The 274,376-nt window shown below is 46.2% G+C and overlaps 1 protein-coding gene and 1 pseudogene across 3 annotated transcripts; both read left to right on the top strand.

The window, feature by feature from the left end:
• Positions 1-34,841: 34,841 nt before the first annotated feature.
• On the top strand, positions 34,842-47,139 carry LOC147700524 (uncharacterized; annotated as a pseudogene). The gene is made up of 2 exons (XR_015297388.1): positions 34,842-34,902; positions 44,643-47,139. The product of XR_015297388.1 is annotated as an uncharacterized LOC147700524 (transcript).
• Positions 47,140-80,658: 33,519 nt separating this feature from the next.
• LOC147700523 (uncharacterized) lies at positions 80,659-218,148 on the top strand. 2 transcript variants are annotated; one of them, XR_015297386.1, is made up of 4 exons: positions 80,662-80,776; positions 167,394-167,493; positions 213,197-213,378; positions 218,076-218,148. XR_015297386.1 is itself a non-coding variant. In XM_086929674.1 (3 exons), the coding sequence occupies exon 3, from the start codon at positions 214,204-214,206 to the stop codon at positions 215,863-215,865; it is 1,662 nt and encodes a 553-aa protein (XP_086785800.1). In that variant the 5' UTR covers positions 80,659-80,776; positions 167,394-167,493; positions 213,197-214,203; the 3' UTR covers positions 215,866-216,308. The 2 variants fall into 2 exon arrangements, 1 of the variants encoding a protein (XP_086785800.1); XM_086929674.1 differs by lacking the exon at positions 218,076-218,148 and having other exon boundaries at positions 80,659-80,776; positions 213,197-216,308.
• The last annotated feature ends 56,228 nt before the right edge of the window (positions 218,149-274,376 follow it).

The following is a 274,376-nucleotide window of genomic DNA, read 5'->3' as shown; positions in this document are numbered from 1 at the left end:
CTATTCCCATAAATCTTAATGTACCACAGCAGATAATCTATTCCCATAAATCTTAATGTACCATGGCAGTGAATCTATTCCCATATGTCTTAAAGTACTGCAACAGATAATCTATACCCATACATTTTAAAGTACCACAGCAGATAATCTATTCCCATAAATCTTAATGTATCACAGCAGATAATCTATTCCCATATGTCTTAAAGTACCGCAACAGATAATCGATTCCCATAAATCTTAATGTACCACAGCAGGGAATCTATTCCCATAAGTCTTAATGTACCACAGCAGATAATCTTTTCCCATAAGTCTTAAAGTACCACGGCAGATAATCTATTCCCATACCTTATCATGTAGCACAACAGTGAAGCTATTGCCATACTTATTGTTACTGAGTACAGAGTAGTGACTCCATTTCCATACTTGTTGTTTATTGCAACACAAATTAATTCCTACTTATATAAGTGCTTAGTCCCTTAGTGTTATTAATGTTTTTTTTCAATTTATCACATACCACATCAGAAAATAGATAAGAATAATTATTTTAATTTTTTCAAATAGGAAACCATAAAAAAGATAAATAAATCAATCAATACAATACAATCACACTTCCTCCTAGCCCATTCTAAATTCAACAGAATGGTTGCTGAATATTTTCGAGCAATCCAACATCGAGGTAGTCCAATACACACAAAAGAGGATGGCTCAACCCTCCACTCAGTCCGTGCGAGTGTGTATCCAATTTCTTTTTAAGGCGCTAATATTCTGTCGGATTCCTCTGGTTTGTATGGTCGACGCATTTTTGCCCACAAATTCAGACTTCCTCAGGACATGGGCAAAAGGAAAAGGCCATCCTAGTTAAGTCATGCCTCGGAGGTCAACCTAAGGGTGATTTGACTGCTAAGATCCATGAGAAACAGCCTTTACCACGCACCGTGGATTATGCAAGGCTAAACCACGCAGGCAGCACCAGATACATCTAAACCACGAATATGAATTTTCCAGGCACATGCGTGGTTTAGACATTGGTGGTTGGTATTGGTCTAGACTCTGTGCGGAGGGTCGGAGGTGTTTCAGACTGGGCGTGGGTCGGAGGTGGTTTCCTGCCGAGATTAGGAATGGCTTGGTGAGTAAGATTTTTCTAATTTTTATTATTTTATATGGGGTTTTAGGGCTCAGGACCGGAAGTCTGGATACTTTTCATGGCTAGGGGGATGGTTTTAGAGCTCAGGGTGGGGGAGCAGGAGTGTTTTTTATGTCTGGGACCAAGGCTTTAGGGCATAGGACAGCAAGGCAGGTCGATTTAAAGTCCAGGGTGATGGTTTTAGGATGTTGTGTAGTTCCTAGGATCCCCCAGGAACTGCGCGGTTTGGATGACCTAAACTGAGGGCTTGGTGTGCAGACAGACTCAGGACAGCCACACAGGATGAGTCAGCCATTGTACCAGCTAGCTCTACAGTTCCACTATCACCCCCCTGTATTCTACAGGGGTGTAGGTAGTATCTGGTACCCACTAAACATGACAACCCTGATTCCTCAGGTATCGTGGAAACAATATGGTATCTTTCGCTCAGTTACTCATGCTTACTTTTTCTCAGAATACACATAGAATGACGATTGGAATGGTTTCAATAATTATTTACTGGTCAAGCATCAGTCTAGTGTGAAACATAATAGATGCGACAATCAGAAGACAGGAGCCGACAAATGCGATCGCTAGCACCAATATTCTAAAAAGTAGATACATTTTTACCACAGTGCTAATAAGATATATAAAAGCATATTATATAAAACAATAGCATTGGCGTACTTCAATGATTCGTAGCCTACCTAAATGTTCTAGCCTAGATATGTAGGTGAAGCCGGTGTATGTAAATATCATGATAGATCCTAATGGAGCCAAGAATCCCCCGGGGAAGTGCTAACCCCTGACCTGATGGTTCTGAATGAAGGACCCCGTCTCTGAGTTGAGGATGACACCCCGCAAGGGATGTCAGGTCTCTGCCTGTCGGAGGATCAGCCTGCAAAGTCTCGGGCCAGCCTGGAAGGAATTCTCCTCTCTTTCTGTAAGGGGGAGTGAGGGTCTTTTATACTAAAGTGGTCACTCCAGGTTTTCTTCTAGAATTGATATGTTTTGAAAACATTCACTAATCCTTTGCTAAACAAAAACTCTCCTGCATAGCGGGCTGTTGGCCATGGATGAAAAAAGAGAGGTGACCCTTATACAGAATAAATCTGCTGTGCCTGAGGACATGTTTATGTATGTCAGGTACACATATTAAAATAGGGTACAGAGAGTATGTTTTTGAAAAGACAGATGTAAGCTACTGGGTAAAAGGTCACCTGTGTAGAACCGTTATGACGTGTGGATGGGACAAAACGTATGTTATTTGGTATGCACATGAAGGGACTATCCTAAAGGACAGTACTGAGACCGCCTTGGTCACCGTAATGGATAATTTACGGATGCATGCAGACAAGGGAGATTTTTCTGTTCTAGTATTACTAGACATGTCGGCCGCATTTGACACGGTGAGCCATACAGTACTGATGGAAAGACTAAAAAACATGGGGATAAGAGGACGAGCCCTGCAGGGGCTACAATCGTATCTTTCAGGGAGGCAACAGACTGCGACTATGCCACCGTTTCAATCCAGTCAGTCCCCTGTACTTCACGGGGTTCCGCAGGAATCTGCGATAAGCCCCATCCTCTTTAATATCTACCTGCGTCCTCTGCTCACTCTAATCAAGTCCTATGGAATCGACCTGGTTAACTACGCGGACGACACCCAATTGGTGTTCTCCCTGGAAGGGAAACAGGCGGTGTCCACCGACAAGTTTCAGGAGTGTATGCTCCAGAGACCAGACAGTAGGCTTGCTCAGGCAAAATTCTCTGCAATTTAATGGTGGAAAAACAGAGGTGATATTTTGCCCGCCCACCGTTTTGCACCAACATCCTATGCTGGAGTTTAAGCTCACCCTAGAGGGTGACCCCCTGGTTCCTGTCAAAACGGTGCGCAACTTGGGAGTACTAGTGGATGGTAGTCTCCAAATGGAATCCCATGCCAATAAAACTGTTAACGTTTGCTTCTCTTTGTTGCGGATATTACGACAGATCCTTCCGCTTCTGCCGAAAGATACTCGCTCGCTTGTAGTATGGAGCGTAATCCTTTGCAGACTGGACTACTGCAATGCTCTGTATCTGGGAGCACTGCAGTACATCTTACAGAGACTGCAGAGAGTCCAGTCAATGGCAGCAAAGCTGGCGTTGAATAGGCAACGTAGGACCTCCACGACTGGAGCCTTGAGAGACCTACACTGGTTGCCTGTTAAAGAGAGAATCTGTTTTAAATCTCTGTATTGTGTATAGAGCGGCGCATGACTCGGGCCCACCTGACTACAGGAAAGATTCACCTGGACTAATCCGAAAAGGCCACTCCGCTCCTCTAATGCAAACTTGATAAGGACTACTAGATTTAAGAAAACCAGGATGGGGGCAGAGCCTTTGGCGTGGCAGCCGCACGTCTTTGGAATTACCTGTCCCAGACCATCAGACAGGCCAACTCGTTGACCTGCTTTAGAAAGACTCTGAAAACATGTTTATTCCGAAGGGCGGAAAACTAGATCCTCTACGGCCAGCTCAGGTTTGCCCACGTGCTGACTATTTCTGAAGTCTAAGTGCCAGGATACCCGTAGGGTGACATTTTTTGCGCTTTACAAATATACCATACGATACGATACGATACATGGCAAGGTCTCAGGGCCGGGGGACTGGGGTGTTTTTTAAATCTTGGGTCAAGGTTTTAGGGCTTAGGACTGAGGGGTCCGAGTGGATTTTGAAGGCTGGGTGGATGGTTTAAAGGGTCAGGCTGGGGTGTTTTTTAAATCTGGGGTCAAGGATTTAGGGATCATGGCAGGAGTTTTTGAGTCGATTTTCAAGGCTTGGAGTGTGTTTTAGGGCACAGGGGCTGGGTTGTTTTTAGGTCTGGTTTGGGCTGGGGTCCGCATTTAGGAGTGGGCAGGGGGCTGGGCTGTTTATAGGTCCGGGGTCGGGGTAGAAGTCGGGGTGGGAGGCTGGGATTTAGGACTCAGGGCAGGTGCTAGGGCAGAACGTTAACAACACATATGCCTTAACCAATTATGCCATTGTAGGAGAGTAGGGTCTGCTTCCTATGGTCACCCCCACTTTGTGCTGTGATATACTGGTTTTTCGACATTAGTGTGGCTGTGGGCCTGCTAATCAGACCCACAGCCCAGCTGTTCTCTCTCTAAATTGATACCATGTACTTTAGGTACATACCTGATTGGGTATTGGGTCACCTCTGTGAGCCCCTGTATAGTGTCCCATAGGTACCCAAGGTATAGGTGCATCCAAGGCCTACCAGGGGCTGCAGCATGTATTATGCTGGCCATCCAAACTGACACCACAGGCTGATCACTCAGCTTGGGGAAGGTGGTGTAATCACCCCTTACTTAGATATAGTATTCCTATATATAATCTTATATATAGACACATATGCACCTATAAGTCACTCCTATGGCAGGCCTCGACAATCCTGGCGGCAGAGTGCTTGGTTCTATGTGAGAGGGTGCTCTGGCATGAGCTGAGCCCCTCTGCAGCTTTCGGAACCATGTCATTATAGCTGTTCTATGATATAGCCATACCATATACTCTTAAGTGCATTATAATCCTTGCGGTTAATGCTAACTTTGGTTTGGCTTTATCAAAACATGTCTGTAAGGTGTCAAACGCTTTGGAATACTACACCCCCTTCCCCCCGCCCCCGCCAGTCCTGGTGGCGGGGGTAGCATTCCACCCTTCTAGAGGGAGAAGACATGTTGGTTACTGCTTTACCTGGTTAAAGTTAAACAAAGCCTCAGCATCACAAAATGGATGCTGCTGCCACAGACATGAGTCTGCAGCTGGGGGAAACTCAAGCAGGGGAGACCTGGACAATAGGTTTCCTGTCGAGGGAGGTGCAGGGTGGGTTGAATGGAAAGATGCTTTTCCAGACACTGCCTGGGGCACACAAGGTGCTCCATGCATAGCCCGGTTCTAACAAGCTCTGGCGCGAAACTGGACAAAGAGAAAGGGGTATAACCACCCCCTTCCCAGGTTCCACCCATAGGAGGGACCTAGCAGGTAATCCAGCCCCTTAGTTTGGTATAAAGTTAGGAGCTGTGTCTAGAGACATTAGATTATCCTGGAAAGAAACTACGATACAGAACTCTTGGACTTCGACATTCTATGCTGACTAGAAGACTGAAGAATATCTCCCTTGTGGCCAAGGAGTGACCACCCTGTTCAAACAGGCACCACCAGTAACTTGCCGGTTTGCTTTGTCGACGCTCCAGCGGTAACCCGACGACTCAGCGACTCAGAAACTGCACTTGCAGACTTCTCCGACTTCGATCCACATCCACAGCAAAGCTGAGACCCGTGGCGGACACAAGAGACGTGGGACCGGTTATCCTGGACTACCTGCACTTTGCTAATTGTGCAACGACCAAGGCACCCTCGCAGCTGTGCATTGGGGTAAGAAAAGCCTCAGACCCGAGCATCATTTGCACCAGAACTCAGCCCTCCTCACTCCACGAGTGCCGCGTGGGTCCCGCTCCTGCATTTCCGCTCGACACGTCTTCTCGGTTGCTAGCCCGTTGGCTATTGAGCCCCCTGAAGACGATCCTTTGATTTTCCAATGCTTGCCTAGTTGCTCTGGGCTTGCTCCAGCTTCCTTCCAAAAGAGAAGCGCCTCAGACCTTGCTGGTCTGACCTGAAGCCAATCTTCACTTCCTGCGTGGGTTGTGGTTGCCAAGGCTTATTGGGTCCAATCCGGACACCGACACCGCAGTCAACTAGATCCTTTGTGGAACAGCTCGAATCCAGCTCCTGGTCGTCGTCGACGCCTCCCGTTCCTCGTGGCTGCAGAGACAAGCTTCACCTCTTCACCTGTTTGCATCACGACATCACCTGGTTCCATCCTGGCTCCATCCTGGTCACTGGCAAGTGACCCAGACTCCGTCCCCTGTGCTTTCAGGTTCTTCACAGCTTCGATCCACTCTTGGATCCACCCGGACACTCTTCCTTCGGCCGCCTGCAGCACTTCTTTTGCAGGTCTCCATTGAAAGCATCAACGAAACCCGACACGAAAAGACAACTATGCACCCGGCTTCCCTGGGTGAGATAACTCGAGTACTCTGGTGCTCCTGTGGGTCTTGACTATCCAAGTGTCCTAACTTAAAGAGGTTTTATCGTAGTCCACTCGGAAGTGCCCTTAATCTTTAACTTTGTGATTCCTTTGTTCTCCATTGAAGTTAATGAGAACCCGTGCCTGTGTTTAGACACTGCAGGCGCCGCCCGTGGGACTCCTACTTCCTACCTTTTGGTACTGTAGTGTAGCCCCAGCGATTCTCTAGGCCCTAGGCCTATTCACTGTTCGTGTAGTGGTTCTTATACCACTTACTTAGTATATGGTTCGTGAGGCCCCTTGGGCAGAATTGTATTTGTGCAACTTAAAGTATGCTAATGGGGTAACCTGTAATGTACTTCGATCTCTGACCTCATAAAGAGTTCAGAGGGGTTGCGTTAGTAATAAATACATATGTATTTGATATATACCTTATGTGGTGTCCTTTCATTTGGTATTTAAGGGATTATATATGGTAAAACAACTGGCTTCACATGCTCTCTGAGATTGTAGCCTAAGACTGCTGGTCCATGCTACCACTAGGATAGCTTGTCTATAAGGTTGACTTTACAACCACCACCATAAGGGTCGTTTAGACTGGTGCAAGGTGCCCACTAGAATAGTGGACATCATATACCAGGCTAACTTCTCACAGTCTCACAGCCATTACACCTAAATTTGTTGTAAAGACATGCGCGGTAAAGGCATGCATGGTTAAGACGTGGTCGTTGTTAATACTGCGCTGTTCAGGCTTGCGTGGTTGGGGATAACGTGGTTTCGACATACAACCATGAACTGTACTCTGTGTTCACCCGTGTACTCACTGTTTTGCTACAACACTGACAGCATCATTGTTCATTAAACTAGTTCATCTACACTTCCTGCCTCCACCTAAGTGGTACTGCCACCATTCTTGCATGTCATGCCCCATAGTGCTCTATACAGTCCATTGAGAGCATGCACTTCCTCCCCAGGCCTCTTAAGTTCATCCTGTACAATACCATTAACCCCTAAATAGCTCATCATTATATTCCCCGAGTGGGGGGAGCAACTTTAGATCTCCGGCACCCCTTCCTACACTCTGAGATGATCGGGCTTCTGCTCCTGACTCAGACTCCACTTACAGCATGCAGATCCTGAGCGTTTGTCTATTTTGTACCCACCAGCTACAATAGCCAACAAGCTATTTGCGAGAGCTAAAGCTATTGGCATTGTAAATAAATGCCTTTTATTTATCTGTTTCGCTAGTTAACACATAAAAGGCATTATCATTTACAATGCCAATTGCTGAAACTCTTGTAAATGGAAGACATATTCAAAGAAGCGCACGCCATTGTCCCGGGCTGCTCAGAAACTGAAAGCGCGCTGAATGTTGCTGAAAGCATGTCGTGCCTGTGTAGGGGAAACTCATTAAAAAAAATAGTTCTTACAGACTAAATAAGATGTACCATGTAACAACCGAAGTAAAAGGGCCAGTCCTCATGGGAGGTTACAAATGAAGATAAGGCAGTGCTGAGGAGGGACTAACAAGCCTATGAACCAATCAGAAGCCAGCATTTACGAAGGACAATGACAGAAGCAAATGGCCAATATGGACGGAGAGTGGGGAGTGCGTCTATTCCATGCTCCAATACAGCATGCTGCAGAGCAGCGCATGTGCTGCCCAGGCTCGACCTAAAAAGTGCAAAAACTGCTAAATATGCCTACGTGAGATCATGCAACTTCTAACACCAGGGCAACGACTAAAGCCACCAAGACCGAACCTCATGTTCTTTACATTTTACTTGGGAGAATGGCAAGACACATTCCAATTTGAACTTGGCATATTCAAGGTTCCTGAAATTCAAAGTGTCTGCCACTTGGTTCTGTCATCTTGCACCCAGTTCTCAAAAAAACAACTAAGTTCACCCAAGTCACTCCCAGGAACCTGTTGGTCTTTGAAGATATATTTCACAACCTTAAAACACATAACTGTGCAACTGTTGAAACCCTGATACCCACCTCTTCATTTCTATAAAGCCCTACACTACATAAATCATTCACTAGACTACTGACCCTCCCCACTAATTGTTGTTATCCAGCACCTCTATATTGGCCTTCCTTCCTACAACATCTCTTCCATCCTCCCCACACCTCCCCCCTCACTTTGGCTCGCCTCACTAGCCTCTGCTCAACTCCCTCAAGCATGGATGCTGCGCATCTGCTCCCCACTTCCCCACCCTATCTACACTCCAGGTAGTGTTCCCTACCTAACCTTTGTGTCATAGTCAGTCATGACCCACCTCACACTGTGAGAACCCAGTTTAGCCCTGGTCTCGTTTCCAGGACATCCAGGAGTAGCAGAAAAGGTCCAGGATTTTCCTTGCATTCTGGGAGTTGTAGTCTTCATTTCATAATCAGATAACCCCCACAAAACAAAGACAAACCCTGGGGCGGGGAAGCTAGTCATGCATGGACTAGAGGGCTGTGCAGATTTACATCTGAGGTGCAAGCACCTACACCATGCATTGTTGTGCCCATTTCAGTGAGCACCTCTGATGTTGGCAGGAAGACTGTGTGTCCGTACCCTGCATAACCTTGGAACCGTTTTCAAAGCAATGTTGAGGTCAGTGTGAGGTCTTTGGCTGTACCCTGCATCTTTCTTCAAGTGGTGTTGATACATGTGTTAGGTCTAAGTGTTGAACTTCCCACATTTCAGCTGTGAACCTTTCCCTTTTGGGAATTGCTGCACAAGGGCTATGTTCCATATAGTGCTGCAAATGCCAGCCTCAGTTTGTGTGACCACTACTGTTCATGGGAGCTCAGGCACTAGAGGTCTCATATGCAACCTACATCTAACAACAGTTGAGGTGACTGGAGAACACTTAAACAGGCTGAAGAGCACACACTTAAAGCCCACACCTGCACTTGGCTCTAGAGTGGGATTGCTCCAGAGACACACACTTAAAGCAGACACCTGCACTTGGCTCTAGAGTGGGATTGCTCTAGAGACACACACTTAAAGCCGACACCTGCACTTGGCTCTAGAGTGGGATTGCTCTAGAGACACACACTTAAAGCCGACACCTGCACTTGGCTCTAGAGTGGGATTTCTCTAGAGACACACACTTAAAGCCGACACCTGCACTTGGCTCTAGAGTGGGATTACTCTGTAGACACACACTTAAAGCCGACACCTGCACTTAGCTCTAAAGTGGGATTGCTCTAGAGACACACACTTAAAGCAGACACCTGCACTTAGCTCTAGAGTGGGATTGCTCTAGAGACACACACTTAAAGCCGACACCTGCACTTAGCTCTAAAGTGGGATTGCTCTAGAGACACACACTTAAAGCAGACACCTGCACTTAGCTCTAGAGTGGGATTGCTCTAGAGACACACACTTAAAGCCGACACCTGCACTTGGCTCTAGCGTGGGATTGCTCTAGAGACACACACTTAAAGCCGACACCTGCACTTAGCTCTAAAGTGGGATTGCTCTAGAGACACACACTTAAAGCAGACACCTGCACTTAGCTCTAGAGTGGGATTGCTCTAGAGACACACACTTAAAGCCGACACCTGCACTTGGCTCTAGCGTGGGATTGCTCTAGAGACACACACTTAAAGCCGACACCTGCACTTGGCTCTAGCGTGGGATTGCTCTAGAGACACGCACTTAAAGCCGACACCTGCACTTGGCTCTAGCGTGGGATTGCTCTAGAGACACACACTTAAAGCCGACACCTGCATTTGGCTCTAGCGTGGGATTGCTCTAGAGACACACACTTAAAGCCGACACCTGCACTTGGCTCCATGGTGGTATTATCACTGTTAACAAATGTGTTGATACCTAGTATTAGATACAACACACAGAGAAGTTACATGGTAATGAAGATACCAATTTATATAGTATAAGATTTGCCACCTCACTAGGGTATTTCAGGGCCACCTCCCAGTCTGTGTATTTCATGTCACCCACTTCAGGGGTTTCTAAGGTAACCCGTAAAGCCGACACCTGCACTTAGCTCTAAAGTGGGATTGCTCTAGAGACACACACTTAAAGCAGACACCTGCACTTAGCTCTAGAGTGGGATTGCTCTAGAGACACACACTTAAAGCCGACACCTGCACTTAGCTCTAAAGTGGGATTGCTCTAGAGACACACACTTAAAGCAGACACCTGCACTTAGCTCTAAAGTGGGATTGCTCTAGAGACACACACTTAAAGCCGACACCTGCACTTAGCTCTAGAGTGGGATTGCTCTAGAGACACACACTTAAAGCCGACACCTGCACTTGGCTCTAGCGTGGGATTACTCTAGAGACACACACTTAAAGCCGACACCTGCACTTGGCTCTAGCGTGGGATTGCTCTAGAGACACGCACTTAAAGCCGACACCTGCACTTGGCTCTAGCATGGGATTGCTCTAGAGACACACACTTAAAGCCGACACCTGCACTTGGCTCTAGCGTGGGATTGCTCTAGAGACACACACTTAAAGCAGACACCTGCACTTGGCTCTAGAGTGGGATTGCTCTAGAGACACACACTTAAAGCCGACACCTGCACTTGGCTCTAGCGTGGGATTGCTCTAGAGACACACACTTAAAGCAGACACCTGCACTTGGCTCTAGAGTGGGATTGCTCTAGAGACACACACTTAAAGCAGACACCTGCACTTGGCTCTAGCGTGGGATTACTCTATAGACACACACTTAAAGCCGACACCTGCACTTAGCTCTAAAGTGGGATTGCTCTAGAGACACACACTTAAAGCAGACACCTGCACTTAGCTCTAGAGTGGGATTGCTCTAGAGACACACACTTAAAGCCGACACCTGCACTTAGCTCTAAAGTGGGATTGCTCTAGAGACACACACTTAAAGCAGACACCTGCACTTAGCTCTAGAGTGGGATTGCTCTAGAGACACACACTTAAAGCCGACACCTGCACTTGGCTCTAGCGTGGGATTGCTCTAGAGACACACACTTAAAGCCGACACCTGCACTTAGCTCTAAAGTGGGATTGCTCTAGAGACACACACTTAAAGCAGACACCTGCACTTAGCTCTAGAGTGGGATTGCTCTAGAGACACACACTTAAAGCCGACACCTGCACTTGGCTCTAGCGTGGGATTGCTCTAGAGACACACACTTAAAGCCGACACCTGCACTTGGCTCTAGCGTGGGATTGCTCTAGAGACACGCACTTAAAGCCGACACCTGCACTTGGCTCTAGCGTGGGATTGCTCTAGAGACACACACTTAAAGCCGACACCTGCACTTGGCTCTAGCGTGGGATTGCTCTAGAGACACACACTTAAAGCCGACACCTGCACTTGGCTCTAGCGTGGGATTGCTCTAGAGACACACACTTAAAGCAGACACCTGCACTTGGCTCTAGAGTGGGATTGCTCTAGAGACACACACTTAAAGCCGACACCTGCACTTGGCTCTAGCGTGGGATTGCTCTAGAGACACACACTTAAAGCAGACACCTGCACTTGGCTCTAGAGTGGGATTGCTCTAGAGACACACACTTAAAGCAGACACCTGCACTTGGCTCTAGCGTGGGATTGCTCTAGAGACACACACTTAGAGCAGACACCTGCACTTGGCTCTAGAGTGGGATTGCTCTAGAGACACACACTTAAAGCAGACACCTGCACTTGGCTCTAGAGTGGGATTGCTCTAGAGACACACACTTAAAGCCGACACCTGCATTTGGCTCTAGAGTGGGATTGCTCTAGAGACACACACTTAAAGCAGACACCTGCACTTGGCTCCATGGTGGTATTATCACTGTTAACAAATGTGTTGATACCTAGTATTAGATACAACACACAGAGAAGTTACATGGTAATGAAGATACCAATTTATATAGTATAAGATTTGCCACCTCACTAGGGTATTTCAGGGCCACCTCCCAGTCTGTGTATTTCATGTCACCCACTTCAGGGGTTTCTAAGGTAACCCGTATTGTCTGAGATATTGTTGAGGATCGCTCTGTAGGTGGTCGAGACTGATTCACCACAGTGTGGTGAAGCACGATAGGGCCCACGTAGAGCCTCTATGTTAGACTGCACATTTGAAAACTTTCTAAAGGCAACTTTTTACATGGTTTTACACTGTTTTGATAATGTACTGAGAAGACACTGTACATGCAACCTATTCCTTGCAAGCGAGCTATGCAGTCTGTACTCTCCGTCCAAGGCTAGGGACATAGAATACGATTCCCTTGTATCTTGATTGTCCATTGGTGGCAGCTCCGAAATTGCAGACATATCTTTGCATAAGCTCTGCACCTCTGACACAATGTGAGCTGAACAATGCTTTTGTTATAAGAAATTGTCTCTGCTACATTTGGCAGAGGAGCACTCCTGCTTGGATTATCAAGGGACGCTGTGCCCTCTGATTGAGATGCAGCCTTGCTGATTGTCACCTCCATCCTGCAAGGGACGATAGACTGCACTTCACCAGACTGGCAACCTGGCTCTCCAGTACTTCATACCCAGGTATGGGGAAGTAGGCCATGCCAATTGATATGGCAGAGGATACTCCCACTATGCTGTCGATATTGTAGGTCGTAACAGATGGGAGAGTACCAATAGAAGTGTACCAACACAGTAACATTATCATGGTTGAACTGTTCATCTTTATCACGATTCTTATAATGCGAGTTACCATGCTTTGTTTAATCTGCCTAGTAATCGCAGATCATACTTTTTATACATGAATACGATTCTAGCAATAAATGTTTGAAAATCTACTTTTGTCTCATTCTTGTGTCTTACTTTGGGTATGTAAGGTCACTATGAAAGGGTAGATCTGTTTCCACGATTTCCTTGGGAATCTGTGTAGTCATGTTCGAGGTTGCAGATACCATCTGCTACTCTGGTAAGTTTAGGGGTTCAGCTGGGGCACTGTGAGCTAGCTAGGAATTGTCAACATTTCTGATGGTATAGACAGACTGAGTCCCTCTATCCTGACGTTTATGTTGACCTGATACATAGTCCTACTTAATTGGTAGGAACCATACACCATGGTGCCACCAACATTCTAAGTCAGGTATTTATTCAGTGGGTCTCATGAGCAATGTTCCCTCTAATTTTTTTCCTCTGTGTGCGGCACCGGAGGGTCTCTGTGCGCTGCAACCATGGCTATGTGCGCCAGGAACCAAACCGCGTGTGTCTGCGGCACCAAATGGCACTCAAAACGTTTACTTTAAAAAGTGAAAAGATGATGCATTTTCACACATACAGAGCCACAATAAGGGTCTTAAGGGCAGTTTGCAAATGTATTGTATTGCCTGTATTCTCATTGTTGTGTCTCTGACTGCTGTTGTCTGTCTTCCCCGCTGCCTGTACAAGGTCCATGCCCCGTTTTCTTCCCTCTGTTCCCCTCGCTATCCCCGTGCTCTCTCTGCACGGTCTTTCCTTCTGTATATGTATATGTATATGTATAGGCATTTATATAGCGCACTACTTACCCGTAGGGTCCCAAGGCGCTTCGACCGCTGCGAAACCCTTCCTGGCTTCCCTGAGAGATGGTCCCTTAATGGGTATCTCCAGGGTGAGACCAGGCATCCCCGGCGGTCTGGTGGGGCCGTTAGTGAAGATGAGGCAAGCTAATGCCCAGAGTTGCCGAGTGTGATCGCTGATCAGAGTGGACACCGAGGCGAGAGAATTATCGAGTCCGCTGACCCTGGTCCAGAAACCTGTCGCGCTGGGAATCGAACCCTGGTCCCGGGCCGTCCTCTGCTCTCGGGTCTGCCGCCTCTAACCAGTGAGCCACACTACTCTGTACTCCTCGCTGCCCGTGTCTCTGCCCAGTTTTCCCTTCTGTTTCCCTCGCTGCACCCGGGCCTCTCTGCCCGTTCTGCCTTCTGTTCTTCGCTGCCCCTATATTTCTGTATTCTGCCTCTATGCCATTAGTTTTTTGTGCCCGTCTGCCCTTTGTGCCACTCGTTTTTGTGTGCCTTTCTGCCTTCTGTTCCACTCGTTTTTGTGCCCTTCTGCCCTCTGTTCCACTCGTTTTTTGTGCTTTTATGCTTTCTGTCCCACTCGTTTTTTGTGCCTTTCTGCCCTCTGTCCCAGTCTTTCTGCCCTCTGTCCCAATCATTTTTGTGCCTTTATGTCCTCTGTTCCACTCGTTTTTGTGCCCTTCTGCCCTCTGTGCCACTCGTTTTTTGTGCCTTTGAAGCCCTCTGTTCCACTTTGTTTTCCCCTCGTTTTTGTGCCCTTCTGCCCTCTGTTCCACTAGTTTTTGTGCCCTTCTGCCCTCTGTTTCACTCGTTTTGGTGCCCTTCTGCCCTCTGTGCCTCTCGTTTTTTGTGCCTTTGAAGCCCTCTGTTCCACTTTGTTTTCCCCTCGTTTTTTGTGCCCTTCTGCTGTCTGTGCCATTCATTTTTTGTGCTTTTATGCTCTCTGTCCCACTCGTTTTTTGTGCCTTTCTGCCCTCTGTCCCAGTGTTTCTGCCCTCTGTCCCAATCGTTTTTTATGCCTTTATGTCCTCTGTCCCACTCGTTTTTTTGTGCCTTTCTGTCCTCTGTCTGTGTCCCACTCGTTTTTTTGTGCCTTTCTGTCCTCTGTCTGTGTCCCACTCGTTTTTTTGTGCCTTTCTGTCCTCTTTCTGTGTCCCACTCATTTTTTGAGCCTTTATGCCCTCTTGCCTTCTGTTCTGCTCGTTCCCCAGCGGCTGTGGCCTTTTTTTTAAATATTGCTGTTAATCGGAGCCCCTTCACGGGCTCCGATTAACAGCAATACTTAAACAAAATGCCAGAGTCTGCCCCGCGCTTTACTAACAAAAGCGTAGACACTTTCCAAACACAGCGCGAGCACACGCTGTGTTTGGAAAGTGTCTACGCTTTTGTTAGTGGAGAAGTGTGGCTCACTGGTTAGAAGCGGCAGACCCTGAAGCAGAGGTTGGCCCGGGACCAGGTTTCAATTCCCGACGCGGCAGGGTCTTGGGTCAATGTCCGCAGACTCGATAATTCTGGCCTAGGTGCCTACGCTAACCATGGGTCCCACTCTGCAACTCTGGGCAATAGCTTGCTTAATCTCCACAACGGCCCCAGCAGCGCCGGTGATGCCTGGCTTCACCTTGGGGGTGCCCTCTCACAGGGAAAAGCCAGGACGGGTTCCCCAGCGGTATACAGCGCCAGGACGCCACGTAACGAGGTAACAGTGGGCTTTACAAGTATACATACATTACATTACATACATTACATACATTAGTAAAGCGCGGGGCAGACTCTGGCATTTTGTTTAAGTATTGCTGTTAATCGGAGCCCGTGAAGGAGCTCCGATTAACAGCAATATTTAAACAAAAGGCCACAGTCTGCCCCGCTCCCACACAGCCGCAAGCGCCATAATCCCCACCAGCCCCCCGCCTCCTTACCTGCACTCCTCATGCCAGCTCCACCGCCACCACTGGAAAAGTGCTCATGTTCGCGCCGCTCGCGTTGTAAAAGCGGCGAGCGGCGCGACTCTCTAGCGACGTCCTGTGTGCGCGCTCCATGCTAGGTGGTGCGCGCTGACTTGGGGGGAGGTGCGCGCGCGCGCAGCCTAGAGGGAACAGTGCTCATGAGTAGTTCTTGCATGTTGCCAAGGTCCCCCTTTTCACCTTTATATGGCTAGGCCCTTGGTGTTAGGGATTAATGCTCCTCAGCTTAATAGGAAGCACCTATTTGAGTCTGCAGGTTGATCAATCTTGAACCTTTAAAAAGATAACCCTAACATAGTAGTTCCTCTCTGATTCCAACTCTTTAAAATAGCAAACGTAATTAACATTCCAGTTAATTGTAGGCATCCTGTCTACATCACATTTAATGGGAAAGGGAGTCCTCTGACAGGTGGCGATGTTACCTTCGTGGTAGAGGCCCACAAAGCATATGTGAAATTTGTTATTACTGGGTCAATTTTCCTGCAGTAGATGCCACAACACAGCGTTTCGTACATACACTGAGGCCGAGATACCTAATCAGTACAGGCCATAAAATCAATTAGAAATTGCATCACAATTGATACCAAGATGCCCTCCCACATCCACTTCAAAATGAAAGACTAGGTCCCCTCAGCAATAAAGGGGCAACCTGGTCAATTCTACGCGGCTACCCACCGTACCCAAGCATAGCCCCTTTAAATGTTGGTGAACTCGGTACCCTATAAACAGATCTGTCCCTAGACTATATAGACGTTTAACTTCGTTTGTTAAGCGTACTATACCAACTGACCCAGCAAGGACTGTTCAAGCTGCGCAGCCACAGTTAGCTGTGCCTGCAATTAGTCCTGCCACTAATCAGTAAAGGAAATTTCATTCTGGATAGCACAAAAACAAAACCAGCTTGAAGCAGTGTTTCCCCATACAGGATGCCAACTTTGCCAGTTTCCTCAATAATTTTAAGTAATATTAAGTGGGAATCAGCAGCGCTGGCTGTATGCCAGCACCTTTCACAGATTCCCGCTGTGAACCAAGAGTGCAAACTACCAAAAATGATTGCGGACACCTAAATGAAATGCCAGCATTTGTAAAGCGCACTGCTACCTCCGAAGAGGTGTCCCGGCACTGGGGGCTGTCGGGAAGATTAAGCGAGCTATTGCCCAGAGTCACATGGTGCTGGGCTAACCTACCACCAGTGCCGGGGATCGAGCCGTGAACCCCGTGGTCCGGAGACAGGCACCCTGGCCACTGCGCTACACCTCTTCCACCTATACATGTCTGGTTCAAAATAATTTGGGAGTCAGGCCTAAGAAGCCACTTCTTAAAGGCGAGTCTGAAACAGATAACACCAAGCAAACATCTAAATCTTCTGAAAAACCCTGGGACAAATGGAAAAATAAAGACAAAACAAAAGCACAGTGTAAACCTCCGCAACCGGAGCCCATTGAAAAGTGTTATAATTTATTTAACCATGTTAAGTAAATTAGGACGAACAGAATGCAGGCATGAAGAGTATGTGAAACTGAAAACGCACTGACAACGCTCATCTGACATCATTATAAAAAAGGCAGAGAAACTTCCACTTCAAAAAGCCTAGTTTAATAAGAAGAAAGTGACAGGTATTTCGACTAATTATGCCACAAATATTAAGAATTCTCCTTCAGCTTATTTCTGGTCAATTTTCTGCCAAAAAATAAGCAGAGATCTAACCGCTTTCCGCGCCCTTGGGAGCCAGAGACCGTTGGTGGACTCCCTCAAGGGTATAAGAACAGTCCAGAATTGTTCGCTGTCTGAGTAACTTCAAGCTTACAAGAAACTGTCTGAGACGCATTGTCCTATGTCGATTACATATTTCCAACGGACAATGACTTGAATACCCACGTAGTCAAAGTAGATCAAATAGTCTTGGGATTTGCTGAACATGGATACAAATTCAACTTTCAACGATCAAAAATGCTTTTCTCAGTGCCCCATTTTTGGGATAAAAACTTCTAATGAAGGCAAAAGTCTTGTACCACATTTCTTGGAGAAGGGTGATCTCTTACAACTGCCAAACTTCAATAAAAAGCTGCAATCACTTAGGTTTACCGAACTTTGGTAGAACATTCATACCAGATTATGCATGAGTTAAAACATTGTACGAATTTATATGCCCTGATTTCTCCAGTACACAATGGACATCAGCACACACCCAAATACTTAAGACACTGCAAACTCACATGCCTGCATCCAGACGCTTGCATACTCAATTCAACAAAGCTAACTTAAGGACCCGCATAATTGCAGGGTCCACTGGCTATACATATATCACCTTCAGTGAGGGTGATACTGTGTGGATTGCTTATAAATTACATTTGTATTCCAATGCTAAATGTGCTTTCCATTCCCTGAGAAATACTGACTGCAGTTCAGACAGCTGTTATGAAGGAAAGACCATTGGCTTCGGGAAAACAGATCATTGTAGTAATCCCAATTCCAGCTTTAGAAGCTGTCACCAAGGCCAGTGTTCCTAACCCGAAAGCCTTACATCCGAGATGGATACAGTGGACCACTTTCTTAACAGCTACTGATGTGGATTATGTCTTTGACCCCACTTTGCAGACTCAAGGATTCCTTCAGTACGAATAGGAATACCCTGTGTGCAGTGACATTTTGTCTCTTGATTGGTATGATTATACTGAAGTTCAAAAAACATTATTCGGTCAAAATTGACATAGACCATAAAAATGCAATACATGCACTGATATAGACCATAAAAATGCAATACATATACTGTTAATTGATGATAGAAACATTAAAAAAAAGTTTTGTATTAGTTATCATTTTACAAAAAGATGCTCTGATTTCAAGAAGATAGGTCCAGTCAGACCAGTAAGAGGCAAGAGAGCACTCGGTCACTCCATATAGATTTTATCCCCGGGATCTGTTGTCAGAGTAGACCTCCTGGGTTGACCATGGCCCCTGTTCTTCTACATGCACAGAATGTTTGATCAGTTGAGGCTTGTCGGTACGGGATCTCAACTTAGATTAGAAAGTGCTATGTGATGATTTCTGGTCTCAGTGACGGTGGAAAATCGTATGTCCAATCATTGCACCGAGGAAAAGTGGCTAACCTATATTATCATGTAGCTGGTTGATTATATAATATATACTGATGGTTCAGCTGAGCCTGCGGTTTGGGACAAAACAATGATATCCTGCTGCATGTGCTACAGTACTGCGTGTCATAAAAGATGTTGTTTTTCATGCACAAAAAACATTTACATAGTCCCAAGGGGATTGTACCCTGCTCAACTGGCTGAATTGAATACTTTAGTTCTCGCACTGGAGAATACAGATACTAAATCCCCCACACGTACAGTGTGTGATTTGAATTATTTTGTCCAGTCGTATGATTAAAATTTTTACTGTTGGGCCCTGAATGAATTTAGAGTCTAAAGGAAATGGTATCAAACATAAATTGGTTTCGGGAAAAGTGGTGCATCTTAAAGCTCGCTTGCCACAAGCTCATGTAATTCATACATTGAGTCACCAACATGTTGGAATACACATTGCGTGGAATTCACTGGCTTATGAAGCCGCAAAAGCAGTGGTCCAGACTACTGTATGGGCAGTGATTACTTGTTCTCACACCAGGGTGGATGATGACATCGTGGCTGCTGTCACTGCTTAAAGCAGTGCAACCCCATTACCTAAAGAATATCCAGCAAAATATTCCTATCCGTTGATTGCTCAAAAAATACCTTTTGCTTGCATACCAGTGATACCCAACCCGAACCGCAGGCTACAATGAATTATTGCTGCACATGATGGATTGGCATCGGCACATGCTAGTGTGGTGGCTTCAGGTTCCTTACCACAGAAATGCTATTGGTGGCATGGTCTAGAAGCAGATGAAACAATATGTCCACAGTTGTTTTATGTTTTTTTATGTCCTCATTTGCCTCAGAAACACCATTCCATAGCCCGAACCTGGACTTTCCTGCCTTCTTGCTGGAAAAGAGGGAAAGAGGATTCAATTGTTACCGCCCTTGAGTTGTGAAGGCTCTTTCTTCTGACCACAATTCCTCCAAGCAGACTCTGCCTGATAGGATTTGTGCCAGACGAGGCGGAAATTGGCTTGATCATCGGACCTCTCATCTATCCTCCCTCTTCCTTCATCTGACCATTTTATGAATGGTAGCCAAAAATCAGACCTTTTCTTTTCCATGTCCAATATATCCATTCTAGCAATATTCTTTACTGAAGAGACCCAGTCCTCATATCGGGGTAGGGGGAGTGGGGTTGAGACCACCCACTTTCCGCATATTTCCCTGTGTGCAAGCAGTACTGCATAAAATATCAGCTTCGAATGCCCCCATCCTATTTGAACTGTATATCCATACATCCAAAGAAGACCACAGGTACACTTACCTGAATTTGTATCTTCAGGATATGGGATAAAGTTTTACTCACATCCTCCCACAACGGTTTGAATATCAGAACCCTGCATGAACTTGCCCTCTTTCAATTGCCCACATTTCGGGCAAGCTACATCTCCTCCATTCCCAAATTTGGATAATCTTAATGGGGTCCAATATGCCCTATGGATTGTAAACAGATGAGTCCTTCTTAAAAAGGCAGGTTTTACTATTTTATAAAACATAGAAATAGATACTTACCATAAGTTCTCCGGTAACCCACAGCTCCAGCGGCAGCGTGAACTCCCCATCATTCAAGTCAGCCAACATCCTATTCCAGACAGATATTTCTTTCTTCGTGAATGTTCCAGACATCAGCCTCTCTTCGATTTCATTTAGCCCCCCTATTGTCGTACTGAGGGAATTATTCCAACTCTGGATTTGAAGAAATTTAAATCTCTACACCCTATTGTCCATCCTTTCTCTACACAACTCATATGTTATCAAGTGTCCTTCATGCATGTAATGTTCCCATCTCAACTTGCCAGCCTCCCTTAATAGCTTTGCCAGTTTGTCATTTGTTCAGTCCAGGAGTCCCAAATTGGAGCAAGATTCCCAAAATAAGGTAACTTCTTCATTCTGTACCACTTCTCTGTTGCCATGCCCTCTAAAGTTTTCAGTCTGATCTTTTTGAAGTATTTGGAATCAGCATATTTATGCATAAAACTGCACTCCCCTCCTTTCACATCCTTTAACATCTGCCCAGTTCGGAGCACAAAGGTCTATTGAGCAGCATTTTACCTTTTTCAACAAGATTGCCCAGGTTTAAAATCGTAAGTGTTGTAACGTTAGACCCCCTTCTCTATTTTCCTTCTCAACTTCTTCCACGCTATACGAGGACCTTTAGAAAACCAGATAAAGCTACTAATGCGGCCTTAAAGCTTTCCAAACCATTCCTTCTTGAAAGGTAGTGGGATAGAATCGAAAAGAAAGGTGAACTTTGGGATGATAGTCATTTTTACCAAGTTGAATCGGCCAAATATGGTGAGTAGAAGATGTGAGCAGCTCACCTTCAAGTTGTAGTACATAATAGGGCAGGGGGCTTAAAACGACCTCTAAGTCGCTAGCATCTAATAGGGCATGGCAGTTTAGAGGCCAGCAGCCCTTTTCTGTACTTGCATGTGTGCACAGCTGAGCCTGAGGTCAGCTTAAAAATAGTCCTGTGTGTGCAGAAAGAGGCAGGAAAAGTGCAGAAAGAGGCAACAGAGGTGCAGAAAGAGGCAAGAGAGGTACAGAAAGAAGCTAATGAAGCGCAGAAAGAGGCAACAGAGGTGCAGAAAGAAGCAATAGAGGTACAGAAAGTAGCAAAAGAAGTGTTGATAGCGGCACGAGAATTGCTGAAAGAAGCAACAGAGGTGTAGAAAGAAGCAATAGAAGTGCAGAAAGAGGCAAGTGAGGTGCAGAAAGAAGCAAAAACAGTGCAGAAACAACCAACAGAGTTGCATAAAGAAGCAAGAGGGGTGCAGAAAGAGGTAGAAAAGGTGCACAAAGAGGCAAGAGAGGTACCGAAAGAGGCAGGATGGGTGCAGAAAGAAGGAAGAGAAGTGCAGAAAGAGGCAAGAGAATTGCTGAAAGAAGCAACAGAGGTGTAGAAAGAAGCAATAGAAGTACAGAAATAGGCAAGTGAGGTACATAAAGAAGCAAGATCAGTGCAGAAAGAACAAACAGAGGTGCAAAATGAGGCAAGAGGTGTGCAGAAAGAGGTAGGAGAGGTGCACAAAGAGGCAAGAGAGGTACATAAAGAGGCAGGAGGGGTGCAGAAAGAAGGAGGAGAAGTACAGAAAGAGGCAAGAGAATTGCTGAACAAAGCAGCAGAGGTGTAAAAAGACGTAAGAGGGGTACAGAAAAAGGTAAGAGAGGTGCAGAAAGAAGCAAGAGCAGTGCAGAAAGAACCAACAGAGGTGCAAAAAGAGGCAAGGGGGTGCAGAAACAGGCAAGAAAAGTGCAGAAAGAGACAAGTGAGATGCAGAAACGAGCAAGAAATGTACAGTAAGAGTGAAGACGAGGGCAGAAAGAGACAACAGGGATGCAGAAAGAAGCAACAGAGGTGTAGAAAGAAGCAAGAAAAGTGCAGAAAGATGCAGATGGAGAAACAGGCAAGAAATGTACAGAGAGGGAAGACAAGTGCAGAAAGAGACAACAGGGGTGCAAAAAGAAGCAAGACAGGTGCAGAAAGAAGCATGGAAAGTACAGAATGAAGCAACAGGTGTGCAGAAAGAGGCAACAGAGGTGCAGAAGGAGGCAAGAGAACTATCCACATAATTTCACTGCACAACTTACCACATAATTCCACTACACACAACGTACATCTACTCCACTCCAAAAAACATTATTAAAAACCTTTTATATTTACAACGCCAATAGCTCTAACTCTCACAAATGCGAAACCTATTACATTGCAAAAACTTCTTTAACTAGTAGTCACGTTTGCAAGGTGGTGGAGAAAAGGTGCTGGGTCTCCGACCAGCACTCAGGAATTCTGCTGCGGAGGACTTACCAGGAGGGCTTCTTGGCCCCCAAAGTTGCTAAGGAGTTCTGCTGCGTAGGACTTACCAGGGGGGCTTCTTGACCCCCAAAGTTCCTCAGGAGTAAATTGGACTTCATCCCCTATCCCGTAGTCTGCCAAGAGTAAGCATGGGCGTAAAATCCGTTCCGTTCGCGGAATTTGCGGATTTTCTGCGAAATCGCGTGCGGGACGGATTTTCAAAAACTGAAGTACATGAAGCACTTACAGGGTTACAGCAGGTGCCCAAGTTGAAGCTAATTTCTTTGTAACCATTTACAAAATGGTTACAAAGAAATTAACTTCAACTTGGGCACCTGCTCTAACCCTATAAGTGCTTCCTGAGCGGCGCCTCCAGACTTGTTGCCTACTTGCAACTATCCTCTGACCCTGCTCTGACCCTCAAAGCAGGGTCAGAGAATAGTTTCAAGTATGGCACAATGCTCCAGGCTGTCACAAAAATTAAACCACAACAAGAAGCACTTACAGATAAGGAAGCAGGTGCCGGACATGAAGCTCAAATTCAGTAGCACATTAACCAGCCCCAGGTTGAGGCTGGGCAGCTGTGCTTTCTCCCCATAATCCACAGTGGTGAACCAGAGTGTGCTGTGATGAACCAGAAGGTGCAGTTGTGAACCAGAGGGTGGCAGTGGTGAACCAGAGGGTGGCAGTGGTGAACCAGAGGGTGGCAGTGGTGAACCAGAGGGTGCTGTGATGAACCAGAGGGTGGCAGTGGTGAACCAGAGAGTTGCAGTGGTGAACCAGAGGGTGGCAGTGATGAACCAGAGGGTGGCAGTGGTGAACCAGAGGGTGGCAGTGATGATCCAGAGGGTGACAGTGGTGAACCAGAGGGTGGCAGTGGCGAACCAGAGGGTGGCAGTGGTGAACCAGAGGGTGGCAGTGGTGAACCAGAGGGTGGCAGTGATGAACCAGAGGGTGGCGCTGCTAAACTGCCCGGGAGCCCTGTGGGTGTGAGCCCCCGCGCTGCTGAGCTGCCTAGGGGTTGTGAGCCCACGCGCTACAGAACTGCTCCGGAGCCCTCTCAGTGTGAAAATCATTCATGCTCAATTGCCTGGGAGCCCTCTGGGTGTGAGCACACATTGTGCTAAGTGCCCCCCTGCCCCAAGTACATATATACCCGTACCGCACAGCACCATTATGCTCTTGCACCATGAAATCTGGTGCCTGGATGCTCCTGATCCGTGTAGGTGGTACCACCGTCTGGTGCAGTCAAAATGTAAAGTCATAACTTGCTACACAGCACCAATAAACACGTGTCCCCCCTGGCACCGGTAGGCGCATGTACCAGGCGTGGAGCACCCGCATGCCACTGCACCCTACTGCCCAGTGCCAGCATATGTCTGTACGGGGCAGTTTAGTATGAGATGGGACATTGTCCAGCAGCAGCAGCTGCATGCGCCTGAACCCACTGAGCAGGATCAGAATGGCTTTGTACCAACACGCGCAGCAGAGCTATCTTGGACATCTGAAGGATTCTGGGGTCCTGTGCCAAACGTATTTTTGCATCCATGAGTTTCCTGAGCACCATCCCTGTGTAGCTCCTGTGACCAGGAGGCTGCTTTCTCCTCATCTGCTGCTCTACTCGGTCTCTGACCCTTTATAAACAAGATGCATGTGAACTCGCATAGAAGCCCCGCCCGTTTGGCCCCGTCCACCACACACTAGCGGTATGAAACGTCTTCCCGCCCGTCCCCACTATAATGGCCAGCTCACTCAAGGGACCTCGGCGCCTTTTGGCGTGCTGGCAAAGTTACAGGCACACATGGTCACATATTTGTGCAAGTGGCACAAAAATCTGCGAGTTCGCTGGAAAATTCGCGAACTCGCAGATTTTTTTGCTATTTTGCACAAATTTGCGGACCGCGAATTCGCACATTTTGCCCATACTTATCCAAGAGGCACGTTTTCAGAGTGGTGGAGAAAGGGGGGCATGGCCTCCCAAGACGTGTTAGCAATCCCACTGTGTGGGACTTACTGGAGGTCACACGAGGGGAAGTTGGCCCCCAAGGCCATGCCCCCTTTCCCCACTACTCTGCAGACGTGCTTCCTGGCACGCTCTTGGATAGGGATTAAAGACCCCTTCGCTGCTGGGGGTCCTTAGGGGCCAACTAGCCTACCTGATACCTTTAGTATGTCCCAGATAGTGGGTTTGCTGAAAGGTCTCCACCACTCTGCCAACGTGCCTCCGGGCAATGCTGGGTTGGGGGATTAAGTCCCATTGAATCCTGAGGGTCCCTAGGGGCCAACTAGCCCAGCAGGTACCTCCAGTAAGTCCCACACACCTGGTTTGCTGAGAGTCGTCCGAGGTCACGCCCCCTTTTTACAGCAATCTGCAAACATGCCTCCTGGCGCACTGCTGTTTGGGGATAAAGTCCTCTTTAGTCCTGTGGTCCTCAGGACACAAAAGGACCTCATCGCCCCTGACAGCGCGAATTCGGGCATTTTATTTTTTTAAATGCTTTTTTTTGGTTTTGGAGACCTTGTAGGTCTAAAGGTTAAGGGTTTTTCTACCCTACCCCCTTTTCTTTTTTTTTTCTTTTTTTTTGTGTTTTCTTGTGACTCAGTCATAAGATGGCTGCCAACACTTCCTGGCTTGGAGTGAAGGCAGACAATCAGAAGTCAATTTGTGCTCTGGAGGAGTCTCAACTCCTCCTCAGTGCTCAAAGATTGATATTTTTTTTTATTTCTCAGGAACTACTGAACGGATTTACGCCATTAAAAAAAAGGTCGCTTTCTGAACCAAGAGCTATCTTTTTGCCAAATTTGGTGTAATTCCGTTCAGCAGTTCAAGCTGTAGCCTGTTCCAAAATTCCTAAGGACATTAAAATAGGGAAAATGAGTTATGGAACTCCCTTGTTTCTCGGCCTCCACTTGACGAATCACCCCGAAACTTTCAGGATAGGAGTTGACCTGAGTGAACCATTAGTTTGGAAGCTTTCGCAAGATTCGTCAAACGGTCCCGAAGATATTGGCAAAAGAAAAAACCCCTTAAAGAGAAACAAGATCCTAACAATAACTACATACAGGTGACTGCCAGTAGGTAAGATATATATGCGCTGCACTCCTTTGTAATGTAAAGTCTTGCATCGTATTTAGATATTCAGCAAGGAATGCAGTGATTGCCTTTGCACAGATACTACAAGGGCTCCACAACAAATACCAGGTCTAATGACAATCACAGTCTGGTGCCGTACTGTTAGGAGACACTGTCCCTGCCTCAAAGCAGCCAGGAGAATCATCTGCAGGCCCCCAGTGCACAGCGCTCTGTGGAAGGCCCTAAAATTTAAGGCTCAAAGTCATGCACACCCTGGAGGCCCCTCGCTAGCCCTACACGGCATTCATTATCCATCCGCAGAGTCTCCTACACTGGCACACTGCTGTCTCCCCTGGATCACCTGAATCACGGAACCGTCCCATTGGCATACCGCCGATATACGGCACTGGCACTATTAATGGCTAAAAGACGAATAGCTTGCAGATGGAGTAGAGGGAGAGCCCCTAAGTTTAAAGAATGGCTGAATGATATGATATTCTGCCAGGAACAATCTGCACTGTATGCTGAACTCTTACCTATTACATCTAGACCCAGAGATATATGGTCACCATTGCTATCTTACCTGCAGGAAGAGGCTCAAGGAGAGGAACAGTAGTGCTGCAAATGAGTATATTGTGACCTGTGCGCACTTATTTCTCGCCACTCACGGGCTAAGGATCTATGGCATTGAGCCACTGACGGTTTATGCGGGGCAGTTTGGCTGGGAAACCTCGGATATCTTATAACATGCACTTTCTTAACATTGGCCTTGTAGGAGGTGTGTTTTTTGTCTCTTGCATGTTGGGTTGAATATTGAGGTTGGGACGCACTGTGGACCAGTAATCGAAAAAGGGATACATTGATGTATGAAGTTCTATGACATTTATTGCCTGTACTTACTGCCATGATCTATTATCCGATACAGACGATGGTTACATGTGTTTATCATTACGACGTAGCCGGCCCGAGGTGGTTGTAGCCGGCTTGCTGTGTTAATATATTGTTTGCCGTATATACTACTTGATCATTATGACTGATGAATACTAGTGCTGCCGGCCACAAATTGGTTGTAGGCACAACTCTGTGTAATTGTGTAACCTACCAATAAAGGTTTTTGAAAAAAAAAAAAATCACAGAACCGGTAGTCAGTCACTGACCTCTCCTGCTCCAGGCCATAGAAAGCCCCAAAGCACAGCGTCTCAATGCCACACGCCACCGGGATCAGGACACAAGCGCAGGGTTGATACCAATCATGGACCAATCCCTGCACTGTCGACCCTGGCGAGGATCAATCTGGCATCACTGACCATGTGGGGGTGCCTCTGCTGTCCGAGGTGGCCCGATCCCTTTGGCATGTACCCCTCTTGTAACTTCACAGGGATCTCCTGCCCAGGAAGCTTGTCACGCTATGCAAGGAGGGGCAGAGGTGGGAAGGCCCAGTTCCAGCCTCCAACAGAAAATGCTGCAGCAATGTCACAGGGCCGCATGAGAGTGCCCCGCTGTCACTCTCCGACAGGCGCAAATATTTTTAAAGGGTACCCATCCAGGTCCCCTGACCTTGGTACCCTAACCTAGAGCCAGTGTGGGGGAAAGCTGGCAGCAGGAACCTCAGATTATTGCTGAATTCATGAAGAGCAGCGTGTAGCTCTGTTAAGGAGCCTCTGTCATCAAGTCAGACTTACAAAAAAGAAGAGTTCTCCCAGTATATTTTTAGGTTCAGAGGGGGGAGAAGAAAATAAGCCAAGCACAGAAAGTACCTCTGATTAGACCTATATTACTTTGTCACAGGAATTTATCGAAAAAGTTTTGTAAAGATGGATGCTATAGAGAAAGAAAAAGGCTTTTAGTAACTTTAAAGACATTATTTTATTATTTTTCTTTTTATCTTTTTTGTTTTTTCAATTTGACTGTTTATACATAAATACAATTTATTTTGTCACATGAAAACATAATCATAAATAACAAGCTTTCAAAAGAATTTTTGTAGATTTCATAAAGTGCAGTTGAAGCGAAACACCCCTAGCAATTTATCATATCCTATTACCATTCATTCTCTCATACATACCTTACATACCTCTGCATTCACTACTTTTTGTAAAAACAAATATAGACAGATGAACAAAACTTTACATAAGAATAACCCAAACGTGTCTTAGGTGGACCACTGTAGATGTTAGGGACAGGGGTCCTACCACTTAATCATAAGCCGATCTATACATTGTTTTCCAATCAGTAAAACATTGTCCAGGTCCTTAGTATATACGGCCTACGTACGTTTCGGTGATGATAGATAGTTAAATCACCTTCTTCAGGGCCAAAGCAAAGGACTAACAATTATGGTAACACATATATACAAAAGTTAAAAAAGACGGGGAGTTTCTTCAATTTCTGAAAGGTAAGAAAAACATCTGTAAACATTTTTCCTGTATATATTAGTATCAGACAACAATTTATGCTAAACAATTTTATAATATAGCATCCTACTAATAAGATCGTCTATTAGATCAATCTATGTACAAACATCATGAACTTGACCTGCTATAGTATGAGATCTCATAAAGACTTTCTAAAGACAAAGTCTGCAAAGTAAAGGAATAAGAGATGACAAAAAGCTAGTAAGGTTGAGCAAAAGAACACCCAGTGAAGTCTGAGTAGTGGTAGACTAGGTATGATTATAATGCATAATGAAACCAGGGATGAAGTTTAGTTATCAAAGTGGTGAAAATAGCATAGGGAGTGCTAGGGTTGTAATATGAATATGAAATGTTACCTATTTATATGCGACTAGATCCTAGTTCTTCCACGAAGAGGACTTTAAAAGGAAACTTGATGCCACAGGTGAAGTAACATCTGAAAGTGGTATCAGACTTATTAGAGTTATGTTATTAGTTTAGCCAAACAAATAGAGATGTTGCCAAAAGTTCAGGAAAAATTACCTGAGTGTAAAAATAAGCTGTTGTAATCTTTAATTCCAGGGGTTGGGTAGGAACCAGGTAGAGCGTGTTGTTTAACGAATGAACTTTATATGGTGGCTTCTTCTCATATTTCTACATGAAAGAATTGTAATATCTGATATTACAGACCACATTAGCATATGGTGGGCATTTTAAATAAATATTAGTTGAATTCTAAATTTACCTGGTCATAGTTATATTCTTGTTCGAGGACCAGTTATTTGATTGAGTATCTTCTCACCATCTGAAAAGTGTAATCGAATAACACCATTTTTTATTTTACATTTGGAGGCATTGCCGGGGGTCAACTTATCATTGCAGAAAATGTAATCTGATATGATATCTATTTTTTCGGTTTGCAAAAACAGGATGGCACATTTATATAAAGAACCCATGTATCGTGTACTAATGGGGTTATCTATGCTAGTACTCTTATTACATAGCCTGGGTTCGAATATTTTCGGAATTGGCTATCCTGTCTTGTTCAAGAAAAAGCGCATCGTGTGTGCGCTCTAAATACGGTGTATTAATTATATGGGACATGCGATGCCTGAGAATACCGTGCAGACGTTTGAAACAATATGTGGATGGCAACTGAATAACACTTATAATACAACGTTAAAAAACGGCATGTATCCATATCTTTAGTATTAAATCTGTTTATTCAGAGCAAAATGTTCACCGACCTGTGCTCAAAGGCGCACCGGCCACTCCGTTACAATGCTTAGATGAAAACATAATGGGCACAGCGAACAGTCAGAATTATTAAACACAGCAAGCCGCCTACAACCCAGAAGGGCCGGCCGCGTCAAAAGATAGTGCAACGTGTCAGAAGCTGCAAGTAGCTAAGCCTCCAATTCAAGCCCCCAGCAACCCCCCCAAACAGCCCCCCCAACCCATCCACACTACCCCCCCCGTCCCATCCCCCACCCCCTTCTTGTCCGTCTTGTGATCCTCCCAAAACCCCAACCAGCCCAGCCATCCGCAAGGGACAGTTCCTAAATTTGTCCATTCTGAGCTCTACGCTTGCAAGTCTTCGTCCCACGCTCTGGTAGCGGGGTGTCCGCGAGGTGCAACAGTCTCAGGTATCGGGGACAACTCAGCTCCCTGAATTCCCCGGTGAGCAACGACAAGAATGGCCTCCAGTTATCTGCAAACTCCTCGCCCCGTCCGGCCGCCGTCAGGGACAGTTTCTCCATCCCCAAAACTGTCCAAAGTCTGTGTAGCCAGCCCAGATGAATAGGGGGCTGGGGGTCTTTCCATCGTGCTACAATGTTCTGTACCGCGGCACCCAGCGCTATGGCAATCAACCTCCCCTGCATGGATTTCAAGGGGTACATCAGTGCGTTCAGCAGACCAAGGAGGATATAGGCCGGGAACCTAGGGAGCTGGGTGTCTAAGTGTGCATCCACAAGGTCTAGAATGGTGTCCCAGTAATGCCGCAGCTTCGCGCAGTCCCAAAGTAGGTGTACGAGTGTACCCCGTTCTCCACATCCCCTCCAACACCGATCGCTGGTCTTGGGATCCCAGCGATGGAGACGCGCCGGTGTATGGTACCAGTACATGGCCACTTTAGTCAGGGTTTCGGTGAGGCCAGTGTGATAGGCCGAGTGTCTGGCCCTGTGGTAAATCCCTTCCCACTCTTTCCGCTTAAGCTGCCTCCCCGGGTCCTCCTCCCACCTGGCTTTCCCCGGATGGTAGGTGTATATGTGAGGGAGGAGCAAGTGTTGGTACAGGTCGGAAAGCAGTTTTTTCTCTGACTTGCGCGTGAGGAGCCATTTCTCATAGGAAGTAAGGAAACGCTGCGCCCCTGGCCGAACTGAAGGCTGAAGCACCCAGTGCCGTACCTGTAAATACAGGAGCCTGTCCGCCTCCTGGATCCCGTAGTCCTCCTTCACTTTCTGAAAAGAGAGGACGCCTTCCAAATTGAACATATGTCCTACCTCTCTACAGGGAGTGGACCTCCATGCTTTATAACGCTGTAGGTCAAGGCCCGGGGTGAAGTCGGGATTCCCGAAAATGGGCGTCAGCTGAGATGGGAACGAAGTGAGTTCACTCCGGACTGCCACTTGATCCCAAACCTTCATCACCGTGCTTGTGATGTAGGAAGCGTAGAGGTTGGGGGGCCTATGGCATCGCGGCAGTAAGGGTACACCCTGGAGCGGTCGACCGGCGACCGCCTGGTCCTGGAAGAGCCAGTGTTTGCTAGACTCCAGCTGGTACCATTCGACCAGGGTGCGCATCTGTGCCGCCTGAAAGTACAGTGTGAGATCTGGCATTCCCACGCCACTGTGTGCAGGGGGAGAGTCGCTATCCGCTGCTTGAAGCGGGGGCGCCGTCCATTCCAGATAAAGCATGTTAGATCCGCTTGCGTCTTCTGGAGCCCGCCCGTCGGGGGGCGCAGGGGCAGGGTCTGGAAGATGTATAAAATTTGTCGCAGAAGGGTCATCTTGACCGCTGCGATACGTCCAAGCCAGGAGAGTGTAAGGCGGTTCCACCTCCTCAACGTCTCAGTTATTTGTGCGCTCAACTTGGTGTAATTGGCTTCCGTTGTTCCCCGCACCGTCGGCGCCAGTAGAACCCCTAAATAGGGGACTGTGGAAGCGGACCACTGCAGAGCGAACTCAGCCTTGGCGTCTGCGAATACGTCGGGGGGCAGGGACACGTTCAGGGCCACTGACTTCCCAACATTGATTTTAAAGCCTGAAGCCTGCGCGAAGGAGTGTAATTCCACAAAAAGTGCTCGCAAAGACTGCATAGGGTCCATCAGGGAGAGCAGGACATCATCAGCATACAGGCTGATCTTGTGTGTGTCGCCTCCAAAGGGGATTCCCTTAATGCGCTGGTGATGTCTAACTCTCTGCGCCAGCGGCTCCATATAGAGCGCAAACAGGCGAGGGGAGAGTGGGCATTCCTGCCTGGTCCCCCTGGCTATCGGGAAGCGCAGGAGGTGTGGCCATTGACCCGTACCGTCGCGGTGGGCTGACGATAGCAATTAAATATCCGATTCTGGGTAATCTCTCCGAGGCCGAATCTCTGGAGCGTCTGGTCAAGGTAAGGCCAGTGCACCCTGTCGAATGCTTTTTCAGCATCAATCGCCAGGAGCATGCATCCCGGTCTCGTGCGTGAGCGCGCCTCAAGAAGATGGGGGACGCGTCTGGTGTTGTCACTCGTCTGCCGCTGAGGGATAAAGCCCGCCTGGTCGGGTTCGACAAGTTGTTGCATGTACGGCGCCAGACGGCTCGTGAGAATACCTGTGTAGAGCTTAAGGTCTACATTCAGTAGCGAAATCGGTCTATAGGATCCGCACTGAGTGGGGTCCTTACCGGCCTTGTGAATCACCGATATCGCTGCCTCTAGCAGATCTGGGTGGATAGCCCCGGCTTGATCGAAGGTGTTGAAGAGGTCCCTCAACAGGGGGGCCACCTGTTGGCAGAAGGTCTTATAAAAGGCCGCTGTGAAACCATCGGGCCCGGGGATTTCCCCAATTTGAGACGGGAAATCGCGGAGATGACCTCTTCCAGACCTATGGGTCTGTCGAGGAACTGGGACTGTGCTTCAGTCAATGACGGGAGAATTGCCCCGTCTAAGTACTCACCGCTGCCTTTCACACTTAGCCCATCCGCTTCATACAGATCAGTGTAGAAGGACCCGAACGATGCTGCAATGGCAGCGTCCTCGGCCAGCATGTCGCCCTGGGCATTCCGGATGGAGTGGACATGCCTCTGTTGCCGCTGTTCTCTCAGCTTACATGCCAACAGTCTCCCGCATCGGTCCCCCCCCCCCGGTGTAGTAGGCATGCTTCAGGCGGATAGCCGCGAATTCCGCGACGTCCTGGTTGAGTGCGGCGAGCATCTTCCATTCTATGCACAGCTGGCACCACGCCCTAGCCGCTCCGGTGCACTGGTGTAGTTGCTCAAGTTCCCGTACGCGCTGTGTGAGTTCAGCCCTTTTCTGCACGCGCTCCCTATTGTTGGCCACCGCCAGGGAAATAAACTCGCCCCTGAGGACTGCTTTTAGTGTAGCCCACTGTGTCGCTTTGGTGGTACTACCATTGGCATTATGTGCTGGGGATTGACTGATTGCTGCTTTGATCTTCTCCACAGTGGAAGGGCACCGCAGCAAACCGTCGTGGAGGTGCCAGTGTCGCTGCGGGTTGGGCCTATCGGGCACGAAGAAGGATGCTGAGATCGGTGAGTGGTCTGAGAGTGAGGCTGGGTGTATCTCTACCCCGCGCACGCGAGACGACAGTTGAGCAGAGCATAGCAGGTAGTCCAGCCGTGCGTAAGACTTATGGGCTGCCGAGTAGTGTGTATATGCCGTGTTATGTGGGTGCAAGTGTCTCCACAGATTCGTAAGACCCAGATCTGCAAGCTGCGCGTTGCCCTCTGCTGATAACGCCCCCACCTGTCCCACCCTCTGGTTGGAGCGATCGGTGATATTGTGGAATACCAGATTCAGGTCTCCCCCCAGTAACAGGTGTTGGTGTGTGTTGGCTGTGGCGGTTTCAAGTGCAGAGTGCAGAAATCTTTCTTGCCCTTCATTAAGGGCGTATATGGACCCTATGAGTAGTGTCTGACCTGCCACCTGAAAGCTAAGGAGTAGCAGTCTGCCTTTGACCTCCGCTTCCCTCTGCAGCACTCGCCCCTTGAAGGACCGTGCCACCAGTATGGCCACCCCAGCTACTTTCTTGGACGCGGAAGAGAAATGTTGCACCGGGAAGGCGCGAGACCTAAGCCTGTGGTGGTCCTTAGATAGCAAGTGCGTCTCCTGAAGGAGGCAGACGTCCGCCTGTGAGCGCTCTAACAGGGAAAGGATTGCCCTGCGCTTATTGGGGCTATTAAGTCCCCTGACATTCAGGGAGAGGATAGTCAGTGGAGGCATACTACCAGATGTGGAGTGCGTGCGAGTTCTCGTGCAGAGCGTAGCTGAGGCTTGAGAGATAAAGGTGCTAGGAAGCCTTCAGATTCGGCAGACAAGAAGGTTCCCCCCCCATCCTCCCCCCTCCCGTCCCTCCAAAAGTCAGACCCGCCCTAACCCCAACCGTCATGACCCACTCAACCCAACCCGCCTGGAACCACCCGCTCTTTCCCCCCACTTCCCCCAACTGAAACCAAACTTGAAACCAATGAAAATCAACCATTGTCCCGGTCCCGGTGATTATACCAGTCCGTAGAATGTCTCTGCAGGGAACGTGGCAGTGGCGGCGCCACCCCGGCCCCCGACCCCCCCTCCCGTCAAGGCAATGTGTGATGTGCAACCCCTAGCTTACTGCTCAAGGAGGAATGGCAGTGTCCCTCTCCACCTCCTCGACCGCTGCTGCTTGTTCCTGGGCAATGGTCGCGGGGTCTGCCAGTCATCCCGATTGCGATGCGTCGCTCCGTTTTGGGAGCCATGGGGCGATCCCTCCTCCGTGTCCGAGGGGTCTGGCAGGTCGATGCCCAAGAGGGCGCAGGTGTCTCTGAGGGAGCGAAGTTGGTGCAGCTTTCCCTGCCATTTGAAGATGATCCGAAACGGGTGTCCCCAGGAGTACGGTATCTCCTTCTCGCGCAGAAAGGCCGTCACAACTTTAAATTTCAAAGAGAACGGAGCTCCTCTAAGTTTTAGCCTGCTAGCGTAATACTAAGTGCTTTTTTCCGTGTTAGCAGCACACGTTAATGGCAACACAGGCACCATCGTTGTCCTTGTAATGCTGAACTAGGCAGTGCACTTTTATTACCTCCTCAGGATAGGTTTTAACACCTTAACACAGTGCATAAATGCGTAACTTTTTCATAATATGTACTGATGTCGACAGGTACCCCCTGGTGCATTTATCGGCAACGTGCCTACGCGCAGTTACTAACATTAATTTAAAGATATGGATACATGCCGTTTTTTAACGTTGTATTATAAGTGTTATTCAGTTGCCATCCACATATTGTTTCGAACGTCTGCACGGTATTCCCAGGCATCGCATGTCCCATATAATTAATACACCGTATTTAGAGCGCACACACGATGCGCTTTTTCTTGAACAAGACAAGATAGCCAATTCTGACAATATTCGAACCCAGGTTATGTAATAAGAGTACTAGCATAGATAACCCCATTAGTACACGATATATGGGTTCTTTATATAAATGTGTCATCCTGTTTTTGCAAACCGAAAAAATAGAAATCATATCAGATTACATTTTGTGCAATGATAAGTTGACCCCACGGCAATGCCTCCAAATGTAAAATAAAAAATTGTGTTATTCGATTACACTTTTCAGATGGTGAGAAGATACTCAATCAAATAACTGGTCCTCGAACAAGAATATAACTATGACCAGGTAAATTTAGAATTCAACTAATATTTATTTAAAATGCCCACCATATGCTAATGTGGTCTGTAATATCAGATATTACAATTCTTTCATGTAGAAATATGAGAAGAAGCCACCATATAAAGATCATTAATTAAACAACACGTTCTACCTGGTTCTTACCCAACCCCTGGAATTAAAGATTACAACAGCTTATTTTTACACTCAGGTAATTTTTCCTGAACTTTTGGCAACATCTCTATTTGTTTGGCTAAACTAATAACATAACTCTAATAAGTCTGATACCACTTTCAGATGTTACTTCACCTGTGGCATCAAGTTTCCTTTTAAAGTCCACTTTGTGGAAGAACTAGGATCTAGTCGCATGTAAATAGGTAACATTTCATATTCATATTACAACCCTAGCACACCCTATGACCACTGTGCCTGTAACAAGGCCGGGTCACCCCTCCTGCTCCTGACGCCGATTTCCTGCCTGTAGCTGACCCCGAGCGACCCAGCCGCCGCTGAGCCACCCGCCTGCCTGCACAGATTTCCCGCCGCTGCCTCCCTGCGGCCCCGCCCACCACCAGCCCATTCGCCGCCCCGCTCCCGCCACCCAGCTGACCCGCCCTCCCGGCTCCTTACTTAAGGGGACCGCAGTTGCCAGTGCTGGAGTGACCACTGTGCCTGTAACAAGGCCGGGTCACCCCTCCTGCTCCTGACGCCGATTTCCTGCCTGTAGCTGACCCCGAGCGACTCAGCCGCCGCTGAGCCGCCCGCCTGCCTGCACAGATTTCCCGCCGCTGCCTCCCTGCGGCCCCGCCCAGCACCAGCCCATTCGCCGCCCCGCTCCCGCCACCCAGCTGACCCGCCCTCCCGGCTCCTTACTTAAGGGGACTGCAGTTGCCAGTGCTGGAGTGACCACTGTGCCTGTAACAAGGCCGGGTCACCCCTCCTGCTCCTAACGCCGATTTCCTGCCTGTAGCTGACCCCGAGCGACCCAGCCGCCGCTGAGCCGCCCGCCTGCCTGCACAGATTTCCCGCCGCTGCCTCCCTGCGGCCCCGCCCACCACCAGCCCATTCGCCGCCCCGCTCCCGCCACCCTGCTGACCGGCCCTCCTGGCTCCTTACTTATGACGCCCCCAGAGCGACCGCGCAGCGGACGCGCGCAGCGGGAGCACCGATTGAGCTCCGAAGGTGTGCCAAAGGTAAGCCCGTCTGCGTCCGTCCGCGCCCAGCGCCAGACCCCCTGGCCCCCAAAGACACCAGCCTACCCGCCGGACCTACGACGCCACCAAACTCCACGCCCTCAACGCCAGCCGGATCCCTGGATGCTACCGAGCCACACCGAACGCACCCACGGACCCTTCAGCTGCCACTCCTGCAAGTTCACCTGCATCCGGACCTGCACGGCACCAGCACCCACCAAACCGAGCACCAGCAGCAACCACCTGGAGTGCATCCTGCTCAACACTCGCTCCGTCCACAGACACTCCGTCCAACTCTGGAACCTGATCGACACTACATCTCCACACGTCGCCTTCCTCACGGAAACCTGGATGAACGCCTCCTCAGCGACCGACATCGCCATCGCCATCCCGGACGGATACAAGATCACCCGGAGGGACCGAGTCAACCAGACCGGAGGAGGCATCGCCATCGTCCACAAGAACACCATCCGCATCACGACCAACACTGACGACACCCTCACAACTACCGAACACCTGCACTTCCAGATCCACACCGACCCCAAGACCACCCTCAGAGGCACCCTCATCTACAGACCCCTGGGACCACTCACACAATTCAGCGAAGACATCGCTGACTTCATCAGCCCGCACGCCCTCCCCTCCGCTGACTATTTCCTCCTCGGGGACCTCAACTTTCACCTGGAGAACAACAACGACCGCAACACCACCACCCTGCTGGACAACCTCGACAACCTCGGTCTCAAGCAGCTGGTGATCTCCCCCACCCACTACGCCAGACACACACTCAACCCCATCTTGTCATCCAGCAAGCACATCGCCTTCAGCCACGCCACCGGACTCCACTGGACGGACCACAGCTGCGTCCACTTCAGCTTCAGAAAGAACACGATCCACCACCACCAGAGCAGGTCGCACGCAGAAACTGGAACAAGATCACAGCCGACCAGCTCACCGCAGCCCTGAGCCAAGATCCCCCCGCCAGCTCTGCGAACCCCAGCCAGGCCGCCAACAACCTCACGAAGTGGATCAGCAACTGCGCAGACGACCTCGCCCCACTGAGGACCCCGCCCAGCAGACCCGGCAGTAAGAAAGCACCCTGGTTCATCGAAGAACTCAAGAGCTCCAAGAAGAACTGCCGTGCCCTCGAGCGAGCCTGGCGCAGAGACCCTACATCAGACAACATGACCACCCTCAAACTCGCAACCCGAAAACACCACCAACTGATCCATACCACCAAGAGAACCGCATTCAAGGAACGACTGGACAACAACGCACACAACAGCAAGGAACTCTTCAACATCGTCAAAGAGCTCTCCAATCCCAACGCCGGAAACAACGACATCACCCCATCACAAGACCTCTGCAACTCCCTCGCCTCCTACTTCCACAACAAGATCGCAGACATACATAACAGCTTCAGCACACAACCGACGCACCAACGACCCCCACCACCACCCTCCGCGCCTGGACCCCGATCACCACCGAAGACACCATCCGCACGATGAACTCCATCCACTCCGGATCCCCAACTGACCCCTGCCCTCACCACGTCTTCAACAAAGCCGACGCTGTCATCGCACCCCACCTGCGGGACATCATCAACACCTCCTTCGACACCGCTACCTTCCCAGAGAGCTGGAAGCACGCTAAACTCAGCGCTCTACTGAAGAAACCATCAGCAGACCCCACCGAACTCAAAAACTACCGCCCCATCTCTCTCCTCCCGCTTCCGGTCAAAGTCATTGAGAAGACCGTCAACAAGCAGCTGGCCGCCTTCCTCGAGACAAACGGATCCCTCGACCTCTCGCAGTCCGGCTTCCGGGCCAACCACAGCACCGAGACCGCCCTCATCGCAGCCACCGATGACATCCGAGCCCTGCTCAACAACGGGGAAACTGCGGCCCTCATCCTCCTGGACCTCTCCGCGGCATTCAACACTGTCTGCCACCGCACCCTAGTGCAGCGCCTCAGCAACGTCGGAATCCAAGAGAAGGCACTAGAATGGATCATCTCCTTCCTCGCCGGAAGGACACAGAGAGTCCGCCTCCCCCCGTTCAGATCAGAAGCCACCGAAGTCATCTGCGGCGTCCCTCAAGGCTCCTCGCTCAGCCCCACCCTCTTCAACGTCTACATGCGCCCCCTCGCGGCCGTCGCACGCCAACACAACCTCAACATCATCTCTTACGCCGACAACACCGAGCTGATCCTCTCCCTCACCAACGACCCCGCCACCGTCAAAGCCAACCTACACGAAGGGATGACAGACGTAGCCGAGTGGATGATGAACGGCCGCCTGAAACTGAACTCAGACAAGACGGAAGTCCTCATCCTGGGCTCCTCACCCTCCGCCTGGGATGACTCCTGGTGGCCCACCGCCCTGGGCAGCGCACCCAAACCCGCAGACCACGCACGCAACCTGGGCTTCATCCTGGACTCCTCCCTCTCCATGACCAGACAAGTCAACGCCGTCTCCTCGTCAGGCTTCAACATCCTGCGCATGCTTCGTAAGATCTTCCGGTGGATCCCCACCGAGACCAGGAAGACGGTCACCCAGGCCCTCGTCACCAGCCGCCTAGACTACGGCAACTCCCTCTACGCCGGAACCACCGCCAAACTCCAGAGGAGACTCCAGAGGAGACTCCAGCGGATCCAGAACGCCTCAGCAAGGCTCATCCTAGACATCCCCCGACACAGCCACATTTCCGGACACCTGAGAGACCTGCACTGGCTCCTGGTCAACAAGAGAATCACCTTCCGTCTCCTCACCCACGCACACAAAACCCTACACAACCAAGGCCCAAGATACCTCAACAGCCGCCTCAACTTTACACCCCCACACGCCAGCTTCGATCGACCAACCACACCCTCGCCGCCGTCCCCCGCATCCGAAGAGCCACCACTGGAGGAAGGTCCTTCTCCTACCTGGCCGCCAAGACCTGGGACTCCCTCCCGACCCACCTCCGCCTGACCCAAGACCACCTCGCCTTCAGGAAGCAGCTCAAGACCTGGCTGTTCGAGCAGTAGCGGACCCCCCCCACCCCGCCCCAAGCGCCTTGAGACCCTCCAGGTGAGTAGTGCGCTATATAAATGCTTTGATTGATTGATTGATTGATTATGCTATTTTCACCACTTTGATATCTAAACTTCATCCCTGGTTTCATTATGCATTATAATCATACCTAGTCTACCACTACTCAGACTTCACTGGGTGTTCTTTTGCTCAACCTTACTAGCTTTTTGGCTTTTTGTCATCTCTTATTCCTTTACTTTGCAGACTTTGTCTTTAGAAAGTCTTTATGAGATCTCATACCATAGCAGGTCAAATTCATGATGTTTGTACATAGATTGATCTAATAGACGATCTTATTAGTAGGATGCTATATTATAAAACTGTTTAGCATAAATTGTTGTCTGATACTAATATATATAGCAAAAATGTTTACAGATGTTTTTCTTACCTTTCAGAAATTGAAGAAACGAAACTCCTCGTCTTTTTTAACTTTTGTATATATGTGTTACCATAATTGTTAGTCCTTTGCTTTGGCCCTGAAGAAGGTGATTTAACTATCTATCATCACCGAAACGTACGTAGGCCGTATATACTAAGGACCTGGACAATGTTTTGCTGATTGGAAAACAATGTATAGATCGGCTTATGATTAAGTGGTAGGACCCCTGTCCCTTACATCTACAGTGGTCCACCTTAGACACTTTTGGGTTATTCTTATGTAAAGTTTTGTTCATCTGTCTATATTTGTTTTTAGAAAAAGTAGTGAATGCAGAGGTATGTAAGGTATGTATGAGAGAATGAATGGTAATAGGATATGATAAATTGCTAGGGGTGTTTCGCTTCAACTGCACTTTATGAAATCTACAAAAATTCTTTTGAAAGCTTGTTATTTATGATTATGTTTTCATGTGACAAAATAAATTGTATTTATGTATAAACAGTCAAATTGAAAAAACAAAAAAGATAAAAAGAAAAATAATAAAATAATGTCTTTAAAGTTACTAAAAGCCTTTTTCTTTCTCTATAGCATCCATCTTTACAAAACTTTTTCGATAAATTCCTGTGACAAAGTAATATAGGTCTAATCAGAGGTACTTTCTGTGCTTGGATCAAGTCAGCCTTAGCCATACTCCCAGTACATTTCAGGTTGTAGTTGGAGGGAACTGTCTGCACTCTCTGGCTTCAAGTGTATTTAGAGGAATACCAGTTGTGTTATTCCTAGTTTTTGCTATTTTGGCCCCATTTTTGTTGCTCTACAATGGATGTTCCACCTCGATGCCAAATGGTGATGAATCTGCCACATGTCTTGCTGTGTTGTGAATGCATAATACAGTAATTTGGAATGTTTTTACTCCAGGAACTGAACGCGACCTGGTCTTTGTCATCCAGACCCGTGTAGTTAGAATGTGGACTCCCTGTGTACTGCTGTCTGTTGAGCCTGTTCGCATGTACGCTGAACTTATGTCTGGCTACTCAATTGGTTCAATCTATGGGTATGGATCTGCATTAGTCCATTGAGGACCCACCTTCAGTGCTGTCCTATGAGGCTGCCATTGCTGCTCGATGCGTACTTTGAGCCTTTGCTTCTGGCCGATATGGATGCTTCAGCTCCTGGATTATTGGGATCTGGCTCTAATGTTGCAGTTTCACTACCAGGTGCCATGCCTTCAGCATCTGCTGAGTTGGCTGGAATTTGCTTCTCAGGCCACTGTGGATCGGTCATCTGCAGATGCAATCAATCAATCATATCATTTGTAAAGCGCACTACTCACCCATGAGGGTCTCAAGGCGCTGGGGTGGGGAATGCTGCTACTGCTCGAAAAGCCAGGTCTTGAGGAGTTTTCTGAAGGTCAACAGGTCTTGGGTCTCCCGTAGGTGGATGGGGAGGGTGTTGGCGGATAGGTGGGAGAACAATCTGCTGCCGGAGGTCGCTCTTCAGAAGCGGGGGAATGTGGCGAGGGCGAGGTCGGCGGAGCGGAGTTGGCGGGTGGGGGCGTAGAAGCTGAGTCGTCTTTTGAGGTACGTTGGTCTGGTGTCATGGAGTGCCTTGTGTGCGTGGGTGAGGAGCTTGAAGGTTATCTTCTTGTTGACCAGGAGCCAGTGCAGGTCACTCAGGTGGGTTGTGATGTGGCTGCAGCGAGGGATGTCGAGGATCAGGCGTGCGGAGGCACTCTGGATGCGTTGGTGCCGTTTCTGGAGTTTGGCTGAGGCTCCTGCGTAGAAAGTTTCCATAGTCCAACCTGCTGCTGACGAGGACCTGTGTGACCGTTCTTTCAGTGGGGATCTACTTGTAGATCCTGCGAAGCATGTTGAAGCAGGAGGAGGAGACGCAGGTTCTTTATTTACTCTAGACATGGAAACTCCTCAGGAGCCTACAAGATTTTGATTTCGCCCCTTGTGTTTACGCAATTGACTTATTTTTTTAGATTTTATTGGCTTATTAATTGGCATGTTTTTAATATGGCTTTCAGCTGCTTCTATTATTGAAGTGCATTTGCTTTTTTACATATATATTTATAGCTTTTACGGTTGCACTCAGTTTGAGCTAATTCTTTCACCGCCAAAGGGAGGGTGTGGTGAAGCACAACAGGGTCCACGTAGAGCCTCCATTTTAGATTGCATGTTTTAACTTGGCATCTCTTTCTGATAGTGACTTTAACTTGGTTTTAGACTCATGTGATGTACTGAGAAGGCAATGTACATGAAGCCTATTCGTTGTACGTTTTTATGGCATGTATTCTGTAAACTCAGGCCAAGGCTAGGAGCACAGAACGCGATTCCCTTGTATCATGATTGTCTTTTGGCAACAGCTCCGAAATTGCAGACATATCATCGCATCATATCATCGCATCAGCTCTGCACCTCTGACACAATGTAAGCTGACCAGTGCTTTCACAATGAATATTGCCTCTGTACTACATTTGGCAGAGAAGCACGTCTGCTGGTGTTATCCTGGAACCTACACTGTGACTGAGATGCAGCCCTGCTGACTGAGACCTGCATCCTGCGAGGGACGATACCCTGAACGACACCAGACTGGCTCTTTGGTACATCTTACCCAGGTATGGGGGTTAGGCCATCGTAATTGATCTGGCAGAGGGTACTCCCACTATGCAGTCAATAGTGTAGGTAGGAATACATTTTTGTTTCATGTGCCTAATTTTCACAGCTCATGCTTTTTATACAAGAATTTGATTTAGCTCTAAATGTTTGAAAATACATTTTCGTCTCTTTCTTGTACCTTACCATGGGCATGCAAAGTAACAACATAACGGTAGATCTGTTTCCATGATTTCCTTGTGGGATTCTCCCCCCAATCACATTCCCAAGGGTGGAGATTCCTATCAGAGTCCAGTGGTCAAAACTATGGGTGTTCCTATCTCCCAGAGCATACCACCCACCACAAAGGTGTGGCCTTGGTCACCCACCCCCTCCACCCCAGATATGCCTTAGTCCTGCCCCAGGCTAACAGCGCCGCTCAGGACGGGCCCCGTATCTCAGATCTGGACTCGCCGATTTAAGAGAGGTGTCTCCAAGAGTGGCTCTTCATAAAGCGCTTCTCAGGATGCACCATGGAGTCATCTCTTGGGCCATGGGCCCAATAATTTATTGCTTGGAACTGGGAGGCTCAATAGTATGCCCGAAAGTGGGGGAGAGTGACATAAAGTCCTGAAAGCATTCCTGGGAGGCTCACCATCCCACAGGTATTGCTTTATCTCCCTGTCCAACCTAGCAAAGAAGGATTCAGGGATCAGGAAGGGTGTTTATTTTGCATTGCATATAATATCTTGGGGAAGGTGATCATCATGAGGATGGCCGCCCTGCCTAGAATGCCAACTTTCTCCATCTGGCCATGTCCACCTGTAAGGCCCACGTTTGTGGTTCAAGGTTTTGCTCCCAGAAGACCTCTGGGTCCTGCGTTACAGAGATGCCCAGATATGTTAAGATGTCCGGGAAGACCTTTATTGATTCAGTGACTCATTTACCTGGTTCCATTGCCCCACTCTATAAAGTTTCAATTCGCCTCTGTTCACCCTGTATCCAGAGTATCCCCAAAGGCCTCCACCTTCTCAAGTAGGGGTCCCAAGTATGCGGCAGGATCAGTGATGTATAATAGGACATCATACATAAATAGAGATTGTTTCTCCATTTGCCACTGTGGCTCCTCCACTTCCTCCCCTGATGCCCTGATCAAGCTAGGGATTCCATACAAAGGGCAAACAGTAAGGAGAAAAGTGGACACCCCTGCCTCGTGCCCTGGCCTAAGGAGAATACGCCTGAGCTTGCCTCATTCCCATAGACTGCTGCTGTGGGGTCAGTGTACAGCAAAGTTGCCCGACTGCAGTATTGTGGACCAAAACTAAATCTTCTCAGTCGCAAAAAGGTCTGGCAAATAAATTGATACAAATTTCTTCTCCACGTCTGTAATGAGAAGTACCAGTGGAAAGGGGGCATCTTGCACCTCAGTTAGCCAGTAGTGTAGATGCCGGAGATTTTGTTGCATCGATCAGCCAGGCATAAAGCCTGTCTGATCCCTGTGTATCAGTGAGGTAATCTCTCCCGCTAGCCTGTGATCTGGGATTGTTGGCAATAATTTAGTCCGGACATTCAAGATGGAGTTTGGAGGATACAACCCAAAGTCATCACTCATCCTTGGGCTTGCACTCTTTATATGCTACTGCAATCACTGCATGTCGAAGGTCACAGGCTTTCTCATAAATCACTAGGAGGATAAATTATGGAGAAATGCAGTTAGGGTAAATTCCCGTCATTGATGGAATGCTGAGAGTCAAGGTTGATAATGTGGTGGTGCAGCGGTGTGAAAGAGAGAGAAACCAGGTGGTAGTCAAAGGGACTCTTCTTGTTTCTATGAGTTTCTGGGAGAAATGTTTACAGCAACATTTTGCTGATGATGTGCTTTTCATTCTTTTTGCTATGCTTGTTTTCTTTATAGATTTTATTTTTAGTATTTTGCTGAAAATATCAACCTAATTTTTGCTTTCATTATTTTTCTCTTGTTCCTCTTAAGTAGCAATGTCATGTAGTAGACCATCGCTTTCATGATCTTTCCTTCTTTGATTTTATTTTCTACGGAGAAATGTCACACAGTGTTCCATTATCCTGTTTTTCCTATCATGTAATGCCATCACTGTGCATGTTTACCTCCTGTATGATGCTTTAATGGGCTTAGCAGGTGCTAATCTGTGACTCCCCAATATTCCAGACAGTTGAAGGTTTTCCTACTTCTGTGTACACTGTGGTGGCTTGCTTTCTGTATCTTAGCAATAAAACCTACTCTCCTGACATCTACTTCACGTGAGAGGGAATATTACAGGTTCTCTAACAGTCCTTAAATCTCACAGGCACAAGGGTAGTAGACAGACTCAGGGCAGCTGTCGTTAATTAACGAAAAGCTTTTACTAGGTCATCAAGCCTTTTGATGCAACAAGACCAAATCAATTTGACATTAATTTCACAACTCTGTGCTTAAATATTTTGAAGGTGATTCTAAGAACTAAACCTGTTCTTGTTTCTTTCTACAGCACATCAATCAGCAAATGGCATAGTGAGCGATAAAAAGCCAGACACATGCTTCAATCCTGCAAAGATTTTAACTCACAAACTCGCAAAAAATAAAAAATACCAGCGAAGCCACACCAGGAATGTAACCTTCACCTGCAGTGAGTGTGGAAAACAAAGTATCAGTATGGCCCTTCTGGTGGAGCATCAAAGAGTCCACACAGGGACAAGACCTTATCCCTGCTCTGTGTGCGCTAAGAGCTTCAATAAAAAGCCAAGTCTTCTGTGGCACAAAATAACACACACACTATTGGGGCCATACCAGTGTCGTCCACGTGAAAAGAGCTCTGCTCGAAATACCACTTTTCAGACCTCTGAAGATGTACATGCAGGAGTGAGACTCAGTCACTGCAATGAGCGTGAAAGTAGTAGTGCACAAAATGAAAATCTTCTTCACCAAAGAATGCCCACAGGAGATAAGTTCTTTCATTGCGCTGAGTGTGAGAAAAACTTTGTTTCCAAGAGAACTCTCCGAATTCACAGAAGAATACACACAGGAGCAAGACTTTATCAATGCACTGATTGTAAAAAGAGCTTTAATCAAAAGGGGAGTCTTCTAAATCACCAGAGAATACACAGCGGAGTGAGGCCCTTTCAATGCACTGAATGTGAGAAGAGCTTCACGCAAAAGGTGCATCTACTATCTCACCAGAGAATACACACAGGAGTGAGTCCATTTCAATGCACTGAATGTGAGAAGAGCTTTACTCAAAAGGGGAGTCTTCTAAATCACCTAAGAATACACACTGGAGTGAGGCCTTTTCAATGCCCTGATTGTGAGAAGAGCTTTACTCAAAAGGGGAATCTTCTAACTCACCAGAGAAGACACCGAGGAGGGGGGCCTCATCGCTGCACTGAGTGTGAGAAGAGCTTTAGTGACAAGCGAACACTGCAAATGCACCAGAGAATACACTCAGGAGTAAGGCCTTTTCAGTGCACTGTGTGAGGAGCGCTTTACTCAAAATGGGCATCTTGTAAATCAACAGGGAATACACATATGATCAAGACCTTTTCAATGCACTAATTGTGAGAAGAGCTTTACTTAAAGGGGCATCTTGTAAATCACCAGAGTATACACTATGGAGCGCGGTCCCATCACTGCAGTGAGTCTGAGAAGAGGTTTGCTGAAAAGCAAACTCTATACCATTGCCAGGGAATACTAACAGGAATGAAAACCTTTCACTCCAGTGAGTCTTATAAATTGTCAGGGAAAATTCACAGTAGATAGACCTCATGCCAGTTAGTTTTAATATCACCTACCTCACATTTTGAGTTTTTTTCCTGCACTGCGCCTGCTACCCAACCAGTCTTACGCTCCTCATCTTTAGGATTTAGTACATCCTCCGCAGAATAAAAACCTAAAAACATCCCAAGCTCCTCCCTCACAGTTTGGAGGTTGTAGCCATTGGTGGATCTAGGAGTCTCCGCCAAGAGGAGAATCCCAGATGATGAAGCATGCCACCTTGGTGGGTGATGGGATTTTGTCCTAATTAAAAGACTCTCCCATTAGCTACTAGTTATGTTTGTTGTTGTCCCTCTTGATGCTGTCTCAGCATTTTAGACCCGAGGATTCTCTGTGTTTTGTATTAATGTTTGGGGAACTAGTCCTCGCTGGTCTGTCCTTTTCCCTTGGATCCCCCTCCCCCTTTTCTTAGTTCTCGCATCTTCTAAATCACCAGAGAACGTACGGAGGAGAGGCCTCCTCACTGCACAGATTTTTGGAAAACATTCACCCAAAAGTCAAATCTTCTGTATCACTAAAGAACACAGAGCAGACTAGGCATTTCAAAGCATTCGGCCTGAAAGAAAGGGTTTTTCAGTCATCCAGATTGAGGCAATAATTAGAGTTCGAACGATTAATGATTCATCAAGAAGCCACGTCAAGTAGCGGATCATTGGCCTACTGCAGAATTTCTTCTATAATAAATACCTTGGGATTTAGTTTTAGCTCACTTTGTGCCATAGGGTTAGTTTGAGATAGCACACCTATTTTAATCCATTTGTGAACTTCTTAATGTAATAAGGTAATGCATGCAGTATATTTGCTCAAAGCAACTATTTTGGTCTTGGCTAGAGGAAACACTGTAGAACATTGGTTCCCAAACGTTTTAGTACCGCAACCAACTTTTTACAACAGCTAACGTTTGTGACCCAGCTTTATTTAATGGAAATGCTTTGTGTGTTTCTTTACTGCACGTAAAGAACCGCGTCGTAGCACATGTCAATTACAGACTGCACATTTTCCATTGAACTGGCCACTAAATCTGCACAGACATACAGTTTTATTGACAAAACTACATAGTGCACAAATGATACCAAATGTTTATTTTAATATTTGTGTTCTTATGTGTGCTTTACTGGTTTATTATAGACTGAATAAAGATCTTATGTATTGATTAATTGAGTGAAAATTGGGTTTCAGTGAATATTTATCATTTGTGCATCACCAAGTAAAAATGTGTTGATTTGTTTTTATCCTGTTAAAATCACTGTTTTCAGCACACTTGAGATGAAAATTACAACAAATTGGGCCTAAGTTTTGTTTTTCTAACTGCTAAATGCATACAGTTCATTTAGAGGTGTTTACATTGTGTTGTATCTCACAAACAAACACCACCTAACAACCTTTTCTTTCACACGCCCTGTGCTCCAGGAAGATTGTCACATAATTCACTTTACAATCTCTCGATTTGCAGTCAGAGAAAGAGAAGTAAATATAAATCTCCATGTTAAATAAATAAAGCAGCCTAACATGTCATATGTGACCAGATAAACACAGAATTTAAAGGCATGTTTAGTTATTGAGGGAAAATGGACCACTTTTAACTACGTAGCCTGGGATTTTTATGGTGCTAATTGTCCTTCATAAAAAAAACCCTCATACACGCACGTAGATGGTACGGCGGCATATCTTGATTCTCAGCCGTTTACGTTGCGTTAGTGCATCATCATAGGGTCTTTTGTTTCGTTGTATGCCAACCTCCCCCCGGAGGTAACCACTGGATGCGTAGTAGTGTGCAGAGCAAATTGTTAAGTGCTCAAAAAATAGTAAATTAAAATTCTTTGGGTCATCTTCAGAAAATGAGTATTCATTAGAGAAAGATGTTCCAAGAAATATAAAAATAGGTGTGCAGTTTTAGATCAAGTTAATGGACCTCAACTTCTTTCTTCCCCCCCCCCATTTTTTGATTGAAAATATGTTTAGTTGTTGCTCAGACTTTTCTGACTCGCCAAAAATCAGGGTTGCAACCCTCAGGATGGGGCATGAGACTCTAGAAAGCAGTACTTTTATTTTAATGGGTAGTATATTTAATCCTAATGCTCAATTTGGACCCTTGATAGTTTGTGCAAATGTGTGCTAAGTCCACTGCCTGTGATGTGCAGAAGACAAACGTGTTCTGGGCCCTGTTCCTGCAGCTCCATATCGCACTTCTCTCTACCTGACAACTGTTAGTTATAATCTGTGACCCAGACCCCTCTCCTGGCCATGTAAGAACTGATCCTGCCTCAGGAGAAATGCATTGAATAGTAAACCCTGAATGCCCCCTGTTTCTCTCTGCTGTTGGCTGCTTGTGCTAAGTATTAATGCCCCTGGTTGTGATGCTGAATTTTGTAAAGCAGGTTATTTCTGGAGAGGTTTTGTTCTCCCACTGGGGTGCCTACTCGCTTTTGTTACGATCATGCGGGCTATGCTACCCTGCAGTTACTGGCCCTGCTGTCTTTACTCCCCGCCATCACTTATGCAAGGGTTAGCTTGAAAGCGGTCTTTAAGGCATCACTTCCCACTAATAAATGCTTCTCTTGGTAGGAGATGGGCCCAGGAGCACTGAGTAGAGTGGGCTGTGTTTTTGTGGTGTTTCCCTGGGTGATCGGTGCTTCCGCAGCCCGTCCATGCCTTCCTGGACCTCTGATGTTCTTGTATAGACAGATCCCTGCTCCTCCCACCCCCTTACAGGGGTAAAGAAAGAGAATCAATTGGTGTGTCTGGGGCCTGATGTCTCTCAAACCACCTCCTGCAGGGAATCCTTTCACATTTCAGACTCTGCTCTTCTTTTTCATGCAGAAGATGTTTTCCCTGGTTTGCTTTTTGGTTTGGTGCTCAAGAGCTCATGGGTGGAGAGTGAGTGAAGGGTGAACACCCACAGCCCTGTGTTGATAACTCTTCTGGGTCTTGGAAGGTGAAGGAGTGTGGAGGGGAAGAGCTAGACAGAGGTGCACGACCCTCCTTGTATTTGGGTTTTATAGGGAAAATGCAGAATGCGCTTAAACTTAGACTTGGCCATCTTCATCATATCTTTTCACCCTTCAAAGCTGTTCTAGCAAGACACTGGGGACTTTCAGACCGATCACTGGAAAACATTGGAAAGCACCTTTTCTTTTTGGTGAATTGAGATGCAGGAGAGGGGAACATCCGTATTACCCACAGGCCTCTGTGTCCTCCCTCCTACTTGTCTCTGTCTAATGTGTTGCCTTCCCCCACATCCTAATAGCAAGCTATATTTGCAATCTGGTGTATGTATAGCACACTCAGCTTGAGATTCTCCTACTGGTATCACAAATCCTACCTGCGGCACTCCTCAGCTCCTCTGAATCAAAAATGTAATAATTAACCTTAATGTTAGACACACACACTCACAGAGCACACTAGGCCCATTAGCCCACCAAAATAACTTTTGGCATTTAAATCTGTGACCTGAAAATTGTAACATAAAGATCACTTCTCCAGAGCTCCATGAGCTTCTCTCATTGGGACTGAAACCTTGACTCCTCAGGGGGCCTTTTTCTGAGACACCCACAGGCGACGCCCCTACTCTTGCCGTGTCTGGCGGTTAGCGCTTCAGCTTGGCGATGGTCAAGAGATCTGACTCACTGCCCTCTGTATCACCAAGAGATGCGTCTGCATGCGCCCCCCCCCCCCCCCCCAAAGATAGGTAATTCAGCCATATCTGCATGATGGACAGCTGTCATAGAGTCCTCAACGTCCGCTTCCCTACTCCCACCAGAAGTGGTAGCATTTGCCAATGATAACACCAACATGGCTACTGAGTCAACCTTTCCACCCTGGCGCCTCCTCTCCTGACTTGATCTCTTCGTTACTGAGTGCCACCTACTTACAGCTCAGCACGTCAGTTTCATAATTCCAATTTCCACTAAATACTGGGTACATTATGTAAATGTTGTGCTGTGAGCAGCTCAGAACACAGTGATAACTTCTAATTTAGGCCCACTAGGCGCTTCCACGCGTTGTTACGAATTAGGAATTAAACGCCCTGGCTTATCTCTTCAGTGATAAAAGTGAGCAATTTCTACTTCTACCTCCTATCGCCTCTGGCTTCCTAATAGAATACATATTATATTTGTATTATGTAAATGTATATAATACATAAGGAGCTGATGAATGCAGTGACTATGACGCAGAGACTGGATAACGTCCAGTCAGCCCGGCTTAGCAATTGGGAATATTCTGTTAGGGAAATAGTTTCCACCCACTTGCCCTTAACCCTTTCGATGCTAAGCCTCCTCCTGCCCCCCTCCTCCCCATGTGCTACTCCTATTTTTGGCTATTTGGGGCAGTTCGCGCTTAGGCCCTGTAACTTTTTGTCCACATAGGGTATTCATGCCAAATTTGCGTCCTTTTCTTCCAGCATCCTGAGGATTGTAAAGGTACCCAGAGTTTGTGGATCCCCTGGAGGGAACTCAAAAATTAGCCAGAAAGCAGCTAAAGTTTGGGATTTTGGGGAAAAATGGGAAAAAAGTGCTGCAGATGAAAGCATCTGTTTTTAGGTTGAGCTTGGGTAGCACGTGTGCTGCTCTGCGATGCACGCTGTATCTGGCACAGTTACTATAGGCATCTCCCGTCTTTTCTTTGGCTCTTGTTCCTGGCCTTCATAAATGCCTGCTTTTGTTTGGTCCCTATGCTTAATTAGTCCCGCCTTTTGGTCTTGTGTCCCCTTCCAGGAGACTTCCCCGGTTACACGTGAGCGTTCTCGATTCTTTATTTTAGGGTCTTCTGGGCGCACTCTTTAATCTATTGTTTGGCTCAGATCGTGTATGAGCACGGCGCCGTCATGTTTCCAATGACAATTACATTATCTTAAAATGTGGTCTTTTATTGCGTAGGCACGTTCACCCCATCCTGCATCATACTAACTTTTAGTCGCTCCAACAGGTTTCCTTTGTGCACTGCTGAGTGCAGGAGGCATTTAAGCCCCTCCTACTACCCTTAACGTCTGGTCTGTAGTCGCAGATTTCACAGAAACTGTATGGTTTTCATTTGGAAGGCCTATAACTGCTCCCGCCCAGTGTAAATAATTGAACACACGTGTAGTCCCTCCAACAGGCTTCCATGGAATTATTTATTTATAAGTTTTGTGTAACGCAAGCTAGACCCGAGGGTATCAGAGCGCTTCACAGCAGGTACAATTATGTAAATCCTTAATCCTTAATCCCGCACCAGGATACTCCCAAGTAACAGTGCGTGTGACTAAACAATTTATACATACATACATACATACATACATACATTCAATTATGCGTCTTACCAGCGTGGGCAGAATTCACAGCTGGTAAACTTAAGAACATTGCATATAAATTTACCATACAGTTCTTGTGGGAGGAGTTTGTTTGCTGATAGCGAGAAGGGTGTGTATCAAGTAGGACAAGGTGTGGAAGTAGATCCTGGTGAATATAATTCTCAGACAACTGATTTTCATCCACAACAAGGTTGTGGTGCGGTATCCAACTCATTCCGGAGTGTCATGTGTTCATCATGTGTGCAGAGTGAAGGAAGCATCCAAGCTCCTCCCACTCGTTCACATTGGCTGCCTATCCACAGACTCCCCGGCACTGTAGTCCTAAACATGCTGTAGAACTACATTTCCCTTCAAGCTCTGTCCAGCGGATGCATCCATTTTCCACTTTCTCTTATATTATGCCAATCACAGCTCGCAGCCCACATCATAAAACGCCGGAGCTGAAAGAGTGATCGGTGTTGAAAGGGGCTTCAAAGCCAAAATAGCCAATCAATCATTCAATCAAAGCATTTGTATAGCGCGCTACTCACCCGGAGGGTCCCATGGCGCTTGGGGAAGGGGGGTCCGCTACTGCTCGAACAGCCAGGTCTTCAGTTGCTTCCTGAAGGAGAGGTGGTCAAGGGTCAGGCGGAGGTGGATGGGGAGGGAGTTCCACATCTTGGCAGCCAGGTAGAAGAAGGATCTTCCTCACGTGGTGGCTCTTCGGATGCAGGGGATGGCGGCGAGGGCGTGGCTGGTCGATCGAAGCTGACGGGTGGGAGTGTAGAAGGTCAGACAGTCGTTGAGGTATCTTGGGCCTTGGTTGTAGAGAGCTTTGCGTGCGTGGGTGAGGAGTCGGAACGTGATTCTCTTGCTGACGGGAAGCCAGTGCAGGTTTCTTAGGTGTGCGGAGATGTGGCTGTGTCGGGGGATGTCCAGGATGAGGCGTGCAGTAATAGATGCTATTTCAAATGTGCTATTTAAACCCCTACATATGAGTTTTTAACAGGTGCTATAAATATGTAAATGTCCAGTATTTGTAAAGCGCAAACAATTACCCAAAGGTGTCAAGGTGATGGGGTCGTTGGGAAGATTAAGCAAGCTATTGGCCAGAGTCACAAGGTGTTGGGCAGACCCCTGCCGCCGGAGCCGGGGATCGTACCGTGATCCCCAGCGACCAGTGTCAGTCGCCCTGGCCGCTGCGCCACACCTCTGCCTATCTCTCCTGGCACTCCCAATCGAGGCCAAAGTATTCTCAAAATACCATGTTATAAGGCGGCTCACTCCGATTTCTGCAGTATCTGCACTAACACAGGATTAATCTCCATGGCAGATTACCAGACCAGAACAGCAGCTCGTTACTGCGCGAGGAATCCTCTGTCGCTAGATTAATGCTTATTTTTTCAAGCAAGTACTGTGACAGCTTGTGTGTTGAATTGCTTGCTGCTTGTAAATGTTCACCTCTAAGATAAACTCTCTGAGGGCTTGAGGGGATTTCCTTGCCACTAAAGCAATGTTTACTTTACAAATACTTTGACAAGCAGAGAAAAATATATTGGTCAAAGGGAGCACGCGCATGAAGCTACAAGCAGAGGCACAGAACAAAATTGTAAATCCTTAATGCCAGAAATATGCACAACTAAATGAACAGTTATTTAAAGCATTTCAAGTCCAATTAAAGCACGTATCATCCACCTACGAGAGGCAAAGATGAGGTGAAATTCTTCCTGTTCGATACTTGTTGTTGCAGTGTTCTGGTTACCTTTCTCCATTTGTGCCTCTGCAAAGCTTGTGCCCCCAATTGCTATTCTGCTAGAAGTATGGGAACCTACAAATATTGCAGACGCTTGTCACGTACATTTAAAGTGTTATGCGCTCGTCTGCAACTCCTGAACCAATTTCACGTAATATCAGAGCTCCATTTAGGGACAGGTTTAGTTGCACAGAATTAGTTTTGCCAATCATATTTAAATGGGTTGTGCAAAGATGCGTCTCTTTCCAGCAGGAACATTAATCGCCAAAGTTACCTTTACATTTTTATTGTTCTCTGAAAACCTCTGGACACACAAGGACGTGTTCTTTGCAGCAGGCATCAGAATCCTCTGCGCTACTACAGGAGTGGAAACAGCCACTGGATAAAACTTCGATCTCTCTCCAGCAGGAACATTAATCACCAAAGGTACCTTTACATTTCTATTGTTGCCTGAAAACCTCTGGACACACAAGGAACAAGGACATGTTCTTTGCAGCAGGCATCTTAATCCTCTGCACAACTTTACCATGAGTGGAAACAGCCACTAGATAAAACTCCAATCTCTCTCCAACAGGAACATTATTCACCAAAGTTCCCTTTGTATTTTTATTGTTGCCAGAAAACGACTGCAGGGTGACTTCTCCCCAACTAATTTAACCAGTTTAAAACCTGGATCGCCAACATTCCTATTGTATTACAAGGTTCCTTCCCTCCCCTTCGCCTACAGATCATTAAAGACACACACCATAAATGTCCTTAGTAATGCTCAGGTCTATGGCAAGGTGACTTCTCTCCAGTCCATCTAACATATCCAAAGTCTTAACATGCTGCAATCTGCAAAAGAGTTTAAGCTTCCTCCCCACTAGTTAGTGGCAAACACAATAAGTGAAGTTACAAGGTTACAGTGCTGCTGCAAAGTGACTCTCCCCAGCCCATGTTTAATTTGATTGTATGGGGCTTTAAATTTCTCTCTTCTTTACAAACAATACACCTGGCCAGTTTCAAGCGCTCCTGTTGTTTTTTAATCTGAGGACCTTTTAATTATAATGCAAACAACTTCTTTTTAAACTAACATCTGTACAGTTGGTAGCCAATTTGAATGTATTGTTATTAACGGAGGCATTACTTTGATGTCCCGGTCGCATCGCTGGCATTGTCCGCCGAGGTATGTTTAGTTATGTCTCTTTGGACGCTGCCCTGTGTTTATCAGTGTTCAGCACCACGTGAGCCTCAGTGCAACACCACCAACTAAACATCCCTCAGCACCACCTCAGCCTCACTCGGCACCACATAACAATCATTCAGCATCACCTGAGCTGCACCTCTGCACCAGCACACCATCACCTCAACTTCAATGAACTTCACCACAATATGCCCTCGGAATCAGGCATCTGTTGATTCGCCCCTAATATCCGTCTGCTGCTTATGTTGTAATTCAGATAGTATTTCCCAACATCCACCCTCCCGTTGTTTATGCCGCCGGTAACAAAAATAAATAAATATAACAAACAAGTATTAGAACATGCAAGAAAATGTTGCTAGCTTTTTTTGGGGTAAGAAAACTTTGGGGTATTCCTGCAAGCCACATCTCCCCGGACTCCCTTGGTTGTCTAGTTTCCAGAGCTGTCTGGATTTGGTAGGTTTCCCTAGATGGCTGCTGTGCCCAGGACCAAAAACGCAGGTGATTCCCTCGCAAAACCAGACAGTTTAGCGATCGATAATTTTGAAGTCTGCACAGTACGTTTTGGGCCCTTTCCTGTCATGGGCACAAGGCCTACCCACACAAGTGAGGTACAATTATTATCAGGAGACCTGGGGGAACGTTGGGTGGTAGGAAATTTGTGCCAGTCCAGTGACCCCTTAACAGTCCAGAGACAAAGGGCAGACATATTCATAAAGCGAGCATATCTAACGGCCAAAACTCCATCCACAGGCCTCAATACTATTGAAATTCAGAACTGAAACATTTTCAAGGGTAATTATTCATAACAAATCCTTGTTGTTACTCATTTATCCTAAACAGCTGACAGCCATTGACAAAGCCAATCGTACTGCCAGGTTTTAGGTGTAGGTCAGTTGTGTTATATATATGGATGCAATTACATCTCAGAGAGAAACCAACATACCAGTCGGGTAGCACACTATGGGAATCACAGAAATGTTTTTTACATGTTCCCTTTTGGACAGTCCCATGTTTTTCATCCAACTTGAAGGCCTGTCTTCACATATTTCTATATGGCTGATTGTTGCCAGCAGCTTTGGGTCCTTTCCGAAGCCTGGTTAGAGCATTTTCTTCAAAGTTGATGCCGCATGCAGTGCAAAACACTAGGCAAGCATTCACTTTAAAAGGCTGAAGCTGTCGCGTTGTACAATTTGCATATTACAGAAACTGTTGAACATATTTATGCAGCCCTGCCAAGTACCACGCATCAGGCGTTAGACTAATGCATTTTAGTGTGGTGGTCCACATCACCGCACTGAAATGCATTGTCACGCATATATACCGCCACAGCTCAGCTGTCAAGTAGCCAAGAGTGCTAGCTGATTAGTGGTAAACATGATTGGTGAAAACTGGAGAGTGGCAGGCGACACGCAATGCATGGCTTGGGGTCTGGCTGAGCTTAAGTGCAATGATGTAACACTTCCATCATGTGTGGCACGGCATACTGGTCGGGAGTGTGAATTCGTCTGAGACTCACAGTTTATAGGCAGATGGGAGGTGCGGTAGTTGAAATATGATAGTTTCTTTTTGCTGCTTCATGCAGTCATGAGCTCAGCTCGCCTCGGTAATGATGAATTCCGCTGCAACAACGACGCAGCTGGTCCCAGGCACGGCGGTGGGCCATCGAGGGTGGCGGCTGACGAAACACTGCTGTGGCGGCAGAGTTGTGGTTAAGTGTTCACAGCTCAGCTGCCCAGAGAGCTGCAGCTAGTCAGGCGACTCATGACACTGGCCAGCCCGTCAAGTGTACGGAATGGCAGCTGCTCTCACTGGCTGCCCTCGCTGCAAAATTAAGTAAGTGTGCCTAAGCACTTCACTGTCCGTGAGGTGTAGTTAACAAGTGAAAGCTTCAGCTGAATTCAGATAGGTTGCCTACTGTTTGCACACGTGCCCTCACTTACCAAGCTATTTCAGCACTCAGCAGAGGCATGAGATCCGGTGGTTTGACATGCCTGTTTTAATTAACAGCTCATTTTCTAAAGCTAACAGTGGTACCGAGAAATGACGTGCAGCCCTCCAATAAAATATACTTACTTCATCGGATGTCTGTTGTGGGAGAAACGGTACAGGAAAGACCGCTATATGTTCATTGGCAGGTATGAGTGTTTCACCCAGGCTTGGAATTTTCTTTGCATTTTGATGTTTGTTGTCATTATTTGTACCAAAATGAAACAAGTACTGGCGTTGCCAATAGGTCTCGCAGTAGGAAAGTTTGAGCTATTGGTCTTGTAAATGACAATTTTTTTTATTTATGTGTTGGTTTTGAAAATGGCTAAATTAATCGCTTTGTCATTTACAATGCCAATAGTTATAACTTTCGCAAATGTGACACCTATAGTATTTGTAATGCAACATGAAAAAGGCCTGACCTATATTTTGTATTCAGAGTAGTACAGGAGCGGATTTCAATGAATTACAACATGGGAAAGCTGTTCCAGTAGATTCTACTAACTTCGCCCTCTGATTAACTTGTGTGCAAATGTACAATATGTAGATATATGAAACGCCTAGGAGTAAATGGAATTTACAGAATTATTCCAAGATGGCTCCTGGGAACCTGCCTATGACTGCCACAGCTTCCCATGCAAACTTCTGAGATGAGGAAATTACTGCAGATGAAGGAGGCATCCTATGGAACTCTGTTTCCGAATTTATTTAATAAATTTGTCAAAATCATCAACACGTTAAGTTATTCAAACTGTACGCAAAAGTGTACGATTTGTAGATTCAGCTTTTTTTGTGAATCAGGCAGATACTGTACAGAAATAATATATTTCGTATGAGAACATCCTATTAGCCCCACTCTGAATGTGAGAACTGTCCATCGAAAGTGTGTATTTATGCATAAATTGCTGCCATCAAGTGTCATTGAGCTGCAATATTACAGAGTGTTGTGTATGCAGTGAACGGATTTACATCTAGTCTGTCCTGCTTTAGCGCACGTGAAAGGTGGTGTAAAGAAGAGATAGTAACCTTGGACGCACAAGCCGCAGCCACGGTACTACAAAGTAATCGCAAGTATTAAATGGTAATTACAAAGTAATTATACGGTACTCAAAGCGAGATGGTATCATGGCCGTTTTCTGGAAGGCGTTGCTAATGCAGCGTTTATACAGTCGGATTGTACTGATGCATTCATTGGACTTGGGTGGTAAAGTGGCGGGGTCTTCTCTTTTTATCACCGGCTTGCTAGTAGTACTGGTGCTTGAATCTGAACATTATTATGCGCCCTCTTCTCTGAAAATAACTATTTTTTGTTATCAACATGTAGGTTGTGGCACAAACCTTTCTTCCAACAGTAACTTTGGCTTACCCGTGAAAATCACTGAATAAGTAAGTAGTTAGGAGTAAGTGACGCCTATCCACAGAAACATCTTTGGGGTGGAGGCCCTTTATTTTGAAGAAATACCTTTCCAACAGCATCTGCGTATGCATTTCGCTCTGTTTCAGACACTGAGTATTTGAATGGTCTTTTGGTCTGCAGCGTCCCTGGGCGTGTATACGTTGGAAGAGGGGTGATCTTCTCCTTCACTCTTACTGCTTCATTTGGCTGATATGAGCGTGTGAAGAAGTGGCGTGTCTCCGTCACGGTTGAGGTGGAGCGCGCGAGGGCAGTGACGCGTGAACCGCGCGCCGCCAGGATGTGGACGCATTGTTTGTTGGCACCATGGATCAAATACCTCGTACATTGACTATTTAAGTGCTCTCAGAGGATGGGTCCATTCATATAGGACCAAAAGGGTGTGGAGGTGATATAAAGGTAAAATCATCTTTTCACCTGATTCCGTCAGTAGGTGGCAGTCTAATACAACAATCAAGCATTTGATGCACACAGCAAATGGGGGAGAGATAAAAGAGCGGCCGAGAAACTGAAAGTACGGCCGGCCAGCCAGCCATGATTAATTAGGAGAGGAGAAGCCGCAGAGCGCACGCTGGGCGAAGCCCTTTGATGTGCTGTGCGGCCGTTAAAAAATGCAATTAGGAGGGAGGGAGGCTGATGCGCGTGCTTGTTTGGTCACGTGATTCACGTGAACTTAAAGAAAACCGCACCAAAAAACCCTTGGTTTGACGAGGATTTTAGGGCACTTGAATTCTCGCTCCGCTCAATGCGCTTGCGCGCATTGATAGGTCGCGAGACCTAAAAAGGAAAAAAAAGCAGATCAAGGCGAAACACAGTGAATAAGTATAAAACACTTTACCACCCACATATTACAAGGGCACTAGGTTACTGCTCTTCCTTTTCTGGTGCTTTACAGATGTTTTAATATCTTCTTAGAGTTTCTTGTTGCTCAAATGGGTGTAATTTCTGATATTTATATGTTTCCCTGTTTTCATTGCTTTATTTTGCTTACGAGAATGTGTCGGTCATAGTCATTGAAATGTCACTCATAATTACCCTGAAATTATGAAACTATCACACAGAGCAATCTGAAACCTTGGCAGCAATGTTAATGCAGTAAAATTTAGGACAGTTTTTAATGTGTTTAATATTTCAAGGCTACACGTTCCCACTGCTTTATAAGCCTTGCTTTCCCACTAAATTAATTTGCTTTAAAATGCACCGTTTGACAATCTTTTTTAATTTTTTTTCTCTGGAGGAGGACCCAGCCTGGACCTCACGTTTGTCCATTAAGCTTGTTTACGTCTCTCACTACGTAAGTGTCATACCAAACTTTTATGCATCACCACTTTCAAATGTAACCAGCCGCCACTGCTAAGAGATTTACTAAAAGCTCCACAATACACTCTGAGCTTCTCATGGAATTCCTATTTCCAGCCAAATCATCAGTACATTGATTCTAACTTCGAGTCACCAATAAAACAAAACATTTTAAGTGTGTCTACTGTATAGTCACATCAGGTCAACAGAACCCCCGCCCCGCAACATACCCAACATCCCGCAAATAACACACAAGACACCAGTGTTAGATTGGGAAAAGTTGCTGCAGGTTCATTACATACAACGCTATGTAATCATGATGGGTTATCTTACGGGCGATCCAAGGGCAGGCCGCATTCTCGCCACCTGCCCGCCTGATGAGCCAAGCAGCACAGTGGCTAACCACCCATCTGCTGCGCCATTATGGTAATAAATCCACTCACCCCCCCTTGCGGGGCGTATCTAGGCAAACCCCCATTTGCACAGGCACACAACTGCCCGAAGGACTACTGGGGCGCCGACACGGGTTCCCGGACCTCCCATGAGGTTCCAGGTTTAGGCTCTGGCACCCCTATGTGCCCGCTGAAGTACAGTGCTGCACCTCTCTGCTTCTGGATCGCCCTGTAACTCGGCCACAGCCCAGCCGGCGGCCCCCGTTGCCGTCCGGGCCCCCCACCACTTCGCTACTTAGGGAACCTGCAACCCTTGCTCTGACCGTTCTCGTCAGTCCAATAGGAACAAGTCCAAACGGACAGGTGAGAGGTGGACCCCTTCCACCTCAAAGTGACCTTTGATTCTGTCCTGAATCAACACATGCCTGACGAACCAAAGCCCCTCTGTCACTAATCTGCAGATTACCCCCGGGTCCATATTCCTCTGCAGCCTTAGTGTAGACCGTCCCAGGTTCGTGGGGTCATACCCCCAGGTGAAGGACCAAATGCTGAGGAGGGGCTCCCATTGCTGAAAGCACTTCCTGTAATCTGTACAATAGGAGATCCAGCGCACGCCACTGAGACCCAACCACACACCTACACACAAAGCGTCAGCAGACTACACCCCGGTACGTTCCAACTTCTACCGTAACGCGGTCCCCCGAATAATCAGTTAAAACTGCTTTTGGTTAATCGCTTGTGTTTCTATACTCATGAAGATTACAGGGGATCATTCTAGTGAAAATTACATATATTTTATAATATATAACTTGTGAGGAGTCCCTACATTTGCATCACAAGAATGCAAAGGAAAACACTGGCTTCACATGCCCTCGTGAGTGTAGCCTCGAGGCTGCTTAGTCTATGCTACCTCTAGGATAGCTTGACTATAAGGGTGACATACAACCACCACCATAAGGGATTGCTTTGACTGCTACACAGTGCCACCAGAGTTGGAGACAACAACATCAGGCCAGCTTCTCACATAGGGAGGGGCTTCCACAACAATCTATAGGTTACTCAAGTTTATACACGAGGCTGTTCCGGCGCAAGCCAGGCGAGCCCAACCACACATAAACGTGTCTGTGAAGCCGTGTGTCCAATTCCTGATAGAAGCCCACTGTGCAAAGCCACAACCCATCTCAGTGCAAACGAGCAAAAGGGGTGTTGGGTTACCAGATTGAACAGTGTGAACCCCCGCAAACTAAGCGGGGAAATTGTGAGGGCCCCTCACCATTGAGCGCCACAGGAGTAAGCACAGACAGCAAATCCGTAAATTGTATAATTTAAGGTGCCCAGGTGAATTTTCGCACCGCAATAAAGAGTTTCACAATAGCTGAATGGGCAATTCCAACAGCTTATTTACACAAACTACTCGCTGCACGTGACACTGTACTGCCTCCGACTAGCCCTATCAGGAGGATGTAAAGCATTGCCTGCTGGAACACGTGCTTGGGGAATTAGACGCTTGTATACATCACTACCCTTAGTGCATGTCAGAAGGAGGATGCCCCAAGATACTGTAGTGCGAGAGCACGACTCCCGCTGCCGCTGAGCGGCTCCCCAGTACATCCGGCCCAGAGCAAAGGAACATACAGCTGCTGTGTGCCCTTTTCCCGGGTAAAGGAAGAGGGAAAGCCTAGGTCTACGGACCCTGTCGCCAATGACTCTAACACTGTGGACCCCACTTTCTGTGCCACAATACACTAGATAGATGCAACTACCTCCCCCCGCCTGCTGCCCTGATATCAAATGACCAAATCGCTACCTCGGGATAGCCCCATATGACTGACACCGCACGCCATTCTGTGCATTGTGTGAACCTGGCCATCATTGAGTATGAGCAGCGCCCCGTGAAGTAAACTAGGCTTCGTGGCCGCTGATGCACCAAAAAGGTGAGGAAGTAGAAACAATACTAGCAGAGTCCTGTACTGGCAGGGGAGGTAGCGTCGTATCGTGACTTGCAGCTGCGTCCATTATTCGGAAGTTTAAGCCAGAAAATGACCATTGCACTTTGGTGTGTGTGATTTAGTATCACATCCTAACTCAACCCCTTACCACTCTACCCAGGAACCTTCACCATCCCAGGCCTCCAAACTGAACTTCCAGTTCCCCTCCTTAAAGGGCACTTCCAATTACAATTAAAGCCCTTTCCATTATTTGCAGAAGACCTTATCTTATACAAGTTCTGTTCTCCCTGACCCCGGAAGTGTCTTCCCATGGAGTACATGTGGTTAGAGAGACCGCCATTTGATGCAGTATCCTCCTCTTACATCCTGTTTGCTTCTGGTACTTGGCAAGAGCCACTTTCGGGTCAAGTCTGCACTTATATACGGCATAAGGAGCACTGGCTGCCGACAAGGCACAGGAGGGTGACCTTCGACTAACTGTGAACTGACTCACATGACGCCCAGTCATCCCACTGGAGCTAGCGTCATGTGGGAATGGGGATTCCCACATGACGTGGTGTGGAGTGCAAAAAAACGATGGATTTAGGCCCAGATCTTTGTACTGGGGTTAATGTAAGACATTGTTCTGCATTCTGTCCATCAAATGTGTTTTTTGCAATTTTCACCCCGAGTGGGCTGGGTATGCTCAGACGTGAGTCCCAGGCTCTCCACATAAATGAATTCAAGCTAGCCAGGCTGAAGAAGGCTGATAGCCAGAAACCGGTCCTTGGATGCTTGATTCCGGTCTAGGAAAGACATGGCTTGGTAGTTCGGGCTGGACTGTTCCCATGAGGCACAGGGTCAAGGCTGATTTGCATATAGCCATTGTCTGACCTAGGGTGGTGTGGAGTGCAAAAAAACGATGGATTTAGGCCCAGATCTTTGCACTGGGGTGCTTGTAAGACATTGTTCTGTATTCTGTCCATCAACTGTGTTTTTTGCAATTTTCACCCCGAGTGGGTTGGGTATGCTCAGACGTGAGTACCAGGCTCTCCACATCACTGGAGTCAAGCTATCCAGGCTGAAGAAGGCTGATAGCCAGAAACCAGTCCTTGGATGCTTGATTCTGGTCTAGGAAAGACATGGCTTGGTAGTTCGGGCTGGACTGTTCCCATGAGGCACAGGGTCAAGGCTGATTTGCATATAGCCATTGTCTGACCTAGGGTGGTGTGGAGTGCAAAAAAACGATGGATTTAGGCCCAGATCTTTGTACTGGGGTGCTTGTAAGACATTGTTCTGCATTCTGTCCATCAACTGTGTTTTTTGCAATTTTACCCCGAGTGGGCTGGGTGTGCTCAGACATGAGTCCCAGGCTCTCCACATCACTGGAGTCAAGCTATCCAGGCTGAAGAAGGCTGATAGCCAGAAACCGGTCCTTGGATGCTTGATTCCGGTCTAGGAAAGACATGGCTTGGTAGTCCGGGCTGGACTGTTCCCATGAGGCACGGGGTCAAGGCTGATTTGCATATTGCCATTGTCTGACCTAGGGTGGTGTGGAGTGCAAAAAAAGATGGATTTAGGCCCAGATCTTTGTACTGGGGTGAATGTAAGACATTGTTCTCCATTCTTTCCATCAACTGTGTTTTTTGCAATTTTCACCCCGAGTGGGCTGGGTATGCTCAGACGGGAGTCCCAGGCTCTCCACATCACTGGAGTCAAGCTATCCAGGCTGAAGAAGGCTGATAGCCAGAAACCGGTCCTTGGATGCTTGATTCCGGTCTAGGAAAGACATGGCTTGGTAGTTCGGGCTGGACTGTTTCCATGAGGCACAGGGTCAAGGCTGATTTGCATATAGCCATTGTCTGACCTAGGCTGGTGTGGAGTGCAAATAAACGATGGATTTAGGCTCAGATCTTTGTATTGGTATGAATGTAAGACATTGTTCTGCATTCTGTCCATCAACTGTGTTTTTTGCAATTTTCACCCCGTGTGGGCTGGGTATGCTCAGACGTGAGTCCCAGGCTCTCCACATCACTGGAGTCAAGCTATCCAGGCTGAAGAAGGCTGATAGCCAGAAACCGGTCCTTGGATGCTTGATTCCGGTCTAGGAAAGACATGGCTTGGTAGTTCGGGCTGGACTGTTCCCATGAGGCACAGGGTCATGGCTGACTTGCATATAGCCATTGTCTGACCTAGGGTGGTGTGAAGTGCAAAAAAACGATGGATTTAGGCCCAGATCTTTGTACTGGGGTGAATGTAAGACATTGTTCTGCATTCTGTCCATCAACTGTGTTTTTTGCAATTTTCACCCCGAGTGGGCTGGGTAGGCTCAGACGTGAGTCCCAGGCTCTCCACATCACTGGAGTCAAGCTATCCAGGCTGAAGAAGGCTGATAGCCAGAAACCGGTCCTTGGATGCTTGATTCCGGTCTAGGAAAGACATGGCTTGGTAGTTCGGGCTGGACTGTTCCCATGAGGCACAGGGTCAAGGCTGATTTGCATATAGCCATTGTCTGACCTAGGGTGGTGTGGAGTGCAAAAAAACAATGGATTTAGGCCCAGATCTTTCTACTGGGGTGAATGTAAGACATTGTTCTGCATTCTGTCCATCAACTGTGTTTTTTGCAATTTACACCCCGAGTGGGCTGGGTATGCTCAGACGTGAGTCCCAGGCTCTCCACATCACTGGAGTCCAGCTATCCAGGCTGAAGAAGGCTGATAGCCAGAAACCGGTCCTTGGATGCTTGATTCCGGTCTAGGAAAGACATGGCTTGGTAGTTCGGGCTGGACTGTTCCCATGAGGCACAGGGTCATGGCTGACTTGCATATAGCCATTGTCTGGCCCAGGGTGGTGTGAAGTGCAAAAAAACGATGGATTTAGGCCCAGATCTTTGTACTGGGGTGAATGTAAGACATTGTTCTGCATTCTGTCCATCAACTGTGTTTTTTGCAATTTTCACCCCGAGTGGGCTGGGTAGGCTCAGACGTGAGTCCCAGGCTCTCCACATCACTGGAGTCAAGCGATCCAGGCTGAAGAAGGCTGATAGTAGAAACCGGTCCTTGGATGCTTGATTCCGGTCTAGGAAAGACATGGCTTAGTAGTTCGGGCTGGACTGTTCCCATGAGGCACAGGGTCATGGCTGACTTGCATATAGCCATTGTCTGACCTAGGGTGGTGTGAAGTGCAAAAAAACAATGGATTTAGGCCCAGATCTTTGTACTGGGGTGAATGTAAGACATTGTTCTGCATTCTGTCCATCAACTGTGTTTTTTGCAATTTTCACCCCGAGTGGGCTGGGTAGGCTCAGACGTGAGTCCCAGGCTCTCCACATCACTGGAGTCAAGCTATCCAGGCTGAAGAAGGCTGATAGCCAGAAACCGGTCCTTGGATGCTTGATTCCGGTCTAGGAAAGACATGGCTTGGTAGTTCGGGCTGGACTGTTCCCATGAGGCACAGGGTCAAGGCTGATTTGCATATAGCCATTGTCTGACCTAGGGTGGTGTGGAGTGCAAAAAAACAATGGATTTAGGCCCAGATCTTTGTACTGGGGTGAATGTAAGACATTGTTCTGCATTCTGTCCATCAACTGTGTTTTTTGCAATTTTCACCCCTAGTGGGCTGGGTAGGCTCAAACATGAGTCCCAGGCTCTCCACATCACTGGAGTCAAGCTATCCAGGCTGAAGAAGGCTGATAGCTAGAAACCGGTCCTTGGATGCTTGATTCCGGTCTAGGAAAGACATGGCTTGGTAGTTCGGGCTGGACTGTTCCCATGAGGCACAGGGTCAAGGCTGATTTGCATATAGCCATTGTCTGACCTAGGGTGGTGTGGAGTGCAAAAAAACAATGGATTTAGGCCCAGATCTTTGTACTGGGGTGAATGTAAGACATTGTTCTGCATTCTGTCCATCAACTGTGTTTTTTGCAATTTTCACCCCGAGTGGGCTGGGTATGCTCAGACGTGAGTCCCAGGCTCTCCACATCACTGGAGTCAAGCTATCCAGGCTGAAGAAGGCTGATAGCCAGAAACCGGTCCTTGGATGCTTGATTCTGGTCTAGGAAAGACATGGCTTGGTAGTTCGGGCTGGACTGTTCCCATGAGGCACAGGGTCACGGCTGACTTGCATATAGCCATTGTCTGACCCAGGGTGGTGTGAAGTGCAAAAAAACGATGGATTTAGGCCCAGATCTTTGTACTGGGGTGAATGTAAGACATTGTTCTGCATTCTGTCCATCAACTGTGTTTTTTGCAATTTTCACCCCGAGTGGGCTGGGTAGGCTCAGACGTGAGTCCCAGGCTCTCCACATCACTGGAGTCAAGCTATCCAGGCTGAAGAAGGCTGATAGCTAGAAACCGGTCCTTGGATGCTTGATTCCGGTCTAGGAAAGACATGGCTTGGTAGTTCGGGCTGGACTGTTCCCATGAGGCACAGGGTCATGGCTGACTTGCATATAGCCATTGTCTGACCCAGGGTGGTGTGAAGTGCAAAAAAACGATGGATTTAGGCCCAGATCTTTGTACTGGGGTGAATGTAAGACATTGTTCTGCATTCTGTCCATCAACTGTGTTTTTTGCAATTTTCACCCCGAGTGGGCTGGGTAGGCTCAGACGTGAGTCCCAGGCTCTCCACATCACTGGAGTCAAGCTATCCAGGCTGAAGAAGGCTGATAGCTAGAAACTGGTCCTTGGATGCTTGATTCCGGTCTAGGAAAGACATGGCTTGGTAGTTCGGGCTGGACTGTTCCCATGAGGCACATGGTCATGGCTGACTTGCATATAGCCATTGTCTGACCTAGGGTGGTGTGAAGTGCAAAAAAACGATGGATTTAGGCCCAGATCTTTGTACTGGGGTGAATGTAAGACATTGTTCTGCATTCTGTCCATCAACTGTGTTTTTTGCAATTTTCACCCCGAGTGGCCTGGGTAGGCTCAGACGTGAGTCCCAGGCTCTCCACATCACTGGAGTCAAGCTATCCAGGCTGAAGAAGGCTGATAGCCAGAAACCGGTCCTTGGATGCTTGATTCCGGTCTAGGAAAGACATGGCTTGGTAGTTCGGGCTGGACTGTTCCCATGAGGCACAGGGTCAAGGCTGATTTGCATATAGCCATTGTCTGACCTAGGGTGGTGTGGAGTGCAAAAAAACAATGGATTTAGGCCCAGATCTTTGTACTGGGGTGAATGTAAGACATTGTTCTGCATTCTGTCCATCAACTGTGTTTTTTGCAATTTTCACCCCGAGTGGGCTGGGTATGCTCAGACGTGAGTCCCAGGCTCTCCACATCACTGGAGTCAAGCTATCCAGGCTGAAGAAGGCTGATAGCCAGAAACCGGTCCTTGGATGCTTGATTCCGGTCTAGGAAAGACATGGCTTGGTAGTTCGGGCTGGACTGTTCCCATGAGGCACAGGGTCATGGCTGACTTGCATATAGCCATTGTCTGACCCAGGGTGGTGTGAAGTGCAAAAAAACGATGGATTTAGGCCCAGATCTTTGTACTGGGGTGAATGTAAGACATTGTTCTGCATTCTGTCCATCAACTGTGTTTTTTGCAATTTTCACCCCGAGTGGGCTGGGTAGGCTCAGACGTGAGTCCCAGGCTCTCCACATCACTGGAGTCAAGCTATCCAGGCTGAAGAAGGCTGATAGCTAGAAACCGGTCCTTGGATGCTTGATTCCGGTCTAGGAAAGACATGGCTTGGTAGTTCGGGCTGGACTGTTCCCATGAGGCACAGGGTCATGGCTGACTTGCATATAGCCATTGTCTGACCCAGGGTGGTGTGAAGTGCAAAAAAACGATGGATTTAGGCCCAGATCTTTGTACTGGGGTGAATGTAAGACATTGTTCTGCATTCTGTCCATCAACTGTGTTTTTTGCAATTTTCACCCCGAGTGGGCTGGGTAGGCTCAGACGTGAGTCCCAGGCTCTCCACATCACTGGAGTCAAGCTATCCAGGCTGAAGAAGGCTGATAGCTAGAAACTGGTCCTTGGATGCTTGATTCCGGTCTAGGAAAGACATGGCTTGGTAGTTCGGGCTGGACTGTTCCCATGAGGCACAGGGTCATGGCTGACTTGCATATAGCCATTGTCTGACCTAGGGTGGTGTGAAGTGCAAAAAAACGATGGATTTAGGCCCAGATCTTTGTACTGGGGTGAATGTAAGACATTGTTCTGCATTCTGTCCATCAACTGTGTTTTTTGCAATTTTCACCCCGAGTGGCCTGGGTAGGCTCAGACGTGAGTCCCAGGCTCTCCACATCACTGGAGTCAAGCTATCCAGGCTGAAGAAGGCTGATAGCCAGAAACCGGTCCTTGGATGCTTGATTCCGGTCTAGGAAAGACATGGCTTGGTAGTTCGGGCTGGACTGTTCCCATGAGGCACAGGGTCAAGGCTGATTTGCATATAGCCATTGTCTGACCTAGGGTGTTGTGGAGTGCAAAGAAATGATGGATTTAGGCCCAGATCTTTGTTTGGGGTGAATGTAAGACATTGTTCTGCATTCTGTCCATCAACTGTGTTTTTTGCAATTTTCACCCCGAGTGGGCTGTGTATGCTCAGACGTGAGTCCCAGGCTCTCCATATCACTGGAGTCAAGCTATCCAGGCTGAAGAAGGCTGATAGCCAGAAACCGGTCCTTGGATGCTTGATTCCGGTCTAGGAAAGACATGGCTTGGTAGTTCGGGCTGGACTGTTCCCATGAGGCACAGGGTCAAAGCTGATTTGCATATGGCCATTGCCTGACCTAGGGTGGTGTGGAGTGCAAAAAAACGATGGATTTAGGCCCAGATCTTTGTACTGGGGTGAATGTAAGACATTGTTCTGCATTCTGTCCATCAACTGTGTTTTTTGCAATTTTCACCCGAGTGGGCTGTGTATGCTCAGACGTGAGTCCCAGGCTCTCCATATCACTGGAGTCAAGCTATCCAGGCTGAAGAAGGCTGATAGCCAGAAACCGGTCCTTGGATGCTTGATTCCGGTCTAGGAAAGACATGGCTTGGTAGTTCGGGCTGGACTGTTCCCATGAGGCACAGGGTCAAGGCTGATTTACATATAGCCATTGTCTGACCTAGGGTGGTGTGGAGTGCAAAAAAACGATGGATTTAGGCCCAGATCTTTGTACTGGGGTGAATGTAAGACATTGTTCTGCATTCTGTCCATCAACTGTGTTTTTTGCGATTCTTTCCATTCAACAGGGTCGCACAAGACGGCAGGCCTGGGGCTGAGTTTTGCGACAGGTTCTCGCCCTATACATATCACAGCTCCGCTGAACTAAAGCCGAGATAACAACTTCGCTCAATGGCTTGCCCAAATGAAAACCTAGGATGAAACACCAACTACCACAGCCCCTACATACGACAAATCAACAGGTAGGTGAAGCAGAAGCAATTTTAACCCGATCCTATGGAACAATTGGATAGAATCTGACTCGCAGGTGAAGGTTGTGTGTTGGGTAGGTGAACGATACCCTAATCGGCATCCCTTCGACATGTATGTGCTCAATACCTTGCCTGTATCTTGGCCCCTTGGTAAATGGATCCATGACCATGCTAATACCATTTCCTTTCGTTAAAAGGTAGGCAGACACCGAGCACGGACAGCCAGTGTCTGAACCTATTGTGCTCTCACCCTACTCAGTGAAGGTGGAACTGTCGCGATTGCAAGCGGCGCCAATACCTTCGCGCACCACTAACCTGAGCAATCCGGTCAGCAGGGACGATGGGACGAATGTCCTTTCGACTTGCCTAAACACCACACCCAGGGGCGTCTTAGAGATCGCCGTCTGAATGGGTATCGCAGAAAGCCAGAGGGATAATGTGCAGGAAAGAACGGAGTGCAGGATGAGGCCCTCTGAGTCTGGGTCCGGGGAATCCTCCTTGGAAGGATGTGCAAAGTTACTGTCACTCGCACTGTAAATGGAACCGATCTGTTCCTCTTATTCCGAAAGACTGAAGTGAAAAGTTGAAAGTCACTTTCCCGCTCAGTGCTGTACTCCTTAGAAAGAGTATCGGTATCTAGTGCTTTTAGTGTTGTTCTCCGTTCAATTGTATCCTCAATAATGCTTGAGTATACAGCAAATGTAATAGAACCCTGTGATTGAGTTAGTACTGGCTTTGTACGAACTAAAACAAAAATAACGGGAACTTCCGTAAAACAATAGCAATTTCTCCGGTCTGAACGGAAAGAACGATCCCGTTCTTCCGTGATGATACTTGCGGTTCTCTGGAAGTTGCTCCACTCCTCTGACCGCTCTGGTTCCTACTCGGAACTTGGCTTGATGCTTTTCTGACCGCGCAGGCACTTGATCGGCGTAGGTAATCGTCTCTGACCGCGCAGGCACTTGATCGGCGTAGGTAATCTTCTCTGGGATAAATCCGGCGGGGAACACCATCCGCCCTTCATGAATCCACGAGAACAATTGTCAAGCACCGATCCTCAACTAAGGCGGAGCTATATAGAAAAGACCCTCCTTCCTGTTTTCCCGGTCCGCTTGGCATTCTGGGACTTGTAGTGCAGAAGGAGTGAACGCGCACTTTGTCCTTTCTTAAGTCCTCTCGTTGTGGCTGCGAGAGCGATCATGACAGAACCCCCTCTCGAGGACTGCCGACTCGGCGGTCGACCCGGCTTACCAGGGAATCGCTCATGGAACTCCGCAATCAGATCAGGGCAATGCAAATGGTCCCCTGGTTCCCAGGTTCTGTCTTCGGGCCCATATCCCTGCCAGTCGACCAAATACTGAACCTTGCCACGAATCAACCGGGAGTCCAGTATCCGTTGCACTTCGTATTCCTCCTGACCTTCCACTTCCACTGCAGGGGGACGCTCCGGCAAGCGCATACTCAATGAACAAGGCCGGAGGAGAGACACATGGAACACCGGATGAATGGACCACGACACCGGCAGGGACAATTTCATGGTGACAGGGTTCACTACCTCACTGATACCGTAGGGTCCAATAAATTTAGGCTTAAACTTAATGACACCCTTCAAGTGGATATTGCGTGTGGATAGCCACACCTTGTCCCCCACCTTATACTCGGGCTCCTCCGACCTCCTCCGGTCTGCAAACAGTTTGTGTGCCGCCTGTGCCGACTGTAAACAATGTCGCGCATCGATCAGAATGGCTCTCAAATGCGCATGATGTTCATGTATGGAAGGAACCAAGGATTCCGCTGGCCAGTCGAAGGGAAGCATATTCGGATGGAAACCGTAAAGGCAGAAAAAGGGGGAACACCCCAAGGTGGAGTGAACAGCATTGTTATAAGCAAATTCCGCCAGCCACAGAAGGGTGGTCCATTCCATGGCATTCTGCATGGTGAAGCATCGAAGGTATTGCTCCAGTGTTTGGTTAAGCCTCTCGGTCTTACCGTCGGTCTGAGGATGATAGCTAGTTGATAACTTGGCATCAATTTGTAAGATGGCACAGAGCGCTTTCCAAAAATGAGATGTAAATTGCGTGCCTCGATCGGTTATAAGCACACTGGGCACTCCATGCGCCCGTACAACGTGTTGCAGGAACACTTTAGCCAATTCTATCGATGTAGGCAGCCCCGGTAAAGCAATGAAGTGGCCCATTTTTGTCAGATGGTGTACTACCACCAGAACCACAGTTTGATTGCCGCAGGGAGGCATCTCCACTATGAAATCCATGGATATGGTGTGCCAAGGTTTAGGAGGAATGGGCAATGGGCGTAGGAGACCCGAGGGTTTTGTATGTACAGATTTGCCCTGGGCACAAACAGCACATGTCTTTACGTATTCTTTAACGTCCTTGCGAACTTCCTTCCACCAAAAGGAACGCTCCACATTAGCAGTGGTCTTATAGATGCCCATGTGTCCACTTAATACTGAGTCATGCGCCCATTTGAGCACCTGTTGTTGTAACTGTATCTGGGGGACGTACAACGCTTGGTAATGGTAGGCCAGTTCGTTTTCCATACGTCGATTTCTTGGCTCTTCCTGTATCCAAGTATCGATGTCCAGATCAGCTATCGCCACTTTCAAATCATCCAGAAAGTCTTCGGAGGATACCAGGGCAAGCGATACCTCAGAACAGTCTGTACCCTGAAGGATATATGGAGGCTCTGCTGGTTCCACCGTCTCATCTGTACCTAGTCGGGACAAGGCGTCTGCCTTTCCATTACGGGATCCAGGTCGATACTTGATTACAAAATCAAAATCGGAAAAAAACAAAGTCCATCGAAGCTGCCTTGGGGTCAGAGCCTTAGCTGTTTTGAGAAACAAAAGGTTGCGGTGATCCGTGATAATCTCCACGGTGTGCAGTGCTCCTAGAAGATAGTGTCGCCATTCTTCACAGGCTCGTTTAATAGCGAGGAGTTCTTTATCGGTGATAGAGTAATTTATCTCACATGGTGTAAGTTTCTTGGAGTAGTATGCCACTGGGTGCAACTGCCCCGTTTTCGGATGTCTTTGGGACAAGATTCCTCCAAGAGCGTATTGGGATGCATCGGTCTCGAGGACATAAGGCAATTGAGGATCTGGATGCCTCAGTATAGGAGCCTGGGTGAACCTGTTCTTGAGAACTTGAAAGGCCTGTGCCGCTTCAGGTCCCCATACAAAGGGAGCGTTCTTTCTCAGGAGGGATGTGATGGGATGTATGGCCTTTGAAAAGTCCTGAATAAAGCGTCTGTAATAGTTGGCAAAGCCAAGAAAACTCTGCACCGCCTTAACATTCTGTGGGGTTTTCCAGTTCAGGATCACCTCGACTTTTCGTGTGTCCATTCGGAACCCTTGAGCGTCGATGATGTACCCCAAGAAGGTGACTTCCTGGACATGGAAGAGACATTTCTCCAATTTGGCGTATAATGAGTTTTGCAGAAGCTTCTGCAACACAGTTTTCACATGGACAACATGTTCTGTCATTGTTGTTGAGTATATCAGAATATCGTCGATGTAGACCACACAGTATGTTTCCAAGCATCCCCTGAGCACCTCATCCATGAAGAATTGGAAGGCAGCAGGGGCGTTGCAGAGTCCAAAGGGCATCACCCTATATTCAAATAATCCGAATTTGGTTCTGAACGCGGTCTTCCACTCGTCTCCCTTTTGCACTCGAACAAGGTGGTATGCCCCCGAAGATCAAGCTTCGTGAAATATTTCGCCCCCTTCAATTGGTCCATCAAGACCGGAATGAGGGGAAGGGGATAGCTGTTTTTTATCGTCACCTTGTTGATTGCACGGTAGTCTATGCAGGGACGTAACTCGTCACAGTCCTTTTTTGCAATGAAAAACATCGGTGAAGACGCCGGGGAGGTAGAGTGTCTAATGAATCCGGAAGCGAGATTGTCGTCAATATAAGTTTTCAAATATTGGGTCTCCTTCTCCGTCAATGCATAAACCCTGCTACAAGGGATATCTGCCCCCGGTATGAGGTCCACTCGACAGTCATAAACCCTATGGGGGGGTAACTGCGCTGCCTCTTGTTTGTCAAACAACGCCTGATACTCCAGATATTCAACGGGAAGCACCGTGGCACAACAGAACAGTTCCAAGCCACAGGCGCTCGCCAAACAGGCCGCCGGCGAGGGCACCAGAACAGGAGGACGCATCTCATGATTCATGCAATGTTCCTTACAATAAGGAGAGGTCATACTGACTGTTCGAGATGACCAACTCACGAAGGGATCATGCAACGTAAGCCACAGCATACCCAAGATGAGCCGGAACTGCGGGGCATCAATCAGATCAAATTGGATGTGTTCTTGGTGGTTCTCACCGAATTCCATCAAAAGTGACAAGGTGTTATAAACCACTGGACCAGACGACAGGATAGTTCCGTCCACTGCCTTCACTGTCTCGGGACGCAGCTTCTTTTCGCAAGGGATGCCCATCCTTAACGCATAGTCCTGGTCAATATAGTTTCCAGTGGCCCCAGAGTCGAGAAGGGCATCTATCTGTAATTTGTTGTGCGAGGCAATCCAGAGAGATACACGTACATTCATGTGGGCCACTGCTGGATGAAGGGTGTTGGCCAGTACGGGGGAGATCATAGGCTGCTGGTATCTTAAGTCAGAGACCTCCGTCTGACTTAAGATCTGAAGTTTTCCGCCGGTTCGCTGTCTTTCTGAGTAGCTTGGACCCGGGGAAGGGTAGAGCGTCCGGGAACGTAATTACGGGCTCTACATTCCTTAATGAAATGTCCTCCTTTACCACAATAAAGGCATAGTTTCAGACGTCGCCTTTTGTCTTTTTCTTCGGAAGTAAGAGGCCCCCTGACCCCTCCGATCTGCATGGGTTCCGGCTCCTCGACCCCTTTCATCTTTTCCTCTCCTCCAAATTTGGGACGGGAAGGGGGATAGTAGAAACGATTGTCCCCTCTGGGCCTTTCTCCTTTACGTTCCAGTAATCGATGGTCCAACTGTACGGTGAGATCTATAAATTCTGATACCGTGGTGGGAAGTTGTACCACCTGGGCCAACACATCTTTTAATTCTCCTCTCAACCCCTGATAAAAGAGGGAAATCCGTTTCTCCACCGGCCAATCCGTTTCCACGAGCAGGCGATTAAAGGTAGTGATGTAAGATAATAAATCTTGCGACCCCTGTCTCAGCGTCATAATTTCTCGGTCAAGGGTGAGCATATGGGATTTCCTGTCGAATAGCTTGCGTAATTCGAGGCAGAAATCCGTAAAATTATGTAAAACCGGGTCGTTACGTTCCAATAAGGGAATGGTCCAGCTTGACGCATTCCCTCCCATGTAGGACATCATGAATGCCGTTTTAACCGCTTCCTCCTGGAAGACCACAGGTTTACAAAGGAAATGAAGACGGCACTGATTCAGGAACGTCTCGAATTTGCGGGGATCCCCATAAAACCTCTCCGGAGGGGCCAAAGGAATCCCTTGGTTCTGAATCACCTGTACCGTCGGTACCGCATCCGGGACTGTTGCGGGAGTCGATAATGGCAAGAAGTAACCCCCGGTTCGGGAAGACGAAGGGGGAGGCAAAGTGGCTGGTTTAAGAATAGGACGTGCCGCTGGTTCCTTCAGCGATAAGTCTGACATCTCTTTACGCATTAGCGTGACTTCTTGGTATAATGCCTGATTCTCGGCACGAGAGGTAAGGACCTCCTGACGAAGCTCCGAGAAGCTTTCCATCAGGGAAGCAAAGGTAGCATCGGCGTCCATCGTCCGGGCTGAAGAGTATTCGTGGGCTTGACAATCTGTCGCGATTGCAAGCGGCGCCAATACCTTCGCGCACCACTAACCTGAGCAATCCGGTCAGCAGGGACGATGGGACGAATGTCCTTTCGACTTGCCTAAACACCACACCCAGGGGCGTCTTAGAGATCGCCGTCTGAATGGGTATCGCAGAAAGCCGGAGGGATAATGTGCAGGAAAGAACGGAGTGCAGGATGAGGCCCTCTGAGTCTGGGTCCGGGGAATCCTCCTTGGAAGGATGTGCAAAGTTACTGTCACTCGCACTGTAAATGGAACCGATCTGTTCCTCTTATTCCGAAAGACTGAAGTGAAAAGTTGAAAGTCACTTTCCCGCTCAGTGCTGTACTCCTTAGAAAGAGTATCGGTATCTAGTGCTTTTAGTGTTGTTCTCCGTTCAATTGTATCCTCAATAATGCTTGAGTATACAGCAAATGTAATAGAACCCTGTGATTGAGTTAGTACTGGCTTTGTACGAACTAAAACAAAAATAACGGGAACTTCCGTAAAACAATAGCAATTTCTCCGGTCTGAACGGAAAGAACGATCCCGTTCTTCTGTGATGATACTTGCGGTTCTCTGGAAGTTGCTCCACTCCTCTGACCGCTCTGGTTCCTACTCGGAACTTGGCTTGATGCTTTTCTGACCGCGCAGGCACTTGATCGGCGTAGGTAATCGTCTCTGACCGCGCAGGCACTTGATCGGCGTAGGTAATCTTCTCTGGGATAAATCCGGCGGGGAACACCATCCGCCCTTCATGAATCCACGAGAACAATTGTCAAGCACCGATCCTCAACTAAGGCGGAGCTATATAGAAAAGACCCTCCTTCCTGTTTTCCCGGTCCGCTTGGCATTCTGGGACTTGTAGTGCAGAAGGAGTGAAGGCGCACTTTGTCCTTTCTTAAGTCCTCTCGTTGTGGCTGCGAGAGCGATCATGACAGGAACCTATGTGCTTGCAAAACAGAAGTAACGCGTAATCTACCAGCGCTCTTCTACATACCTGGTTCCGGAAAGGCATTTCCAGGAACAGGTCTTTACCCAGAAAATTGCAATTAAGTATGTAACCTCTTCGGAGGTGCCTGCCAGGTAGCATGTGGATGCGTGGCCCAGAATAAGCGCTGTATTATGTAACGTGCCACTATTAACCCGAGCAAAGAAGGACCAACCCTGTGTTATGACTGAACCAAATCAAACAGTGGTGCGCTCTGTTCGAAGGGGCAAGTGCACAGTTTATACATTACCCATTCCGGCACATGCGCGTTACGCGCTCTGTCCAGAATCATCTAATTGGGCGCGAACCATGGGCCCGAAACCTGGTTCTAGCATACACGTCGGGAGCGCGGGCTCGGCTCAGAAGTAAAGCGCTTAAATGAGCAGTAATTCTTTACCTATTCAGGCACATGCAAGGTAAGTGAGTTAGCCAAAGTGCACTATTAAAGCAGCGCAAACTCAGCACAAACTAACTGCTTTGACCGAAATCCCTGTATGTGACGCGCTTTGTCCAGGATCACCTAATTGGACGCGACCCTAAGGCTCGAAACCTGGTTCTAGCACCCGCGTCTGGAGTGCGAGCTCGGCCCAGAAGAAGGAGCGCTTATGTGCAGTAATTCATTATCAATCCACGGCACATGCAAGGTAGGTGGGTTGACCAGAGTCACTGCAAGTGCGCGATCCTGCGACAAGAAACCACTATTAAAGCAGCACAAACTCAGCCCAAACTACTGATTTGACCGAAATCACTGCATGTGACGCGATCCTGCGACCAGAAACCATAATTAAGCAGCGCGAACTCAGTACAAACTAATTGATTTGACCAAAATCACTGCATGTCACGTGATTCTGCAACATGAAACCACTATTTCAGCGCACCCTTAGTTATCCAGCACGCACTCAACACTAACGAAGTTATTTAGGCCAAAATCCCTGCCTGTGAACGCGGCCCAGAGGCAAGAAACCACTAGTCATCCAGCGCGAACTCAACCCGAAAGACTGGGGCAAGTCATGAGTAGGAGTATCGCTACCCATGATCACCTTGCGACCTAGAAGGAAGGCTGAGATATAAAATAAACAGCTTCTAACTGTGATGAGTCCCTAAAATTACAAACAGAGGTTGCCGCATCCAGTCCCAGAATGATTCATGTAGCACCCGCTATGTTCCATGGGCCAGGGGAAATAAGTGATTAGCCCAGGGCACAAATATTTCGCGACATTATCGAGACTCGAACCCAGGTCCCCAGGTCCGAGGTCGAGCGCCCTAGCCAGTATTATACCTCTACTTGTACTTTGTCCGCTTGGAACCCGTACCCATCTAAATTTTTCCCACTGTAACGTACCGTTTGCTACCTCTTGTCTCTCGGTTGCTCACAAGTGTCACTTTTACCTCGTGTCATTAATGTTTGCTTTGTAATTTGTTTGCCTGAATTTTTTCCCCTCCACGTGTTCCACGTGTGTCATCACTGTTACTGTTGTGAAGCACTCTGACACCTCCGAGTAAGTCCGCGAAATACAAATTGCATGGATAAATAGATAAACTGAACTCCCAAAATAGGACAGCCAATATTTCATGGTGGGCGGTGGCCTCTCGTTGGGCTATCTGCTATCTGTGGCCTCAAACCCAACCCGAAAGGGGGGGGTGTACGGGCAAGGTCCCTGCTTCACGCACACCCAACTAAAACACCTACAAATAGACTCAACAAACTGATGCCAGGCTACGCATGTGCAAGCAGGCCTGTGCATCGCATGGAAGGAGGGGCAGGCGCACAAAGACACACTATCACCCACGTTGTGCCACAGTGCACAGCTGCCAGGAGAAACGGAAGGCTACAAATGGAAAGTACTCCTGTCCCTGCGAACATGTAAAGGCGCAGTTGTACCTCTCCTTACGGACTCCTGTCCATGCGGACATGTAACTGCGCAGTTGTGCCCCGCATTACGGTAACAGAGGCAACCTTGAATTTATCGGCAGAGGTATGACCCATTCAACACTAACTTCGCACTCGTAAAACCGGTCACGTAATTCATTATACTAATCTCAACTATCTATTCATCCTTACAAATCTGAGCCGTACGCAATACATCACTTATCAATACACCTCTCCATACGCATAAACGCATATCATTGTAAACGTGTAGCTACAAATATTGCTCCTGTCTCGATGCCTTGCGCATTGTCTACAGCAGACTCGGTGAGATAGCAAAAGGATCAATCTTCGACACAGAACGTACCTCAACACAGCTCTGCACGAGGACCTGAGCGTGAATGCGTAGCTGCCAAATCAATACTGCGCAACAGGCTTCGAAATACTATGGCCTAATGATACTATTCCCCATTTGCAAATATGGACACCAGGAACGAAATGCGCACGTCATAGGCTTACACATTGTGCTGAAATATGCAATGCCACGTGTTAAAATTGAATACGACACTCGCTTTATGGCAAAATGAGCATTTGCTCAATGCTAATCTTCATCCCATGCACAGTTATTTACATTCAAAGCCTGTTGGCAAGAGGCGCATGTGATGAGTCCACGCACCGTGCTCGATATGGGGACACAGCATAAATAACATAACACTTGTGGCAATGTGGAAATGGGCCAATGCATCCAACGTACAATTATAATTGTGAGGACCCCTTACGCGGCACTGACTGAAAGCTCCCGGTGGTCACTGCTCAAGGTTCGTAGAAAGGCCTCTACAGGTTCTCTGCACGCCACTCACCCAGTTGTCCCCCACAAACATTTAACTTCCAACTCCGGACAAGTGACAAATTACAAGCGGTCGCTTGTTGCACCAACCACTTTAAAAATGGGGCATTGTTAACGTGTTCTCACTCTAAAATCATACTCCTAAGCATTGGACATGTGGAAATGCAAGCCTCAGAGGTCTGTTTTCCGAGCTGTGTGTTAAGCGGGCAAAATTCAAAAGCAAATAAGCAATGCCCAAGGCCCACGTTGCTTTGCTTAAACCCCACTTAACAACTCATGGCGGTGCTCACGTGACCCGACCTGAGCAACATATCCTCAAAGCATCACATCCTGGGCGGATGTACGTAGAGAAGCCTGATATGCCAAGTCTCCCTCATCTACCGTCCTCATCCGACAAGAGAACTTCACCTACAAGCACCAGCCTCAAAACACCCCCCTCAGGAGACTCCATTGGAACAAGTGATCCGCTGCGAACCATACGATGCATTACACAATAATGCCTCGTAAACGTTCATCTGTAATTACTATCTGGCCAGGCACTAGGTTGCAAGGACACACCGCGTCATACATAATGCACCCCGTTTTCTATATTCTCTAATTTCCACCCGACTACATGTCCCAGGCTTACTTAAGCAAAGGTTGCAGCTCAAAAACTAGCCCTACTTGTCCCTAGCACCATGGGAACAATCGATCAGCTCCAAATCACGGGATGGATCGCTGGCGCCGAAACACACCTCTATTTTTTAAAGTAGCGAACACCGGAAGTGCGTGCTATGCCACCACTGTCGGATAGGCCAATTCAACCAATTAATATGCCCGCCTGGCTGCAACCAACCAGCTCTCTACGACGACACTAAGAATGAACTTCTACGGCCATTTAAAATTGCAAGAGCGCGGCTATTCCCGACGCAAGTACATCTCTGGAGAACTTGAGGCATTCATTGTCCCGCATGATGCCGACCGTCCCTGACACAACTGGGAGGGCCCGTGCACCGACAGGGCAGTGGGGAACCTTCCACACCGCTCTGTTCCCTCTGCAAAAACACTCTATTGCTCCACAGCACGGGAGATCAGGCAGGGCTCACCCGACTGCCCCCATCGCCAAGGCAGAGAAACTCGGCCCACGTGCAACCACCAAGGCCTTGCAAAACCGGGCCGCTCCCCCCATGTAACCCAAGCTATGGGGGACGACGGGAGGAGGCTGGGGACGCTCCGTCACTCACCACATAAATGAGACAGACCAGGGACACGACGTCTTAAAACCGCTGCAGCTCCTCGGTACGACCACCTAGGCCTGTAAAAGACGAGGACGAAAGAGTGTCCCTTAAGTCGAAGAGCGACGTCCGGAGCGGCAAAGAGGCTACTAAAATGGCGAGGGGAAGTTATATGCCCCTCGCCTTGCCTGCCGCCCCGGACGTGCGTCACTGGCCCGCCCACCCTCCGACCGGGCACCCTCTGCCCGGGAAGGAGTGATGACCAAAGTAGGGGGCGGGGGATGTCCTATGAGACTACGGGCCCGTCCTCCTGATGGCCACCGGGTGGCCTTGGGCAACCACATTCATCTGAAAGAGTTTGGAGGCCTCTGGAATTCTACCTCAAGCACCCCAAATTGAAGACATTGTAATTAAAGCAAGGAATCTTTGAATCACAATGTTCTGTCTGTCCTGGGTGGAGTGATATTCACAGCAAGTACTTACTCCCTTCTTTCAGGAAGTTATCTGTGCGCACCATAAAGGAGGCAATTCAAACGTGTTTAAACATAACGTGTATTTGTAAAGCGCACGTTCACCCAGAGGTCTCCTGGAGCTGAATAACAGTTGTTCATTTTTACCCAACTCAATGGTACTCATTTTTATCAACCTCAGGTGGATGAAAGCCTGAGTGGACCCGCAAGGATTTGAACTGCAATGGACGCATTAGTCCACTGATCCACTAGAAACAATCAAATGATTTTATAGGGATACTAACCCAATTTATGGACATAACAAATGAAAGGCTCAAATTTAAAGATAATAACTAATGGGTCTGTAAAGAAATAAGAAAGCATTTTCTGAACTTTTATGAATGCTCTTTAGTACCTGAAGAAAGATATTTCTATCTTATGAATCGTCATCGTTAGCTCTAGAACGTTTTTTGTTTGAGCAGGTTAGAGGTGTGGTCTTTAGTAATGCACATTATGTATTTCATTGGTCCAGTTTATGTGCTGCTGCTTTGTACAGAATTACATATTCCATACATGACAACGGACCCGATTCCGGCGGGAGAGATCCGATTTTCCATGCAAAAACATTGCTTTCTTTCAGCGTCTCCCGCCTGAAATTGCATTTTCTGTAATAGACGTTAATGGAGAAATGATATTGTCCCACTTCCCTGCCCTCGAATGCTGGCTTGTCTGATCTTGTACACACACTGACAGCCTGCTCTCGTGAGGGGTGTCTCGTCTTCCGCGCATGCGCAGTAGCAGGATGACGGCCGCGCTGTACAAGGCGTGTGTTTCTCTGGACGAGCGGCGAAGTGTGACAGCGGCTGCGCACTGCCGCATAGTTTCTGCGCGCATGACCTTGTAAGCAGTGTCTGCTTCGTGGGCACGAGCAGCTGTGCTCTGCGCGCATGCTCTTATAAGCTGTGCCGTTTTGTGGGCATGCGCAGTGAGAGCCAGGCGGGCGATGGTGATGTCACTTTTTGTCTTGTTTTCAGCACCGGCGGCTGTGAAAAATAAATATAAATGAATCACTGAAGCCAAACATGTCCAGGTGAGGCGGTGGGCCGTGAGCTGAGGTGCAGGGATAACAACGGAGGGGACTGGTCAGAGTTGCGAGGGAGGGAGGGAGGCTCCAGGATGGAGGAGGCCGGAGGCCTCGAGGGAGAGGAGCTGTAAACAAACCTGTAATGTCCACAGGAGCGCGGACCGGGGCATGAGCCATTCATGAGCGTCACGGATGCAAATTAATGCACAGGGCTAAAAGGGGGGTTGGAAAAACAGGGGGGGGGGGGGGTCTCGAGGGGGCGTGGCTTAAAACAACAAGTTTAAAAAATCTGCACTTAGCATAGTGGACTGCCCGACTGGTATTTTGCGGTTTCGGTCTTTGCTTCCAGATGTCTAATACCAGTAACATTATACCGACAACAAGCCATGCGAAGAAAGATCATATATTCAGGACAGTAAACAGCGTTTACCACGCATGTGCGTAACACCGCATGCCATAACAACGCCGGCTTTACAACGACTGAGTTGTCATTTCACATACTGTTACAACGCAAGTCCAGACAACGACTTGCGTTGGGGTGGCAGGAGGTGTTGGATTTAAAATCCAACACCTTCCCTAGTGTCCGCACAAACTGGAGTTGGAATAGTAAATTATACTATTACTAACATCCAGCGCCCCCTAACGCAAGTCGTTGTTATGACTTGCGTTGTAACAGTATGCAAATTTACAACGCAGTCGTCGTAACAACCGCGTTGTTATGGCATGCGTGGTAGACACATGCAAAAAAGATGACATATTCAGCCAGGACTATTGACTTTGTCAATGGTTGTTAGTTGTTAGCTGCATAATATAAATAAGCAACAACTGTGGCTTTGTTGTAAAAAACATCGAAGATTCTTCAGTTCTGAAATAAGACTAAAAGAACTAAAACGAGACTCTGAAGTTACATCAAAGGCTTTGAGCAGTGGTATTACTCAGTGCTTGAAATAGAAAAATAGAAGTGCAGGTAGTCTCCAATTAAAAGGATTAAGTCTCTCTTGATAAGTGTCGGTACTCTCTTTCTCAAAACCGCAACCGCAACCGCAGGCAGTCAGCCAAACCTCTGTTAGCCTCCCTCCACTGGCTCCCCATCACTCATCGGATCATCTTCAAGACAGGCTGCATAATTTTCAAGGCTCTTCACGGAAAAAGCCCTAGATTCATCAACCAACTTATTATCAAACATATCCCGACCCGTGAGCTTCGGTCCGCCCACCTATCCCTTCTCAAGGCGCCGACCTTTAAAAAGAAAAGACTCCGCGGATCCAGCTTCGCACACCTCGCCCCAAAGACTTGGAACTCTCTGCCCTTGTCCATCAGGAGCTGCTCCAAGCTGATTGAGTTCAGACGTGCATTAAAGACCTGGCTATTTCAACAAGCGTACTGCTAGAACTCTACATCCTCCGAACCCTCTTCTCTGTTTCTCTAGCGCCATGAAACCCCTGGGTGTCCGCGCGCTTAACAAATTCCGCATAGAAATAGAAATAGAAATAGAAAATGAAAAAGTGCAGGTACTCCGTACCGGGCAGTAACCGGCCATTTAAAGCATTGGTACTGCTGAAGAGTTAAGATTTTTCTTCACCCTGAGGGCAAAAATGGAGAGCCCGGTAGAGACCAGTTTCAGCACCTGCTTTTAAGACCCGGCCCACTTAAAGCCCTGGTGATACATGTTTATAAGCAAAATGAAGGTTGCCAGGGAAGCCGATTTTAGGACGCACGAACCAGGACAGGTCCCACACAAAAGCAGGAGTAAAGCCTTTCGTGCTACTTTTACGTCTGGCTTGTCCTGGTTTTTGCGTAGCCTTGTAAATGTATGTATATGTGTGTGTGTGTATATATATATATATATATATATACATATTCCAAGAGAACTCCCAACAGCTACCTCCAATCCCACGAGATCGGCGAAGCAGGAGACGGACCACAATTGAGGGTAACAATTATTTTCTGCAGAGAAGGGTCAGATGATAAAACCAGCAATGACGCGTTTCGGGCCCAACGGCCCTTGTTCACATGCAGAGAGTAGCAGAATGTAATTATTTTTATAATGCCATACACCCCGACTACAACCCGCCTCCAGCTTAGTCATGTGACATACTAGACATGGTAAAAAGACTGTTGTCGAGGCTGAATACAAATACATGTCCATTTTGTTTTATAAATACTATAAAAACACTGGAAACATGTTAAAATCTAAATTGCATAAATGCAATGACAAACCGATCAATACTTTGAATTCTCAAGGCATAAAAAAAGGTATATAAATATACCCCAATTTTTCAAATTTACAATAACTCACTGGATAAATCCATTATGCCGAGCAAGCCTCAACTTGTACAACAGAAATGATTATAACCTACCACGTCAATTGTTTCCCTTAGAAACAATCCAAATTATTCGCTGGGACTTATGTAGACTATAAAGTGCAAAAAAAGTGCTAATAAATATATACAAAAAAGTAGCTAAACACCTCTGCATAATGTGCAAAGAAGCTTTCAATACAGTGCAAACATCTATAAAAGTGCTGAAATATATAATAAATAATTCCCTGAATATAAAAAATGCATCAGAATATTACCTCTCTAAAAAATTGGACTTAGCCTTATTCTTCTTTTAAAAGGTAAATCTAAAACATTTTAAAAACAGTAATTCATTATTATTATATACAATGTGCAAAAAGTCACGTGAATACTTTTTTTACAGGAGGGAAAAAAGTTATAATCAAACTGGAGATCTAGAGAAGTTGATAGTTAAACCACTTAAATAATAAGAGGAATTTCATAATAACATAGATAACAGAGAACCCCACTATCTATTAGGATCAAAAACAATCAATGAATGAATCCTAAACCCCATGGGAACAGACAATCCAAATGAGCAACAGGGAACCTGACTCCTCATCTGGTGGGGTGTATGTGCCACCGGCAAATATATTTCATGTTATTTGGAGACTCTGTCCAAGCTCAACTCAGATGTTCGTCACAAAACTCATAGTCATCATAGGCTAGCTATCATATACAAGACAGACTAAAAAAGATATTAATCAAAGATTTTCACAAAAAGTTATGGATGTCCTCAGTAGTGTTGAGGCCATTGGGCCACTTACTGTCGAACTCCAAAATGAAACGCGTCTCCAACTGCCTCAGTAGCAACTCCCTATTCCCTCCTCTCCGAGGTTTGGGGACTGATCCCACTACATAGTAGGACAGGCAACTTAGTACAGTATACATATATATATATATTCCACAGGTAATCTTCTTCTGTTGAAGTAGATTGAGGCGACACAGCGGGGCTTGGGAATCCACCATTTATTTCAATTGGGCATGACGTGTTTCGGAATATATCCTTCCTCAAATGCCCTTTAGTATTCAAAGTGCTTCGCGTGCTTGCAGTTCCCACGTAAGTCTTTTATCATCTCTTCATTAAAGTATGAACTGCCATTTGGCAGCGTGTTCTCTGCTGCCTCCGTAGTGCAAGGCGGTCGGGGAGTCTACACCAGAAACCATCGACTCCCAGGACGCTTATGGGAGGGCCATCCTCGTGTGTTGGCGAAAACACGCGAAATATTCCACAGGTAATCTTCTTCTGTTGAAGTAGATTGAGGCGACACAGCGGGGCTTGTGAATCCACCATTTATTTCAATTGGGCATGACGCGTTTCGGAATGTATCCTTTCTCAAATGCCCTTAAGTATTCAAAGTGCCTCTCGTGCTTGCAGTTCCCACGTAAGTCTTTTATCATCGCCAATTAACTAAAGTAGTTTTGGGCGCCTGGAAAACGTTGTACGGAATCGATTCTGTCTCCTCATTAGGACTGCATTTCCCAGCATACAGTGTCCCCATCTTTGCTGGTTGGCGACTCAGTTTCACCGGCACATTCCTCACTTCCCCCATTTAAATTCGACTTGCAGCGCAACCAGGTAGGAGCTGTAGCACTTGTTCTGGGCTGTATGGTGTTCATATCCCTCACTCCCTGCCCCACAGTTCCATTAACAGCAGAGTCGGGGATACCGATGAAGTAGCGGCATCTCTTCATTAAAGTATTAACTGCCATTTGGCAGCGTGTTCTCTGCTGCCTCCGTAGTGCGAGGCGGTCAGGGAGTCTACACCAGAAACCATCGACTCCCAGGACGCTTATGGGAGGGCCATCCTCGCGTGTCGGTGAAAACACGCTAAATATTCCACAGGTAATCTTCTTCTGTTGGAGTAGATTGAGGCGACACAGCGGGGCTTGTGAATCCACCATTTATTTCATTTGGGCATGACGCGTTTCGAATGTATCCTTTCTCAAATGCCCTTTAGTATTCAAAGTGCCTCTCGTGCTTGCAGTTCCCACGTAAGTCTTTTATCATCTCCAATTAATAAATATATATATATATATATATATATATATATATATATATATGAGAGCACAGGATTCCCTCTCTCCAGCTTTGCGTACGCGGCCACAGCCTCCACGCCAACCACAGGAAGGAAAAGGCGAACCACGAATCTAGCAGGCAAATACTGTTTATTTTATTGCAATTCACAAGCCATATGTCAGCGACGCGTTTCGAGCACGGATGCCCTTGCTCACGCTGCGATGCAAAAATAAAACAATCACAAGCCATTTTTAAATGCATATCACCTGTGTGGGTTACCACCCCCTGGTGGTAACCTCCCATATCACGTGATAAATATAAGTGAAGAAAGACTATCGCTGCATTAAAATTCTTCTTAAACACACTTAAAACAAGGGGGCAAATATCAGGTTAAATCCTGAATTATTTAACAGCGTTTAGGAATTGCACTAGACGACTGGTTGAATCCACAGTTGTACAAAATTGCTCATAATTGTTTTTGCATACATAACACATATTATGTACCAAAAATGTTACTGATGTATGAATTGGGATCTCATAAGTGCAAGAACGTCAGAACCATAGTATAAGTGTGCAAAATATAGCAATATTATCATAGCAGCAAATAGACCATAATAAAGTGCATATGTGACAAAAAAGTGCTTAAATAGTGATTGCGACGAAAAGATGATTGACATCTATGGAAATACATGTCAAGCCACGAAAACCCACCAAACAACGGAAGCCTAAATAGCAAATACAACTGAATTCAGAGCCCTGAATTAAAATAGGTTATAAATACAAAAAGGCAATCGATGTTATAAAAGGTAAAAGTAGTATCAAAAGTGTAGAAAAAAGTGTTAAAATTGTATCAAAAAGCGGGTATCAAAATTCGTAAACATAACAATATTTGCAATCAATATAGACAGATCAGGTAGTTATGAATACGGAATTAGATTGTGCAAATGTGCAAAAAGATGTTATATAAAGTGCTATACACATTGCAAGAATCAACACACCTATAATTGAATACAGAATTAGAATACTCGAATGTTGCATATGGCAGGGAAACAAATTCAAATTACTAAGTACATAAATAGGGAACCTAACTTATGTAGAATTTGTGGTCTGACAGACAGAAGTATTCATGGCTGGGTAAGGGATGGGCACACCTATTTAGACATCACAAATAGGGAACCTAACTTGAGATGTCTGAGAACTTACGAGGAAGTGCTAGTAAGCTGGAAGAGAAATGAATAAGGTGGAATATCATTCTAGAAAATGGTGCATTTCTTCAATGTTGTTGAGCCCGTTGGGCCAACGGCTATCCAATTCTAGTATAAATTTCGATTCCAACTTCCTAAGCAATAGTTCTCTATTGCCACCTTTCCTGGACATGGGTACAGAGCCGATTACAAAATAAGAAAGGCAAGACAGGTCTCTTTTGTGAGTGTGGTTGAAATGCCTTGCGACCGGGTAGGCCGGGTCATTGTGGAGTATGGCTCGTAGGTGTTGTAGTATGCGCATGTGTACCTGGAGTTTGGTACTCCCCACGTACCGAAGTCCGCAGGTGCATACCAAAACGTACACGGCATAGTCTGTTTTACAGGAGTAGTTACCCAGTATAGGTTTGTCTTCAGAACTGAATGGGGTAGTGTAGTGGGTAGTGGACATGCCAAATTTGCATGCCCGACAGCTGGAGCATTTATAAAATCCTCTAGACGGTCGTAGCCATGCTGCTTTGGTTTTTAATTCAGGAGCAGCAGTATCTAAGTAGCTACCCATAGTCTTAGCTCTCCTAAAAGTAACTAAAGGAGTGGGAGGTAACACAGGATTAAGAATATGGTCACTTAAAACAATTGGCCAATTCTTGTTCAGGATGGCCCTGATTTTCTTTTCTTCTCTGCTAAAAGTAGTGACCATACGAGGGCCTGTATCTGAGGGCCTGCTGATGGTGGTGTTCTCAATATCAGTGTTATTCTCAGGGAACAGGCTTTCTCTAGTACGGGATAGAGATTTTTTGTAGGCTTTCTCTAGCAGTGCCTCCGAATAACCCCTAGCTTTAAGACGGGATTTGAGGTCCTTTAAGCATGATTCAAAATCAGAGTTGGAGCTGCATATTCTTTTGAGCCTTAACATTTCTCCGTAAGGAATGCCTGTGATGGTGTGTCTAGGGTGCATACTGGTACAATGTAATGTGGCATTACCCGCTGTCTTTTTTCTGTGTAAGGTGGTGTTTACCTTATTATTTTCTATATACACTTCCACATCTAAAAATTGAATTCTTTCTTTTTCCACATGGGCGGTAAAATTGAGATTGAGATTGTTATCGTTAATGTTATCTATAAATTCAATAGCTTCCGCCTTAGTGCCTTGCCATGCAATGAAAATGTCGTCAATATAACGTAAAAACCTGATGATATGGGTGTCCATCCAGGCTTTGTGGCGTATCATGAGGACCTGCTCCTCCCACCAGCCTACGTGTAAACACGCATAGCTGGGAGAGAAGCAGGCCCCCATCGCCACACCCCGAAGTTGCCTGTATATATCTTTGCCAAAGGAAAAGAAATTGTGGTGAAGACACCAGTCCATTAAATTAATGATGACCTTATTATGTTCATATAACTCAATGGGGCGCTTGGATAAAAAGTGTTGTACAGCTGAAAGTCCTTGCTTGTGATTTATGCTGGTATACAGCGCTTCCACATCGAGAGAAATAAGCCACATGTCTGTGTTCCATGTGATATTCTCAATTTTCTTAATAAAGTCACTGGTGTCTTTCACAAAACTGGGTAGTTCCTTGACAAAGTCTTGGAGAAAACAGTCAATGTATTCTCCCACCTTTTCTCCTACACTTCCAATGGCGGACACAATGGGTCTCCCGGGCACAGGTGTAACAGCCTTATGGATTTTGGGTATAAGGTACAAGGAGGGCAATATAGGGTGATCAATGCACATAAATTTGTACTCTTCAGAAGAGATGAGGCCCTCTCGCTTCCACTGGCCTAGCATTTTGTGCAATTTCGTTTTGGCATTCTCGTAGTCCTTTTGTGAACTTTTCTCGTAGCAGCTGGAATCGTCAAGCTGTCGTTTAGCTTCCGAGATATAGTCTGCTTTGGGCCAGATCACCAGGTTGCCTCCCTTGTCTGATTTTTTGACGACAATTTCATGATTCTTGCTTAACTTTTTCATTAGTGCGTCAAATGCTTTTCTTCTGTGTATTTCTTTTTTGCGAAACTTGTTATTAGATCTTATATACAGCTTTTTTATGTCATTAACAACGCAGTCATGGAATGTGTCCACAGCGTCTCTTGGCATCATAGGTATAAATTTGGACTTGCTATGAAATGGACTCAGGCCCGCCCCTATTTGTTCCATGGAAATTCTGCGTCGGCGGTTTTGCGTAGCTGTATCGGAATCGGTTTCCACTGAATCCAGGTTGGTAGTTAATTCATATGCGTCCAAAAAAGTATGAGTGTCTGCTGCGCTTAGTGGAGTAGTGCCATCTGGGTTGTTTGCAGGATTGGCGATGTCAGTAGTTTTAGTGTGTTTAAGGGCAAAATGTTTTTTTAATTTCAATTTGCGTATAAAACAAAATAAATCCACTCTGGTCATCGCATAATTGAAACTTTGTATAGGCGAGAAATTGAGGCCCAGGGAGAGTAGTTGTTCTTCTGCTTTGTTCAAAATGATGTTGGATAGGTTTACGATAGTGTTATCCACTACCGCCGTTTCCCCCAGGTTTTCTTTTTCTTTTTCTGTGGCTGCCCTCCGGCGTTGCTTCCACTTGCGTTTTCTTGCCTTCCGGCGTTGGTTTCGTCTTTGTCTGCTTGCTGCTTGGGCTGCCATGAACGCAGAGTCTGGAGTCTCTCTTCCACCACAAAGTCCAATTCTTGCTGTAAGTTCAATCTCGCAAGTCCTTGTAAGTTTAAATCAGTCGTGGAGGAGCCCCTGGATGATGTATCACTACTATAGTCGCTTTGTAGTGATGTGGAATCATTGCTCTCATCATTAGATACTGAGGTTGCTACTTTTCCAGAACTGGTTTGCTCAGTGGAGACAGATAAGCCTTTATTGCCGGAACTTTCCCCAGATTTCTTTTTGGAATAGGCTTGTCGCTTGGCATTATTATACTTCCTGGAGAATGTAAAAATGCGACCTTGGCTGTAATCATCTGCGTCCCGTGCAAATTTGGAGGCCTTTCGCTCCTTTATTTTTTCTTCGTGTTTCCGAAGGCGCTCAGTCATTTTATCAGTCAATTTCTGGACTTCTTGTTGATCTGGGTGGGCGTTTATTTCCAATTCAAGTGCTTTTATTTGTTCTAAGAGTTTCAGGCGGTCGCTTGCGGCGTACTTAATTAAAATACAAACCAAGTTCATCGATGCCGCCAGATTGCTCTCCCCCCACTCCAGTAGCATAGCTGGGTCTGGTTTGTCGAAACTGGGCGCTAATAAAATACGCAGCCCACGAGGGACTCGGCCAACCTCTTCATATTTACTCAGGGATTTGTGCTCCCACCACTTGGTACATTCTGACTTGCGGAGTTTTTCAAGTTCTTTAAATAGCTGTTGCAAGTTCCTTTGTTGTGTGGTATTTATATCATTACGTGACGGTGATCTATCTAAACGGTTAACAGTCCCGCTGAACATGGTGGATGCGGCTTCTTCCCGCAGTTTGTCAATTTCGTCATTATTCATGATGGCTGTGTGAGTTAAACCTTTTCGGCAGATCACTAATGGCGTGTGGTGTCTGCCCTGATGCAAAGTCGCTGCTGATTAACTGCGCCGCCGTGATACGTTGTGCATTTTTACTCACCGCTCGTGTGTGGTAGAAGCTGCTTCCCGTCTCGCGTCCTCCGACCCGAATCCGTGAAGTTTTTTTCGCCGTCCACACTCACGATTGTAGTAGCTGCAAACACGGGGACATCCACTGTATTTCCCAAAGGAGATCCGAGCCAGGTGATTTGTAAAGCGGATGTCAGCTTCAGGCGCAGGGGTTCGTCACGGAAGCAAATCCTCTTCCGGAAACAAATGAGAGCACAGGATTCCCTCTCTCCAGCTTTGCGTACGCGGCCACAGCCACCACGCCAACCACAGGAAGGAAAAGGCGAACCACCATTCTAGCAGGCAAATACTGTTTATTTTATTGCAATTCACAAGCCATATGTCAGCGACGCGTTTCGAGCACGGATGCCCTTGCTCACGCTGCGATGCAAAAATAAAACAATCACAAGCCATTTTTAAATGCATATCACCTGTGTGGGTTACCACCCCCTGGTGGTAACCTCCCATATCACGTGATAAATATAAGTGAAGAAAGACTATCGCTGCATTAAAATTCTTCTTAAACACACTTAAAACAAGGGGGCAAATATCAGGTTAAATCCTGAATTATTTAACAGCGTTTAGGAATTGCACTAGATGACTGGTTGAATCCACAGTTGTACAAAATTGCTCATAATTGTTTTTGCATACATAACACATATTATGTACCAAAAATGTTACTGATGTATAAATTGGGATCTCATAAGTGCAAGAACGTCAGAACCATAGTATAAGTGTGCAAAATATAGCAATATTATCATAGCAGCAAATAGACCATAATAAAGTGCATATGTGACAAAAAAGTGCTTAAATAGTGATTGCGACGAAAAGATGATTGACATCTATGGAAATACATGTCAAGCCACGAAAAACCACCAAACAACGGAAGCCTAAATAGCAAATACAACTGAATTCAGAGCCCTGAATTAAAATAGGTTATCAATACAAAAAGGCAATCGATGTTATAAAAGGTAAAAGTAGTATCAAAAGTGTAGAAAAAAGTGTTAAAATTGTATCAAAAAGCGGGTATCAAAATTCGTAAACATAACAATATTTGCAATCAATATAGACAGATCAGGTAGTTATGAATACGGAATTAGATTGTGCAAAAAGATGTTATATAAAGTGCTATACACATTGCAAGAATCAACACACCTATAATTGAATACAGAATTAGAATATTCGAATGTTGCATATGGCAGGGAAACAAATTCAAATTACTAAGTACATAAATAGGGAACCTAACTTATGTAGAATTTGTGGTCTGACAGACAGAAGTATTCATGGCAGGGTAAGGGATGGGCACACCTATTTAGACATCACAAATAGGGAACCTAACTTGAGATGTCTGAGAACTTACGAGGAAGTGCTAGTAAGCTGGAAGAGAAATGAATAAGGTGGAATATCATTCTAGAAAATGGTGCATTTCTTCAATGTTGTTGAGCCCGTTGGGCCAACGGCTATCCAATTCTAGTATAAATTTCGATTCCAACTTCCTAAGCAATAGTTCTCTATTGCCACCTTTCCTGGACAAGGGTACAGAGCCGATTACAAAATAAGAAAGGCAAGACAGGTCTCTTTTATGAGTGTGGTTGAAATGCCTTGCGACCGGGTAGGCCGGGTCATTGTGGAGTATGGCTCGTAGGTGTTGTAGTATGCGCATGTGTACCTGGAGTTTGGTACTCCCCACGTACCGAAGTCCGCAGGTGCATACCAAAACGTACACGGCATAGTCCGTTTTACAGGAGTAGTTACCCAGTATAGGTTTGTCTTCAGAACTGAATGGGGTAGTGTAGTGGGTAGTGGACATGCCAAATTTGCATGCCCGACAGCTGGAGCATTTATAAAATCCTCTAGACGGTCGTAGCCATGCTGCTTTGGTTTTTAATTCAGGAGCAGCAGTATCTAAGTAGCTACCCATAGTCTTAGCTCTCCTAAAAGTAACTAAAGGAGTGGGAGGTAACACAGGATTAAGAATATGGTCACTTAAAACTATTGGCCAATTCTTGTTCAGGATGGCCCTGATTTTCTTTTCTTCTCTGCTAAAAGTAGTGACCATACGAGGGCCTGTATCTGAGGGCCTGCTGATGGTGGTGTTCTCAATATCAGTGTTATTCTCAGGGAACAGGCTTTCTCTAGTACGGGATAGAGATTTTTTGTAGGCTTTCTCTAGCAGTGCCTCCGAATAACCCCTAGCTTTAAGACGGGATTTGAGGTCCTTTAAGCATGATTCAAAATCAGAGTTGGAGCTGCATATTCTTTTGAGCCTTAACATTTCTCCGTAAGGAATGCCTGTGATGGTGTGTCTAGGGTGCGTACTGGTACAATGTAATGTGGCATTACCCGCTGTCTTTTTTCTGTGTAAGGTGGTGTTTACCTTATTATTTTCTATATACACTTCCACATCTAAAAATTGAATTCTTTCTTTTTCCACATGGGCGGTAAAATTGAGATTGAGATTGTTATCGTTAATGTTATCTATAAATTCAATAGCTTCCGCCTTAGTGCCTTGCCATGCAATGAAAATGTCGTCAATATAACGTAAAAACCTGATGATATGGGTGTCCATCCAGGCTTTGTGGCGTATCATGAGGACCTGCTCCTCCCACCAGCCTACGTGTAAACACGCATAGCTGGGAGAGAAGCAGGCCCCCATCGCCACACCCCGAAGTTGCCTGTATATATCTTTGCCAAAGGAAAAGAAATTGTGGTGAAGACACCAGTCCATTAAATTAATGATGACCTTATTATGTTCATATAACTCAATGGGGCGCTTGGATAAAAAGTGTTGTACAGCTGAAAGTCCTTGCTTGTGATTTATGCTGGTATACAGCGCTTCCACATCGAGAGAAATAAGCCACATGTCTGTGTTCCATGTGATATTCTCAATTTTCTTAATAAAGTCACTGGTGTCTTTCACAAAACTGGGTAGTTCCTTGACAAAGTCTTGGAGAAAACAGTCAATGTATTCTCCCACCTTTTCTCCTACACTTCCAATGGCGGACACAATGGGTCTCCCGGGCACAGGTGTAACAGCCTTATGGATTTTGGGTATAAGGTACAAGGAGGGCAATATAGGGTGATCAATGCACATAAATTTGTACTCTTCAGAAGAGATGAGGCCCTCTCGCTTCCACTGGCCTAGCATTTTGTGCAGTTTCGTTTTGGCATTCTCGTAGTCCTTTTGTGAACTTTTCTCGTAGCAGCTGGAATCGTCAAGCTGTCGTTTAGCTTCCGAGATATAGTCTGCTTTGGGCCAGATCACCAGGTTGCCTCCCTTGTCTGATTTTTTGACGACAATTTCATGATTCTTGCTTAACTTTTTCATTAGTGCGTCAAATGCTTTTCTTCTGTGTATTTCTTTTTTGCGAAACTTGTTATTAGATCTTATATACAGCTTTTTTATGTCATTAACAACGCAGTCATGGAATGTGTCCACAGCGTCTCTCGGCATCATAGGTATAAATTTGGACTTGCTATGAAATGGACTCAGGCCCGCCCCTATTTGTTCCATGGAAATTCTGCGTAGGCGGTTTTGCGTAGCTGTATCGGAATCGGTTTCCACTGAATCCAGGTTGGTAGTTAATTCATATGCGTCCAAAAAAGTATGAGTGTCTGCTGCGCTTAGTGGAGTAGTGCCATCTGGGTTGTTTGCAGGATTGGCGATGTCAGTAGTTTTAGTGTGTTTAAGGGCAAAATGTTTTTTTAATTTCAATTTGCGTATAAAACAAAATAAATCCACTCTGGTCATCGCATAATTGAAACTTTGTATAGGCGAGAAATTGAGGCCCAGGGAGAGTAGTTGTTCTTCTGCTTTGTTCAAAACAATGTTGGATAGGTTTACGATAGTGTTATCCACTACCGCCGTTTCCCCCAGGTTTTCTTTTTCTTTTTCTGTGGCTGCCCTCCGGCGTTGCTTCCACTTGCGTTTTCTTGCCTTCCGGCGTTGGTTTCGTCTTTGTCTGCTTGCTGCTTGGGCTGCCATGAACGCAGAGTCTGGAGTCTCTCTTCCACCACAAAGTCCAATTCTTGCTGTAAGTTCAATCTCGCAAGTCCTTGTAAGTTTAAATCAGTCGTGGAGGAGCCCCTGGATGGTGTATCACTACTATAGTCGCTTTGTAGTGATGTGGAATCATTGCTCTCATCATTAGATACTGAGGTTGCTACTTTTCCAGAACTGGTTTGCTCAGTGGAGACAGATAAGCCTTTATTGCCGGAACTTTCCCCAGATTTCTTTTTGGAATAGGCTTGTCGCTTGGCATTATTATACTTCCTGGAGAATGTAAAAATGCGACCTTGGCTGTAATCATCTGCGTCCCGTGCAAATTTGGAGGCCTTTCGCTCCTTTATTTTTTCTTCGTGTTTCCGAAGGCGCTCAGTCATTTTATCAGTCGATTTCTGGACTTCTTGTTGATCTGGGTGGGCGTTTATTTCCAATTCAAGTGCTTTTATTTGTTCTAAGAGTTTCAGGCGGTCGCTTGCGGCGTACTTGATTAAAATACAAACCAAGTTCATCGATGCCGCCAGATTGCTCTCCCCCCACTCCAGTAGCATAGCCGGGTCTGGTTTGTCGAAACTGGGCGCTAATAAAATGAATCTAATCCAGCGAAAATCTTGCCACAACGCAGCACAGGCGCTGCCAGCACTCTGACCTGCTCCACCGTTTTCTGCACTTCCGTAGCCCGCCCGCCCCCAGCCGCCCGACCCCTTCAGCCACCTTGGAGGTCCGGCCGCTGCGTGGAGTGTGGGTGTGGCACAAGGACTACAGATCCCAGCAGCGCTAGCGGCGCACACCGAGACCTTTGCGCGCCAGGAGGCGCTTAAAACCAGCGTCACCCCGACCGAGGGGGTGAATCTAATCCAGCGAAAATCTTGCCACAACGCAGCACAGGCGCTGCCAGCACTCTGACCTGCTCCACCGTTTTCTGCACTTCCGTAGCCCGCCCGCCCCCAGCCGCCCGACCCCTTCAGCCACCTTGGAGGTCCGGCCGCTGCGTGGAGTGTGGGCGTGGCACAAGGACTACAGGTCCCAGCAGCGCTAGCGGCGCACACCGAGACCTTTGCGCGCCAGGAGGCGCTTAAAACCAGCGTCACCCCGACCGAGGGGGTGAATCTAATCCAGCGAAAATCTTGCCACAACGCAGCACAGGCGCTGCCAGCACTCTGACCTGCTCCACCGTTTTCTGCACTTCCGTAGCCCGCCCGCCCCCAGCCGCCCGACCCCTTCAGCCACCTTGGAGGTCCGGCCGCTGCGTGGAGTGTGGGCGTGGCACAAGGACTACAGATCCCAGCAGCGCTAGCGGCGCACACCGAGACCTTTGCGCGCCAGGAGGCGCTTAAAACCAGCGTCACCCCGACCGAGGGGGTGAATCTAATCCAGCGAAAATCTTGCCACAACGCAGCACAGGCGCTGCCAGCACTCTGACCTGCTCCACCGTTTTCTGCACTTCCGTAGCCCGCCCGCCCCCAGCCGCCCGACCCCTTCAGCCACCTTGGAGGTCCGGCCGCTGCGTGGAGTGTGGGTGTGGCACAAGGACTACAGATCCCAGCAGCGCTAGCGGCGCACACCGAGACCTTTGCGCGCCAGGAGGCGCTTAAAACCAGCGTCACCCCGACCGAGGGGGTGAATCTAATCCAGCGAAAATCTTGCCACAACGCAGCACAGGCGCTGCCAGCACTCTGACCTGCTCCACCGTTTTCTGCACTTCCGTAGCCCGCCCGCCCCCAGCCGCCCGACCCCTTCAGCCACCTTGGAGGTCCGGCCGCTGCGTGGAGTGTGGGCGTGGCACAAGGACTACAGATCCCAGCAGCGCTAGCGGCGCACACCGAGACCTTTGCGCGCCAGGAGGCGCTTAAAACCAGCGTCACCCCGACCGAGGGGGTGAATCTAATCCAGCGAAAATCTTGCCACAACGCAGCACAGGCGCTGCCAGCACTCTGACCTGCTCCACCGTTTTCTGCACTTCCGTAGCCCGCCCGCCCCCAGCCGCCCGACCCCTTCAGCCACCTTGGAGGTCCGGCCGCTGCGTGGAGTGTGGGCGTGGCACAAGGACTACAGATCCCAGCAGCGCTAGCGGCGCACACCGAGACCTTTGCGCGCCAGGAGGCGCTTAAAACCAGCGTCACCCCGACCGAGGGGGTGAATCTAATCCAGCGAAAATCTTGCCACAACGCAGCACAGGCGCTGCCAGCACTCTGACCTGCTCCACCGTTTTCTGCACTTCCGTAGCCCGCCCGCCCCCAGCCGCCCGACCCCTTCAGCCACCTTGGAGGTCCGGCCGCTGCGTGGAGTGTGGGCGTGGCACAAGGACTACAGATCCCAGCAGCGCTAGCGGCGCACACCGAGACCTTTGCGCGCCAGGAGGCGCTTAAAACCAGCGTCACCCCCGCCTCGCGGGACGCGAGCGGGACGCCGGGCGAAGCCCGGGCCAAGGGCGGGCCCGTTTCAGCCCGTTACAGACTGTGCAGGACTGGACTGGGCCACGGTATTTTCATTTCCATTTACAGTTATATATCATTTACTCTAGTGTTACATCGCTGAATATTCTCACTGTATTAGCCTGAAGCTTTGTAGCACTCGAACCCTTTTAACAATGAACAAACGGACTAGAAGTAAAAAGACCTCTAGCCTAACTGACATCACCGGTCCACTAGACCTATTCATAACTAAGACGCATGAGGTCATTGATAACAGTATACAGATATTACAACGTAGGGTATCCCATGAATTGGAGGTTGCAAGAAGGTCGTCCATGGGGCCTCTGGCATCTGCACAAACTCCTCTAAAGGGTCCAACTGCTCCCCTGCTCAAGCAGGTAGATAATACGAATGTAGTAATTCATACTGTCCCAAATAGCGTTGATTTATCCGCTACCCAACTCTCCCTGGGGTCCAATTCCTGTGAGGATTTGGAAACTACACCAGACCTACAATTTTCCCAAAACGGACAGGATAGCGTAGATATTGTAGATATCGACCCCACGGGCAATCGGGAGGGTGCCATAGCAAAGAGGTCAAACACGGACAAGGCCCCACATGAGATAGCATCAGCTGTGCAAAACACAAAGACCTCTCTTAAACCCACCACTGATATCATTTTGCCAGGGCAACTAACTTCCATTAACAACGGCGCTGATTGCACAGCGATACCCCATGACCCCTGCCCAAGAGAGCTGTTAGGGACACAAACATCGGGTGTCGACATCCAGAAACCATGCTCTGCATGCATAACACTACACGACTTTATCACAAATAGCATGGGGCGATTGCTAAAACATCACTTGCAACCCCTAGAGAAGAGCATCATGACTATAGAGAAACAACTCGCCAAATTAAATGCCCCAGCATTTAAGCAAAACACACTGGGTACACTTGCTAAGGGCCCTGGGATTGTAAATAACACAAACACCCAGATCCAACGTCCAACTCCACCAGCCATTCAGCCCAAGCCTCATCCGCCCAAAAAAGCTGTTAACCCAGAAACCCAAATTGACAGGCAAAACACACAAACTACCTCAAACCCCGTGACAACAGAAGGGTCGGGAAAACGGAAAGGCCCCATCGAGAACTCGCAAAAAACTCCAGCTCCTGCGGAGTCCATCAGTCAAATAGCAAAACAAAAGGATACCCTACCATCATCCCAAAAAACCCAACCATCTCAATCACAAGCTAATGAGAGGAAGGCCCCAAGGTATAGACGTCCGATACATCTCCCGCCTGAGGCGACCCCGTACACCGTCATACTTACAGGGGTTACAGAGCTGGCTGATGGTACGGATGAACCCCCCTGGTCCCTGCGAAACAAGGTACTACAGTGGTTAAGCCAAAACAGACCTCTTCACCCATACAATCATGGCAGAATTGTATCCATGAGGAGAGTGTTCTGGATTGGTGAAACCAAAAAAACTCTAAAGGGCGATTGTATCGTACTAAACTGTGAGGACCCCGATACAGCCGATTATATCTCCTCATGGCCAGCTCTAGAAAAAAGGGGGGGCGTTGATGTACAACGTCTTTCTTTTTTTTACCCCCCTTTAAACATCCCTGATTATGGTGATCCAAACAGTTGGGAGGAAGCACAGGATTGGACTTGGACACAGGTGGGGCATTATAATGGAAATAGAAACAGGAACAGGAATAGTAAAAACCACTGGAATGGAGGGTGGGACAATCATCCCTGGCCAATGAGAAGAGAGAACGCATACCCTGATTACTGGAGGGGGGTCCCCACGAGGAATAGGTATGATTGCTTGGACATGGTCGATTGACCAATAATGATAACACACCCCAAAATTATAAGTCTAGGCACTCCTGTAGAAACCTCTAACAGTGAAGACCAGCTTGTCACTGTTAATAGACCATCAGTAGGGCACACGCCTGATCCTCCTCTATGGAATACACCTCACACCCCCACAACCCCACAGATCTGTATCCAAACACACAGGGAGCAAGGATTAAACTTAGAGGGAATAGAGAGCCCAACTCCTCAGGCAGTGGCTACAGAACCCAGCCGACATAAATTAAATTTGAAAATTACCTCCTGGAACATTGCAGGGCTGAGTAATAAAGTAAGAGCCTACCCGTTCCTATCATTCATGGCAAATCAGGATATAGTATGCCTACAGGAATGCTGGGATCAGGAGGAAACCCATATTGAGGGCTTCAGCACTCACTACATCCCGGCGATACAGGGTAACCGAGGCAGAGGGTCGGGGGGCCTATGCATCTTTACTTCCAATCTGAGTAATACAAAACTATCCACATATGTGCCGAGTGGATCCAATGTAGAGGTGGCCAGATCCTTGCAAGGACTCACAGTCAAAGCAAAGGGGTGGTCCTTCTTCTTGGTGAATGTATACATAAACGTGCCCAAAGTAGAGCCCAAAGCCTTAATAGCAGAGCTTAACGCAATGCTCTTGAGGGGTGATAAAAATGCAGATTGCATCCTGGTAGTAGGAGACTATAACTGCCACCTGTGCCCCTATAGTGCCACAAAAAATTGCGGCATCTATAATTTAAGAGGGGACCCCACCACACATTTTGAACATTCCACTATTGGGAATATGCTTAACCAACTAATGCATGACTGGGACATGGGGTTCGCTAACGAACTTTGCGAGCCTTATGTAGCCTTCCAGACAACATTCTTTGGGCGGGGGTCAGGTACTACAATTGACTACATCCTAGTGACCAACAAGAACCAGGGTTGCCTGAGGGCCTTCAATACGGAAGACCTAGTATTAAGCGACCACTACCCGATCAGCACCACAATTTTTATTGAGAAAGATGAGCGCCCCGAGCAAAGCATACCGAGTATCCTACATGGCCGCTCGGTGTCATTGGCAAGAAAGAACGGGTATGCTATAAAGTGGGGAAAAATCGATGCCACAACCTTTCTAAAAGACCTAGTGCAGAAAGAAATGAACCAATTCATGGTCTGCCTAGAATCTAATACCACTCCTCAGCAAATTATAGTGGCATATGGAAGCATAATTGCCACTATAAATGATAAATTAACAAAAAAGCTCAAGAGAGGTATAGCAAAGAGAGAACATGGCTGGTTTAATCCCGCCTGTTCTAAAGCCCACAAAGACCTATTACAGGCTCTAAAGACACTTCCCAAGGATAATAGTGCGATTAAGCAAGCAAGACGTGTCTATAAGCAGACGCTATGTCAACGACAGGATGAACTCAAAAACCAGGCTTGGGAAGCTCTAGTAAAGGCAAGCTCCACAAGAGACGATGTCTCTTTCTGGAAGGAAATTAACGCTCCTTTCTTTTCCTCGGACAACAAGGCAGACTCAATGGAGATAGCCATAATGGAAGACGTCTGGGTTGACTATTTTGCCTCTTTATACAAAAAAGAGGCAATAAATATGACCCCAGAACATAACATCTATAACAGGAATCCGGCGATTCCAGATAGCTTCCCTTTAAATATAGTTTTTACCCCTGCGGAGGTTGAATTAGCAATCTCACAGAGCGCAAACTTAAAAGCTCCCGGCCCAGATGGAGTACCCATTGACTTATTTAAAGTCAATGCAGAACTGTGGGCTCCATTATTAGCAAATGCACTAAATGCGTATAGCACAATAGGATTTCCTGACTCATGGCGTGAAGCCATAATTATTCCAATATTCAAAAAGGGGAACAGACAGGACCCAAAATGCTACCGCCCCATTTCCCTGCTGGATACATTAATGAAAGTGGCTGGTAGAATACTGCTAACTAAACTACAATCTTGGTCCAAAGACAAAGGGATCCTTTCTAAACTACAGTACGGCTTCAAAACTGGAGTTGGCACTGTAGAGCAGGGTTTAAATTTGAATTTAATAATAAACAAGTACATTAGCAAGAAACAAGGGAACCTCTTCCTTACTTTTGTCGACTTATCCTCGGCTTTTGACTGCCTCGATCATGCGGTGCTGTGGAAAACTCTGGCAAAGCTGGGAATAGATAACAATATTCTACATTTTATACAGGAATTATACAGAGATGCGGGTGCAGCGGTTAGATATGGCAAAAATGGCGAGCGAACAAAAAAATTCCCTATAGCGAAGGGTGTCCGTCAGGGCTGCATCCTTGCGCCATTTCTTTTTAATTTATACATCAACGAGATAGCAGACGTTTTAAATGATCTTAGAGTTGACTACCCTAAAATAAATGGCACCCCAGTATCTTTATTATTGTATGCTGACGATGCTGTGATTATGGCCCGTACACAGCTAGGCCTTCAGAAAGCCATAACAGGTTTCTCATCTTTTATGTCCTCAAGAGGCTTAAAAATAAATGAGGGGAAAACATTTACAATGTCATGCTCTCTGCGGAAAAACACACCAGACTGCAAAACCTTTGTAAACACCAGCAAGATAGCGATGACCAAAACCTTTTCCTATTTAGGAATTACATTTAATAATAAGGGAACATGGTCACCAGCAATAACCTCGAGGAATTTAGCCTTTGCCCGTACAATAGGCGCTCTTAAACATTTTGCTAAGAGACTGGGCAAGAAACCTGTGAATATATTATTGAAGATATATGCTGCTAAATGCGTGTCTACCGCCGTATACGGGGCGGGTATATGGGGCATAGCAGATAGCACACAGATCCAAACAGTGGAAAATGCTTTCTTTAGATATTTACTCTCAGTCCCTCGCTCCACGTCTACTACTGTGTGCCACAACGAACTGGACAGAGTACATATCACAGATTTGATAAAAATAGCACCTGTAATGCTGTGGTTTAAGATTTGGACATGCGAGGATACAGGGTTCAACAGGGAAGTAATTAATGACTGTCTAAACTACTCTGCGTCTACCAAACAACCATGGCTAGCTTATGTGAAAAAGTTCTGTCTTTCTATTGGTAAACCAGACCTTTATTCAAACCCCACAACATGCTCACTAATATCAAAAAAATCCTTAAAAACGGCATGTTTAGATTTACTGGCGGAACGAAGATGGTATCTAGACGGGCACAAATCCACCATAGTAGCTCATCGTAATATCTTACATGGCCCGGGTATCCATGCTTATTTAGCACCAACCTATTCGTGCTACCATAGAATGCTCCTGACCCGAATGAGGACGGAGTCGTTCCATAGGCTTGTATCTTTCCCCATCACAAACATCTGGTCTGTAAACATGGAAAATTGCCCGTGTGATGACTCATCCAGACAGTCAAACTTACATTGTATACTCTTTTGTAAGTACTATGAGTGGGGGAGAAAAAGATACCTGTTACCATTGCTAAAGTTATGGGGTGTAAGAACTTGTAAAACTGCACTGTTTAGATTATACATGCTGCAAGATGAAGTTACCATAGTGACAGTGATAAAATTCCTGGCATTTATTGTAAAATGCAGGGGGTCTATGGGAAACGCATAGGACTCCTGGATAAACATAAAACTGAAAATTCGTATCATAATGTTCCTTATAAACACCGAATAATACGTATACAGCAGTAGACTGTATGAATTCCAAGAGTCTTGTAAATGAATTTTAGAATTTTTATACATTCACATTTCAATGAATTTGTTCTATTTTATCCTTTTTATTCTGATGATATTTTATATTGTAAGAAATTTTGCATATGAGAAAAGTTGTTTAGTCTGTTTTTTGTCTCGTATTTGTATGTCATGCTTTTATGGTTTTTTGTCAAAATACCGAATAAAGCTATTTTGAATTGTAATTGTAAAATACGCAGCCCACGAGGGACTCGGCCAACCTCTTCATATTTACTCAGGGATTTGTGCTCCCACCACTTGGTACATTCTGACTTGCGGAGTTTTTCAAGTTCTTTAAATAGCTGTTGCAAGTTCCTTTGTTGTGTGGTATTTATATCATTACGTGACGGTGATCTATCTAAACGGTTAACAGTCCCGCTGAACATGGTGGATGCGGCTTCTTCCCGCAGTTTGTCAATTTCGTCATTATTCATGATGGCTGTGTGAGTTAAACCTTTTCGGCAGATCACTAATGGCGTGTGGTGTCTGCCCTGATGCAAAGTCGCTGCTGATTAACTGCGCCGCCGTGATACGTTGTGCATTTTTACTCACCGCTCGTGTGTGGTAGAAGCTGCTTCCCGTCTCGCGTCCTCCGACCCGAATCCGTGAAGTTTTTTTCGCCGTCCACACTCACGATTGTAGTAGCTGCAAACACGGGGACATCCACTGTATTTCCCAAAGGAGATCCGAGCCAGGTGATTTGTAAAGCGGATGTCAGCTTCAGGCGCAGGGGTTCGTCACGGAAGCAAATCCTCTTCCGGAAACAAATGAGAGCACAGGATTCCCTCTCTCCAGCTTTGCGTACGCGGCCACAGCCTCCACGCCAACCACAGGAAGGAAAAGGCGAACCACCATTCTAGCAGGCAAATACTGTTTATTTTATTGCAATTCACAAGCCATATGTCAGCGACGCGTTTCGAGCACGGATGCCCTTGCTCACGCTGCGATGCAAAAATAAAACAATCACAAGCCATTTTTAAATGCATATCACCTGTGTGGGTTACCACCCCCTGGTGGTAACCTCCCATATCACGTGATAAATATAAGTGAAGAAAGACTATCGCTGCATTAAAATTCTTCTTAAACACACTTAAAACAAGGGGGCAAATATCAGGTTAAATCCTGAATTATTTAACAGCGTTTAGGAATTGCACTATATATATATATATATCCAAACACCCCGTCCAAACTCCGATGAAAAGAAAGGGTACGGACTCCTCTTTTCGTGCCAAACTTCTGTTTAATTAGTTTAACCGCCCCAGCATGTTTTCCCATATATATTTCATGAGAACGTAACGTGCCAACTTAAAGACCTACAGAAACGGATCTATAAAAGTAAATATAGATATGACAATCAGACATTTCAATATGAGCAATTGGTGGCTAAGCTCAGTGAAGATAAAAACATAGTCATTCGGGCGAGCAACAAAGGAGGAAATGTTGTGCTTTTAACTCAAACTGATTATGACAAGGAAGCCTATAAATAGCTCAATGACAGGCAGCATTATGAAAGAGTGAATATGTCTCAATTGAAAACTATGCAACTTGAATTTCATCAGAAGCTCGCTAAGTGGAGGTGCAATAAACTGCTGTCAGAAGCAGAATATAAGTATTTAAAAACGGACAATCCGACAACGCCCCTGATTTATTTCATACCAAAAGTACACAAAGACCTGACAAATCCCCCTGGCAGACCTATTATCTCGGCTAGAGGAGGGTTACTTGAAAAAAATATTAGTGTACATCGATTTATTTTTTACAGGGATATGTCAGATCATTAGACTCCTACATCCAGGACACTGGTGACTTTTTATTCAAGTTGCAAAAAATTCAGTGGGAAGACAATTACTGGATAATAGCATTAGATGTTACAGCGCTATATACAAGTATGAGACACTCTGATGGTATTGCTGCTGTTAATGTCTATTTATCACTTAGAAGTACACTCTTTCGAGATCACAATAGAATGTTGGAACAAATGCTCAAGTTTTGTCTGGAAAACAATGTTTTCATGTACAATAACCTCCTTTACAGGCAGTTGCAAGGAGTGGCAATGGGGGCCAGTTTTTCCCCAAGCTACGCCTGTCTGTACTTGGGCGCTTGGGAGGAACTGGTCCTCAGAGCCAACTATGGGGAAATTGTTGAGGCAAAGGTGGTCGCTTGGTATCGATTTATCGATGATCTGTTTGTGGTGTGGAGAGGCAATCAAGAGGAAGCAGTAGATTTTGTATCTAAGATTAATGATAAGCAGTATAATCTTAAATTCACTGCAATCCTTTGTCAAACCAATGTGTCCTTTCTGGATACTGAAATGTATATCTGCAACAACAAACTGGAGACTAGATTGTTCAGAAAGGTCACCACTGGCAATACCATCCTCCACGCATGTAGTGCACACCCGTCTCATTTGATCATGAGTATACCTTACGGCAAAATGCTTCACCTGAGAAGGGTGTGCAGTATCGACAGTGATTTGCATTTAGCCCAGGAAGCCAGTAAGATCAGGTTCCTAGAACGGGGCTACACTAGTCATGTAAATGTATTTGAGCTTATATAGCGCACAGCTACCCACAGTGGGTTTCCCGGCGCTTGCTTAGGGAACCCGTCCTGGTATTCCCCTGTGAGATAACCCCGGCAGGGTATCCACAAGGTGAAAGCCAGGCATCCCGCCGCGAGGGGCCGTTGTGGAGATTAAGCAAGCTATTGCCCAGAGTCGCAGAGTGTGAACCCGTGAGTCGAGAAGGCACCGGAGTGAGAATTATCGAGTCCGTGGAATTTTTAGCCCAAGACCCGCCGAGGCGGGGAATTGAACCCTGGTCCAGGGCCGATCTCAGCTTCCCGGTCTGCCACCTCTAACCCCTAAGCCACACTTCTCATGACATCAAGACAGCAATAACTAAATCAATGTTATTCAGTTGATAAGAATTACTCCACAAATACGACACCAGGGTACTGTCAATCACTCCTGCCCCACCTGATAATATTGGGATTGGCAGTCAGCCTGCAACACAATCTGATCCATTTAGGATCATAATAGGATACAACAGACAACACAAATAGCTACGTCAGATTATCAATAACAATTGGCCAACAATCTTGAATGGCTCTGTCATCGGTAGCACACTCCCTAAAAAAGCCTCTATCACTTTTAGCCGGCTCCCTCGATGAGAGATAGGTTGGTTAACACCAGCCCGGAAGTGATTGAAAAAAACACCTGGCTGTAAACCAATAGTGGCTTTTTTAAATGTAAGACCTGTAAATCTTGCACTCATGGAGTTAACAGGATGACATATACAGATGGATTTAGCAAAAAGGAACATCGGATCAGCAAGGTACTTACTTGTAAGACCGAGCATGCCATCTACATCCTAGAGTGCCCGTGTGCTCTTAGATATGTAGGAAGCACCAAACATGCAGTCCATAAGCGCATCTTACAGCATCTGAGAGCCATTGTCAACCAGGACAATACTTGCCCGGTGGCCAGGCACTTTAGAGAGTGTCATCAAAGTGAAAGCAAAGGTCTAAAATGTTATTTTTAGATGCAGTCAGATGAAGCAGACGGGGAGGCAACAGAGAATCCAAACTTCGTAAGTTGGAAACTAAGTATATATTGCAGCTCAACACCAAACAGCCAGGGGGCTTAATTTAACCACATGCGTGCGGGGGTTATTTTTGCGCTACGCAGCTTTTTTCCAAAAGCCGCGTTACATGACAAGCTCAGCTCGTCATCAGCACACGACCACCGTGGCTGATGACGACCTGAGCTCGTCATCAGCATCGAAGGGGTTAACAGAAGACTTACATGCTAGTCTATGTTAGCAATTCTATGGAATTGCTTTTTTTCAGTCCATCCTGTAATTTTCTATTTCAGTAGGTAACATCCTCGAGTGGTCTTAACTTTTTGATATTTATTTATTGTTTTAATATAGGAATGTATAATAATTTATATCCCCTACTGTAATTAGCTCCCAGGCATAGGAGTGTCTAGTGTGCAATGGAATACTAGGATTGCACCTCCAGTTGGCAGCAGAGAGTATATAATGACTTTATCTGGAGCTGGGAATGTTAGTTTCCGTATTGCTGTACTCCATCTTGTATTCTTATGGTTCCTTGTTTTAATATATGCTAGTCTCGAGTACAATCAGTAATATCCTTATCAGTATTTTATTTTATTATGATGACAAAAAATGTTGGGGGATCAGCAATTACTGTTGTCAATTTAGGTCTATCATGAGTTAACAACAGCCCTGACATGTTGGACTAGTATGACTGGGCTCAGTCTACCTATGAGTATGATACTATAGATTTTTAATTCACACGTTGCACTTTGCATTTGCACTTTAACAGGTTTTTGCACTTATTGATTAGGGACATTGTCCATGAAATTAGAAAGACAGAAAACACTATGTATTCTGGGGATTTATCCCATGATGATTTTTGTGCCGAGTGAATCTAGAAGATGCGATCATTAAATATGTTGGCATTTTCAATCTGCATATATCTGCTACTTAGCACGATTTATGTTCTCGCTAGTGATTGAGGACTGATAGTCTAGCTTAGCGATTACAGCCTAATACTATCACTGGTCTATACGAATTGGTAGTTTCACCTGAAATGCCTGTCTGTAATGTTTTGTATATTCATACTAGGCACTGCAGGATACATGAGTATTTTTTAAAATACTTGAGTGTTTTTAATGTATTGAGGCGCTATTTAGGCTGCTACAGCGATATTTTGCACATTTTTTGCACATATTTGCATCTTTGCACAATACAATGGCTATTTTGCACTGTAAATTAATTGTTTTAGTGTATTATTTTCCGTAGGGTAAATTGGTTATAGCCATTAAGGTTTTAGCATTGTTATTTAATTGTTAAAACGTATGTAATCTGTCTTTTATTTCTATGCCATGTGAAAAATGTTACCCTATGCAGAGGCACTTTGAAATTGGGTGGTGAAATTACTCACGTTGTCATGTGATCAGGGCTCTTCGGAGCCGAAACATTATGGCGATAGAGAAAGCACAAATAAAATAATCAGCATCAGAAACTTGTGGTCCGTGTCTGTACCTGCTTGCTAAAGGCGAGGATCAAGCTGCTTAGAACAAACGACTGAGCTTTGCATATATATATATATTTACAAACAGTACTCCCTCCTCAGTGAACTGCGATGAAGGAGAAATCCGAAACGCGTTTGTGCCATTAAAACTTACATTTGCAGCACTTTGGAGAGTCTGGTATCCTTACTTCCGAGGAGGGAGTACTGTTTGCAATTGTTTGTGTTATCCGGTAACCCATACCAGACCGTCCTTTCAACAGCTTCGCAAAACCGCAACTGGTTTTATATATATATACTGACTGCATCGCCGTACCTGTGCTTACTTAGGTGGCAGGAACACCGGCTCGCTGTGAGGACTGTAGGTGGGTGTAAGGTCAGTTAACCGAGCCTCCAAAGCACCACAAGTACCACACACCCTTGGGAGCTGCAGGCACCGCCCACTTGGGTTAGGACTACCTATTGTGCCACTGCAGCAAACAAAGAACTCGAGCGAATGAGTTTGAAAACCGTCCCTTGATAAGTGGGAGGAGCTTCTCCAGACTCTAGTGAGACGCAATGTGACTTGAGGTGAACAGTGATTTTTAAACGAGCAAAGGCATCTGACGAAGGCACTGAGTGCCGAAATGCATTATGCTGCTTTGTTTTTCTGGAAATAAAGGAGGCTCTGTCTACTCACCTGTGTGGGCTCTCGTCTTCCCTGTTGGAGGAGGTCGTTGGTGTTGATGTGTTGTGCGCAGCCACGCGCACTAGGAGCCCCCACCCTGAAGTGTTCGGCAGATTGTGGCAAATCTGTGGAGTATCTCAAGGCGCTTGGGAAAACGCCGAACCACCACAACTCACAGCGTTTCAGCCAGGCCAGCAATTGGGGGATGACTGCATCGCCGTACCTGTGCTTACTTAGGCGGCAGGAACACCGGCTCGCTGTGAGGACTGTAGGTGGGTGTAAGGTCAGTTAACCGAGCCTCCAAAGCACCACAAGTACCACACACCCTTGGGAGCTGCAGGCACCGACCACTTGGGTTAGGACTACCTATTGTGCCACTGCAGCAAACAAAGAACTCGAGCCAATGAGTTTGAAAATCGTCCCTTGATAAGTGGGAGGAGTGTCTCCAGACTCTAGTGAGACGCGATGTGACTTGAGGTGAACAGTGATTTTTAAACGAGCGAAGGCATCTGACGAAGGCACTGAGTGCCGAAATGCATTATGCTGCTTTGTTTTTCTGGAAATAAAGGAGGCTCTGTCTACTCACCTGTGTGGGCTCTCGTCTTCCCTGTTGGAGGAGACTTTGGTGTTGATATATATATATATATTCACTGAAAAAACCATAGGTTTCACACCAGTTATAGTTAGGTGGAAATTTTACTCGCATAAAACCATTGAAATTCCCACGTTATAGTTAGTTGGACTCACTATAACTTGCGCGTGCAATGCACTGCTGATGACGTCACATATTACAACACTCATGACATGGTCACTCATGACATCACTGATATATATATATATATATATATATATATAGATCTTATTTTTTTTTTGCAAAGCTACTCTACTTTATATAACATTAGCCGTGGCAGGACCTCATTCCTGAGCACCCTGCCCTCCTCCCCACTCTGTGGACTGTAGCAGTTCGAGGGGATCTGAGGAGGCGCCTTTTGAAGCACATCAGGGAATACAATTTTACACACAAACAGCTTCCACCCCCGCCATACCATCTCCAGTATCCACTACTGGGAATTTCTCAGAATTCACAGAACATGCAGTACACTCTCACTTAGAGATCTATGCCAACAGGAAGCGATAACCAGACTCATGGCAAGAGGTTATAATTTCGATAAACTTAATGAGGCCATGAAAAAAGCAAACACACAAAATCGCTCAGCGCTTCTGGACCCCAACAGAAAGGCAGTAAATACCATTGACGCAGGTCCAGTTAAAGATGAGATCAGACTCATTACTGGGTTTAGCCGGCAGGCTAAACAAATATCTAAAATTGTAAGACCGGAATGGCCTATCATTATGACTGACCAGGTGCTAAAAGAGATCATGCCTGAAGTTCCAACTATAACGTTCAGGTGTGCTTTCTCCATGCGAAATGAACTTGTCTTGAGCAGTCCAGGAACCAAAAAAGCCAATAATTGGTTGTCCCCTCGTCATGGTTTTTTCAAGTGCAGTTCCTGCAGGGCCTGCACATTTGGGGTAAATACATCTACCTATAGCACCCCATTTGATGATACACCTATAGCCCTCAAAGGCCATTACACTTGCCACACGGAATATGCGGTATATGTATTGAAATGTAGCTTAGTTTGGTGTACGTGGGCAGCACCAAACATCCAGTCCACTTGCGCATTCTTCAGCACCTCAGGGCTATAGTACACTCAGATCAATCTTACCCTGTGAGAACATGAATCGATAAACAAACACTTTATTTTTAAATCACGACTGCACTTTTTTTACTCGCATATCAGTCAGCCTGGTATGGAGTTCTTCAGTTGTTAGCTTCCTAGTACACCTAGCTCCACCATGTACATTTACATTTATGGACCTATGACACGCCCACCATCATGAGAATTGTATATTACCAACAGTCTCAATCGAGAGTGACCATTATGTTTAAGTTATGGGCATTACTTATTATATATCTCTTTATACATTTGGAAGACCCAATTTTAGGAGTAAGGAAAATTTTATGTTTTAATCATGGTATGAACATCTTTTAACATTAATAAGAATGTTCACTAAGTCTGGGTCTATATTTGCACTTTGCACTTTATTGTTAAAATTGCATGGAATAGTTTGCACAAGTCTAATGTTTTAATTAACGTGATTGACAAATGCACTTTGCACTTTAATGCAATGACCTGTTTCATTATAATATCCGAGCGATATGAAACATGCAATCAATCAATCACGTCATTTGTATAGCGCACTACTCACCCGGGAGGGTCTCAAGGCGCTGGGGGAGGGGAAAGTTACTGCTCGAACAGCCAGGTCTTGAGCTGCTTCCTGAAGGCGAGATGGTCTTGGGTTCGCCAAAGGTGGGTGGGGAGGGAGTTCCACGTCTTGGCTGACAGGTAGGAGAAGGATCTTCCTCCGGCGGTGGCTCTGCGGATGCGTGGTACGGTGGCGAGTGCGTGGCCGGTCGATCGTAGAAGGTCATGCGGTCGTTGAGGTACTTGGGGCCCAGGTCGTGGAGAGCCTTGTGTAATGTAAATGTAAATGTAAATGTATTTGAGCTTATATAGCGCACAGCTACCCACAAAGCGTTTCCCGGCGCTTGCTTAGGGAACCCGTCCTGGTATTCCCCTGTGAGATAACCCCGGCAGGGTATCCACAAGGTGAAAGCCAGGCATCCCGCCGCGAGGGGCCGTTGTGGAGATTAAGCAAGCTATTGCCCAGAGTTGCAGAGTGTGAACCCGTGAGTCGAGAAGGCACCGGAGCGAGAATTATCGAGTCCGTGGAATTTTTGAGCCCAAGACCCGCCGAGGCGGGGAATTGAACCCTGGTCCAGGGCTGTTCTCAGCTTCCGGGTCTGCCGCCTCTAACCCCTGAGCCACACTTCTCCACTTCTCTTGTGTGCGTGGGTGAGGAGTCTGAACGTGATTCTCTTGCTGACGGGGAGCCAGTGCAGGTCTCTCAGGAGTCCGGTGATGTGGCTGTGTCGGGGAATGTCAAGGATGTCAAGGATGAGTCGGGCGGAGGCGTTCTGGAGTCTTTTTTGGAGTTTCGCTGGAGTATCCTGACTGTATAGTTTTAACGTATTTGAACGTCAAAATAGGAGATATGCCAAGACGATATGTACTAATAATTTGCATTTATGCTAACTGAATTCTCAATTTTTAATAATGTTATCAAGTTTGACAAATGAAATAAGTGTCTTTGGCTTATAACTACGCCATAATTTATAAACATAGAAGGAATTGTATGTTTATTACCCTGTTTTAAGATGGCCGACATATTTTTACCGAAACTCTCAGCCTATTTACAGCGTAGTCCTATTTCGATGACTAAAATTGTGACTGTGATGGTTTGGCGCACTTTTTCAAACTGTGTGTTTAAATATGGTGGAGCGCAGTGGTTAATTGTCAGTGAGCAAGGGCACAGCCAGTGCCCGAAACGCGTCTGATGAGGCTTGCACCCTTTGCACGAGAATGAAATAAATCACCATAAATCACCATTTATAACTTAAGTCTGTCTCCGGCGTTGAACTTTGGTGTCCGTGTATTTGTCTGCGCCGTAGCGCATGGGAGGCGAATTGGATCTAATATATATATATATATATATATTACCTACTGGCGGTCGCCAGTAGGTAGTTATAGTTTGGATTTTTTTCAATGTTAAATCTCAAAATTCTATTTGGAATAACTTTGGCGCCGGTTGACGAATCTGCCTGAAAATGTCCTCAAAATGGCCTCGTCGAGCTCCGGTCCTTCCCTGAAAGTTTGGGGGGGATGCGTCAAGCGGGGGCCGAGATAAAAGGGGGGGTCCCAAAATGCATTTTCCCCATGTTAATTTCCATAGGGAGGTCAACCTCACTTTTAGCCCGAACGGCTGAATGGATTTACACCAAACTTGGCAAAATTGTAGGGACTGGTAGCTATGTCTCAAGATATGTGCTCCAGTGGATTTTGAGTAATTTAGGTTCAAAAAAATATATATATCTGTAAGCACGCCCCTGTACGCGCACCGAGGAGCGCACCGGCCGCGCTACGCGACTTCCGCGCGGAAAGTTGATTGGCTCTCGGGTGTCTGTAAACATTCCAAACAGTCCGGAGCGGCCGCCATCTTGTGTCTCGGTAGGATCGAGATATGAGAGGTGGCCAAAACAAAGGGGGAAATGACCATAAGGGGTCAGAGTAGACCCTCCCTGACCCCCTAGGTTTGATGTGGGGGTTTTAAAAGGGCCCCGCGGGGCCCAAAGAAAAGTAATTTTTTTTTCAATTTTTTTGCAGGGGGAGCGCCCGGTACGCGCACCGGGAAGCGGACCGGGGAGCGCACCAGGGAGCGTACTATGGGGAAAAAAGAATGACACTTTTAAAAATTGTATGTTTATTAATTGTTGTTTTTTTAATTTATTTAAGTACCAACATGTTTGTACCAATGCAGAGTCTATAATTTAATATACACCGTCATACACCGTCTCCTTTGTAGATATCTTGCATGTTGTTACAGAAGTTATTGTGGTATATGGAATTCATAGCGTAGTCTGTCAGGAAAGCAGAAACAACATGGAGGCAGGAGATGATAAAGAGATGTTAAATACACATTGGAGATAATATAGTGGGAGAAAGGTATGTAACACAAAAAAAGTTACACAGTATACTATAAGTCTCACTTTATATTTTAAACATTTTTGATCTACTTGATGAACTACATATAAAAATGAATAATGGCTCGAACAATTTTTGATTATTAAATATAAATGTATTCTTCTGATTCTTTTTCATAATTTAATAAAACTTATAATAATATATTGTCTGGAATGTCCTCATTTTTATTCTGTGATTCCATTGATTCCACACACTGAACTAATTTGTGGTCCAGAGACTCATCCATAAAATCAAAGTCATCATTTTCAGCAATTCTTTCTTCTGTGTTGTTGTCCAAAACAATTTCAAAAGAAATATCCTGTTCTCCTTCCATTTTGTTACTGTAAATTGCATTAAAAAAAATATATCAGTAGAGTTAGGGCACTGTTGTGTTTAAGTTCAGACAGGCAGTTTGGATTTTTTAATAGTGAAGTTATCTTTGGGTAGTGTATGGTATTAGGCTGGAATTTGAAATATATAAAAGTGTGTGTGATAAAGCCTAAGTAAATTTATAATAATACAAGAGAAGGTTGTAAATTCTAACACTTCATCTGTGTTTTGGTCATGTAATTTACCTAAGGACATTTAGACAGGCCTACAGCCTAAATGTCTCAATGGAATTCCACCAAATTTGGGTAAATGGTAGGGACTGCTATGTAGTAGGGCCTATTCTATATTTGATGAAAGTGTCTCCAGTTGTTTTTCGTAAATTACTTTCCCATCTTTTTTTATGGAGCGCTTACCGGTGCGCGCCCCGGTACGCGCACCGGCAGCGTTACGGGAGTCCTCCATTTTGTGTTTCGGTACAATCGAGACACAAGATGGAGGACAAATAACGTTGGGAATGGGTAGAAGAGGGCACTGTAGTCACTTCCTGACCCTCTAGGTTTTCTGAGGGGGGCTTAGGACGCTCATATAGGCAAAAATTAAAAATAAATGTGAACATTTTTGTGGGGGGAGCGCTCGGTACGCGCACCGGTAAGCGTACCGGGGAGCGTACTTTGGTGAAAAATAGTGAAAAAAGTTAGAAAAAGATAAACGTTTTGAATGATCAGAGGTATGGTAGCTCTGTAAAGAGCTTTTGGGTTCTGTGGCTGATTTAGGTACCTACAAGTAGGTTCCAATGCACAGTCTTAAATCCAGGAGGAATATTCTATTCCCCTCATCTGAGAAGTGCACACCATCTCCTCTGTAGATGTCTTGCATGTTGTAACGCAAGTTATTATTGTATATTGAACCCATTCCACAGTCTCTCATGTAAGCAGAAACAGATTTATTCCCATGTTTCCGTGCTTTCTCAAATTGTGGACAAAATTGGTTGGACCAGTTCCATTTCTGTCTTTGGCATATATTGGAATATTATCACAACAGAATACACCTGGGGGTCACAGAAAAGGGTGGATCACAAAACCAATGCAACACAAAAGACACCAGTGAGTAAGCTCCGATAGTGAAATGCAGGCCAGACTAAGGCTCAAGAGCAAATGGAGAAATAGTTCCCATCAGAAGCCACACTGTACCGCCCTTTTTCTCATCATCTGGGTTCTCCTTACCCAGGAGACTGAACGGCCGGTCAGATGTTACCGTAACCGATATGTGTGAGATAAGGGTGGTGTATAAAGTACAAAGAATTAAAGTGGCTACTGTAAAGGCAGTGTTGTGGTGGTAAGCTGGTCAAACTCCCAGAGGACGGGGTAATAGAAGAAACTGGAGAAATGGCAATCACTCCCAGAACTTTAACAATTTCCAACCGTGGTGGCCGGCTAATCCATGGATGTTTGGACCTCAATGTCCCCCCCAAATGGGTGCTTTTGGCCCCCCTCCAATGCAACAGGGTCCAGGGTCGTTTCCTTTTTTAGGATTTGGCCAGAGACGAGGCAGGGGCAGGAGGAGACAAGGGAACACGACACCACAGGTGCACTGGAACACAGAAACTCCTCAACAATCGAGAATGGATCTCCGCAGCGGAAAGAAAGTCCCACAGGACACTGCAGGGACCAGCAATCAACAAGCCTTGTGATGAACCTCAGTTCACACACACTCTCTTCTACCGAAGAGCGGCTCCTGAACAAAGGCTTAGGGTTTGTGGCTACCCAGAAAGGGGATCCTTTTGTAGCCCAGATCGAACTGGCTAAGTTTTTCCGAAAAATAAGACTGCACTACTTCTTTTCTAAATCAGAACAAATAAGCACTGTCCCTGAAAACAACAATACGGGATTGAGAAAACCCTCCAATTTTAACCCACCTGCTGCGGTTCTACCTCCGAAGGTCTTGACCTTTGAAGAGGCAGTGGAAAATGACGTCAAACGCATCTATGAGACAGAGACTAGACCATTCATGAACCTTTCAAAAGATGAACAGCTTGCTCTACGTTCACTAACATCTAACGACAAGATCATTATTAAGCCAGCTGATAAAGGTGGAGCAACAGTCATCTTAGATACTGAGACATACCGGAATGAGTGCATCCGGCAACTTAGTGACCAGAAGTCATATCTCCCATTGAGAGAGGACCCCACAGAAAGATTGCAGACTAAAATCAGCAACCTGGTAGAAGAAGCAACCGGTGAAGGTTGGATAACGCCTCAAGAAGGACAGTATCTAATCACAAAACACCCTATAGTTCCGTACTTTTACTGTCTTCCAAAAGTGCACAAACCTCAGAGACCGCCACCTGGCAGGCCCTATTTCTGGTATTGGCTCCGTTTTAGAACCATTATCAACTTTTGTTGATCATTTTTTGAACCCTATGGTCAAGGCCATGCCTACCTTTCTGCAGGACACAAAAGATGTCCTTAGACTACTACCAACAATACCATATGACGTCAGTACTGATATCCTGGTATCATTTGATGTAGAGTCTCTATATACGTCTATTCCACAAACTGAGACCCTAGAAGTAGTAGGTGCCCTATTGGAACAGAGTGATCATCAATCTATCACGCCCACGAGTTTCATTATGCAACTTGCCGAGATTGCGATGAAAGAGAACTATTTTCGCTTTGAGGAGACCATCTACCTACAGACGTCCGGGACCAGCATGGGCAGTGTTTTCGCGCCGAGCCTGGCGAACCTCTATGTTCACCATTTTGAACAGCAGGAGGTTCTGACGTCCACCAATCCATATCTTTCGTCATTACATATATGGAAACGATATATTGATGACATCCTGGTGGTGTGGCGAGGCACGGAAGAAGACCTACTACTATTCCATGGCTGGTTGAATAGTAAGAATGCCTACTTGAAGTTCACCATTGAACACAGTAGAACATCATTAGCCTTTCTGGACCTGAGGCTGCATGCAACCATCAATGGCATTGAATCAGAACTCTATCGGAAGCCCATGGCTAGAAATGCACTACTAAGGTATGACAGTTGTCATCCGCGAGCCCTGAGGGACAATCTGCCCTTTGGCCAATTTCTAAGGGTACAAAGGAACTGCTCCAGCAAAGAAGCCTTTGAAATTCACTCTAAGAACCTGGAAACCCAACTGAGTGAAAAGAATTACCCGAGAAAGATCATTCGGAAATCAAAAAAGAGGGCGTCCAACAATAATAGGGAGTCCCTATTGGAAATACAGCCACCAAAGGATAAGACAAACCGCATTGCCTTTGTGAATACATTTAACACACGCTCAAACCAGGTACAGAAAATCATAAAGAAGCATTGGTCTATCCTGAAAACTGGAAATGATGACATTGCTCCACCCATTTTTGCCTTCAAAAGAGGACAAAATCTAAAAGATCAATTGGTCCACACGCGCCCACGCAACAAAGAACCCAGGCAAGTTGGCACGTTGTGGGACTTACCTCCAGTTTCTGGACACCATCCTTGCGGGGCGTGCAGTGTCTGTCCCCAAACCAGAAAATCCACTGAGGTCGATATTGGGACTAATCGCCCTTGGACACAGAAGAGATTCACCAACTGCAACAGCAGTAACCTAATATACTTGATAACCTGCCCATGCCCCTTGCGATACGTCGGTATGACGACCCGCAAAATCAGGACAAGGTTACAGGAACACAAAAGCACGGTGCGGTGTAAAAAACAAGCCACCCGTCTCACCGCACATTTTTTGGAAAAGGGACATGGCCCGGAAGATTTCTGTTGGACTGTTCTTGAACAACCACAAATACCCCTATCCTGCACTGACATCAGCCGGTTCCTGTTCAAAATAGAACAGAAGTGGGTATACCGTCTTAACAGTGATAAAGAGGGACTCAATGAACCCATTCCCTGGATGTCCCTATGAACTTGCAATACAATACACGAAGTTCAAATCAATTAACTACACGGGTTTTCGCTAGTTCTCTTGCTCTGCCTCTAAGCGCCCTCTGGCTATAGATTACTCTTTTGAATTCCCTAGACATACACTTGTGCATATATTTGTCTCTTTGATAGTCTATATTACATACTAATTCCGGTTGGGACTACAATTCCCAGCATGCCCGCGATCACGTGACCGAATCATGTGACTGCCATTACACCATGCACAACGAGGAAGTGCATATTAGTCCTGTCTAGAGAGACGTCGGTGCCCCCCCAAGCAGTACAGCTGACTGCCAGGAGACATCGACGGACAGGTAAGCGAGCGCTAGTCCATTCTGAGCGCGAAGCCTGACTGAAACAGCGCTGCTAGATAACGATCGCGCTACCATGAAGATCAGCGCTCAAACGCGCTGGTATAGCTATCGCGCTCCAGCACTCCCTGCCTGCTCTCAAAAACGCCGAGCGCGTTGTCTACAAATAATTAGTCAGACGGGTACTCTCACCCGGATATTACAATAAACACATCAACATCTGTAATAATGATAGATATCGATCGCGCCAGAAATAGCGCAGGATCAGTGCACTACATTTTGGCTGCCTGAAGTCCCCAACGCTAAGCATTTATACTGAAAGCATGTGGCCTAAAGGCGGTCAGGCTGACACTTTTGGGGTATTCTTTATTGACAAGCGAACATACACGCTGACAAGCGTAGTCTATAAAACGATTAATTTCTCTATGACCATGCTATCCTTGACTTGGTCTGCCATTTTTGGATCGATGGAGTTGAGTATTAGTGGGACGCTCCACATTTTTAATGTGGATTGTGAAGGACACACCGAGCTTTTCGCCACCTTGTGAACTCATTTTAGACTTTTGATATATTGCTCTAAAGATGTAACTTGTGAATTCTTTGTAGAGCGGTGCTCCTCATACCTGCGCTGTGGCCAGGTGGGGTGAAGCCTCTCAACCATCAAATTTGGGTGAGTCTGCTAATTGGCAATGTTTGTCTTTATACATGTGAATGTCCTTTCGTCACAGTATATTAATCATGGGAATATGACACATTCATGTTCTTTTTTGTATTTTGTTTGTCTTTTTGTGTGGATCTAATATCGTGCGATGCAACAGTATTCGGTTGAGTATGTACCTGAAGATCAGGTGATATTGTTCTTAATTCCTTAATCTAAGTAGCAGTTTTTTTATATTTTTGGTCCTTAAGAATGCATTTGAAACTATGTTCAACACAATGCAGAAACATGTCGACCACCATGTAGTACGGTGATTATTTGAAACCCGCACTTACACTTGCTTTTTAAACTTTAGGGTTTGGGAGACACTAATAAATGTTGTTCGTCCACCCGATCACCTAATTTTATATTTTTCCCTCACTTAACACTCTTACCACCACAACACTGCCTTTACAGTAGCCACTTTAATTCTTTGTACTTTATACACCACCCTTATCTCACACATATCGGTTACGGTAACATCTGACCGGCCGTTCAGTCTCCTGGGTAAGGAGAACCCAGATGATGAGAAAAAGGGCGGTACAGTGTGGCTTCTGATGGGAACTATTTCTCCATTTGCTCTTGAGCCTTAGTCTGGCCTGCATTTCACTATCGGAGCTTACTCACTGGTGTCTTTTGTGTTGCATTGGTTTTGTGATCCACCCTTTTCTGTGACCCCCAGGTGTATTCTGTTGTGATAATACTGTATTTTGGGGCATGCACCTGGTCGGTCGGTAAACTCGCCCTTAGACCCTACTCTCATTGTTTGTTGTGTATATATTGGAATATACCAAGGCAGTTTGTGGAGAAAGTGTCATCAATTGATCAAAGGTGTCCTTTAAAAGCATTTCCAGACCAACCCCAGTCATAGTCCCCAAATCATTTCCACCACAGTGCACTATTAAGAGGTCAGGGTTTGGCAGATGCAAAAAGGTTTTCACCAATTCTATCAATTGATGACATCTCAATCCTCTCTGGCCAAGCCACTTAATTTCCACATTTGATAAATCAAGGTTGTGATAATTTATGCTTGCTTCATACCTTTGAGCCCAGTGGATGTAGCTATGTCCAATAATCCATACAGAATACATGATGTGAGAAGGTTCTGGTGCAGTCAGATGAAGTGTGGGAATGAAATGGCAGTTGGAACAGTAGGAGTTTACAAAAAATAATTGTGGAATGTCCCTGCTGTTGAATCACAAGCAATGATTGGTGTATTCAGTTAGTTGAAAACAGAAAGTTAGGGTGCATGGTTGTGTTGTGTGTAAGAAGCAATTTGAATGGTTAAGAAAAAGTCACTAAAAGCAATAATGCCCTGGATAAGCTGGTGTATTGAGAGGTCAAACATCCTTGCTGACTTAATTTGCAACATTGTAGAATACACTTTTGAACCTGAGAGTTCAGTTAGGACGGAGTTGCTATGGTAACAGATAGAAAGGTCTGAGAGGGGGAAGGGTGTTGGTTTGAAAATAGTGAGGGAAGACTTTTGATTGTTTGAAATAAGGCATATGTGTGTAAAGTTAGAGATTTTCTATGCCAGTCTTGGTTTCAGTGTATTGAGTGCACACCTTTTGCTCTGCTAAAGAAAAATTGGTGTGTGTGTCTTACACTGTTTTCAATCTCCCAAAGCATTTGTAAAGGTAAGTAATGATTTATTTAATTTAGATAGAGACTTGTTTGCTCTATGGAGAATATTTGGAAGCAGATAGTTAAGTTTCAGTAGTGAAATTGTATGCTTGTACATAGGTCCTGTGTTGTGTTTCTAAAATGTTATTCAAAAAACGATTTTGGGTGCAAATGAATGGTATTTTCATTTGGCCCTTATTTATGATTGCCTTGTGCAGCTGGTGCATCACTTTAAACATGGGAAATAAGTGACACACTTGTGGCGCAAGGCCTTCATAAATAAGGCCCTGAGTTTGTTTGCTGTTGGTTTGTGTCTTGCTTTTTAGGTCGAAGGCCTAAAGGCTGCGCTTGCGCAGTCTTTGGCCGGAGATTTAATGACTCTTAGTAGTTCTGTAGGTCCCTCCTCCCTGCCCTGTCTCTCCTCCATTGGCTGGCTCCCTAAACAGAGGCCAGTCATTGGAGGAGAGAGCCATCCCTCCAAAGAAGCCCCGTCTTTTTCGGATTTGGGGGCGTGATTTTTTGCATTCTTTAGCCCTGTGACGTCGTCCGTCACTCAGGACAGCAAAACCACGCCCACAAATCCACAAAATCCGGAAGCTTGTGTCCGCCATTTTCTATCCTTCGCAGTGAAGGTAAGCCCGTGTTTGTTTCCCTCCGTGCCTTCTTCCCCCTGTCTGTTTCCCGCCCCTGTCTGTTTCCCGCCCCCCTCCCGCTCTCAGTGTATTTTCGCTGTCCGTGCCTGTTTGTGTCTTCTTCCCCCTGTCTGTTTCCCGCTCTCCGTGTATTTGAGCGCCTCGGCTGCTCCTCCTTATTTGTAAGATTTCATCTTCATACCCACATGCATTACCCCCTACTTTTCGCTTCTTTAATGGCTTTTAGTGACCTCAATATCCTCAGTAGCTCCTCCAGCGCTGATAAATAATTGTTTTACATTCTTACAAGAGCCTTTTCATCCGGACTCCCTGGGAGCTCGGGTCACGCTTCATACGACAATCCTATCCCTCTGGGAATTGACCCCCTTCATATGATCACTTTCGAAGCGACGGGGGACCCCACCCGCTAAAACGAGAACGATGTTTACGCGCTAATCAAAAGGCGTTTAGAATCTCGGTTCCCGCGAACAGTGTTCCCTGGGTTATGGGTTATGTTTACCTTAAAGTGCTAACTCTTTTTTTAGCCACTGATGCTCTACATCAACTGACCGTTAGCCCATGTATGCAGGTTGACTCTACTACTCCTCCCTATTTAATCGGCTGCCAACAGCTCATATAGGTGTGTAGCTTTAAAATAATAGAAATTGCACAGCTCGCAAAATATCTAAAAGGTCTGTACGTGCGTGTGACACAGACAAATGATCAGACATAATCGAGAGATTCGGGTGTTGACTGTACGATGAGAATATATCTAATTTTTAAGCTACTGTGTAGACTTAAACGTTTGGTTCAACACGTGAACAGAAATTACGTAGTTTATTTTTGTCTCTGAACCGTTCTGAAATTCTTTTTGTGCGCACATTGAAACGTGTGTGGGGGTGTGTGTAAATCTACACCATTCATGCAGGTGTGTTCGTCAAATTATATTTAACTCCAAGTGGGTGCACTAAACATCCAACCTGGAAATGCAATCGCCCTTTGGCATAAGTCATATGCTGTGCTTCTATAAGAAAATTAACGCTAACAAACGTGTACCAAGCCACTGTTTACTCTTGGGTATTTTGTGCCCTCTCTATATGGTAGTATTCTTATATCCTGAGTCAGTTGCCAGCGCTAATAATCCTGGCATTTGTGGGCTGTGCTCTAGGAATGGTTGCACAGCAGACGCCACCCTCCCAATAGTACACTTCCGTGCTATGTCTCTTTATGAAGGAAGGCACTTCACATGCTGACAGGTCCTGCATCAGGCCCACAGTGTTGGTAGTGCAAGTCTGAGCACACTGCTTTCAGCGTAACAAGGAAGAGATGTTAGAATTGGCATAAGAGAAGCTAGTGAAAACTATTTTCTTTTTAGAAGGTGACTGGCAGAAAAAAAATATGGCTATACCACGCCCATAAATAACACCGATAAGAGGCCGCTGTTCTATGTGTGTTTTTTTCTGTTCATGTTTTGCCTTTTGTGGCATTGTTTGAATTGTTGGCTTGATAGCACTTACCACTTAATATTTTATGCCATTTTAAAAGGGTTTTGGTTTTTTGATTTCCAAGAATTGCTCGCCAGCCTGCATCCAGGAGGGTTGTGCATAATTTATATTGTCTGTGTTCCTGTTATATCTGAGGTAGTGGTGGATGTTACAGCTAGAATAAGGCATCTCCATGGCAATAAAGCCCTCGAAGGGAGGAGGAGAGAGGGCTCTCAAATTCACTACAACACTCTCTCACTACCTCACAACTTCACTCTCTCTCTAACTCACTGCTTCACTCTCTATCTCACTACCTCACACTCTCTCTATATACTACCTCACTCTATTTCTATCTCACTATCTCTCTCTCATTATATCACGACACACTCTCTCTAAAGTTCACTACATCACTCTCTCACTACCCCACAACTTCACTCTCTCTCTAACTCACTACTTCACTCTCTCTATCTCACTACCGCACTCTCTCTCTCTCTCTCAAATACAATAACTCACTTTCACTCTCTCATACACTACCTCACTCTCTCTCTAGCTCACTACTTCACAACATCGCTCTGTTTCAATCTCAATACAGCACAACAACTCTCACCCTCACTACCTCATTCTTTCACTACCTTACTCTCTCTATCTCTCACTACCTCACTCTATATCTACTTCACTCTCCCACAAAACAAAAATAACTACATCACTACTCAAATTATATCTATTAAACTATCTCACTCTCTCTCTCTCACTAACTCTCTACATAACATCACTCTATTTCGATATCACTCTCACTACCTAACTATAACACAAGTCACTCACTCAAAAAATAACTACAACACTCTCTCGCTGACTCACTCTCTATCTCACAAGTTCACTCTCTCTCTCCAACTCACTACGTCACTCTCTATCTCACTAACTCTCTCTCTTTCTATCTCACTAAGTCACTTTCACTCTCTCTTACACTACCTCAATCCTTCTCTATCTCACTACGTCACAACATCACTCAATGTTTCTATCTCCCTACCACCAAAAATCACTCTCCATCACTAACTCACTCTTTCACTACCTCACTCTCTCTGTCTCACTACCTCACTCTATCTACCTCACTCTCTCTCACTACCTCACTCTCTCTCTTTCTATCTCACTAAGTCACTTTCACTCTCTTTCACTACCTCACTCTCTCTCTATCTCACTACCTCACAAACTCACTCACTGTTTCTATCTCACTACCTCAGAACATCCCTCTACCTCACTCTTTCACTACCTCACTTTCTCTGTCTCTCACTTCCTCACTCTCTATCTACCTATCTCTCACTACATAACTCACTACCTCACTATTCCACTCTATCTCACTATCTCACAACTTCTCTCTATCAAAACATCACTACCTCACTCTCTCACTACCTCACTCTCTAGCTCACAACCTCACAACGTCACTCTCTTTCTCTAACTCACTACCTCAATCACTCTCTATCTCACTACCTCACTCTTTCTATCTCACTAACTCACTTTCACTCTCTTTCACTACCTCTTTCTCTATCTCACTACATCACAACATCACTCTATGCTTATATCTCACTACCTCACAACATCCCTCTCCCTCACTACCTCACTCTTTACTACCTCACTCTCTATCTACCTCACTCTCTCTCACTACCTCACTCTCTCTCTATTTCAATACCTCACTCGCTCTCTCTATCTCACTACCTCACTCTCTCTCTGCTAATGCAATAGGTGTCACATATGCAAAATACAAAGCTAATGCCAATACAAATGACAATGCCATTTATTTAGGGATACAAAAAAGATAAAACAAGCACTGGCGTTGCCAATAGGTCTCGCAGTAGGAAAGTTGGAGCTATTACAATTGCAAATATCAATGCCTTTTATTTTTGTTTTCATTTTAAAAACATAAAGGGCTTTGTCATTTACAAAACCAATAGCTCCAACTTTCCTACTGCGAGACCGATTGTGCACTGCACAGTGTGGGTGGCTTTGCGTGGGTGAGTTGCCTTGCGTGTGTGAGTGGCGTTGCGTGTGTGAGTGTTGTTGCGTGGGTGAGTGGTGTTGCGTGGGTGAGTGGCGTTGCGTGGGTGAGTGGCGTTGCGTGTGTGAGTGGTGTTGCGTGTGTGAGTGGCGTTGCGTGTGTGAGTGGCGTTGCATGTGTGAGTGGTGTTGCGTGTGTGAGTGGCGTTGCGTGTGTGAGTGGCGTTGCGTGTGTGAGTGGCGTTGCGTGTGTGAGTGGCGTTGCGTGTGTGAGTGGCGTTGCGTGTGTGAGTGGCGTTGCATGTGTGAGTGGCGTTGCGTGTGATTGGGGTTGCGTGTGTGAGTGGCGTTGCGTGTGATTGGGGTTGCGTGTGTGAGTGGCGTTGCGTGTGTGAGTGGCGTTGCGTGTGATTGGGGTTGCGTGTGTGAGTGGCGTTGCGTGTGTGAGTGGCGTTGCGTGTGTGAGTGGCGTTGCATGTGTGAGTGTTGTTGCGTGGGTGAGTGGCGTTGCGTGTGTGAGTGGCATTGCGTGTGTGAGTGGCGTTGCGTGTGTGAGTGGTGTTGCGTGTGTGAGTGGCGTTGCGTGTGTGAGTGGCGTTGCGTGGGTGAGTGGCGTTGTGTGGGTGAGTGGCGTTGCGTGGGTGAGTGGCAAGTTGGAAGTTCGGTGGTATTATATTTACATAAGGCAGAGTGAAGTTCCCTCCTAATTCTGGCATATAAACATATATTCCCAGCATAGGTTTTATTTCAAATGCAGTGCTACGATGAATGAGCGCCAGGTTTGCTGGTGTTTCGAAAACACTGGCTGATTGAGTCTTTGTGTCAAAAACAACTGTGTAAGATGCTAATAATTTAATGCACTTGTGGTGGGTGCTGCACAGATGATGAGACCACAACAAATACACGTCTGCGAAGAATAAAGCTCTAGAAAGACCCTGAAAAGAGAGGCGGCCCTGAGTCAGCTTCTTCAGCACAGCAAAGGACAGTTGACTTCCCCACACTGGCAGATCTTCAGGCACCGCCGACTAAGGGGTCATTCAGCTGCTGCTGCAGGATTATACGAAAGACATCCCTGCCTGCTTCAGAATACTACCAGGGAACCCTTGTACTCGGATCTCTCTTTGGAGAAATCAAAGGCACAAACTGATCACGGTGAAACATCCTTGGCGAGCACGAGAACAAGCTGAAATGGAGTCAGAGACCTTGGGGAAAACAAGCTCTTGGCATTGCTAAGATTAGAGGGGGGAGGAGAAATGCGGCTCGGGAGCAAATGGTAACGAGCGCGTGAATGGGAAGAGCCGTGGGAGGTGGGAGGGGAAGTCGGAAAGTGCGAAGTGCAGGCGGGGGGCGGGGAGTGGAGCCTTTGAAGTGTGTGTGGCTTTCATGTGGAGTTCTGGGTGGGGTGCAGCCTGCGTGAGGAGGTGGTTGGTGTGGTTGATGCATAGATACCGGCCTCTATCTGGTTGGTAGGTGTGCAGGCAGGTGCAGGTGTCATGAAATCGTATGTGGCCGTGTCCCTGCCTACCTACTCTGGAAATCGGAATGGCCCGAGGGTGGGGAGTGTGGGCCTGGAGGGGTTTGCCGGTGATGGGCAGATGAGTCACTGCTGTGGATGAGCTGTGCCAGCGTCCCGGAGATAAGCATTAACCCTTCACTGCACAGGGCTGCACGAGGAGGATACTGCCAGTGGCGGGAGGCTGCGAGAGTGGATAGCAGTGGACAATCGAGGTCTGCTGCGGGGACACTCAGTGGTGGGCGAGGGGAAGTTGAAAGTTCTGCGCAGCACGCGTGCCTCCGCCTCGAAGCGCTTCCTGCCTTCGGGCAGGCTGTGTTTTGTCCCCGTCGCGCGCTCTGGCCCTGGTCTCGGGAAGGCCCGGTATGAATGGGTAGGAGGAGGGCACTGTCACAGGCTTGTGAATGGACCTATCGATTATCAGTGACGCTGCGTGTGCTGACGTCTGGCACTGCTTCATTCACCCTGTAGAGCAGTCTTGCGGCTCGACGTGGTGCATCTGTGGTAAATAAAGTATTACCCTGTCATAATTTCTATAATTAACCAAAAGGGTCATGCATAAAATGAGAGGCAGAGTCCGTGGTGTCCGATTCAAAAGGGCTTTATTTCAATAACTCGAGTTAGGGGAGAATCGGTTCCATCACCACGAGGCTTCAGGAAGGGTCTTCTAAACTTTATTCACAGAGTACAATATTTATACATTCAATTTCGCACATAGAGGAGGAGCGCTCCAAGCTGAGCAAGAGAAAAAGAGATAAGAGCATGTGGGTGTGCATATGGGCGTACATGTAGGCGTTCACTTGAGGAGTCATAGGTGAGTCATAGGTGGGTGGATGCATGGAAGGGGGTTGCATGGCCAGCTTAAACTTTGCCCTACTTGTGTGCGCAATTTGATCATGACGTGCAATTGACGTGTAACTGGGGGGAAGCTGACTTTCGGTCTGGTAGGGAGGCCTTCAGTGTCAGGGCGACCAGCACGTCTGGTATTATCTGATATCTTCTGTCCGGGGATGTATTATCTGAAGCAAAGGTCGCTCTTCACTAAGAGCCGATGTGGGCATCTATTTCTTCGTTCATTGCGTGGGGGCCTTGGGCTTTCTATGGATGCGAGCACTGCAAATCACTTAAACGGAGACAGAAAGGCTAGGCCCTATCTCTGCAGACGGGTTCTGTTTACCTCCTTTACCAGGCAAGAATGTGATTCTGTAGAGCAAGCAGATAACTGTTATGCACAATACTGTCTTGACACCCCGGGCTGGGCCCCTCTCGGCTTAGCCAAAAGTATGCAAGGTCAGGGACACGTAGCTGCAGCCCTCAGAGTGTCTGGAGGCATGAAAAACCTGAATTCGGGAACTGGCTGACCTGAGCCACAGAAATGGAGAAATGGGTTTTTCGTGATACATTAAAAATGCACAATGTAAACACATGGGCCACCTGGGCCTCGGTGCAGAATTAACGTTTCTTTTATGGGAGACTTGGTGACTGGCATCCTAATGTGGGACGCAAATGCGGAGGCATTATTATTGCAGGCCATAGAGGGAAAATGCATGGGTGACATGCACGTACACTAAACGTTGGGGTACGCGCAGGGGACATACTGGCCATGTAAAATTTCTTTTTCCTCACATCCCGCGCACTCACGTCTGAGGAGCGCCAAGAACAGTCAATCAATGCGAGCTACGGAAACCCTGGAAGCAGCAATGATCTAGTTATTGAGTCTGCACTGCACACACGCAGCTGTGCGCGCAGGAACAATGCCACAGTCCTGCCCCCGCCCAAGTCTCTGATGGTAATAAAGAGTTGAAATGAATCCATATTTCTTTAGTTTTCCATGCCCGTCTTGCATGGTAGGGTGGTGATAGCTACACAGTCCTGCCCCCGCCCAAGTATCTGTTGGTAATAAAGAGTAGAAATGAATCCCTATTTCTTTAGTTTTCCATGCCCGTCTTGCATGGTAGGGTGGTGATAGCTACCCATTCCCCCTGACGGTTGTAAGTCTGAGAACTGTGCTGGCAGAGGCTGACGGGTGACATATTCTGAACCCCAGGAAGCCGCTCTCAGGCGAAGGCTGTGTTTGCAGGGAGAGAGAGGGGATGTGCTGGTGTGGGAGGGGGGAGGTACTGGTGTGGGAGGAGTGCTGCTAACGTAAGGCTGTGTTTGCGGGGAGAGAGAGGGGAGGTGCTGGTGTGGGAGGGGGGAGGGGGGAGGTGCTGGTGTGGGAGGAGTGCTGCTAGGGCAAGGCTGTGTTTGCGGGGAGAGAGAGGGGAGGTGCTGGTGTGGGAGGGGGGAGGTGCTAGTGTGGGAGGAGTGCTGCTAGGGCAAGGCTGTGTTTGCGGGGAGAGAGAGGGGAGGTGCTGGTGTGGGAGGGGGGAGTTGCTGGTGTGGGAGGAGTGCTGCTAGGGGAGGAGAAGCCCTGGCCGTGAATGCGCGTGCATGTTTGCTCACGTGATTCACGTGAACTGCAAGAAAACCCGGGGCTGAAAGCCCTTGGTTTGAAGAGGATTTTGCCGACTTGAATTCTCCCCATTTCCCATTCCTGCGGAATGGTAAAGGCGAGACCTAAAAATAATGAGCAATTCCAATAGCTCTACCTATAATATTGCCGAGACCATTGCATTGTAAATGCTTGTTGATAATACTTGCTATGAACATTTGCAAAATAGAGGATTTGTATTTTGTGAAACAGTGAGGTTTCAAAAGTGATATTGAGTGGTTGTACATAGGTTCTGCGCAGTTTTTCTAAAATGTTATTCAAAAAACGATTTTGGGTGCAATTCAATGGTATTTTCATTTGGCCCTTATTTATGATTGCCTTGTGGCACCGGTGCGTCTCTTTAAACATGGGAAATAAGTGACGCTCTTGTGGCGCAAGGCCTTCATAAATAAGGCACTGAGTTTGTTGGCTGTTGATTTGTTTTTTGCTTTTTGATAATACTTATTATGAACATTTGCAAGATAGTGGATTTGTATTTTGGGAAACAGTGAGGTTTCAAAAGTAATATTGAGTGGTTGTACATAGGTTCTGCACAGTGTTTCTAAAATGTTATTCAAAAAACGATTTTGGGTGCAAATCAATGGTATTTTCATTTGGCCCTTATTTATGATTGCCTTGTGCAGCCGGTGCATCACTTTAAACATGGGAAATAAGTGACACTCTTGTGGCGCAAGGCCTTCATAAATAAGGCCCTGATTTTTTTTGTTGTTGGTTTGTGATTTTGCTTTTTGATAATGCTTGATATGAACATTTGCAAGATAGAGGATTTATATTTTGGGAAACAGTGAGGTTTCAAAAGTGAAATTGAGTGGTTGTAAATAGGTTCTGCGCAGTGTTTCTTAAATGTTATTCAAAAAACGATTTTGGGTGCAAATCAATGGTATTTTCATTTGGCCCTTGATGTCATGAGTGATGTCACTGACCATGTCATGATGTAATATGTGATGTCATCAGCAGTGCATTACACGCGCAAGTTATAGTGAGTCCAACTAACTATAACGTGGGAATTTCAATGTTTTTATGTCAGTAAAATTTCCAGCTAACTATAACTGGTTTGAAACCTATGGTTTTTTCAGTGAATTTATTAGGTTTTTTTAAATGCAAATTCCTAACTATAACTGGTGTGAAACCTATGGTTTTTTCAGTGAATATATATATATATATATATATATGTATATTCACTGAAAAAACCATAGGTTATAGACCATATATAGTTAGGAATTCGCATTTACAAAACCTTATTTTACTCGCACAAAACCATTGAAATTCCATATATAGTTAGTTGCACTAACTATATATCGCGCACCCGCAATCCACTGCTGATGATGTCACATATTACATCATTCATGACATGGTCAGTGACATCACTGATGACATCACTGATGACATCTCAAATGACATCACTGATGACATCTCAAATTACATCACTGATGACATCACTGATGACATCTCATTTGACATTACTGATCACATCACTGATGATATCATTCATGTGATAATACGATGAACCTCTTCAGACTCTAATATAACCTTAGATACAATCAGTGTAAACAGACACTCACAGACTGTCACTCATCCATGGAGTTACTCACACACCTAGTCAGTCATGCAAAGAATCAATCACACCTCCATTTCCTCAACTATACAGTTATACAAACTTTACTTATTCAAACATATACTAACACATATTTACTCTCTTATACAATCCCTGATACAAGTTCACAATGATCCATACAGCCACTCACACATTCACTGGCTCTTATGCACAGTTATTTATATATGTCAACTCTCACATGTACTGTGTTTTACATATGTACTTACTTTGACATGTAGCACTGAGATATCCATTCACTCACCAATACACTCATGCACACAGTCAACCGCCCATACAGCTGTTTCCACATGCACTTTTGAAACCATACATCTAGTGAATCAACTGCTCACACATCTATGCACAGAGTCATACACATCCCAGCCACCCACACACACACTCAGTCTCCCATACAAATACTTGGGCAACCAATCAATAACCCATATAGTTACTCATATAGCTACTTATCAACACATGCAACAGTTTACAGAACAACAGACATAATGATGCACAAATTAAGACAGTTTAGTCACTAACCCATGCACTCAGTGAGACACATTTAATCACTCACTCATACAGTCAATCATGCACCTACTAAATCCTTCATCCAGACACTTATACATCCACTCATTCTTCAATATGAAAGACATATTTTAACTTTACAGAAACATACAGTCACTGGATGTTGTCATCAGTGATGTCATCAGTGATGTCATTTGAGATGTCATCAGTGATGTCATCAGTGATGTCACTGACCATGTCATGAATGATGTAATATGTGACATCATCAGCAGTGGATTGCGGGTGCGCGATATATAGTTAGTGCAACTAACTATATATGGAATTTCAATGGTTTTGTGCGAGTAAAATAAGGTTTTGTAAATGCGAATTCCTAACTATATATGGTCTATAACCTATGGTTTTTTCAGTGAATTTTCAAGGTTTTGTAAATGCTAATTCCTAACTATATATGGTCTATAACCTATGGTTTTTTCAGTGAATTTTCAAGGTTTTGTAAATGCTAATTCCTAACTATATATGGTCTATAGCCTATGGTTTTTTCAGTGAATATATATATATACATACATATATAAATATATATCATCTGTATATCTATATAAATACAAACATAAATGCATGCATACATATACTTGTATGCATACAGATGCATGTTATTTACATGAAAGTTGAAAAAACACTAATAAAATCAAAGCTAAAAAGCCACCTCATTACAAACAGAATGGCTTTAACTTAAACGAGGGCGAGATCTATTGCATTTTCAATGCTTGTTTACTTTGGTTCCATCAAGAAGGCATTCAGATGTGTCACACATTTGCCATAAATTCTGAACTCTAGTTGCACATTAGATCACTGTAGTAAAGCTACTGCTCACCAGGGACGTCTGCTGCTGGTATTCAAAGTGCATGTTTCAGTCTGCATGTCAGAATTTTTTTAATGAAATAGAAGAGGATTTGAGAAGTCACTCAAAATGATCCCTAATTTTTCTTTCTGAAGCACTAATCATACTTTCTATGGCAAAATTAACCCCCTCATGTTGTTCCTTTTTAAATTGAGTGTTTTCAGACTTACCACTTCATTCCAATCAAGATGGCTTCTGGTGTGCCATACTTTTGTCATAAGTAAGACTGTTAGCGCTCTAGTTGTTCTTTAGAACACTCTGGGACATTCTGTCATTGGGCTATACTTGGGGTACATCTGGGTGATATTTGGGCTACATTTAGGCTCTTTTGTCTCTGGTGGCCATCTTGGGAGACTGTATGTCAGAATGTTTTAATGAAATTGAAGAGGGTTTGAGAAGTCACTCAAAATGTGCCCTACTTTTTCTTTCTGCAGCACTAATCATAATTCATTTGGCAAAATATACCCCCTCATTTTGTTCCTTTTTAAATTAAATGTTTTAAGAGTTACCACTTTATTCCAATCAAGATGGCTTCAGGTGTGCCATACCTTTGTAATAAGTAGGACTGTTAGCGCTCTAGTTGTTCTTTAGAACACTCTGGGACATTCTGTCATTGGGCTATACTTGGGCTACATCTGGGTGATATTTGGGCTACATTTGGGCTCTTTTGTCTCTGGTGGCCATTTTGGGAGACTGCATGTCAGAATTTTTTAATGAAATAGAAGAGGATTTGAAAAGTCACTCAAAATGTGCCCTAATTTTTCTTTCTGCAGCACTAATAATACCTTATATTGCATAATATACCCCCTCATGTTGTTCCTTTTTTAATTAAATGTTTTAAGAGTTACCACTTTATTCCCATCACGATGGCTCCAGGTGTGCTATACCTTTGTAATAAGTAGGACTGTTAGCGCTCTAGTTGTTCTTTAGAACACTCTGGGACATTCTGTCATTGGGCTATACTTGGGCTACACCTGGGTGATATTTGGGCTACATTTGGGCTCTTTTGTCTCTGGTGGCCATTTTGGGAGACTGCATGTCAGAATGTTTTAATGAAATGGAAAAGGATTTGAGAAGTCACTCAAAATGTGCCCTAATTTTTCATTCAGCAGTACTAATAATACTTTCTATGGCAAAATATACCCCCTCATGTTGTTTCTGTTTAAATTAAATGTTTTAAGAGTTACCACTTTATTCCAATCAAGATACCTTCAGGTGTGCCATACCTTTGTAATAAGTAGGACTGTTAGCGCTCTAATTGTTCTTTAGAACACTCTGGGACATTCTGTCATTGGGCTATACTTGGGCTACATCTGGGTGATATTTGGGCTACATTTGGGCTCTTTTGTCTCTGGTGGCCATTTTGGGAGACTGCATGTCAGAATGTTTTAATGAAATAGAAAAGGATTTGAGAAGTCACTCAAAATGTGCCCTAATTTTTCTTTCTGCAGCACTAATCATACTTTCTATGGCAAAATATACCCCCTCATGTTGTTTCTTTTTAAATTAAATGTTTTAAGAGTTACCACTTTATTCCAATCAAGATGGCTTCAGGTGTGCCATACCTTTGTAATAAGTAGGACTGTTAGCGCTCTAGTTGTTCTTTAGAACACTCTAGGAGGCTGCAGTAGAACACAAAGGAATCAACTGGCAGTCTCTGTCCTTGTTGGATGTACATGTTTTACTGAGAATGTCAGACTTCATTTTCACATGACTGAGAAAGATAATGTGAATTTACAGAAAATATGCTTTCAGTTTAGCTTATAGATCCCCTTCCAAACCACTGTGGGAAAATCATGAGATATTAGTTTTCTTTCAAACAATATTCATGATATCACAGCAGAAGGTTTTTTCACATGGTAAAATCACCTTAGAACCCACCACAATTCCTAAAACGAGTATGGTACCATCAACAAATGATTTATCATGTAACTAAAGTCCTAAAACCCTCTATTAACTACAATGCTTTTTAATGAGGTGCTATCATGTATATTAGTCCCAAGATGGCTGCCAACACTTCTTGGATGAAGTGCTGACAGCCAATCAGATCAGATGTGTGGTTAGGCTCCGCCCAGATATATATCTTTTTTTGAACCTAAATTACTCAAAATCCACTGGAGCACATATATTGAGACCTAGCAAAGGATCATCGGGCTAACAGTCCCTACAATTTTGCCAAGTTTCGTGCAAATCCATTCAGCCGTTCGAGCTAAAAGTGAGGCCAACCGCCCTATGGAAATTAACATGGGAAAAACACGTTTTGGGACCCCCCTTTTTTCTCAGCCCCCCCTTGATGAAACCCCCCCAAATTGTCAGGGGCTGCTCAAACAAAATGTTCCATTTTCCTGAAAATTTCAGCCAATTCCGTTCACAAACGCCAAAGTTATTAGACATAGAATTTTCAAAAATCCCATAGAGAAAAAATCCTAACTATATGTACCTACTGGCGACTGCCAGTAGGTAATATATATATATATATATATATATATATATATATATATATATATATATATATATATATATATATATATAATCATTTTTTTTTTTGCAAAGCTACTCTACTTTATATAACATTAGCCGTGGCAGGACCTCATTCCTGAGCACCCTGCCCTCCTCCCCACTCTGTGGGCTATAGCAGTTCGAGGGGAGCTGAGGAGGCGCCTTTTGAACTTTGGTTCAGCTCTGGGGACTTTTTCGCCACAACCTGCATGCATATCACCGTGTTTTTTCCATGTGAAACACCCCCCCACACCACCGACCCAGATGCATGATCATGTTGCATTCTGGGGGTTGCAGTGTGATATGATATCGCTACGAGCTACAGGTGAGCCTTGATTGCTTGGGGAGGAGCGTGTGAATCTCTATGACATTAAAAGAGAAGCAGGACTATTCTTTGCTGATGAAGGTCTTCAATCAGTGCTGGGCGCTGAGGAAGGCATATTTAAAAGCCGAAATCCATTCGCCGCCACTGACTTTTGTTTCGAGGCAATAAAGGCATCTCTGAAGATTTCCCCTCTGGCCTCTGCTTTCTTTACGGAGGGAGTTCCTGTCATATTTTCTGCGCTAGCCAAAGGCACAGCACAGAAGGCCCTGCTACATAGGTGACCCGGATTTCACTGGCATGCTTCACGGCTGTTTCGCAATCTGAGGAATCAGAAGGTCCGGTGTCCGCCACAACGCCTGGGTTGATTACAGTGGTCAAGAGGTATTTTACCTCCGGTAGGGCATTATGTCATCACATGATTGCCCCCGCTTACTCACCTGGGCTGAAGGGCTGTAGCAGTTCGAGGGGAGCTGAGGAGGCGCCTTTTGAAGTTTGGTACAACTCTAGGGACTTTTTTCGCCACAACCTGCATGCATATCACCCTGTTTTTCCATGTGAAACACCTCCCCACACCACCGACCCAGATGCATGATCATGTTGCATTCCGGGGGTTGCAGTGTGATATGATATCCCTACGAGCTACAGGTAAGCCTTGATTGCTTGGGGAGGAGCGTGTGAATCTCTATGACATTAAAAGAGAAGCAGGACTATTCTTTGGTGATGAAGGTCTTCAATCGGTGCAGGGCGCTTAAGGAAGGCATATTTAAAAGCCGAAATGCGTTCACCGCCACTGACTTTTGTTTCGAGGCAATAAAGGCATCTCTGTGTCGTGTTGAGTTTTAACAAGCCTACATACTCTGCAAAAACTCACGATACCTTAGAACAGAAGTTGGCACGGAAACTGGAATACAAAAGACAAGTTTATTAAGACCCCATGGAGTGGTGGTACATTCCAACAGCACCTTTCGGCAATGCAAGAAGTATCACACCGAACAGAGAGCACATGGCTCTTTTATACCCATACAAGGGTTTGAAAAGTAGGCGGTACACACATAAGATAATTTCATGTACATATAAGGACATTTTTAGAACACAGCCAACATGTAGGAGGAGTTTAACACTTTTGGTCAGTTGGGGGAACAGTCCTTACAGTGATCGATTAGAAACAGATGTGGTCCAATTGCGCATGCGTGAAGCTTGACCATGGGCTAAAGATAGCCTGTTGCTGGGCAGACCATGTGGTCAACTAACGGAGAGGAAGGACAAAGAGCATGATGACCACGAGGCAACGTGGACACTCAAAATGGAGGCCGGGAATACAAAATGGTCTCCGAAACATGGTCAATAAAACAACGAAAACACTCGTAGCTTTAGCGAATGCTAACCTAATCATTGCCAAATTACGACAGACAACCCTTTTAGCATTTAGCTGAAGCTATCCTTATATCTGAAGTAATCTGGGTACTCATCATCGATATTAATAAGCATTATATTTGCTATTTCTTTACTTATCATTTGTTGATCTTTCATCTCACTAATGTTTCTTTTGGACGGGATACAGGCAGTAATATGTTATGTTATGTTATGTTATATAGATTTGTATAGCGCGCGGCTGCCCCAGCCAAGGGGCGTCCCGGCGCTGCGAGAAGACCAAATGCAGAGAGTTAGAGGCACAGAGAAAAAAAGAAGCAATTACTGAAAGAGGTGAGTTTTGATGGCCTTTCTGAAAGCCAAAAGGTCCTGCATGCCACGGATTGTTTCCGGTAGACTGTTCCAAAGCTTGGCAGCTAAGAAGCTGAAGGATCGGCCACCTATTCTGGCCAGTTTGGTACGAGGGATGATCACGAGATGTTGTCCCTCTGAACGAAGCGACCTCCTAGGAATATACTCCGACAGGAGGGGGCACAGCATTGGGGGAGAGGCGGTTTTAAGGATTTTAAAGGTTAAACAGAGTGCCTTAAACTGGATCCTTTTGGCCACCGGTCTGAGGTTGCGTAAAATGCCGAAGCAGGTGGCAGCCACCTTTTTAGTATGGTGGGTAAACTTCAGTGCCGAGTCCACCCAGACTCCCAGATTTTTTACGCATTCCTTTGGCTTAGGAGGTTGGCCCAAGACGTCAGGCCACCAGCTATCTCCCCAGGACGCGGTGTTTTTGCCCAGGAGCAGTATCTCTGTTTTCCCCGCGTTAAGCTGGAGGAAATTCGCCGTCATCCAGTTGGTGATGTCGGTGAGTGTCCGTTTGAAGTGATGAGCTTCCAGACCACTGTTGTCATTAAGAGCCACCACCAGCTGGGTGTCGTCAGCGTAGGACACCAATTCCAGTCTGCTCCTTCTAACCACCTCTGCAAGAGGGCGGACATAGACATTGAACAGGGTGGGGCTCAGGAATGAGCCCTGCGGCACACCCTGTCCGATGTTATGCTCCTTAGAGATGTAAGGGGGGTGGAGACTTTGAAGGACCTGTTGGAAAGAAAGTCTCTAAACCATCCTAGGGCTGTCCCCGTGACTTCAATTTCCTCGAGTCTCATTAGAAGGACCTCGTGCGACACCGTGTCGAAGGCAGCACTGAGGTCCAACAGGACCAGTGCTGCCGTTCCGCCGGTGTCAAGAATGGTACGGAGGTCCTCTGTTACACTGAGCAAGGCTGTCTCGGTGCTGTTACCAGCTCTAAACCCGTGTTGAGAGTTATCCAGGATGTTATTGGTTAGGAGGAAGTTGGTCAGAATGGTGTTAACGTGTGCCTCGACTATTTTGGCTGGGCAGGGAAGCAGGGAGATAGGCCTAAAATTTTCAGGAAGCGTGGGGTCTAATGTGGGTTTTTTTAGAATGGGAGATACCCATGCCTGCTTCCATTTAGAGGGAATTTTGACGGTAGAAAGAGACAGGTTAATAATGTCTCGTATAGGTTCTGTGACAGGTTCGTGGGCTTCACAGAAGGTCTCAGGTTTTAAGGGATCCGCCGGGGAACCAGATTTGATTTTCTTACAAATTTTTTGAAAACTCTCTCGCTCAAGTATAGGAACGGAGGAGAGAGAAGGTCTGGTGGGGTCCAGAGAAACAGAAAGCTGCGGACAGTTTGGGAAGGTGTCATAGATTTTCCTAATTTTATTGGTAAAAAAGTTAGCCATATTGTTGCAAAGGTCAGGGGAGGTAGTGGCAGTGATAGCAGTTTTTTTCGCAGTAAGGTCTTTCAAGATTTTAAAAACAGATTTAGAGGTGTTGGGACTGCTGTTGATTTCGTCGGCATAGTATGCCGTTCTGGTTCTGCAAACCTTTCGGTGATAAGTTTTCTGGAGTAGAACATATTTCTGTTTAAGATTGGCATCATAATTTTTTCTCCAACCTCTCTCCGCCTTTTTGCATTCCTTTTTCAGAATGGCTAGTTCTGAATTATACCAGGAACTAGCCGCACGGGCGCGAGCCTTGATCCATCTAGCAGGGATCAGGGTGTCTAGTGCCTGGGTAATCCAGAGGCAAAACTGGTCGTACCCTACGTCAAGGTCGTCACTTGAGGGAGGGGGGTTTAACACCAAGAGGTTATGCAGGTCCTCTAGGCGAAGTTTTCTCCATGGACGTTTTTGAACTTGCGGGGTGGGCACCAAAACCGGGACAGAGTTGCAAGGAATTGACATTATTACCAGATGATGGTCTGTCCAGGTCATAGGAATAGGTGAGCATGCGGATCCACTCGTAATATTAAAGAAGATGGGATCAAGGAGGTGTCCCGCTCTACGGGTGGGACCACTTACGAGTTGATTAAGCTGAAAGGCAGCGAGATCCGCGAGAAAGGTGGCAATTTTGGGCTCGGTGTCTCTGTCAAGATGTAAATTGAGGTCACCCATGATCGTGAGATTAGCGGTTTTAGTGATGTTAGTGCCCAGATACTGTAGGAGTGAGTTGATGAAGGGGGCATCGGCGCCAGGGGGTCTATAGATCAAGAGGCCAGTCATGCAGAACTGTGAGTTGGCTTTGATAGAAAAGCGAGCGCTTTCGCTGCCCTTAATGTCCGCTTTAGTTAGTTGGCAGGCCAGGTGAGATTTGACTATGAGCGCTAGACCGCCCCCTCTTGAATTCCTATTCACAGTATATGTAGTATATCCCATGGGAGTAGCTAAATTAATAACCGAGTCCATGTCGTCGTAAAAGCCATGTCTCGGTCATGAACAGGGCATCAAGGGAGTAATCTGCTAAAAGGTCATGGATTTCTAAATGATGTTTTTGCATAGATCTAACATTGAGGTGTCCTAACCTGAGGACCTGGGGCAGATTAGGTTTAGATTTGGTAGTAGTGCAGAGTTTGGAGGGGTGTAGCAGGGGATTTAAAATATGGGCTGGGTTCCGCCTGGTACATGAGCTGGTGTGGTGCTGAAGACTCAGCAACTCTATCTTGGAGTAGCACATCTTGCCGCAAAAGTTGCAGATAGCGGGTGCAAGATGTCTGGCGCCTGGCGCTGCCTTAGCGCGGACGGGCGCAAACGGGCAGCTCTTTGGCGGGTCTTCGGCGGGGCTGCGCGCGATCGCTGCGCGCTCGTGGTACTGCGAGGGCTAAATAGCCCAGAGGAAGTAATGCACTATAGCGCTAACCGCTCTTCGTGCAGGCCGACCGGAAGTGCCTGCTGGCCCCCACGAGGTGTAGCAGGGAGGCGGCTCCGGCAGTCAAGGCAAGTCAGTGATGGCGTGTGGTGCAGTGGAGTTTTGTTAATTTTAACAGAAAGCACACGAATACATATAGAACATAATGGGGGACCACATTGTATACATAAACAGAGTGTGAAGAATATTCCGATTATTACACATAAGATGGCCAATAGTTTCCAACCCCAAGTAGTGAGCAGAGTCCAAATCCAACCTGAAAATGTCCATGTACCGTTCGGGGTGAATTTCAGCGGCACTTTTATATAATTTAGAAATTGCACCATATACAGAAGGTGAATTATCGGGCACAAAAACACAACAACTACTTCCAATAATGCAACATGCACCTCCACGATCAGCTAATATAACGTCCAAAACCATACGGTTTTGGAGGACTACAATTCTAGTAATTTGGGGTTCTTCTTTGAGATTACCTAATGCCATAGCAGTTTGATTGGCAACGGCATCTACAATACGTGTTTGTCTTACTTTTCTACTATTTAGGGCAGCACCTACAAAAGCAAAGAGGCCTAAATTGAAATCAACATACTGCTGTAACGAAGTGTCGGTCTGGTCTATAGTATCAATATCTATAGTTCTCTTTATGGTACATTTCTGGTGTTATGAATACAGGGGGCAATATAAAAGATACATAACAAGTTCCTGACCATCCTATTGGAAGTCGATGATAACCCTTGTTTCCACATATAAAATAGGAATTTCGTGAGGTTACAAATGCAACATTACTTGGTCCATCAAATGGTAATATTGTTGTACATTCACTTTCTCCAACTGGAATTGTTCCTTTATTTTTAACACACAAATCGGCTTTTGCTTTAATAACAGAAATTACAAATAAATTTGACATATTCGCAATTCTTGTATTAGTAAAAATGTGTGGTGAAGATGCATTGTCCGGTCGATATTCCTCCCACTCTAATTTAGTCCCTTCTGCTTGTGGGTAACCATCTTCATCTTGATGCCAAACTTGATTAAGGCGAAAAAGAAGTCCACCTTTTGACGGCCATCTCAAAGTGAACAAAAGCACATACCAAGCATTGCAAGAGCCATTATGAGAGAAAGGAAGAGCAATAATAGGAGTTCCTCCTTTCTTTTGATGACCTGTTACATTTCGCACACCCGACAGTTTGTCAAGTTCGTAGTATTGTCCGTGTGGTTTAAAATCTGGCTGAAAGTGTTATTCAAGTAAGTCTGTCTATGCTTTTGCTCATGATATGGCAAAGTAAAATGGAAATGCTCAAATGGAACTGGAGTGGTAGCAAACAAATATTTTCTTGCTGGGACCATTCTTTCTGCGACCCAAGCGGTTATCGCTATAACCACCATAGCGACAGCAAAACCTATGATGCAAATAATTTTCTTGTTCTTCAGCATTTTCAATAACAACGTGAAATTTTTTCCTTCAAAACTAAAAATAAAAATGAGCGCTGAGCCCTAATGGGCAGCCGTAGATTTCTTCTCCGAGGGTCAAGACGGGTGTCACTATACTGAGCGGAACTGATCTCCCCCCTTGCCATCTCGGTATTCCGTTTCACTAACCCCGGGCTGTAGCTCAACCAGTCTCGTTCAAAACAGATGCTTTACATGGTCGTAGATAATATCTCGATGTACCGGAAACAGTGTGGTCCGGGAAGACTTCCTCAGATTCGTTGGGCGTGATGGCTGGACTCTTTTCTGCATTCAAGATGTCTCGATAATCAGACAGCACAGCAGGTTTCACCAAGTCCAGAGAGACGCGTCTGCAATGGGTGGAATGGATCCACCTTTTCCGGTTCGTCACTCGCACTGCTGTTCTTGTGGATAGAAGGAGTTGTTCTGGGGAACGCCACCTCGGCTCTAGACTGTTAGACCTCTCAAAGGATCGGACCATCACGTGGTCACCAGGCTGGAGATCATGTACCTCACCCGTTGATCTGTCTGGAAGAGCTTCTCGAACCTGTTGATGAATAGAAAGCAAATCATTTGTCAATCGTGCAAGATAGTCATTCATCAATATGCAAGGTACATCATGTATTGGGCGTGGCTTAGGAACGCCCCAAATATTCATGGGCCTTCCAAATACCACCTCATAACGTGTTAGGCCAGATCGGGAGTGTGGTACTGATCTTATAGATAACAACGCCAGGGGCAAAGCGTCTGGCCATTTCAAGGATGTGGAAGCCACAATCTTTGCTAGTTTTAATTTCAGAGTAGCATTGTATCGCTCTACCAAACCTGCTGACTGCGGATGGAACACAGCATGGAATTTTTGCTTTATTCTTAATCCTTTCAGGACATATTCCACAATCTTCCCTACAAAATGAGGCCCGTTGTCGATCCACAAAAATTTACAAACACCAAATCTAGGGAAGTACTCCTTTAATAACACCTTCGCTGTCGTCAACGCCGTATTGTCCTTCGTAGGGTAGGCTTCTATCCACTTGCTGAAAGCACATACCACCACTAGGACATACTTCAAGTTATTACAGCGCTCGAGTTGGATGTAATCCATCTGTAGTACTTCAAATGGTGCAGTCGGTGGAGCAAACCCTCCTCTAGGAGTGGGTGTCCCTTTGGCAGGATTATGCTGTAAGCATATCAAGCAGGTTTGTACTACTCTCTTGGCCGTACAGACAATCTCAGGATGCTCCCAAACTCGGGCAAGCAATTTGGTAATTGCGAGAGCTCCAACATGTGCCAGTCCATGTGTCATCTGAACCATTGCTTGCAGATAGGTGGCAGGCAATTTCCATCTCTCCATGTTTTTACTATGCCAACAGCCCTCATCATCCAACACTCACTTTGCTTCGGAAGCACATTTCTGTATATCTAGTATTTCTTCTCTAACATCATGCCATTGCTCAGCCTGCGATTTCACCACATACATGGGAGAAGCATTTTTCAACATCGCAGTTTCACGAGCTATTTGGTCTGCAAAAGCATTTCCTTGTCCTACTTTATCTGTCACCTTTTTGTGTGCGCTACATTTGACTATCGCTATCTTCTTTGGACACATTAACGCATTTCAAAAGAGTATGCACCAATTCACCATGCATAATTTGTATCCCATGTGATGTCAAAAATCCTCGCTCCTTCCAGAGTAGGCCAAAATCATGCACTACACCAAAAGCATAGCAACTATCAGTGTAAATATTCACACACAATCCAGCACTATGCTCACATGCTCGTGTCAGCGCAATTAGTTCAGCAGCTTGGGCTAACCTTTGTGGTATGCGAGCTGTTTATACCACTGTCTCAAGTGTCGTGATTGCATAGGCTGCGGAAGTCGTACCATCTGGCAGCTTTAAACATGATCCATCAACCCACAGTTCTCAATCTACATCTGGAAGGGGCGTATCTTGCAAGTCAATGCGACCCTTTGTTTGTTCCTTGTTGGAAATGGAGGCCTCTGGTTGGCGCAGGTAAGTACCAGCATCACGCAGGGATCCTTACCTCCAGTCAGGGTTGGGAGATTATCCCTCAAGAATAACCCCTGCTCACCCTCTAGGGTGTGTGGCGCGAGCAGACAGGGCTAAACTTCGGGGCGTTACAGTTAAGCATTTATGATTACACACAGTAAATCCAATGATCCCCAACAAATGGACACCAGGCGTTGTATTTATATCAAAAATACGTAACTTTATGTCAAAATATATCTGAGGCAGTGACTTAAAACAAGAGCAATATAACGTTCTTTTTTTTTTTTTAAGAGTAAGGCCGAAAGATCTAAAACTAATGGGAAGTGTTCTTTGTAAGGTTACTTTCAATTACCAGAGTTCCTTTAGGAATACTTGTTTTGCAGGTTCCCACACTTCCTTCTGCTCAAAAATAACTTAAATGCAGTGTTTCAGTCACTTTGGTGCAGGTTGGAGCAAGCTGTACGCCTCTTAGCGCTCCTGTGCGCTTCGTACGGTGCGAGAAACAAAGGCCCTACCGATGCTCGCGCATCTCGCGCGAGCAGGCGGGCACGGCGTACAGCTTCTTAATGCAATATGAAGCGTACAGTTCACTAAAGGCAGTACGGTTGTCAATGAGGAGATTTCCCGCGTGCGGCTCTCAAGGGGGGTACGAGGAGTACTCCTCAATGCGCACAGTTCTCGACTGGGAATACAGGCGCACAGTACGGGCGCCCCGATCAGTAGGTAATGAGAGTGTACAGTACGAGGCTTACTGTTTCCAAAGCAGAGTGCGCACCGCACTTTCTTTTAAAATTACCGTGTACAGTTAAATGTGAGGTGATGAAAGCGTACAGTTCTTTTCTCTTGGATCGCATCGGACAGTACAAGTTGCAATGACAAGCGCACAGTTCAAAACGGGGAAATAAAACGTTGCGGGCCCCGAGCCCGTTGTGTGCAGTCTCGTACTTGTAAGGTGCGCGACGTCCGTTCTTCACTTAGTCTACCAGGCAGGCAGACGGGTCATAGGAGGTCGGTGCGCTTGGTGCACCAGCATAGCTTCGGGTCCTTCACTCAGAAGGCGGGTTCTCACTGGCAGGCGCGGCCCACGACCTTCAGTATGGACGGTACTGGCGGTCACTTGACGGGGCAGCGCAAGCAGTACTATGCCTTGGGAGGCCAAGCGGGGCGGCCAGGTACGCTTCAGTCGTACGGGCGGCCGTCCAGGCGTAGATGGGACTCCGGAGGGGAATTCCGGCGGGAGGGGCAAGAGAGCACTTCAGCACGCTCCAGTGGCAGGTGGGGGCAGAGGAGCAGGCGGCCGGAACCGAGGGGCAGAGAGCGGCTCTAACAGAGCGAGGCTCTCAACGGGTAAAGAGCAGGCGAGCTCCCGAGTGCCACGGACCTAGGAGGGGGTGAGGGGGGTGCAGTCCCAGCTCCGGCGGGAGGAACACACAGCTTCAGTTGAACAGACGGGCGAAGATACAGGGAACCCACTGGTCCTGGGGTTCCGTTCAGGGGGGCAAGCTCAGTCAAGCCCTTGGAGACAGTTCTCGGCACAATAAAACAAAGTCCTGGTCAGGGCTCCTCCTCTCCTTTCTCAGCAAGGCAAACAGCAGATCAGTTCTTCAGCTTCCTCTTTGGGGCCTTCTGGTTGGGCAGAGGTTTGTTGTGGGAAAACAGAGTCTAGTTTCTTGGGAGCAGGGCTCCTTTTTTATACAGCATTTCTTATGTCTTGGCAGGCCAGGGGGGCCTGTGCATAGCTTCTTTCAGTCTCTGAGCATTTTGTTTTGTCAACTCGGGTTTCTGCTTTGAGTGTGTGGGGCAGGGCAGCAGACGCTCCACAGGAGGTGGAGCCAGCATGCATTGTGACGACAAGTACAATCAGGAGCACCTTGTTGACAGTCTTCCCTCTTCCTGGACCAGGTGTCGGGCAGAGTCATCAGTCGCTCCCCAGGGGGCAGAGCCAGCATTGCGGTGGCAGAGCACAGCCCTATTCAGAGTCAAGGGGCACTCTCACCACCTACTCTGGTGTAATCCCCCTATTCACCACCTGTCATCCCCAGCCCTGTCACTCACACAACCCAGACAGCAGATACACATCCAGGCAGAGGCGGGCTGAAATTGTTAGGCAAGCAAATGCTAACTTTCTAAAAGTAGCATTTGCAAACACAGGATATTAAAATAAACTTTACTAAAAGAAGTATTTTATTAATCTGAGTTCAGGCATACTAAACTTGACTTTCTACCATGGTCCCTGAGCCTGCTGGGATTATAGGGTGTAATAATTCCAGCAGCCCATCTTGGCCTATGAGAACAGGTATCCTTACAATAGTGAAAAACGAAAATGGCTGTAATTTCACTATGAGGACATGCCACACACATCAGGGCTTGTGCTTACAATGCACCCTGCCCTAGGGCCTACCATAGGGGTGACTCACATGAAGTAAAGGGAAGGTTTAGTGGCTGGCAAGTGTGTGTACTTGCCCAGCCAGCATGACAGTTCCAGACTGCACGCAGGTTCTGCAATGGCAGACCCTAGACACATTTTAAAAGGCTGCTTCTGTGGGTGGCACAAGCAGTGCTGCAGGCCCACTAGCAGTATTTGTATTTACAAGCCCTGGCACTCCTGGTGCACTTTACTGGGGACTGACAGTAATCCAAATAAGCCAATCATGTAATCCAATCACATATACACTTTACAGTAGGGAGAGCATATGCACTTTAGCACTGGTCAGCAGTGGTAAAGTGCCCAGAGTCCTTAAACAAACAAAAACAGGTCAGAGACGATATTGGAGGAAGGCAAAAAGTTTAGGGATGACCCTGCCAAGAGGGCCAAGTCCAACATTCCTCAGTAAGGAAAACACAACCATGTGATTCTTCCGATTGGGACTCAGGTGCAGGATATGGCAACAACGTAGCAGGATTTAAAGCTGTGTACCTTTTCAGTGTAATATGAGGCACCAACAATGTTAACTCGTATCCTGTCAAACAAGCGCTAGTTAAATGCTGTGTTTTCGTTTGATTCAATAAAGCATCTACTGCATGGGGTACTAATACCAACAATTTGTGTGACAAAACTATTCCTTCACTCTGTCGTATAGACACAGCTGTTGCTGCAACTGCTCGAAAACACCCAGGCAACCCTCGTGCTACTGGATCAAGTACTGCTGAAAAATACACACAAGGTCGCTGTTTATCTCCGAGTGTCTGCACTAAAACGGACAAAGCGCACCTATCTTTCTCATGTACATAGAGTGTAAAAATCTTCGTGTAATCTGGTGTACCTAACACTGGTGCAGAACACAGAGCCTGTCTTAACTGATGAAAAGCATTCTGACACTCATCTGTCCATGAAAGGGGAATCGGAGTATCCTTTGACAACAGTGCTAACAAAGGTTTTACAATATGTGAGAATCCTAATATCCATTGCCTACAAAAGGAAGTCAAACCAATGAAAGCACAAACATCTTGCTGAGTGGAAGGAACTGGTGAATCTAAACTTACTTGAATTCGATCTGGTGTCAGTGCACGTCCCTCCTTAGACAGAAGATGACCGAGGTAGGTCACCTTCGGTGTACAATATTGTAATTTCTTTCGTGACACTTTGTGGTGATTCTCAGCAAGAAAAGAAAGCAAGGATAGAGTACTCTCCTTACATTGTTCAGGGGTATCAGCTGCCAACAATATGTCATCGACATATTGAATGAGAGTCACTCCAGATGGTAACTCAAAAGAATCGAGCTGTCTTTTCAAGGCCTGACTGTAAATACTTGGACTTTCCGTATAGCCTTGAGGAACTCTACAAAATCTATACGATTGATTATTCAAAGTGAAGCCGAAAAGATATCGGCTATTGGGATGAATGGGGATCGAAAAGAAAGCATTCTTCAGGTCTATAACCGAAAACATAGTAGCCGTAGGAGGGACCAAAGTAAGTAGGGTAGTAATATCAGACACCACAGGATATTGGGGCACCACAATCTTATTCACCTCCCTCAGATCAATAATGAAGCGATAAATCCTAGTATCAGTGTCTTTCTTCAAAATAGGAAGAATAGGACTATTACAAACATTATAAGGAACCTCTTCCACAACCCCAACATCAATCAAATCCCTTATAATATGTGTCAAAGCTTCTTCACCTCCTCTAGAAATCTCATATTGTGGCACCCGGGGCAGCAGAGCACCCTCCTTGACACTAATATGAACGGGCGGGATAATCATCTGTCCTACATCTGTATCTGAAGTGGCCCACAAAACACTCGGGAGGGAAGCTAACGCAGCGTCTTCCTTGAGAAGACACGATCTTTCTACCTCAGGATAATTCTCATTCAAAATAACGCGCACCCCTTCGGGGGAGCAGCGTATCGTTGCTCTAAAATGTTTAAGCATATCAAGGCCCACAATATTATCCGGTGTATTCGGGGACAGCAAGAATGGACAGGGGGCAGTGAATTTATCAATATGGAATGGAAGAGGCTTTGACAATGGGCTAAGGGAAGGTGTTCCATCGAACCCTATCGATGTAATCGTTGTGCCAGACAGGGGAGCCCTAGGAACCAATTGTTTGGACAGGGCGCTACGAGTAGCTCCTGTATCGACCAGAAACTGATCAGTAGAATCCAAAACATGTGCTAAAATATTAAGCATGGGCAAATTTTGCGAATTCGCGATCCGCAGATTTGCGAATTTGTGATCCGCAAAATTAGCGAATTCGTGCGAATTTGTCGAATTTTTTTGTGTGTTCGCGGGGCGCTTTGCGTGTTCGCGGGTGTTCGCGGGGCGCTTTGCGTGTTCGCGGTTTTTTTTTTGCCTGGTTAATCACTGCCACCCTCTTGTTTTTTATGCCCTTCTGCCCTCTGTAGCACTCGTTTCTGTGCCCTTCTGCCCTCTGGCCCACTCATTTTTTCTCCCCTTCTGCTCTCTGTCCCACTTTTGTGCCCTTCTGCCCTCAGCCCCACTTAGAATGGCGCCGGCAAGCTGCCAGCACCATTCTAAAATAGCTACAAAGAGCTTCAACAGGAAGCACTAATAGATAAAGTAAAGCAGGTGCTCGAGTTGAAGGTCAAATTAAGTTACACAATCATTATTCACCCCAAGTTTAGAGTGATTAATGATTGTGTAACTGAATTTGAGCTTCAACTCGAGCACCTGCTTTACTTCATCTATTAGAGCTTCCTGTTGAAGCTGACTTTTGTAACTATTTTGAATGGCTCTGGCAGCTTGCCGGCGCCCTTCTAAAAGAGTTACAAAAGTCAGCTTGAACTTTTGACCCAATCCGTTCCGCTCGCGGATTTTGCGGGAAATTCGCGAATCTCGCGGATTGCGAATTTACCGAAAATCTGCAAAATCCACGAGCGGAATGGATTTTCCGCCCATGCTTATAAAATATATGGACCCCTTTGATCTACTGGGATTTCAGCCGATTCCATACCCCATCCTAGGCAATCCTATGCATCAGTAGCATCTTGAAACTCAGAAGACTCATCCTCAGCTATCTGATACTGATTTTGTCTATCAAAGGTATTATACCCATTCTGTCCACGGCCCCTAGATTCGAACCTAGCGCAATCATTCGCCCCTCCCCTTGGGCCTGAGTATCCATTTCTAGATGTATTTTGACCTCGACCACGCTGATTTTGCTGCTCTCGCAGCACTGGACAATCTGAAATCCAATGCCCAAATTGCTTACAATATGCACACTGATCTGCGGAGAGATCAGGACGGGCCATAAAACCCGCGTCTCCCCCTACCATTCCCTCTCGTATGTGGGGTATAAACCTGGGCTAGCATCACTTTCGTATTTAATTCTTTCGTCTTTTTCTCATCACTTTCTTTTGCCTCTATTTCCTGCCTCTCGTAATATTGAGCCATTGTTAAAAGAGAAGCAGGAGTTGAAGTGGTCCACGAACTTTCACTAGCTTTTAATCGCTTAGTAATCTCCGGTAAAAGGTTTGCTACATACTTGTCGCAAACAAATGCCTACCTGTGTCATCTGTTAATGATTGACCGCTATAGTCATGGAATGCTTCCTCGAAGCGCGTAAAGAAATCTGATACTGACTCATCTGACTTTTGTTTACAGGATGCTAACATAGTCCAATCAATATTTTTAGGCGGGATCAGCAACTTTAATTCATTCAAAATAGCTACAGGGAGATCTAAAATTAATTTACACGGTTTACATGCGGGTTCTCTATCTAGATCTGTTTGCTCTAAATCTCTCCATTCTGCCCCTAAATTTTGTCGATCATTAATTTTACGAATCGCCCTCCACATATCAGGAGACAATATTTATCCAAAGAAAAGATCGATATCAGTTAACGTCATAACACAAGAACTGAGAGCCCCCTCTACCTCCTCATACAAAGCCGCTGGATTTTTACGTGGATCAGGCAAGGCATTCTTAAGGGCCATAACATCTGCTCTGTTCTAAGGGGTATAAACCCAATTATATACAAAATAACCCTTTGCATCCATAGACGTCTTATCATCATCTGTGCCTTGACCTTTAGGAGTGACATACAAAGGTGCGGCTTCCCGCATGGGTTTAGCATGAATCACGTGACCCTTATCTGATCCGAAGATAGCGGCTTCCTTTTCCGTAACTGACGACCCAGACGCAGTCGAACCCGCTGCCTTTTTCTCATCTCGTAGTCATGTCGCGTCGTCCCGTACTTTAATCAGACGCCGGAGAAAGTCATCAGCGTCTGTGAGAACAAAAAGAGCATGACGTAAATTCTGACAATCAGCCTCTACATCTTTAGGTTCTAACTCAGATGAATATTTCCTAAAGCACTCAATAATTTCCCCTGCCAAAACCTCCAAGAAATACAACCGCTCTTTATCTGTCCACCCACTCGTAGCAGTTATAACATCATGGGCAGAAGCGGTATTAAGGTTAATTTTACGAGCCGCAGCTCGTAACTCAGCAGAACGAGTGGCAGTAAGCATAGAACGAGTTTCCCGTCCTTTGCCCTGGTCATCAGGAGAATCCTCGCCCGCGTCCGGAGCCGAAGGTAGTACATACAGTGGTGGAGAACGATCTAGTAAGGAAAAATCATCAGGTATATTATTAAGGACAGGATAGAGAGGACGTCGAATAGGGAACTCACCATTAATCTGTAAATTACGCTCCCTTATCTCCCTCTTTTTTTGCTACTGCATTTCCTTATCCTGTAGCTGTAAAGCTTTAACATGGGCAGCCTTTCGTTGCTCCTTGTCCGCCAAGGCTTGTTCACGCTTCATTCGCTCACGCACCGCTTTTTCCCACATCCGCACACAATCAAACATATTCTGTCTAGACCTACGCTAAAACAAACACTGCTCCACATACTGATCCTTTCGTAAATCAAACGACCCATGTAGTGGCCAACGTAACTCAGAGTCGGCCTTGGTATATTTATGCCACAATGTACTGTACATAATGGGGGAAGGCCAAACTTAACGTACATTTCTCTATTAGGCGTCCCCTCTGGGGGAGCCGGCTGCGATTCATTTAATCGTAAACTGGTACCATTACTAAAGCAACACATCCTTCGAAGCGTGCTAAAAACAGGCATGTCAAAAATATCGCAAAATGTGCAATATTATACGTAAAATGGTACGATGTGCCGTTCAAACAAATACAAGATCAGAGAAATATCTCCACATTACCTGCCTATGTAAGGTGCACTCCACATAGGTCCAAATGTTAGCTAACTCAAACAAATCCAAATAGCCACAGTAAGTGTCAGTAGACTACCTTACCAATCCAAAGCTTACCGATAATGTCAACCGTCCAGATTCCAAATGCCAAGTTCCCAAATCGACCAACCGATCACTTCATGGCAACCCAACGATCAAGATCTCAGTCAAGGACCGGGGCCACCTGGAAGGTCAGATCGGAAGGAAAGGGGAAATGCCGTAGATGCCGAGACTCATGTCTTACTTCGGCAGTGATGACGTCCAAAGCTAGTTTCCAATCTTTCGTCTCGACCAGTCCTTCGGGCATCCGAGTCGCCGATGAGTTCCTATTCGGGCGCCAAATTGTCGTGTTGAGTTTTAACAAGCCTACATACTCTGCAAAAACTCACGATACCTTAGAACAGAACTTGGCACGGAAACTGGAATACAAAAGCCAAGTTTATTAAGACCCCATGGAGTGGTGGTACATTCCAACAGCACCCTTCGGCAATGCAAGAAGTATCACACAGAACAGAGAGCACATGGCTCTTTTATACTCATACAAGGGTTTGAAAAGTAGGCGGTACACACATAAGACAATTTCATGTACATATAAGGACATTTTTAGAACACAGCCAACATGTTATGTTATGTTATGGTATTTATTGTGCGCGCAGCTGCTCCAGCAAAGGAGCGTCCTGGCGCCCTAACAAGGTAGAACATAGCACAACTCACGTTCATGTACGAGGAGTTTAACACTTTTGGTCAGTTGGGGGAACATCCCTTACAGAGATCGATATGAAACAGATGTGTTCCAATTGCGCATGCGTGAAGCTTGACCATGGGCTAAAGATAGCCTGTTGCTGGGCAGACCATGTGGTCAACTAACGGAGAGGAAGGACAAAGAGAATGATGACCACGAGGCAACGTGGACACTCAAATTGGAGGCCGGGAATACAAAATGGCCTCCAAAACATGGTCAATATAACAACGAAAACACTCGTAGCTTCAGCGAATGCTAACCTAATCGTTGCCAAATTAGGACATCTGAAGATTTCCCCTCTGGCCTCTGCTTTCTTTACGGAGGGAGTTCCTGTCATATTTTCTGCGCCAGCCAGAAGCACAGCACAGATGGCCCTGCTACATAAGTGACCCAGATTTCACTGGCATGCTTCACGGGTGTTTCGCAATCTGAGGAATCAGAAGGTCCGGTGTCTGCCACAACGCCTGGGTTGATTACAGTGGTCAAGAGGTATTTTACCTCCGGTAGGGCATAATGTCGTCACATGATTGCCCCCGCTTACTCACCTGGGCTGAAGGGCTGTAGCAGTTCGAAGGGAGCTGAGGAGGCGCCTTTTGTACTTTGGTACAACTCAGGGGACTTTTTTGCCACAACCTGCATGCATATCACTGTGTTTTTCCATGTGAAACACCTCCCCACACCACCGACCCAGATGCAAAATCATGTTGCATTCTGGGGGTTGCAGTGTGATATGATATCGCTACGAGCTACAGGTGAGCCTTGATTGCTTGGGGAGTAGGGTGTGAATCTCTATGACATTAAAAGAGAAGCAGGACTATTCTTTGCTGATGAAGGTCTTCAATCGGTGCAGGGCGCTGAGGAAGGCATATTTTTAAAAGCCAAAATGCATTCGCCGCCACTGACTTTTGTTTCGCGGCAATAAAGGCATCTCTGAAGATTTCCCCTCTGGCCTCTGCTTTCTTTACGAAGGGAGTTCCTGTCATATTTTCTGCGCCAGCCAGAGGCACAGCACAGATGGCCCTGCTACATAAGTGACCCGGATTTCACTGGCATGCTTCACGGCTGTTTCGCAATCTGAGGAATCAGAAGGTCCGGTGTCCGCCACAACACCTGGGTTGATTACAGTGGTCAAGAGGTATTTTACCTCCGGTTGGGCATTATGTCGTCACATGATTGCCCCCGCTTACTCACCTGGGCTGAAGGGCTGTAGCTGTTCGAAGGGAGTTGAGGAGGCGCCTTTCGAACTTTGGTACAACTCTGGAGACTTTTTCACCACAACCTGCATGCATATCACCTTGTTTTTCCATGTGAAACACCTCCCCACACCACCGACCCAGATGCATGATCATGTTGCATTCTGGGGGTTGCAGTGTGATATGATATCGCTACGAGCTACAGGTGAGCCTTGATTGCTTGGGGAGGAGCGTGTGAATCTCTATGACCTTAAAAGAGAAGCAGGACTATTCTTTGGTGATGAAGGTCTTCAATCGGTGCAGGGCGCTGAGGAAGGCATATTTAAAAGCCGAAATGCATTCGCCGCCACTGACTTTTGTTTCGAGGCAATAAATGCATCTTGAAGATTTCCCCTCTGGCCTCTGCTTTCTTTACGGAGGGAGTTCCTGTCGTGTGTATATATATATATATATATATATATATATATATATATACATACATATATATATATGGGAGCTGAAGGGATTTGGAGCGTTATATATATATTCACTGAAAAAACCATAGATTTCACACCAGTTATAGTTAGGTGGAAATTTTACTCGCATAAATCCATTGAAATTCCCACGGACTCACTACAACTTGCGCGTGCAATGCACTGCTGATGACGTCACATATTACATCACTCATGACATGGTCAGTGACATCACTCATGACTTCACTGATGACATCACTGATGAAAACATCCTTGTGACAAAGTGGCAGACCTCCTATCAGCATAAAATACCTTTGACACACACATTCAAAAATAGAAACTAACATTTTCTTAAAAAAGGAGAAACCAATACCAATTACATCTTATTAGGTAATTCCAACATCTACATACACATCCACTCATTCACCAACAGTTCTATATAGTCACTCATGCATGTACTTATCATATGTACTCATACACCTATACATCCTGTTACACACTAATACTCATCCATATAGTTACTCACACACAAATTCACACATGCAAATAAACTATCAAAAACCATTTACTTGATTATACTGCTATATACACACCACTACACATACTTCTACAGAAACAGAAACATATTTACTCTCTTAAACAATCAATTATAAAAGCACATACTCACTAACCCACCCATACACACAATCATCCACCCATACAGTCTTGCACACATGCTGTCTTCAAAATACATACAAATAGTGAGTCACTCATTCATGCATCTGTGCTCTAAGTAATATCCCCCACCGAACCATACAGACACTGATACTGATACTCAAAAAAACAACTAATTACCCATATACACACTCATGTAGCTACTCACCAACCCATGCAGCCAGGTATACACAAAGTGAGACACAGATACAGATATTTAAATATTTAAACATTACTCGCTAATATATGTATTCACTAAGATACATTAAAAGAGTCAGTTAACCAATCAATTTTACACAAAAAAATCCATTTAGACATTTATTTACCCATTTATTCTTCCTTCAACCTTTAGATATACATATATAAAAAATATTTATTTTTCAGAAAGATACACATTCACTGGATGATGTCATCAGTGATCTCATTTGAGATGTCATCAGTGATGTCACTGACCATGTCATGAGTGATGTAATATGTGACGTCATCAGCAGTGCATTGCACGCGCAAGTTATAGTGAGTCCAACTAACTATAACGTGGGAATTTCAATGGTTTTATGCGAGTAAAATTTCCACCTAACTATAACTGGTGTGAAACCTATGGTTTTTTCAGTGAATTTAATAGGTTTTTTAAATACTAATTCCTAACTATAACTGGTGTGAAACCTATGGTTTTTTCAGTGAATATATATATATATATATATATATATATATATATATTCACTGAAAAAACCATAGGTATTAGGCCATATATAGTTAGGGATTAGCATTTACAAAACCTTAATTTACTCGCACAAAACCATTGAAATTCGCATATATAGTTAGATGCAATAACTATATATCGCGCACCCGCAATCCACTGCTGATGATGTCACATATTACATCATTCATGACATGGTCAGTGACATCACTGATGACATCACTGATGACATCATCCAGTGACTGTATGTTTCTGTAAAGTTAAAATATGTCTTACATATTGAAGAATGAGTGGATGTATAAGTGTTTGGATGAAGGATTTAGTAGGTGCATGACTGACTGTATGAGAGAGTGATTAAATGTGTCTCACTGAGTGCATGGGTTAGTGACTAAACTGTCTTAATTTGTGCATCATTATATCTGTTGTTCTATGAACTGCTGCATGTGTTGATCAGTAGCTATATGAGTAACTATATGGGTTATTGATTGGTTGCCCAAGTATTTGTATGGGAGAGTGAGTGTGTGTGTGTGGGGGTGGCTGGGAGGTGTGTGACTCTGTGCATACATGTGTGAACAGTTGATTCACTAGATCTATGGGTTCAAAACTGCATGTGGAAACAGCTGTATGGGTGGTTGACTGTGTACGAGTGTATTGGTGAGTGAATGGATATCTCAGTGCTACATGTCAAAGTAAGTACATATAAAAAAACAGTACATAAGAGAGTTCCCATATATAAATTACTGTGTATAAGAGCCAGTGAATGTGTGAGTGGCTGAATGGATCATTGCAAACTTGTATCAGGAATTGTATAAGAGAGTAAATATGTGTTAGTATATGTTTGAATAAGTAAGGTGTGTATAACTGTATAGTTGATGAAATAGAGGTGTGATTGATTCAGTGCATGACTGACTAGGTGTGTGAGTAACTCCATGGATGAGTGACAGTCTGTGAGTGTCTGTTTACTCTGAGTGTATCTAAGGTTATATTAGAGTCTGAAGAGGTTGATCGTATTATCACATGATTGATGTCATCAGTGATGTTGTCAGTGATGTCATTTGAGTTGTCATCAGTGATGTCATCAGTGATGTCATTTGAGTTGTCATCAGTGATGTCATCAGTGATGTCACTGACCATGTCATGAATGATGTAATATGTGACATCATCAGCAGTGGATTGCGGGTGCGCGATATATAGTTATTGCATCTAACTATATATGCGAATTTCAATGGTTTTGTGCGAGTAAATTAAGGTTTTGTAAATGCTAATCCCTAACTATATATGGCCTAAAACCTATGGTTTTTTCAGTGAATTTCAATGGTTTTTTAATAGCAAATATATATAGCTGTAACATATATTCTTATTCTAATTCACAAATATATTTTATATATTTTTTTTTAAGCAAAGGACCCAGATGTATTTACAGTTTATCACTAACAATGTTCCAGGCTAATGTATTTTCACGGGAAATTAACAACTGTCCTGCAAGTAAAATATTCCTATTTCGTGAAAAAGGGCGTTTCTTCGTCCCATGAGGGAGCCGTTGAGCAAAAGAGACTCGGCCTGCTGTCTTAGTCGCTGATAGGCCTGATTATCGGATTTTTATCGATCACTTTATGTTGCAACAGTGGAAAACAAAACAGCCCTTGCCTATTTATTTTTACAGCATTCCTGCGTATTATACCCTACCCCCAAACAGTATTTTGCCTGTTACCATAGTAGTAGTTTATGGAACACTTACGTCAGCACATAGGTTAAAATTTCACCACAATATGTTGCTAATGAGTGAGCTTCAGCATTATACTTCAAATTATAAATATCATTTCTATTGAAGACTGCTACCCCAACAAAAAACAGACGTCTGTACTTTTTTAATTAACTTTTATTAAAACAATAACTGGAACTATAACTAAAAGATAACACTACAATAAATAACTAGAACTATAAGTAACAAAACAATATAATAAACAACATATAATATGGAGTCCAAAATAAGTATTGTAGTTAATCTGCAAAACAAAAAGAAAATTAGTGTTTAAAATTAGATTGAAGTGACTAAATGAGATCAAACATCACAAGTCAAAGTAAAACTTGACAATATTTATATTTTTTTAAATCTTCGCAGTGTGCCTGAAACGCTTCCACTGGCATTGTACATGCAGACTTTGGTCCACCCTCTTTATCAATTTTTGCAGTTTGAGATATAACGTCCTACATGTGTTATTCATCTCCTACTTTCTCCTTTCAAATTCTCTTGTAAAGACCTTAACAACAAATAAAGGGAACATTTTCTGCATATTTTTAATAAAGCATTTGACACAATGCATAGTAACACCGTATTTATTGAATGTTTTGAAATTAATTTTCACAAGTCTTAAAAAAGGTGAATGCAAGAAAAGTTACTTGCCGCATATGCAAGACTGCTTTCAAGAGGAGACCCCAATAAAAAGGACTTGTGTGGAACTGCAAGTATGCTGAAGCAGTTGCAGACTAAGAATCCGGTCAACTTTGCAAGGGAAGAGTTAAGGAGATTGAGAGGGGCTCCTTCTGCTTCATGAGAAGGCCCGAGTACCAGTGGAGCAACACCGTCAACCTCTAGAGCACAGCCTAATATTTGTCCCCAATTTGAAACCCTTTAAGAGAAAAAGTAAGAAGGTTGGGAGCTTTGTATGCCATCCTAATATCTAATTATCCATAGTTATACAGAGATCCGCCCTGTATCAGACTCATATGTACAAGTGTATATTGTAGATTATCTGCCACCGAAAACCTCTCAAGTACCTATATGCGTTACTTTTTAACTTCGTTGAGTAGTCATATTGTGAGTATTTACCTTAAAGTTGTTAATTTTTTATTGATTATTGCTCTTTGAGATATTCCCTGTCTACAAACAGAGAAGAATAGGAATATTCTGTCTCCCTTTGCAGATAGTGAAGGATAGGTAATGCGGACTTTTGTCCCCCGTTGTAATCCGTCATGCCTGTTTTTCTCCCCACTGATTGATTGATTGGCTGGACATTTATTGTTCAAGGAATAGTTCTAACGAGGTATTCTCTGTTTGCAAATAACGTGGAATAGAAATATTCTGTCTAGTCTTTGCAAGTAGTGAAGGGTGGGTAATGCGGACCTTTGTCCCCCGTTGTAATCTGTCATGCCCATCTACTCCCCACTGATTGAGAAACTAGTTCCACCCGGACCATTTATTAGAGGTACATCATCTGGCTCAACCGGAGAGTACCCCTAATAAAGAAGACATATGTAAAATACGAAGTAATCACTGTATCCTGTTAAACAGAAACTTTACTATGAAACACACTTGAAAAAGAAGGGAAAGAAATCGAACAAAATCAGTAGGCCACTGATGAGTTTTTGACTTCGCAAGAAATAAGAAACATGGAAGTGGTGAGTGAAGCCAAGCTTGACGTTACGGCAGCCACGAGGTAGCTAACCTCCGCCACCCCCCCACTGCTCCAAGCATGTCTGTCCCACCGCCCGCCACGCCCATTAACGGTAACATGAAATAGATACAAATCAGCAGATACCTACCCCCATTCCGGAAACTCCCGAAGTGCAACAGGTCCACGGTTACGCCCATCCGGAAGACGAGGCCTCGACACGTGCAGGGCGGGGCCCGACTAGCCGCCATCAGCCGTGGGGTGGATGGCCCAAAATGTTATGGTCTTCCGATTCTCTTCTTCTGCCGCCTTCAAGCCCACGGGGGGGGGGGGATGTCTTGCCTCTGCCTCCGACCCCCCCACCCCCCTCTTATCGCCTGGTCCGGACATCACGGATATCAACGCCAGGTGTCGGCGTGGGGCCGACGGGATCCTTCTTCTTTCTTCAATAATGGCTGCGACGGACGGGGGTTGATCGCATGGGAGACGGATCTCCCCCTTTGTCTTCCAGCCGGCCATTTTGAAACTCTCCGCCCGGACTCGGTGGTCTGTGCCCATGGGCCGGAGGCGCTGACTACCTCCACTGCTTTGGTGGCCCGCCTCCCTGCATCGTTGGTGCCGTTGGTGGTCCCGGGCTGGCTCTCCCTGAACCCTGCTGGCGGCTGGATCGATACCGGAGAGTGCTGTGGCCCCGCCGGGCTGACAAAATGGCGGCCAGCACCCTGTATCCTGGACTCGTTGTTGACGGGGACACTGGCCTACCGCACGGCGCGTTTGCTGAATACTGTAGGGGTGTTCCTACACTTGGCGACGTGCTCGCTGCCTTGAATTCCTGGCGTGAGTCCATGAAGTTTCAGTCCGCCAGGCCGGAGGGTGTTCTTCTAGACGGGCTCGCTGAACCGCTTCCCACGTGTGCTTGATATGAGCTCCCCGTTCGGGCCTGAAGCGGCGCCCTGCAGGCCACGGGGGGGATGTCTTGCCTTTGCCTCAGACCCCCCCCCCCTCTTATCGCCTGGTCCGGACATCACGGATATCAACGCCAGGTGTCGGCGTGGGGTGCGCTGGGAGGGAGTGGCGGCTCGAACGAGCCTCTCCCACCCCCACAGGTGGGGGCCCCTCAGCACCCCCAACGCTCCACTCACCCAACAAAAGGTCTCGTCCACTATTGCGAGGCAATGATGCTCCGCTCACCCAGCGGGGGTCTCGTCCACTGTTGCGGTGCAACTGCGCTTCTGAGTTCAACTAGAAAATGAGTCCTGCATCCAGAAACGTTCTCCTCAACTTTGAAGATTCTATAAGAGCCACGGGGGCCCCGACCCCCGATGGGAAATGACTGCCATGATCACCCACGGAACGACCACGATGTAGCCGCGGGACGTCGGCACGCTCATGCCGGCGCCGGCCTCAGTCTTGAAATGACCAAAATCCTGCAAGACTACCAACTTGATCAGTTCCGGTGGGACACCAGTATGACCCGGTAGGAGAGATTGTTGCCTCCCACCCCACTTTGACTGATGGTTCATGTCGGCAGTCCCCTCTGCTACCCTTCAACGAAAACTTTTGGACTGCCGAAAGAGGTCCCGGTCCAACCACGAGTTGGTGGAGACATTTTGACTATACTTGGACCTTCCTGACCTCACCCAAAATGGCGCCGGTACAAATGAAACTCTCAACTCCTTGTTGTGCCCGATTGCTCAGCCTTGATATCATGAGATATGTATGCAGTTTTTAGCACATGAATTGATATGGGATAAGACTGATTATATGTTCGGACAATGAATTGATCCGGGATGGGTATTGATTATATGTTCGAACAATGAATTGACATGGGACGGGTACTGATTACACGTTCGAACAATGAATTGATATTAAGTTCTAATGCATCATTGATTACTGTATTTATTATTGAAGGTTCGAATTGTCGACACTTTTGGTACTTGCTCACAATGAATTATCGATATGATTTTGTTGCACTTGTCGCACTTTTTACTATGAAATCAACGACCACTGACTCTCTGTTATGTTTTCCACAAATAAATACCCCCCCCATTTATAGTTCCAGCCTGCTCCGTGGCCGGCCCACGGGGTTGTAGGCCCGTATTTGGGCACCAACATTTTTATTAATGGTTTTTGAAAAAGCAAACGTAGTTGTAACGCGTAGATTGGTAAGTTTCGAATAAAAGGCCACTGTTTCCGATTTATTATTATTATTTTTTTTTTTTTAAAAAGCAGGTGAAATGAAGCAGCTCAATTAGTTAAGGGTTAAAAAGTATAGTACGCAGAAACATTGAAAATATGAATGGTCCAGGTTTGTTGTGTGTTTTTCATTTTTGTACAGCATAAAGCAATCGATAAAGATCCTAGTATTTAGCCTCTACTTTATATGCTACCTGTATCAGGGAAGTTGTTTTAAATGCCCCTAAGCCACCCCGAAGGAATGTCACCTGGCCCCCCTAGTACGAACGAAAACGACCCCGTACCACTGTAGGTTATCTCTCTTCCTCAAAAATGACAAAAATTACTTTCTAGGACGTTTTGGACATTGATGATTTTCATATGATCTATTTATTAAAGTAATACTCATCTCTCCGCATGAAATTAATTTTCCACATGCTACACAAGTCAATCTCATCTGCCCAAAGTTCTTTTGCAGATTTGAGACCGTTTCCCTTGCCTCTGACTCACTTATTGCTAAGTCATTGGTGGATGTTTTTGCCGGTCGGGGGTTATCCACCAAATCTCGAAGTTGTGCTTTAGAATAATTAAGAGGGTGCCACCTCTCCATGTGCCGATGCATGGTATGATTACCATAGCTATATTTTTTTTCGGTCCCTCTCAAGAGTTTTTTTTTTGCAGATGAGGCAGGTAACAAACCTGGCATTAACTTTCTTTTCATGAGAAGGAAAAGGAAAAAATTGCCAGATAAAATTCACTTTCACATGGGACGTTCTTGGCATTTCTTTCAGAAACTTTTACATCACTGTGTCATTTCTTTGTCTATCCTGGTTAAAGCAATGTCATGTAAATAGTTGTTGAAAAAGTTTTTTTTTAACGTGTTTACTTTGTTGGAGCGTTGTATATATTTATAAGTTATAAAAGTGTTATAATCCTACTACTTTGTTGGAGTGCTATATATTTTTAATGTGACACATAATTGTGAAGACTTTGATGTACAAAAAGGCATCCCTGGAATCTTCCGCTTCAGGCTCCGTCCCACACACCCTTACAGTGAGAATCCCCTCCCCAATCACAATACAGGATCGTTATCAGATAGTAGGAACGCGTGTGGTGTGATGGATCTCATGAGGTGGGGGCCTTGATCTACTGTAACTCTTTTGAACAGGGGTGATTCTTTACAGTTGGGGCCATAAACTACATCCGCAGGGCTAGGTGATAGCCTGGGACCGGCCTGGACAATCAGACACAGAGGAAGAGGAGTGTCAGAGGGTGCGGTAGTGAATAGGGTGAAAGGGAGGTGTCGGGCGGGCACAGGGTGTGATACTCAGGGAAGAGCAGCGCAGATGGGAGGAGGTTTATGGCCCATGCATGAAAGAGAGAGCGGGGGTGACCAGTGCGTGGGGGAGATGCTTGCGAGGGTGGGGAGCCATGCTGAGGATCGGCGACGTGCAGAGAGTGGGTCTGGTCAAGGCATCTAAAATGGCTGCCGTGCACGACAAAAGTGTGGCATTGGAAAAAAAGCAAGATGGCGCAGACAATGTTTATCAATACGGATTAATTTATTACAATTATTTTTAACAATATATTTACTCACAGTGTCAAAATGGCGGTCAACACTTCCTGATTTCCTTCAAATCGAACGTTAACAGACGTCACGCAGCAAAAAAAAAAAAAAACGCTCACACGCAGCCGCTGGAAGACAAGTATCAACATATATAAGCCTCCTCAACCACCCTCCGAAAACATAGGGGGTCAGGATACGTCTCCTGTACCCCCTTATACCCATTTCTCACATTGTTTTTCCTCCATCTTGTAATTTAATTAAATCGAAACACAAAATGGCGAATCCCCGTTTCGCTACCAGTTTGCGGCCCGGTTCGCGAACCGGGAAGCGCTTCTACCGCGAAAAACTAATTTTTTTTATTTGCCCCACGGGACCCTTTAATAACCCCAACATCATTCCTAGGGGGTCAAGAGGGGTCTACCTTGCCCCCTTTCATTAAATTCCCCCTTCGTTTTTCTCCTCCTCTTGTCTCTCGATCCTACCGAGAGACAAGATGGCGGCCGCACCGGACTGTTTAGAATGTTGACAGACACAGGAGAGCCAATCAGCTTCGCTTCGCAAAGCTCCGTTACGCGAAAAGTACGCGATCTGGAGCGCTATCCGGGACGCTGTCACAGATATATCTGTTTTTTAAAACGTTAATTTCTCAAAATCCACTGGAGCACATATATTGAGACCCAGCAAAGGCACATCGGGCTAACAGTCCCTACAATTTTGCCAAGTTTTATGCAAATCCATTCAGCCGTTCGAGCTAAAAGTGAGGCACAACGCCCTATGGAAAAATGAATGGGAAAAAGACGTTTTGGGACCCCCCTTTTTTCTCAGCCCCCCCTTGACGAAACCCCCCCAAATTTTCAGGGGCTGCTCAGAAACAAAATGTGCCATTTTCCTGAAAATTTCAGCCGATTCCGTCCACAAACGCCAAAGTTATTAGACATAGAATTTTCAAAAGTCCCATAGAGAAAAAATCCTAACTATATATACCTACTGGCGACCTCCAGTAGGTAATACATATATATATATATATATATATCATTTTTTTTATTTTTTTTTGCGGAGTTAGTCCTTTCTCTGTGCTCAGGGAAGGGTGGGGATTTAATGGTGGCTGAAATGGAACTGTAACTGACACTAACGAAGCCTAAACGGTGAAACGCGTCTGTCGAGGGGGCAGGGGGGTCTGCCAATAAACTCATTGTGGTGAAACACCGACTTGGAGTCACTTTGTGGATTCGAGTGTGAGTCAAGTATATATATATAAATATATAAAATTTCTATGGCAAAATGAAACCCCTCATTTTGTTCCTTTTCAAATTAAATGTATTAAGTGTTACCACTTTATTCCAATCAAGATGATTTCAGGTGTGCCATACTTTTGTCATAAGTAAGACTGTTAGCGTTCTAGTTGTTTTTTAGAACACTCTGGGACATTCTGTCATTGGGATATAGTTGGGCTACATCTGGCTGATATTTGGGCTACATTTGGTCTCTTTTGTCTCTGGTGGCCATCTTGGGAGACTGCATATCAGAATTTTTTTAATGAAATATAAGAGGATTTGAGAAGTCACTCAAAATGTGCCCTAATTTTTCTTTCTTCAGCACTAATCATAATTTCTATGGCAAAATGAACCCCCTCATTTTGTTCCTTTGCAAATTAAATGTTTTAAGTGTTAACACTTTATTCCAATCAAGATGACTTCAGGTGTGCCATACTTTTGTCATAAGTAAGACTGTTAGCGCTCTAGTTGTTCTTTAGAACACTCTGGGACATTCTGTCATTGGGCTATAGTTGGGCTACATCTGGCTGATATTTGGGCTACATTTGTTTTTTTTTGTCTCTGGTGGCCATCTTTGGGCTAAATTGGGCTACATTGGGCTACATTTGGGCTCTAACATATATATATAGCCCAATGTAGCCCAATATATATTTTTTCAAAGTTAATTTTCGTAAAAACCACTGGAGCATATATTTTGAGACATAGCAAAGGCACATCGGGGTACCAGTCCCTACAATTTTGCCAAGTTTGGTGGAAATCCATTCAGCAGTTCAGGCTAAAAGTGAGGTCGACCGCCCTATGGAAATTAACATGGGGAAAACACGTTTTGGGACCCCCCTTTTATCTCGGCCCCCGCTTGGTAAATCCCCCCCAAACTTTCAGGGAAGGACCGGGGCGCAGCGAGGCAAATTTGGGGAAATTTTCAGGCAGATTCCTCAACCGGCACCAAAGTTATTCACAATAGAATGTTGAGATTTTGCATTGAAAATAATCCTAACTATAACTACCTACTGGCGACTGCCAGTAGGTAATATATATATACACTGGGGTAAGAGACATTCTCGCGCTACGAATGGCACTACAACACCCAGAAAGCCGTTTTGGCCACGCCCACTTAAGGCAGGTGTTTATTTGAAGGAGCGCGAGATGTTTAAAAAGATGCCATAGAAGCCAGCAAGAAACACGCCTCTGAAGAAAGGAAAAGGTATTCCTGAAACGCGTCAGGCGAACTATTCATTTTGAAGTGGAACTGCTGTGTAGCCTTGTGCGTGCCTGCTGCCATTAAATTAAGTGAAAGAATACAGTCTTCCAGTGGCCTCTGTTCGTTTGGGGAAACCTGCAAATGACGTAATGTATATCGGCTGGCCTCGGCCGAGGACAGAAGCCCATCGCTGAAGAGCGGGTCTTCTCGAGCACTTCACCGGTGTTCGAGTTAAAAGAAGGAAGCAGGATGAGCATCCTTGCAGGAGAGTGTTCCCCTTCACGATGTCAGCAACAAAGCAAAGCGCAAGACAGCAGCGGAACCGCTTCTACCCACTGGGGAAAAAACAATGTTCTTAAGATTGGACACTATGTGCAAACCCACTGGGGTAAGAGACATTCTCGCGCTACGAATGGCACTACAACACCCAGAAAGCCGTTTTGGCCACGCCCACTCAAGGCAGGTGTTTAATTGAAGGAGCGCGAGATGTTTAAAAAGATGCCATAGAAGCCAGCAAGAAACACGCCTCTGAAGAAAGGAAAAGGTATTCCTGAAACGCGTCAGGCGAACTATTAATTTTGAAGTGGAACTGCTGTGTAGCCTTGTGCGTGCCTGCTGCCATTAAATTAAGTGAAAGAATACAGTCTTCTAGTGGCCTCTGTTCGTTTGGGGAAACCTGCAAATGACGTAATGTATATCGGCTGGCCTCGGCCGAGGACAGAAGCCCATCGCTGAAGAGCGGGTCTTCTCGAGCACTTCACCGGTGTTCGAGTTAAAAGAAGGAAGCAGGGTGAGCATCCTTGCAGGAGAGTGTTCCCCTTCACGATGTCAGCAACAAAGCAAAGCGCAAGACAGCGGCGGAACCGCTTCTACCCACTGGGGAAAAAACAATGTTCTTAAGATTGGACACTATGTGCAAACCCACTGGGGTAAGAGACATTCTCGCGCTACGAATGGCACTACAACACCCAGAAAGCCGTTTTGGCCACGCCCACTCAAGGCAGGTGTTTAATTGAAGGAGCGCGAGATGTTTAAAAAGATGCCATAGAAGCCAGCAAGAAACACGCCTCTGAAGAAAGGAAAAGGTATTCCTGAAACGCGTCAGGCGAACTATTCATTTTGAAGTGGAACTGCTGTGTAGCCTTGTGCGTGCCTGCTGCCATTAAATTAAGTGAAAGAATACAGTCTTCCAGTGGCCTCTGTTCGTTTGGGGAAACCTGCAAATGACGTAATGTATATCGGCTGGCCTCGGCCGAGGACAGAAGCCCATCGCTGAAGAGCGGGTCTTCTCGAGCACTTCACCGGTGTTCGAGTTAAAAGAAGGAAGCAGGGTGAGCATCCTTGCAGGAGAGTGTTCCCCTTCACGATGTCAGCAACAAAGCAAAGCGCAAGACAGCGGCGGAACCGCTTCTACCCACTGGGGAAAAAACAATGTTCTTAAGATTGGACACTATGTGCAAACCCACTGGGGTAAGAGACATTCTCGCGCTACGAATGGCACTACAACACCCAGAAAGCCGTTTTGGCCACGCCCACTCAAGGCAGGTGTTTATTTGAAGGAGCGCGAGATGTTTAAAAAGATGCCATAGAAGCCAGCAAGAAACACGCCTCTGAAGAAAGGAAAAGGTATTCCTGAAACGCGTCAGGAGAACTATTCATTTTGAAGTGGAACTGCTGTGTAGCCTTGTGCGTGCCTGCTGCCATTAAATTAAGTGAAAGAATACAGTCTTCCAGTGGCCTCTGTTCGTTTGGGGAAACCTGCAAATGACGTAATGTATATCGGCTGGCCTCGGCCAGGACAGAAGCCCATCGCTGAAGAGCGGGTCTTCTCGAGCACTTCACCGGTGTTCGAGTTAAAAGAAGGAAGCAGGGTGAGCATCCTTGCAGGAGAGTGTTCCCCTTCACGATGTCAGCAACAAAGCAAAGCGCAAGACAGCGGCGGAACCGCTTCTACCCACTGGGGAAAAAACAATGTTCTTAAGATTGGACACTATGTGCAAACCCACTGGGGTAAGAGACATTCTCGCGCTACGAATGGCACTACAACACCCAGAAAGCCGTTTTGGCCACGCCCACTCAAGGCAGGTGTTTATTTGAAGGAGCGCGAGATGTTTAAAAAGATGCCATAGAAGCCAGCAAGAAACACGCCTCTGAAGAAAGGAAAAGGTATTCCTGAAACGCGTCAGGCGAACTATTCATTTTGAAGTGGAACTGCTGTGTAGCCTTGTGCGTGCCTGCTGCCATTAAATTAAGTGAAAGAATACAGTCTTCCAGTGGCCTCTGTTCGTTTGGGGAAACCTGCAAATGACGTAATATATATATATATATATATATATATATATATATATATATATATATATATATATATAATTGTTTTGCAAAGCTACTCTACTTTATATAACATTAGCTGTGGCAGGACCTCATTCCTGAGCACCCTGCCCTCCTCCCCACTCTGTCTTCCCTCTGCTACAAGTACGCAGCCGCCCTCCTTCTGCTTTACCTGAAAGGAACAGATAATTTAAAATCACTTAGGATTATTTACGCACCCGTTAAAAGGAGATCATAGTTTTCATTTTGCTTTGCAGAATGACTTGACTTTTCTCCAAAAGCCGGAACATGTATTGGAAATGCACATTTAACAATAAACCTGAAGAAATCCAACGTCCTATGCTTTTCCAGCATACGCAAAAAACAATAAAACTTTGTTTGGAGGATGAATTCCAGCACCCAAAAACAGGTGGATGAATATAAATATCTGGGCATCTTATTAGATCGCCAATTAAACTACAAACATCATTTAGACCTCAGGAAAACCAAATCAAACCAACTACAATTTGCTTTCAAAACTATACAGAAAAAACTAAGCGGAAGTTCAACCAGTCACCTACTAAAGGTGGTAGCAGCAACATTTCTGCCCTCCATTACATATGGCTCGGAAATGTTGGACACCAAGGATTCCAAAATGTTAAATCTTGTCCAATGAAGTTTGTTAAAAAAATTGTTCTTTATTCCGCGTCATGTTTCCCAGGCGCTAATACGACTGGAATATGGACTAACAAACCAGATACAGGCCAGACAAGGTGCTCTGGCAAAGTATTAATGGCGAATGAGGGCAGCGGAGGACAACACGCTATTCCATCACTGTTGGGAGGAGGTCGAAAAACAGGCTAGGCAAACCAATTCCACGTGCAAGACCCTTAGGCAAGCACTACTATCACTAAATCTGGAGGAATCTTGGCACACCCCAATGTCATATCTCGCTTTAAAACAAATTACTAATAAATCTATGAAACAAGTATAGTTGAAAACTGATACAGCACTAGTGGCTGGCAAAAGTCACGCATGGATGGTGATGCCAATGTACAAACAATTTAAACAACTCTTTTTACAAGAATGCTTCAGAGATCACTATATGAGGAAACTATGTTTACTAAGACTGGGGTGGTTTCCGGTTAAAGACCTCACCCCAGAATGGTTACTGACTTGGCCATTTCTGGATTGTCGCCTCTGTGATAAGGGAGAAGAGTCGCTATTACATCTATTATGTATCTGCCTGGCCCTATCCAATTTAAGAAAGATCCTTCTGAGGCCAATGCTAAGAGAATGCTAAGAGAAACATGACAGGAACTGCAGAGCGGCCCTGATAAAATGCCTCAGCGACTCTTGGTCCAACTTTCATGCAAAACGATCAAATTCCTGACGTTTGCAGCTCAAGAGCTCGAAAAGAAGGCTCCAGCAAAACAGGAACTGGGAAACATGGACGTATTGCACCTGGACCCAGAGCTTTCTTGATGCTCTTTGCAGCTTCCTCTCCTCCCTCTCCCCTTTTATTCTATGTCATTTTAAGCACTTTATTTGAGACAGGGGGGATAGTCATGCTTATTCAAGCACAAGTTTTAACGTGTGCTGCATCCTTGTTATAACAATCGTCTGGTGGTTCCAATCTTCTAATGTAAGGGCTATCCTTCCCCTTATAAAAATGTTCTGGTTTTATTCAGCATGCACACTTGCGTAATGCTGCCCAGCACACGAAGGCATGTTTCGCAATTTTATCGTTGTTTTTTGTTTTTATTTATTATGACATTTGATCAATGTTGCCCAGTACATGGGTGCATGTTTCACTTTATATGATGTTGTTTTCCACATGGTGGTACGTCCCACCCTTTAACAAATTAAATAAAAGTATTTCTAACAGGTATTGGAAATGAAGAAAAGCGTCAGGACAGCCCTCTGAAAACCGGGTCTGAAATCTGTAACCTGTGGTAACCTTACCAGGGGAGCTTTGCTATCTATGACCAGTGCCTGATAACTGCTGTGATGCCATTGGGCTGTGATATGTGCAGGTTCTATTGTGGAGCTGGAGGAAGCTGGGCTTGAAACTTGGATAGGAAATTCCTCTCAAGAGGTTTTCAAAGCTTTTTTAATACATTCTGCCTCTTAACCCTTTACGCACTTAACAAGAAATAAAATAACACGGGAAGAGGTATATAGATGTAACCAAATGTAAAACTGTCGCTACGGAGGTTGGAACAGAAGTTCGGGCATATATTAAAGCCAAGAGACTAAACATTTCTCAGAACTCTGTCACCCCCAGCCTGGTTTACACATTAGTAAATGTGAGTGATGTGGAATCCTGGAGTCATTCTCTCACACCAGACCGTGTGGGCCCCGCGCAGAGAGGGGCACCTGGTACCTACTATTCTACACACATCACACTCAAAGCACCTGTAAAGTCTATTAGGCATCACAAAATTCCGAATACCACTGATATCAATCATTTCAGGTACTGGCACTTGTCAATTTTAGACTAACCCACTCCCTGCAGGTCACTTACCCTTCGTTCCTGGAGGAATCTCTAGACCTAGCTCTGCTTGTGATTGTCATCTGTACCGACCACTCCTGGATGGGTTTCCTCATTTTCTTTTAATATGTGACTCGTTCTCCATTATTTCAGCTCCTTACCCCTCATTATACGCTTTGAATCACTTTTCCTTTTCTTCTTTTAGCTCCCAACTTTCTTTCAAACTTTAACATTTTGTCTGTGACTGCACTTTTCTTATGTATATTGTCTGAAAATCCCTCTGACTCACACCTACCGTGAACTGACCTCAGTATGTCTTTTTTTCTTCTTTCCAGGGTCATAGATTATACAGGGTTCCAAATCCCTGGTGAAACCAAAACTTACTCAGCCTTGGCAGAAGCAATGTGTGGAATCCGGTATCACCTAACCCAGCAGGTAATGACCGAAGCACAATTTTTCTCCTTCACAGTGGGTAGTACTGCAAATGGAACAGAAACACTGTGGTTCAAAGGGCGTGTGAGATTTGTTAACATTTGTTTCTTCTGCATCTGATGTGATAGTAATATGTTCTGAGCATTAACTGGTCACCATGCTTTTCAAGCTTACATCTCGAGAATCCCACATGTCACACCTTAGTCGCATCCTTGAGAGGTCACAGTAGGGGTCACACTTGCCAGGACTCTGTGCACTTGAGTAGTGCGAGGTCGATCTGAGATGCCAGACACCATTTGTACCTTTATTGGAGATTGATAAACTCTTGAGGAATATTAAGAATCAGTTTTTACACCATTTCTTTTCCACAAACCAAATCATTCTGTGCAATTGCCAGAAGCACCAATTGGTATTTTAGGAAATTGTTACGTTGGGATTAACTGAAGAACAACAGGTTGTCAAAAGACATTGGGAAGAAAAACACTTTGAAATGTTTTGCTTGACTTGAGTGGGAGTAATACAGCCAGGAAGAATTGAACTTAAAAAGAATCTGACATTTTAACTCAGTTTAGGGAATTAAAAAAAATTAAGAATTCCCTTCCACTAATTCCAAGGTATTGCCTGATATATTTTGTGGAAATCAGAAAAAAAATGTTGTGAGATGACACATTATTTCAGTGAAATCGTAATTGACGCATTTGATAAAGTGTTCTGTAGTAACCACGCTACACTGGTATGATGTAAACCAAGTAGGTTTATTCAGAAGTAAGTTAACAGGTGGTAAAAGTCTTGTAGATGGTAATTCACAGCCCCACCAGGAGCAGCCTGCTAGCTGCTCAGCCCATCTCACCAACTGCCACACCTGGACCCAGGCATTCTAGTGAAGATCCACTCACCAACATTCCATACAGAGTAGACACACACAGGCTGAGCAGCTAGAGTGAAGAAACATAGGGAATGAAACATCATGTGAGAACAGTACATGTTCCATGATATATTCATCCCAAACCTGGTGGAGGTGGGTATCAAAGAGAAAACACAAAAGTGTTGTAAGTCTTAGTTGTATGATCAGCACCAGGCGATACAGCTTCCACTTTTTCCACCTACCTTCAAATAGCTGAGTGGTCCCTATGGGGGAAGTGTAGCCCTTGACTTCCAAGCAGTTGTATTACACCAGGGAAAGAACAAAACCTCTAAAATTAGTGAATTTCAGTTATTCATTTGGTGCATTTATTTATAGATTTCCGAATATATGAATACAGTCAGTCAGTCAGTCAGGATATCTTTATTCGACTTATTACAAGTCATACAAAGAAACAAAAACGATAAAACATAACATAGGATACATATGTCCATACATAACCCAGCGTTTCCATAAAAACATTAAAACTACAAATACATGTTAAATACTATATACAAAATTAAGACAATACAAATTATTTCATAGGAAGCAAGCATAATAACCCTTAAAAATTGCTAAGGCGAGTTTTGACCAGCAGCTTTCACCCTAGCTGCAGCTTCTAAGAAATTTGCGATGCAAAAGGTAGTGCGGGGATTTGACAAAAGCTGTAAATAAAGCAATGCTGGACGAACCTGAGTGAAACCCGCTTCTTTCAGAATAGGGAGCAGATATTTTTTCCTCTGCTCATGAAAGAAGCTGCAAAACATAACGAAGTGCATTGTGTCCTGCACCGAGAAGTCGTCACATCTACAAGGTGGAGCTTCATCTGGCTTCTGCCAGCCCTTAAATGAACCAAGATGGTAGTGTATCAGGTTGAACCTGAACTTGGTTAACAGGAACCTATGGTAGGGAAAGGTTACAAAAATAAGATAAGGTGCGATGGAGGGGGCACTGACCAAAAGGTTATGAGACCTAACTGATGGCTTCAATAGTTCCGCATCCTCGCGATGCGCTTCCTTACTTTCCATGAATGCCTTTTTTATGTGACCTATATCCGGGCCCTGATTTTGTCTGGGCATAAAAAGAGCTCAGGGCATTTATTTATAGATTTCCCATATCAGAATATATGAATACATTTTGACAGTATAATGCAGTATTCATACTTTTCTAGGAACAAGGTGTTCCCAAATGGTGATGGTGCAGTGAAATCAAAAGTGCCATAGGGACCATTTTTTTGTTAATAATTGCCCGGCTCAGGTCCCTGGGTTACTCAGTTGCCCCTTTAGTTCTAGTAAACTATAAAAATCTGAGGACTGGTGCCCCCCAAGGTTCTTCCCTGGGTCCAACGGTGTTCAGTCTATATTTGCACCCACCTAATGCTGTTAGATACATTTCTTGGAGTAAAAATCATGAACTATGCGGATGGAACGTAATTGATTGCATCCATAGATTGCACCACACCTGATCCTTTGACCGTACTCCTTAGCTGTATAGGGATGGTTCATCTTGGCTGCTTTCTTATTCCCTGCAATTTAAGGAGGATAAAACAGAAATCTAGGGTTGCTTCAGTGACATGCATTTAAGAGTGCTTCCCTCTGATGTTTTGCCTTTATCAGGGGATCCCTTGCCCACAACATCAGCAGTAACTAGGAATTTATATATTGTTATTTATTCTTATTCATACTCGAGGTACTCCTACATCTCATTTTCCTCCTTTCTCTCCCCCTCAGCAGTTTGCTTCTTCTGCTGATAACAATCTCTTATTTTTGCAAATATTGACAATTCGTAAAATATGCAGTCTTTTCAAGCCTTTGTCTCTACTGTACCAGGACACTACTATGACTAGGATGATATTGTCCTGAAAGCACACTAATGGCGATGGGAGGAATGCTTGCAGATAGCGTAACTGCTGCCTACCGCTCCCAACCCGTCGTTTCATACCCACCATTCCACTCTGGACAGAGGCCTGCCTTATGCAAATCAGTACTGACCCTGCTCCTCATGCTGACAGTAAATCCCCAGCTGTGGACCCATGTGGACCCTGCAATGGGTCCACAAGCAATCCCAGAGTGCTTCCAGCTTTATTAGGCCTCGTCAGAGAGCTATAGCTTGGATGCTGTTGAAAGTGATCAGGATTAGCACTGGCTGACACATGATTACATTTTGCTTCCCTAACATGCATACTAAATACGTAGGCATTGTCGATGAGGCAGCCGTTATCCATCACCCTTGCGAGAGGATTTCAGAAAGAGACTCAAGACCTGTCTTTTCGACTGAGCCCTACTACCGAGCGCCTGGATACTCTCAGAGTGATTAGTCGCGCTGTACAAATAGTGGTTGATCGATTGATTGAACCTTTTCTCGGCATTATTTGCTAAACGATCATATGATTTGTTTCCATACATTCTGTGGTTTGACACTGATGATCCTTACAATGCCAGTTTGCCTTTAGTTGACACTCTGGCACCACAATAAGAAACAATTACAATATGGCCCGCCCCCCCCCGCACCCCCCCATTCTTTTATCTTTTCTTTTTGTAAATTCTCGGTCATGCTGGGCGCTTGTAACTGTGCCCATGCTTCCGTTTAAACAACTGCGAAACAATAGTTGATGGACAGAATGCAGAACAATGTCATACATTCACCCCAGTACAGAGATCTGGGCCTAAATCCATCGTTTTTTTGCACTCCACACCAGCCCAGTTCAGACATTGACATATGCAAATCAGCCTTGACCCTGTGCCTCATGGGAACAGTCCAGCCCGAGCTACCAAGCCATGTCTTTGCTGGACCGGAATCAAGCATCCTAGGACCGGTTTCTGGCTATCAGCCGTCTTCAGCCAGGATGGCTTGACTCCAGTGGTTTAGTGAGCAAGGGACCCACGTCTGGGCATACCCTTCCCACATAGGGTGAGCAGCAAAACACACAAGATGATGGACGAAATGCTGCACATTGGCAAAACATTCACCCCCAGTCACAGATCTCGGTTTAATCCATCGTTATTTTCCCTTGAGCAAGCAGACTCCATCAATTCCTGGCTTTGTTCGGGATGTGACTTAGTAGCTCCCCTTAGGCGTGTATCATCAAAACGCACTAACGAAGCCAACCGCTGGTTCAATCAGGATCTCAAAGATCTAAAACTCAATCTCCGGCGGGCGGAACGCTCATGGAGGCACGCCTACTGTCCAACCTTAAGAAAACAGTATATCTCTCTCTTGGCCCAGTACAAAAAATCCATCCTAGCAACCAAGAAAACCTACTTTTCTTCCAAAATTTTAGCCGCAGAGAATCAGTCCAAAGAAATCTTCACCATCGTGCACGATCTTGCCTACTCCGACAGGGCTTCCCTGAAACCTTCCCCCTCCCAGCACCTCTGTGATTCCCTTAACACTTTTTTTCTCGACAAAATCTCCATCATCAAAGCCAATATTCCTCCGCCCTCCCCTTCCTTTGTAACTCCCAAGTGTCCCCCCAACCCAGTTCGCCTTGACTCATTTCCCCCTCTTATAGAAGAATCCTTTCTTTTTTTTCTACCGATGATCAAGTCCGGCTCCCCCCTAGATCCTTGCCCTGCACCCATTCTGAAACAGATCTACTCGGCCTGCACATCACCCCCCTCTCACCCTTCTTAACAGTTCGCTATCCCAGGGCACTGTAATTCCCTCCCTCAAAACAGCCGTCATCTTACCCATTCTAAAAAAACCCGGAGCGGACCCCTCTACTCTTGTCAACTATCGTCCCATCTCTCTCCTACCCTTTCTGGCGAAAGTCCTAGAGCGCCACGTAACTAGGACACTCAGCACATTCGTGGAGGAGAATAAGATATTGGCCCCTCTGCAGGCAGGGTTCCGCCCCTCGCATTCAACTGAGTCCGTGGTCCTTTCGGTTCTGGACAACCTCAGAGAGGGTATGGACAACAGTCATCCCCAGGCCCTGGTTCTCCTCGAGCTCTCCGCCGCCTTTGACACGGTTGATCATTCCATCTTACTATCCCATGTCAAGGCGGCGGGAATCAGAGGCGTTGCCCTGGTCTGGTTGTCCTCCTTTCTGAGCGGTCGTTCCCAAGCTGTGCACCTGGGAGACTTTGTAGCAGACTTCCAGGCGGTCAAATGTGGGGTCCCCCAGGGCTCCTCCCTGTCCCCGCTATTATTTAACCTGTACATTGCCCCCCTCATCTTTGCCCTCCAACAGCTGGAGGTCTCTGTCTTTAATTACGCGGATGACCTCCAGCTGATCTTCTCCCTATCTTCTTCCACTCAGTCCATTTCCAATTTTCAATTTATCATGACCTTTATCCGGGAGTGGATGAACCACAACCACCTGAAGCTCAACCCCGACAAAACGGAGTTGGTGCTGACAGGTGGTTGCTCCAGTCCCTGGTCCCCCTCCTTCTGGCCCCCCTCATTGGGTCCCCCACCCACCCCTTCTTCTTCTGTAAAAACCCTCGGTTTTAAACTAGATCACCAACTCTCACTTCACCCCAGGTCAGCTCTGTGGTGTCCTCATCCTTCCACTCCCTTCGCACCATCCGTAAAGTCTCTCGGTTTTTCTCCTATCCGGCTCTCAAACTTATAGTTCTTGCCATGGTGATCTCCCGCCTGGACTACGGCAATGCCCTTTATTGTGGCATGCCCGCGTACAGTTTGCGACGCCTCCAATTAGTACAAAACCAGGCGGCCCGACTGGTTTTTAACCTACCCAAGTCTCACCATGTCACCCCCCTCCTTAAGACCCTACACTGGCTCCCCATCCGTGAACGGGCCCAGTTCAAACTAGGATGTATCATCTTTAACGCTCGGGCCGGATCAGCCCCTGCATTTATCACTTCCGAAATTCATCTCTATGCCCCCCTCAGGGAGTTGCGTTCCTCTACCCAACAACTACTCCTTGTCCCCCGTTTCAAACGCAAAAAGTGGGGTGGATCCAAATTTTCCACACTTGCCCCCACTTTTTGGAACTCCCTCCCGGCTCACCTGAGATCTTGCCCTCAATACTCACTTTTTCATAAGGCATTAAAGACTTTTCTTTTCACTCAGGCCTTTCCCTCCTAAATTCCCCCTTCCATCCTCCCTCCTTTGAAGCCTCAGGGGTTCAGTATAATCAGCGCCATGAAACCGCTTGGTGTACGTGCGCTTAAGAAATATTTTAAACTCAAAGTCAAACTCACTGCGACGTCCACGCACCCCTCAGCTAGTCTGCAGGAGAGGGACAACGTACAGCAATGCTGGCCCTGTGACTAAGGCCCGCCGACACCGCACCGGACCCTTACGAGGTATCTTGTTTTTGTACTAATAATATCCGCCGCTTAATTCAAATAATAATTTGCGTTAATCATTTTAAACGTTTTCCGTCAATGTCTCCGTGCATTCAGAACACAACTTTCACAGTCCTGGTGCTTCGTTTGGAAAAACATTGTTCCAAGTGTGTTAGCCCAGCTTTCTAAATTCGGACTTAGCAACGGTTTATCTACTTTAAAAAAAAAAAAAACACTTGAGTCTGTATGCCATATGAGGATTGCTTCTTGGTGCTGATAGGGGCCAGTGTGTGCCGTCAAGTGTTTGAATTAAATAGTCAAATCTGTGGTAGAGGAATGTATTCTTGTATGGTTGTGGTGCCATCGCCAGGTCTGTTGTTCGAACAATGGAGTGACTGAGTGCTGTACACCGTGCCTACTGATGCTGCCAGCACCCGTGGGTGCCCCTCACCTACTGTCCCGGCAGAACCCTCGCGGATCGCCTCGTCTGCACCCAGGAGGTCATCATGGTCCAGCACTTCAGTCTCCAGAGGCAGCTGTCTAAGGTGGGTCTTGGCCCGTCCCCTCCCCTCCTTGGTGTCCGCAAACTCGGCCGGCGGTGGCAGGGCGCTGCAGCCTTCCCCTTTTTTCTCTTTAAGTGGCACATTTTAGGCTCATAAAGAAAAGGCTCTTGGGATCTGTGAAGGCGGCACCGTCTCCTGCAGCTCCACTATATTAGGGTGCCTTGCTGAGTCAACTTGGCAGCCCCAGGCTTGCAATGTTACAATTGCCTCCTCTAATATGTTCAAATTGATATTTGCAGATGGACTGTTGTGCAGCTTTGATGTCAGGTGGTGGTGGATGCTGTTAAGTGACTGTTGGACTTGGCCCTTTTCCCTGAAATTTTTCGCTTTTTGCTCCCCTAATCCAGAATGTCCCCGCAGCGAAATGAAGTTGTATAGGCCCTGGGTAATGTTAAAATCAATGCTAAGGTGCAGGTGCTCTCTACTTCCAACATGGCTGCCACCGGCCCCTGCTACTGCGGAGTGGTCTTTCTGTGTAGCACCCTAGTTGCCAGGAGCTGGCTGGAACCCTTAAACATTGTTACAATACCAGCCTGCCTTGCCTGCCCATAGTTAGAGTAGGGAAGCTCCTGGAACCTTCTAGAATAGGGGCGGGGTCTGCTTTTGCCACCTTAGAGGGTGGTCACCTGACCTGGGCATATATAAAGAAAGGAGGGAACATTTTCAGTCAGTTGGGGCATCACTAACCTGGGGGAACCTACGCTGGAGACTTAGGCGGTAGGGCCTAGTCAGGAACCTATGCCACTGGGGGTGACAGGGTTTAGGCGCTTTCCACCAAGCTGTGTGAGGAACACTGAACTAGCCCACTGATCTGGCCCGGCGGGAGGGGAACCCAGGGACCACCTGCAGTGACCTGTTGAGGAATCCTGTCAGCAGCCTTCAACTCAACCCCCCCACCCTCAAGGAACCAAGAAACTAACTACCAAGGGCGGCAGAACCATCAAGCGCCAAGAAGAAACCTAACTACCACAGGACTACTGGGGATCAACCAGGTATTGCGTTGTGTCACCCCCTGCGCTTCCTGACTCCACCTGGGCCCCCTTTGCTAATCTGCCACTGCCGTGTGGCCTGTCCTGCCCTGTCTGAACTGCTAATCTGCTTAAAACTGAACCGAACTGTGCTGCTCCTCAGCGCTCCCCTGTTGTGCCCTGAGAAGCGCTGTGAACCTAAAGACTGTTGCTGCCTGAAGCGCTGTGGCCCCAAGACCTGCCGTCGCGCATACTAGCGCTGTGTGTGTGCCCTCGAAGCGCTATCTGCCCCACTCACCGCCGCAGCCCAGGTCGTCCGTGCAGCTAAGGCTGCCCTGTCGGGTGCTGTGATTTGCCCCCAGGCGGCCCACGGTGCCAGGAGAGAGCCGCTGCTGTGTTGTTGTGGGCCGCGCCAGGCCCGATTGTGTGCAGTCCTTGCAGCGGCCCCCGGAGCCCCCGGTGTCAGGAGAGGGCCGCCGGAATTCCAGTCAGGCCGCACTAGGCCCGTCAAGGCCTGAAGCCTCCACCCGCCATCACGTGACGGGGGACACGGCGTCCCTGGCCACGCCCCCATCCGGCACCGCGCAGCGATTGGCTGACGCTGCCGCGCCCGCCTAATCCGCCTGCTGATTGGTTCGCTGACGCTGCCGCACCCGCCTAATCCGCCTGCTGATTGGTTCCTGGGCCGCCCGCGTCATCGCGGGCCCGGGAACAGGACATTCCTTCACCGGAGGGCCTCGAGAGGGTGTGAGGGCCTCCCACCAGCCGGCGCCAGCCCAGGAGGGGCCAAAAGAGATCCCCGGTCTGCGTGAGGTTTCCGAGAGGGCCGGAGACCGCCCATCCCGCTATAAAGCACTGCAAGAGGCCGGGAAGGCCTGAAGAGACCAGGTAACCCCCAGAGGAGGGCGGAAGGCCACAGGAGGCCCCGAGTTTGCCCCTCCCCTGTGGAAACTGTTGCTGGGCCTGTTGTCCCCCGTGGCACTCCTAGTGCTTAATGAACTGGGCCTGATAGAGTTAACCCCTGGCTAGGGGTCTGTTACTACTTTCAGGGGAAGGTTTTTGGAGCCTGCACGCCCTGAATTTACTCCTGCCTGATGCATTGTTTATTCCTGTATAATGGAAATGTCGCTTACAGAATGAAATGGTTATCTCTGATGCCTAGTGTCATGCTCATGCTTGCCTGATGAATTGTTGTTCTGGCCTAATGAAATGCTTAACTTGCCTAATGGAATGTTCTTCCCTGCCTGATGGCCTGTTTATTATTACCTGCCAGCATGTTTGCTTGTACCTGATGAAATGATATTTCAGCCTTGTGACCGGGTGATTCCTGATTAATGAGCCTAATGAGATGGTTATACCTGCATAAGGAGATGTTTATTCTTGGATAATGAAATGTTTTACTCCTGCTTCAGGGAATGTTCTACTCCTGCCTATTGCAGTGTTCCCGAATGTCTCTAGTTATATAATGAAATGTTTCCCCTGCTGCCCTAAGGAGCTGTGTTACTGAGGCAGTGCTATCTTGAATATTCATTGCCCTGAGACTGGGCCAGAGCCCCGCAAGACACCTTTGGGTGCTTAAGTTGAGTCAAGTTAACCCCCCGTTGGGGGACCGATTGCTTCCATCTGTCCTAGGCAGGACTCCAAGAAATGCTGAAACGTGCCGTCGCTTTGCTGGTCCTGAGGCCCAAGGTTATATATAGGCTTACTCTGGTTACTGAAATGTTGAATCCTGCTTCATGAGAGTAATGCCTGCTCATGCTGATTAAGGAAAGGTTGGATCCTAAGTTGCTCCTTGAATGAAATGTTTAGGAGGGGTCTGCTGTAGTGATTAAGGAATCACCCCCCCTTTACCCCTGCACGGAAAAGGGTTATTCCTGCTAATGTGATACGGAAATGCTTTATTCTTACGTCAAGAAATGCTGATTGAGCCCTCGCCCACCAGATTTACTTCAGCCTCGTGATCCGGTTATTCCTGATTACTTTGTCTTATGAAATGTTTTGCTCCTGTTTAAGAACGTGCTGATTCCTGACACGATGAAATGTTTATTGCTAAGTAATGAAATGCTAATCCCTTAATGAAATAGTTATTACAATATGCTACATTGATTATTGAACTGCTCCCTTTACTCCCCTCTGATGAAATGCTTTGATGAAATAGAGATATTGTGACTTTTGATTACCCTGACTCTGCTCTAGATAAAAGCTATTTGATTTTTACTCAAACTCACTGGAGTGGCGTCAGTCATTGCGTGCGTTTTATTGTCTCAGTGGATGTGTGTGCTGTGTGGTCACTTAACACCTAAGCTTTCGGGTGCCTACCTGCTCGAGCCAAGCTACCCCCCGGGGAACTGGTGACCCCAGTTCCTATAGTGACACAGAGGAAGGACTACATTTTATTGCTCAATGATGACGAGGTGAAGCTGGAATAGCTGATTAGTGTTAGTTGTAGTCATGTTTCATCTAAAAAAGCGCACAAATATACAGAAGTGTTTTCTGTTTAAAGCATATGCACCTAATATGTCCTGGTAAAACCCTGTTTAGACCACTGGGAGCCCTTTTCCCCCCTCCCCCACCTCCAGTTGCCACTGTGACACACTCGAACATAATTCAATATCTTCTGCCGGGTACACCCAGTTGCACGAGGCCAAGGTGGCTCCAAGCTCACTTCACTAATTCCAAAATATCCAGTATTATATCCAGCGAGTAATCTGCATTAAATCTTGAAAGTAGCATTTCCCTAGCCCACCGCATCTTTATCTCCAATCCCCCACACGCCCGCTTCTGCTTAATCTCACCCCCCTCCCTTCAATGCCATAAGAGTCGTCAAGAGTGTCCTGGACTACCGGACGGTGGAGGGGGGGAGGGCTGGGAGGGGAGGCCGGAGTATCACACACACTGTGCCCCCGCCCCCTCTGCTGCCCACAAGGTGTATTCCAGATCGGCTGCAAGCAGAACCAAAATCATGCTGCGCCTCTCAGCAGCACGCTCTAGAAGCTTAGCTGTTTTAATTAAAAGATTCTAAGCAAACACACCTAATAATTTATCAATTTATACGCTTTGTCACGTAATTTGTCAATAAAACACTGACCCCTCTCAAATAAGTGAAACTATCACAAATGCATGTATTCCAGTTTGTTTTATCAGTGTGATATAGATGAGATTTCCTGTTGCTTTAACTTTTTTTACTCACTAATTCAGCTCCAGTCTAATGGTGCATAATTAATAATATATACTGTATATATACTGTATATATACTGTATAGCTTTTAGAAAATTAAAACAATATAAAAAAACAATGTCATTTACAATGCTAATAGCTTTAAACATGTCACTGCAAAACCTATTGCATTGTAAATGCTTGTTTTTGTAAAGCAGCCCGTTTTTCTTAAAGGAAAACGAGATGCTTTAGAAAAAGAAAAATGAAAAGTTTTCTTTTCATTTTTTAAGAGCAGGCAGTGGTCCGTAGTAACATACATTCACAAAAGGGAATAGTTCCCTTGGGGACCCTTCCCATTTGCGAATGGGTTACCACCTACTTAAAGTAGGTGGTAAAATGTGCATGCTTTGCGACTGCATTTCAGTCACAAAACATTCCTGCATACTGATGCGATTCGGTATTAGGAAGGGACACCCTGTCCTAATAGCAAATCGCAAACCCATTTTGCGATTTGGAAAAAGATTACTGAATCACAAAATTGGGTTTGATACATCGCAAAAGCATTTGTTGCGATTGCAAATCGGGCGATTCTGCTAATTGGCCCGGTTGCGTCTGCTTTGTTGAATACCTGGTGTGGGCACGGGTCTGACTGAGATCCTGAGTGGATGGAGTTCATGACCTTGCGTGTCTCGTCGTCGTTGACATTGGACCACGAGGTCAGGCGGATGGCGCTGGTGGTGTTCATTGGGGAGGAGGAGCCTGGCGTAGTTGGGGCGGTCGTGGTGTTGAAGCTGTCGTGGATGTCAGCGATCTTGCGGAGGAAGAAGATGGTTAGTGAGTTGCACAGTTCTTGTGAGGGCGGGATGTCGTTGGCGCTGGGGTTGGAGAGTTCCTTTACGATGCTGAAGAGCTCTTTGCTGTTGTGTGCATTGTTTTCCAAGCGGTCTTTGAAGGAGGATCTCATGGCTAATCTGATGATGTGGTGATGTCTGCGGGTGGCGTCCTTGTGGGCTGCGTGGTTGTCCGGTGTGCGTTCGTTGAGCCATATTTTCTCCAGTTTCCGGCATGCGCGTTTGGAGGTCTGTAGCTCGTCGGTGAACCAGGTGGCTCTCTTGTGGGTGTGGTTGTTGGAGGGTTTCTTGAGCGGGGCGAGGGTGTTGGCGCAGTCGTCGAACCATTGTCTGAGGTTGTGGGTTGCGGCGTCTGGGTTGGTGGGGTCAGTGGGTGGGTTCTGGGCGAGGGTGGTGATCAGCTGGTCCTCGGTGACTTTGCGCCAGCGGCGGCAAGGCAGCTGTTGGGTGCGGTGGTACGTGGTTGGTTTCTTGAAGGTGAAATGAATGCAGCGGTGGTCGGTCCAGTGGAGTTCGATGGTGTGGTCGAAGGTGACGTGGGTGCCTGTGGAGAAGATGGGGTCCAGCGTGTGGCCGGCGGCGTGGGTGGGCGCGGTGACGAGTTGTCTGAGGCCGAGGTTGGCGAGGTTGTCGATCAGGGGGGTGGAGTTGGCGTTGTTGTTGTTCTTGAGGTAGAAGTTCAGGTCCCCGAGGAGGATTTAGTCCGTGGAGGCGTGTGTGCTGGTGAGGTCGGCGATGGAGTGGCTGAAGTGGGCCCGGTGTCCAGGGCGGTCTGCAGATGAGTGTTCCTCTGAGGGTGGTGTTGGGGTCGGTGTGGATCCAGAAGTGCAGGTGTTCGGTGGTGTTGAGGGTGGCGACCTTGAGGGTGGATTTGTGGACGATGTCTATACCTCCTCTGGTGCGATCCCTATGGGTGACCTTCTAGCCGTCTGGGATTGCTATGGCAATGTCGGGCGCCGAGGAGTGGTTCCACCAGGTCTCGGTCACGAAGGCCACGTCTGGGGCGGAGGTGTCGAGCAGATCCCAGAGCTTGACGGCGTGTTTGCGTGCGGAGCATGGTGTTGAGGAGTATGCAGCGGAGGTGGTTGGGTCCAGTCCTTGGAGGTTTGGTGGTTCTGTCGCAGGTGAAGCTGCTGGTGCAGCAGGAGAAGGGTCCGTGGGTCTGTTTCGGGGTGACCTGGAAGCAATTGTTGTTTTGGCCAGCGTTGAGTGCGTAGAGGCTGTTGGCGTCGTAGTGAAGTCTGGTGTAGTGGCGTTCGCGGGGTCCAGGGTTTCTGGCGCTGGGTGCAGAGGGGTTTGCCTTAGGGGTGCCTTCGGCGCGACTGCGCAGCTGCTGTCATTTTAAGGGGGTCTCGGAGGGAGGAGCAGGCGGGAGGCATGGGATTAGTGAATGAGCGTGTGGGAGGGGTGGAGCCGCAGGGGCAGCAGCGGCGGGAACCGCGAGCAGTGGGCGGGGAGACGAGGAAGAACGGCGAGAAAACAACGGAGCCCAGGAATGGGCAGTGGAACCAAGGGTGAAGGGCACAAGCGCTGGAGGAGCAGCAGCAGGGGGGAGCGACCTACTTGATAAGGTCAAGGGTCGCTCTCCTCGCCGCGCACTGCCAACAGTTAAAGGTGGAACAGGGAGGGAGGAGCAGCTGGGAGGCGGGAGGCAGGGGATTAGCGAGCGGGGGCGGGCCCGCAGGGGCAGCAGCGGCGGGAACCGCGAGCAGTGGGCGGGGGGCGAGGAAGAGCGGCGAGAAAACAACAGAGCCCAGGAATTGGCAGTGGAACCAAGGGTGAAGGGCACAAGCGCTGGAGGAGCAGCAGCGGGGGGTGGGTGGGAGCGACCTACCTGATAAGGTCAACAGAAACTGAAATTATGGCCCAACCTCCCAAGCTGTAAGGTAGAAAGACTGGTGACACAGCTTCCAAATTGTAACAGGAGCAGGACCCCCGTCCTCAGGGAGATGACTTGTCAGCCCCAGGGTGAACTGAGCCCATGGAACTTGAACCTTACGAGGTAGAGCTCTTGGGCACAAGGGGACCCTCTAGGTAATAGCTGTGCCTTGGGCAGCCGGTCTGCCCTACTCCTGAAAGCCTGAGGCAGCAAGCTGCTGCACAGGAGCAGGGAGATGTCAGTGGCTCCCACAGGGTCTATTGGGAAGAGAGGCTCCTTTACACTGAGACCAGAGACCCCACACCTTGTACCACTAGGAGAGTCGTAGTGCCTCAGCTGTATAGAGAGTTCCTGCTCACATTGGCACACGGCATTCCCCTAGCTGGACATCTGGGCCAGATAAAAACTTGGGAAAGTCTTGTCAACCACTTTTATTGGCCACAGATGTCCCAAAAAGTAAAGGTGTTTTTTGGCTCCTACGCCACCTGACAAGGCAGTGGCAAAACAGGTGGACACCCAAAAGCCCCCTTAATTCCACTACCAGTGGTTGGCGTTCCCCATGAAAGGGTAGGGGTGCATATAGTGGGTCACTCAAACCTCCCAAGGCCTCAGGAAACAAATACATACTGGTAGAAGTGGATCATGCTACCATATATCCTGAAGCCATTGCCCTTAGGTCTACTGCATCCCCTGTAGTAGCCAAGTTCTTCCTTGGTGTCTTCACCAGGGTAGGGTTTCCTAAGGAGGTAGTATCAGACCAAGGTACCAGCTTTATGTTTGCATACTTGAGATACGTAGGATGAGTGCGAAGTGGTCTATAAATTCACAACACCTTATCACCCACAAACCAATGACCTTGTTGAAAGGTTCAAAAATACATTGAAAGGCATGATAATGGCCCTGGGGCAAGGGCTATAAAATATGCCAGATCAAGATCAGTATCTGGTCTCTGGCTCCCATCAGTCACCACTCGGAACCGCCCTTCATCATTTGGGGCTCCGAGGACCAACACTGTACCAGATCTTGGTATATTAACAGAAAGGGGTGATCTTCCTGTTAGTCAGTAAGTGTTGGTGTTATGGTTGAGACCATATGTGTTGGTAAAGTAACTGACAGGGTTGGAAAAAGGTGTAGTGTGCAGTGCAAGAAAAACCAGGAAAAATATAAGAGGGTGAATAAAATTGGTTTTAAGGAGCAAAAACTAATTTAATGAGGTATAACTCCTAGCACCAATATTAAAAAATAGCTAAGACAGGGTGAATTTATAACCTGTCTAGTGGTGTGACGTGGTCGACATGTTTCAGCAAAACTGGCCACTAGCCTTGCTTTCTTCAGGACCTATTAAATACAGCTACTGCAAACAAAGAAACCCAACGTGATAGATAAATAAAATGTAGTGTAGGAACGACACAGAGAAGTCACCTGAACCTCCAGGTTGTGTCTGTTCCAGATCTCTTCATACACTCAGCGGTGGGCTGGAATAAAAAGCATGGCGTGAGCTAATCCCCCCATACCTGTCTGAGACAAGCCTGTCTAGTATACCTGGTGCAATTCATCCACATAGGTGTAGTCCATGACTTGGACTCTGAACAGGCACACTGACCAAATTAGAGTAAAATCGTGGAAATTGAAGCATTTCAAGTTTCACAGGGTACTTCTTACCTGATTAGTAAGAAGTATACACCTCACCTCGCCTGGCTGCGGCTCAGGACTGGTGAAGCACCGCTCTAAAAAAGGGGTGAATAAATTCAAAACAAGAATTATTCACCGTATCATGCCTGGACTTGATCAATGAGAGCACTTGTCATAGCTAGATGCTAGCAGGTAGTGTGTGGCGGTGGAAAATGTCATGACCGCTTGTACACAGAATGTATTCCATGTTGCATATTATCTTTAACTGCAAGACCCAATTGCCAACTGCGCTATGCCAAAACGTAGGACCCTCTAATGTCCCTAACATCGCGAACAACACTGTGTGCCCCATGGGTGAAGGACTGTTACTGCGTGGAAAGCCCGTTAATAACGGATCGCATGCTCAAAACTGCGTGCTGTGGCTCTGAGAACGCACGCTGTAACTCTGAAAGCGCTGCGCGCACTCACCTGTCCGTCGGTACTTCCTAGCGGCATCTGTGCCGTCTGGGGAGGTGCCGGCGGTGTGCTGTCGAGGGGATTATATGACGCGTGCCCTCATTGGTCTCTGACGCTCACGTGACGCGCCAAACAGAGCGTCACGCGTCAGTGATGAAACGGAGTACCTGATAGGGGCAGCGTCCCGGCTAGGTAACCAATAGTGTTCCTAGTCAATAAAAACAAAAACATGGAACTTAATCCCTCGGCAATAGAAGTAAGAGTTTATGTTGAATAGTGTAATTAACCCAGATTCAGGGTAGTACAACCGCACGAGCAGGGTAAAGTGCATCTTTTTACACACCTAGATTAAAAAGGGCTAGCCACAATGGCGAAATCCTTGTGTCTTGAATAGGTTACAAGGAAAATTATGACAATGTCAGAGGTCATACGATAAAGGAAATAGCAGGCAAAAGGAAAAGTATTGATCTGAAGCGCAGTCTCCCAGGGGTGTAACTGTGGGATGAGACAGATGTCATATTGGCATCAAATAAATGGCCCAGTGGTCTAGAGGTGTATATACATTGAATGACCGTTAGGGCATATTTAACAAAGTCTGATCACCATGCTGAGTCAAATACACAACAAGGGGATGACTCAAAATGAGGACCAGGGGATATCATCATTCAGCCCCGTGCGGTCGGTCCCCAACCTTAGTACCCATTTTTGTTCTTTCTTATGTAAGAAATCGCTCACATTGGTGATATGGGATGGAATGAATGGTTTCTCCAAGACCGTCCATTTAAAGGACGTGGGTATGTGATTTTGCATGATGAAATGGTTGGTGAGTTTGGTAGCCTGTCTCCTGCAATTAATGGTACTTCTGTGCTCAGATAGCCGCACCTTTATTTTGCGGGTGGTCATCCCTACATATCTAAGCTGACAAGGGCAGGTTATGAGATAGATTAATTTATCGCTGTTACAGTTCGTGAACTTCAGTTGTCTCCAAGGCCTAGAAGTCCCGATGTCTATCTCGTTTGTCCTGGATGTTTGGGCACATGATTGGCAAGTGCCACAAGGATGGTGGCCAGACACAGGGGGAAGATCCCACAGGGTACCTACAGCTCTCGGAGTCTCTCCAGGGGGTCTGGTGTGTACCATTCTGTCCCGCAGATTGGGTCCCCTTTTGAAGGAGAATAGTGGTTGTAAAATAGAATGTGGTCCTGAGTTTAAGATGGGCCAGCGTTTCTTAACCGCTTTGCGAGTCCAAAGAAACTGTTCCACTAACACTGCTTTCAGAACACATTCCACTGCACTTAAAAGCCAGCTTGTCGCAAGGAAATACCCTCCCCGTCTGGTACATCGAGCTTTGAAACGTGCCAGCAACAACAATAGGGAAGCACTTCTAGAACCTACCACTCCCAAAGCACCCCTTGAAAGGCTAACCTTTGTACACACCTTTGGCACACTGTCCCACAGTATTAAGAAAGCGGTTAAGAAACGCTGGCCCATCTTAAACTCAGGACCACATTCTATTTTACAACCACTATTCTCCTTCAAAAGGGGACCCAATCTGCGGGACAGAATGGTACACACCAGACCCCCTGGAGAGACTCCGAGAGCTGTAGGTACCCTGTGGGATCTTCCCCCTGTGTCTGGCCACCATCCTTGTGGCACTTGCCAATCATGTGCCCAAACATCCAGGACAAACGAGATAGACATCGGGACTTCTAGGCCTTGGAGACAACTGAAGTTCACGAACTGTAACAGCGATAAATTAATCTATCTCATAACCTGCCCTTGTCAGCTTAGATATGTAGGGATGACCACCCGCAAAATAAAGGTATGGCTATCTGAGCACAGAAGTACCATTAATTGCAGGAGACAGGCTACCAAACTCACCAACCATTTCATCATGCAAAATCACATACCCACGTCCTTTAAATGGACGGTCTTGGAGAAACCATTCATTCCATCCCATATCACCAATGTGAGCGATTTCTTACATAAGAAAGAACAAAAATGGGTACTAAGGTTGGGGACCGACCGCACGGGGCTGAATGATGATATCCCCTGGTCTTCGTTTTGAGTCATCCCCTTGTTGTGTATTTGACTCAGCATGGTGATCAGACTTTGTTAAATATGCCCTAACGGTCATTCAATGTATATACACCTCTAGACCACTGGGCCATTTATTTGATGCCAATATGACATCTGTCTCATCCCACAGTTACACCCCTGGGAGACTGCGCTTCAGATCAATACTTTTCCTTTTGCCTGCTATTTCCTTTATCGTATGACCTCTGACATTGTCATAATTTTCCTTGTAACCTATTCAAGACACAAGGATTTCGCCATTGTGGCTAGCCCTTTTTAATCTAGGTGTGTAAAAAGATGCACTTTACCCTGCTCGTGCGGTTGTACTACCCTGAATCTGGGTTAATTACACTATTCAACATAAACTCTTACTTCTATTGCCGAGGGATTAAGTTCCATGTTTTTGTTTTTATTGACTAGGAACACTATTGGTTACCTAGCCGGGACGCTGCCCCTATCAGGTACTCCGTTTCATCACTGACGCGTGACGCTCTGTTTGGCGCGTCACGTGAGCGTCAGAGACCAATGAGGGCACGCATCATATAATCCCCTCGACAACACACCGCCGGCACCTCCCCAGACGGCACAGATGCCGCTAGGAAGTACCGACGGACAGGTGAGTGCGCGCAGCGCTTTCAGAGTTACAGCGTGCGTTCTCAGAGCCACAGCACGCAGTTTTGAGCATGCGATCCGTTATTAACGGGCTTTCCACGCAGTAACAGTCCTTCACCCATGGGGCACACAGTGTTGTTCGCGATGTTAGGGACATTAGAGGGTCCTACGTTTTGGCATAGCGCAGTTGGCAATTGGGTCTTGCAGTTAAAGATAATATGCAACATGGAATACATTCTGTGTACAAGCGGTCATGACATTTTCCACCGCCACACACTACCTGCTAGCATCTAGCTATGACAAGTGCTCTCATTGATCAAGTCCAGGCATGATACGGTGAATAATTCTTGTTTTGAATTTATTCACCCCTTTTTTAGAGCGGTGCTTCACCAGTCCTGAGCCGCAGCCAGGCGAGGTGAGGTGTATACTTCTTACTAATCAGGTAAGAAGTACCCTGTGAAACTTGAAATGCTTCAATTTCCACGATTTTACTCTAATTTGGTCAGTGTGCCTGTTCAGAGTCCAAGTCATGGACTACACCTATGTGGATGAATTGCACCAGGTATACTAGACAGGCTTGTCTCAGACAGGTATGGGGGGATTAGCTCACGCCATGCTTTTTATTCCAGCCCACCGCTGAGTGTATGAAGAGATCTGGAACAGACACAACCTGGAGGTTCAGGTGACTTCTCTGTGTCGTTCCTACACTACATTTTATTTATCTATCACGTTGGGTTTCTTTGTTTGCAGTAGCTGTATTTAATAGGTCCTGAAGAAAGCAAGGCTAGTGGCCAGTTTTGCTGAAACATGTCGACCACGTCACACCACTAGACAGGTTATAAATTCACCCTGTCTTAGCTATTTTTTAATATTGGTGCTAGGAGTTATACCTCATTAAATTAGTTTTTGCTCCTTAAAACCAATTTTATTCATCCTCTTATATTTTTCCTGGTTTTTCTTGCACTGCACACTACACCTTTTTCCAACCCTGTCAGTTACTTTACCAACACATATGGTCTCAACCATAACACCAACACTTACTGACTAACAGGAAGATCACCCCTTTCTGTTAATATACCAAGATCTGGTACAGTGTTGGTCCTCGGAGCCCCAAATGATGAAGGGCGGTTCCGAGTGGTGACTGATGGGAGCCAGAGACCAGATACTGATCTTGATCTGGCATATTTTATAGCCCTTGCCCCTTAGTCATATGGCCAGTGGGAGCGCTACACCTGTTCTGTCTTTGACAACTAGCCTGTCTCACTTTTGACCCTCTGATACTCTCTTGTGATTACTGTTAGGTGGGCATGTATTCAGAGCTGGTCATTAAATTGCCCATGGGTCCCCTTTACTGTATTTGTTTTGGATGATAATGGCCCTCCCTGTGAGGAAATATACATTTTTGGTCATGTTATGTTCCCTAGCGCGTACCCCACCGACTCCATGTACCAGCTTAAAGTGCATGTAACTTCCCTCCTGTGCCAGCTATGAAGACGCAAATACATTTGCGTCCAACGTTAACTTGTCCTCTTTCAGATCCACCATGAATGGATTATATAGTCCGTTCCTAAGTATGCTATGCCACCGTCTTTTTGTAGTACACTTTACATGTTTTTTTCTGCTCTGGCAGAGTAGGCCCTGAATTCCTGCCATCGAACCTCTTTTTGGCTCCTGACTCTGACAGCCTCTGCCCAGGCTACCTCTGTACCCGTGAACTCTGACTTACTTCCAGCGCGGCCCCTCGCGCTCAGCTCAGCCTGCTTTCTGCCAAGACTGACTATAACCTTCGAGTTATCTGTTCCGCTCCTCGAGAATGCATTCCTGCCTACTAGCTCCAGTAAACATCCTCTCCAGCTGCAGAGCCAAAGGGCCGACCTGTCTCAATGCAAGTAATTCATAGCCTCTGTTACCATGCTTCCATGGAAGGCCTCGTGCCCCCACGCTTCTCATGCAGACACTTAGGCGCTTATACACGTATCCACAGTTAGCATAGAATAGCTTCTGCCCTAGAGACCTTTCCGCCCAGATAGTATGGTTCCTAAACATCAGATATCAGATACGATAAAAGTACAAGTTGATCTGACATGCCAGACTTCTGTCTCTTTCCGTCAGTGTAAATGTCAAGTCCCCTGCACCCCGTCAATCACACGTCATGCAGCTGCGCGCGCATCCAAGCTTCCGATTTCTGCTGACATTGCAACAATTCTGTTAGCACCACCTCTTGGTGCCACCCACTTGCGTCACCTATCAGTGACGTTTCTAGCACACACCTCTGATTCACGCCTAGTTCACGCCTCTTGATTACGTACTAGTAACACGTGCATACTGTTATCTTGTCTTCTCTCAGCTGTTACGCCTCTTGCACCATTACTTATGATGTGAATTAAGTATTTAAGCTATGTAATGTCAATAAAGTTTGCTCTATCCCTTCTGACACCCCTGTGGTGGTCAGAACATGATATCCTGGTCACGACCATTCCTTTATGAGGAATAAAACCCTTAGAAACTCTAACACCACGGACTCTGTCTTTTTTCATTCCGATTGAGTTGTTATTGATTAAGTACTTACCTGCATAGAAATTACGAGAGTAAATTAATTATTTACGTCATTTTGGCGCCCGAATAGGGACCCCTCCCCCACCTCACGCGCCGGTTGGCGCATTGCAAGCTCTGTCCCCTGCCATCAGTTAGAAGGAACCTACACGTACTGGCAGGATTTCCTGCATCTCCCTCTGACCCACGGAGGTGACGAAGACTGCGATCAGTGCCCAGACGAGGCGGTGAGGAGTGCGGAGGATCCCGACCAGAGCCTAGCCGAAAGAAGCAAGGTCCGAGGTGTCAAGAGGCCCACCAGGTTTCCGAAGTTTTCCGAGGTTTTCCGAAGTTTTCCGAAGTACCGAGTCGAGTCCAGTCGAGTTTTCCGAGGCCTTCTGTTTCCGTGCTTCCCGGTGAGTACCATTGCTGGGTCGTATCTAGACGGGTTTGGGTACGCAAGTCCGGTCTGCACTGTTTTTAGGCAGTGTATCTGTACTGTTTAGCAGTATATCTAGTATTCCGAATTTCTGCACTGTTATACCAGTGTATCTGTACTGTTGAGCAGTACATCCAGTATAGGGGGTTAGTCATCTATGTTTTAAATGTCTTCTTATGTGATTAATGTCGTGGTATGAATGTGACCGTTTAATGTGCATTATTGTGTTTCTTGTATCAACTAGCTGTCAGCAGTATTAAGGAATAAGGATTGAGCATTCAGTAATAAGTAAGCAAAATGCCGTTTTTCAACAAGTTAAAGCAGATAGGAACTAGGAAAGGGATACTGGAGGAAGAAATTCCTATTCCCCCTAGGGACACTCCAGGTAACTTTATGTACCACAAGCATGGCATAGACGCCATATTATATCTAGATTTATGGGCCGATTACACCAAGCACCTAGACGAAAGACACAGATGGCCTGTTACCGGAACATGGGATGCCGAGTGCATCATGAAGGTAGAAGAAGCATTATGGAAAAAGAAAGCTAGACAATCCCAGAAAGACGCCATAGAATTCTGGCGTAAGGAATCACATAAGCGTGCTGAGAAAGCACTCCGTAGAGAGGACAGACTTAAAGAATCAGAAAAAGCCCAAGAAAATGAATTAGTTATTGAAGGGATCCGAGTAAAAACAGAACAAATAGACCGTGCCCGAAACAATCTTGTAAACGGAATGTATCTCGCGGCCGAAGGTACACCTGAGGCCCTATCAGAAATACCGAAAAACTTACCGCCACCATTAGTTCCAACAAAAATAATGCATAAGACTACTAAAGACATATTCTTAAATTCATATTTAGAGGATGTAGCACCAGCTTACGCCAATCTGCCTGTTCGTGCCCTGCCCACTGAAAGGGACGGGGGTGGCACTACGCCCCCAGATCATGTTCCGCCAGTACCGCGACAGACCTCCCCTGTTCCGCCAGCTCCGCCACTTCCCGCACCCAAGATTGACCTACCGAAACAAGTTCTACCTGATCCTACTAAACGACAAATTCAAGTTCAGATCCAGACTCCGCAGGGAGATAATGCCCAAGCATCCGCTTCAGGAGGTGCGACTGCGGGTCCTCGGACCCCGCCATTAACACGCAGATTTAATTTCAGGGACACGCCTACGTTCCAGTCTCCTCGCCTTGACGCATTAAAGGAAAACATGTCAGTTTGCAGATATGATCCAGTACCCGGAGGAAACGATCTAATGATATTGGCATCACTACGGTTAAGATCTGCCACTGATATCTTGCTATGCTATGTAGGAATGAAGGAGCTTCTCGATAGAATATATGAGTTTGTTCAGACAGGGAAAGACCCTGACAGTATCAAGGATGCCATGGATAAACAGAAAGTCGACATTCAAGCACAGATATTACGATTTTTCATAAATTGTCTAATAAGAGAACGAGACAGGCCTGAGACAGATCAAAGTGAATTAGATGCACTAACAAAGTGGGGTCAAAATATAGCCGAAGGAAAACATGACAGGGGGGCTTGCATAGCCAGTATGTACCAGAAAATTAGAAGGGCAGTGATAACGGCACATCAGAAAGAAAATGAAAAAGCTTCCTCCGAAGAGGAAGAAGAACTTGCAGAATCAGGAAGGTCTACAGATACTATAGCGTATGTAGGTAAGGGAAACTACCTTAGGAAGGGCATCCGTCCGGAAAACAAGAGAGTTTTTCTCTCTGCTTTAACAAACCCGAATTCTTCTGAACATCAGTTCCAGGAAACTGATAAAAGGCTTCGAGACCGAATGGGGTACCATGTACTCAATTCTATGGATGAACAGGAACTAGCCCGGTCAGCCGTGTTATGGGCCGAAAACCCAGACATATATAATGATGATACGTTAGCACAGACATTCTTGAACCTTTCCCCAGAGGAACAGAAATTAGCAGGCGTATACATGATTCAGCACCTCCTCATCAAGTTCAGAAACAACCATTCCGATCCAGGTCCCTTACACGAAACATTAGAAGCACTACTCATGGATAGATGGAGAGGTTTCAGTACCAAGTTAATACAAATAATTCTAGAACAACGACATAAATACAACACCTTCATAAGCTCTGAATATGTTCCCGCCCCGCCTCCAGAAAGAAAAACGTATCACATGCAATGCCTGAGTGGCATTGAAAGTCAGAACCCCTTCCGAGAAGTACACCCAGTTATGGGTGCGGATCAAGTCTTGAAGCGTGTGTATGTTCACACACCACTGACTAAGTTAGAACTGTTAGAAATGAAGAAACTAGTTCCGTGTCATGATAAAGACCCTGCAGGTTTTCACAGAGAGCTCAAAGACATGTTACTCATGGGGGATTACACGTATGATGATATTATGAAAATGTTAAAAGTACTGTTGCCCACGGGCATTTACGAGAAATTAAAGGAAAAAGATTGGGAGGTGGGGGACACAAAGATAGCATGGGCAGAAATAGAAGACGAAGAAAGCAAACGAATCCCAGGGTTAGGCCTTGGGGATAGGACTAAAGCATTACCCGGATTAATAGTACAGGTTTTGCCAAGATTATTGACAACTAGAAAGGAAGATTGGGACGCCATCTCGTCCTGTAAACAGAAACAAGATGAAGATACTAGTGACTTCTATTCAAGATTCGAGAAATGTTTCATTATAAATAGTGGCCTACAACCAAGCAGCGAGTCATATCCACACCTTTTTGTATCAAAACTAGTCGAGAATTCCCTACCATTAGTTAAAAATAGAGTGTATAAAGTTGAAAGTACTTGGCAGGCAAATACGCCATCCCAGATGTTACAAATGTTACAATATCATCAAAACAGAATTAGGGAAGAACAAGATCAGGAACAGAAGCGTATGAAAGACACGAAAATGAAAATGTTAGTAGCTCAGACGGTCCCAGCCGACGGTCAGAGAAAGGGTGGGGCCCAGACAAATCACACTACAGCTCCCGTTAAAGGGACATGTAATTATTGTAAACAGCCAGGTCACTATGTACATGAATGCCCAGTCCTGAAACATAACATTTTAACAGGTAAAACTAAAGAAAGACCGCATCCGCCTAGACACGATCAGGTCCAGCAACAGACCCCACAAAATGTACAGCCAATGCAGAACACACAGCCTATGCATGCTCCATCCCACACAGCGCAGACAGTAGCAGTACCACAGCCACAGCCCATTGCCGCGACTCAGCAAGTTTCACAACAGATGTACCAGTATGCCCAATCTGCATATCCAGATTACCCCCGATATACATGAAACAGCCTAGAGAGGGAAGGTGGTTTGCCTCTTATTGAAATTCCTGTAGATCAAGAAGGTCCTTATGTACACAGTCACGTATTGGGAAAAGACAGAAAGTTTTTAATTGACACAGGGGCAAGTCGCACTACAATAAGTCACAATGAAGTCCCAGGGGCACCCCTCTCAGGCTCACAGAATGTTTCCCTTGGTTTTTCAGGACAGCCTATTGTAAATGAAGTATCAGAACCAGTACCATTGGCTGTGGGTCCATTATCCAGAGTTACAGATTTGTTACTTACTAAATCATGCCCAGAGAATCTGTTAGGAATTAAAACACTGAAGGCTCTAGGAGCTATAATATGCTGTTCCCCGGAGGGAGTTAGACTCTTTCTACGGGATTTCAAGGGTCATTATGTTTTACGAGATTTTGATGTCAGATTGAAAAATGTACCAGATCACCTATGGGCAAAAGGCCCAGCTGATGTAGGTTGTATGCATATCACTCCATACCGTGTTACACTCAAGACAGGAGTTGTTCTACCCAGAGTCAGACAATACAAGTTACCACTCGATGCTGTAGTGGCTTTACTGTAAATCATTGAAGAGCTTATTGCCCAGGGAGTGGTCGTAGAGACCGACTCCAATATCTGTAATTCACCCATCATTCCAATTCTTAAACGTACAGACCCCAATGCACCGCCAGTATATCGGCTGGTGATTGATCTTCGAGAACTGAACAAATGCATTGTACCGCAGTACCCTGTGGTCCCCGATATCTCTTCCCTATTGACTGCTATTGATTCAGAAGCAACGTTCTTTACTGTAATTGACCTCAAGAACGCTTTCTTCAGTGTACCTATTGATCCGGAGAGCCAATATCTCTTCGGATTCAGTTTAAATGGACGAAGTTTCAAATTTTCCCGCGCACCTCAAGGATTCACAGAAAGCCCCAGCATCTATAGTCAAGCACTGAAAAGACAACTAGATTGTGTTCAAATGCCAGTTAACACCGCTTTACTGCAATACGTCGATGATCTACTGATCACCGCACGAAGTGAGCCCGAATGTGAACAAGCATCATTGACAGTTTTACATTTCCTGGCCGACAAGGGACACAAGGTGTCTCCTTCGAAGCTACAATTCTGTGTTCAGCAAGTTGTGTACTTGGGTCACTTGCTGTCCAAAGTGGGGAGACAGCTCACTCCCGATCGCATTCAGTTAATTGTAAATATGCCACGACCCCAGACACAAAAGGAAGTGCGGGCCTTTATAGGCCTCACCTCGTACTGCAGACAATGGATTCCTCAATATGCATTTCTAGCTAAACCACTCATCCAGTTAACGACGCAGGAGGCAGCAACTTCGCCTGCCCTCCCTTGGACTCAGGAACATACACAAGCCTTTGAGGAATTAAAGAAAGCATTATGCCAAGCACCAGTTTTAGCGACACCATGTTACAGCAAACCGTTTACACTTTTTGTTACAGAACGTGATGGTACAGCATTGTCTGTCCTCACTCAAGACCAAGCAGGTTCACATAAGCCTTGCGCTTATTTTTCAAGTACATTGGACTCAGTAGCCCAGGCACTCCCTGCGTGCTTAAAGTCAGTAGCAGCAACAGCGCTAGCAATCAGACAGAGCGACTCAATTGTTCTAGGTCATCAGTTAACAGTACAAGTTCCACACTCTGTAGAGGTTCTGTTAAACAGAACCCAAACTCAACACTTGACCATAGCACGACTGACAGGTTACGAATTGACACTATTCCAGCCACACATAGAAATCAGACGCTGCAGTATCCTGAACCCAGCAACACTGTTACCTACAGATATGACAGATCCAGCTCCGCATGATTGCATAGAGATCATTAATGCAGTAACAAAGCCCCGACGAGACTTAACAGATGTTCCATTGACAAATCCAGACCTGACACTTTATGTGGATGGTTCATGTCTGAGAACAAGTACAGGAGAATTAGTGGCCGCGTATGCCGTGACCACTGAAACTGAAGTTAAAGAAACACATCGTATTGATACACTATCTGCTCAAGCGGCAGAGCTCATCGCTCTGACCCGAGCCTGTATTTTAGCCAAGAACAGAAATGTCAACATATACACTGATTCCCGTTATGCGTTCGGAGTTGTACACGACTTCGGCATGCTGTGGCAAGAACGAGGTTTTCTGACCTCTCATGGTGCCAAGATCCAACACGGTCCCCTTATTCAAGCACTGTTAGAAGCAATACATCTGCCTTCAGCCATATCCGTCATGAAGTGTAAAGCACATACTAAAGTCACAGATTCTGTTTCCCAGGGTAACGACCTGGCAGATCAAACAGCAAAACATACAGCACTGACTCACACTCAGACAACTGATACAACAAAGACAACCGAACAGACAAACTGTATGACAGTCAGGGATCCCACACTAGATGTTATCGACATTCAGACACATGCTACTCCAGAAGAAATAAAGAAATGGATTGAACTAGGAGGGATCCAGACAGATCAAGGTTGGATGACGAAGGGAAAATCTACATGGTTTCTCCCTGATTCTATGGTTCAAGTCATGATAAATACAGCACATAGTCCTGCACATCTAGGAGAGAAAGCGATGTTAGACAGTTTACAAAATCTCTGGAACAATAAACACTTACGAGCAGCCGCAAAACAGAAAGTGCGTACTTGCATGATCTGTTGTCAGTTCAATCCAGGAAAAAGCGTCCCTGTAGAGCAAGGTGGATTTCATCCTCCTGATCACCCTTTTGAAGTCCTCCAGATGGATTATATCCAGATGGACCGTTGTCGAGGATTTAAATATGTTCTCGTAGTTGTTTGTGCTCTGTCCCGCTGGACCGAAGCATACCCAGTCCCAGATTACACTGCTCCGACCACTGCCAAGCAGTTGGTTCGTGAATTCTTCCCACGATACGGCTTGCCTCGTGTCGTGTACTCAGATAACGGTCAGCCATTCTCATCTGCATTAATGAAAGAAGTTTCTTTATTACTGGGATACCAGTGGAAGTTCCATTGTGTCCGACATCCCGAAGCAGCAGGCCTTGTAGAAAGGCATAACCAGACACTAAAGATCCGCCTTGCCAAAATATGTCAGGAGAAAGGGGTCGACTGGATAGTCGCCCTGCCAGTGGCACTATTCTACATGAGAATGGTCGCCCATTCGAGATCAGGGCTATCCCCGTACGAGGTGGTCTTTGGTAGACCACCGAATATGTGGGGGACGCCCATTCCGAAAAAGATTACTGATGTTGATTGTAATATGTTGACAGATTACCTTGCCTCCTTGATGTCTGCACTCCAATCATGTCGTTCACAGGTTGCCGCAGCCTTCCCTGACAACACTGATGTAAAGCCACACGACGTCCGTCCTGGCGACATTGTGCTCGTTCGCAACTTCGACAGAAAGAGTCCGCTGGAGCCCCGCTGGAAGTCCCCGAAGACCGTTCTTCTCACCACAAGGACGGCCGTGAAAATCGAAGGAAGAAAGGGGTGGGTCCACACGAGTCATGTGAAGAAATTCTTGGGACTGAAACCTGATCGAGACTCGTCCACCCCCACCAAAGACTGTGTCGAACCAAAAGACTTTACAGAATCTGAACGAGAAAAAACTCCTCAAGAAAATTATCGCATGAAACTCCGATCTAGCAAGTCAGACAGTTTAATTGTTTAAGTCCTCCCCTAGGTGAATCGGTTAAATAGTTTCTGACATGTATCCCCTAGATCGAGATAGAGAGAGAGAGAGAGAAGCCAAGAAACGTACATATTGTAAATCACTTCGTAGTCACTGTATAGTGACACTATTAATCATGTTTATTCTAAGTATTCTAATTATTGTTGTCAGCATCGTTTTGCCTATCTATTACCCTATTTTCAAGCGTGAACATTCTGCCTATAATGTATCTGCTGAACACACTTTCAGTGAGTTACCTCCACACGAGCTTTCCTACAGACTTGCGCTGCGCAACAATACATTCATTAGTATGCTACATCATTCTCATCAAACTAACAATGCTACAAATTGCTGGATATGTGGCCGACTCCCTCCCTACCAGAATTACAAGGGAGCTCTGCCCCTCTTTCCGTACCCATTCACTCACAATGGCTCCTGCGGAGCATGGTTTAAAATAATTAACTCCTTAGATCCTGATATCGCTGTTTTCGATGGGGGCTGGGTTTGGGGAAACCTTAACTTAGTCCTGCTCGACGTCTGTTACCCAGATAAGGAGGGACTCCCCACTAGAATAGGAACTGATCTAGAAAATGAAGTATATGGATTAGGTAATTATACAATTAGCCTTATGATTCTCACTGTTGAGTCCGAAGCTACGCCAGTTCTACCCATTATGTCAGTATTGCCAGTTACTGGCAAATTATGTATCAAGAAGAAAGGTTCAGTACACTTAGGTCATAGTAAATGCACTACTGTGGTCGAATTCAGTGATCATGGAAAATCGTCCTTTAAAGCTATTAGTCATTCTTACTTTGTTTGTGGTCATACCGCATACATACGTCTACCTCCAGATTGGGATGGTACCTGTTACATTGCATTCCTTCTGCCACCTGTTTTCCTAGCTCCCCCTGATTACCATAGAAATACCAATCTAGTAAAGAATAGACACAGAAGAGATATCCCACTTGTCGACTACACAGAAACGGCATGGGAACAGTACACCGACTTTAATAAAGGATTCTTTTTCTTTTTAGGACCTGTTCAGAATAGTAAATTAATACGCAGATTAACTAGAACACTTGAAGCAGTAGTGAATGAAACTGCCTCCGCCTTAGGTAACTTAACAGAAGAGCAGTCCGCCATGCGGGTTGTTGTCCTTCAGAATCGTCTTGTTATTGACGTCATCTTGGCAGATAGAGGTGGAGCCTGTAAGGTCATCGGGTCAAGTTGCTGTGTTTTCATACCACAAAACGCACCATCTGTATATCAAGCTATTACCCGTCTCCATAAAATTGCAAATCAGATTACTACATATATTCAATTGTGCCCTAATATTTGGTAACCCTCACACCTTACCAAATATTAGGGCACAATTGAATATATGTAGTAATCTAAGTGCATTTGATGTTGTAATGGAATGGGACCTAATGAAATGTACTGTGATCTTTGTAGATGTGACAATACAGGGAACGAGTCCTGAAGAAGGTGCAAGACTAAAAGGGGCACCGAAACGCCGCGTCGACAGTTTGTTCCTACATTATTGTTTGATCAATAAATGTGATGTTTTAATATGTTGGTGTAGATAATGCCATAACAGCATTTTTTAATCTCATAACCCTTTTTAACATTGAGTGATATTTTTGCAAAAATTGAAAGTGTATTTCTTGTTGTTTCATATAACAGATTTGTGTTATTATGAATTTTAACTTTTATAAAATAAATGAATGACATTTTACAAAAACTTTTGTCGGTGTGCATGAAGTTTTCATAGTACTTTAGGGCCCGGACTTGTTCCTGAACGGTCGCTCCCTCCCTCCCCCGCTGGTCTCACGCACTGTGGGCGCTGCTGATTTCACTTGGTATTGTTACTTGGGATTCTGAAATTGACTCGTTTGTTTACCAGGAGCCTCTGTATCTGACTAGCGCTGTGCGAAAGCCTCTGTAATTGACTCGCTTGTTTTCCAAGAGCCTCTGTACTTAAATAGCGCTGTGCGAGGGGCTTTGTAATTGACTCGCTTGTTTACCACGAGCCACTGTAATTGACTAGCGCTGTGCGAAAGCCTCTGTAATTGACTCGCTTGTCTTCCAAGAGCCTCTGTACTTGAATAGCGCTGTGCGAGGGGCTTTGTAATTGACTCGCTTGTTTTCCAAGAGCCACTGTAATTGACTAGCGCTGTGCTCGTTCAGCTTGTATACCGACCAAGAATTGACTTTGGCGCCGCTCTCTCAGCTCTATATTTTGTAGCGCGACATTTGCTCTCTGTGCCTGCTGGCGCTTTAACAGGACAGTAGGAGCGCTGGTCCATTTGCTGCCCCTGCCTCACCTTCCCTTTGACCCTCCATTTTGTCTGTAGCAGTTCCCTGGCCCGCCCCTCCTCCCCGCTACCGCCTCCCAGCTGCTGCCCCTCCCACGCTCCGTCCCCTCCACTCTCCATTAAATGCCTGATGTCCCAACGTGCAGCGTCCACGCGCTACGGCCGCGCCGAAGGTGCGCCAAAGGTAAGCCCGTCTACGTCCGTCCGCGCCTGGACCGCGCCCAGCGCCAGACCCCCTGGTTCCCGTAATACCCAGCCCACTCGCATCACTTACGATGCCGCCTCCCTCTTAGCCCTTAACTCCGGCCGCTCCTTCAACTGCGTCCAAGCCGCTCCTGGACACACCCATGGTCCCTTCTCATGCAACTCCTGCAAGTTCGACGGCACCAATACCAACTCCTCATCCACCAACGCGACACAGAGACCCGACACCAACCATCTAAAATGCATCCTGCTCAACACCCGCTCAATCCACAGACATGCCATCGACCTTTGGAATCTACTAGACACCATCTCACCAGACGTCGCCTTCCTAACAGAAACATGGATGAACGCCTCATCAGCCCCAGACATCACCATTGCCATCCCAGAAGGATACAAGATCATCCGCAAGGACCGCGTCAAGCATACAGGAGGAGGCATCGCCATCGTCCACAAGAATTCCATTCACATCTCAACCAGCTCAGATGACAACCTTGCCAGCGCCGAGCACCTTCACTTCCAGATCCACACCGACCCCAAAACAACACTCAGAGGCACCCTTCTCTACCGGCCCCCGGGCACAATTCAATGACGATATCGCTGACTTCATCACCCCACACGCCCTCCCCTCCGAGGACTACATCCTATTGGGAGACCTCGATTTTCACCTGGAAAAGAGCAATGACAACAGCGCCACCACCCTTCTGGACAACCTCACAAACCTCGGACTTAAACAACTTGTCACTTCCCCCACCCACATTGCAGGTCACACACTCGACCCTATCTTCACCTCCAGCAAACACGTCTCTTTCAGCCACACTACAGCTCTTCATTGGACGGACCACAGCTGCGTTCACTTTTTCTACAATAAGCCCACAATCCACTACCACCCTCAACCCACCCTGCGTAGAAATTGGAACAAACTCACCATCGACCAGATCTCTTCATCGCTCCTCCAAATCCCTCCTGTCCACTCCTCAAACCCCGACCAAGCAGCCATTAACTTCACCCAATGGCTATCCAAAAGCGCCGACATCCTAGCACCGTTGAAAAAACATCAAAACAAACTAAGCAGCAAGAAGGCCTCCTGGTTCAACGATGATCTTAAGAAATCCAAGAAACTCTGCCGCTCCCTCGAGAAAGCATGGAAAAAAGACCCAAACTCCAACACCAGAGACGCCTTCAAAAACGCCACCCGCATACACCACCAACTAATCCGGTCCGCCAAGAAAGCCGCCTTCAAAGACCGACTAGATAACAACGCCCACAATAGCAAGGAGTTATTCAACATCGTCAAAGAATTTACCAACCCATCAGCAAACTCCAACGACATCACCCCCTCTCAAGCCCTCTGCGACTCCCTAGCCTCCTTCTTCCACAACAAAATTGCAGACATCCACAACAGCTTCGACAACCGACCCGAAGACCTACCCACCCAACCATCTGCAGGACCTTCTCCCCCCTTGAACATCCTTAACAACTGGAACCCAATCTCCACTGAGGACACCATCCGCCTGATGAACTCCATCCACTCAGGATCCCCAACTGACCCATGCCCTCACCACATCTTCAACAAAGCAGACTCCATCATAGCACCACGCCTCCGAGACGTCATCAACTGCTCCCTCAACTCCGCCACCTTCCCGGAAAGCTGGAAACACGCAGAACTCAGCGCCCTTCTGAAAAAACCCACAGCTGACCCCACCAAACTCAAAAACTACCGCCCCATCTCGCTCCTTCCTTTCCCGGCCAAAGTCATCGAGAAAGCTGTCAACAACCAGCTTGCCGCCTTTCTCGAAAGCACCAAATCCCTCGACCCCTCACAGTCCGGATTCCGAGCCACACACAGTACTGAGACCGCACTCATCGCAGCAACAGACGACATTCGAACCCTACTGGACAATGGAGAAACAGTCGCCCTCATCCTCCTTGACCTCTCCGCAGCCTTCGACACAGTCTGCCATAACACCCTATTACAGCGCCTCAGTAACATCGGAATCCAAGGAAAAGCACTGGAATGGATCACCTCGTTCCTCACCGGAAGAACTCCGAGAGTCCGGCTCCCTCCATTCAAATCAGAGGCCTCTGAAGTCATCTGCGGCGTGCCGCAAGGATCGTCACTCAGCCCCACCCTCTTCAACGTATACATGAGCCCCCTCGCAGCCATCGTTCGCCAACACAATCTCAACATCATCTCCTACGCTGACGACACCCAACTGATCCTCTCACTCACCAAGAACCCCAACACCGCCAAAAACAACTTACACGAAGGAATGAAAGAAGTAGCCGAGTGGATGAAGCACAGCCGTCTGAAACTGAATTCAGACAAAACAGAAGTCCTAATCTTAGGTACCTCCCCCTCCGCCTGGGACGACTCTTGGTGGCCAGAGGCCCTTGGAAAATCACCCATCCCGACGGACCAAGCACGGAACCTGGGCGTCATCCTGGACTCCTCACTCCCAATGACCAGACAAGTCAACGCTGTCTCATCATCCTGCTTCAACATTCTTTGCATGCTCAAAAAAACTTTTCGCTGGATCCCCACCGAAACTAGAAAAACGGTCACTCACGCACTTGTCACGAGTCGCCTGGACTACGGAAACACCCTATACGCCGGTTCCACCGCAAAACTCCAGAAAAAACTCCAACGCATCCAGAACGCCTCAGCCAGGCTCATACTTGATATCCCGCGTAAAGAACACATCTCTGGTCACCTGAAAAACCTCCACTGGCTCCCCGTAAATAAGAGAATTACCTTCTGCCTATTAACCCACGCACACAAAGCACTTTACGAAATTGGACCCGAATGCCTCAACACAAGACTGTCCTTCTACACCCCCTCCCGCAACTACGATCCTCCAACCAAGCCCTGGCCACTCTTCCCCGCATCAACAAAGCCACCATGGGAGGTAGATCCTTCTCCTACCTGGCAGCCAAAACCTGGAACTCTCTTCCCACTCACCTTCGGCTTACTCAGAACCACCTAGCATTCAGAAAGCAACTTAAAACTTGGATATTCGACAAGTAATTTTCCCCCTTCCTCAAGCGCCTTGAGACCCTATGGGTATGTAGCGCGCTATATCAATTTCTGACTTGACTTGACTTGACTTGTAAATTTGGTAACCCGTACAATACTGCAAATCCCTTTCCATTAATGAGAACGTCCCCTAAGGGATGTACATCACCTATGACTCATAAAATCCAGGAGAAGGAGTGCTGTATTTTATATGATTGTTGACCCAATCCTTTTCCTGTTAGAAAGGGTAGGTCCCTACTCACAACTTTCTAGTACCCATGATGTGGACACTGGAGACAGCTTGCTGTCAAAACCAGAATCTATCGCCAGACTGACCAAGTTAAGGAAAGCATCAAGGCTGAGGTCAGCAAGATGCTGGAATTGGGAGTCATTGAACCTTCAGAGAGACCCTGGGCTAGCCCAGTGGCCCTAGTCCCCAAACCTCATCCAAAGGGATAGAAAGAGAAAAGTTAGGTTCTGTGTGGACTACAGAAGCCTCAATACTGTCACTACGATGGAAGCATACCCCATCCCCAGAGCTGATAAACTGATAGATAAATTGGGGCTGTCACATTTTTCAGTGTTTTTGAATTAGCTGCACGGTACTGTTAGATTGGCATGGCCCCTGGCGCAAAAGAAAAGACAGCATTTTCCACACCTGATGGGCACTACCAGTTCACTCTGATGCTTGTTGGTCTAAATAATGTCCCTGCCACCTTCAGAAAGGTTGGTGAATCAATTCCTTGCTGGGTTGGAAGGCTTTAGTGCAGCTTATCTAGATGATATTGTTTAGCTCTTCCTGGCAGGATCACCTGGTAAACCTGGGCAAGGTTTTAAAAGTCCTGAAGACTGCAGACCTAACTATCAAGGCATCCAAATGCCAGATGTAGTGGGGCACAGTTGTATACCTGGGACACCTTGTTAGTGGAGGCCAAGTGCAACCCTTACAACCCCAAATCCAGACAATTCTGGATTGGCAAGCTCCAACAATCGGGATCCAAGTCAGGGCATTCCTTGGCTTGACTGGGTACTACAGGAGATTTGTGAAGGGGTATTGGTCCATTGTGACTCCCCTCACAGAACTCAGCACCAACAGAATGCCCAAGAAAATCAACTGGACTGTTAGCTGTCAAAAGGCTTTTGACACCCTATTCTCAAAGCTCCAGATTACTCCAAGCAGTTCATTGTGCAAACTGACGCCTCTTAGGTAGGGATAATAGCGGTCCTATCCCAGACCAATGATGATGGATAAGTCGAACCTGTTGCTTTTATAAGCAGTAAGTCACTGTGATGGCTTTGGATTGGTTACAGTCGAAATGGCGCTCTAGCGTGTACATGTTGAGTCAAAGAGCAAAAGACAGTAGGTCACAGTGCAGACAGGTCAGGGGAAACAAACCCTAAGGAGAAAACAACCCCTGCCAGAGTATGGGTAAACCCACACAACAAGTAAAGCTCAAAGTCCTGTGCACACGTATATAGTGTAATAGGGGTATTGGCATTAGTTTTGACGATTTGAATAATTTGAGAAATGTAGGTGTGCAGGCCCACTCCCATAAATAGTATTGTTACATACGCCACAGGCAGTGGATTGCAAGCATGGTACACAGAGATGTGTGCCATGTCGACTCTTCTCTTTTCTCTGCGCCAAAACACTCAGCCTGCAGTGGCAGTGTGTGTTGGTGTTAAGGTACAGGGTCTCTAAGGGTGGCACAATAAGTGCTGCAGCACTGAGGGGTCTTCCCTGGTCACAGTGCCCTTGGTACCCATGGTACCTTTTACAAGGGGCTGACCTGTGGCCAGAGATGTGCCAATTGGGGATACAAAGATACCGTTTTTGGGAAAGAACACATGCCCTGGGAACCTGACTTCCAGGGACCCAGGGCGCATCAAGTCAAAGTGCATCAAGTGTCAGGCAAAAAGTGAGGGGAAACCATGCAAAAAACGGCGCTTTCCTACACAACTCCCCCAAACAAAAGAGGATGATGCTAACCTTTCCCAAGAGAGTCAAAGGCCATCCACATTGGCATGGGAAGTACCGAGCTATATTCCACTGTAAAGTCCATTCCCTGTAGGCAGATGGACCACCTCAAAAGTTTGGGGTTTTCAACTTTCATTTGCATTAGTCACCTGAGCGGTCTGTGGTCAGTTTGGACTCTGAAGTGAGTACCAAACAGTTATGGTCTCAGCTTCTTCACGGACCAGACCACAGCAAAGGCCTCCCTCTCGATGGCACTCCAACGCTGCTCTCTGGGTTAGCATTAGCAGAAGCCAACTTGTAATTAGAAGTTATCTTATCCGCTTTGTGAAAGCCATTTTGTATTTCTGGCAGCCATTTTGTTTGCCATGTGCTCTGTCCTACCTTTCTGTTAACTGCCCTTGTAGTCTGCCTAGAGACAAACTATGTTTAGCATCTTCCACCTTCGCACATGCCCAGAAGGGCCTAGCTAATAGAATGCACCTGCTTCTCTAGTATAACTGTCAGGCTATTTTTGCTGCTGTATGGAGAAGTAACTCTCCTCCCACTTTGTTGAGCAAGTAGATCTTGTATGCCCATCTTAGTCATTTTGCATGCTTACATGAGCCAGGACTGCCCCTTGGTTTTATGCTTACTATGTAACCCTAAGAATATATAAAGCCCCAGTTTTCTGTACTCCTTAGACTGCCTCATTCAGTTGCTAAGGCTTCTGTGTGACGTAGTCTCACTCATTTGAGGATATTAAAGAGTCTCTTTTATATTTCAGCTTCTGTGCCAATTTCTTTTTTGTGAGTTTAAAAGGACTAAGGGCCAGATGTAGGAAGGCAAATACCGGTCGGTAACGGCCGATTTCAGCAGTTACCGACCGGTATTTGGAGTTTGGGATGTAGGGGCATGTTAAAATACAGATTCGGTAATTTTACCGAATTGGTAAACTACCGAATCGGTAAAATTACCGAATCTGTATTTTGACATTTAGGTAGCACTGTAATCAGTGCTACAGGGGTTTAAGAATTCGTTATTTACCACCAACTAGAAGTTGGTGGTAAATAAGGAAAAATTTAAATAAGGAAAACCCTTTAAAAAGCATTTCTTTTGCTTTTTAAACAGTGCCATGTTGCAGACATACATGCCCTAAGGGCATATATGTCTGCAACATGTGCGCCCATGCACAATTGAGGGGTGCAACAGGGTGTCAAAGTGACACCCTGCCACCCTTCAATGTTTCCCCCAATTACCGAATCGGTCCATAGAAATGAATGGCAATTACCGAATCGGTAAATACTGATTTGGTAATTACTGAATCATGCCGATTCGGTAAAATGACCTACATCCCGATTGCCAGTTCTTAAATACCGAATCGGTATGATTCTGTATTTAAGAATCGGTAATCTGGGATTACCTACATCTGGCCCTAAGTGTCAGTGGGACCCCTGAGAAGTTTTCTATGTTCAACACCCTGGGTAAAGGACCTACGCTCTCTGGGTCCAGAAACAAAGCCCATACTTGGCAAAGGTGCCCTGCCTTCTCCCCCAGGATGGGACGGGTCCATGAAGGAGGAGCTTCAAAGGCCTGCCGCCTTTGTTAGCTGACCCTGCATTGTGATGCCCCCAGCAAATGGCTACCCCCGATGCTGACCCCCCCACATTGGACAGGAGAATTGTCAGGAAAACTGAGTTAGGAAGACAGATGTGCCCACCTTTGCCAACCCCACCCCTCAGGTTTGGGAGGCGAGGTGAAGCACACATTTCAGTCCTCTCCATCTTGAGGATGAGGAGACACCACCAATCAGAGAGAGGCTCATTCCCACCTCCCACTGGAGGGTGGCAAAATAAGGGATATACTCACCCAAAGAAGTGACCCATTTAGGAGCAACCCCAAACCTTGCCTCCTCAGATTCGAGGAAGAAAGAATTAAGACCGAAGAGACGTTCAACCAGGAAGAGGAGGACACCAACTACTTTGTCCCCAGCCCTACCGGCCTATCCCGACTTAGACCTGCTCACAGCGAAACCCCGGTGTGTCCAGCAGCCATCCAGAACCCAGAGGACCTGCCCTGCCTTCACAGAAAGACTCTGTCTCCCATGAGTACTGGATTTGCTAAAAACCAAAGACGCCAACGCAGACCCCCAGATCCAGCAGAATCCCCAGTTCTGCATCACTCTGCACCTGATGCCTACGGCCCGAGTTCGAGTGGCCCAACACCACGAGGAGGTCTCCCCAGCGATCCTGACCTGGGATACAGTAATCCCCAGCCTGCCTCAACCACCAACCCGACGTCTGCAGCCTCAACATGAGTTGTCCCCCCGACCACGACCTGCGCTGGTACGAAAACCCAATGCCTAAAGACACCCCTGCAACTGATGCCCCACTGCCCTAGGTGGCCCAACTGATGGTGTCCAGGCATCCCTCAACAATCCAACTTACCTCTCCTGCTGGTGGACGTGCTCAGGAAACCTCCTTGATCAAGCCTGCAGCATCTTTTCCGACCGCCCGTGACCCTGGTGATGCAGCTTCTGTGTTGATTATTGGCCCCTGCGGCTTGGCTCCCACAACCGAGTGGCCTGCTTGTAAGCAGCCCTTTAACCAACGGCACCCTAGTCCCATTGGCTAACATTGGACCCTTTCACTCTGCACCTGGCCATCCTAGTGTCACTGGTGTTGCAACTTGAGTGTCTCCTTGAACTTTGGGGAACCTTGGTTCTAATCCCCCACTAACTATTCTTGAAGGTCTTTTATTTACCTGGAAACCGATAAAACTATTTTTCCCGTAGGAATCCATGTTGTGGTTTTTCCTTCCCAAAAATGAAAAACGATAAAACTATTTTTCCCATAGGAATCTATGTTGTGGTTTTTCCTTCCCAAAAAACTTCTGTGTCAACCTATTTTTGTAAGAAACAAAAGTAACTATGCTTAAAAAGTAAAGTTGTCTTATTTACATTTGTACTGTTGGATCTACGGTGTGATATCTAAGCATATCACCCTGAGTAGTCAATGTAACTGAAAAGTAATGCCAACGTAATCAAAAGTAATTTCACAGTAATCTGAACTGTTTTTAAAGCAAATACAAACCTGTAATAATTATTTTCAACTCCAATTCCATTCCCTGGTAAAGTTTTGCATTTGAAAGTATTCTGTACTTGCCTGTGCCAAGTCCTGCTTGGTTCTAGAAATAAAATATAAGTATACCTTTTTAGGTTGAGCATCAGCACGCATGCACTGTATGCAAGACCAGCTGTAGTCAGTCGACAGAGTGAAATTACAGCTGCTGCCTGCCATTGGTTCAAAACTCCAATGGTATTGTTTCCTGGCTCCTTATTGGCCAGTGCTCCGGATACATCACTTCTGTTTCTAAGCTAGGAGCACCTGCCAACTAGTTTCCTTACACTGTAGGGTTTGATCTATTTGTTTATGGACTACTTTGTTTTTTTAACAAGTGCCGCATTCAGTGCTTAACCTTTAATGGGGCCGTGCTACTTTGTTTAGACCTGGTTTGTCTAAAGAAAGGGCAACGTCTCCGATGGTTTCATTTTGGTTTCACAATCACAATCTTGACTGTAACTTGTACAAATTACCTTCAGAAGTTATGTTATGTTATGTTATTTTGTGTCTTTTATAGCGCTCGGCTACTCAAAAGAGTGTCCCGGCGCTTTATTGACAACCTGAAAAAGACAAACACAACACACAGATTAAAAGAAACAGGGTCAGCAGAATACGGAAATCTAGGAAGCAAAAAGCCAAGTTTTCAGGCCCTTCCTGAAAGCCAACAGATTTGAGGTGCTACGTAATGTCAGGGGCAGAGAGTTCCAAAGCTGTGGGGCCCAGAGCATAAAGGAACGACCTCCCATACGAGCCTTCCTCACATGAGGAACAGTGGCAAGGAACATCGACTCTGACCTCAAAGATCGGGAAGGACGATAGGAGACGAGCCTCTTCTGAAGGAATTTAACCCCTGTGGCATAAAAGGCCTTTTGAGCAAGAGTTAAGGCTTTGAAAACTATCCGCTGTCGGATAGGCAGCTAATGAAGCGACTGCAAAAAGCCAGGGACTCTGACTCACCTATGCAGGCCAAAAATGGCACGCGCTGCCGCGACCTAGACCACCTGCACCTGTTGCAGGAGATATTCCGGCAGGCCAAGATATAGGACGTTGGAGTAGTCCAGTCTTGAACCGATCAAGGCCTGTACCGTAATCCTCCTGTGGTCCTCAGAAAGCAAAGGGAAAAACTTCCAAAGCATGCGGAGAAGACCAAAGCAGGTGCCAGTGAGGGCAAGGATCTGAGATCTTAAACGCAGTTTCGTTCTGCCAACGTCACTTCAAGTTTCAGTCTTTCCCATAATTCAACTAATTTGTGCCAGTGATTTGCACCTCAATTTGTTTTGCTCCGGTCGCAGGGAGGGTACAGGGGCGTAACACAGGCCCCCGCAGCCCCTGCGGTGCGGGGGTGCCTCAAGCTCCAGGGGGCCCCATCAGCACAGCACTCTGGCTGCAGGGCTCCTGATTGAACCTGGAGGGGGGCCCCCGAGGTGTCTTGCAGGGAGGCCCCCTCAAGGTTCGTTACGCCAGTGGGAGGGTACTCTTGAGAGCTCGACTCGGAGCAGGAGGCATGCGAGGCAGCCCGTGCACAACACCGCATCCGACCAGATGGCCAAAGGTACATGTTTATTCTTTCTATAAAGTTTCTTTGGGATATTTTGTTTATTTCTGCCTAAAACTACCTCCAGCCTAGCCTGCCTCAAAGCGGTGTTGGGTAGCCAGGCAGACGGACAGGGAGGGCCTAAGAGCAGGGAGCACAGCATGTGCCTGACCCTTGCAGCTGCCCTGGATGTAGACTGGCTCTGGTCTTTACTCTTGGCAGAGAACTGCAGTATGAGGTCTTTCTATCAGCGCTGCGCCCTTTCACGAGTGCTTTTATTCTCCTCTTTTTCCCTCCACTGCTTCTCCACCCCCCTCTCTCTGCTCCTCCACCCTTCTCTCTCTGCTCCTCCACCCCTCTCTCTCTGCTCCTCCACCCCCCTCTCTCTGCTCCTCCACCCTTCTCTCTCTGCTTCTCCAGCCCTCTCTCTCTGCTCTCCCACCCTCCTCGCTTTCAGTCAGTTACAGGGGGATGTGCTTGTAGTGAGCGTGTAAAACAAGGTCCGGTATCTGGCAAACTACTGGCGCCTTTCTTTGACATTCTAAATATGAAGGACTCACAATTTACCCAGACACTTGGGATCTTGATATCGCCTTCACTTACGGGGCCTCTTATATATAAGTGCAGGTCCTATTTTCTGCCACAGTCTGACCCTGCCACATGCATTAACCCAGAGTCTAGCCTTTGTTTTTCTTGTCAGTTCCTCCAGCATATAACAACCACCCCTTCGGCAAAGAATGGAGCAGCTCTCGAATTTCTGTCCAAACAGGCTTCTGAAGGTCGGCCTGCCCTTTCCTGCTCTGGCACGCCCCAATGGGGAGCACTGCTGGGAATAAGGTAAAGAGCAGTTAGGGTACGGCCAGAGGCCGGCGAGTTATTTGACTCCGCTTCAGCTCTTTCGGCTCTCTCTCCCTCCCTCCCTCTCTTCTTCCCTCCCCCCGCTCTCTCCCTCCCTCCCCCCGCTCTCTCCCTCTCTCCCTCCCTCCCTCCCTCTCTCTCTGCCTCTCTCTCTCTCTCCCTCCCTCCCTCCCACTTCTGTCTGACTCTCTCGTTTGCTGGAACTTTACTTTTTTTGGGCTGGAAGTAGCTGGAGACAACCAGACTGTGCTTCTGTTCTTCATTCGGGTGGCAGGCTGGCATGGACTGATATTGTATTATTTTATTCATGTTCCAGAGCCAGCCCCTACCCTTCTATGGACGCAGGCAAGACATGAACAGTAGAATTTTAAAAAAGTGCAGACGGAATAAGGCAAATTTACCTTCTGTGATATGAAAAGGATTGGGAGGGACAAAGAGGGTAGAGGATGTACCTTTGCATATCACTGCCAGCAATGACACTACATTCTCCACGAGCAACAATGGAAGATTGCTCAGAGGGTTCATGCACCTGTAGCTATCAAACTGTAGATGGCGTTTTGCTGTCCGCGGTAGGCCAGCTCATGCTTTTATTCTTTCAAATGTGTGCAGTAGGTGGGCTAATACTAGCATATGGTCACTGCTAGCACTACATAGATTGTACGTTTCGAATTTTGCAACCCTCGTACACTACTGTTCAATGGGGTGCATCTTTACATTGGCATTCCTAACATCGAGGTGGGAAATGTAAATCCAAGCGTTAACATGCCTGTCCCTTTAAGCATGTACTTGTCAGTGATGCTCCCATTGATGACTGGGCATAGTCACGGAGTCCTGGTCACAGCTCTTTGTAGCCAACCAAACTTTGCATCTTGGGACATGTAAAGTAATGGTTATAAAAGGACATGTAAAACGACTTGTAAAAAAAGTCAATGTGATCTTGGGGAGGTAGTGTGGGGGAGGGGGTACACACTTCTCCCTTTTTAAAGGCGCACACTCCTTCATGTCCTTTGCTACCCCTGCCTCCATCTCAGCTGCCCGCTGCTTCCCTGCACGTTTACTCCTTCACGCAGTCGCGTCCCTTCTGAAAAACCCACCTCTTGAGTCCTTCCTTCCCTGACACCCTACGTCCCCACCAAAGCTTCTACAGACCACTACTCTCGCCTTCCTTCCCTCCCTCCTGCAGCCTCCTTCATCAGCAGCACCAGCCTCCCTCCCTGTTGTTGCTACTTCATATTTCTAGTGCTGCTCTTCCTGCTACAGCCAGCTGCCACAACCTCCGGCCAAAGCTCATGTCAGCAACATACAACATGCAAGCGCTCCCAAGGCTCATAGGTCAGTCTTGCATTTTAGTTATAAGGCAGACCCATTAGCTTTGCCAATGTTTGTTTATATTTAACATTGGTTGCCGATGTTTAATCGTAACTGGTTGAATTCTTGTAATAAATGTTCGACATATCTTTAAAACTTTGACAACATTCTATTATTTCTAATATATTTTATGCACTAATTAATGCGCTGCTCAGGTTCATTTTCACTTTTCCTGTCAAAAGTTACACCAAAGCCAGTTTATGAATATGCTGTAATTTCAAGCGCACACTTACAATTGTTAAAACGTGCACTGACTTTGCCAAAGAGGAGAGGTATCAAAGGTTTTGTGGTGTAATACTGTTCACCAGTCAGGGTACAAGGTCACAAGATGTCACTTTCACTACTGCTATCATTGTGCAGTAATGATGCCACTGACAGATTCATTATCTGCCTTTTCTTGCACTTGTCAGATGTGAAACATCTCATGAACCAACTAATGTGTCACTGAAGGCAGCTGCTTAGTATGTATGTGCTAGCACTGGAGTGCTACATGTAGGTCACAAGCCCAGTTTCTTTTCTGTTTCCATGACAGTATTAAATGTGTCACTGAAGGCAGCAGCTTAGTATGTATGTGCTAGCACTGGAGTGCCACATGTAGGTCACAGGCCCAGTTTCTCTTCTGTTTCCATGACAGTATTAAATGTGTCTCTGAAGGCAGCTTACTTCTCATGTATGTATTAGAAGCGTCTCACTACATATGTGTCTCTGAAGGCAGGTACTTCTCACATATGTGTTGAAAGTGTCTCACTACATAAAGACCACAAATTCAGTTCCTCTTCTGTTCCCATGAAGTGACTGAATGCGTCAATGAAGGTAGCTGCTTCGTGTGCATATGTTAGCAGTATCCCTCAACATGACGATCATGATATCAGTTTTTCTTCTATTTCAATGAAATGATTGTGTGCCGAGGGCATCTGCTTCTCAAGCTTGTATTGGCTGTATCTCCCCGCTCTAGGCCACAGCCTCAGTTTCTCTCCTCTTCCCAGTAACTGAACGAGGACCTCATTTATGAAAAACGGCGCATTGCTGCGCAAAAACTGCGATGCGTCACTTTTCATAGCGTCTTCCTTGTGACACCATGGATGCATCGTATTTACAATACGGTGCTCGATGGCACAATGGTTTACAAATACGTCAGGAATCCTGGCACATCGGGTGGCGCAAAAATGACACATTGATTGAGTCTGTCGGAAAACTGACGCAACTTCAGCAATGTGTCATTATGCATGGGTGAGTCCCATGTGAAAAGACCTGCATCACTTCGTATGCCTGCTTGAAGCAGGTGTAAGGATTGCGACTGAGTCAAGTCCTAGTAGTGGTGCAGCGAAATCTCATACATTTCACTGCACCACTTCTACGAGGCATTTTCTCGTGGGAACACACACTCTGCATACATTATACCTGATGCAGGTACAATGTAGCGCAGGGCTTTCCAACGTGACACATCTGCGTAGATGCGTTACTTTGTAAATAACCGACAATATGGCACATTATTTACACCGCCCCAGCGTACAAAACAGTGATGCGACGGTGGAGCATGCCCTTCATATGTAAGGGTCTGGATGTTTATTTGAAAGCAGCTGTTTCTCAAGCATGTGTTGTGGGTTTCCACAAACAGGTCACAAGCGCAGTTTATCTTCTGTTCCCATGAACTGATTGAATGTGTCTCTGAAGGCACTAGGTCTAGACACTAGCTCTTGGTGTTGCTAATAAAAATGCAACAACAGTAGCTCAAACTTTCAGTAATGGGAGAGCTAATGCATTGGAATTGGACTGCAGCACTCACACTGTAGATGTTTAAAGCTGAAGCGAGAATGCCGCGATTGCTTTGTAATGTAATAGGTCTCGCATTTCTGAGAGTTTGAGCTATTGATGTTGCATTATTATTAGCAACGCCAATAGCTCAAACATTCAGTACTGCAAGATCTATTGCATTGCAAATGCTTGTTTGTACTTACCTAACTCGTCTGGATTTGTCTCTTGAGTATGTGCTATCATTCCCTGTCTGAGTGAATACAATAAATGCTTAACGCACCCTCTGATAAGCCTAACTCCTCAACCACACTACCTCAAAGAGAACTGTTAGTGATTATCTAATTTAGTAAGCACTCCCACTGACTTACCCTCAAGTCACGCACTGACACTTCCCCTGCATTCATTGATTCACCCTTCCATATAACCCCACAGAAACACACAAAAAGCCTCCCATCAGTTAATAGTCACTCAATATTAAAAAGCTAGACCTATTGGCTTTGCCAGGACTATTATTTTCTTTTTGCAGCAGCAAGCATTATTAACCCCTTCCATGCTGGTGACGAACCCCAGCCGTCATGCACTACGGTGCTCGTGTGCTGATGACGGCTGGGGTTCGTCATGGCCCGCCCGTGTTCTGCCGGCGGCCGCACACGGGAAAAATCGCGGCCGCATCGAAGGGGTTAAAACCAAAATATCAGCTAATTCCTTTCAAAGGGGTGATATTTAGGCATGGCCAGTGTTTGATCCTTCTACTATCTATGCATCTTTTGAAAGATAGTCCCCAGCTTTGTGTTCTGTGTCCTCTGGTTGGGAAAGTGGCTACAGAGATTAGTTGTCCTTCAAGGAGCAAACTACCCAAGAAAATTTGTGATGCCCATTCCTTTGAAAACAATTCCTCAAACAATTCCTCCAGGTCATTGTTTTCCTCTCTGACTTCAGAAGTGTTCTCTGGAAGGGAGGAGTTTGGGTTTAATCTCTCAGTGACCTGGTGTTGTGAGATTACCGTGTTACCTGTGTGGTGTTGGTAAGAACCAAGGGATGATGACTTCAGGCATCAGTGGTGAATCACAATCCTGTCTTCTGTCTCTTATTCTCTGCAGCTCAATGACTGGGTGCTACTGGGGCACAGCTAGTATGCGTGCATCCTGAATCCACAGAAATTCAGAGCCTTGGTTTTTACAACATGTAAAAATAGATATATCTCTGTAATGCCAGTGAGCAATACCCTGTTTCATGTCGATAATGATGTGTTAACATGAATAAAGCTAATACTATGACACTTTTTAATTTATAGGTGACTGATGTGTGAGCTGAAAAGCAACAAGTAACATCCTGTTGAGTGCTTTGAAGATTCATACTGCTGGCAGCCCAATTCTAAAAAGAAAGTGACATTACCAATTCAATGTCCCAACAAGTCAAAGGAAATGACATCTTACACATCAGACACACAAAGGAAATCTGGAAGCAAAGTTTTAGGTCAGAGTAATAAAGTTTTTATTCACGAAGAAACACTGGGATTAACGATCATATCTAAGACAAATATAGTTAAAAAATGTTGAGCATTTGCAGAAAAAATTAGCAATAATCAATATGAATGCAGTGAATTTTTGAAACGCTTCAGTCACACCGAAACTCTTTCCGTCAATAAAAGAATGCATATCTGGAATAAACACTATTAATGTACTAAATGTGAAAATAGCTTCAATAAAGTGAAAGTGTAACAGTGTATCAGAAGAACCTATACCAATGAGGAATCTGATCCACATTTAAATGTCCACCTGATACTGCATGCAGACAAAATGTACATACATACAGAAGGCGGCATATACATAATTGGAAAGATCCCTCAGCACCAGAGAACTCATTTGGGAGTGAAACCTTATTAGAGCACTAATTATGAGGCAACTTTGAATTAAAGAAATCCTCTTACCAAAGAATGCATACAAAGAGAACCCATAACAATGTATTGAATGTATGAAACGGCATATTCAAAAAATAAGTTTAACTTCTCATCAAAGAGTGCACAGAGACAAGAAGCCTTATCAGTGCAATGAATGTGATCAAAGCTTCAGCCACCAAGGAAATCTTACTAGACGTGAGAGAACACATACTGGTGAGAACCCTTAAGACTGCAGAGAATGTAGCAAAAGCTTCACTCAGAGACAAAGCTTTAGTATGCATGAGAGAAAATATACAGGGGAAAAACATATCCGTGCGCTAAATGTCGGAAAGCTTTAGTCAAAAACAAATCTTTCTGTGCACCAGAAAACACGCAGACATGAAACCCTATCAATGCACTGAATGTGGAAAATGCTTCAGCTACAAGAACACCTTAATCAAGCACCACAGGACACATACAGGAGTAACTATCAGTGCTCGGAATGTGGAAAAGGGTTCCGTTTGAAAAACTGCCTTACTATTCACCAGAAAGCACATAGGGATGCAAAATCATATCAGTGCTCAGAATATGGCAAAGAGTTCAAAAGGAAAGAAAGTGCTACTCATCACCAAAAGTTACCCTCAGATGAGAAACCTTCTCATTCCTCAGAATATGGACAAGGGTTCAGAAGAAAGGATCACTTTCCAGCTCATAAAAGGGCACACATAGGCAATAAGCCTTTTCAATGCTCAGAATGTGGAAACGAGTTTATAACAGAAGAAATGTTTACTGTTCACCAAAGAACACACACAAGTGAGAAACCATATCGGTGCTCCAAATGTGGAAAATTGTTCAGTCTTCTTTTTCATTATAAAAAACACATAAATGAGAAGCCTTATGAATGCCTGGAGTGTTGGAAATGGTTCCGTACGAAAAAAGCTCTTACAATTCATCACAGGAGCCACACAGGGGAGAAACCTTATCAATGTAGCGAGTGTGGGAAAAGGTTCAATGAAAAAAGAAAGCTTATTGATCACCAGAGGATTCACACAGGTGAAAAACCATATCCGTGCTCAGAATGTGGGAAAAGATTTATTTCAAAAGCACGTCTTACAACTCACCAGAGGATACACACAGGTGAAAAACCATATCCGTGCTCAGAATGTGGGAAAAGATTGATTTCAAAAGTACGTCTTACAACTCACCAGAGGGTACACACAGGTGAAAAACCATATCCGTGCTCAGAATGTGGGAAAAGATTTATTTCAAAAGCATGTCTTACAACTCACCAGAGGGTACACACTGGTGAGAAACCCTATCTATGCTCAGAATGTGGAAAAATATTCAGTTCAAAAGCATGTCTTACAACTCACCAGAGGGTACACACAGGTGAAAAACCCTATCCATGCGCAGAATGTGGAAAAATATTCAGTTCAAAAGCACATCTTACAACTCACCAGAGGATACACACTGGTGAGAAACCATATCAGTGCTCCGAATGCAAAAAATGCTTTGCACAGAAAACAGATCTTATAATGCATCAAAGAATACACACTGGCGAGAAACCACATCAATGCAGTGAATGTGGGAAAAGGTTCAGAGCGAAAGGAACCCTTACTGTACATGAGAGGACGCATACAGGGGTGAAACCTCATCAATGCTCAGAATGTGGAAAACGTTTTAGTAGGAAAGGAATTCTCGTTGAACACCAGAGGACACACACAGGAGAGAAACCATATCAGTGCTCTGAATGTGGGGAACGGTTCAGTTTCAGAGGAAGTCTCACTGATCACAAGTGGACACACACAGGCGAGACACCTTATCAATGCACTGAATGTGGGAAAACGTTCAATGTGAAAAGGAGACTCATCTGCCACCAGAGGACACACACAGGCGAGAAACCTTATCAATGCATTGAATGTGGGAAACGTTTTAGCATTAAAGGAACTCTCACTTGTCACGAGAGAACACACACAGGTGAGAAACCTCATCAATGCCGTGCATGTGGGAAAAGGTTCATTCAAAAAGGAAGTCTTACTGTACATGAGAGGAGACACATTGGCGAGAAACCTTATCAGTGCTAAGAATGTGTGAAACACTATGATGTTAAAGAAGTCTTAAAATGCACATTAGGGTACACAAAGTCAGAAATCATATCAATGCTGAGAATATGGTAAAAGTATAGAATGAAATGAAGCCTCACTACTCACCAGGAGACAAATCTGGACAGAAGATATGACTACTTCCGTGTCTTCCTTTGTAAATACAATACTATATTGTATAGTATTTTTTCATTGTTTATCACCATGCCGATCACGTTACCGGAAGTGCTATGTGTGTTTAAAGTTCCCGCTTTGGATTACGTCGTCAAGTGATCAAGGACACAGTTTGTGTCCGAAACACTTCTGAGGCTGCACCTTTTCACTTTGGAATAAACCGCGAATATTGGCAACTGCTATATCCTGAGTCCGTGGTCCTGTTTGTGCGCGCTCGCACATGGATAATGCTGGTGGATATATATATATATATATATATATATATATATATATATATATATATATATATATATATATATATATATATATATAGCTCATAATCCTTAGAGATCCTTTGGAAAACAGCACTCGTAGTCTCGCTGCTTCTCACACTCGTGTTTACACAGAGTCAACAGACGCGTTTTGGCTTCAAGCCTTCGTTAGTGTCAGTCACCACCGCTGACTGCACCCACCCGCGAGTGCTCCGTCCGTTGTAGTAGGACTGGGAGCTTCGATATATATATATATATATATATATATATATATATATATATATATATATATATATATATATATATATATATATATATATATATATATATATATATATATAAATATATAATATATATGTAGTTACGAAGGAAGCTCTAAACTGATATTCAATGGCCATAAAGTAAGTGCATGATGTTAAAGCACAAAGAATCTAATTTGTAAACAAATCTATTTCAATAAAGTGCCAAAATGTAAAAAGCACTAGACTCTTCTTTACATACAATGCGGGTAAGAGTAGCATCTATATCCTGTGCAAATACGCATATGTAAACATCGACATGAAGCTTATTTAAATATATTGATATATAACACCTGCTGTTGGATATGTCTGGGTTAAGTGTCAACTGGTCACTATGTCTATGTCCCACATGAACAAGTCTAGACATATTGTCAAAAAAGTGTAGTCTAAATTGACTTTCTCTTATGTCAGAAGTTCCAATCTCTTATCAGATTTAGTATAGAAGGACCACCGTTTTACCATTTAGGACAGAAGTCTTTCACCCAGATTATCGCCTGAGATTGTGCCAGAAGATGATCTCATCTACTGTTGGCGCACTGCAAAGAAGCAACATCTCACTCAGTGCTGATAATGCCAAGTCACAGAGGAAGGCTGCTATCGCGGCACGTGTGCCCTTCGCAGGGAACACTGCCTTCATTCCTCCACTGATAACAACAGCCTTTGGTGTCAACAAAGTATGCAGGGCTTCGCTCCTCCATAAGAAACTCTAGACTGCAAATTGCTCTGCGTTCCTTGCCATCTACTGTAGCGCTTAGAAATATATTTTAGGGTGTCAGGTTTTTGATGACATTTTAACCATGTATAAATGTTTATTTTAATCTTCTTACTCTTAAAATACTTTCTTGCTGTTTTTATGATACTCTGGGTAGCTGTAGACTTATTGAAAAACAGGTTGTTCTTGTTGTAATAAATTATTTTACTCAAAAGCACAGTTCTTCAAACTGTGTGGCGCGCCCCCCTGGGGGGCCGTAGATGGGTTCCCAGAGGGGCGCAAAGGCCTCTGCAAGCACATGTAAATGAAGACGCCTGGAAGTGCAGCGTTGTTTATCTGCTGTATTTCCAGGCTGTCTTCATTTACTCCTCAGAGTTGCCGTGGGGCCAGAGGTCAGTGGGGGCTTGGCGCAGTGTCTAGAGTCTTATTAAGACTCCAGCACAACCCAGTATTTCACAGGTCTTTAAAAACCATTTAAATACCTTCAGGAACTGGTTACCAAAGTTTAGATTTTTTTTCTTTTTCCTTTGCCCCGACTCTGCCTATTCCTTACAATTGTATTATAAATTTACTGCTGTAGGGAGGAAATGCATTTCATGAAAAGGAGTACAAAAAAGGTTGCCAATTTGAAAAAATGCCATCCTTGTATGTTTAAAGAGCCTGCAAAGACCCTGCTTTGACACTAAATATGGCCTTAAATAAAAAAGTATGTTTTTATTTGTAAAGTGACTTTCTGTCTGTTCCTTTCATTTTCAGACATGAATCATTCAGGCAGCCATAGAACACATTTAAAAGTGCTTTATATTTGCTTTTAAAAGAGCGCACAGGTAAGTGCTGAAAATAGGGCTTTAGGTGAATGTTTATTTTTGTAATGTCTGCAACATCAAAATAATGAGCTGGCAACCCTACTCAGAAGACTGGAAGTTTGTTGCGGGATCAGCACATTATTTATTTCAGCCTCGATTCCCTGATTAATTCCATAATAGCAATAGTTTAACTTATATCTGAAACCCTACACCACATCAATAACATGCTGATTAACTTCAAGTGTCTGGGAATTCACCTGCAATCAGACAACTCGGTGCTCATACTCACCCTTCACTTTCACACTCACCCTGCACTCACAGCGCATAGTTATGGTTTTCCCGCATTTGCCACATAATCCATCATCTGCAGCATAATTTGCAGAGTTAAAAATGCAGCAACACATGTTACCTCGCAGTGGAAGGTCCTTTCTAAAGGTAGACTGGTCACCTTTCTGTTGCTTATTGCTAAATGTGGGTGTTAATGTGGAACTTATGAGGGGCAATAAAGGCCAGGACAATGTTAACAAGTGTAAAAATAGCAAAATAGTGCAGTAATGCTATCACAAAATATGCAGCATAATTCGCCTTTGCTTGCTGCAGAATTGTCAACCATGCTGCATAATTTGGCCTTCTCCAGCCGCATAATTCCAGTGGCCCTGTTTATAGTGCTATGAGGTCCCAGACTGTAGCAGAAAGCACTGTGAATATGTAAGTCATTATTTTAAAACAGTATTTACATACTCTAAGCTAGGCTGCTGCAAAATGATGCAGTGATTGAGATAAAACAAGTTCTTACAAAATATACTTTTTAGTAATAAGTAATCAAACTGTATCTAATGCAGACATTTTTGTAAGTGTCTCCACTATTCCAGATCCCAGCTGATAACTCCTTTACATATCATCTTAAAAAGAATAGATCTTTGCCACCATGAAGCTTTAAGCAGATCCACTGGAATTATTCAGCAGAAGAAGATAACATTATGTGGCAGATTTGACTAAATTATGTGGCAAGAAAAGGTAAATTATGTGGCACAATGTGCCACATTGTGTGGTTAGCATTACTTCATTATTCTCACGGTAAAGGGTCAATCATAAGTGAAGCTGGTACTGCTGCCAAGTGTGTAAGTGGCCACTGCTGGTTATCATAAAGGAGCAGATGCAGCAGGACTGGGGGGCAGGAATTTGGGGGGCCCACTGTATCACAAGTATGACTGTCTACCTTTAAAAAAAGGGGCATCAGAGCCTATTGTTCTTTCAAGCATTAGGACAGAGGTGATGATCCATCATGGTGGGTACGAGGTAAAAGAGGCAGAGGAGATAGCCTGCTACTCAAGACTGCAGTTATCATTAGTGCAGCTGGTATTGTTGCATTGGGGTCAAAGAGTATGAGGCGCTCACAACACCCCAATTATAGGGAGTAGTTTGTTTGGGATATCTGTTTTTGTTTGATGCATTTGCTGTTTTATAAGTCTCATTTACTCCAGTATTGGAACTTTCATAGATTCCCATTGCTTGTATCATTCCCCGTCGTCGGAATGGGAGCCTCGGTAATAATATATATATATATATACCTAGGTAAATACACCCTAATAGGTGTAAAAAAGGTAAAAAATTAGGCCTAGGCCTCATTATCTTTTGCAGCCTATTGCTGTCATTATGTAAAAGGACCCAAAGTCCCCTTAGCAACCAATCAGATCAGCCTCACCCTGTAGAACCTTCCTGAGAAAGCTCAGAGCCTCAGATTTTCTACCGCTTCGTTGGTGACAGGGAGTCTCCTTAGAGTTCTGCTCTAACTTCAACTTGAGGTACTGTTTAAACAGTTTTCTTTAAGGATTTCTTTCAGCTTTAGTCATGGCTGATAAGGAAAAGAAGAGCCTTTTCAGGTCTTGTGCCACTTGTGGCAAAAAACGACTTTATACAGAGGATCAACATCAAGACTGTATTTACTGTCTATACCCAGACCACAATGTCGATAAGTGTAGTATATGCAGGAGAATGTCTGTTAAAACCCTCCGGGATCGTGAAGGACGGCTGCTTCTGTGGCTCAGGAAGTTGGAAAGGAGGGAGGAAGTAGTGTCTGGTGATGAGGAAGATGCCAGATCAACATCGTCAAAGACTTCTTTGAAGAGGGGCGGATCGTCTGTGGACACTTCAACTGTACCCCCCTTAAAGGCTGTGCGTGTGACCTCTGATAGGTCTGGCAAGCCAGGGCCTATCGAATCTCCTCACGTGAGTGTAAAGGAGAGGGAAAGGCAGGCACTGCAGGTGCAAAAGGCTAAACCTGAGGAGAGCTCGGCTGGGCCTTCCCACCAGGTTAAAGTAGCCAAGTCCGTCAAAAAACCGACTGTAGAGGCCTCTACAGGCGTCAAAAAGGACTCTAAATCATCTGAGGTGATTTTGTCTCCTCAGTCGTCGACGAGCCACCCAGCGACGACGAGGACGACGACGAGGGCGTCGACGAGGACCTCGATGTCGATTCCGTCGACGAAGACCGGATCGACGACGGCGTCGTCGACGATGACCACGTCGACGGTTACCACCACGTCGACGAAGACCATCCCGTCGACGATGACTATTCCGTCGACGGTGGCAATTTCGATGACGACGATCCCGTCGACGAGGACGACGAGCCCGTCGACGACGACAGCTCCGTCGACGAGCCCGTCGACGGTGGACCCGTCGACGATGACAGTTCCGTCGACGACCCCGTCGACGGTGGACCCGGCGACGATGATGGTTCCGTCGACGATGCCGTCGACGGTGAAAGGACTCTCGTCGACGGTCCCGTCGACGATGATTCAGACGGTGGATTTGTTTTCAACGCCGTTGACGACAGGAGCGCCAGAAAACAACAGAAGGAGGAGGATAACCCCAGATATGACTTCTCCAAGGAAGGTACCATCATTACCTCCACCCCTTTTGTTGGATGAAGATGACTACTCAGAAGAGGAAAATGAGATGTATGGGGACGCTTACAGTCCATCACAACTGAATCTGAAATACCATGATTCGGATTTGGATGAGGAATATTATTATCAAAAGGAACAGCGGCCAGAGAGACAAGTAGCATACCAAGATACCCAACCACAGCAGGGCATGGTATCGATGCCTATGAGTCTTTTAACAGACTTAAGGGCAATGCTGGAGGAGTATAGGAGCAAGAAGGGGTTGCAACATGTGGAAAGTCAAGCACAGGTTCAACCGCAGGTGGTGGCAGCTCAGTCAGTGCGGCCTGCACAGGAGGAACATGAGAGGGCATATCCTCCGCAGGTCCAGGTGGATACCTCGGATGAAGAGGAAACGGGGCAAGGCCAAGTTCAAGACCAGGAGAGTGAGTGGAACCAATATATTGCTCCGGATCCGGCTTCACCAGTGCCAGACCCGGTCGATTCGCCTCCGGCTGATGTAGGAGGGTTCTTCAGCCTGATGGAAAGAGCCACAGCGCGCTTTAAGTTAGCGATGCCGACAACATCTACAGATTGTTTTCTATACGATTTCAAAGAGGCATACCGTAAGGCCGTGCGCTCGATTCCCATTGTGGAGCACATATGGGAAGAGGGGAAGAAGGTGATGCAGACCCCAGCGACGGTCATTCCAACTCTTCCGCGCTTGGAGAAAAAATATAAAGCTCCAGATGACAGTCCCGCCTGTTTGATTGGACAACCTAGACCTGACTCGGTCATATCGCAGGCGGCACAGAAGAAATCGCGGAATCCTTCGGCCACCCTCACGACTCCGCCGGATAAGGAGGGTAGAAGGTTGGACAACGCTGGGAAGCGTTTTTCGTCGATGGCTAGCTTGCTGGTCAGAGCGGCGAATGCCTTGGCGATCCTAGCAAGGTACGACCGCCAGATGTGGAGTGATGTGGCTCACTATGTAAATCTGCTAGCGGATGACCAGAAAGCGGAAGCACAGAAACTTCTAGAAGAGGGTCAACGTTCCTCTTCGGAAATGATTGACTGCGCGATGGACATCGCCACCATCTCTTTCCGTGCCCTAGGCAGTGCAGCGGTTCTTCGGCGACAAGGATGGCTGAGAGCTACATACTTCCGGCCAGAGGTCCAGAATAGGATTTTGGATTTGCCCTTCGACGGGGAGATGTTGTTTGGGAAACATGTCGACGATACCCTACAGGGTATAAAGAAAGACACAGAGACAGCTAGGGCTCTGGGGAACCTGCAATATAGGAAGACACCGTTCCGTGGAGCACGAGGAAGAGGTTTCTCTTCACCTAGAGGAGGTTATCAGCAACAGCGATATTCACAACAGTCGCAGTCTTACAGGCCCCAGTACGGCAATCAGTACTATCAGCGGCAGTCGCAATCCCAGTCTTTCTCTCGCCAGAACGCTCGTGGACGACAGGGGCGTCAGGGCAAGGACGCTGGCAAGCGTCAATAGCGGCCTCCCGACTCTGCCAACTGTTCCTCCGCTTCTGGGGTCTCCAGTGGGCGGCAGGATATCACAACATCTGAGCAGCTGGGAAGAGATTACATCGGATCAGTGGGTATTAAATATCATCCGAAATGGGCATACTCTAGAATTCCAGGACTTTCCACCTACAAGAGCTCCCCACGCCGCTACTTCCAACCATCTGAACCTTCTTCAAGAGGAAGCTCAACAAATGCTTCAAAAAGGGGCGATCCAGCGTGTTCCCCTATCACAAAGGGGAGAAGGTTTCTATTCCAGATTTTTTCTGATCCGAAAAACAAAACAAAAGTGGCGTCCTATCCTGGACTTGAGGGAGCTCAACACCTATCTCACGAAACTATCGTTTCGGATGATTTCACTCCAGGACATATTGCGCCTCTTGAACCCAGGCGACTGTATGGCAACATTAGACCTGGAAGATGCCTATTTTCATATCCCGATCCATCCAGCTCACAGACGTTTCCTTCGCTTTACAGTGGGCAAGAGTCACTTCCAGTTCATGGTGCTCCCATTTGGATTAAAGTCCGCTCCTCGGATATTCACAAAGGTGCTGGCACCGGTAGCGGCATTTCTGAGAAGACAGTCGCTGGAAGTATTCCCGTACTTAGACGACTGGCTGCTGAAGGCCCCAAGCTTGCAAGAGGCATCGAAGGCAGTGGACACGTGCCTGAACCTCTTTCTACATCTGGGTTTACAACTCAACAAGGAAAAGTCAGTTCTTCAGCCTGCAAGTACGGTAAAGTTCTTGGGAGCGATACTCAATACTCAGGAGTGCAAGGCCTTCCCATCGGAAGAGAGACAGATGAAACTCATATCGTCAGCCACCCGTTGCCAAAGGAGAAGTTGGATGACAGTCAGGATGTACAAATCTCTTCTAGGGTCGATGTCATCCTGTATTCAATTGATTCCGCATTGCAGACTGCGAATGCGCCCCCTGCAGGAGGAGCTGGACCTTCAGTGGAGACAAGTGGAAGGTTCGTTCGACGACAGGGTGACGATAACCCAGGGGATGAAACGGTCGGTTGCATGGTGGATGAAAAGATCTCACCTCACTGGGGGACTCAGTTTCAAGGCGGCAAGGGCTCCTCAGGTCATTACCACGGACGCTTCTCTTCAAGGTTGGGGAGCGGTCATGCAAGACCTCCAGGTCAGTGGTCACTGGTCTCCGGAAGAACGTCATCTACATATCAATGTTCTGGAGCTAAGAGCTATTCGACTAGCAATGTTGGCTTTCCTCCCAAGGATTACAGATTCAGCAATCCTGGTGCGGACGGACAACACCACCGCAATGCATTACGTCAACAAGCAGGGAGGCACAAGATCGCCACTGCTTTCACAGGAAGCCCAAATACTGTGGAAATGGGCGATAGCGCAGAACATCACACTCGTAGCAGAACACCTTCCAGGAGTGTGCAACACGAAGGCGGATACGCTAAGCCGTCTGAGAGCAGTCTCGCACGAGTGGGAATTGGAAGACGCAGTGATCAAGGACATCTTCTCCCGTTGGGGGACCCCAGCGATCGACCTGTTTGCAACACCGGGGAACAAGAAATGCCGGTGTTACGCAAGCAGGGAACACCATCGAGGGTCACTGGGGAATGCCCTTTCGATGTCCTGGTCAGGCGCGTTTGTTTACGCCTTTCCGCCATTTCCCCTCATTCCTCGAGTCCTCAAGAAACTCAAGATGGACAGGTGCAGGATGATACTAATAGCGCCTGCCTGGGCTCGCCAATTTTGGTACACGGAGCTGCTTCTTCTATCAGAGACACCGCCCATTCATCTGCAACCCAAACTGACACTTCTCTCGATGTACAACGGCCAGGTTCTTCACCCGAACCCGAGCTCGCTTCAGTTGGCGGCGTGGCTCCTGAATACAGAGAGTTTAAGGATTTAGACATCCCAGAAGAATGCAGGACCATCTTGGCACAGGCACGAGCCCCTAGCACTAATAAGACATATAGAGCGAAATGGAAGAGGTTCCATGTGTGGTGTCAGAGAGAAAAAGTACATCCTTTCTCGTCAGCTCCGCATCAACTCTTACCTTATATTCTTTCATTGGCACAAGCAGGTCTGGCTCATGCTTCTATCAAGGTCCACTTGGCAGCTATTTCCAGGTATAGGAGAACAAGATCGGGTCCCTCTCTATTATCAGCGAGAGTAATCAAACAATTCCTGAAAGGACTGTTTAGAGTGTTCCCGCCAGTTAGGCCCCCACCTCCGGTGTGGCACTTGAATGTGGTCCTGGCCCAGCTAATGAGACCGCCATTTGAGCCAGTACATAAAGCGGACCTGAAGTTCCTATCATGGAAAGTGGCGCTTCTTTTGGCACTCACCTCTGCAAGGAGAGTGGGGGAGCTTCAGGCTTTAACCATCAAAGAACCCTTCTTACAGTTCAAGAATGATACAGTTATCCTACGGATGAACCCCAAGTTCATTCCGAAGGTACCGACAGACTTTCATCTTAACGAGCCAGTGATTTTGAAATCTTTTTTTCCTCGGCCTTCAACCCAGGCTGAGAGGACACTTCATTCTCTGGACGTTCAGAGATGTTTGAAATTCTATCTACAACGCACAGCTGGATTTCGAAAGACACCCCAACTGTTTGTGGCTTTCGGGGCTCCAAGGAAAGGATTTCCTTTGTCAAAACAAGGGATATCAAGATGGATTACTAGTGCGATCCGGTTCTGCCACCAGGCGGCAGGCAAACCCTTACAAGGACAGGTGAAGGCACATTCCACAAGGTCGGTCTCAGCATCAGCGGCGCTGTTTGCTGGAGTATCCATAAAGGACATTTGCAGAGCAGCCACCTGGAGCAGTACGCACTCCTTCACGAGACATTACTGCCTGGAGGCGGCTGCAAAGGAGGATTCGGCTGTAGGACAGGCAGTCCTGAGAAATCTCTTCCAATAAGAGGTGAGCTTTCCTCTCTTCCCTCCTCCTGTTTTTTCAAACATTTCGTTTATTATGCTTTGTTACTGCTTTATAGTTGTTATAATCTGTGATGTCATTAGCTTATAATGATTCTGTACTGTGCACGAAATGTTTGAGGTATGCTAACTGCTATCTACTCTGATACAAGCAATGGGAATCTATGAAAGTTCCAATACTGGAGTAAGAAACAAGTTACTTACCTGTAACTTTAGTTCTCCAGTATTGGTAACTTTCATAGATTCCCATGCGCCCACCCGCCTCCCCTGGGAAAGCTCACTTTGGGGCTAGGTGATTATGTGGCAAAGCAACGGCTACGAAAATCTGAGGCTCTGAGCTTTCTCAGGAAGGTTCTACAGGGTGAGGCTGATCTGATTGGTTGCTAAGGGGACTTTGGGTCCTTTTACATAATGACAGCAATAGGCTGCAAAAGATAATGAGGCCTAGGCCTAATTTTTTACCTTTTTTACACCTATTAGGGTGTATTTACCTAGGTATATATATATATATATTATTACCGAGGCTCCCATTCCGACGACGGGGAATGATACAAGCAATGGGAATCTATGAAAGTTACCAATACTGGAGAACTAAAGTTACAGGTAAGTAACTTGTTTCATTTGGGGCGGTTCATAAGCTATAGAAAAAGTATTCCCGAAATCATCTTATAAGCCCGCTCCCTGCACGCAGCTATGTCCCTCCCGCTCCCCCAATCCTTCCCATAAAATTTTGGAGGGGGGCCCGACCTCAAAACATTTTGCTTAGGGGGGCTCAGAGTAAAAAAGTTTGAAGACCTCTGCTCTAAAGTGTCCATTTGTCTTAATGCAACGTGTATGTGCGTGTGTTTGTGTGTGTGTGTGTGTTTGCGTGTAGGTGTATGTGTGTTTGTGTGTGAGTGATACTGTGAACAACAAAATAGGGTTGGTTCCATTACCACGGTGCCCTTGATCCGTTTATAGGGATTGTTAGTAACCCAAAAGCAATAACTCTATTTTAAAAATGTATTCAATAGGATTCTGTGGGCCTACTTATAGTGGCTTTCACAATCAGCACTGGTGCATTGAACTGAGATCGCTGATGTCACCCATGGGTGGAAAAGCAAACCTTATAGAAAAAACACCAAAGTTGTAGTTTACGCAACATTTGGCGCCCAACAAGTGGCTTTAACTTACGATTACACCTTGCGTAGTTTTTCATTAATAACACACACACACAAAAACCATTATTATGTCATTATGGAGACATCCTTAGTAATCATAGTTACCTACTGGGGATGTGAGCGTGCTACCAGAGCGTACAGCGCTCAACAGCGTGATTTTGCGAGGCTTGTAGCGCTTTACTTTTTAATACTCCTGTTTGACTATTTATTTTACTGTTTGTGTTTGCCTTCTTCCCTGATCTTAATAGTGGCCCACTTGCCTGCATTTTAATTGGAAACTCACCGCATTTTGCGGGCCCCCTTGCCAAGCTTTCTCATCACGGCGGACATCTTGGAGGGACTGAAGGACGCCTGGCTGCGCCATTTTGGATATCGGTCTAGTCGTCAGAAGGACGCTAGACCTTCATTTAATACAGTTATGTCAACGCGCAGCGGTCACGCACAGCGGGTTCGCCGGACTCTCGCCGGAGTCACGCCAGAGTCCAGCCCGTCTGTGCTCGTCCGGGCCCAGACGGCCTTAGGGCCAGACCCTATGTTAAATCATGTAGGGTCGGGGGGCGTGGCTAGCAGCCGATGATGGCGGCAGCAACCTAATGAGGCTCCCGTAGCGCGGCGGCTCCCCGCATCAATCCGCATGCCTATCCGCTCGATAATCAACCCAGAAGGGGTGTCCTGGGTCCGGTGACCGAACGACGGCAGCAGGAGAAATCTGGGAGCGTTTACGCCCCGGGAAGGGGAAGAAGGAACTACTTCGGCTAATCTCGGCAGTGCGGCCTGGTGGCACGAGTGCAGCCGCAGTGGTCGAGTTGAGTTCTATCCGGGCGGAAGTGGACCTTCATCGGCGCGGCCGAACGGAAGTGCCCGCTGCGACCACAGATCGACACCAGCGGACCTTCGGACTGGCGGGTCCCTCTTGGTCACTCAACTTCTAGCATTAACTCTCCGGCGTCGAGGCGGAGCAGTGAATTACGGCGACGGACTGCCACAACTGAAGTTCGAGAGTCACTGCGTAGTCGCCACCATCTTGCATTTCGTCTGCCAGTGCTGAAGGGTCTAAGACGCCATTAGCATCTGTGCCTGGCGTGTCTGTTCGCCAAGACGCCTTGGCGCCATTGGTCAAAGGCGGCCTGCTTACCCTTCTACCGAAAGTGCCCCGACGTCGAGCCACGATGGCGGGGAAGGGACCCCGACAAACCGCCGCACAGGCGAAGCTCGACAAATTCGCCTACGATAAACAGACACTTTCTCAATCGGAGCAGCGCAAATCTCTGGGCAAAGGTGCGGACAGTGATGGGGCTAAGAAGGCTACCCTGGATGATGTCCTCCACGCCCTGGCGCAGGTTCAGGCAATGATGGGCGCGACTGCTACCGAGGTGACTCTGATACGAGCGGACCTCCAGAAGATGAGCGAAAGAGTAAAACAGGTGGAGGTGGTAGCCAAATCGCTGGTGGAAGATGTCTCGGACCTACAGGTAGCGATGGAAAAGTTGCAGGCTGACAAACTCCTGAAAGACAAACTGGATGATCACGAGGGGTGCTCCAGGCGGAACAACGTCCGCATTTTGGGGGTCCCGGAATCTGAAACTAAAGGGGCCATGGACTTGTACGTGGAGGACTTAATTAAAAATCAGCTAGCCCCCAAGGGGCTCTCCAACTTCTTCACAGTAGAACGAGCCCATAGGGTACCCGGTGGAACACCTAAGCCGGGGGCTCTCCCTCGTCCGATCCTGGCGAGACTTTTCAACTTCAGGGATCGGGACACGATCCTACAAGCGGCCAGGGTGGCACCACCTATCCAGATCCAAAACTCGCGCATTTCCTTTTTTCCGGATTACACAGCGGAGGTCACGAGATGGAGGAGAACTTTTCTGGAGGTGAAGAAAACACTCCGCGAACAGGAATTGCCGTACTCCATGCTGTACCCGGCCCGGCTACGAGTGGTGGCCGATAAGAAGGTCTGGTTTTTTGACTCTCCTGAGGTGGCAAGAGACTGGCTGGAGGGATGGCGCACAGTGGATCGCACATCTGGCCGACAACGCAACAGGCCCCAGAACGACAGCCGGCCCGGCTCACAGACGTCGGCTAGAAGGAGCGCGAGTGCATCGCCAACGCAAGACTTATCCGGGGCTGCCGGGGGCAGCTGAGATTCACAGGCTGCGAAATGTCTAGACATTGACTTCCTCACGCACTGATTGCTCAATCACGTCGTTATTGGACGCCGGCCTGGACATCCCGAGGGCAGCAAGGGGACCGCCCGCTTTGGGGGACATTCTCCCCCGACGCGCAAGTACTCTGTTTGTGGGATGGATTAAGCGCTCTGCTAAGTTGGGGTGGCGGGCAGTTGTAGGTCCGTTAAGCAGGGAGGCAGGTGGGAAGGGGAGGAGAGGGGTTGGTTCTTTTTCTTTTTCATGGGAAATCTACTAAGTCGATCAAGAACTGAAAAGTGTGTTACTACTAGCATTGTGTTATTGCAGGTGCGATTGATTCCTTATGGACGGTTTGTGTGTTGTGTGATTGAAGATGGCGGATGAACAACTTAATGCCGCAGGGCTGGATGGGGCGCAGACTGGTGGCTCCGCCCTCCGAATGATTTCTTGGAACGTGCGGGGCCTAGGGGACAAGGTGAAACGTGGCCTAGTTCTGTCTGAGCTGAAGCGCCATAAACCAGACATAGCACTCTTGCAGGAAACTCATTTGATGGGAGGGGCTACCAAGGCCTTAGACAGGAGAGGTTATAAGATGATTATACATTCGGAATTTTTCTCTGGTTCACGGTGCACCGGTATCCTGATTAAAAAATCCTCACGCTTCATCACACTGAGTACTAAAGCCGATAATCAGGGATGTTTTGCGGCGGTAGTGGGGCAGTGGGACGGTCGCCCGTTGACAGTGGTCTCGGTGTATGTTCCGCCGTCCCTGCATTCAGTGATGCTTCCAGCCCTGGGTGACTTCTTGTTATCTCTCCCGGACAATGATGCGATCTTGGGGGGGGGGACTTTAATGCAGCTGCGGACCCGCAGCTTGACAGGTTTCCGGTGGCTGCTTCGCCGGGGGGACCCTTCCGGTTTCAGCGGTTCCTAGAGGCACTGGGACTGATAGATATCTGGCATCATGTTCACCCTCTGGTCAGACAATACACGTTCCACTCCACAGTCCACAACAGTCTCTCCTGCATTGATTATTTCTTGGCGTTGGGGGAGGGTATACAGCGCGTAGACACAGTAGACATACACCCCCGAGGCATTTCAGATCACTCTCCGTTAACTCTCACTATTTCCACCCAGACAAAGTCACGTCGCCGCATATACCCTATTCAGGCCTCCTACCTTAAAGTCCCGAAAATCAGGAGGGCTCTTCAAAAGGCCACGGAGCAATACTTTGTTGAGAACGAATCGACTGTGGCGTCCGCCGAGGTTCTCTGGGAGGCCTATAAAACAGTGTTGAGGGGACAGGCTATAAGCTCCATATCGGCGCATAGGAGGGAACAGGCAGCTGAGCAGTCTGCACTCGAGCTCCAACTGCGGGCAGCCACAACCGCGCACGAAGCTGACCCCACAGAGGACACGGCACACAACCTTACACTCCAACAGCAACTATACACGGACCACGCACGCCTCGCAGTGCAGGGACATATCACTGAGACACAGAATCGAGTGTACGATGTGGGTGACAAGGCGGAAAAGATGTTAGCCTGGCTTGATAAGAGAGGGGGTAGCTCCAGGGGGATTCAGCAGGTGAAGGATGGGAACGGTACGATGCTGACTGACCCAGAACAAGTAGTGGAGGCACTGGCAGCCCACTTCAAAAAGGTGTATACTCCCGAAAGGGAGGTGACTGCGATTATGGCCCAGTGTGCGCTGAGCGGCATAGATGTCCCGACATTGCAACCCGAGGCTATGGCCGATCTAGATGCGGCATTAACCACCGACGAACTGCGGATAGCCATAGGGGCGCTCAAACCCGGAAAAGCACTCGGCCCGAACGGCATTCCGGTTGTAAGGTACCAGGCGCGCTCTGAGGACCTTTGTCCTTATTTACTTAAAATGTATGAAGAATGCCGCGAGAGAGAGCAGCTCCCACTGGACCTTCGAACGGCCACGATCGTGGCTATACCGAAGCCCGGCAAGCCTCAGGAGGAATGCTCATCCTACCGCCCCATCTCCCTACTGAATGCAGAAAGTAAAATCTTGGCGAAGCTCCTGGCCAACCGACTGCTGGCTCACCTGCCTGCTCTTATCCACCCAGATCAATCGGGGTTCATGCCCCACAGAAACACTGCACTCAATCTTCGTAGGGTTCATGGGGTGATGGCGAGGGCAGACCAACTTAGTGATAGTGCAGTAATATTGGCCCTGGACGCGAAGATGGCTTTCGATTTGGTGGAGTGGGTCTACCTTTTCGAAGTGCTGTCTCACATGGGCTTTGGCCCGAACTTCATATCCTGGATAAAACTACTCTACGCGGCACCAGTGGCACACGTAGTCGCAAATGGCCACATTTCACGCACGTTTCCACTTGGGAGGGGCACCCGGCAGGGTTGCCCTCTGTCTCCCCTGCTCTTCGCACTTACCCTGGAACCTCTGGCTAATCACATAAGGCAGACTCCCTTGCTCAAGGGAATTCAGTGGAAGGAGGGATGGGAAGACCGCTTGTCCCTCTATGCGGACGACATGCTTGTGTACCTGACGGATCCCGAGCGTGGAGTTCCGGCCCTTCTGCACTTGTGCGACGAGCATGGCAAGGTTTCTGGCTACACCATAAATTGGAGCAAGTCGGAGATGTACGTGTTGCCGGGTCGAACCCCGACACTTGGGCCAGACTGCCCTCTGAGGCTGGCTGGCTCCTCCTTTAAACATTTGGGCATCCATGTCACGGGGGACCCACTTGAATACAAGAGATTGAACTTGATGCCACCGCTGGAGCGCCTCAAGCAGGACGCCACCCTCTGGGCAGGGTTGCCACTAACAATGCTGGGGAAAGCAGCGCTGTACAAAATGAAATCGCTGCCCCACTTTCTGTACATCCTAGATAACACACCATTCCCGGTGGCAGCGGGATATTTCAGGAAGGTTGCGGCAGTGGTTTCGGGGCTGTTGTGGGGCAATCGACCGGCGCGCATAGCTCAAGCCAAACTCTGCAGAGGCTGGTATGATGGGGGCATTGCACTTCCGAACTTGCATTTGTACTACTGGGCAGCACAACTTAGGCCCATTAATCAGTGGCTACATGCCCCACAGTCTGACCCGGCATTCCAAGCAGACAGGGCGCAGTTGGGCATCAATAACATACTTGCCCCACTTTATGATCGGAGAAAGTTGAGACTGCTCATAGGACCCACCAAACTCACTGTGGAAACCAGGCACGCGGCGACAGCTGCGCTAGGATGGAAGGGGAAGATCACCAAACTCACCCCGCTCTGGGACGCACGTGCCTTGGGCAACTTGAGAACTAGCAAGGGGTTTTCCCTCTGGGACTCCATCGGCATCTCCACGGTGGGGGACATGTGGGAGCGGGGGGATGTTATTTCATTCACCCCCCTGAGAGAAATATATGATCTGGGGCCGCACGAATCATACCGATACGTGCAGATCCGCCACGCACTGCTCTCGGCCATCCCCTCCGGATCGACTCTCCCTGAGTCTTCCCCGCTGGAGGATCGCCTCCTGACCGACTTCATGATGGAGAGGGCAACTTCCTTGACGTACCGTAAGCTCCTCAACAATTCGCCAGATCCTCTGGCTCCCCTCAAGGAAAGGTGGGAACAGGAGGTAGGCGCCCTGGATGAGTACAAGTGGAATGAGGCTCTGGCTTCTCCGAAAGAGGTGGGCATATCGGCAAGGATGAGGCTAGTCCAACTAAAGGTCCTTCACAGGGTGTACTATACGAGGACACTGCTACACCGCATCCACAGAACACCACACCCATTTTGCTTGTGTGGCTGCGGGGACGAGGGTACCTTCTTTCACACGTTTTTGGGACTGCCCTCGCATACAAAATTATTGGCGACAAATACTGCGTACTGTATCCCAGGTGCTAGAGACCTCGGTTCTCCCGGAGCCAACGCGGTGTCTCCTCAATGTATGGGAACCGACAGATCTGTCCCGGCATGGTCGACTCTGGGTGACACTGGGAATGATGGTAGCGAAGCGGGACATTGCACAGCGTTGGGGGGCGGTGGACCTTCCAACAACGTCACAGTGGTGCATGAATATGGACAGAACAATGGTTACTGAAAGGGCGGTGTACTTGAGTCGGGCTTGTCCAGGCAAGTGGAATAAGGTGTGGTCCCCATGAAATGCGTACCGAGGTGACATTTGCGATCCACTGTCAGAAGACGATCCGCTAGACTCAGATGACGAGGGGGGGGAGGAATGAGGGGGAGCGGCTGAGGTAAAGGGTCCTTTCGGGAGGGACGTGGGGGGGTGGCAGTTTCTATACATTCCACATTAGATCCTAGACAACACATGACACCATATCCTGTCCTGGGGGCTCTTCATACAGCTATCCTGCAATGTTATTTAACCATGATCGCACTGTAATTTCCCGCTGTTCTTTTGTTTCCTTTTTTTTTATTTTTCATCAAAAAACAAAAAACGAAAACCTCATTTAATGTGTATGCAACGTGTACTAGAGACCTTCATTTATCTCTGTGGCGAGCCTTTCTATACAGTGGCTTCCTTATCACATGGACCCTATTTCTGCAAGGCTGTCATTGCTATCTCTTTTTATTTAGCGGCCGGCCCCTCGGGGTTGTAGGCGACTTGCTGTGTAACTGTAAGAAGGTACAATAAAGGTTAAAAAAAAAAAAAATCATGTAGGGTCCATCACCACCTATTCTCGCAAAGAGCTTTTACGGTTGCGCCTCTCAAAAAGATCTACTTGCACGTACATGTATAGAGGAGCCGAACCCTTTTTACACTGCAGATTTTGCTGTTCATCCGAGCAACCCACGGTAAGGAATCCCCTACTAATGGCTTTACTGAATTGTAGATCCCTCCCGAGGCACTCACTTGAAATTAATCTCCTCATACAAGATCATAAGTTAGATATCCAGTTTGTAACGGAAACATGGCTTGCATCAGGCTCAGAGGTGGATATTGTAAGAGCCCTCCCCCCTGGATTTTTAATTTATTCTCAGGATAGGACAGTAGGTCGGAGAGGGGGTATCGCCATTCTTTACAGGGATTCCTTGGCGTGCAGGGCTCAGAATGGTGTGGTGTCGGACTGTGAGAGCTGTAGGTTCTCTCTGCAAATTTCACCTATGGTGGCGTTGTCCGGGATATTGGTGTATCGCCCTCCAGGAGGCATTGGGAATTTTGTTAATTCCTTGATGGAAACCGTTACGGTTTTTGCCTCCTCGACGACCAATTTTATTATGTTGGGAGATTTTAATCTTCATTTTGATGACTCGGCGGACCGGTTGGCGGCTGATCTTCAATGCGATTTAAAGGCATATGAGGTAGATCTTATCAACTCAGGAGCCACTCATAACAAGGGCCACTTGACCCGATTTTTACTAACGTTGCCGCTGTGAAAGCTTTACCTCCCCTTCCACTTCCGTGGACGAACCATCTATTGATTCCCTTTACCTGGCAGACAGAGGTAGTTAGTACTCCTTCTCCCAGTGTCTGTACCTCCGAAAGACCTTGGTCAAGGCTGTCGGTTGAAAATCTGTCTCTGAAACTTGAAGGTTCGCGCCCCCCCCGGTCTCGGACCCAGTACTGGCAGAGGCAAATTTCGGTAGATGGCTGACCAGTGCACTTGACTCTGTTCTCCCAATAAGATCTGCAGCAAGGAGAGAGAAGAGAACGAGCTCTGCCCCCTGGTATACGGCGGAGTTGAGAACTCTCAGAAGGGGTTGCAAAAAGCTTGAACGGGCCTGGAGGAAGGACTGGGAGGAAACTAGCAAGGCTGAATATCGCTCGGCGATAAGGGCATATAAACTTGCTCTTCGGTGCGCCAAAGCCCAGTTCTTTGAGGAGAGAATTAAGAACGCTTCTAATTCCTCCAGGGAAACCTTTCTAGTGGTTAAGGAACTGTTGAGGGTTCCTGAGCCACCCGCAGCCACTGATAACTTAGAAAACAAATGCAAAGATCTAGCAGACTATTTTCACACAAAAATAGTAAATATCTTAAGTACCCTGCCCCAGATGAGCCAGAGAGTAGAGCCCAGCAGTGAATTAGTGAGACCCCTTGTCAATTTAGAAGCTTTTGGACCAGTATCTGTTGATGAGGTCCTTAAAGCTCTTGCCACTATCAAGAGTGGTTCCCCTCGGGATTTAGTTCTCATGAGGATTTTAAAACAGGTGGGCTCCTCCATCGCTAAACCTTTAACCGAATTGATCAATGCCTCTTTGGTGTCTGGTGTAGTCCCACTGAACTGGAAGGGAGCAGTAGTAAAAGCTCTCCTGAAAAAACCCATTTTAGATCCTCTCAATATGGGGAAGTATAGGCCTATTTCTTTACTTTCTGGGCTCAGTAAAATCATGGAAAAGTTGGTGAATCTCCATCTATCTAACTTCCTTGAGTCCAATGGCCTATTGAGAAGTTCGCAAACTGGCTTCCGGCCAGGCCAGGGCACTGACACCGCCCTACTGGCAGTCGTTGAAGCAGCGAGAAGCATTTTGGATTCAGGAGGATCAGTGGCAGTGGACCTCAGTGCAGCTTTTGACACTGTTAATCATCAAGTGTTACTTCAACGGCTGTCAGATGTCGGGGTGACGGGGATTGCATTGAAATGGCTTCGGTCATTTCTTTGTGACCGGACCTATCAGGTATGGGAAGGTAGCGAACGCTCGGCATCAATCCACCTCCAATGTGGAGTACCGCAGGGCTCCTCCTTGAGCCCCACATTGTTTAATGTATATATGGCCCCCTTGGAGCTATGCCGACGATACCCAGTTGGTAGTTGCCCTTTCCCAGGCCACTGAAAGCCCAGATATGCTGTACTCTTGCTTGTCCAAAGTTCACATCTGGATGGGTGAGTCAGCATTAAAGCTGAACGGTTCAAAGACCGAAATCATGCTGCTGAGGCATAAAGGATCCTCACTTCCCTCGACTATCTGGCCCAGCTGCTTGGGCTCTCTCCCGAATCCCAAGGAGGAGATCAAGAGTCTCGGGGTATGGTTGGAGCAAGATCGCTCCTTCAGGACCCAGGCTAAAAAAATGGCAGGAGTCTGCTTCGGTCTTCTCCGGTCTGTACGCAAAGTTCTGCCCCTCCTTCCATCGCTATCTAGGAAGCTATTGATTCAGGGGCTGATTATATCAAGATTGGATTTTAGCAATGCTATCTACCTTGGTGCCCCTGAATCAACTTTTAACAAATTACAACAAATTCAAAATGCTGCAGCGCGGTTACTTAAAAACATCCCTATGTCACGGTCAGCTAAACCTGCACTGAGGGCACTGCACTGGTTGCCGGTGCGTGAAAGGGCGAAATTTAAATCCCTCTGTCTTGCGCACAAAATTCTGCAGGGTATAGGCTCTCCCGTCTTGAATAGTTTAGTGACACCCTATAAGGCCAGCAGGACCCTACGTTCAAACCAAAAACATCTGCTCAAGACCCCGAAAGTTAAAAATGCACATACAGGGTGAAGAAGATTCTCTGTGAATGTTGCTGTACTTTGGAATTCACTCCCCCTAAGTTTGCACTCTGAGACTTGTCTCCTTCGTTTTCGCAAACTCCTGAAAACACATCTTTTTGTTAATTGCTGACCCTGAGTGCATGTGATTGTTACCTTCTGTTTCTGGAATAAGCGCCGGGATTGCTCCAGGGTAACTATGCGCTATATAAGACTGCAATAATAATAATAATAATAATAAGGGATAAGTGTCGCCGCCTTGAATCCTCAGGATCAAATGTTGCTCTATATGGTCCACCTCCTGATAGCCCCAAGGTCTGGTTCAGTATACAGACTCAATGGAGTGATCAAGCGGGGGAATGGAAGGATGGGGACAGCAGGGAAGGAGACCTTATAATACAAGATACACACCATACATGCACAGTAATGCCTATTCCTGCCTTACGGGGTTTTGCATATACCGGTAAAGCAAAATCCTTCGGTATTCTTAGTCAGCGTAATAGAGTAACCCTTCGCCTCTCTTCTGGCTCATGATAAAACACCTACCCCCAATATGTAGCTTGAAGCAGATCAGGGGCGAAGAGCTGACCTTAGTGTGTTCCTGTTTCCCTGTTAGTGAAATAACACAAAAGGCAGCAGTGCATCTGCACTATAAATCACGAGGATAAAATGGAGGTGATACTAAACTAGGAATAGGTTATCAACAGTGATCCTCGCGTAACATTACACTCTTCTGTGGATAGTGCCATGCCATGCTGTCTGATATGTCCTCAGATCCAAACGTAAACAGAATATCACAATAGCCTCCTATTACTTTGTACGAACAACAGAAATGTGCAAAGTAAACACCTCACGTCCTCTATCTAACAAAGCGAGTATACCCCAATGTAGTTCCTGGGAAAAGTGTTACTTCTTACGTCAGAAGAGAAACGACAAAGATTGCCAGCCTATCCTGGCGAATGCGTTCTCTCGGCACGAGTTGAGCTTCAACTCCCCAGCAGCACGAGACAACGCCGTAGGAGCTGGAAAGGCAGCCATCTACCACCAACCCTACTTGAATGTCACAAGAGAGGCGGGGTCAGTTACAATGACACTAGCTGCACCCGGGGCATATGCCTTTGAAAGATTTTACTCATGGGTGGGGTTTGAGCCTATCAGTGCTGCCTCAGGGCAGTTTAAAGCCTAAAGAAAGGTAGGCCCACTAGCCCGTTATAGGGTATACCAAGATTTGGAAATCCCTTTAACTTACCAGGAACACCAGAACTGGTTTGCTGTTGAATTGCCACACATCACAGATTGATAAAGAAGGTGGACAGATAAGTAGTGTGGCTCACTGGTTAGAGGCGGCAGACCCGAGAGCAGAGGACGGCCCGGGACCAGGGTTCGAATCCCGGCGCGGCAGGTTTCTGGACCAGGGTCAGCGGACTCGATAATTCTCTCGCCTCGGTGCCCACTCTGATCAGCGATCACACTCGGCAACTCTGGGCATTAGCTTGCCTCATCTTCACTAACGGCCCCACCAGACCGCCGGGGATGCCTGGTCTCACCCTGGAGATACCCATTAAGGGACCATCTCTCAGGGAAGCCAGGAAGGGTTTCGCAGCGGTCGAAGCGCCTTGGGACCCTCCGGGTAAGTAGTGCGCTATATAAATGCCTATACTATACTACTACTATACTACTATATGGAACTGAACTCAGTTCAAAGGGGTTAACACAAAAACTGATGTCTTTAGGTCTTGGCTGTCGAGAAGCCTAAGTGAAAAAAAAATGAATGAGTAAGCGGAGAGGATGTGTGCTAACGGCTAGAGTGGTCGACCTTGATGCTGGGGAACCAGGTTCAAGTCATGTCAGGGATGCTCAACGTCCTACAATTCTGGGTAATCTCCCCGTGCCTAACAAAATGAGTTTGTCCATATGTAACACCATTGGTGCTCGTGTAAAGTGCTCTGATACCTTCGGGTCAAGTTCGCACTTTATAAAACTCCCCCCAAAAGACCACAAGCTTCCTTTTTAGTGGCAATTTGGCGATTATCTCTTGAAACCTGGCTGGCCTAGAAACATATAAGTTGCATAGCTTGATGAGATTTTGCCCAGCAATCATCTGTCTCCTAGAGACCTGGTCTTATGCAAAATTCAACTGGGAGAATGACTTCCTTATTGATGTTCCTGCTACAAAGGTTAAGAAAGGCCACTCTCCTTACAATTGAGATACAGTGGAAAGTTGAAATAATACAACTTCTGAGTCACCAGATACAATGCATCGAAAATGAAACTAACTAAAGCAAATGCTCACACGGTGGACACTTTATTTCAATTCAACAATGATGCCTGCTTGGCCCGTAAAAGAATACACAGATGAATGAGATATTTGACACAGTTGAAGCTATCCTGGAGTCAGGAGGGAACTCCCAAATGATAACAGTGGCGACTTGTTATGTTATGTTATGTTATGTTAAAATATTTGTACCGCGCACGTACACCGAGACGGTTTCTTGGCGCTCATAACAGACATAACGAACCGGGGCAGATAGTATTACTCAAAGGCTGACTTAAAGAGGTGAGTTTTCAAGGTTTTTCGGAACAGTTCGTAGGTGGGACAGTGGCGAAAGGAAGAAGGGAGGGAGTTCCAGAAGGTGGGGCCTAAAAAGGAAAAACGAAGGCCGCCGTGTTTTTTGCGGCGGTTCAATGGAATGCATAGAAGATTATCGGCAGAGGATCGAAGGTTGCGGGATGGGAGGTATCGCTTGAGTTTAGAGGAAATGAACTCGGGGCGTGATTGTGAAGGGATTTGAATAAGGTGCAACCAAGTTTGAAGGAGCACCGTTTAGCCACCGGGAGCCAATGAAGGCTCCTCAGGAGGGGGGAAACATGCTGGTGTTTGGGTTGATGAAACACCAGGCGGGCAGCCTGGTTCTGAATTAGCTGAAGTTTTTGAAGCTGGTAGGCAGGGATCCCCGCATACAAGATGTTAGAGAAGTCAACCCTGGAGATGACCAAAGCCAATATGGCTAGTATGAGTGCCTCTCTGGTTAGAAATCTACAGATCTTGCGGATCAGCTGGAAAAAGCAGGATGATGTTACTGCAGAGATCTGAGGTTTCATAGATAGGTCCTCAGAGATGATCACTCCTAGGCTTTTCACAGTGCTGACCGGGCGAGGGGGGGAGCCAAGGGAAGGGGGCCAAAAGTTGTCATCCCAAGGGTTGGTAGGGCCGCCCACCAGAACAAGTTCCGTTTTGGACGGATTCAACTTGAGTTGGCTGTGAGCCATCCAATCGGAGATGAGTAGCATTGTGGTTTGGATGTTGAGACGAGAGGAGGGTGAGGTGTCCAGAGGGAAAATCAATTGCAAATCGTCTGCATAATTATAAATAGTAGCTGGGGAGTGACGAAGGGATGCCATGAGTGGTTGCATATATAAGTTGAAGAGGAGGGGGGAAAGAGCTGAACCCTGGGGAACACCACAAGTGAGGGGGGTAAAAGGGGCAGAGAAGGTGGAGAGGTGGACTGCCTGGGAACGGCCTTGCAAGAAGGATCGAACCCAATCAAGGGCGACGCCGCGGATGCCGGCGTTGCTGACACGGTCGATCAAGATGGCATGATCGACCGTGTCAAAAGCCGCCGACAGATATAACAGTACAAGGGCTTGGGGAATATTATTGTCGGCACCAGTTCTGAGTGTGTCCATTACTGCCGCAATCACCATCTCTGTGGAATGAAGTGGGCGAAAGCCAGCCTGATGAGGGTAAAGGAAAGAGGAAGTTTCCATAAAGGAACTCAGACACTTGGTTACATATGTCTCCAAGATCTTTCCTAAAAAAGGGAGGAGAGAGATGGGTCTGTAATTACTCATCACAAGAGGATCTGCGCTGGGCTTTTTCAAGATGGGTAGCACTATGGCCTGCTTAAAAGCCTCTGGAACAACTCCTGATGTCAAGGAGGAGTTGAGGAGGGCCAGGGCAGGGTCGGGGCAGAGCCTAAAGATTTCTTTGAAGATATGTGGGGGGCAGCAGTCCCTAGGGGAGCCAGAACTGACTTTATGGAGAAGGCTGTGAAATTCATTGATGGAAATGGGAGGGAAGGTGTGGAATTTATGGACATTTTCAGAAGGGAGGGGAAATGATTTGGAGGGAGAGGGTGGAGAGATATTGTTTTTTTTTTTTTAATTTTTTTTTTGGTGCAAAACAAAGATAGCATTTACATCATCATCAGTCATGTAGTCATATATAATTACTGGGTGAATGAGGTCATATAATATACAGAAAATGATAAAACGTAGACCACCCACATTAGTTCCAATGCGCTACTGGCCTCATCGGCGACGTGATGAATAGGAATATACATGTGTCGTAGAAATACAGTTTGCAATTTTGTGTTTTGTTGATTACTATTCTTCCGAGTTCTGCCTTTTTTCTTGCAACAAACATGAAACAGTAAAAATAGCACACTTAGTCCGGCACGTACTTGAAGTAATATCTTTCGGAACTCGTAGCACAGTCCATCTGTAAAGAGAGCAATCAGTTGTATCGAAGCCCCCCCATCTCCTACACCCCCCCCCCTACCACCTTCCGAAATTAGGACCCGCCCAAATCCGTATCACACACCCTACATGCATGCACACACCCAATCAAGGTTCTTCGTCACTCTCAGATCCTTCGAGGTCGTCGTTCTTCCAGTGGTTCACAGATATCCCCTCTATAGGAGTTCCAGGGTTTCCACACCCCATTCCATTTACGTGGATTACCTCTCAGTTTGTACACCGCCCTTTCAGTCAACATAAGCATGTCCATGTTGCGGATCCATTGGGCCAGTGTGGGGAGATCTGCCGACCCCCACTTCTGAGCTATGTCCCGTTTCGCTGTTACCATCCCCACTGTAACCCAGGTCCTTGCGTAAAAGGTGAGGTCAGTCGGCTCCCAGATGTTCAGCAGGCAGAGCCGTGAGTCTAGAGTGAGGGTGGTGTGAAGTGCCTGAGCCATTGTGCGTACTACCCGTTGCCAGTAACTGACAACCAGTGGACATTCCCACACCGTGTGTATGAAGGTTCCTTCTGTTCCGCAGCCTCTTAGGCAGTACGGATGATCAGCCCTGTGCAGTTTATGAAGCATCGTGCGGGTGTAGTAGATTCTGTGTAGGATTTTTAGCTGCACTAGGCGAAATTTGGAGGATATGCCTGCTTCACGTGGGGATGCCATGGCTGCGTTCCAATCAGTTTCGTCTAGATCACCCACCTCCAACATCCATTTGTCCTTCAGTTTCCCCAGTGGATCAGGCATACTGTTAACCAATTTACGGTATGTTAGCGATGTCGCCCCTTCCTGCAAGTAGTCAGTAAGTAGACGGTCCTCCAGAGGGGAGGATTCGGGTGGGGAGGTGTCGGGCGGGATCGCTGCTTGTAGCGCGTGTCGGACCTGAATGTATCTGTAGAGCTCTGTGTTCCCTAACTCGTATTGTTCTTGCAGAGTGGCAAAGGAGATCACTCCTTCCCTCGTCCACATGTCCCCCACCGTGGAGATGCCGATGTTGTCCCACTGTGTGAAGCCCTTGGAGCGCCGCAAATAGCCCAGTGCCTTCGCGTCCCATAGAGGTGTAAGTTTCGTGATGATGCCATCCCACTTCAACCTTGCCTGTGCCTTGTACCATATGCAAACGGTGTGTTTCGTAGGCCCAGTGAGTTTTGCCGCCACTCCACGGTGGTACAGAGGGGCCAGTAAACTGTTCGTACCCAGTTGTGCCCTGTCTGCCTTGAACGCTGGGTCATCCTGCGGGGCATGTATCCACTGGTTAAGGATTTTGAGCTGAGCCGCCCAGTAGTACAGCTGTATGTTTGGGAGTGCAATTCCCCCGTCGTACCACCCCCTGTTTAATTTGGCGTGGGAAATTCGGGCTGGCTGACTGCCCCACAACAGGCCTGAGATCTGTGCCGTTATTTTCTGGAGGAAGCTATCTGGCACCAAATGCGGAGCGTTTTCCAGTACATATAAGAAACGTGGCAGAGCCATCATTTTAAATAGCGCTGCCCGTCCTAGTAGCGTTAGGGGGAGGTCCTTCCAATGGCGTACATCCCCACGAAGACGTACCAAGGGGGGCTGTAAGTTCAGTCGTGCGAAGTCCGCCTCGTCTCGGGTGATATGAATCCCCAGATATTTGAAGGACGAATGCGCCATTTCTAATGGACAGGAGTCTGGGAGAGGCGGAAGCGGCCCCCGCAGTTCAAAAATGATGGATTTGGCCCAGTTGATGGTGTAACCCGAGATTCGCCCATGAGCCGTACAGAGAGCCAGGAGGTTAGGGAGACTCTCTTCTAGGTCCGTAAGATAAATTAGCATGTCGTCTGCGTAGAGGGATACTCTGTCCTCCCATAACGGGGTCCATTGTATTCCTTTCAGGAGTTGGGTGGTACGTATCGTAACCGCTAGTGGTCCTAAAACTAAAGCGAAGAGAAGGGGCGAGAGCGGGCATCCCTGTCGTGTACCTCGGCCTAGGGAGATGGTCCTCGAAATGTGGCCATTGGCCGTCACCTTGGCTACGGGGTCTCTGTACAGCATGCGTATCCATGAAAGTAACACCGGGCCAAAACCCATACGCGCAAGCACTGCAAAAAGATAGCTCCATTCCACCATATCGAACGCCATCTTGGCGTCCAAGGAAAGGATGGCAGCCGGTTCCTGCAGTAGTGGAACTCGCGCCAGCACTCCATGCACCCTGCGGAGATTTAAAGCAGTGCTACGATGTGGCATGAAGCCGGACTGGTCCGGGTGGATCAGGTGGGACAGACACGGCAGGATCCTGCTCGCCAACACCTTAGCAATAATTTTGGCCACCGGGTTCAAAAGGGAGATTGGTCTATAAGACGAGCATTCGTTGGGGGGCTTACCAGGTTTCGGTATCGCCACAATAGGTGCCATCCGTTGATCTGGCGGCAGCGTACCCTTCACTCTAGATTCCTCTTACATATTGAGTAGGGGTGTGCTTAGGGATTCGGTCATAATTTTCAGCCATTCAATGGGGATCCTGTTGGGGCCCATCGCCTTACCCGGATGGAGGGCGCCGATAGCCAGCTGAATCTCCTCCACCGTAAGAGGTGCGTCTATTTCCTTGGATACCTCTGTTGTCAGTTCTGATAAGGGAACGTGTGCAAGAGCAGTCCGGACCTCACCCTCACTCACCACTGTCTCTGGGTTATATACTTCGGCAAAATAATCGGCGAGGACTTCCACTATCTCGTTGGGGCGAGTGTGGTTGTTGCCATGTGAGTCCGTAAGTTGTAGGATATTCTCCCCCCCCCTGTCTCTTGTCTAACCATGCCAGCAACTTACTGGCCTTGTCCCCAATGTCATACACCCTATGCTGTGTAGCCGCAATGTCCGACGCCGTGATCTTGCGCATGTGACCTGTAAGGCGGCGCTGGTGGACTTGGAGCTCATGGAGCGTGTCTTCCGAGGGATTAGCCATATGGGCTGTGTTGGCCCTCTCGAGGCCCAACTCTATATCTAGGGCCTCTTGTCTGTGCGCCTTCTTGTGATTCGCGATCACGGCTATGGCCTGACCCCTGAATACTGTCTTGTACGCCTCCCATAATATAGAGGGGGAGTCCACCGAGGACCGGTTTTCCTCGAAGTAGAGCCGTGTTGCCCTCTTCAGGTCCTTGTTGATCTGAGGCACTTTAAGATAGCCAGGGAAGATCGGGAATAACCTGTGTCGTTTCATGGCCGTAGTGGTGAGTGTCAAAGTGAGTGGCGAGTGATCTGAGACCCCCCGTGGCTGTATATCCGTCTCCGCTACAGTAAGATGACCATTGATCAAAGCAAAAAAATAATCTATTCTAGAAAGACTGTTGTGTGTGGCCCAGTAGTACGTGTAGTGCTGCTGAGTAGGGTGTAGAGCGCGCCATATGTCCACCAACCCCTGTGCATTCAGAAATGTCTGGAGCCTGTTGGGTCCTTCTACGTGTGTACGTGGGGGAAAACGGTCTATGGTGGTCGTGAGTGTCATGTTGAAGTCCCCACCTATGAGCAGTTCTCCATCAGGGAGGGTCAGCAGGAATTTGCCCAGATCCGGCAAGGCCTCAGAGTGTAGGGCTGGTGGTATGTAAACAGAAACTATGTTTAAAAGCCTCCCCTCCCACTGGCCATGTACTGCCGCAAATCTGCCATGGTCATCCGTTGCAGTAGATTTGACAATAAATTTGGACGATTTTTTCTGGAGGATGCCCGTGCCACGGGACCCCGAGGTGAACTCAGCATGCACTATCATATGATAGCCTCTCCTATCTAGGGCCTTCGTGGCCGCTCCCGCCAAGTGTGTCTCCTGTAGGAGAATGAGAGCCGGCCCCCGTCTCCTTATCCCCTGCAGCACCAGCCCTCGCTTAATCTTATCCCATAGGCCCCTTACGTTCCAGGACATGACAACCAGTGGGTTCGTCGTGGTTTGACTATCCGTTGCGGCCATAGAAAAGCCAGTGAGTCGCCATTGAGCCCCCTCGCCCCAGGCGATGTTGCACACAGTGGCAGGCGTAGGGCAGGCATGGTTGATACTCCCAATCAGACCTCCCCGTGCCCCGAGTGGACCAGACGTTCTCAGTTACATAGGACATGCCCAGATACAAAAGTGTGCTTATAACATAAACCTGTAGGACCGAAAAGTCCCATAGTGCAAACTTACCCAACTCCCCCCCCCTCCCTGCCCCCCTGCTACACGGACTCAAAACTGCCCGCCCCCCCAACTTAGCAGAGTGCATACCCCATCCCCCAAACAGTGTACTTGCGCGTTGGGGTGAGGGACTCTCCGCAGCCGGCAGTCTCTCATTCACACCCCCGGAGGCCCTTCACCCAGTGTCCAATGGCGGGAAGCGCTTCGCAGCGTAAATGTCTCATCACAAAAGCGAATATGAATGTTTTCCAAGTGGTCATTGTTCCTCGAGCTCTTCCCTGCCGCCTTCAGCTCCCAAAGAGTCACTGTTGTCCGGTCCCCCTCCCGAGGCCTGGGAGTCCCGGCGTTGGCCTGCAGTCCGATCTTTCATGGAGCGATGTGTCCGTCTGTGGTTCTGACCCGGTCTCCATCCCTCGAGCCACTCCCGTACGTTCTCCGGGTTGTCGAAGAACCAGGTCTTGTTCTCCGCTACCACCCGTAATCTTGCGGGGAATAGCATTGAGTACGGCAGTTCTCTGGACCTTAGCTCTTTTTTCACTTCGAAGAATGTTCGTCGCCGACGGGCGACTTCCGCTGTGTAGTCAGGGAAGATGGCAACGGTGGCATTCTGGATTTTGAGGGGAGGGGAGGATCTGGCTGCCTGCAGGATTGCGTCCCGGTCACGGAAGTTAAACAAGCGTGCCACTATGGGTCGCGGGGTAGCCCCCGGTTTCGGCTGGCCACCCGGGACTCGATGGGCCCTCTCCACCGAAAAGAAGTTGGATAGTCCCTTCGGCTTCAGTTCGGTCGTTATCAGGTTCTCTACGAAGAGATCCATCGCTTTCACGCCTTCTGATTCCGGTACCCCTATAATGCGGATGTTATTGCGCCTAGAACGCCCCTCCTGCTCATCCAGCTTCTCCCGGAGCATTCTATTGTCCTGCGCCATCTTTCCCATTTCACGTTGGAGTTCTGCGACGTCCTCCACCAGAGATTTTGTGACCACCTCCATGTTCTTTACCTTCTCCGACATTTTGTGGAGGTTCGCTCTAAGTAGGGTGACGTCCGTGGAGATTCCGCCAACGGTCGTTTGCAGCTGGGCCAGTGCGAGCATGACGTCGTCCAGTGTGGCCTTTTTCCCCCCTGGGGAGTCGGCCGTTTTGCCACCCTGCTCCCTTCCTGCCGGTGACCCGGTGTGTTTGTCGGAGGTAAATCGGTCTATTCGAGTCTGTGTGGCGCCTCCCTTAGGGCCTTTCCCCGCCATGCCGCCAAGTGTCGTGCACCTCGTGCCCCTACGCTCCAGGATGTGAGGATCGGTGTGGACCCCCCGACCAGTCCGGTTCAGTAAGGATCAGGTCCAGCGACTTTCTCCAGGGTGGGAGGTGCGTCGGTTGTCGCCAAGTGCGTAGCGACTGTTCCGATCAAAAGATGCCGGTCGCCCACTCCGTTGTCGATGCCCAGGCTTTCGGCGCGGCTGGTGATGACCTTCGAGACTTTCCGGACTCCGGCGACCCCTCCGTCAAGCACCACTTCCTCGATCCGCGTGGATCGCTGTCTCCGACTCTCCGAATTGCAGTCGATCTGTTGAGTCCACCGCCACACGGGCACTTCCGGTCCAAGTTCTCCGATCAGGATGCACTTCCTGCTAGGTTAACAACCAGGGGAGGTCCCGGCTCTGGAGGTGTGAGTAGGCCGGTTCGAGGCTTCGACGTATCTCTGGCAGCGTATGTCGGATCTTGTCGCTGCTTGTCGCTGCTTACTCCGCCCGGTCCTGGGATCCGGTACCTGCCTGTGGGGCTTGCAAAAGTGACGGATTTTGTGTCGGATCGACGAAGAGGCCGCTTCAGCCGCGGAGCTCGTCCCTTATGCTGCCGCCATGATCGGCTGCTAGCCACGCCCCCCCGAGAGATATTGTTTTTAATTGTGGAAATCTTGTCCTGAAAAAAGGCATTGAGCTCATCACACAAAGCCTGAGTGGGAACGAGCGGGAGAGTAATACGATCGGGGAGGGAGAGCTCATTGACAATTGAAAAAATGTCCTTGGCTTTTGAAGCCGACTCCAGGATTTTGCGTGAAAAGTAGGAAGTCTTAGCCTCTAGAATAGAAGATTTATATCTACGTAGTAAGGTCATAAATTCAATCTTGAGTACAGGATCGTACTTCTGGCGCCAGCGACGTTCAGCCTGGCGGAGGGCTAGCTTATCAAGTTTCAGCTGGTCAGTAAACCATCGCTGGGCGTCATGGGGGCGTGAGATTTTAATAGTCTTTAGAGGAGCTACAATGTCGGCAGCTGCCTTCAGCCAAAGCTCAAGAGACTTCAATGCAAGAATCTCAAATGCCGAAATAAAAGCCCATAAAAGCACGGAACTGGAAGATTTTATATATGTTTGCTTCTAAAGCGCCAAATGCTCTAAGGCAGGGGTACTCATAGTACGGCCCGCGGGCCTCCCGCGGCCCGGCAAGCCTTCCTTGGCAGCCCGCGGACCTTACAGACATGTACCAGTTTAAAAAACAAGCATTTGCAATGCAATAGGTCTCGCATTAGGAAAGTTTGAGCTATTGGTATTGTAAATGACAAATTTTTTATTTAATTTTTGTTTTTTAAAATAGAGAAATTAATAGCTTTGTTATTTACAATACCAATAGTTATAACTTTCGCAAATGTGACACGTATAGCATTTGTAATGCAACATGTGTTGTATTTACGTGACTTACATGTTAAAAAAAATGAAACCTCTAGTCCAAGAATATAACGTGCTCTTGGCTAGCAAGAATGCACTTGGCTGCTATGAGTAGGAATGTCATATGGATACTTCGTTACATATATTGCGTTAAGTTAGCATGAGTGCATTACATGTTTAAACAGCCTTTTTTCCTTCGGCTTCAGTTTTGCACACGACACATACTTGTTGTTGTCGCCTTCACCCTAGAAGCGGTGAGGTGGTTTATTTGAGAATAATATGTTATTTCTATGCTATCAGCTTTGCCTGGTACACTTGGTACAACTGTCTGCACACTGAGAGCTGCACACTCTAAAATTAACCTAACACAAGGTTGCTGGGAGGCTTGATCCTCGCACCACATTAGACATAACACAAATAATGTTGATGCCAACATTTTGGGCTCTACGCGGGTTTAAGATAGAGTTACACGGAATGAACGTAGACACTTGGTGCTGCGCATGAAGAGAGCTGGTAGCGGTTGATGTGAACTGCTCCTACTGACATTGAGAGGTATGGGGCCGCCCTGCTAAAGCCCGAATGAGACCTTCTTAGATATAATATAATATGCTAGATAGGGTGCGCGAAATATAGGTGATATAGATTTCTATAGAAATTGCATTATAACATGCTAGCACCTTTTGCTTACTATGGATTAGTGACTATGCTGCTGACTCTGATTTTTATAATCTGCATTTTGGTATTATACAAGATACTGCGTTTGAGAACTTTGCATTGAATAATAAATATTTCAAACTTGCACTTGTGTTCTTTGACTCTCAGTTTTGGTTTGAAATGATTATATAACGAAAGAGTGTTCATGTGTTCCACGACTCCTGAGGTATTCTAAAGATCATGTTCTGGTTTGTCTAATACATGGATCATTCCATAATGATCCATGAGACACTGTAGCTAGCTAGGTAACGAGATTTCTGACACTGAGATGAGTTTTTGGATCATCCTAACTCACTGAGGTTCTAGATCTCTATGCACAGTTCTGTGGGAGAACGGAAACCCTGCTACATGGCGCCCAACGGATTGGTTGGCCGTATTTCATGACACTCGAGTAGTTTCTCATTCAAACCTTAACACCTTCATTACCGTTTCCGGTGAACGGTGGTGTCGGAAAAACCTACCTATTTTTAAAATAGGTCTTTTCAAGCTTGAATTTTTCTATAAACGGTTTCTTTGACTTACTGCCCAGTTGTGCTACGAACTGTTCTTTGTCTCTTTACACTTCCTGTGCTAACATGGCCGTGGAAATTGCGCAGCATAGCCGAGTCGCGGTTCGCGACCACTTGCGGGCATATAATGTACCTGCGGAAGGCTTGGCTGTGGTTCTAGTGGTGAGTGCGGAACATGCGTACCCGTACGAATTGTTTTATTCCTGGGTGACTTTTCCGGAAATGGACGCTAATTCGGGTGTCTATCATTCATACACTGCCTCGGCTGTACCGGCGGCTTATGCTCCGTACAGGGCACTGGAAGTACCTATCGATGCTTGGCAGCACGGAGTTTGGTTTGGTGGCGCCCTACCCCATTCTTTAACGGCTCCGAGGTTAGGTCCCTTATCCATTCCGGGCACAAATTGGCCCGCTTTGGGTGGATTTACTCCTCATCCTAATCGCACCACTTGTAATGTGGCTGACCTGCGGCGTCTTCATGAGGTCGCGGTTGGAGTGATTAGAGCGCTTGTTCATTACATTGGTCGTAATATTCATGGCGCAGCCCCCGCAGGTGCGCAGAACAGGCTGGTTTGAAAATCAGTCCTGTCTTGGTGAATTCCGTTATGGGCAGAAAGCCAGAAAATAAGGATGATTTTCCTTACTGGCTTGCCGAGAAATTCGACCAGCTGGAGGCTGTGTTTCCTAATACGACTCCGGGTGAGAAACACCGGATTCTTACGCTTAGTTTACCGAAAGATTTAGCCCCGGAACTTGTTGACTGTGAGACATGGGGTAAGACTTTTGCAGCGGTTTACTCGCGGTGCTTTGGCACACCGTCAGTGTCGAACCTGTCTGCGATCCTCAAACGTGTTCAAGATGATCACGGACCTGAGTCGGCGGTTGAGTTGGGTATGCGCCTGAACGGTTCATTTGAGACAGTTTGCGGTATTATCCTTGCCAATGTAAAAGGGGATGCAGTGAACTTTCAGGTGGCCAATGGTCTGGCGTTAATTCCCGATGCCGAGAAACCCCGTCAGCTGGCAAGAATAATTGTGGCGGCTTATAAAATGGTTGGCCGCAATTCTAAGGGTGCGAAGGTTTTTCTTGAAAAAGAAAAGAAGCAGCCCCAGGGGCAGTCTTCGGAAACAGGTGGACAGCCCAGGTCCAAGAAACAAAATTGGCCTAAAAAGCAGGATCAGGGTAAGCAACAACAACAACAGACACAGGTCTCGAGTCCGGCGCCTTCACAACCTGCGCAGTCAGAGCGAGTTTATGAATTGCGCGATCGCGCTACGATTAAATCGCCTGACAGATATCAGGCATCTGACCAACGCTCTCCTCGTTCCTTTCAGGACTCATCGGCTCCGTCAACCGGTGGTGGAGGGGGCGGCAGGGGCAGGGGTGGTCAGCAAGGACGTGGCCAGCCCCGCACGCGAAGTGAAGGGGACCAGCGGGACGACTCTACGCCAAAGAGACCGCAGTTTGCCAAGAAGAAAGTCGCAGCCTTAACGGCGCATCGATATGCCCCAGATGGTGAGAACGCGGCTTCGGAATCTGACGTGGGCTCTGACCTTGCTGGACAGCGCGGCGGAGATTACCATAGTGAGAGAGGCCCTCCGTCCACTGTTGAAGGTGACAGCGACTGACACTTATGTTGTAATCGAAACAGCTGATACACATGTTGCTCCCCCTGAAAGACTTTTTGAAATTGTCCTGTTAATTGAAGGTGACATGCAGCGAACTGTAAAAGGGGTATTTTGGGAGAATCTTTCGGATACGTATGACATTTTGCTTTCGGAGGCTGACTGGCCCCCACCTTTTGTTCTCGCAGCTCCGCGAGGGGAGGAGGTAATCCTCCCCAGTTTCGCGCACACTGTACCGAGAGTGGAAGCGCTGCATTTTGCAGAGGAGTGGGCTCTGGCGCTTGCGCCGGCTGTGTACCGAAATCAGTGTGGCTGGGATAAATTGTCCCCTAGCCATGAGATTCCTTTACGGTCACAGCCTCAGCCACAACCCCAGTATCCCATACGGCGTGAAGCTAAAGCTTCGGTCGCGGCTATCCTTGAACAATTGGAATATCAAGGTGTAATTGAAACGTGTGTGTCACCAATGAATAATCCCCTTTTTACTGTTAACAAGCCAGACGGCTCGTATCGTCTGGTTTTGGATTACCGGCATTTGAACTCGCATTGCCGTAACTGTGCAGTACAGAATACTCACGGCTCTGCCCTAGTGAATAGTCTTGAGCGTAAACGGTTCAAAACCACGCTTGACATTTCCAATGGTTTTTATGCACATAGATTAGATGGTCTAAGTTCCCAATGGACCAGTTTTACGTGCGGCGGCGTACAAAAAATGTTTAAACGACTCCCAATGGGATATAAAAATAGTCCTGGAGTGTTTTCCGCCCGCATAGTCTCTCTTTTGGAGAGTTTCGATCCAGTTGCATGTTCGTATGTGGATGACATTTATCTCACAGACGACGAGCTTTGGGTGCATCTGTGTCGAGTAAACAGCATAATTTGTAACTTTGCAGACATGGGTTACAAGTTTAACTTTGCGAAGTCACACATTGCGGAGTACACAGTGTTGTTTCTAGGTTATGAACTTAACCATGAAGGAAAGGGATTGGCTCCTCACTTCCTGGAGAAGTGCGCACAGTTGCGCTCTCCGACAACTCTGAAAAAATTACAGTCTTTACTGGGTTTTTTAAATTTCGGGAGGACATACATTCCGGAATATGCCCAGCGTATCAAGCCTTTATATGCCTTGGTACAACCATCTTTTTCCAAATCATGCTGGCTGCCTGAGCATTCAGCCATTCTGCAGTCTTTGCAGGCTGATTTGCTCACTTCTGACTACTTACAGACCCGTGATAACCAGACCAACCTGGTGATAAGAATTATCCCTGGGACGGTGGGTTTCACGTACCTGACTTTTAATGAGGGGGATACTGTACCTATTGCTTACAAGTCACACTTGTACACTTCGGCTGAACTGCGTTTTTCCACTGTGGAGAAAGTGTTAACGGCTGTGCAGATGGCAATTCTTAAAGAACATGCCCTGTCGCAGGGAAAGCGCATGTTGGTTGTTACCCCTTGTCCTGCCTTGGAGGCGGTCACGAAAGCCAGTGTACCTAATTCTAAAGCTTTGCACCCTCGGTGGATTCAGTGGGCTACATCCTTGACATCTCAGGATGTCACGTTTATTTTTGACGCCGCTTTACGGTCGCAGGAGTATTTGCAGTATGAGTTTGTTCATCCTGCTCCTTTAGCAATGCGGCCGTTGGAGGATTTCCATTGTATCATTTACACGGATGGTTCGGCGCAGGTTGCGCATGGCTCTAAACATGCCTACGTTTCCGCTTGCGCCATTGTGGTCGGTGCCATGGTGAACGATGAGTTCAAGTCCAGTGTCGTGCACACGCAGACGCTTGGAGACTGCACCGCACAATTAGCAGAGCTCCGTGCTCTTATGCTCGCATTGGAGTACGCAGATCCTAGTGTGACGACTTTAATCGTAAGTGATTCTTACTACTGTGTCCAGTCTTACAATGAGAACTTGTTCTTTTGGATTCAGAATGATTTTCGTGATTCCAAAGGTAGCACAATAAAACATAAAATGATCTGGGTCCGAGTGGCGGAACTTAAAGAAAAGCTGCCGCTCATGTTTGTGATTCATACTCTCGGCCACCAGCGCGTGGGAGTCCACGCTGTTGGCAACTCGCTTGCTGATGAAGCAGCAAAGTCAGCGGTATCAAAATACTTAGTTGCAGCAGTCACAAGGTCCAAAAGCAAAATAGATGATGACATCTTGGCGGCTGTTGCTGCCACGGCGAAGGGAGGTAAATATCCTGCGGGGTTCCCTTCGAAGTACACATACCACTTAAGTCCCGATAAGGTTCCTTATGTGAAAATTCCTGAAGTTGGAGAGCGTCTAGTTCCCAACTCGGATCGCAGAGCTTCTCTGATTACAGCGGCTCATGAAGGTGTGGCGTCTGCGCATGCGGGCGTCTCAGCCACTGTATCTCAGCTACAACAGAGGTTCTGGTGGCGGGGACTGTACAAACAGACGCGCGATTATGTCCTTATGTGTGACATTTGTCAGCAGATTAAGCCTTCTACTGCTGCGCGTCCGCCTCAGACACAGTTGTACATCTCTAATAAACCACTTGGATGTGTTTATTTGGATCACTGCGGTCCTTTTTCTTCTGATACTGCGTATAAATACATCTTAGTAGCAGTTGACTCATGCACATGCTTTGTGTGGTTATGGCCGCATCGCAGCGCTGATTCACGGACTGTCATTAAGGATTTGCGTGTCTTTGTGGGAATCTTTGCTTGTGGTGCTTTCCATTCGGACCAGGGTCCGGCTTTCGCCTCTAAGGCGTATAAGGATGCTATGGTTTCGTTGGGAGTACAGGTGAAGTTTTCAAGCCCCTACAGGCCTGAGGGCAATTCTGTGGTAGAAAGAATGAACCGCGACTTAAAGCAATCTTTGACAGCCGGAGTTATAGGCACTGGTAGAAACTGGCTGACCCACCTCTATGGCGTGCAGCGTGCGCTTAATAATCTCCCTAGAAGGTCTCTGGGTGGGCGGACCCCATACGAAATGCTCTTTGGTATCAAGATGTACGTCCCTGACCTTGATGGTGCAGACTGCGAGGCCCAGGCCGCGGCCTTTGACGTAGATGAACATTGCAATGTTTTACAGGATCTACAAAAGACCAGAGACAGTCTTGCAAAGGAACACTTGCCCTCCATGTCGGATGATGCGTTGCAGATCCCGGTAGTTGGCTGGCTACCCCAAGTTGGAGAACTGGTTCGAGAGAAGATCGATAACAAAAAGGAGTTTGGTCCCTCATATCGAGCGCCGGTTCGGGTCCTTGGAGTGAAGGGCACAAGAACAGTCATTTTACCACCACTTCCAGGTCGTAAAGAAAACAGATTTATTTCTATTGACAATGTCAAGACACACAGGGTGGCCGATTCTTCATAGCATGACACCGGCTGTATCCTGTCCTTCCATGGTGAGGCACTCTGTGCTGGCTATTACATCTGGTGCAGATCAGGAGGTGTCCCTCGAGATGCCTGCCATATCAAGTCCTTTATTAAATACTATTCCTGTTAATAACATTGATGAGGTGACCTATGCAGATCCTGCTGATTTATCTATGTCCGATTTACATGCTCGTTTGGCTAACCAGTCCAGATTCTCTTTTGACTCTGATTCGGAACTTTCAAAGAAACCATCGACTATTGCAAAATATGCCACGTTGTTTAAAAAACATTTTTTAGTTCCACCTTGGACATACATTTGGCTGATACTATTTTCATTTTATCTTTTTATGTCAATTGGTTTTGTGTTTTATTTTTTCCGCCTGATTGATGGCCATTATGTGAAAGAAAGAACAGGAATTCGGTACCTTAATGGAACATTGGCCCCTCTTTCCTCCTCACATTCAGCACACAGACTAAAGAGAGACTTACATTCAGTACAAATTACTGCTTGGCCTGTCCTTGATGGGATTGTGTGGGATGCGGTTAGGTTTCAGATACATGGCCCCACAGAAGTTATTAATGTTCCTAATGTGCTTAGAGTAAACATGGGAGATGTGATTAAGCAAAATATTCGTTCTGATGATTGGGATCTTCAGGCCGTAGAAGCATTGTTCTCTGATTTGAAATATTATGCGGCCTTTGATGATGAGGATTTGTATTTAGATTCTGTCAATTATGGTGATTTGTTTTGTTACCAACATTATGGAAATCATTTCTTGCACAAGACAAGTTCCAGGCGGGTTCCTGTGAATTACACTCAGTGGGAACATTGCCCTACTCCTTTACAGGGGAGCTCAAGTACGTTTCTGGGAAAATACTCTTACTTTACAGATTTTAATCAATCAAATCCTGAGTCGTTTTATTTTAAAGTGAAACAGAAATCCATGCCAAAAGTTAGACTGACTGACACAAAATTGTTGTATTCAAAGTCCTTTCTAGAAAGGTTATCTGTGGATGGCTATGAGTTATGGAAGGATGCTATTGGCCTTAAATCGGTTTGGGGTACCAAAGATTGGCAGGTACAAGGCACTGAGGCTTTGCATCGTGCATGTCTCATCCCGAATCACATGTTGTTTTTAAATTCGACTATTTCCCAAACAACATGTTTTGGATTGGCTACATCTAAAAAATTAAATACCCCTACTATCCCTGATTTGGAAGAATATTCAGGTTGGAGTAATTTCACTACATTGTCCATAAGTGAGATACAAGCACTTTTGCAGAATTCCTCCTTTAATATTTCAAGTTTTGATCCAGATGGGTGGCTTTTATGGCAAAGAAGCTCTGATTCTTGCCAACGTCGTTTTTTGGGTTTGTCTGAAGGTTTTACACGCATCAGGCCAGATCCCAGGTTTGACTCAGATCACACTGTTACAACTTATTCAGTAGGCAAATTGTGTCAGAACTGGTTACAACATTCCACTTTAGCTGCAGTTAAACTGCATCTGTCCCAGTTGAATGAGAACATAGAGTTAAATGATTTTATAAAAGGCCCGACTATGGGTAGGTCTAAACACTTTATTTATGCTATTTACAATGAAATTTGGAAATTTTCACAAGTCGAAGCAGCTAAACGCCTGAGGGCTATTGATCAAGCCAATTTGGAAAAAGTGCTTGCAGTGGTCGATAACAGTATTAACACGCTTTCTTCCAGAATTTACACATTGGATAATATTGTTTCTTCTGTTGTTGATATTGTACATGATGAAGTGTCCACGCTATACCATGGTCAAAATCAATTGCGTTCTGTAATGCAGTTTGCCTGGACTCTACAGACAATTAAGGCTGGTCGAGTTCCCTGGACCTCATTGAACGTTTCATCACTTTTTGCCCCTTTTAATCTTACTGAAAAACAGCGCATGCTTTCAATGCGTGATGCATCATTTTCTATGTTACATATTGAGAAGCTAGAATCCTTGCCTTTTTCTGTTGCTGAAACCACTACTGCCACGTGGCTTATTCATGGTTTAATTACATTACCATTTCCTTTATATAAATTTACTAACTGTATGCGATATATTGCTATAGGACGATATGAACCACTAGGCAATGCATTCCTACATGAGACATGGTCATTACCATACACATACAGATGTCTGAAGGATGGGAAAGAAGTGAATCTTAATGGGGAGGAATGCACACAGTCACCTGACCATTCATTAATATGCAGACACATTCAGTTACACGGTTCTTGTAATCAGGACCGCCCAAATTTAGCATGTGTTTTAAAAGGCACGCCAGTTCCAGCAGTGGTTCCCACATTCACATTGTTAGCTAATGGTAGTTATTTACTTTTAAACAACGAATTATGTTGTGGTTTATTAATTGGTGTGGCATATGTGGTAACTGTATCAGAGCGTGTAGTGTGCTGCAAGAATGTTCTATACCCACCCACGCATGGTTCTTCAGATGTCTCCATCTGGCCACAGATTCTAACCTTGGAAGCAAGATTCAATGGTTTAAGCAGAATAAGGGCCCTTTTGTCTCAAAAACAAGTGACCCTGAGTTCGGCCCGGGAAACTTATGTCCTTCACATAGCCAACACCCGCACAGAGGTGCAGGCGCTTTTAAATACTGATTTGCCATTTCATTTCTGCGAGCTGGTACACCAGATTTTTAATGCTTCTTCAACGACTGGGCTGGCACATTTTTTCAAGTTAGTGAGCAGTGGCCTCGTGACTACGTTTGAGAAGGTTTTTGGTATCATTCCCACGTTTTTTCACACTATTTTTTCGAGTTTGTTTGGTGGACTACCTGTGTTATTGGCTGTAGCCGCAGGCATTCTGTTGGTATTTTTCTTCATAAAACATGGATGCCCATCCTGCACAAGAAGCCGTTCAACGCCTCCTGACACTGTGCCGTAATCGAATGCTCAATTACTATGGAACATTGCCGCTTGCAGCATTAAGCACGGCCTATAGATTGTCATTTCGGTTCACCGACTTCACGTGTGTCCAACCTGTGTTTCACTGCCTGAACTGCGAGTTCGATTGGGCCATTGATTTGTGCCTATGCTTGAGGACTGCTCCTGACGTCGATTTTGATCAGCTAATGCGTCCCGTGGTGGCTCATGAGTTAAACTGTTCTGGCGAGAGAGTTATGGCCTTGGCAGCAATAAATGGAGTTCTGGGCCAATGGGAGATCTCTGCAGCGGCGGATGCCTTTCTGACACACAGCGATCTGGTGAACCCACCGAGTTGTCCTCTGGCGTTACAGGAGGATCCAATGCTGGAGGAGCACGTATGTTCTTTCCCATTGCTGAATTGGATGGCTGAACTATTTTCGGATGATGGCAGTGATTTCATACTGGAGGCTGTTGCAACTTTCTTTGCATATACTTTCCATTCATGACATACCTGGGAGGAGTGCTTTGTTGTGAAATATGACTTTCTCCTCGCTGAATTGGAGAGATGGAGTGTGTTCAGCTGATGGAGAATTCAATCACGTGATGTCGCTGAGGATAACGTCATTGTGGCACATGACTTTGGATATCGGATAAGTGCCTTGTTTTTCTCTTACAGACATTTGGATTGATGCGACCTGGTCTTGCTTTCATATTTTTGAGACCTGGCGAATGACTTTTGGTTCGAAAGTTTTGTTTTTATTTTTAGACTTAAGGCCACTGTAGGCATTCATACATATTCATTCATACATATTTTTAGCTTATTTTAGCTTAAGATTATTGAACTTTGCTTTCAATTTTTGTATCTGATTTAGTATTGCCTTTTCCCTTATGTTTGACGGTGCTCGGACCAATGGGGGGGTGTCATATGGATACTTCGTTACATATATTGCGTTAAGTTAGCATGTGTGCATTACATGTTTAAACAGCCTTTTTTCCTTCGGCTTCAGTTTTGCACACGACACATACTTGTTGTTGTCGCCTTCACCCTAGAAGCGGTGAGGTGGTTTATTTGAGAATAATATGTTATTTCTATGCTATCAGCTTTGCCTGGTACACTTGGTACAACTGTCTGCACACTGAGAGCTGCACACTCTAAAATTAACCTAACACAAGGTTGCTGGGAGGCTTGATCCTCGCACCACATTAGACATAACACAAATAATGTTGATGCCAACATTTTGGGCTCTTCGCGGGTTTAAGATAGAGTTACACGGAATGAACGTAGACACTTGGTGCTGCGCATGAAGAGAGCTGGTAGCGGTTGATGTGAACTGCTCCTACTGACATTGAGAGGTATGGGGCCGCCCTGCTAAAGCCCGAATGAGACCTTCTTAGATATAATATAATATGCTAGATAGGGTGCGCGAAATATAGGTGATATAGATTTCTATAGAAATTGCATTATAACATGCTAGCACCTTTTGCTTACTATGGATTAGTGACTATGCTGCTGACTCTGATTTTTATAATCTGCATTTTAGTATTATACAAGATACTGCGTTTGAGAACTTTGCATTGAATAATAAATATTTCAAACTTGCACTTGTGTTCTTTGACTCTCAGTTTTGGTTTGAAATGATTATATAACGAAAGAGTGTTCATGTGTTCCACGACTCCTGAGGTATTCTAAAGATCATGTTCTGGTTTATCTAATACATGGATCATTCCATAATGATCCATGAGACACTGTAGCTAGCTAGGTAACGAGATTTCTGACACTGAGATGAGTTTTTGGATCATCCTAACTCACTGAGGTTCTAGATCTCTATGCACAGTTCTGTGGGAGAACGGAAACCCTGCTACAGGAAATCATTAAATACATAAACTCCTCTGAGGACAGGATGGAGAGAGAGAGAGAGAGAGAAAGATTGAATAGAGATGTTTATTATTTCAGTGAATATGGGTCACGATATGAATCTGAAATATGTGCTGGCACAGGACTTCACACAAGGAAGCTTAGTTCATACAAAGTGCCGGGGAAGAGAGTGGCAGGCTCCACGGGATGGGGAACCCCCGTCGCCAGTCCAGTTTCCACAGTGTTCGTGCACTTTATCACCCACAAATGTACACAGGCACATGCTGTTTATATTATGGTATGTTATGTTAACTGGACTTGTAAAGCATGTGCCTCGTCCAGGGGGCTATTCTGGCGCTAAAAAGAAGGGGGGTGGGGGGGGGTAGGGGGGCTTCCCAGTCTGGGGCATTGTCGTAATTGGCATGGCCGGTGTTAGCGATTAGCTGAAACTACACGTTTTTCTCCTTAACTTGGCTATACATGAAAACGCCATTTTGAATGTTGCGGCGGCCATCTTAGACCATAAGCGGCCTCGTGGCCGGCGTGCCCTTTAGTCCGTTGTCCGTACCACTGACCACTTCAGTCTGCCCAGCAACAGGCTATTTTTAGTACTGGTCAAGCTCGCACATGCGCAGTCCCCACTGACCAGTTACCCTTCAGGAATGTGCGCCAAACTGACCAGCGGAGTTGTGCCCCCTCCAATGAGCTGGCTGTGTTCCAAAACATGACCATATATGTACATAAATGTGTTGTAACTTGTGCCGCCTATCTTTTATTACCTCAAAACTGTATAAAAGACGGGGTCACACCGGTGTTCGGTGTGATACCTCTTGCATTACCGAAGGGTGCTGTATGAGTGTACCACCACCCCATGGGGTCTTAATAAACTTGTTCTTTGACTTTTACAGTTTCCGTGCCAACAGTTCTTGAGTGTAAGTGGGTTATCTACGGAGCATGTAGGCCTTGGGAACCCTGATTACTTCAAATTGGCGACCACGAAGGGACTCATCGGCGACTCGGATGCCTGAAGGAGAGGTCGTGACGAAGGCTTGGAAACTCGCCATGGACGCGCGCTGCCACTGAGTGACCCGAGTCTTGGCACCCACGGTGTTTCTTCCTTTCCTTCTGATCTGACCTTCCAGGTGGCGCCGGTCTCCGACTGAGTTTTCGATCGTCTGCGTTGCTGGGAAAGTGCCGTTTGGCTGATTTGATCACAAGACCTTGGCAGTTGGAATCTGGATATTTGAGATTTTGGGTAAGGTTTGCGTTCGGTAAGGTAGTCTTCGGACGCTTACTGAAGTTCTATGATTTGTGTTCGGTGAGGTAGTCTTCGGACGCTTACTGAAGTTCTATGATTTGTGACCGGTAAGGTAGTCCTCGGATGCTTGCCGGAGTGCTATGACCTATGACTTTGATTTGAGTTAGCTAACGTTTGTGAATTTGTGAACTTTGAATTTATATGTGTAGTGCACTTCACATAGGCAGGCATGTAGAGATGTTTCTCTAACTTTGTTTTTTTCCTCTGAGTGGCACATTTGTGTGAAGTACTGTAAGTGCCATTTTATATACGGTGTCACGCTTTCGTGATACTTTTTGAACATGCCTGTTTTCAGCACACTCCGAGGGATGTGCTGTCTTGGAAATGGTACCACAATTAGGTTAGCGGAAGCGCAGCCGGCTCCCCCAGAAGGAATGATGGAGCGGTAATTTCTTCTGGTAATTTCTCAATGCAAAACCCTCATGCTACCTCTAATTTACCGCTCAAAAGGTGTTGGGCCCTACACACCATGTATTACCTTCAGGAGACTTTAATAATCATGAACAGTCAAAAATGCAATTATTAATTTAAGCCAATAAAGAGAGTTGTTGATTATTTTAAAGGGTTTTATTTTCTAGTAAAAAGTTAATTTTCTCTGACCCTTTATTCATTAATAAAATATCAATCAGGTTACAGAATTTGAAAACCAGGAAAAATAGCATTAATACAGAACATTTTACAGTCTGCAAATCAGCATTACATATAGGAATGTGGCGCAAAATGTCATTCAAGACTCAAAGAGTTTCTAAGAAAAATATAGTCTTGCAAGGCTAATCAAAAATCAAATAGTTTGCAAAAATCTCCCATAAAGAGAAATAAATGCATAAGACAAATAAATCATTTCAGACCTAATTAATTAGTAAAGCATAACTGAAAGTTTAGCATCTAATTCTATTTAATCAGCTGTTCTTCTGCATCTGTCTGTGTCTAAAGAGCAAGCAGGGAGTGAGATAGCCCCTCCTTCACAAGACCTCAAAGGAATGCGCCTGCAGTGCCAAGATATGACGTGGAAGCAAGAACCCTCCCCCTGACTCTCCTCGGACGCCCCTGCAGCACCCGTGACGATCTCGTACCTAACCCATAGGCTGTCTGACCTAATCTGTTCCTTCTCTTCAAGAGCTCACACACCCCCTAATGAGCCTAGAAGCCAGCTGAGCTGAAAAAAGCCACCCCCTCCTTCGGAGAGGTCAGTTTTATACACAAAATTTTGGCAGACTACACAAAGATGTAACATCTTTCAGGAAAACCTGTACTGATTGGTCAGTTATGATGGCATGAGTTTTCATCACCCTGACGCATTCTAAAAAACCTGACCATGCCAGTTTTTAACAAATGAAGCATACATAATAAATACATTTTATAAGTTTGCAACAATTGCTAGGGAAAATTTTCAATAGTCTTCCTTCCTTCCTGCCAAAGCGCAGTCAGATGGACACTTTTAACTAACACTGGTACATTTGGCAGAATCACAAGGATGTACAGTTCAAGGTGTTCTTGACTTCTTGGCATGAGGAAAGCTGCCACAGTCTGCGCATGCTCCCTTCTCATTCAAAGCAAGCCATAGCTTTTGATGGTTTCACAGGCAGCCATTTAATGGTAGGCCCCAAAAATAAAATAAACAAAAAGATAATGTTAATTTCATGTAAATCAGCACATTATGTTTCCAAACTCCATACTAATACTCATTATAAATGTTTTCCTAGCCAAGCTACTAGTGTAAAGCAGCTTTTCTATTATTTATGACAACATGTAAAATAAATGTGCAATGTACAACAAAGAAATAGAGATGTTATTAACTGAAAATATTTATCAAAATATGCAACAAGTCAAAGTCTTTTAAGACAGAAATAGTGAATGTAGATTGCATGGGATGAGCTGGGAAGAGAGAAACATATTCTATTAATCTTCAAAGCTAAAAAGGCCACTTTTCTCTACATTGCAAAAACACATGTTAATTCAGCAGAAGCATTTCAGACTAAATTGGCCTCACTTTTATGTTTTTTTATGTGCCATGTTTTTAACTTGCACCAAAATGTGTGTGGCAATTTAAATGCAGTCTGTCTGAAGCACAAAAATAAAACAATGCCTGACTGCAGAGGAAATCTGCTCCTGTGAGCCTGTGATCAGAAAGTTACACAAACTCCCAATCGATTCCATCAAAAATCCTTTTATTGGTAAAATGTCTGCAACTGATGGTGTTCCTGAATACATGTCATTTGGTTCTAATTTTAATAAGACATGTTCTGCATATTTTATTAATCTGGCATCCTTCTCTGTGAACTCAACTGTCTTTTCTGAAAATAATGCTACAGCTGTTTCTTGTTGGGCCATTTTAAAATGTACATCCTCATCAGGAATCTGAAAAATAACATTATCTGGGGTACAGAAATCTGTGCTGCTTAATTTGCAAGACAATTGTTTTTCTGCTAGGCCTGAGTCACAGACAACAGTTTTGCAATTTTCCTCAAATGGGCCTAATTTTGGTGCAAATCTTTCTGAAACTGGGTTTATAATTTCTTTCCTTAAAACTCTTGAAATTAAGTCTGGACTTTCCACTGCCTCCACAATGCACTTGGTAAATTCTGAATTGTGAGGGTTAAAACTCTCATTTTCAAACACAGCAACCTGTTGGACTGGGTTCTGATTTTGTCTCTGGAAATAATTCACATTTGCTCTAGACAACTTATTTAAATTAATTTTAGCATTTTCCATATTTTGTGGGACCTTTGCTTGAAACATTCCTGCCATAGGTACCTGTTTCTGAACTGACATTTGCATTTGCTTAGCTTGCATATTTTGCATCTGCATTTCTCCATGTTTTGTGCATCATGTTTAAATTTATTTTTCTTCTTCCAATGCTCAAATCTGCTATAAAGATGGCAAAAGGACACATTTTCCAGCAGTACAACATCCATACCTGAATTTTCACAAACCAAACCAACTTTACTTCCATCCTGTGTTCTTTTAATCTGTACCCAAGCAACATCCTTTGCTGGCACTCCACCCTTCAGGAAAATAAGCACTGCTATATTTTCCTCCATAACAACAGAAAATGATGGTGCATTCATGCAAACCCTTTTCACTGTCTCCTCACCTGGCCTTTGCAAAACTTTAGATTCAAACCACAATTTAGTCTGCATGGCAATGTAAAAGAACATTTCTAAAATATTGCACAGCTCTTTTAAAATCTCAACAAATCCATCAACATTTGGGTACCACAACATAATTCTGTCTCTCAATTGTGGGATTGTGTTCAGAAAAGCTGCAAGTTCACTTTTATTCTGTGGCATAGGAACATGCACTCCTCCCACTATTTCTCTCAATGAATAAGCAAAAGCTTCTCTCTCATTCTGCTTATTATTTTTGTCAACTAAATCTGGTGGCTTCTTTTCCTTATCCAGTTTCCTTGCTAGGTCTGGTGGTTTCTTTTTCTTCTCATGTTTTCTTGCCCATTTGTCTCCTAATTTCTCAAACCCATTGCATTTAAAAATATATTTTATTTCTGCAATGTGCAGTTGCATTTCTGAAGAACACATTTTCTCATTTGCTTCATCATCCATATGTACCCTAAAACTTTTCTGAAATGGGAAACTTCCTGAAACATCAATTTCATATTTTTGAGCCAAATCTGTCAGGCCATTATGGGTAGTTAATGCACATGCAGCTGTTTCCTTACTCAGGGAAATTAATTCTTTTTCCTGACACTGGTTCACATTTTCATTATTTAAACAGCATGGACTGTTATTTTCTCCATGTTCAAGTGCTGAATTTAAAACACTAAGCTGTCTCTCTTTTTCGGTGCCTGTGTTAATATGTTCTCCCATGTTTTCAATATTTTTAATCACTGCTGCTTCCTCTAAGCAGGTTTGAAAAATAACATTTTCAATTACATTTATTTTATTTGGGGCTGCAGATGTTGTAAATACCATGTTTCCCTCACCTTTCAGTGCTTGGGGTAATTTCTGTTCAATAATCTGTGTATTCTGAGTTTCTGAAATAAACTCTGCCACAATCACTCCTTCTGCAGTTCTTTGAACCTTTTCAGTAGGGACCATATTAATTGGGACAGTCATAATTTTTCTATGCATTATCTGTGCATCTGCAGTTAGCAATTCTTGGACTGAATCAGGCACATTTGAAGCAGTAACACCTGGAGGTATCACTGTCAGTGCTGAATCAACAGGTAATGGGTCAATATAAAATGTTTGCACAGTTTTCTCAATCTGTGTTTTTCTCTGCTCAACAGAAGCAGTAGCCACTGTAGTGCTTACTAGTACACTATTTTCAGTATTTTTAATGGGAACCACATAAAGTGGTGGACGCTCAGTTAACAATGCATCCATTATTTCATCACCTGAATCATTATTTATTTGAAGCCATTTATCATCATTAATTCTCTTCTCCTGTATTTGGTTCTTTACCTTTTTATCCTCACTTGCTTTCTCTCTTGCTGTCTTTTCCCACAAGCTTAAGGCCTCAAATTGTGCAGCTTTAGATGGTGTCTTTATTTCACATAACACTTCCCTTAATTTGTCAATAATTTTCAATTCTAAAGTACCATCTTTTGGAAACCTCAAAACACCCTCTTTTTCAGTAATCTTCCACCATTGGTGAACCCACATACATGTATTTTGTCCCAAATTGGTAGACATAAAATGCACAGGTGTTCCTTCAGGAGCATCACCAATAAAAAACGAATTTTTCACTTTACCTCCTAACAGCTTCTTTAAGCCTTCAAACAATTTCATTTTTGCAATAGTTCAATGCAATTTCTCTTTTACAAAGCTGTCAGTCTCAATTTCAGTCAGTTCTACTCCTACTACTGACCCTCCACAAAATCTTACTGCAATATTTCTCTTAACAATAATTCTGTTAGTAACCACATAAATACATTCGCTACTCTGTCTGTTGTGCTAAATAAAGGATAGATTTATATTCACTGCGAGTAACACATTCCGCTTACCCTTCACAAAGTAAGACCTTCTGTTTACTCTTCAAACACTACAGGTAAATCCCTTCCGCTTACCTATCAATCAAGCTCAGAAGAACCTGCTACTCCTTTGGCCTTATCCTTCAGGATATATCTTAGGCCAAAGTTTCACCAGCGAACCCTTTTGCTGTCACTCAAGCTCAGAAGAACCTGCTACTCCTTTAGTGTGACCCTTTCTAGGTGATATCAGACTAAAGTTTCACCAGCGAACTCTTTGCTATCAATCACTCACACAGAAAATAGTCCCTAATTTAACACTGCCAGCCCTACCTAGCTTCTCAGTGTTATTCCAACAGACGAGTAACCTCAGTGCAGTGTGGCTTCCATTTACCACCCGCTATTCCTTCCCGGGATTCCACAGGTGTGCATACCTGCGTGTTCCAGACAACACAGAACAAGACACTAACTTAACATAAAGAGTTAAAACATGTAATCAATAACCAAAAAGTATGTCCTATGAAATTACCAATATAATCAATAACATCATCAATTCAAAATGAGCAAAATGTCACCAACAGTAAAAATCCCTACTATTTTCAACACTTCAAAAATACATACATACATGCTAGCATATTAACAACATTTCACAACCCTATTCATACTCACACCACTTCTTGCATCACCTGCCAGTACTGCTTTGCCAGTCTTCAGGTTCTGAGCATTGGAGTCGGGAATCAGGACTTGGACATTTATCTAACTTGGGCAATTATTTTATGTCCCTTCTTAAGGTCAATGATCCATTAGTTGAGTAGTTGATGGTGAAATCAATAATCATTAATCACCAAACTAATCAATAATAACAATCCTCTGATTACCAAAAACTGATGGAGCGGTAATTTCTTCTGGTAATTTCTCAATGCAAAACCCTCATGCTACCTCTAATTTACCGCTCAAAAGGTGTTGGGCCCTACACACCATGTATTACCTTCAGGAGACTTTAATAATCATGAACAGTCAAAAATGCAATTATTAATTTAAGCCAATAAAGAGAGTTGTTGATTATTTTAAAGGGTTTTATTTTCTAGTAAAAAGTTAATTTTCTCTGACCCTTTATTCATTAATAAAATATCAATCAGGTTACAGAATTTGAAAACCAGGAAAAATAGCATTAATACAGAACATTTTACAGTCTGCAAATCAGCATTACATATAGGAATGTGGCGCAAAATGTCATTCAAGACTCAAAGAGTTTCTAAGAAAAATATAGTCTTGCAAGGCTAATCAAAAATCAAATAGTTTGCAAAAATCTCCCATAAAGAGAAATAAATGCATAAGACAAATAAATCATTTCAGACCTAATTAATTAGTAAAGCATAACTGAAAGTTTAGCATCTAATTCTATTTAATCAGCTGTTCTTCTGCATCTGTCTGTGTCTAAAGAGCAAGCAGGGAGTGAGATAGCCCCTCCTTCACAAGACCTCAAAGGAATGCGCCTGCAGTGCCAAGATATGACGTGGAAGCAAGAACCCTCCCCCTGACTCTCCTCGGACACCCCTGCAGCACCCGTGACGATCTCGTACCTAACCCATAGGCTGTCTGACCTAATCTGTTCCTTCTCTTCAAGAGCTCACACACCCCCTAATGAGCCTAGAAGCCAGCTGAGCTGAAAAAAGCCACCCCCTCCTTCGGAGAGGTCAGTTTTATACACAAAATTTTGGCAGACTACACAAAGATGTAACATCTTTCAGGAAAACCTGTACTGATTGGTCAGTTATGATGGCATGAGTTTTCATCACCCTGACGCATTCTAAAAAACCTGACCATGCCAGTTTTTAACAAATGAAGCATACATAATAAATACATTTTATAAGTTTGCAACAATTGCTAGGGAAAATTTTCAATAGTCTTCCTTCCTGCCAAAGCGCAGTCAGATGGACACTTTTAACTAACACTGGTACATTTGGCAGAATCACAAGGATGTACAGTTCAAGGTGTTCTTGACTTCTTGGCATGAGGAAAGCTGCCACAGTCTGCGCATGCTCCCTTCTCATTCAAAGCAAGCCATAGCTTTTGATGGTTTCACAGGCAGCCATTTAATGGTAGGCCCCAAAAATAAAATAAACAAAAAGATAATGTTAATTTCATGTAAATCAGCACATTATGTTTCCAAACTCCATACTAATACTCATTATAAATGTTTTCCTAGCCAAGCTACTAGTGTAAAGCAGCTTTTCTATTATTTATGACATGTAAAATAAATGTGCAATGTACAACAAAGAAATAGAGATGTTATTAACTGAAAATATTTATCAAAATATGCAACAAGTCAAAGTCTTTTAAGACAGAAATAGTGAATGTAGATTGCATGGGATGAGCTGGGAAGAGAGAAACATATTTTATTAATCTTCAAAGCTAAAAAGGCCACTTTTCTCTACATTGCAAAAACACATGTTAATTCAGCAGAAGCATTTCAGACTAAATTGGCCTCACTTTTATGTTTTTTTATGTGCCATGTTTTTAACTTGCACCAAAATGTGTGTGGCAATTTAAATGCAGTCTGTCTGAAGCACAAAAATAAAACAATGCCTGACTGCAGAGGAAATCTGCTCCATCAGGAACACCGAACAGGGAGATGTATATTAAATTTGGCCTTCCCCCTATTATGTACAGCACATTATGGCATAAGTACACGAAAACTGATCCTGAATTGCAATGGCCTCTACATGGGTCGTTCGATTTACGTAAAGTACAGTTTGTGGAGCAATGTTTGTTTCAACGCAGGTCTAGACAAAACATGTTTGATTGCGTGCGAATGTGGGAGAAAGCGGTGCGCGAGCGAATGAAACGTGAAGTTGCCTTGGCGGACAAAGAGCAGCGCAAGGCTGCTCGGGATAAGGCTTTACAGCTTGAGGAAAAAGAGGCTCAGGAGAAAAGAGAGAGGGAGGAACGGGAACGTAAATTGCAAATGACTGGTCAATTTCCTATTCGCCGACCGCTTTATCCTGTCCTTAATAATGAAATTGATGATTTTTCATTGCTAGATCGGTCACCGCCTCCGTACGGTTCGCCGACGGCTCCAGCTGAAGATTCGGGTGATGATGGGCAGGATAAGTCGGAAAAGAAGGGTATATCCGCTCTCAGGTTTACTACGGAGAGGTCCGCACATTTACGTAGTTGGGCTCGTAAAGTGAATAAGAATTGTGTTTCTCAGGCTGAGGTGGTTGCGGAGAGGAGTAGGTGGACGGATCTTGAATTACTGTATTTTCTGTCTAATTTGGCGGATGAAGTTGTTGCCGCGTATCGTCAACTTTCAGATACGTTAGAACCTAAAGCTTTGTCAGTGCATCGTGAGAATTTGGATAAAGGTTTATTTGATCTTGCAGATGTTGACGACCTTTTCAAGCAACTGATCCAGCTGCGAGATGAAACAAACAGATTGCGGGAGGAGCGGAAAAGGAAGCAAAAGGAGTCCGAGCCGGAGAATAACGAGCAGATTAAGGAGTGTTCTCTCCGGGGTTCAGATAAGAGTTCTGCATTGCATGTTATGCCTATGCGTGAAGCCGCGCCCTTGTATGTTCCACCTAAAGGGGAAGGTACAGATGATGATGAATTGTCAAAGGATGCGAAAGGATATTTTATATATAACTGGGTATATACGCCTTGGAATAGAGCAGATGTTATGGCATTGAAAAATTCTCTACCTGATCTTCGGAAAAATCCGGCGGCATTTTATGAAGGGGTGGAAGGGGCTATTTCGTCTTGTGTGATGACTCTTGTTGACATAGATTTGTTTTTTGGGTTAATTCTTCCACCTGATATGTGGAGGCAAATTCGTAAAAATAATGATGAAACAATACTTGGGGGGACATGGAAAGAAATAAATGCTGCCAATTTAGATAGGGAACCGGCATGTAAGCCTTGTCAGTTGATTCTAGACCTTCCGGCGGCTATTTTGATTAAATTAAAGACGCTTGTTCCTTCTAAAAAGATCGATTGGACTATGTTAGCTTCGTGCAAACAAAAGCCTGATGAAACAGTTTCAGATTTCTTTACACGCTTCGAGGAGGCATTCCATGATTACAGTGGTCAATCTTTAACAGACGATACGGGTCGGCATTTGTTCGTAGATAAGTATGTGGCTAATCTCCTCCCGGAGATTGCAAAACGATTGAAATCGAGTGAAAGTTCCTGGGCCACGGCGACCCCTGCGTCTTTGTTAACTATGGCTCAGTATTATGAGCGGCAGGAGTTGGAGGCTAAAGAAAGTGTTGACAAAAAGGCGAAGGAATTGAAAACGAAGGTGATGTTGGCGCAGGTTCGTGGAACACAGGGCAGAGGGAATGATAGAGGTAGACGAGGTGGGGGGAATACGTCGTATGGTCGTACGGATATAGCGGAGGATCAGTGTGCCTACTGTAAGGAGTTTGGGCATTGGGCTGATGATTGTCCGGTACTTCGTGAGCAGCGTCGTCAGCGTGGTCGAGGAGGTGGTAGGTCGAGAGGAGGTTATACGGGAGCGAGAGGTGGCGGAAGTGATCGTGGAAGGGTTGAGGACAGGGGCCGTGGCCAGGATGAACGAAACACGTTTGATAGACAGAATCAATATCAGATTTCGGAGGGTGAGAATGTGGAGCACCAGGATTATGTGCATGCATAGGACTGCGTAGGATGGGGTAAGGAATCAGTTGAAGTGCCGGTAGATCAGCAGGGTCCATACGTAACAGCGGGTATTCTGGGTTCTACTGATCATTTTCTAGTCGACACAGGAGCTACTCGTAGCGCTTTGTCGAAATACTTGGTTCCGAGGGCTCCCCTGTCTGGCGAAATGATAACATGTGTAGGGTTCGATGGCACACCCTCTCCTAGCCCATTGTCAAAGCCCCTTGCACTATGTCTTGATACATTTTTCAGTTTTGGTCAATTTTTGTTATCGCCCCATACACCAGACAATATTCTGGGCATTGATTTGCTTAAATATTTTCGAGCAACGATACGGTGCGCTCCTGAGGGAGTGCGGGTTATCCTGAATGACAATTATCCTGACCCAGATAGGTTTTTCACTATCTTAGACATTCCAGCTTTGGCCTCTCTACAGCACACGTTATGGGCGACCTCAGATACGGATGTGGGAGAGATGCGTATTCCACCTATTCACATTACTGTTAAGGAGGGGGTCTCTCTACCACGAGTGCCACAGTATAAGATTTCGAGAGAAGGTGAAATTGCCTTGACGCACATTGTTCAGGATTTGATCATTGCAGGAGTGGTAGAAGAGGTTCCTTATAATGTTTGTAACAGCCCTATTCTTCCGATCCTTAAGAGAGATACTGACGACAAAGTCTATCGGTTTATTATTGATTTGAGAGAGATTAACAAAATTGTCATTCCCTGATACCCGGTGGTGTCCGACATTACGACCCTACTTACATTGGTGCCACCAACGGCCACGACCTTTAGTGTAATTGATTTGAAAAACGCGTTCTTTTCCATCCCTGTCCATCCTGATAGCAGATATTTGTTTGGCTTCACGTTAAATAATATATTGTATAGATTTTGTCGTGTTCCCCAAGGTTATACTGAGAGCCCGAGCATTTACAGCCAGGCTTTGAAAAGACAGCTAGATTCTTTTGAGTTGCAGACTGGCGTTGTTCTCATCCAGTATGTGGATGACCTTCTGCTTGCTGCAGACTCTTATGCGCACTGTGAAAAAAGTACAATTGCGTTGCTTTCCTTTTTGGCACAGAACAATCATAAGGTTTCGAAGAAAAAGCTCCAATACTGTAGACCCAAGGTGACCTACCTCGGTCATCTTTTGTCTAAGGAGGGGCGTGCATTAACATCTGATCGAATTCAAGCAATTTTAGACACACCAGTCCCCCGCACACAGAGAGATGTACGTGCCTTTATAGGATTAACGTCCTTTTGTAGACAGTGGATCATGGGGTTTTCACACATTATAAAACCTTTGTTAGCGTTACTGTCCAAAGCTACACCAATGCCCCTTCAATGGACAGATGAATGTCAGAATGCTTTTGAACAATTGAGACAGGCTCTTTGTTCTGCACCCGTGTTAGGTACACCAGATTATACAAAACTTTTCACATTATACGTGCACGAGAACGATGGGTGTGCGTTGTCAGTGTTAGTGCAAGCACACGGGGATAAGCAGAGACCATGTGCGTATTTCTCTGCCATTCTTGATCCTGTAGCACGAGGGTTGCCTGGGTGTTTTCGAGCAGTGGCAGCAACAGCAGTAGCCATACGACAGAGTGAGGGAATTGTGTTATCACACAAACTGTTGGTGTTAGTTCCCCATGCAGTGGATGCTCTGTTAAATCAAACAAAGACCCAATATCTTACGAGTGCACGGCTAACAGGATATGAGCTTACACTTTTGGCGCCACATATCACACTGAAAAGATGCGCTACCCTGAACCCTGCCACTTTATTGCCCTATCCGGTCGAGGAGGGTCAGGAAGAAAAACATCATGACTGTGTTTTCCTGACCGAGGAACAGACAAAGGGTCGTGTCGACTTACAGGATATGCCACTTCCAGATGTGGATGGGGAACAGTGGGTTGATGGATCGTGTTTGAGGCTGCCAGATGGTACGACTTCCGCAGCCTATGCGATCACGACACTTAAGACAGTGGTAGAAACAGCACGAATACCACAGAAATCGGCTCAGGCAGCAGAGCTGATAGCTTTAACAAGAGCCTGCGAATTGAGTGCTGGCCTATGTGTGAACATATACACAGACAGCCGGTACGCCTTCGGAGTAGCACATGACTTCGGGCTACTCTGGAGAGAGCGTGGGTTTTTGACTTCTCACGGAGTACATATCATGCATGGAGAACTGGTGCGTGATCTCTTAAACGCGTTGCTTTGCCCAAAGAAAGTAGCGATAATAAAATGTAGCGCCCATAAAAAGATCACTGATAAAGTGGGCCAAGGAAAAGCCTTTGCAGACAGTATAGCGAGACAAACGGCTATGTCTCGGACTGACTCCCCCATGTATGTCACACAATCACAGGCTGAGCGATGGAGCGATGCTAGAGCAGAAATTTTGGATATTCAGAAATCAGCCACTGAATCAGAACTTGCGGTATGGGCAGCAGATGGGGTACTAGATGATGAGGGTTGTTGGAGAAGTAAGGACATGGAAAAATGGAAATTGCCTGCAGCTTACTTGCAGGCGATGGTTCAGATGACACATGGATTGGCACATGTCGGAGCCCTTGCAATCACTCGACTGTTAACACGAGTTTGGGAACATCCCGAGATTGCTAATACTGCTAAGAGAGTAGTGCAGACCTGCCTGGTGTGTTTACAACACAATCCCGGGAAGGGGACCCATACTCCGAAAGGAGGGTTCGTTCCACCCTCTGCACCATTTGAGGTACTCCAAATGGATTATATCCAACTCGAGCGCTGCAACAACCTGAAGTACGTCCTAGTGGTGGTATGTGCCTTTAGCAAATGGGTTGAGGCCTTCCCCACGAAAGACAATACAGCCCTAACAACGGCTAAGGTGTTGCTTAAGGAATTCTTTCCTCGCTTTGGAGTTTGCAAATTTTTGTGGAGCGATAATGGGCCTCATTTTGTTGGGAAGATTGTGGAGTATGTACTGAAGGGGTTAGGGATTCAGCAGAAGTTCCACGCTGTGTTCCACCCTCAGTCGGCAGGTCTGGTTGAGCGGTACAATGCTACGTTGAAACTTAAACTGGCCAAAATTGTGGCATCCACGTCGTTGAAGTGGCCAGATGCTTTGCCGCTAGCACTGCTCTCTCTTAGATCAGTACCCCATTCACGAACTGGCCTTACACCATATGAGGTGGTGTTTGGGCGCCCCATGAATATCTGGGGGGTGCCCAAGCCGCGATTAATACATGATGTGCCTTGTGTTATGATGAACGACTATTTGGCACGATTAACAAATGATTTGCTTTCTATTCATCAACAGGTTCGAGAAGCGCTCCCTGACAACTCTACTGGAGAGGGCCATGATCTTCGCCCCGGCGACCATGTGATGATCCGATCGTTTGAGAGAGCGAGCAGTTTGGAGCCAAGGTGGAAGGGCCCCGAACAGGTCCTCCTTGCGACCCGGACCGCTGTACGAGTGACCAACAGGAAGCGGTGGGTGCACTCGACACACTGCCGCCGTGTCTCTCCGGATCTGGTGACTCCTGCTGTGCTGACTGATTACAAAGAGATTCTGGAGAAGTAAAAGAGCCCAGCTGTGACGTCGGCCGAAGTTGAGGGAGCCTTCCCGGACCACGCTGTTGCCGGACGAGAGCACTACAACCTGCGTCCCCGATAAGAAGATTTTTTGGGGTTTTTTTGCATATGACTGGTTGGTTACCGCTCCAGGTTTGTGAAACGGAAACCGGGAATTCCAAGGGGGGGGGGATCAGTTCTGCCAGTGTAGCGACACCCGTCTTGGCCCGGAGAAGAAAACAACGGCTACCTCGGAGTTCAGCACCGTATTTTTCTTTTTTTTAGGTATACACGCATGTGTATTTGAGACTTTGTGAACAATTTGAACTATTTGAGACTCTGTAAGAACTTTTCCGAACTATGGCATCACCAGCATCACGAGATAAGCAAATCTTGGGTGCCATTCTCTTTGCTTTGACTATTGGGGTGATAGCTGTAATAGCCTGGGTAGTTGAACTTGTGGTACCTGCACGTGAACATTTGCTGCCGACTACCCCGGCTCCATCTGAACATTTTCACTTTACATTACCCTACCATGAAGAACGACATCGGCAAACTTATCTGAATAATAGTTTTATTCAGATTCTTCATCACACGCATAATATGACCAATACTTCCAATTGTTGGGTGTGTGGGATGTTACCGGGGCACCAGAAGAGAGGCGGCACCCCACTCATTCCACTCCCGTTCTCGCATAATGGATCTTGCAACGCCTGGTACACCCTCCTCTTTACTTTGAGATGGCCAACAAAAGGGGGGGTGCTTTTCCGTCTGAATAAAATATGCTCCCATGACAAGGATGGGTTTCAACGGGCCGAAGGTACTCGATTTGAATGGGAGGAGTACAGGCCCGGCAATGTATCTGCCCCGCGTGTGTACAGCAATCAACGAAACATCAATGTATCCAGCTCACATGTCATTAATGTCATTGCTACTAAAGCCGATTTGTGTATTAGAAATAAAGGTTCGATTGCGGTAGGGAAAAGTGAATGCAACACCACACTTACTTTTGATAGCCCGAATGGCATCTCGTTTGTAGCATCTCGAAATACGTATTTCATTTGTGGAACGAAGGGTTATCATCAGCTTCCATTGGGATGGTTGGGCACGTGTTATGTATCGTTTGTGCTACCTCCTGTATTCATTGCCCCACCAATGTATCACAATGACTACGTCCTGTATCACGATTTTGTCCTGAATAGAGTTAAGCGGACTGTTGTTCTGGATGACATAGACCAGACTGATACTGCCTTACAACAGTATGTGGACTTCAATTTGGGACTGTTTTCCTTTGTGGGGGCCGCGTTGAACAGCCGGAAAATAAGACGATTGACACGTGTTGTCGAGGCTGTAGCGAATGACACTGCCATTGCCCTAGGAAATATCACTGAGGAACTTCAGATTTCTAGAATAG

This window comes from Lissotriton vulgaris, chromosome 7, assembly GCF_964263255.1.
Source record: "Lissotriton vulgaris chromosome 7, aLisVul1.2, whole genome shotgun sequence".
NCBI classification, from domain to species: Eukaryota; Metazoa; Chordata; class Amphibia; order Caudata; family Salamandridae; genus Lissotriton; species Lissotriton vulgaris.
This window is presented reverse-complemented; position numbering and strand designations above follow the sequence as displayed.

What these genes read in the sequence shown, in the direction of transcription:
- LOC147700523 (XM_086929674.1), top strand. Translation starts at nt 214,204, where the DNA reads ATGTGGAAAATGCTTCAGCTACAAGAACACCTTAATCAAGCACCACAG.